This window comes from Chlorocebus sabaeus, chromosome 5 (genome assembly GCF_047675955.1).
Source record: "Chlorocebus sabaeus isolate Y175 chromosome 5, mChlSab1.0.hap1, whole genome shotgun sequence".
NCBI lineage: Eukaryota > Metazoa > Chordata > Mammalia > Primates > Cercopithecidae > Chlorocebus > Chlorocebus sabaeus.
In genome coordinates, this window is record NC_132908.1 from 85,819,559 (window position 1) to 86,078,060 (window position 258,502).

At 52.5% G+C, this 258,502-nt stretch overlaps 4 protein-coding genes and 1 non-coding gene across 13 annotated transcripts in view; 3 read left to right on the plus strand and 2 right to left on the minus strand.

Moving 5' to 3' along the window:
- Positions 1-19,136, plus strand: part of CDH15 (cadherin 15) — a 20,708-nt gene extending 1,572 nt beyond the window's left edge. Inside the window, exons 2-14 of the mRNA XM_007994378.3 lie at positions 6,027-6,185; positions 6,810-6,965; positions 9,818-9,962; positions 11,325-11,485; positions 12,287-12,415; positions 12,893-13,078; positions 14,581-14,834; positions 15,657-15,799; positions 15,987-16,226; positions 16,518-16,757; positions 17,219-17,355; positions 17,504-17,662; positions 18,602-19,136. Of these exons, the coding sequence (XP_007992569.3) occupies positions 6,027-6,185; positions 6,810-6,965; positions 9,818-9,962; positions 11,325-11,485; positions 12,287-12,415; positions 12,893-13,078; positions 14,581-14,834; positions 15,657-15,799; positions 15,987-16,226; positions 16,518-16,757; positions 17,219-17,355; positions 17,504-17,662; positions 18,602-18,802 (2,310 nt within the window). The 3' untranslated portion in view covers positions 18,803-19,136. The remainder of the gene's footprint in view (positions 1-6,026; positions 6,186-6,809; positions 6,966-9,817; positions 9,963-11,324; positions 11,486-12,286; positions 12,416-12,892; positions 13,079-14,580; positions 14,835-15,656; positions 15,800-15,986; positions 16,227-16,517; positions 16,758-17,218; positions 17,356-17,503; positions 17,663-18,601) is intronic.
- Positions 19,137-19,624: 488 nt separating this feature from the next.
- SLC22A31 (solute carrier family 22 member 31) lies at positions 19,625-22,791 on the minus strand. The gene is given in 7 exon segments (XM_073015728.1): positions 19,625-20,024; positions 20,848-20,959; positions 21,672-21,886; positions 21,993-22,101; positions 22,203-22,439; positions 22,442-22,470; positions 22,535-22,791. Coding segments are annotated over 7 exon segments (1,236 nt in total). The 5' UTR covers positions 22,762-22,791; the 3' UTR covers positions 19,625-19,717.
- Positions 22,792-42,694: 19,903 nt separating this feature from the next.
- Positions 42,695-57,620, plus strand: ZNF778 (zinc finger protein 778). 9 transcript variants are annotated; one of them, XM_073015667.1, is made up of 8 exons: positions 42,695-43,169; positions 46,141-46,296; positions 47,176-47,267; positions 48,112-48,238; positions 48,307-48,396; positions 49,516-49,599; positions 50,721-50,797; positions 51,802-51,984. In XM_073015667.1, exons 1-8 carry the CDS (start codon positions 43,127-43,129, stop codon positions 51,820-51,822), a joined length of 690 nt encoding a protein of 229 aa, XP_072871768.1. In that variant the 5' UTR covers positions 42,695-43,126; the 3' UTR covers positions 51,823-51,984. The 9 variants fall into 9 exon arrangements, with proteins under 9 accessions (XP_072871768.1, XP_072871761.1, XP_072871765.1 ...); XM_073015660.1 differs by having other exon boundaries at positions 42,701-43,169; positions 51,862-57,620; XM_073015664.1 differs by having other exon boundaries at positions 42,701-43,169; positions 46,148-46,296; positions 51,862-57,620.
- A 31,231-nt stretch (positions 57,621-88,851) lies between these two features.
- Positions 88,852-242,995, minus strand: ANKRD11 (ankyrin repeat domain containing 11). Its single transcript, XM_038008124.2, is given in 14 exon segments — positions 88,852-89,885; positions 93,001-93,093; positions 96,896-97,039; positions 97,173-97,271; positions 101,172-103,019; positions 103,021-107,729; positions 108,094-108,241; positions 110,589-110,731; positions 112,626-112,829; positions 113,013-113,183; positions 127,137-127,275; positions 136,774-136,919; positions 234,587-234,671; positions 242,894-242,995. Coding segments are annotated over 12 exon segments (7,971 nt in total). The 5' UTR covers positions 136,861-136,919; positions 234,587-234,671; positions 242,894-242,995; the 3' UTR covers positions 88,852-89,699.
- A 14,377-nt stretch (positions 242,996-257,372) lies between these two features.
- Positions 257,373-257,481, plus strand: LOC119627823 (U6 spliceosomal RNA). Its single transcript, XR_005244046.2, has one exon. It is a non-coding gene; the product is annotated as a U6 spliceosomal RNA (small nuclear RNA).
- The last annotated feature ends 1,021 nt before the right edge of the window (positions 257,482-258,502 follow it).

Below are 258,502 nucleotides of genomic sequence, written 5' to 3' on the forward strand. Positions count from 1 at the left end.
GGGGCTCTGTGGCAGGTGGGGAGGCAGGCAGGACCTCTCCCTCCCCAGAAGCCTCCCCTCTCACTATCCCTTCTTTTCTCCCCCAGGGCTGGGGGATGATAGCCCCCTCCGCCGACAGCTGGAGGCTGGAGGAGTTGGTGGAGGTGGGGGCCAGCTGGCAAGGAGTCTATAGCCAAGGCTCAGATTCACTCCATTATGAGGCAAAATATGTCCGTGTCAGGACCCTGCCTGCGCCTCCCCCACCGGCTCAGCTTTCAGGACTGTGTGCTCTCCTGGGCAGCCTAGGGGTCCCAGGCCGCCTCCTGGTGAGCCCCCAGGCAGGCAGCATGGTCCCATCAGGGCCTTCTCCAAGTGAGGGGTTGCTCCCCTGCTCGGGCCACCTCTGATTTTTGAGCTCACTCAGCCCCACCTGGAGGGAGGTAGGGGGCAGACTGTCTTCAGAACTGGCCCGTCAAACCTGCTGCACCCACACCATCCCTAGTTACTGGTTCTACACCTGGGACCCCACCCCAGCTGGGAGGCAGCTGAGGTCTGGGGCAGCACTGCGGACTCACAGAGAACCCCAGCCTGCTGGGAAGGGCCCCACTTCTGCATCTGGGTTTTGGGAGCTCCTTGGTCTCTGGGAGAGAGTCAGCAGCACCCTGCGGGCCCGGCGAAGGCTGTTAGCTCAGGTGACTGTGACCAAGGCCAAGAAGGGGAGTGGCTCCCAGGCCACTGTTCTTCCCACAGTGGCAGGACAGCCCCAGACACTGTGCTTTGGAAGGGACAGCTGCCTCCACGCCTCTTCTTCCACATCCTTCTCTGAAGCCTGCAGCAGCTAGAGAGGGTGGGGCCCAGAGAAGATGCTTCAGCTGCTCTGGGCCAGGCCGACAGCTGGGGCCATTCCTGGCGTGCCTGGCCATCCAGGAACGGGGTGGCCCCAGATTCCAGCCTGGGGGAGGGGTTGAAGCCTGAGAAACTTGAGGGGCCTTCACACTCCCTTCCCAGGGAAACCCACCCACGTGCCCACCAAGGGTGTTCCTAGAATCTCACAGCATCCTTCCTTGGAAAATCGGGTGAGCAGAAGTGTGAGGTCGGCCCCAGAACTTCTCCCCATTCCCACCTCACAGTGGTGTCTGTAAACCCCATTCCCACCTCACAGTGGTGTCTGTAAACCCCATTCCCACCCGGCAGTGGTGTCTGTAAACCCCATTCCCACCTCACAGTGGTGTTTGTAAACCCCATTCCCACCTCACAGTGGTGTTTGTAAACCCCATTCCCACCCGGCGGTGGTGTTTGTACACTGTAGCGAGCACTCAGTGCATGCGGGGGCCTTTCTCACACAGCAGCCCCTTGGGGTTGAGTGTCAGGCGAGGAGCAGACCCCAAGAGAGGTGTGAAGTCCCAGGCGCTCGGCTCCAGTGCGGTGGCCCCAGACGTGTCAAGGGCTTCAAGATGTTTCCCTCCAGGTTCTTGGCTAAGGGCCCAGTCGAGGATGAGCTTGGGGGTGTCACTGGGGAACCACTGTGGGGAAGCAGGTCACTAATGTCCATTGGTCTTGCTTGGCTTGGATGGGAGACAGAGAAGTGGACGGGTGTCCACAAATTCCACCTCCCAGGGTGCTCGCGTCCCCTAGCCCAGGTGCAGGGCTGTGGGCTGGCCGTGTTGATGTGGCTTTGTCCTGGGCACCGGATGTCCCGATCTCCCCAAGACAGCTCCCAGGCCCTCCCTCCCCTGGCCACGTCTTCTGGGACAGGGGTGGGGTGGGAAGACAAAGAGCCAGCTTTGAGAACCGGAGAGCCGGAAGTGGGCCGCGGCCTGCCGGCCCACCCACACCCACACCGGCTGTGATCTGGGCAAGTGGGCCCTGCCAAGGCACTGCGGCCACTGTGACCTGGTGAACTCAGGCTGTGGACAGGCCTGGGCCCACGACTCCCAGACTCTGCTTTGACCGCACCCAGCCCAGTGTGACTGGAGGGTCTCCAGTGGAGGCAGCTGGAGGGTGGGGGAACAGGGCCGGCCCAGGTTTGGTGGCAGCTGGGCAGGGAGCAGATGGAAATTTCTGCCCTGGTGGGGGTGGCCCCTCCCCCTCAGTCATGTGGGGTTCTTATAGCCTGGGGTCTCCCTGCCTCATGCCCAGGCCTAGCCCAAGGCAGGCGTGGCTCTGTGGCTGGGTTTCCTTCAGAGCATGTGGTTCAGAGCCTGGCTTGGGTCTCAGACCCCATGTGGCTCCTGGCTCTGTGTGGCTTCGGGCAAATGCCTCAGGCTCTGCCCAGAGCTGGGAGATGATAGGACCACCACAGGCTCCCAGGGGTTGGGAGGACCAAGGGAGATGGGGAGAGGCAAGGCCCAGCGCAAAGCTGCACAGCCAGGGCCGGAAACAGACCCTGTGCCCACCAAGGCTGATGAAGGCCTCATGCTGGGCAGGCAGGTTTCCACTTGGCAGGACCTGCCCTGCCCTGGAAGTGGCTTGTGCTCTGTGGGCGCTGGCAGGCTCTGAGGCCAGGGCCGCCATCTGTCAGCTGGCAGAGAGCTTCCCCGGCAGGGTCCCCAGCCTGGGAGCCTGAGGAGCCCCCACCCCGTCCTCTCCCTGCTTCCTGCCAAAGTGTTTGCTACTCTCTGGACTCCCAGAAGGCCATGGAGGAGGGGGCCCAGGTCCTGCTGGCCGAGGGCCAAGAACCCTGTGGAAGTTGGCCTTGGTTTGGATGCTGCTGCCACTGCCTGTGGGGACCTCTGTGTACTGGGCCAGCCTTGGGGACAGGACACAGTCAGAGTGAGAGGCCCCAATGCCTCATCTCAGGGTGGGCAGATGGGCAGCCCGGGCCTTGCTCGTCCACACAGGGTCAGTTGCCAGTGGTGGAGGACAGAGGCCAAGCCTAATGGAGGTTCAGCCTAACAGGCTTCCTGGCCATGTCGACATCTCCTTCCCGGCCCCTGCCCACTCAGACGTACCAGCCCCTAGCCACTGCCTCCTCTCGAGACCACCTGCCCCCACGTCCCAGCCCCTGCCTAGACTGAAGTCTCGGCAAAGCCAGCAGGAGCAGGCGGCACTGGAGGGTGAGGCATTGGCGCGGGGCTGAGGAGAGCGGGCAGCCTCAGAGCCAGCAGTGGCGTGGTGGCCAGAGTAGCCGTGGAGGTCTGTGGTTCTGCGGGGGAGGGGTGGCCTGGCTTGCCCAGCTCTGACACCCCCAGTTCTCAGTGCTCCATTTCCAGGGGGGAGCTGGGTGAGGCCTCCCATGCAGGGTCCCACTTACCAGGGCTGACTCAGCGCTCCCTCCACTTGCACAATGTGGGGAGCTGTTCTAGGTGTTGGCGTGGCGTGACCAGCACACCCCTGTGGTAGGCACAGGACCTGGTGCCAGCTGGGGAGTCCCATGAGCCTCCCTAGACCCCAGCCCACCTGCTGTCCAGAGGAAGGAACTCAGGAGCAGGCCGTGAAGACGGTGGTGTTGAGATGGGGAAGGAGCTCAGGAGCAGACCGTGAAGACGGTGGTGTTGAGATGGGTGCCCTGTCTGAAAGGGGAGTTGAGGAGTTTGTGTGTGGTGGGTGGTATTTGGGACCTGCTCTGCCCCCAGACTCCCTATCGCCTGCCCAGGACCCCCTGCACCTCCCAGCCATCCCCCTCCCCCCATGAGGGCTTGTCCTGGATAGGGGTGCCCCAGAGAGCACGGCATGGGGCAGGGGGTCTCTGTCCCCCTCCCCAGCTGGGTGGTGCAGGAGGCTGCCCTGTCTCTGCGTTAGGGCCTGTGCCTTGGGGAGCTGCTGTCACCCCCACCACAACCCTGGCCACAGGGTCCTGGAAGCTTCCCACCCTGCCCACCCCAACTCAGAACCTTCCTCTGTAGCCTCCATCACTGGGATGATGCAGATGCCACGCCCTCGTTACACGCGGTGAGCGGGGGGCTCAGGTCTGTCACCCACACAGCCCTGCAGTGGGGGGCTGGGACGGTCGGGGGACCCTCGCCAAGGCTGACTGAGGCTGTGAGCACTGGGCGTGTGGGGCTGGGTGCTGGCCACACATGGGCCTTAGCCGCAGCGAGACGAAAGGGGACGCAGCTCCTCACTTTTGCACATTTCAAGGGCTCAGCAGCCCCCTGTGGCCTGTGGGTCTTGGATGATGCAGATCTAGAACATTCTGGCAGCTAGGAGAGCACTGTTGGGTGGGAGGGGGCCTCTGGGGAGGAGGGTCACCCAAGAGAAGGGCCAGGAGCCTGGAGACCCCCAGGACTGGGGGGTGCACAGACAGCTCCTAGCCAGGCCCAGGGCACAGGGGATGGGGAGGGGGCAGCCCTGTTTCCTCCTCCCTCACGTCCCTCTCCCCTGCCTGTCCCCCAGCCCCGGCCCCTCCTGCCCTCACCGAGTCCAGGCGGACTCTGTGCCCCCACGAGCTGCACCAGGCATCAGCCTGACCCAGGAGCTTGGGTCAGGTCCATGTCTGTGCCGAGCCAAGTGGGGTCAGCCCAGAGCCACGTCCTGTCAGTTGTGGCAGCTTCTGCCAGGCTGTGCTTTAGGGTCGGGGTCTTTCAGGAAGAAGCCACGCAGCCCATCCAGAAACACTGACTCCCCAGGCTCAGGGGGTCCCAAGCACAGGTGTCCTGGGGGTCCCAGCACAGGCAGGACCCACCGTCTCTAAGCTTCCCTTTGACCAAGGTGGGGCCAGGCACCCTGGGAGGCCAGGGCTCAGGCCCAAGGCCCAGGCTAGGAGCTGGGTATGGTGACCGCATTTTTAAAACAGGAAAATTCAGGATGTGCTTTTGGGGTCACTACGAGTGCCCCTCGCCACCCAGCTCTTTGACTTGGGTCCCTTCTTAGGCCTCAGTTTCCCCATCTGAGGGGTGGGTGTGGGGCCATCTGTGGTCACAAAAGTTGCTGACTGTCAGGACCTCGGGAGAATTTGGGGGCAGCTGCCTCCACTTTGGGGTCTTGACTGGCCCAAGGGTCGTCCCCGCCCTGGAGTAGGGTGGGGTGCACGGCGTCTCCCTCTGCAGCCCCACGCTCTGCCCAGGTCTCATCCCCGAGCACTGGGGCTTCCTGTGTACATTACAAACAGTGCACCCCAGCCCCTGATGTGGGAGAGGAGGAGATGGGCACACCAGGGTCCCAGCAGCTGAAGTATTGGGGTGAAGAGGTGAAGACTGCACCGAGGTACCCCATTCTGGGAGAAAGCAGCAAGGCTGGGGGTGGGGCTGCCCCAGCCATGTCCCTCCTAGCTGTGCAGCCACAATAAGCCCCACCAAGGCAGACCTGGCCCCGGCCCAGCTGGTCTCAGGAACCCGCACCACCAGCGTTGACTGCCCAGCCCTGACCTGGTGGGTCCTGACAGACCAGCGCGGTCCAGATGGGGGCCACTGTACAAACTGGGGATACATTTCTAGCTGCTCTGGATGGACTGGAGCTGAACTCTCACATCCTGGGGTTCCATTCCTACAAAGTGCCTGCAGAGGTGGAGGGGGACGGGCACTTTCCCGCAGGCACCTCCCCTGCCACTCCCCGGGACCCTCCACAGCCAGCCCACCGTGCCCACGGGCACCGCCACTGGTTTCTTAGGGTCATTTGGAGTCAGGACCCCCACGCTCTCCCTAGCCCTGGCTGGCCCAGGGGCTTGCTGTGTGCACGGCTACCCTGACTTCTGGGGTGAGGCTGTGCTCCCTCTGGGTGAATCTCAGGTGTCCCTCTCAGCCAGACGCCCGGGAACCCTAGCGCTACCTCCCAGCGGCCACATGCACTCAACAGGGGCTGCAGACAGCCTGGCTGCTGCGTGGGCCCCGTGGGAAACTCGGGGGCAGCTGGATCAGGGCTTTGAGGGCCAGTACTTGGGGTGTGGCCAAGGCCCCAGCTCAGCCTGATGGGGGTGGGGCCCACGTGCCTTTGCCGTCGTGTGATGCAGCCCTGTGTTTGGAAGCCGCAGTGCGCCAATGTGCACCAACCCACCAGCCAAGGGAAACGCTGCGCCCTGTGGCCTCCTCACCAGCCACAGCTCCCAGCTGCACACTGCCTCCCAGGGCTCCGGCAGACAGTGCTGTGGGACGCATCTGTCTTTGTTGCAGAGCCTCTGCCTGTCTTTGGGGGTTCCTGGACAGAGGAGGCCCACCACCCTGTACCCCTGGCGCCGGGCGCCTGCCCCGAGCCGCGTGCGGAGGGCCTGGGTCATCCCACCGATCAGTGTATCCGAGAACCACAAGCGTCTCCCCTACCCCCTGGTTCAGGTGAGCGGGTGGAGGGGGCGGGAGGGGAGGAAGGGGTGGGCTGGTCCCCAGTGGGCCTCCCTCATTCCCTAAAGGTCTCCTGGGAGCCAGCGGGGCCCCATTTCAGGGCAGAGCTGGGGCAGGATTCACCCACCTTGCCAGGGCTCTGGGCTTCCAACCTGGGTCTACAGCAGGGCTCAAACCCTCCCCTTTGCCCCAGGCCTCAGGGGAGTCCAGAGCTGCTCCCACCCCACATGCACCTCTGGTGGACACATTCCCCGTTAGGCTACACGCTCGGGCGTGATTTTTGTCTGCGTGTTCGCCGACGCTGAGCAGATGGAGGTGAAGGTGAACTGCCTTGCGGGGTGTCAGCTTCACACACCCAAAATCGCCCCAGAGACCAGGGCCCTGAGGACACCAGGGGCTGAGCCTGAAATGAGGCTGCAGGACGGGGCACCCTTGGGGCCACAGGCTGAGCTGTCCCCAGCCCAGCACAGCTCCTTACTGGGTACCAGGCTCTGTCCTCCAGTCCTAGGAGCCTTCGACCTGCCCTGCTGTCAGCCAGGGAGGGGCCTAAAGGGCTGCAGAGAGGGCAGAGGCCCCCGCCTGCAGCAGCTCTCCCCAGTCCCATTTCCTGCCCCACAGATCAAGTCAGACAAGCAGCAGCTGGGCAGCGTCATCTACAGCATCCAGGGACCCGGCGTGGACGAGGAGCCCCGGGGCGTCTTCTCTATCGACAAGTTCACAGGGAAGGTGTTCCTCAATGCCATGCTGGACCGTGAGAAGACCGACCGCTTCAGGGTGCGGAGCTGTGCGGTCCAGCCTGTGCCCGTCAAGCAGGCCTAGTGGGAATCCAGTGCTCCTCCTCCCCATCAGGCTTCTCCTCCAGCTCGGTGGGCTTCAGGCCAGACTGCTGCTCCTGCAAGATCCAGGCACCCTTAAGTGAGGGGCCAGGTACAGGGGTCTGGGACCAAGGCCCCGCAGCCTGAGGAGGCAGCTGTTTAGGGTGATGTTCCCGTTTAACTGGAGGGCAGACAGAGGTCCCGTGGAGGAGCGGCGTGGTTCTGCCCGGGAGGAGCGTGCTGCAGCCGCTGTAGCATCGTGGCTCCACCACAGCCAGCTCCGCACTGGTCCTGGGAGCTCAGGAACGTCGTGAAGAATCTCTAAATAGTGTTTTTTGGGGTTTTTTTGTGAGTTGGAGCTTCACTCTGTTGCCCAGGCTGGAGTGCAGTGGCACAGTCTCGACGGACTGCAATCTCTACCTCCCGGGTTTAAGCGATTGTCCTGCCTCAGCCTCTTGAGTATCTGGGATTACAGGCGCCCACCACCATGCCCAGTTAATTTTTGTATTTTTAGTAGAGACGGGGTTTCACCACGTTGGCCTCCCAGAGTGCTGGGATTACAGGCAGGAGTCACCGTGCCTGGCCTCCCAGAGTGCTGGGATCACAGGCGGGAGCCACCACGCCTGGCCCCAAAATAATGTTGATCCCAGTGGCCGCCACTGTTCTCGGGTGTGGAATTAGTCAGGGAAGAAACCACCGATGCCCCTGGGATTCCGAGGTCTGAGAGAAGGGGCAGTGAGTGCTGGGCGCGAGGGTTCGCACCTGGAATCCCAGCACTTCGGGAGGCCGAGGCAGGAGGATTGCTTGAAACCAATAGTTCGAGATCAGGCTGGGCATCAAAGTGAGGCCTTATCTGTACAAAAATTTTAAAAAACGGTAAAATAGCCAGCAGTGTTGCTGCATGCCTGTGGTCCCAGCTACTTGGAAGGCTGCGGTGCCAGGATCCCCCCGGAGATCGACGCTGTGCAAGTTGTGATTGCGCCGCTGTGCTCAGCCTAGGTGACAGAGGAAGACCCTCTCTCAAAAAAAAAAGAAGAAGAAGAGGCTGGGCGCGGTGGCTCACGCCTGTAATCCCAGCACTTTGGGAGGCTGAGGCGGGCAGATCACGAGAACAGGAGATCAAGACCCTTCTGGCTAACACGGTGAAACCTCATGTCTACTAAAAATACAAAAAATTAGCCAGGTGTGGTGGTGGGCGCCTGTGGTCCCAGCTACTCTGGAGGCTGAGGCAGGAGAGTCACTTGAACCCGGGAGGCAGAGGTTGAAGTGAGCTGAGATCTCACCACTGAACTCCAGCCTGGTGGCAGAGACAGACTCAGTCTCCAAAAAAAAAAAAAAAAAAAAAAAGAAGAAGAAGAAGAAGAAGAAGAAAAGACAGGGCAGTGGGAGCAAGAGGAGGGAGCCATGGAGCCCAGAACCCTGTCTATACTCCCTGCAGGCACCTGCCCAGCCCCAGCCTGCCGTCTCCCAACCTGCCTTCCCCCAACCTGCCCTCCCCCAACCTGCCCTCCCCCAGCCTGTCCACACCCAGCCTGCCCTCCCCCAGCCTGCCGTCCCCCAACCTGCCCACCCCCAGCCTGCCCTCCCCCAGCCTCCCCTCCCCCAGCCTGCCCACCCCCAGCCTGCCCTCCCCCAGCCTCCCCTCCCCCAGCCTGCCCTCCCCCAGCCTGCCCACCCCAGCCTCCCCTCCCCCAGCCTGCCCTCCCCCAGCCTGCCCACCCCCAGCCTGCCCTCCCCCAGCCTGCCCTCCCCCAGCCTCCCCTCCCCCAGCCTGCCCACCCCCAGCCTGCCCTCCCCCAGCCTCCCCTCCCCCAGCCTGCCCTCCCCCAGCCTGCCCTCTCCAAAATGTCATTTTGGGCTGGGCGCAGTGTCTCATGCCTGTAATCCTGGTACTTTGGGAGGCCGAGGCGGGTGGATCACCTGAGGTCAGGAGTTCAAGACCAGCCTGGCCAACATGGCAAAACTCTGTCTTTACTGAAAATACAAAAAATTAGTCAGGTGTGGCACGCACCTGTAATCCCAACTACTTGGGAGGCTGAGGCAGGAGAATCACTTGAACCCAGGAAGTAGAGGTTGCAGTGAGCCGAGATCACACCACTGCACTCCAGCCTGGGCAACAGAGTGAGACGCCATCTCAAAAAGAAAAAAAAAGGCCAGGCATGGTGGTGGCTCATGCCTGTAATCCCAGCACTTTGGGAGACCGAGGTGTATCACCTGAGGTCAGGAGTTCAAGACCAGCCTGGCTAACATGATGAAACCTTGTTTCTACTAAAAATACAAAAAATTAGCTGGGCATGGTGGCGTGCACCTGTAATCCCAGCTACTCGGGAGGCTGAGGCAGGAGAATCGCTTGAACCCGGGGGCGGAGGTTGCAGTGAGCTGAGATCACACCATTGTACTCCAGCCTGGGCAATAAGAGCGAAACTCCATCTAAAAATAAAACAAAAACAAAAACAACAACAACAACAAAAACTTCAGGAGGAACCAAGACCATAGAGAGAAAGGGAGAGAGATTAGGAACCCTCTGAGAGCCTTACTTTAGTCACACATGAAGCAGCTGTGAGCTTCCTGGCAGCCAAGGCAAGCAGGGAAAATGGCACCTGCTCTGTCTGCTAAGGGAAGGTGGCTCCCGTTCAGGGACAGTCTCAGCCACTGTGACAGATACCCCACCCTGTGCTGTTTCTCTCCTGTTTAAGCTGGTGTTTCTAGCTGGAGAAAAAGTCTGAACATGCTGTCTCTTTTGCATGGCCCTAACGGGAGCCACAGAAATTTGGGGGCCACAGAGCCAGCCCTTGCTCTGTGTTTGAACAGCTAAGAGCGTTTGCCCTGGACCTGGGAGGATCCACCCTGGAGGACCCCACGGACCTGGAGATTGTAGTTGTGGATCAGAACGACAACCGGCCAGCTTTCCTGCAGGAGGCGTTCACTGGCCGCGTGCTGGAGGGCGCAGCCCCAGGTGAGACAGGACGGCGGCCCCGGGCCGGGAGGGGCTGCAGGGAAGGGCTCTGCGAAGCCAGAAATCCAGGATGTCCCTCAAGCAAGAATTCCAGAGGCCCCTCGGAGAGCCTAAAAATAAGTAAACAGGTCTCCGAGGAAGGTCCGTTTCCACAGGTCAACTCAAGCCACTTCCCATTTCAATACAAATTTCAGACCCAAAAATCTGCGCCTGGGAGTGGAGGGTTTTCAGGGGTCCTGTTCTCCCCAAAAGCAAATGACTTCTCCCTCCTGCTGAGGGGGCATCTGGAGCCAAGCACACCCCATCCTCACCCTGTACTCACGCAGGGTCCGAAGCACCCACAGGCATCCCTTGGTTGTGACTCACCCCCAAACCCGGGTTGGCCTGCAAGCCCCAGTCACGGGCTCGTTCCCACCTCCCTGGGGGCCCGTGGTAAAGACCTGGCGGAAGGGCACAGGCCCCCTCGTGTCTGGGGCTACCAGGGACCGTGGCCAGGCCTGGCCCAGGCTCAGGCTTGGAGGCTCATATCCTGCCTCACTTTCCTTCCTGTGTCTGTGGCACGGCCTCCGCGCCTCGTTCTGTCCCGGGTGACAGCACGTCCTGGTTCCAGCTGTCCCGGGGGGAAGGTCACAGCCGGCCAGGAGCTGCTCCCCAGGGTGGCCCGAAGCCTGTGCTTCCCACCCTACCTCGGTGGCTCAGTCCCCTTGAGCTGCCGGAGGAGTCAGGTCTAAATCTCAGGAGAGGGAAATGGGGGGGAGGTGAAGCATAGCCCTACCACATGTGGCTTCCTCTAGCAGCACCTTCCCGAGTGCTGCTTCCCACAGCAGGTGGGGCTGGGGCTCTGGCCTACAGAGACGCGGTGTGCGTCCTCTGCTCAACTGCCATGTGTCCTCTGTTTTATCCTGCCCGTGCATCCTCTGTTCAGCCTGCCCATGAGTCCTCTGTCACCCTGGATGCCAGCAGCTCCTGGAGGCCCCCCGCTAGCTAGCCCAGTCTGACCCAGCGCCCTCAGCCCCTGCACCGGGCAGGCACAGGAGCCAGCACCTGACCCAGGAGCATGCTATGTTCCTGTGCTGCGACCCCATAAACAGCACAAGCCGGGCAAAAGGCTTCCACCACATCGGTGGCCTGAACATGGTGTGGTGGGCTTCAGGGGCAGCGGGAAGCATCTGGACTTGGGGGTTGCCGCGTGTAGGCCGCCTTGGTGACGAGAACAGCAGCATAGACTGACTGCCCCATCTGGGGTCAAGCCATGCTGGAACCAGGGAGCCTGTGCACACAAGGTGCCCCCGCGCCCCTCACGATGCCCCCAGCCCATTGGCCCTGTGGACGCTGACCCTCATGCCTCCCTGTGCTTCCCAGGCACTTATGTGACCAGGGCAGAGGCCACAGATGCCGACGACCCCGAGACGGACAACGCGGCACTGCGGTTCTCCATCCTGCAGCAGGGCGGCCCCGAGCTCTTCAGCATCGACGAGCTCACAGGCGAGATCCGCACCGTGCAAGTGGGGCTGGACCGTGAGGTGAGGTGTCACCCCGGCAGCTCCACCCCGCACAGCCAGAGCAGCCCATCTCCTGTGGGTCCCTCTGCCCCCAGCCTGCCCACCCCAGACACTCCTGTCCCTACCGTCGCTGCAGAGCTGGCAGTCGCCCTGGCTCCTGAGGAGATGGCGTGGGGTGAACCCACTGATGCACAGACAGGAACCGCACTGGCCCGGGCGGGAGGGATCTGGTCCAAGGAGAGCGTGAGGGGCCCGGCACAGAGCAGGGCTCCCCAAGCAGCCCCTTCCCTCTCAGCCTCATGGCAACGGCTCCCCGCTAGTAAGTAACTAGCTCCTTCTGTCAGGGCCCCCGCTGCCCCTTGCTTTCGGACTTCTGTGCTCCCCAAAGATCCCCCTTGAGTCAGCCCCGCTGGGAAGCCCTCCTGGTTACACTGTGTTACGTGGTCTTTGTCCATTTCTGTCCCTGCCACTAACCACGGCTCCCCAGGGCAGGGTCCCAAGCTCACTGGTATGCTAGGCAGTGAGCACACAGTAGATGCTCTGTAAACGCTTACCCAGCGCACAGTAGGTGCTCTGTAAATGCTTATCCAGCGCACAGTAGGTGCTCTGTAAATGCTTATCCAGCACATAGGCTGGGGCAGCACCACAGGCGCATGCACTTAGGATCGGGGCAGGATTCTCACGGCCATTTGGGATCTTCAACACCCACTGGGCGCTCCCGTAGGAACTGAGCTGGCCAGGTGGCCTGGCTCCCGCCCCTGACCAGTCCCCATGTGGCCCACCTGGGCCCTCATCTTCTGACCCTGTGCCCCACATCCCCAGGTGGTCGCGGTGTACAATCTGACCCTGCAGGTGGCAGACATGTCTGGAGACGGCCTGACAGCCACTGCCTCAGCCATCATCACCCTTGATGACATCAATGACAATGCCCCCGAGTTCACCAGGGACGAGGTGCTGCTGCTGTCCCTCCCTCAAAAGTAGCCCCTGCTTAGAGCTGCCTTCACTTGGCCTCCTGCAGAAGGCAGGGGGCTTCATGATGGGCCCGGGGGTGGTGCGTGGCAGCATGTGAATGGAGTCAGAGCTGGGAGAGAGGCCCTTGGGGAGAAGCAGCCCGTAGGGCCCTCTGGGACCATCTAGCATCGGGGAGCAAGTCTCCCTCCAGCCCTTGCTGTATGGGAAGGGAGCATGAAGCTGAGCCCACAGAGGAGGACCATGGGGGCCCCTGGGGGGCAGTGACTCACACGACAGACAGACCTGAGGACACCCAGTGGGTGGGGAGCAGCTTCCACAGGAGCAAGGGAGGGCGTTTCTGCTGGGAGGCAGGACGGAGGGTGGGAGGGGTGGGTGAGCTGAGGGCCCTGAGGGCCCCACCCATGCTTTCCCCCCAGCCCTGATGGTAACTGGGGCTGGGATCCCCCCCACCACCAGTTCTTCCTGGAGGCCACAGAGGCCATCAGTGGAGTGGATGTGGGACGCCTGGAGGTGGAGGACAGGGACCTGCCAGGCTCCCCCAACTGGGTGGCCAGGTTTACCATCCTGGAAGGCGACCCTGATGGGCAGTTCACCATCCGCACGGACCCCAAGACCAATGAGGGTGTTCTGTCCATTGTGAAGGTGAGCGGCCCCCAGCTGGCACACACAGATGCTCCCACTGGGGTCCGAGCCCCTTCCCGGCAGGGTCACATTCCCTGGGCAGCTGGGACCTTGTGTTTGTCCTTGGGTGAGAGAGAGTGGGGGAGGGCAGCCGGGCGCAGTGGCTCAGGCCTGTAATCCCAGCACTTTGGGAGGCCGAGGTGGGTGGATCACAAGGTCAGGAGATCAAGACCATCCTGGCTAACACGGTGAAACCCCGTCTGTACTAAAAATACAAAAATTAGCCGGGCGTGGTGGCAGGCACCTGTAGTCCCAGCTACTCAGGAGGCTGAGGCAGGAGAATGGTGTGAACTCAGGAGGTGGAGCTTGCAGAGAGCTGAGATCGTACCACTGCACTCCAGCCTGGGTGACAGAGCGGGACTCTGTCTCAAAAAAAAAAAAAAAAAAAAAAAAAAGAGTGCGGGAGGGCATGGGGCCCCCCAGCCTGAGGACTGGGTCCCACACCATGCTACCCATGGGGCTTGAGGGTCAGAGGCAGGGGACACCCTACACCGGTCTGTTCTGTCCGGCCTTCCTCCCTTTCCTATGAAATCCATGTACAAAAACACAGCTGCACACCTGTGTCAGTCTTGGTTCTACCAGAGAAACAGAGGCCATAGGAGACACATGTACAGATATGTACGCACGTGTAGATGTGGATGTATTTAGATACTGACACAGCAAGAGATGGACTGCAAGAAACGGGCTCATGAGATGCTGAGGTCTGGCTGGGCAGGTCTAAGGTGCAGACCACAGGCTGGAGCTGACGCAGCAGTTTCCAGGCAGAGAAAATGCAGTTTTGCTCTCAAAGCCTTCACCTGAGTGGATAAAGCCAAACCACGTCACCCAGGATGATCTCCTTTATTTATTTATTTTTATTATTATTTTTTTTTTGACTGAGTCTCGCTCTGTTGCCAGGCTGGAGTGCAGTGGCGAGATCTCGGCTCACTGCAAGCTCCGCCTCCCGGGTTCACGCCATTCTCCTGCCTCGGCCTCCCAAGTAGCTGGGACTACAGGCACCCGCCACCTCGCCCGGCTAATTTTTTGTATTTTTAGTAGAGACGGGGTTTCTCCGTGTTAGCCAGGATGGTCTTGATCTCCTGACCTCGTGATCCGCCCGCCTCGGCCTCCCAAAGTGCTGGGATTACAGGCGTGAGCCACCGCGCCCGGCCTAATCTCCTTTACTTAAAATCAAGTGACTGCTGGGGCTGGTGACATCCCCCCCATGACCCTCGCTGAAACCCCTGCAGAGCGTGTGCTTGGACCTTGGGCTTCTCTCCAACCACCACCACACACAACCAGCATTTTAATAATATTATTTGTGCCTTCTCGTCCTGCATAATTTGTTTTTTGAAGGTTAAAAAGGGGCGGAAGGAAAGTACAGGCGCTCTGGACAGACCCAAGGAGTGGCTCCCCCATGGCACCCACCCTCGGGTGCCCACACTTGCATTGGGTGAGTGACGGGCTGTGCTTCCTTCCCTCAGGCCTTGGACTATGAGAGCTGTGAACACTACGAGCTCAAAGTGTCGGTGCAGAATGAGGCCCCGCTGCAGGCAGCTGCCCCCAGGGCTGAGCGGGGCCAGGCGAAGGTCCGTGTGCACGTGCAGGACACCAACGAGCCCCCCGTGTTCCAGGAGAACCCACTTCGGACCAGCCTAGCAGAGGGGGCACCCCCAGGCACTCTGGTGGCCATCTTCTCTGCCTGGGACCCTGACACAGAGCAGCTGCAGAGGCTCAGGTGGGGCTCCCGAGGCACTGGGGGAGGCAGAGGAGGCTAACGGCCCCATTCCTGCTTCGGGTGCCCCTGACCCCTGGGCTCTGAGGGTCAGAGGGCGTAGCGGCCATTTGCTGGTGTGGGTTCCTGAAGGTCTGGAGGGTCTCGAGTCCCAAGCATCCTGTGTGTGCATGTCGGGGTGAACTCACCCCCTAGGGCAGGCCCGGCTCCAGCCTGTCCCTGCCAGCCATGTCCATCCCCAGAGGACCTTGCTCCCAAGAGACTGGCTGTTCACATCTCATTTCACCCCAAGCCTGGCCCGGTGAATCCCTGTCTGTGTCCGTGGTGCCCAGGAAGGGCGAGCACCGACTGGGGCTTAACTAGGTTGCCACACACTTGTCTCAGGGCCCTGGACAGCTTGCCTGCCCTCCCTGAGCCTCAGTTTCCTCACCTCACAGGAGGTGCCAGTGACTGCAGCTCCCATTATACTCACATGGGTTTTGTGTATGTGTGTGTGCATACGTGTGTGCACATGTGTGGTACATACGTGTGGTGTATAGGTGTGGGGGGAGGGTTGTGCAAGGTGTGAGGGAGTGTCTGTGGGTATATATGTGCATGTGTGTGCGCTGTACATATGCATGTATGTGTATGTGGTATATACGTGTGTGCATGCATGTGCATGTAAGGGGGTGTGTGTACACATGTAGCGTGTGCATGTGTGCCTGCATGTGGTAGGTGTGTGTGCGCCTGTGTGTGTGTGCAGTGCATGTCATGCACCCATACCTGACCACACCTGTGGGGCCCTGGGATAAACTCAGATCCCACTCTTCCCCTCCCCTGTATCAGCTACTCCAAGGACTACGACCCGGAAGACTGGTTGCAAGTGGACGCAGCCAGTGGCCGGATCCAGACTCAGCGGGTGCTCAGCCCGGCGTCCCCCTTCCTCAAGGGCGGCTGGTACAGAGCCATTGTCCTGGCCCAGGATGACGGTGAGCGGCGCGGCTGGCTTGGGGCTCCCTGACCCGGCCTTGTCCCGGCTGAGCACCCCTGCCAGTGTCCAAGGGCTCTGCCCATTGCCGCCCCGGGGTTCAGAGCTGCGCACCCCTCTGAGTCGACTGGTGGGGCGGGCTGGGGTGTTGGGGCGGGGTCACCGAGCCACGGCCCTCTCGCCTGCAGCCCCCCAGCCCCGCACCGCCACCGGCACCCTGTCCATTGAGATCCTGGAGGTGAACGACCACGCACCCGTACTGGTCCTGCCGCCGCCGGGCAGCCTGTGCAGCGAACCGCACCAGGGCCCCGGCCTCCTCCTGGGCGCCACGGATGAGGACCTGCCCCCTCACGGGGCCCCCTTCCACTTCCAGCTGAACCCCAGGCTCCCAGAGCTCGGTCGGAACTGGAGCCTCAGCCAGGTCAACGGTGCGCTCCCCCCACCGTCGCGCTCCGCGGATCCCACACTCCGGCCTGGGACCAGGGGCAAGAGGCCGAGGGGCGTGCAACCCCGTGGTCCTGCAACAGGGTCCCCCCCCACCCGCTGCATCCTCGTGCGGGGCAGGGTTACTTATCGCACCCAGAGGACAGATGAGGGTGGGGGGAACCCAGGCCCAGGATCTCAGGATTCCCCACCCTGTCTCGGCGCGAGGAGGACAGGCGAGGTAGGGGCGGCCTCGGGGGGGGGGGGCCCTCGCTCACCACGGGCGCCCTCCGCAGTGAGCCATGCGCGCCTGCGGCCACGAAACCAGGTCCCCGAAGGCCTGCACCGCCTCAGCCTGCTGCTCTGGGACTCGGGGCAGCCGCCCCAGCAGCGCGAGCAGCCGCTGAACGTGACCGTGTGCCGCTGCGGCCAGGACGGCATCTGCCTGCCGGGGGCCGCCGCGCTGCTGGCGGGTGGCACAGGCCTCAGCCTGGGCGCACTGGTCATCGTGCTGGCCAGCGCCCTCCTGCTGCTGGGTGAGTGAGCGCCCACCTCCACCTGGACCCTCAGACCCTCGGACCCTCCTCCCCAGGCCGCCCGCTGCTAACCAGCCACGCCCCTGCCTCCCCAGTTCGGTCTCCTTCTCCCTAACCCCGCCCCGCTCACTACAAGACACGCCCCTCCTCCGCGGCCCCGCCTCCCCGACACCACTCTCATTACCAGCCACGCCCCTTCCACTCAACCCCGCCCAGTCTTTGCCAGCCACGCCCCATCCCCCAAGCCAGCCCCTCCTTACCAGCCACGCCCCCTCCTCCCCAACCCGGCTCCTCCATGCCAGACACGCCCTTTCCCAAGCCCCGCTCCCTCAACCCCTTCCCTGGTTACCAGCCATGCCCCCTTTTGCCCCACCCCGCCCCCTCCTCCCACCTCCCTCGCAGCCCGGCCCCTGAAGTCGCGTCCTGTTCCTGGCCCCAGCCTGCGTCCCCTCATTCCCCAGTGCTAGTCCTGCTCGTGGCACTCCGGGCACGGTTCCGGCAGCAGTCGCGGGGCAAGGGGCTGCTGCACGGCCCCCAGGACGACCTTCGAGACAATGTCCTCAACTACGATGAGCAGGGAGGCGGGGAGGAGGACCAGGTGAGGGGGCAGGCGTGGGTGGGGAGGGGTCCCCAAGGAACCCAGGTCGTGGGCCTTCATACAACAAGCTGGCCAGGAGCCTCTACCTGAGACCTCCACCAGGGCCACCCGAGGGATGCCTGGCTCTGTTCCACGTCCTCGCCCACAGGACGCCTACGACATCAGTCAGCTGCGTCACCCGACAGCGCTGAGCCTGCCTCTGGGGCCGCCACCACTTCGCAGAGATGCCCCACAGAGCCGCCTGCACCCCCAGCCACCCCGAGCGCTGCCCACCAGCCCCCTGGACATCGCTGACTTCATCAGTGATGTAGGTGCTCCTGGGGACACCCCCGTCACACTGGCACGCACAGGTGCACACACACATGCACATTTACACACCTGCACATGCATGCACTTATGTACCACCCAAGGGCACCGAAGAGCAAGATGATGTGCGGGCGGGAGTGTGGAAGCCCCACTGCCACTGTCCGAACTGGGCCCTCAGCTTCCACCCACCATGCAGGTCTTTGCATGGATGGAGTGGTGGTGGCCACAGACCCATCACTACCCTGTGTCCACCGTGGAGCGGGTGGGGGAGCCCCAGGAGCACCCCCTGGGCTTTGGTGGCTCTCAGCGGAATCAAGGCCTCCTAGGAGCCCCTCTGGACACAGTGTTAATGATTCCCTGCCGTCCACAGGGTGAACATGAACATAGGAAATCTGGGGTGGGGGGTGCACAGGGAACCCTCCTCTCTGCCTGTCTGCACCTGTAGCACCTGACTCAGAGAAAGCCCTCAGCAATGGTGTACACCCCCAGTTAGGAGCGTGCGTGTCCCCATGAGCTGAGAGGACAGACGTGCAGACAGAGCCTCCAAAAGGCAGGCGGGCCGTCCTGTGGATGGAGGTGTCCAGAAGGTTCAGGTTCTGCCTTGAGTGGACAGGGGCCGCCGGGATGAGGAGACTAGGGTGATGGGGAGCAACCCCTTCCCACCTTGCTGGGGCAGGGCAGAGCCCTGGGGGACGGGCTGGCCGCTGGCCTAATCCTGAGGAAGGGGCAGTCCACGGCCCCCTCTTCACGATCCTGCTGCTGTGCCCTCAGGACGCTTTGCCCTCAGGTCTGCTGTGCCCCTCAGACCTCACCCCGGACATAGGCAGCTTCCCCTTCCTGAGCCTCTGCCTTGAGCTGATTTTGCCCTGGGCTGTGGCCATGGCGGTGGGGCACCCGCTGGCCCCTCTGTGCATCCTGAGCTCTCCGGGCCTCTTTGCAGGGTTTGGAGGCTGCAGATAGTGACCCCAGTGTGCCGCCTTACGACACAGCCCTCATCTATGACTACGAGGGTGATGGCTCGGTGGCGGGGACCCTGAGCTCCATCTTGTCCAGCCAGGGCGATGAGGACCAAGACTACGACTACCTCAGGGACTGGGGGCCCCGCTTCGCCCGGCTGGCAGACATGTACGGGCACCCATGAGGGTCAGAGCGAGGGGCCGGATGGGACCACCGGGCCAGGGAGGGTCTTTCTCCCAGGGCACCTCTACCCAGACACAGAGGCCGGACAGCCTGACCCTGGGGCGCAACTGGACACGCCACTCCCCGGCCGCGTGGCAGCGATGGCCCCTGCAGAGGCAGCCTGAGGTCACCGGGCCTGACCCCCACGGGCCGGGGGCAGCCTCCTTCCTGCAGGCGAGGGCCCAAGTCTGGGGGCAGAACCTGAGTGTGGATGGGGCTTCCTGCCGGGGTGGGAAGAGTTTCTCTCCTTCGGCCCCATGGGGGTCACCCCCCTAGTCCCACCTTTGCCTCCTACCAGTGGATCTCATCTTTGTACGAAAGACAGAAACCTCCTGGGTAAATCTGAATGAAAACCATGCTAGTCTCTCTCATGTGGGGCGGGCGCCCCGTGCCACACTGACCATGAAGGGGATGGGGCCAGTGAGGCCTGGCCTGGCAGGGACCTGAGAGCCGGGCCCCCATCCCACCCTGCTTGGCTGGGGCAGGGGGCGACCGGGGGCTGCCACTACCTGGACAGGGGCTATGGAGCAGCTGCTGACACCCTGGCTCCTCACTAGTGAGCCCAGAGGTGGGGAGCAGGCACAGGTGAGGCCCCTCCAGGCCCCAGGTGTGGCCTGAGGGAAGAACCAGGGAACCAGTTCCATGGAAGCCTTTATCTTCCACACCTGCTGGGTGTGGCCAGGGAGGAGACCCAGGGCCTCCCAGTGCCTGGGGCCTGGCTGAGGACACCTTCATGCTGTCCCCACAGCTCCACCTGCACTGAGACATGGGCTTCTGAGGCGAATGTGTCTCCCCTGGACCAGATGTCTGGGGTACTCAGTCATGCTCCAGGCCTTGACCTCGGTCCCATTCTGGCTCCCAGGGCCACCAGGCAGGACTAGGGCTGCTCGGGGGTGTGGCCGGCCCAGCAGGAGTCGGAGGGCAACAGCAGGGGCAGGTGGTCCTGGCGGGGGCAGCCCCGCAGGAGTGGGGAGCGACGCAGGCGGTCGGCGTCCTGCAGGGACTGCGGCAGTCCCCGGCTTCGGCTCTCAGGCAGCAGCAGGACACACAGCAGGGCGAGGACAGCAAGGGAGGCGAAGACGACGTGTTGCAGAAAGAAGCCACGTCGGCCGTGCAGGGCATCCAGGGGGTCAGCTGCCTGGCCCAGGAACCCGGCCCCCAGCACCAGGCCCAGCCCGGCCCCCCTGTGGGAGAGAGTGCGTTGGGGGCAGCTGGTGGGGCAACAGATCTGGGGACATGCACGTGACTCCAGAGTGAGCGGCAGGAAGGCCCAGCCTCCACAGAGCCTAAGGTTTGCTGGCTGAGGATAATTTGAAAAATTGTTTTGGGGAAACCTCTTTCCCGTCCTGGAGCACTTTTTCCTCTGTTCATTATAAGACTGGAAAGTGACCGGGCGTGGTGACTCACGCCTGTAATCCCAGCACTTTGGGAGGCTGAGGTGGGTGGATCACGAGATCAGGAGATCGAGACCATCCTGGCTATCATGGTGAAACCCTGTCTCTACTAAAGATACAAAAATTAGCTGCGCATGGTGGCGCGTGCTGTAATCCCAGCTACTCAGGAGGCTGAGGCAGGAGAATCGCTTGGACCAGAGTTGGAGGTTGCAGCGAGCTGAGATCGTACAACTGCACTCCAGCCTGGCGACAGAGCGAGACTCCATCTCAAAAAAAAAAAAAAGATTGGAAAGTGATGGTTTCCCCTGGAATTCTGCCATTGCTGGAGGCTTCCTCATCTTACGCCCAGCCTGCACACCCCGCTTCAGGCCTGCATGGCCTTCCCTCCCCTGCCCAGTTCCTGAGTCATCTGCCCAGAGCCTTCTGCGGGCAGTGGCCCCCGCCATCCAGGAGCAGGGGGCTCCAGCACTTCACCCCAAGTCCTTACTGGATGGAGGAATCACAGGCAGGAACCTGAGTGGGGTGTGGGGACAGGGCCTCCTGTCCACCTGGGCCCTCCTCCCCAGGGGGAGCCCTGGACCCTGCTGTGTGGCCGGGCAGCCCTGAAGCTCACCTGATCACCGTGGGAAAGACCTCAGCTGCAAAGAGGCTGCTGAGTGCAGACACAGCCCTGGAAGCCAGGAGCCCCAGGACAGAGAGGGACAGCATGGTCCAGCCTGGCAGATCTGAGGACAAAGGATAGGGGTTCCCAGCCTCTCCCCCAAGCCTTCCACCCTGGCCACTCAGGGCCCCTCCCCAGAAAACCACACTGCTTGTCTGGCGACCCACTTCCCAGGCCTCCTTCTCCAGCCCCTCTGAGAAACCTGGCAGGGGAACCTGTCCTCTGCAGCCTGATTCCAGCCTGGCTTGGATTCTAAGGATATTAGAATCCTGACCCCGAGTCACAGCCACACCGACCACCTCCACCCCAGCCTGCGCTCAGCTACTGCTGTGCCGTCCACTGTCTTCGCAATTTCGAGAACCGTCCTAAAATCTTGAATACTTTGGAAACAAGGCTGGCATTTCATTTTGCACCTAGCTCCACACACCATGTGGCCGGCCCTGAGTATATGGGCCCTCCCACGCCAGCCCATGGCCAGTTTCAGCCACCTGGAACTCTGGGAAGAGCTTTTACCCAGCCTGGTCTCCCGACCTCTTTTGCCTGTGCTGCATTCTGTGGCTGGGGCAGGTGTTTTAGGCTCAGACAGGCTCCTTACTTTAGGCCAGTCACAAAAGATCCTTTTGGACCTTCCAAAAGGATCAGAGGAAAACAAACAGCAGCTGGCCTTGGGCCGCCGCCCCAGCCTGCTCCCCCGTCAGCACTATGGCCCCCTGGTGGGGCAGACCCTCAGCCCAAACACAATGGCCCCTGTATGGCCTGCGAGGCCCCAAGCTCACACTGGGCCCCGGAGAGGAGCAGCAGGGATGCCAGGCCTGTGGCCATGGTGCCCAGCAGCAGGACGGGGCGGCGTCCACAGCGATCTGCGGTCAGGAGCAGGAAGACCAAGGCTGCTGCCTCCAGGCCGGCCTCCAGGAAGTAGGGCAGGTAGAAGGTCGGTACCTGAGGTGCCAGGCTGCGGCGGAAGCTGGCTCTGATACCTTCACCAACCAGCCTGGGAGAGAGGGCAAAGCTATGGGCCCAGCCAGAGCTGGGGACTCTGGGGACCACACACCCACCCCCGGGCGAATGTGCAGGACCCCAGCCCTTCCTCAACTCACGAGCTGAAGCCCAAGATAAGTCCATTTCTCCAGGTGACTTGGGTGCGCAGGAGCCCCAGCGGGGATTGGTACTGGGGCTGGGGGCTCCCTGCAGACAGCATAGCCAGCTCTGTAGTCACAGAGACGTGAGGGGAGGCGGGTGAGGAGCAGTGCCTCTCCAAAGCCCTCCTCCAGTACCCGAATCTCCCTCCTCCCTGTCAGGCGCCTGACCTGTAACCAGGGAGTTCTCCTCCAAGGAACTGTCCTCGGGGTCCACGCCGCTGGCTTCTGCAAAGTGCCATAGGATCTTCCTGGCTCGAGCTACCTGACCTGTGGCCAGCAGCCAGTAGGGAGACTCGGGGAACAGGGCCGGGAACCTGCAGGGTTGGTGAGGATGCCCACGGCTCCCTCCACCTCCTCCTGGAAGGAGAGGCAGAGGCCAGGGCCCCCACCCTACCCCTAGGCTTGGGGCAGGACATCACTGTGGTTCTCTGTGACCCTGTGACCCAGCCACTTACCTGGTGTGGGAGGGAAACTACACACTCAGCTCCCACCACACTTACCCCCAAAAGAGCAGCAAGAGTCCACTCATCAGGGCGCCCAGCCCCTGCAGAAGACGCCAGTCCTGCACAAGCGCAGCCAGGCCGGGCAGCAGCAGGGTGCCTGCCACCGAGAAAAGGCCAGCCCCCATGGAGAAGGCCAGGCGGTGCGGAGGGTCACACAACTCCAGGCCTGGGCAGACACAGACAGGCCGAGGTGGAGGCCTCGGGGAGGAATGGAACAGTTCCATCGGGAACTGTGGTGACCTATCGGTGACCTGCCCAGGAGCGGGATGCCCAAAGGGGACTCACTGCTCACGGTCCCTGCAGCTCGGGGCGCTCTGCAAGGGAGCCTTAGAGGCCTGCAGGCCACCCGCTGCCCCTCCCCCAGTAACAGCAGCCCCCATGGTACTCACGAGCCAGGTACAGGGCGAGGAGGGCCCCTGCCAATGTCCCCCCGTGGAGTAGGCGCAGGACCAGCAGGGTAGTGAAGCTGGCAGCCAGGGCCTCACTGGCCCCCAGGCCTGTGGCCAGCACCAGGGAGGCCACAAAAACTGTCCGGCGGCCAAACCTGGTGGGCAGTGGGGGACATGCTTGGACAGTGTCAGGATAACCCAGGGTCCAACCTTCATCATGGCAGCACCAGGTCTAGCTGAACCCTGAGAGCGGGTGGAGGGGAGGGCTGCTGGGCAGCAGGAAAAGAGAAGGGGCCTCACCGGTCACAGCCTGCTCCCAGGACGACACAGCCCAGCAGCCAGCCCAGGAGGTGGCTCACCTGCTCCAGCGGGACCTTCCAGCCGTCTCCACACACAAGGTTCCACTGTGGGGAACAGCAGCCACATGGAGGCCAGCTCAGGACCCTCCCCTGTCTCCTCACCGGGAACAGGTGCAAGGAGTCCCAGAATGGCTACAGGAAGGGGCCCTCCATGTCCTGCTCAATCCGTCCGTGGAGAGAAGGGGAAACTGAGGCATGAGAGGACAAGGGGCTTGGTCCAGGTCACACAGCAGCCTCTCTGGACTCTGGCACTCACTGCAAAGGGGTCGGGGGAGATCTGCCCACCCTGTTTTCTGCTTGTCCCTAGATAGGGCCTCCCCACTTCTGCACACCATTGCTCTCCCCCCACGTGGGGCCGAATCTTGTCCGACCTGTTTCCACCTCCTATTCCGAGGGACCCAAGGGACGACCACGGTGGCATCATAGACACAGCCCTCATCCCACCCGGCCAAGGGTCATAGCCATGACACAGGCCTAAGAAATGAGACCCAGCACCTGCGCTCTGCCCACGCCCGCCCTGCCCATTTCAAGAGGGACTCAGGCAGCCGCTGGAGAGCTGTGCTCAGCCGCATTTCCCGGTGAGGCCCTTGACCCTTGACCTCAGCTCTGCGCCTCCCCCCACCCCTTCCAGTTTCTGGGTCTTCTTGCCAAGCTTAATCTACTGCTGGGGGCCGTGCTATGCCCGAGATTTTACTTTCAAACCTGACGTTTTGTGAAAGCTGATGGGTCCAGGAGCCAAACAGGAGGGCAGGTGGGAGGTGGGAGCGAGCGGGGTGGAGAGAGAAGCCCGGCGGGTTCCAGGGCCCCAGGCAGCCCTTGCGGAGATGTGGCAACCCCGTCCCAGTTTCCACAATGGGGCCAATCCTCCCAGGGTGGGGGGTGGGGGCCGCGGGGTAAAGGCTGCCGCAGCGGTGGGCAGGTCTCAGCCCCAGCGTGGAAAGGGATGAAAGGGGCCTGGAGGTCCCTGCCCCCCGCCTCCCCATCTCTTCTCACGCAGACCGTCAAGGTTTCCCTTCAGGCAATGCTGCCTCCAGCCCAGCCTCCGCGCTTCTCGCCGACGGGAAGCCCACCTTTCCTAGTCTGTGCTGACCACCTCAGTCCCTCCGAGCAGAGACTCTGCCTTGGCAAGCCAGCCCAAAGCCACGGTCTGCTCCAGACGCTGGTGGTCGTGAGGCAGATTCCAGGCCCTGCTCCCCCACCGGCGCGGGCCGCCCTCGCCTTCAGCTCCAGTCCTCCTGAGCCCCAGGCCGCCCCGCGCCTGGCAGCCCCCAGGCCCAGATTCAGCCCCCTCCCGGCCCCTGGGAGCAGCCTCTCCGCGGGCCTGGCCCGTGCGCGCGCGTCTGCGGCACCGTCGGGCCGGGGCCGCCCCGGAGCGGGGAGCCCAGGAGGACGGCCGGGGGACCGGGATCAGAGGCGCCAGGGAGGATGGAGAAAGGACACCCAGGGCCTCGGCGGTCTGGGGGCTGGGAGGGCTGCGGGGCAGCAGGGACGGGGGCGCACCTGGGTGACCGGGCTCTGTAGGAGGCCGGCGGCGGGCAGCGCGTAGAGCCAGCCGCGTGTGCAGGGCCGGGTGCCGTTGGGCGCGGGCGCCGGGCGCGGGCCAGGGCAGGTGCGGGGCGCGGGATCGGGGTAGCGCAGGAGCAGGCAGGGGCTCGGGGTGCGCGTGGGCCCCAGGCGCGGGATGGCGGCGTCCAGCAGCGCGGGTCCGCGCAGGGCGCGCAGCGCGGGGGGGCAACAGCGCAGGGTCCGGCCGGCAGTGGTGCCCGGGCTGAGCGGTGAGCAGCGCCTCGGAGCTCAGCGCCAGCCCCAGCACTATGCAGGGTACCCACGAGGCGGCGGCCAGCAGGCGCCGGGCCCGGCCGAAGCCGCCCGCAGCTCTCAACACCCGCGCCTCCTGCTCCATCGGCCGCGGGCTGCGCTCGGGGCGGGACGGGGCCTGGACCCGGGCGGGCTGCTGGGGCGGGGCTTTGAGGCGAGGCCTTAAGAGGCGGGTCCCGAGTCCTGCGGAGGCGGGGCGTGGGCGGGGTCTCTGAGGGCGGGGCCTAAGGCGTAAGTGGGCGGGGGCTGATAGGGGCGGGGCCCGATCTGGGGCGTAGGCGGGGAGGTTGAGGGGGCGGGGAGGTTGAGGGGCGGGGTTTGCGGCCGAACAGTGAGGGGGCGGGGCCCAGTGAAGGAGGCACGTGGGAGCCGGGGGGCGTGGCCGGGGCGTGGCCGGGAGCGCTCAGGTGCGTGCGGGGCGCAGGTGCACACAGGTTGCTCGCGGGCGCGCGGGGTCCGGCGGGCGTCCCGGGGTGGTCCCCGCGTGGGGCCGGGGGCGTCCGCGCGGGCGGGGCGAGGTCGGGGACGGAAGCCGCCCGCCCTCCTCCGCGCCGGGAGCTTTTGGCTGGTTCTGCGGGAGGAGCTCCCAGGTGACCCGCGGGGTCTGAAGCCGCCGCTCGGGAGCTCGGGGCCTGCGCGGCGTCTACGGGGCGAGCGAGGGAGAACTGACGCCTTTCGCCCGGATCCTTCGCCCCTTCCGAGAACCAGGTGGGTCGCGTTTCTTTTCAAGTCCGATGGTTTTCGCGGTAATTTGCGAGAAGCATCACGGTGGATCCTGTGGGTCGCTCCTGAGCTTTCTGACTCCCGGTTTTGCTGCCAGTGGGCTCTGCGCGCGCGTGAACAGTTCGAACTGGCACGTTCCTGCGGTTCAGAGCGCCGTTCGCGTCCTCACACTGATCCAGGTGGAACTCACGCCACAGACACCGCGTCGCAGGGCTCAGCTCGGCGCCGCCCCCGCAGCGCTGCGGGACCTGCACCTTCCCGGGCTCCGGAACAGCCTCTGCCCGAGCGGAGCCGGCCCGTGGGCAGCCGCTCTCCGCGCCCTCCCGGCCCCGCAGCCCCCGCTCCGCGGCCCCGCCCGTGCGGACCCCCGCTCGGTGCAGCCCTGCGTGCTGTGGCTGTTGTGTTCCGGCGTCTTTCGCTTAGAATCGCGTCTTCAAGGTTCGTCGGCGGCGGAGCGGGGGTCAGGCCCGCGGTGCTTTTCAGGAGGGAATAATATTCCGTGGACGGGGCCCGCACGTTGTTTCTGTCTTCCTCTGTTGATGTACGGTGGGTTGTGTCTACTTTTTGCCTTTTGTGTCCAGTGACACGATGAACATTTTCGTGCATGTATTTGGGTGCCCGTTTCCATTTATCTTTGGTGTATGTCCAGGCGTGGAATAGCCGGGCCGTGGGTGGTGAACTGTTTGTGAAACCGCAGAACGGTTTTCCGCAGCGGTGGTTCGAGTTCACCACCAGCAATACAGGAGGGTCCCCGTTCCCCGCCATCCTTGCCAATAACCATCTTCCCTTTTGTTGCAGCTATTTTATTGTGGTAAAACGCAACAAAACGTATCATCTTAACCATTTTATGTGTGCAGTTCAGTGGTATCAAATACATTCACAGTTTGCTGCAGCCATCACCCCCATCCAGCTCCTTAACTCTGTTCACCTGTAAAACAGAAACTCGATGTCCCTTAAATAATAACTCCCCGTAGCCCCTCCCCCTGGCCCCGGGGAACCAGCATTCTATGTTGTCTGGGATTTTGACTAGGCTAAGTCTGTCTTATAATACGGTATTTTTCTTTTGTGAATGGTTTATTTCACTAGGCATAATGTCCTCAAGATTCATTCATATCCTTCCATATGTCAGAATTTCCTTCCTTTTAAAGGCAGAATAATACTCCGTTGTATGGATATGTCACATTCGGCTTACCCATTCATCGTTTCTGTAAACCAAGTTGCTTCCACCTTTGGCAGTTGTGAATAATGCTGTTACGAACATGAAATATAAATATCTCCTTGAGACCCTGCTTTGAATTATTTTCAATGTATATACCTAGAAATGGAATTGCTGAATCATAGGGTAGTTCTGTTTTTAACTGTTTCGGGAATCACCATACTGCTTTTTTTTTTTTTTCTTTTTCTTTTTTTTTTTTTTTGAGACGGAGTCTGGCTCTGTCGCCCAGGCTGGAGTGCAGTGGCCGGATTTCAGCTCACTGCAAGCTCCGCCTCCCGGGTTCACGCCATTCTCCACAGGCGCCCGCCGCCTCGCCCGGCTAGTTTTTTGTATTTTTTAGTAGAGACGGGGTTTCACTGTGTTAGCCAGGATGGTCTTGATCTCCTGACCTTGTGATCCGCCCGTCTCAGCCTCCCAAAGTGCTGGGATTACAGGCTTGAGCCACCGCGCCCGGCCTACCGTACTGCTTCTACAGTGGCTGCACTATTGTGCATTTCTAGCAGCAGGATACCAATTTCTCCCCATCCTCACCCACACTGTTATTTTCTGGTTTTTTGATAGTAGTCATCCCAATAATAGATGTGGGATGGCATTTCATTGTAGTTTTCGTTTGCTTTTTTCCTAACGATAAGTGATGGTGAACAACTTTTCATGTTCTTATCGGTCATTTGCATATCTTCTTTGGGGAAATATCTGTCCAAGTCCTTTGCCCATTTTTGAATTGGGCTGCTCCTTTTTGTTGTTGTCATTATTGAGCATTAGCAGTTCTCTCTTTGTTCTAGATATTAATCCGTTATTATATATATATGATTTCCAAACATTTTCTCCCATTCTGTGAGTAGCCCTTTTACTGTGTTGCTATTGTCTTTTGATGCACAATTTGTTTTCATTTTCATGAAGGTCAATCTGTTTTTCCTTTTCTTTTTTTTTTTTTGAGACAGAGTCTCGCTCTGCTGCCCAGGCTGGAGTACAGTGGCCGGATCTCAGCTCACTGCAAGCTCCGCCTCCCGGGTTTATGCCATTCTCCTGCCTCAGCCTCCCGAGTAGCTGGGACTACAGGCGCCCGCCACCTCGCCCGGCTATGTTTTTCCTTTTCTTACATGTTCCTTGGGTGTTATATCCAGGAAATCATTGCCAGGTCTCATGTCATGAAGCTTTTGCCCTATGCTTGCTTCTAAGAGTGTAATAAGTTAAGGTCTTACATTAAGGTATTTGATCCATTTTTAGGTAATTTTTGTATCTGGTGTTAGGTAAAAGTACAGCTGCATTCTTTTGCATGAAGATATTTAGTTTCCCCAGCACCATTTGTTGAAAAACCACTTTCCTTTCTTCATTGACTGGTCTTGGCACCCTTGTCAAAAATCGTCCAACCATATTTAGGAGTGTTCATTTCTGGGCTCTCCATTCTATTCCATTGGTCTAGATGGCTGTCTTCATGCCAGTACTACACTGTTTTGATTACTGAAGATTTTTGTTTTGGTTTCTCCGCATTGTCATTTGCTTGTTTGTTTTTGAGCCGGAGTTTCGCTCTTGTTGCCCAGGCTAGAGTGTAATGGCGCGATCTCGGCTCGCTGCAACATCTGCCTCCCAGGTTCAAGCAATTCTCCTGCCTCAGCCTCCCAAGTAGCTGGGATTACAGGCATGCACCACCACGCCCGGCTAAATTTTGTATTTTTAATAGAGACCGGGTTTCTCCATGTTGGTCAGGCTGGTCTCGAACTCCCCACCTCAGGTAATCCACCTGCCTCGGCCTTCCAAAGTGCTGGGATTACAGGTGTTAGCCACCGCACCCAAACCAATTACTGAAGATTTTAAGTGAGATTTTTCTTTTCTTTTTTCTTTTTTTTTCCTTGGAGACAGAGTCTTACTCTGTCCTTCGGACTGGAGTGTAGTGGAGCAATCCTGGCTCACTGCAACCTCCGCCTCCCGGGTTCAAGCGATTCTCCTGCCTCAGCCTCCCGAGTATCTGGGACTACAAGCACGTGCCACCAAGCCCAGCTAATTTTTTGTATTTTAGTAGAGACGAGGTTTCACTGTGTTGCCCAAGCTGGTCTCAAACTCCTGAGCTCAGACAATCCACCCGCCTCAGCCTCCCAAAGTGCTAGGATTACAGGTGTGAAACACTTTGCCCGGCCTGAAGTAAGTTTTGAAATCAGAAATTATGAGTCCTCCAGCTTTGTTCTTTTTAAAAAATATTTTGACTATTTGGGGTTCCTCGAGGTTCTATATGAATTTTTAAACGAGTTTTTCTGTAAAAACAATGTCACTGGGACTTTGATACGAATTCCCTATCAAAATCTTTTGATAGAAGAATTAATACTGTTTTGAATTAATCAAAACTGATTGCATCAAATCTGTAGATTTATATGGGCAGTGTTGACATTTTTAACAATATTAATTCTTCTAATCCATGAACATGGGATGTGTTTTCATTTGTTTATGCTTTCTTTAATTTTTTTTCACCAGCATTTTGTAGGGTTTTATTGCACAATTCTTTTACCTCCTTGGTTAAGTTAGTTACTAAGTATTTTATTCTCTTTTTTTTTTTCTTTTTTTTTTTTTTCTGAGACGGAGTCTCGCTCTGTCACCCAGGCTGGAGTGCAGTGGCGTGATCTTGGCTCGCGGCAACCTCTGCCTTTGCCTTCCGGGTTCAAGCAATTCTCCTGCCTTAGCCTCCTGAGTAGCTGGGAGTATAGGTGCGTGCCACCACACCCAGCTAATTTTTTGTATTTTTAGTAGAGATAAGATTTCACTGTGTTAGGCAGGATGGTCTCGATCTCCTGACCTCATGATCCATCCGCCTCGGCAGTATTTTATTCTTTTATTTTTTGAGATGGAGTCTTGCTCTGTCACCCAAGCTGGAGTGCAGTGGCATGATCTTGGCTCACTGCCTCCGCTCCCCGGGTTCAAGCAATTCTCCTGCCTCAGCCTCCCAAGTAGCTGAGATTACAGGTGCCTGCCACCATGCCTGGCTACTTTTTCTGTGTTCTTAGTAGACTTGGGGTTTCACTATGTTGGCCAGGTTTTGAAATCCTGACCTCAGGTGACCCGCCCACCTTGGCCTTCCAAAGTGCTGGGATTACAGGCATGGGCCACCACACATGGCCCAATTTGGGTTACTTTTATTGTATTGTCTTCCCTAATTGCTCTGGCCAGAACTTCCAGTACTATATTGAATACAAGTGGTGAAAGCCAGCAACCTTGCCTCCTTCTCGATCTTAAAGGAGAAGTTCATTCTTTCACCATTCTGTAAGACAGTTGCTTTGGGTTTTTCATATATGACTTTTGTTATATTGTGGTAGTTTCCTTCAAATTCCAAGTTCGTTGGGTGTATTTATTTTAAAAAAGATGTTGAATTTTGCCAGACTCTTTTTGTGCATCGATTGAGATGATCATTTTTCCCTTCATTTATTGATGCAGTCTGTTACATTCATCAGTTTTTATGTGCAGAACCACCCTTGCATTCAAGGAATAAATCCCATTTGGATTCTTGGTATATAATCAGTTCGGTATAATGCTAAATTCAATTAGTGAGTATTTTGTTGGTTTTTGGGGGGGCTGGGGGGGTTGAGACAGAGTCTCGCTCATTCCCCCAGGCTGGAGTGCAGTGGCACGATCTTGGCTCACTGCAATCTCAGCCTGCTGGGTTTAAGCGATTCTCCTGCCTCAGCCTCCCAAGTAGCTGGGACTACAGGCGCACGCCACCACGCCTGGCTAATCTTTTGTATTTTTGGTAGAGACAGGGTTTCACCATGTTAGCCAGGATGGTCCCTATCTCCTGACCTCATGATCCCCCCACCTCAGCCTCCCAAAGTGCTGGGATTACAGGCGTGAGCCACCACGCCCGGCCTATTTTGTTGGTTTTTATGTTAATGTTCATTAGGGATATTAGTGTCTAGTTTTCTTATCATATCTCTGACACGCTTTGGTGTCAGAGTAATGCGAGCTTCATAGAAAGAGTTAAGAAGTATTTCCTCCTCTTAAGTGTTTTGGAAGTGTTTGAGTTTTTTTTTTTTTTTTTTTTTTTTTTTTTTTTTTTTTTTGAGACGGAGTCTTGCTGTCACCCAGGCTGGAGTGCAGTGGCGCGATCTCCGCTCACTGCAAGCTCTACCTCCCGGGTTCTCGCCATTCTCCTGCCTCAGCCTCCTGAGTAGCTGGGAGTACCGGTGCCCACCACCACGCCCGGCTAATTTTTTGTATTTTTAGTAGAGATGGGGTTTTACCGTGTTAGCCAGGATGGTCTCGATCTCCTGACCTCATGATCCACCTGCCTCGGCCTCCCAAAGTGCTGGGATTACAGGCGTGAGCCACCGTGCCCAGCTGAGAATTTTTTTTTTTTTTTTTTTTTTTGAGACGGAGTCTTGCTCTGTATCCCGGGCTGGACTGCAGTGGCCGGATCTCAGCTCACTGCAAGCTCCGCCTCCCGGGTTTACGCCATTCTCCTGCCTCAGCCTCCCGAGTACCTGGGACTACAGGCGCCCACCACCTCGCCCGGCTAGTTTTTTGTATTTTTAGTAGAGACGGGGTTTCACCGTGTTAGCCAGGATGGTCTCGATCTCCTGACCTCGTGATCCGCCCATCTCGGCCTCCCAAAGTGCTGGGATTACAGGCTTGAGCCACCGCGCCCGGCCGAGAATTTTTTTTAACATTAAATCATCTTGGCTGGGTGCGGTGGCTCAAGCCTGTAATTCCAGCACTTTGGGAGGCCGAGACGGGCGGATCATGAGGTCAGGAGATCGAGACCATCCTGGCTAACACGGTGAAACCCCGTCTCTACTAAAAAATACAAAAAACTAGCTGGGTGAGGTGGCGGGCACCTGTAGTCCCAGCTACTCGGGAGGCTGAGGCAGGAGAATGGCGTGAACCCGGGAGGCGGAGCTTGCAGTGAGCCGAGATCGCGCCACTGCACTCCAGCCTGGGCGACAGAGCGAGACTCCGTCTCAAAAAAAAAAAAAACAAACCTTAAATCATCTTTAATCATATGGTAGAATTCACTAGTGAAGACATCAGGTCTAGAGCTTTTCTTTTCTTTTTTCTTTTTTTTTTTTTTTTGAGATGGAGTCTCACTCTGTCACCCAGGCTGGAGTGCAGTGGCGCGATCTTGGCTCACTGTAACTTCTGCCTCCCAGGTTCAATCAGTTCTCCTGCCTCAGCCTCCCGAGTAGCTGGGACTATAAATGTGTGCCACCTCGCCCAGCTGATTTTTTTTGTATTTTTAGTACAGAAGGGATCACAGGTGTGAGCCACCGTGCCGGCCAGGGCTTTTCTTTATCAGAATTTTGACTAATGATTCTATTTCCATACTAGTTATAGGTCCACTCAGATTTCTAACTTCTTCATGGTTTAGTCTTGGTATGTTTAGTGTGCCTGGGAATGTGTTCATTTCATCTGAGTTATACAATTGGTGGCCGATGTTTTCATAATATTCTCTTACAGTCTTTCTATTTCTGTAGAATCAGTAGTAATGTCCCCACTTTGATTTCCACTATTAGTAACCTGAGTGTTCTCTTTTTTTCGTAGTTCATCTGGCAAAAAGTGTGTCAATTTTGTTGATCTTTTCAAAAAATCAACTTTTGGTTTCGTCCTCTACTTTTCATTTCTGTTATTTTTGTTCTAATCTTTTTTTTTTTTTTTTTTTTTTTTTTGAGACGGAGTCTGGCTCTGTCACCCAGGCTGGAGTGCAGTGGCCGGATCTCTGCTCACCGCAAGCTCCTCCTCCCAGGTTTACGCCATTCTCCTGCCTCAGCCTCCGGAGTAGCTGGGACTACAGGCGCCCGCCACCTCGCCCGGCTAGTTTTTTGTACTTTTTAGTAGAGACGGGGTTTCACCGTGTTAGCCAGGATGGTCTCGATCTCCTGACCTCGTGATCCGCCCGTCTCGGCCTCCCAAAGTGCTGGGATTACAGGCTTGAGCCACCGCGCCCGGCTATTTTTGTTCTAATCTTTATTATTTTCTTTTCTTTTTTTTTTTTTTTGAGACGGAGTCTCGCTCTGTCGCCCAGGCTGGAGTGCAGTGGCGCAATCTTGGCTCACTGCAAGCTCCGCCTCCCGGGTTCACGCCATTCTCCTACCTCAGCCTACCGAGTAGCTGGGACTACAGGCGCCCGCCACTGCGCCCGGCTAACTTTTTTCTATTTTTTAGTAGAGACGAGGTTTCACCATGGTCTCGATCTCCTGACCTTGTGGTCCGCCCGCCTCGGCCTCCCAAAGTGCTGGGATTACAGGCGTGAGCCACCGCGCCCGGCCTATTATTTTCTTATTTCTACCAGCTTTGGGTTTAGGTTGTTACTTTCTGGTTCTTTAAGTTGATTTGAGATATTTCTGTTTTTGTTTTTTTGTTTTGTTTTGTTTTTAGATGGAGTCTCACTCTGTCACCCAGGCTGGAGTGCAGTGCTGCAATCTCAGCTCACTGTAACTTCCACCTCCCAGGTTCAGGTGATTCTCTTGCCTCAGCCTCCTGAGTAGCTGGGATTACAGGCATGCTCCATCATGCCCAGGTAATTTTTGTATTTTTAGTAGAGACAGGGTTTCACCATCTTGGCCAGGCTGGTCTCGAACTCCTGACCTCGTGATCTCCCCGCCTTGGCCTCCCAAAGTGCTGGGATTACAGGTGTGAACCACTGCACCCGGGCAGGCAAATCCCTTGAACCTGGGAGGCGGAGGCTGCAGTGAGCCAAGATCCCACCAGTGCACTCCAGCCTGAGCAACAGAGCAAGACTTGGTCTCAAAAAATAAAAAATAAATAACCTCTTTAATTTGAGTGTGATTAAAAGTGGGTAAATACAGCTGCCAGCAGCCTCCATGTGGCCACTCTGGGTGCACTGCCTGTTGCTTGGACTTGGCTCTGCAGGGAGCTCACCTGTCCTGTAACATCCATCAGAGCAAACAAAGGTTAGCCAGAGGGAGAGGTCCCAATTTTGTAAATAACTTGGACCCAGCGCTCTTGTTTAGGTTGCTTTGCTTATGTGATGTGTGTTCTGCCTAGCATGCTATCAAATTGGCGGATAAATAAAAGGGCACCCATAAACTAAACAAATGAACGAAATAAGCCCAGGCCGGGCGCAGCAGCTCACGCCTGGAATCCCAGCACTTCAGGAAGCCGAGGTGGGCAGATCACGAGGTCAGGAGATCGAGACCATCCTGGCTAACACGGTGAAACCCTGTCTCTACTAAAAGTACAAAAAATTAGCCGGGCAAGGTGGCGGGCGCCTGCAGTCCCAGCTACTCAGGAGGCTGAGGCAGGAAAATGGCATGAACCCAGGAGGCGGAGCTTGCAGTGAGCCCAGATCATGCCACTGCACTCCAGCCTGGGTGACAGAGTGAGACTCCATCTCAGAAAGAAAAAAAAAATTAAGTGTGGTGGCCCATGCCTTTCATCCCAGCTACTCAGGAGGCTGAGGCAGGAGAATCACTTGAACATGGGAGGTGGAGGTTTCAGTGAGCCGAGATGGCACCACTGCACTCCAGCCTGGGCGACAGAGCGAGGCTCCATCTCAAAAAAAAAAAAAGAAATAAGACCAAACACCCAAAGAAAACCAATTACCACGGCCACATGCCCATGGACATGACCGAAAGTTATCTTACGTAGTTCTGGAAACTCCAGAAACTCTAGAAAGTTCTAAAAAGTCCCTTAGTTTGCATTTAAAAGTGGGTATAAATACAGCTGCCAGCCGGGCGTGGTGGCTCACACCTATAATCCAGGCATTTTGGGAGGCTGAGGCCTGTGGGTCACTTGAGGTCAGGAGTTTGAGACCAGCTCGACCAACACAGCAAAACCTCATCTCTACTATAAATGCAAAAATTAGCCAGGCGTGGTGGCAGGCACCTGTAATCCCAGCTACTCAGGAGGCTGACGTAGGAGAATCATTTGAACCAGGAGGTGGAGGTTGCAGTGAGCCAAGATCATACCACTGCACTCCAGCCTGGGCGACAAAGCGAGACTGTCTCAAAAAAATAAATAAATACAGCTGCCAATAGCCCATCTACAGCTACTCTGCATGCACTGCCTGTGGGGTAGCCCTGCTTTGCAAGGAGCAGCCACTCTCCATACATGGCTGCCTTCGTAACCCTGCCTTCTCCTGCCCCAGGCTCACCCTTACGTTCTTTCCTGGGTGAAGCCAAGAACCCTCCTGGGCCAAGCCCAAATTTGGGGCACATCTGCCCGCATCATCTTGGCAGAACTTCAAAATCTGGTATTTTCCCAGTTCTCCTTGCTGCTGCTTACTTCTCAGTCTTCACTGTCCTTTTCCATGCGTTCTGTCCAGGTTCGGTGGTGTATTCAGCAGCAGAGATGAGCAGAGTACACTCGCTTGCTGTCACCTGGAACACATACTGAGGCCCTTCACTGTGGTCGTGACTCACACACAAGCTGCAGTTTGGGGCCAGGCTGCCACCTGTCACTCTGTTGTACTGAGTGTCAGCAGAGCCTCTGAGGACTCCCTCCACCCTGTCTTGAGAGCCCTTGGCTAAACTAGGTTCCAGTGCCAGGCAGCTGGCAGCCCGGCGCTCATGGGAAACAAAGGGGCTGGACATGGCGTTTGCACCTTTGACGGGATGCAGCTTTACATGGTGGAAGGCCCGAGGCCTCATTGTCCAACCTGCGATCTGGGGTCCATCCCATGGGGAATTTGCTCACGCTGACAGACGCCCCGTGGTTCTTGTCTGACCTGTGTCCAGCTTGTGCCTGCCTGACCATGGCTCTGGCGCTGGTAGCCTGCCCTTGTATCCCCACTGCCGCCCTGGGTCTCCAGAAAAATGCAGCTTGGGCACCCCCTGGTCCTTCTCTGTGGAAGGCACAAATTCAACTGCTGCAATAGGAAACACGTTCAAAGATGTATCACCTACAGACCCTGGGCAGGGTGGGGTCCAGGAGTGGAAAGGTTAGTCCTCTGTCCCTAGGTCCCAGGAGGGAAGACTGGGGCAGAGAGAGCGGGACGGGGAGGGGAGCAGGATGAGGGAGTGGGAGCCAGAGCATGGTAACGACCAAAACACAGTCGAGTCCCCACTTAATGCCGTCCAGGGGGTCTTGGAATTTGGACTTTAAGCAAAACGATATCCAACAGGTCCTTGAATAATATCATTTTGTTCAGTGTTGCTTTCTTATAATGCTGATAAGAATGAAAATTGGTTTATTTATGTCATCTCCCTTAAAGTCGCAGTTTCTGAGAACCTGTTTACACGGACATTGAGGACTTACTGTATATATACCTAGAAATTCACAGGCAAATGCCTGAATGGCCCCTTTAAAGGAAGTGGGAGACCAGTGTGGCGGCTCACACGTATCATCCCAGGCTAAGTCGTGAGGACTGCTGAAGCCAGGAGTTCAAGACCAACCGAGGCAACATCGCAAGTCCCCTATCCACAATTCATAAAAATTCTGTAAGGAAGTGGTGGGAGAGTGGGGAGGAAGCCACTTCCTAGACAGGACAGAGGCCTCTACACTCTCATCTCTGCCCACAGGCGTGGGCCACTGGGTGTGCTGTCCTCCTAATGCTCAAGCTCAGTTTTTTTTTTTTTTTTTTTTTTGGAGGGGGAGTCTTGCTCTGTCGCCCAGGCTGGAGTGCAGTGGCGTGATCTCCGCTCACTGCAAGCTCCGCCTCCTGGGTTCACGCGATTCTCCTGGCTCAGCCTCCCGAGTAGCTGGGACTACAGGCGCCCGCCACCACATCTGGCTGATTTTTTATATTTTTGGTAGAGACGGGGTTTCACCATGTTAGCCAGGATGGTCTCAATCTCCTGACCTCGTGATCCGCCTGCCTCGGCCCACCGCGCCCAGCCAAGCTGTCTTTGCTGTGTTTCTTGTTACACGGTGGTGTTACTCATTCTATACCAAGTTCAGGTTGATTATTTCTGTGCATATTACATTTTGTGTTGTCCCTCTATCCACGTTGGGTTTTGTTGCTTTTTTTTTTTTTTTTTTTTGAGACAGGGTCTCACTCTGTCACCTAGGCTGGAGCGCAGTGGTGCAATCTCAGTTCACTGCAACCTCTGCCTCCCACGTTCAGGGAATTCTCCTATCTCAGCCTCCCGAGTAGCTGGGATCACAGGTGCCCACCACCATGCCCAGCTAATTTTTTTCGTATTGTTAGTAGAGATGGGGTTACGCCATGTTGGCCAGGCTGGTCTTGAATTCCTGACCCCAAGTGATCCTCATGCCTTGGCCTCCCAAAGTGCTGGGATTACAGGCATGAGCCCCTGTGCTTGGCCCTATGTTGATTTGTTAAAATTAAGAATATAATGAAATAACTTGGTTTGGACATCAGAACTGAACAGAATGTTATCTTCAGGGGACATCTTCCCTGTCCCCATCCTTTCCACCTTGTTCTCATCCTACTATCCTTTTCAATCTTTGGGTTATTATTTTCTGAATAATCTTATCTATATTTCCTTGTATTCAACATGAAGAGATAAATATACCTGTATATTTTGTCTATTTTCCTTTTATTGTTTTTTTTGAGATGTAGTCTCGTTCTGTCACCCAGTCTGGAGTGCAGTGGCGCGATCTTGGCTCACTGCAACCCCCACCTCCCGGGTTCACACCATTCTCCTGCCTCAGCCTCCCGAGTAGCTGGGACTGCAGGCGCGCACCACCATGCCCAGCTAATTTTTGCATTTTTTGGTAGAGACAGGGTTTTGCCATGTTGGCCAGGCTGGTCTCGAACTCCTGACCTCAAGTGATCTACCTACCTCAACCTCCCAAAGTGCTGAGATTACAAGTGTGAGCCAGCATGCCCAGTCTATTTTTCTAAAGAAAAGGTTTCCTACTCTAGCTACTGTTCTGCAGTTTACGTTTTCACTTAATGGTGTATCTTGGAAATCACTCCATAGGAGCTCATGGAGGTCTTCATCTCCGTAGCTGCATAGCACTGCACTGCTGGAGGCACCGTACAACATTCAGCTACCCGGCTACTTGACTGCAATTGGTAATCTAAGGCATTTTGGAATTGTTAAGAGATTTGCTTTCAGGGAAAATGTTGACAAGTAGGATTGCTGGATTGCACCTGTAGTTTTGTTGGATGTTGCCAAATTATTCTCTGTTCCAGGTGGATGATGTACCCCAATAATTCCTGCTTCCTGAGATTTATACCTTTGTGTGGTCCTCTCACATCAGAGTAGGGTTGGTCTCTATGACCAGCAGAGTATGACAGAAGTGATGGTGAAGTACTTCCAAAATTAGCTTTAAAATACCATGCACAGGCAGGGCACAGCGGCTCATGCCTATAACCCCAGCTCTTTGGGAGGCCAAGGCAGGAGGATCACTTGAGGTCAGGAGTACAGCCTGGCCAACATGGTGGATCACTTGAGGTCAGGAGATCAGCCTGGCCAACATGGCGAAACCCTGTCTCTACTAATAATACAAAAATTAGCCTGGCATGGTGTCATATGCCTGTAATCTGAGTTACTTGTGTGGATGAGGCAGGAGAATCGCTTGAACCCAGGAGGCGGAGGTTGTAGTGAGCCAAGGTAGCGCCACTGCACTCCAGCCTGGGCAACAGAGTGAAACTCCATCTCAAAAACCATAAATAGGCTGGGCGTGGTGGCTCAAGCCTGTAATCCCAGCACTTTGGGAGGCCGAGATGGGCGGATCACAAGGTCAGGAGATCGAGACCATCCTGGCTAACACGGTGAAACCCCATCTCTACTAAAAAATACAAAAAACTAGCCGGGCGAGGTGGCAGGTGCCTGTAGTCCCAGCTACTCGGGAGGCTGAGGCAGAAGAATGGCGTAAACCCGGGAGGCGGAGCTTGCAGTGAGCTGAGATCCGGCCACTGCACTCCAGCCTGGGCAACAGAGCGAGACTCCGTCTCAAAAAAAAAACAAAACCATAAATAAAAAAATAAAATAAAATGCACATATGGAATCTCAGTGGAGTTCAATTAGCGAAACCAATCTTGAAAAAGAAGGCCAGGTGTGGAGGTGCATGCCTGTAGTCCCAGTTACTCAGGATCCTGAGGCAGGAGGATGATTGAGCCCAGGAGTTCAAGGCTGCAGTGAGCCATGACTGTGCCTCTGCACTCTCTCCAGCCTAAGCAACAGAGTGAGACCTTATCTCTAAACAAAACAAAACTATCACACACACACACACACACACATTATTTGGCTTTTTTTTTTTTTTTTTAAAGAAAGGAAATCCTATGTAACCTTACATGGAATCCAAACAAGCTGAACTCCTAGAAGCAGACAGTACAATGTTAGATGCCAGAGGATGGGGTTGGTGGAAGGAACAGGGAGATGTTAGTCAAATGGTACAAACTTTAAGTTAAAGGATGAGTAAGATCTGGGATGTAATGTACAGCATGGAGATTTTAGTTAATAATACTATATTGTATAATGATTGGAATTTGGTAAGATAGTAGATCTTAACTATTTTCACCACACACTCAAAAGAAGGTGCCTAGGTGAGGGGATGGATGTGTAAATCTGTTTGATCATGGTAATTTCACAACACGCGCATATATCAAATCATCACGTTGCACAGCTTAAGTATATATGATTTTTAAAAATCTGTCAGTTATACCTCAATAGAGCCTGGGGGAGAAATGGTGCCAGAGAAAACTACATATCTATATGCAGAACAATGGAGCTGTACCCTTACTTTATACCATATATAAAATTAATTCAAAATGAATCAAAAACCTAAATGTAAGTGCTAATGTATAAAACTCTTAGAAGAAAACAGAGGAAAAACTTCATGACATTGGAATTGGAAATGATTTCTTGGTTATGAAATCACCCACAGGCAACTGAAGAAAACTAGATGAACTGGACTACATCAATATTACAAATTTTGGCCGGGTGCGGTGGCTCAAGCCTGTAATCCCAGCACTTTGGGAGGCCGAGACGGGCAGATCACGAGGTCAGGAGATCGAGACCATCCTGGCTATCACGGTGAAACCCCGTCTCTACTAAAATACAAAAAAAATTAGCCGGGCATGGTGGCGGGCGCCTGTAGTCCCAGCTACTCGGGAGGCTGAGGCAGGAGAATGGCGTGAACCCGGGAGGCGGAGTTGCAGTGAGCTGAGATCCGGCCACTGCACTCCAGCCTGGATGACAGAGCAAGACTCTGTCTCAAAAAAAAAAAAATTTTTACAAATTTTGTGCATCAAAGGACAATCATGAGAGTGAAAAGAAAATCCACAGAATGGGAGGAAATATTTGCAAATCGTGTTGGATTAAGGATTAATATTCAGTTTACTAAGAACTCCTATAACTCAAGAATAACAATACCAATTTAATTCATAAAAGGACTTGTAATAAAGACGATAACAGATGGCCAATAAGAACATGAAAAGATGGTCAACATAACTCAATATTAGGAAAATGAAAACAAAAGCCACAGTGAGATCACGTTACCCCGGCGGTGATGGCTCTTGGCCATGAAATAGGAGGTAAGTGTTGGTTGGATGTGGTAAAGCTGGAACCTTGTGCACCTGCTCATGGGAATGCAAAATGGTGCAGCAGCTCTGGAAAACAGAACGGTGGTTGCTCAAAACATCAGACAGAATTATCATGTGACCCGGCCGTTCCACTTTTGCATATATATCCAAAAGTGCTGAGAACAAGGATCCAGGATATTTTTGCACACGATGGTCATAGCAACATTATTCACAATAGCCTGCTGGTGCCAAACTTAATACATTCAGTTACTTAAAACATACCCGCGCGGTGGCTCACGTCTGTAATCCCAGCAGTTTGGGAGGTCGAGGCAGGAGGATCACAAGGTCAAGAGATCGAGACCATCCTGGCTAACATGGAGAAACTCCATCTCTACTAAAAATACAAAATTAGCTGGGCTTGGTGGCATGTGCCTGTAATCCCAGTTACTTTGGGGGCTGAGGCAGGAGAATCGCTTGAACCCAGGAGGCAGAGGTTGCAGTGAGCCAAGACTATGCCCCTGCACTACAGCCTGGACAACAAAGCAAGACTCACATCTCAAAAAAAACAAAACCAAAACCAAAACCAAACAAAAACATATCCCAAGGTCAGGCGCGATTGCCACGGTGGCTCACGTCTGTAATCCCAGCACTCAGGGAGACCGAGGCGGGTGGATCACCTGAGGTCAGAAGTTCGAGACCAGCCTGGCCAACATGGTGAAACCCCATCTCTACTAAAAATTACAAGATGGGCACCTGTAATCCCAGCTACTTGGGAGGCTGAGGCAGGAGAATAGTTGGAACCTGGGAGGCGGAGGTTGCAGTGAGCCAAGATCGCACCACTGCACTCCAGCCTGGATGACAGAGTGAGACTCCATCTCAACATTAATAAATCAATAATACATAAAACACATCCCAAACACGCATACTGTTGAACAATGTTGCATGTGCTTGCTTTGTATACTTCGTGAAATCTAGCCATAGATAAGATAAATCCTGGGGTTACAAAGACTGCAAGCCCTTGCTGCCCTTCAGAGCTCTGTGACTCACACACCTGTCAGGCTGCTGAGAAACGTGATCTAGTCATGCGAGCCCTCCCCCTCTCTGATCCCCTTCTTCTCTGGGAGTTCTCTGCGCCCTCCCACCCTGCCCATTTTCTTCTCTTTTCTGAATAGTGAACCCCAATTCGAAGCCTGTGGATAATCTCACAGTGCGTGACTCCCCACCCCCAACCTGTCAAAGCTTGTGCGCCACTGCCACCTCCTGGGCACATCTTGTTTCTTAATCAGCCAGGAAATCACATGAACTCCTCACATGTGGTTTTGTTTTTCACATTTAGATTCCTGATCCGTTTGGAGTTTATCCCTGTGAGGTCCAGAATGAATTTCATCATTTCTCAGACGGCTAACCATTTGTCTTAGCACCTTTCATTATAAACCGCATATTTGTTCCACTGCTCTGAAATTATGTTTCTGCACCGAATTTCCATGTTACTGGGTTGATGTCTGGATATTCCATTTGTGTTTCCTGTTCATGTGTCAGTAGCACACAGTTTTAATGACAGAGGCTGTTTTCATATCTGTCGGGCATTGTGCTTTGTCCGCGTCATCTTCGTTATGACACATTTGTTCCTTCATGTCAACTCCAGGATCAATGTGCCTGGCTCCAAAAAAAAAAAACCTTTTCGTATTGTTACTGGAATCATGTGACATTTCTGAATGAACCTTGGGAGAACTCCTGGTATCAGTCTATTTTGCAACGTAGTATAGGTGCTCCTGGCCCCCACGGTACATGAGAAAAACAACAGAAACGCATATTTGAAGGGAAAAATATGAGGAACATTTACGGAAAAAAAAAAAATACTACATTGAAAATGCAGTGGAATCAACTGTTAAGAGTTGGGCGTGATGTTCAGACAGATAAAAAGGAACGGGGCTGGTGACTCCCCGCAGAGATCGAGAGGAGACCGAGGACTCTCCGCACCCGAGGGCTTCTCGCTGTGGCCGAATCCCGGCCGCGCTCGCGACGAGCACTTCCTGGCTGTGCCCGCCCAACCTCGCCCTCCTGGTCTGTTCCGGTCCCGCAGTCGCGTCCAGAGACCTGATCCTTACGTCCGCCTGGTCCTCCGGGACTATCTCTGCCTCCAGCCGGGTTCGCGAGAGCGCCACGGGGCCCTCCCACACGCTCGCGGAAGAAACGACAACCTCTCCGCGCCGTAGGCCAACGGTTCGACCCGGACGCTGGAGGCGGACGTGACGCCAGAGACGCGCCGACACCTCTTCCGGCGCCGGCTCCGCCGCTTCCTGTGCGACGGCTGCGCCCGCTCTTGGGGCAGACCGTCCCGGCGCCGCAGAGTTCCGCACGTGTCCCGGGGCCGTCCGCGGGGGACCTGGCCCGGGAGTGGTCGCTCGCCCGCCCCGCGCCCCCGGCACCGCTTCTAGAAGGGAAAGTCGCCGCCGCTCGCTGTGGACCCGAGCCGCGCCTCCAGTCCGCGGAGCTGGTGAGAGAGGGGCCTTCTGCTTCCTTCACTTTGATCAGGGCGTGTTTCTGTGAGAATCTGGCTTCGGCTTTGACGTTTTTTGTGTTTCTGGCCCATTGTGTTGGGACCGAAGCGTAAGGTAGACCCCTGAGCGCCCGGGGCGTGCCGCTCCCGGTGAAGGTTACCCTGTGGGGACCAGCGGGACTTCCAGGCCCGGCCCCCGGGGAGGACGGATGCGGCCGTCATCCCGCCCGGCCTGGAGTCATCGAATCCGCGGTGAGCAGCGTGTTTCGACTATTTTCTCACGTTTTGCTTTAAAAAAATCTGAATCTATTAAAAATATGAACGTCTACTACAAGGAATATTCACTGTAGTCGTTTTCCTCCTTTTTAGTACTAGGCCATGTTTTATCTCTCCGCCAATAAATAAACTATTATTTGAGTATAACTAAGTTGAAAATAAACTGCACACGTGATACTTAACTTTTAAATACTTGGTAAAGCGTCTTAAGGACATTGTCCTACTGAAACCACAATACTAGTATTTCACCTAAGAAAGTTAAAAATAGGCCGGGCGCGGTGGCTCACGCCTGTAATCCCAGCACTTTGGGAGGCCGAGGGGGGCAGATCACGAGGTCAGGAGATCGAGACCATCCTGGCTAACACGGTGAAACCCCGTCTCTACTAAAAATACAAAAAACTAGCCGGGCGAGGTGGGGGGCGCCTGTAGTCGCAGCTACTCGGGAGGCCGAGGTAGGAGAATGGCGTAAACCCGGGAGGCGGAGCTTGCAGTGAGCTGAGATCCGGCCACTGCACTCCAGCCTGGGCGACAGAGTGAGTCTCCGTCTCAAAAAAAAAAATAATAATAATTTAAAAAAATAAGGTCGGCTGGGCGCAATGGCTCAGGCTTGTAATCCCAGCACTCTGGGAGGCCGAGGCGGGTGGATCATCTGTGGTCGGGAGTTCAAGACCAGGCTGACTAACATGGAGAAACCCCGTCTCTACTAAAAGTACAAAATTAGCCCGGTGTGGTGGTGCATGCCTGTAATCCCAGCTAGTCCGGAGGCTGAGACAGGAGAATCGCTTGAAGCGGGGTGGCAGAGGTTGCGATGAGCCGAGATCGTGCCATTGCACTCCAGCCTGGGCAACAAGAGCGAAACTCCGTCTCAAGAAATAAAATAATAATAGTAACAATGAGGCCATCCATTGTCTACTTTGTGTGACATCTAGAATTGTCAGCATTTTGGGGACTAAGAGCCATTCAAGGTGTTTTTTTTTTTTTTTTTTTTTTTTTTTTTTTTTTTTGAGACGGAATCTCGCTCTGTCGCCCAGGCTGGAGTACAGCCACCGGATCTTGGCTCACTACAAGCTCCACCTCCCGGGTTTACGCCATTCTCCTGCCTCAACCTCACTGGTAGCTGGGGCTACAGGCGTCCGCCACCTCGCCCAGCTAGTTTTTTGTATTTTTTAGTAGAGACGGGGTTTCACCGGGTTAGCCAGGATGGCCTCAATCTCCTGACCTCGGGATCCGCCCGTCTCGGCCTCTCAAAGTGCTGAGATTACAGGCTTGAGCCACCGCGCCCGGCCGCCATTCAAGGTTTATACGTTCCCATCGTTTATGTCTTTTCACCTAGAACAACCCCTATCATTTCTCTAGCACCTTATGCCTTTGGGTCCACGAGGTCTCAGATGGCTGAGTTCAGCCTTAGTCACCTCATGTCCCATGTTAGCTGTTCCTTCTCTGTGCTGATTCCAAGCCCCAGCCTATTTCTCAAAAGGTCAAGGGTCAGCTGCATAGATGACTGTTGAGAGGGTGTAGATTTACTCTAAAATCCCAGAGGGCTCTGAGTCTTATCAGTGCTTGCCAGAGGCATCCAACGGCATCCTGTTTACCATGGACACCGTGTCATTGGGTCTGCTGGGTCATTTCTACCAAGTGCTTCAGAAGCTTGTCCTGCACCCTGAATGTGCAAGGATCCACACTTGGCACTGGCAGCCTTATAGGCAACTGTGTAGAGCATTAAAGCTGTTATATATGTTGTTCCTAAAATTAAAAGATCTGCAGAGTGTTGGGCCTCTTTTTTGGTTATAGGTGTTATGAGGTGCAGTAACTTGGAGGTGCATATTGGAGGGGATGTCTTTATGTAATCCAGGCTACTGAACTGACAGAAACTATGGCCCCTGAATCACAAGCTCTCTATAGTGTATATTTCATATGAAGGTATCTAAAATGTGTTTATTTCCTGTTCACTGTGTCCAACCAGCCTAATGTCAGCGTGGTGTATGAGTGCAGTCTGAGGGTCAGGTCCTCTGGGGATGATGTTAAGGCAGAGAACTGAATGTTACATCCCTTTTTGAAGCAGGGAAAAGAACCTGTGCAGGTGACACCGAACTCAACACATTTGTGGGTCTTTTAGCCCAAAGACCCTGCACATCCCCTCTACCCCCCAGTTTCAGACACCTAGTAGTAAGTACAGTTTATACAAGGAGAATGGACATGTTTTTCTGACATGTGAAACTTTACTGTTTTAGTCACCTCATCAGTAGAGTAAGAAAGTACAGCTCTAGATCTACCTTTGTCCTGCTGGGGAGTGACCACAGACTCAGGAGTACAAACTGACGAGCCCAGGGTGGGGTGCGGTGGCTAATACCTGTAATCCCAGCACTTTGGGAGGCTGAGGTGGGCGGATCACGAGGTCAGGAGATCAAGACCATCCTGGCTGACATGGTGAAACCCCACCTCTACTAAAAATACAAAAACTTAGCCAGTCATGGTGGCACGTGCCTGTAGTCCTAGCTATTTGGGAGGCCAAGGCAGGAGAACTGCTTGAACCTGGGAGGTGGAGGTTGCAGTGAGCCGAGATCGCACCATTGCACTCCAGCTTGAGTGACAGCGAGACTCTGTCTCAAAAAAAAAAACCAAAAAGACTGACGAGGTGGTTGAACCTGTACCAGCTGTCGTGGTTCACCACTTCCCGAGTGGATGGTGTGGGACCAGTTCGTTATCTGAATCCAGGCTGTTTTAGGTATAAACACGGGTGAAATCTGTGAATGGCTGTTCTGATAATTAAATAAGGCTTCTGCTGTCTTCTGACCCATATACTGCTCTTCAGTAGGTGACGTGGATATTACTAATCCTCGACAGAGTGTACTGGGTATAGTAGCTTTCACATGTGTCATCTGCAGAAACAAGGTAATGCATGAGGTTTGATAACTGGGAAGTAATGCTTCTTCGTTATGGTTGCTAGGAAATAGGGATCCAGCCATCCCTGGGTCAGGAGGGATAGAGACTGCACCATCCACACAGATTCACAGGCCACCCTGCAGTGGCCTTGGCTTCAGGAAAGGAGCATTCAGATGCTTCCGTCAGCCTCCCAGGATGGCAGCCCCTGACCTAGCCCATGGTAAGTCCTGGTGGGGCTCCTCACAGCCTCTGGTATAGGTCCTGATACACAGTGTGAGTCCCATGGACGGGGCCTGAGTAGTCCCGCTCCAGGTTCCTATTGGAGCTGCTGGAGTGAGCCAGAGACCGCTGGCCTGTAAGTCAGCCCGGGTGTGTGTGCTTTGGGGAGGGATGATTCGTAAACCCCATGAGTTTTCTCACCAAGGGCAAATGAAAAGTCACATTTCTCAGGGCTTACAGTTCCGTATCTGCAATAGGAGCCTGTTACCATTTCTTGGAGGGCAGCATAGCTCACAAACCTTTTGTGTCGCCAGGTGAGACAGACTACCCTGGCACTGTATGGCTGTGTGTGTGTGTGTGTGTGTGTGTGTGAGTTTTCCTGAGGCATTGTATGGCTGTGTGTGTTTGTGTATGTGTTTTCCTGAGGCATTGTATGGCTGTGTGTGTGTGTGTGTTTGTGTGTGTGTCTTTTTTTTTTTTTTTTTTTTTTTTTTTTTTGAGACGGAGTCTTGCTGTGTCACCCAGGCTGGAGTGCAGTGGCCGGATCTCAGCTCACTGCAAGCTCCTCCTCTCGGGTTCACGCCATTCTCCTGCCTCAGCCTCCCGAGTAGCTGGGACTACAGGCACCTGCCACTTCGCCCGGCTAGTTTTTTTTTTGTATGTTTAGTAGAGACGGGGTTTCACCGTGTTAGCCAGGATGGTCTCGATCTCCTGACCTCATGATCCGCCCGTCTCAGCCTCCCAAGTGTGTGTGTCTTTTCCCGAGTGTGCAGCAGTAGACGGGAATTTCCCGCTAGGATGGAATGACTTCCAGGTCCGTGAGCGTGGCATTAGGGTCAGCTCTGGGTTCTCATGCCTTCTTACCTTCTTTGTTTTTTAGGAGGTCATGTTTCTAGGGACTCAATCTGCCTTCATGAAGAACAGACACAGGCAGCAGGGATGGTGGCTGGCTGGCTGATAAATTGTTATCAGGTATGCAAAAACTGTATTTTTCTAAAAATAACATACTGGTATTCAGCAGACAGACAGGTTTCTGTCTGAGCAGATTTATCTCCACTGCCTCACTCAAGGACCGAATCCCTAGTTGAGCCCCCAGGGAGAAGAGCCTGGCTGGTCAGGTGTGACTGAAAATCCTCCCCGTATTTCAGCGTTACTTTTTTTTTTTTTTTTTTTTTTGAGATGGAGTCTCGTTTTGTTGCCCAGGCTGGAGAACACTGACGTAATCTCGGCTCACTGCCATCTCCACCTCCCAGGTTCAAGCAATTCTCCTACCTCAGCCTCCCAAGTAGCTGGGATTACAAGTGCCTGTCACCACGCCTGTCTAATTTTTGTATTTTTAGTAGAGACGGAGTTTTGCCACGTTGGCCAGGCTGGTCTTGAACTCCTGACCTCAGGTGATCCACCCGCCTTGGCCTCCCAAAGTGCTGGGATTACAGGTGTGTGTCGCTGCGCCCGGCCTCAGCGTGCCCTGACGCATAGTAAGGAAGGGGAAAGTGTCCTCTCTGGGAACTTATTTCCACATCACGAGTTATCATGTGTTTGTAATGCGCTCAGGAGAGGGATATAAGGCGAGAGGAGCGTCCAGTGAGTGGGTGAGAGAAGTTCACATATTGGAGTTGCCGTTGTGGCCGTATGACTAGAGGAGATCGACTGTGTGTGTGTGGGGGCAGAGAAGGGTTCCCAGGACTGCTGGGCCATGGGGTAGACAGTAGGAGACCTCACAGTCCCATGTAGGTGTAGGGCCCCGTTTCCTCCTCCTCCAGTGAACACTGATGGACACGTTGAGTGGCTTCAACCATCATGTGTGATGATTTAGGACTCAGTGACCTTTGATGACGTGGCTGTGGACTTCACCCAGGAGGAATGGACTTTACTGGACCCATCTCAGAGAGACCTCTACAGAGATGTGATGCTGGAAAACTACGAGAACCTGGCCTCAGTAGGTGAGGCTGCCACCGTTCTTTGCAACTTCTGTGGAGCTGATACATGATATGTCCTTACTGTGTTCCAGGATTGTTGACGGCAAAGCCGAGTACCGTGGGAAGTAACAGATATAATGGGCTTGATGCTAGCGTGATCGTTTCCAGAATGTGGTCCTGGGGTCAGTAGCATCACCATCACTCATCTAGAAACGTGCATTCTCAGGCCGCACCTGTGACACGTTGGATCAGAATGTCTGCTGTGGGGGTCCTGTCATCTCTGCTTTAACAAGCCCTCCCTGTGAAGCCGACTCACTCTAACACTGAGAACCACTGGGTAGTAGTTTCCCAAGCGAATGAAGATCTCTTTTTGCACTTCTGTTATTTCCTGTTTGAATAGAAGTCTTAGTGGTTTTTACATGTATATTTAAGCCTGAATGTGGGCTTCAGGGATCAGAGATAAACCAGTTTCTTTGGGGCACAGAAAGATGGAGTACTTGCACTTTGAGCTCCTTCGAAACAATTTCACTGCATTCTTTAGAAATGTAGTTCCTGGCACGCCACTGCACTCCAGCCTGGGTGACAGAGCGAGACTCCATCTCAAAAACATAAAATAAAATAATGTAGTTCCTGGCCAGGTGCAATGGCTCATGCCTGTAATCCCAGCACTTTGGGGGCCAGGTGTGGTGGCTCACGCCTGTAATCCCAGTACTTTGGGAGGCTGGACACGGTGACTCAAACGCCTGTAATCCCAGCACTTTGGGAAGCCAGACATGGTGGCTCAGTGCTGTGATCCTAGCACTCTGGGAGGCCGGGCGCAGTGGCTCAGGGCTGTGATCCCAGCACTCTGGGAGGCCAGGTGCAGTGGCTCATGCCTGTAATCCCAGCACTCTGGGAGGCTGGGCGTGGTGGCTCAGGGCTGTGATCCCAGCACTCTGGCAGGCCGGGGCGGAAGGATCGTGAGGTCAGGAGATTGAGACCATCCTGACTAACATGGTGAATCCCCATCTTCTCTACTAAAAATACAAAAAATTAGCCGGGTGTGGTGGCGGACGCCTGTAGTCCCAGCTATTCGGGAGGCTGAGGCAGGAGAATCGCTTGAACCCAGGAGGCGGAGCTTTCTGTGAGCTGAGATTGTGCCACTGCACTCCAGCCTGGGGGACAGAGCGAGACTCCATTTCAAAACAAAACAAAAAAAAAACGAAAACAAAAAAACAAGGAAATGTAGTTCCTGTTTCATGGGTAGGTTTGTCATCCCCTGCCTGAGCCTCTTCCATTGATGTCTCTTTCCCTGTGTACAGGACATGACCTGTTCAAACCCAGTGTGATCTGTTGGCTGGAAGAGGAAGAGGAGTTGAGGGCAGAGCAGAGAGGAGTTCTCCAAGGTGAGTGAGTGTGAAGAGCACCCCTGGTCGATGTCAAGTTTAGCAGCTGCGGGAGGATCCTGAGTGTCGAGTTTGGTGGCTGTGGGAGGATCGTGAGTGTACGTTTTAAGATGCATTCTGGCACACAACATGAGGCCATTGGACTCAAAAGTTCTGGGAAGAGAGAGCAAGACTCTGTCTCGCAAAAAAAAAAACAAAAAAGAAGAAGAAACAAAACCCTGCTCTTTTGTTCTTTGAGATTGTGGTTTTTTTGTTTTGTTTTGTTTTGTTTGAGATGGAGTCTTGTTCTGTTGCCCAGGCTGGAGTGTAGTGGCACAATTTCGGCTCACTGCAAACTCTGCCTCCTGGGTTCACGCGATTCTTCTGCCTCACCTCCCGAGTAGCTGGGATTACAGGCGTGTGCCACCACACCCGGCTAATTTTTTTGCTTGTTTGTTTTGTATTTTGTTGTTGTTTTTTTTTTTTTTGAGACAGAGTCCAGGCTGGAGTGCAGTGGCCAGATCTCAGCTCACTGCAAGCTCCGCCTCCCAGGTTCATGCCATTCTCCTGCCTCAGCCTCCCGAGTAGCTGGGACTACAGGCGCCCGCCACGTGGCCCGGCTAGTTTTTTGTATTTTTTAGTAGAGACGGGCTTTCACCGTGTTAGCCAGGATGGTCTCAATCTCCTGACCTCATGATCCGCCTGTCTCGGCCTCCCAAAGTGCTGGGATTACAGGCTTGAGCCACTGCGCCCAGCCTGATTTTTGTATTTTTGGTAGTGACAAGGTTTCACCATGTTGGTCAGGCTGGTCTCGAACTCCTGACCTCGTGATCCACCCACCTTGGCCTCGAAAAGTGTTGGGATTACAGGCGTGAGCCACCACGCCCAGACGAGTTTGTGTTTTTAATGTATGCTCTTCGTCCAGATCTTTCCTGCTTTCTGTTCACCATCACATTTGTTTTTTGTGGACCAAATTTACTTTTAAATCTTCTAAATTATGACTCCCAGTTCTTGTGATTCCAAATTTTACACATAGCCAAACTTCTCCAATCTATCTTTGCTTTATTTTTTTTGCCATGTCTTATATGAAAACAAATAACAATGAGTTTGATCGTTTTTAGGTCTTTTTTTTTTCTTTTCAGAATGGCGACTTAAAACCAAAGGGCCAGCACTTCGGCAGGATAGATCTTGGTGCAGAACATCAAAGGAGACACAAACGGTAAAATTAACAAGAGAGATTTTTTTTATTTATCACACTCATAAAACATTGGGAATTCCACTATAGAAAATGAGCAAAATTGAGAGAATGTAGAGAAGCAGGATTCACTCAGGTGGGGACTGTCTGTAGAGAACACTCTGAATGTGTGGAATTTGGGAGGGCCTCATCCTGTCTTGAAACTTGGTGCTTCAGACACACGTCAGCACACGTGACAAGGCATTGAGATTGCAGAGCTGTTTCGTGAGCGCAGACTTTTCAAAGTTAGAGCAGATGGCACAGGATTCCTTTTTTTTTTTTGAGATGAAGTCTCACTCTGTCGCCAGGCTGGAGTGCAATGGCATGATCTCGGCTCACTGCAAGCTCCACCTCCCCAGTTCAAGCGATTCTTCTGACTCAGCCTCCCGAGTAGCTGGACCAGAACTAGAGGCGTGTGCCACCACGCCCAGCTAATTTTTGTATTTTTAGTAGAGATGGGGTTTGACCATTTTGGCCAGGATGGTCTCGATCTCTTGACCTCGTGATCCTCCCACCTTAACCTCCCAAAGTACTGGGATTACAGACGTGAGCCACTGCTCCCGGCCGATTCTTTCTTTTTTGAGATGGAGTTTTGCTCTTGTTGCCCAGGCTGGAGTGCAGTGGCGCGATCTCAGCTCACTGCAACTTCTGCCTCCCTGGTTCAAGCCATTCTCCTGCCTAAGCCTCCTGAGTAGCTGGAATTACAGGCATGTGCCACCACACCCGGTTAATTTTGTATTTTTAATAGAGACAGGGTTTCTCCACGTTGGTCAGGCTGGTCTTGAACTCCTGACCTCAGGTGATCCACCCGCCTCAGCCTCCCAAAGTGCTGGGATTACAGGCATGAGCCACCGCGCCCATCCTGATGTCACAGGATTCTTGCAGGTGCGCTCCTCATTTGACTTGAAAGACATCTACAGGGCAGGAGCTGCATGCATGTTATGAAAATGGCAGAAATCGTAATTGTCATCGTCATACTCTGTCTTCAGCTGGGTGAGATCTATGAATAAGCCTCAGCAATCCCCTGACCGCCACTCATTCTCCACCAGCAGGCAAGAAGCCACAATGGAGGGCAGCTCTGTGACCGCACACAGTGTGGAGAAGCTTTCAGTGAACACTCAGGCCTCGGCACACACGTGAGAACTCAAAATACAGGAGACAGTTGTGTGTCTAATCATTATGAGAAAGACTTTTTTATTCCATGCCAGAAAACTTTGTTCAAAATTGGAGAGCAGTTTTCTGTGTTGGATCAGTGTGGAAAAGCCTTTAGCCCTACTCCAAATGTTGTTTACCGGCAAAGATGCACTCGGGACAAACCTCTTGACTGCAGTGACTGTGGGGAAGCAGTCCTTAATCAGTCATACCTTCAGGCACGTGTGGGAACTCACAGTGGAGAAGGAACATGGAAATGGAAGCAGTGTGGGAAGGCTCTCACTCACTCCACAGGCTGTGCCACGCCTGTTGAAATGCTTGCTGTCAGGAACCCCCACGTATGCAGGGAATGTGGGAAGGCCTTTAGAGACACTGCCTACCTTACTAGTCACATGCGAGTCCACACTGGGGAGAAGCCCTGTGAATTGGAGGAATGTGGAAAAGCCTCCCCTGTTGCTTCCGGCCTAACTGCACTTGTAAGAATTGATGCTGCAGAGAAGCCCTGTGAATGTAACGAATATGGAAAAACCTTCACTGGATGCTCAGGTCTTTCTAAACACGTCCAAACACGCCCTGGAAAGAAGCTCTCTGAATGGAAGGACTGTGGGAAAGCCTGCAGTGGGTTTTATCTACTGAACGAACATGTGAAAACTCGCATGAGGGAGAAGCCCTTTGCATGTGTGGTTTGCGGAAAATATTTTAGAAATTCCTCCTGCCTTAATAATCATGTTCGAATTCACACTGGAATAAAACCCTATACATGTAGCTACTGTGGGAAGGCCTTCACCGTGCGCTGTGGCCTTACTAGACACGTACGAACACACACGGGCGAGAAGCCATACACGTGTAAGGACTGTGGGAAAGCCTTCTGTACGTCCTCAGGCCTTACCGAGCACGTAAGGACTCACACTGGAGAGAAACCCTATGAATGTAAAGATTGTGGGAAATCCTTCACTGTTTCTTCAAGCCTGACTGAACATGCGAGAATCCATACTGGAGAGAAACCCTACGAATGTAAGCAATGTGGCAAAGCCTTCACGGGGCGCTCAGGCCTCACTAAACACACGCGGACACACACCGGGGAGAAGCCCTATGAATGTAAGGACTGTGGGAAAGCCTACAATAGGGTTTATCTACTAAATGAACATGTGAAAACTCACACAGAGGAGAAGCCTTTTATATGTATGATATGCGGGAAATCCTTCAGAAATTCCTCATGCCTGAATAAGCACATTCAGATTCACACTGGAATAAAACCTTATGAATGTAAGGACTGTGGGAAAACGTTCACTGTTTCTTCGAGCCTAACTGAGCACATACGAACTCACACTGGAGAGAAGCCTTATGAATGTAGAGTATGCGGAAAGGCCTTTACCACGTCCTCACACCTTGTTGTGCACATAAGAACCCACACTGGAGAGAAACCCTACATATGTAAGGAGTGTGGGAAAGCCTTTGCTTCCTCCTCACACCTTATCGAACACAGACGGACTCACACAGGAGAGAAACCTTATGTATGTAACGAGTGTGGAAAAGCCTTCCGTGCCTCCTCTCACCTGCGTAAACATGGAAGAATCCACACTGGGCAGAAACCCTATAAATGCAAGGAATGCGGGAAAGCCTACAGTAGGTTTTATCTACTAAAAGAACATTTAAAAACTTACACTGAAGAGCAGCTTTTTGTATGTAAGGACTGTGGAAAATCTTTTAAAAATTCCTCATGCCTTAACCATCATGCTCAAATTCACACTGCTGAGAAGCCTTACTAATGTAAGGAATGCGGGGAAGCTGTCAGCTGCACTCATTCACGTGGAAAACATGAAAGACCTCTCGCTCTCCAGATGCCCATCACTTGAGTGTGGCCATCAGCATCGTGTCACAACCCGGCAGGCAGGAACTCAGCCTGGAGCCCTACGGCAGCAGACGCAGAGAAAGCCCTCAATGTGCTCTCGGGTTTTGCTAAATATGGAAGGTATCCAGTGGAGAGAACCTTATTGACATGTGATACGTAGCAGCGTTGTTGCTGTTCTGCTCAGTACTTTGATGATCCCTCGTGATCTCACAGTGGAGAAAAACCTTAGGAGGGTGAGAATTGTTGGGAAGTCATTCTTTACATGATATCGTTCCTCAATCTTTAGTAAACGAGGGATTGACACTTGAAGTGTTATGAATGTACAGAAGATAGGAATCACTTCCCCGTGTCCTGAAACCTTGTGGGCTAACAGAGACACGTCTTTCTGGGGGTTCTGTAGACATGTTTTGAACCTGTATGATGCTGCACTGATCATTCTTGGAGTGAGGACTGTTCCCTGTAGAAATCCTCCAGTCTGATTGCTATACTGTCCGAGTCGCAGCCTGGCTAAGAGTGGGCCTGGAGGATCAGATGTGATCCTGTGTGAGCAGCATAGGCTCTGGTTGGTTAGTCTTGAGGACTCAGATGTGATGCTGTGTGAGCAGCGCAGGCTGTGGTTGGTTAGTCTTAAGGATCCAGATGTGATCCTGTGTGAGCAGCGTAGGCTGTGGTTGGTTAGTCTTGAGGACTCAGACGTGATTCTGTGTGAGCAGCGTAGGCTGTGGTTGGTTAGTCTTAAGGATCCAGATGTGATCCTGTGTGAGCAGCGTAGGCTGTGGTTGGTTAGTCTTGAGGACTCAGATGTGATCCTCTGTGAGCAGTGTAGGCTGTGGTTGGTTAGTCTTGCTCTTAGGCATGACCCACCTGTAGGATCCCACACTGGCCAAGGTGGGGGCATAACACAGGTCTGCATTTTATGAAAATGCCCTTGTTCCTCTCCCATACCTGATCCCTTCAGATAAAACAAAAGGGGGCCAGGAGGGGCAGAGTGGAGAGGGGCGAGGTCAGTGCTGTGAGATGCCCCCGTTTCATGGCCGTGGAGGGAGAGCCACACCAGCCCACGTGGGGAGGAGGGAATTCCTGTACCTCAGACAGTGCCGGATGGGTGAGAGCCCTGAGTGTCCCTGTTGACCTCCAGATCCTCTTCATAGCACACAGAGCAGTCCTGGCAGCTGCTGAATCCAGCAGTTCTGGGGCAGGAGCCGCTTGTGTGTGCTGCCCCTTTGTGTACCATTAAAACAGACCAGGGACGTGGCTGGTCCTGATGTTCCACGGCGCTTGGCACTGTCACTGGCGCTTCCTGGATGAGGCCCTTAAACACACCCAGCAGCAGAGCAAGGCCCCCATGTCTGTGACACGAATGTGTGTCCTCTGGCTGCAGCAATCTTGGGTTAGGTTTTTTGTGGCCATCGGGGCAGCAGCTGCTTGGCGACTGTTTCTGTGGTGTTGAACCCCCACGGTATAAAGGTAATCTACAGCGAGGTGAACAATAAGTCCTGGATGGACAAACCTGTGCACCTTCATGTTATGTGTGTGAAATCCTGGATGGACAGACCCGTGTACCTTCGCGTTATGTGTTTGAAATCCTGGATGGACAGACCCGTGCACTTTCATGTTACGTGTTTGAAATCCTGGATGGACAGACCCGTGTACCTTCATGTTACGTGTTTGAAATCCTGGATGGACAGACCCGTGCACCTTCACGTTACGTGTTTGAAATCCTGGATGGACAGACCCGTGCACCTTCACGTTACGTGTTTGAAATCCTGGATGGACAGACCCGTGCACCTTCATGTTATTACGTGTTTGAAATCTTGGATGTACAGACCCGTGCACCTCCACGTTACGTGTTTGAAATCCTGGATGGACAGACCCGTGCACCTTCACGTTACGTGTTTGAAATCCTGGATGGACAGACCCGTGCATCTTCATGTTATTGTGTGTTTGAAATCCTGGATGGACAGACCCGTGCACCTTCATGTTGCGTGTTTGAAATCCTGGATGGACAGACCCGTGCACCTTCACAGTACGTGTTTGAAATCCTGGATGGACAGACCCGTGCATCTTCATGTTATTATGTGTTTGAAATCCTGGATGGACAGACTCGTGCACCTTCATGTTGCATGTTTGAAATCCTGGGTGGACAGACCCGTGCACCTTCATGTTACGTGTTTGAAATCTTGGATGGACAGACTTGTGCACCTTCATGTTATTACGTGTTTGAAATCCTGGATGGACAGACCCGTGCACCTTCATGTTACGTGTTTGTTGTGGAGAGGAGTGGGTCATGCAATGTTTCTCTTGTGGGATTGAGTGTGACTATTTAGCTCATCTCTTGCCACCTTTACTTGTTGGCAGTGACACTAAAGGTCATCAGATTAGTGTGAACCACCCTGTGGGGTTGTAGCGGCTCCTGGACTGGTCTCAGATGCCATCCCAGTTGGCGGAAATAAGTCCTGCAGGTGTCCGCTGGAACTGACTCCCAGTGTCTGAGTCCAGAACGTGCGGGTCACAGGTGATGCCACATCTGCATCATCCTGGTGCTCGGACTCCGAGTGACAGCATCCTGAGCAGGCGGTAGCTCAGACACCACCCTGCCTGATAGGCCCACTGGTAGGTGGAGACATCACCCCAGCCTAGACCTCGTTAAGATGACTCCCCTCCCTTCAGTGGAGGTGACTTTACACACTTCTCCAGAACCTCCTCAGCAGCGATGTCCATGGACTGGTGTTCCTAAGGTGCAAATTCGATATTTGAGATTCTGTGATGAGCTGAGCTTGCTGTCCGCTAACCCGCGATCCTGGTGTAATCTCAGTCAGAACCTACAGCCCTGCACCTCTTGCCTGTAAGAAAATCTGTTAGGAGTTAGTAGTGTCTGTGAAGTCTTGATAATTGATGACAAATTTTTTTGTTTCACCAGGAGGCACCTGCCTCCTATCAGCCTCTGGGGAGGCTGCTGTCTGCCCAGTGCCTTCTCCTCCCCTGTAGCTTTCTGTCTCATCTCCTTACTCCGTTGACTTGGCTTCACACAGAGCCTCTTCTTTACACATTCTAACTGTTCACTTCGTACCTTCCTGCAGCAGAACTACAGACCTGCCACCCTGACCATTGTCAAACTCATCCCTTCCTCAGCTTTCTAACTCCTCAAGGATTTTATCACTGGACCCCCAACATTTCGAAGTGATTTTCTTGAGTAATACCATATGCTGTGATGTGGATGGGATTGGCTTGTCCTCACCAAGTCTCATGTTGAGCTTTGACTCTCAGTGTGGCAGTGCTGGGAGGGGGCCTGGTGGGGGTTTGGGTCATGGAGGCACCCTCCTGCATGGTTGGATACCATTCATTCTTGCTCTCTCAAGCCTGGATTGGTTCGTAGGGGAATGCATTAGTTACCAGGAGCATGGTGATGATAAAGCCACGCTGTCCCTTGGGTTTGGCTCACTGCCCCTGACCTTCTCTGCCCTGTTTGACACAGCAGATAGTCCTCACCAGAAGCAGGTTGGATGCCAGTGCCATGCTTATACAGCCTGCAGAACCTTGAGCCAAATAAGCCTCTTTCTAAGTTACCCAGTGTCAGATACATAGCAACGCAGACAGACTAAGACACCACGCATGATGGAAAACTGGGTTATGGGCAGGACTGCAAGTACTGCTTGTGCAGATACCTGTATTGCTCCTCCTGACTCCCAGAACGTGTTCTGTGCCACTTAGGGCAACTTATGCTCTCCTGTGTGACAATCTCCACTCCTGATGTCTGAGGGTTCCTCAGTGTAAGGTAAAACGTTAAAGGACCAATTGTATTAATTGTGTTCTATTTTTTTTTTGTTAGGATACATTTTCATCCTGGGGTCTTGCTGTGGGGGCTAGACCAACCCTCCCAGGGCTAGATCATTTCTAAAGATGGTAAACAACTTGCTGGGAACACCAGTGCATATGCAACTCAACTCACTGCATATGCAAATCGACACTGCATATGCAAATCGACACTGCATATGCAACTCAACTCACTGTGTATGCAAATCGACACTGCATATGCAACTCAACTCACTGCGTATGCAAATCGACACTGCATATACAACTCAAGTCGCACTGCATATGCAACATAACTGGCACTGCGTATGCAAATCAGCTCGCACTGCATATGCAAATCAACCGTTGCAACTACTTATTTCCAGCCACTTCCTTTTTCTAACTACCACACCAAGCCAATATTTCTCCTCCCTGAAGTCAGCCCAGGATGAGGCACTAGACAGCGGGATATGCTCTGTGCCCTTGGGCCTGCTGGAAGTATGCAGACTACCCAGCCCCAGACTTCATCCTGCCCCGTCCTGCCTTTCCTGTGAAAACCTGTAGCCTCTGCCTCCCCTGGACCTGACTTCTGCCCCTGCCCAGCTCTGCAGCTTCCCTGGGCCCTGTCTGCAGTGTTTTGTCCCTTCTCCTGACACTGTGAGTGATAAACTTCTTTCCATGTCCGTAACTAGATGTGTTCACTCTCTCACCTTGACGCGTCCACATCCAGGTGCGGTTTTCCTTATAGTCTTTCTACCTAAGCACATGTCCATGACAAGGTCTTACCCAGCCCAGGCATTCTTGAACTGTCTGTAAGAGCTGCGGTGTTGACTCCTGGGCAGTTTTATTCTTTCTCTCTACTGGTTCAACCTCATTAGGGAGTGACATTTTTTCCAAAGTGGTTGTGAAACAGCATCTCTTTGGGGTGCTGGCTTGCACTTCTCTTGATTATTGATAGTATGAACATGGTTTTACTTACGCTGGCTATTTTCCTTTTTGGATGAAATACCTGGACTTGTGTTTTTCTGATTTGTTTGGTATTTGTTCTTTTTTAGAAATGGGGAGGCTGTTGTGAGGTGAGATGGGGAGGCTGTTGTGAGGTGAGTCACCGCTTGTGACTTAGAAGATTGTAGTGGTTTCCACTTGACCTGTTTTCACTTTTGTGATGGTGCCTTAAGGAAAAAGTAAGGAAAAAGATTTCGCTGGGCGCGGTGGCTCATGCCTGTAATCCCATCATTTGGGGAGGCCGAGGCGGGTGAACCACAAGGTCAGGAGGTGAAGACCACCCTGGCCAACATGGTGAAACCCCATCTCTACTTAAAATAGAAAAATTAGCTAGATGTGGTGGTGTGTGCCTGTAATCCCAGCTCTTTAGGAGGCTGAGGCAGGAAAATCACTTGAACCCAGGAGGCACAGATTGCAGTGAGCCGAGATCGCACACTGCATTCCAGCCTGGCAACAGAGTGAGACTGTCTCAAAAAAAAAAAAAAGGAAAAAGATTTCTTAATTTTGGCATACTCAAATGTATACAACCTTTGCTTTATCTTCATCAGAAATTTCTTTTCCTCTAAGGCCTTGAATGCACTGTACTGTTTTGGTTTCCACAGTTTCTGTGTTTTATGCTAGGTTGCTTAATCCATTTGGAGCTGATTTTTGTTGATGGTATCTGTACAGTTTTAATTTCATTTTTCCCGCTATGGACATAAAATTTTTACAAGGCCTCTGTTTTTTTATTTTATTTTATTTTATTTTTAAGATGGAGTCTTGCTGTGTTGCCCAGGCTGGAGTACAGTGGCACGATCTCGGCTCACTGCAAGCTCCGCCTCCTGGGTTCACGCCATTCTCCTGCCTCAGCCTCCCAAGTAGCTGAGACTACAGGCGCCCACCAACACACCTGGCTAATTTTTTTGTATTGTTAGTAGAGATGGGGTTTCACCATGTTAGCCAGGATGGTCTCGATCTCCTGACCTCGTGATCCACCCGCCTCGGCCTCCCAAAGTGCTGGGATTACAGGCGTGAGCCACTGCGCCCAGCCACCTCTGTTTTTTTAATGAAGAAAAGAGGTTTATTTGGTTCACAATTCTGGAGGCCGGAAGGTCCCAAAAGCATGGCACCAGCATCCACTAGGCTCCAGATGGAGGCCTCATGCCGACTTCTGTTTGCACGCAACCAGTGGGAAACAGGTGTCCTAACACTAGTGAGAGAGAAAAATCCCAAAGTTTAGTTTTTCCCGTTCACTTGCCCTGGCCTCCAGGCAGTCCTGCAGCAGCAAACACATCATCGGCCTTAGGAGCTGGCCTGTGAGGTTGACCACTCTGTGCGTGGACAAGCCCCGCCCCTAGAAGAGACATGAGCACCTCTGCATAGGCTTTGAGAATGGAATTGACATTGAAAGCGCAACCCACACAATGTTCAATAAAACTTGCCTCCTGAACCTAACTAGGTCACTCACCTCATTAACCAATATCTCCATCACCCATGGGATTTACAGACCCAGAGTGTCATAACGTAAAATTCAAAAGTGTCTAGACTATAATCTGAAATTATTCAGCATAGGTGCAACAGCCTTGGGGAGCAGTGTTATGATACAAAATGGCTAACATTCATGGCCTCAGAATCCTGGAAGGAAAGGAGAAAGTGTGATGTAGTAAAACCACTTGAAAAAATCATGATGAAAAACTTCTCATATTTGGTGTAAGATAAAAACTTAAGTCTGAAGAGGTTCCATGAGCCCCAGACAGGATAAACCTACAGAAAACCAAGCCCAGACCTACCACCATGAAACTGCTAAAAGCTACAGAGTGAAAGTCTTGGAAGGAGGCTGAGAAAATGGACACAGTGCTTCCCAAAGAACAATTCAATTGACCGGGTTTCTCATCAGAAGCCATAGAGACCAACAGGAAATGTAGGACCATTTTTCAAGTTCTGAAATAAAAAAAAATGCCCACCCAGATTGCTGTATCCAGCAAAATATCCTTTAGGAATGAAACAGAAATAACGATGATGCAATACAAAGAGTTATTGCCTGAAGAGCTGGTTTAAATAAATGGTTACAGAAAACTCTTCAGGAAACCTGGGGCAAAGGAAAAGCAGTAGAAATGGTAAATATCTGAGTAAATAGATCAGATTATTCTACTCTTGAGTTCTTTAAAATATATATGATTGTGAAAAACAAAAGCTATCACATGGGGTTTCAACTGATGTATATTGAATACATAAGACAACTGCAACATTAAGGTGAGGGGCAATGTGGCTGGACGGCGTTGAGGTTCCGTGTTCCATTTCAGTGGCAAAATACTGTTCCAGAAAGACTGGAAAAGCTAAGTATGTATATTTTAATTACTAAAGAAGTATATAGCTGGGCATGGTGGCTCACACCTGTAATCCCACCACTTTGGGAGGGTGAGGTGGGTGGATCACTTGAGGTCAGGAGTTCGAGACCTGCTTGGTCAACATGGCGAAACCCCATCTCTACTAAGAAATACAAAAATTAGCTGGGTGTGGTTGGGGGCACCTGTAATCCCAGCTACTCAGGAGGCTGAGGCAGGAGAATCACTTGAACCTGGGAGGTGGAAGTTGCAATCAGTCGAGATCGCGCCACTGCACTCCAGCCTGGGGGACAGAGCAACACTCTGTCTTTATTAAAAAAAAAAAAAAAAAAAGGTACAATGAGATATCCTAAAATAGTCCAACATGTTAATTGAAACATACTACGAAAAGTGTTAAATAGCCTGAAAGAATTGTGATGAAGGGGAAACTGAATACTGGGAACAAAAGAGGAGAAGAAGGTAATGAAGTGGTGGCCGGGTGCAGTGGCTCAGGCCTGTAATCCCAGCACTGTGGGAGGCCCAGCACTGTGGGAGGCCAATCACTTGAGGTCAGGAGTCTGAGACCAGCCTGGCCAACACACTGAAACCCCATCTCTATAAAAATACAAAATTAGCCGGGGGTGATGGTGGGAGCCTGTAATTCGAGCTACGTGGGAGGCTGAGGTAGGAGAATCACTTGAACCGGGGAGATGGAGGTGGCAGTGAGCTGACATCTCACCACTACGCTCCAGTCTGGGTGATAGCAAGACTCTCTAAAAAAAATAAAAAATAACTGGTAGAGTCGAATCCTATGTAATCAAACACGTTAAATGCACGTGATCAGCCGGGCATGGTGGCTCACACCTGTAATCCCAGCACTTTGGAAGGCTGAGGCGGGTGGATCACTTGAGGTCAGGAGTTCCATACCAGCCTGGTCAACACGGTGAAACCCTGTCTCTACTAAAAATACAAAAATTAGCCGGGTTTGGTGGTGCACACCTGTCGTCCTAGCTACTCAGGAACCTGAGGCAGGAGAATCACTTGAACCCAGGAGGCAGAGGTTGCAGTGAGCCGAGATCACATCACTGTACTCCAGCCTGGGCAACACAGCGAGACTCGTCTCAAAAAAAAAAAAAAAAAAAAAGACATGATCTACACATGCTATTTAAAGACAGGAAAGATAAAAAGTGTGGCCCATCAATATGACATCTACAAGACACTTCAAATACAACGACGTAAATAGGGTTAATAGAAAAATGGAAAACTGTATACCATGGAAACATAATAAAGTGGAGAGGCTATATTTAACATCAGACAAAATGACTTCAGCACAAAGAAAATTACCACAGGGTGTCGAGTACAGTGACTGATGCCTGTAATCCCAACACTTTGGGAGGTTGAGGTGGCTGGCTCGCATAAGGCCAGGAGTTCAAGACCAGCCTGGGCAACATGGTGAAACCCTGTCTGTACTAAAAATACAGAATTAACCGGGCATGGTGGCAGGTGCCCGTAATCCCAGCTACTTGGGAGGCTGACACAGGAGAATCACTTGAAACCAGGAGGCGGAGGTTGCAGTGAGCTGAGATAGTGCCACTGCACTCCAGCCTGGGTGACAGAGTGAGACTCCATCTCAAACAAACAAACAAAAAGTTTCCTCATTTAGGTTTTATACATGTCTTGATAAGTTTATTTCTAAGCATTGTTTTATTGCTATTATAAATATGTTTTCTCTACTAGTTTATCACCTCACTGGTGGTTGGTTATGCAGATGAAGACCACCTATTTTTTGACAGCAATTTCACCTCTTCTAACTTACTAAATGTTTTTACTGATTGATTCTATGGGACTTTCCATGTATATCATATAATGCATGCAAGATGTAGTTCACTTTTTTCAATTCTGTTTTGCCCAATTGCATTAGGTTACACTTCCAGTACACACACACACACACACACAGATAGCTATGGACATAGGCATCCTAAGAAAGTATTTGCCAATTCCCATTTTGAGTGCTTCTATCAATAATAGGTACTAAATTTTTCCAGAGGCTTCATCCACACCTATGGATAAAATCACACGCCTTATCTTCTTAGGTGGATTCACACGGTGTAGTACTTCACAGGCTTTCTAATAACTGCACCAGGTGCAGTCTGATCAGGCTGGTCTCAAACTCCTGACCTCATGATCTGTCTGCCTCAGCCACCCAAAATGCTGGGGTTACAGGCGTGAGCCACTGTGCCCGGCCATGAGGAAACTTTAAAACACTTTTTTTTTTTTTTTTTTGAGGCAGGGACTTGCTCTGTCCCACAGGCTGCAGTGCAGTGGTGTGATCACAGCTCACTGCAGCCTCCATCTCCAGGGCTCAAGCGATCCTTCCTCCTCAGCCTCTCAAGTAGCTGAGACTACAGGTGCACACCACCACACCAGGCTAATTAAAAATAAAAAATTCTAGAGACAGGGTCTCATTTTGTTGTCCAGGCTGGTCTGGAACTGCTGGGCTCAAGCCATCCTCCCGCTTCGGCCTCCCGAAGTGCTGGGATTACAGGCTTGATTGAGCCACTGTACCCAGCCTAAGAATACTCTTCAAAGACACACACGGCTGGGCGCAGTGGCTCACGCCTGTAATCCCAGCACTTTGGGAGCCCGAGGCGGGGGCGGATCACGAGGTCAGGAGATCGAGACCATCCTGGCTAATGAGGTGAAACCCTGTCTCTACTAAAAATACAAAAACTTAGCTGGGCATGGTGGTGGGCACCTGTAGTCCCAGCTGCTCAGCAGGCTGAGGCAGGAGAATGGTGTGAACTCAGGAGGCGGAGCTTGCAGTGAGCTAAGATCGTGCCACTGCACTCCAGCCTGGGCGACAGAGCGAGACTCCATCTCAAAAAAAAAAGACACACATAGACTTGAACACATGGGCAAATTCCTTGTTCTTTGATGAGATGACTTAACATCATAAAGATCCCATTCTTAATTCAGAAATGAAACATAATCCCAGTTACAACAGCACCAAAAGCTGTTTGTGGAGTTAATGCAGATTGACCCTGAAGTTCATATGGAAGCACAGACGTCTGATGGTGCCCAAGAAAACCCAGGAGACAAAACTGGTGCTTCCCTGTGGACACTGCAGCACCCTCTGAAGCCACTGTAATTAAAGCGTGTGACACATGGCCAGGAAGCAGACAGATGGACAAAAATGGAATATCTGGAAATAGACCTAGCAACATGGAAATTTAGTTCATAAAGGGGGTATTTCATATCAGTGGGGCAAAAAATGCACTTCGTAATGAAAGATGCTAAGACAATTGGTGAGCTGTCTGAGTAGGATGGTTTCACATGTGTAAGTTACACCATTCAGGCCGGGTGGGGTGGCTCACGCCGGTAATCCCGGCACTTTGGGGGGCCAAGGGGTGCAAATCAGTTGAGATCAGGAGTTCGAGACCAACCTGGCCAACATGGTGAAACCACATCTCAGCCAGGCACGGTGGCTCACGCCTGTAATCCCAGCACTTTGGGAGGCGGAGGTGGGCAGATCACGAGGGTCAGGAGATCGAGACCATCCTGGTTAACACAGTGAAACCCTGTCTCTACTAAAAATACAAAAGAATTAGCCGGGTGTGGTGGGAGGCACCTGTAGTCCCAGCTACTCGGGAGGCTGAGGCAGGAGAATGGCTGTGAACCTGGGGGGCGGAGCTTGCAGTGAGCCAAGATCGCGCCACTCACTCCAGCCTGGGCGACAGAGCGAGACTACGGCTTAAAAAAAAGAAAAGAAAAAAGAAACCCCGTCTCTACTAAAAATACAAAATTAGCCAGGCGTGGTGGTGCACACTTGTAATCCCAGCTACTCAGGGGGCTGAAGCAGGAGAATTGGTTGAGCCTGGGAGGCGGAGGTTGCAGTGAGCCGAGATCGCGCCCCTGCACTCCAGCCTGGGCGACAGAGCAAGACTCCGCCCCCGCCCAAAAAATTACTCTGTTCACAAGAATAAGCTCCAAATGGATCAGGGATCTCATGTGAACAAATGAAACGTGGGTTATGCGAATGGTTTCGGGGCGATTGGGAAGAGGGCTGGCCAGCAGGGGCGGTGGCACAGGCAGGCCGGGCTTCAGGGTGGGGGTCGCCACTCAGGAACTCAGGGCTGGGGAGGGGCTTGTGAGCCGGTGACACACTCAGCAGCCGGGCGGGAGCCACGGTCTGTACCCTCTGAAGGGCAGCCGGGGCTGGGTCCTGACAGCCCTCAGGTTTCGCTTTTCTGTGGCTAGCAGGTGTTTGGCACCATTTCACAGGGTACGCAGAGCAGACGGGACCTAGATGACCACACATCTGGCGTGTCTGGGCTCTGTTTAAAACAGACCTCGGCCAGAGTCCTGAAGAGCAGAATCCCGAAGTTGAAGTCACAAAAGATCAAAATCCCTACAGTGTGAAATCCTGAAAATGGCAAATCCCAAAGGCTAAAAGCCCAAAAATCCTGAAAATGGCAAATCCCAGAAGACTAAAGGCCCGAAAGTCCTGAAAATGGCAATCCCAAAAGACTAAAAGTCCGAAAATAATGTAATCCTTTAAGTAGTTTTCTTGTTTTTATTTTATTTATTTATTTTTGAGACAGAGTCTCCCTCTGTCACCCAGGCTGAAGTGCAGTGCCGCTATCATAGCTCACTGCAGCCTCAACCTTCTGGGCTCAAATGGTCCTCCCACCAGAACCTCCCACACCGCTGGGATTAAGGCACAAACCACCTTGCCCAGCTACAGAGTAATTTTTAAACGTCTTTAGAAGACATTTAGACTGATCCCAGCACTTTGGGAGGCCGAGGCGGGTGGATCACAAGGTCAGGAGATCGAGACCATCCTGGCTAACACGGTGAAACCCCGTCTCTACTAAAAATACAAAAAATTAGCCGGGCGCGGTGGCGGCGCCTGTAGTCCCAGCTACTCAGGAGGCTGAGGGAGGAGAATGGTGCGAACCCGGGAGGCGGAGCTTTCAGTGAGCCAAGATTGCACCACTGCACTCCAGCCTGGAGGACAGAGCGAGACTCCGTCTCAAAAAAAAAAAAAAAAAAAGACATTTAGACTGGACATGGTGGCTCACGACAGGAATCCCAGTAATGTGGGAGCTCAAGGTGGGAGGATCGCTAGAGCCCAGGAGTTGGAGGCCAGCCTGGGAAACTGAGACCCTGTCTCTACGAAAAAAAGTTTAAAAAATTAGCCAGGTGTGGTGGCTCATGCCTGTGCTTCCAGGTACTCTGGAGGCTTAGCCAGGAGGATCACTTGAACTCAGGAGTTTGAGGCTGCAGTGAGCCGAGATCACGCCACTGCATTCCAGCCTGGGCGACAGAGTGAGATTCTGTCTCAAAAAAAAAAAAAAAAAAAAAATTAGACATTTGAATCTAACAATGTAACTCTGGACGTCAGACTCTCCCCACTCCCCAGGATTTGCTGGGTTTTGGTTTTTGTTGTGGGCTGTCTGTGCTGAGGTGTAAACTGAAGACATTCTCACGTCTTTCCTGATCATCTATCTATAGATCTACATTTATATATATATAACATATATAAACATATAGTATAGTAAATGTGTATATTATACATATATATTAACCATGCCCGGCTAATTTTGTATTTTTAGTAGAGACGGGGTTTCACCGTGTTCGCCAGGATGGTCTTGATCTCCTGACCTCATGATCTGTGCGCCGCAGCCTCTCACAGTGCTGGGATTACAAGCGTGAACCACCGCGCCCGGCCTCAGACGTCTAATCTTTAGCAAAAGTTCCAAGCAGGCCAAGGGCACAGATGGTGCCTGCACCTGCACAGCCACCCACAGTCGAGAGGAGAGCAGAGGCACCGGGCCTGGTCACACCACAGAGAGGAACGGGCTTCCCAGCCTGGCTCTGGGCTGGTCAGCAACCCCCACTTCCCACCCTGCCTGCTCAAAAGAAAGGGTCCTTCTCCTTCCAGCCCCCTCCACCCTCCCTCCAGGACCTCCCTCCAGGACCTCCCTGATGTGCATGGGGTCTGTGCAGGTGTTAAGCCACACTCACGCCCTCCCAGGGGGGGGGATCTCGAAGGGGAGAGCAGGCGCCACAGTCAACAGGAGGGAGGGCTTCTGGCCGAGGTGGCAAGGAGGCTCCAGGAGGGGGCGGCGTTGACCTTGGGCGTTAAAGGATGAGAAGGAGTTCCGTAGGAAGGAAGGTCTCCAGGCAGGGGCCTCGGGGCACAAGGGGATGCCAGAGTGTCACTGGTGATGAAGCTGTCCGGGTCTGCAGCAACCTCAGTTCTTGCTGCCTCAGAAAAAATAATTCAACCGCAGGGCATAAGGCAGAGGGAGAGACTGAGGCACACGTCAGAGCAGAAGTGAAGTTTATTAAAAAGCTTTAAAGCAGGAAGGAAAGTACGCCTGGAAGAAGGCCAAGAGTGCGACTTGAAAGGCAAGTGTGTGGTCTGACCTTCTGACTTGGGGTTTGATACAGTGACACAATGCAGGGTCTTGCGTTACTTCTCCCCACTCACCCAGCTTCCGAGATCTTCTTGGGAAGCTGCTGATTACCAGCTTCAGCTGTTTTCTGTCTCATAGGAGGGTGTCTTGCCCTGGCGCTGGCTGTGACCAATTACTACTTTACAGAGACAGTTAACAACCACCTGGCCATCACCTGATGGGGGTCAGCATCCTGTTGTGTGTGTGTGTGGTGGTGCGGAGCCCTGTTCTGCCCTGTTTATGCCCCCTAGCTACCCACACTAACATTTCCTCCCACAGGAGTCCAAGACCCCAATTCTTGAGGGAAAACGGACAAAGGTCAGTCTTGTGTAACTGCTGCCTGCCGACAGAGGGGCGGTGGTGGTGGTTCTGTGAGTCTCGGCCTCTTGTCAGGGCAGGGTTGGCTCCATGGGTTACTGGGGTTACTGAAAGCGGTGCCCAGCCAGGGAGCGGTATCCAGGGAGATGGGCAGGATTTTGCCTCTGTCCTGTCCCCCTGATGGGCAGTCCAGGGGTCCCCTGTAGAAGGGTGGCTCTTGAATATTGAGACAACCTATCCCTCACTGAGGACCACCTGGAGTTTGATGACCTGAAGGCGAGAGGAGACAAATCGAGTTATTAGATTTAGAAGAATGTTGTCTGGGCATGGTGGCTCACACCTGTAATTTCAGTCCTTTGAGAGGTCGAGGTGAGCAGATCACCTGGGGACAGGAGTTCAAGACCAGCCTGGGTAACATAGTGAAACTCCATCTCTACTGAAAATACAGAAAAACAAACAAACAAACAAACAAACAAAAAACTAGCCAGGCGTGATGGCACGTGCCTATAATCCTAGCTACTCCGGAGGCTGAGGCATGAGAATCACTTGAACCTGGGAGGAGGTTGCCGTGAGCCGAGATCAGGCCATTGCACTTCAGCCCGGGCGACAGAGCAAGATTCCTTTAAACAAACAAACAAGGCCGGGCACGGCAGCTCACTCCTGTAATCCCAGCACTTTGGGAGGCCGAGGCAGGCGGATCACGAGGTCAGGAGTTCAAGACCAGCCTGGCCAACATGGTGAAATCCTGTCTCTAATAAAAATACAAAAATTGACTGGGCGTGGTGGTGCACGCCTGTAATCCAGCTACGTGGGAGGCTGAGGCGGGAGGATTACTTGAACCTGGGAGACAGAGGTTGCAGTGAGCCCCACCATTGCACTCCAGCCTGGGTGAGATTCAGTCTCAAAAAAAAAAAAAAAGATGGCTTCACCCGGCTGGCAGACATGTACGGGCACCTGTGAGGGTCGCAGCAAAGAGTCAGATGGGACCACCGCTTGCTTCAGCAAAGTGCCACAGGATCCACCTATTCTGAGGGGCCCCAGGGACACCCACGGCCTCGGTGGCATCATAGACACAGACCACCCAGCTAATGGCCATAGCCATGACGCAGGCCTAAGAAATGAACCGCAGCACCAGCGGCCGTGCCCTCTGTGTCCTGCCCATTTCAAGAGGGCCTTGGGCAGCGGCTGGAGAACTGTGCTCAGCGGCATTTCCTGGCGAGGTGTTTGACACTTGACCTCAGCTCTGTGCCTTCCCATCCCCTTTCCAGTTCCTGGGTCTTTTCACCCACTTAATCTGCTGGGGGCCGTGCTGTCCCTGAGTTTTTACTTTAAAGTCCAACGTTTTGAACATATGTGTGCATGTATCTTTATAATAAAATGATTTACATTCCTTTGGGTATATACCCAGTAATGGGATTGCTAGTCAAATGGAATTTCTGATTCTAAATCTTTAAGGAATCGCCACACTGTTTGCCACAATGGTTGAACTAATTTACACACCCACCAACAGTGTAAAAGTGTTCCTTTTTCTCCACAACCTTGCCAGCATATGTTGTTACTTTTCTTTCTTTATTTTTTCTTTTGATACAGAGTCTCGGAGTCTCATTCTGTCACCCAGGCTGGAGTGCAGTGGCGTGATCTGGGCGCACTGCAACCTCCCCCTCCGGGGTTCAAGCAATTCTCCTATCTCAGCCTCCCTAAGGAGCTGGGATTACTGGCATGCGCCACCATGCCCGGCTAAATTTTTTTTTTTTTTTTGGAGATGGAGTCTCGCTCTGTCACCCAGGCTGGAGTGCAGTAGCGCGATCTCAGCTCACTGCAACCTCCACCTCCCGGGTTCACGCCATTCTCCTGCCTCAGCCTTCTGAGTAGCTGGGACTACAGGCGCCCACCACTGCGCCTGGCTAGTTTTTTCTATTTTTAGTAGAGATGGGGTTTCACCGTGTTATTAGCAGGATGGTCTGAATCTCCTGACCTCGTGATCCACCCGCCTCGGCCTCCCAAAGTGCTGGGATTATAGGCATGAGCCACCATGCCCGGCCATTTTTTGGTATTTTTAATAGAGACGGGGTTTCACCATGTTGGCCAGGCTGGTCTTGAGCCCCTGACTCAAGTGATCTGCTCTCCTCAGCCTCCCAAAGTGCTGGGATTACAGGTGTGAGCCACCGCACCCGGCCCATCTGTTGTTTCTTGACTTTTTTTTTTTTTGAGACAGAGTCTTGCTCTGTCGCCCAGGCTGGAGTGCATGATGCCATCTTGGATCACTGCAGCCTCCGCCTCCTGGGTTCAAGCGATTCTCCTGCTTCAGTGGGGTCCTGAGTAGCTGGGATTACAGGTGTGCACCACCACCCGGCTAATTTTTGTGTTTTCAGTAGAGACGGGGTTTCACCATGTTGGCCAGGCTGGTCTCAAACTCCTGACCTCAGGTGATGCACCCGACTCGGCCTCTCAAAGTGCTGGGGTGACAGGCATGAGCCACTGCACCCGGCCGACAGTGCTGGGGTGACAGGCGTGAGCCACTATGCCTGGCGTGTTTCTTGGCTTTTTAATAATCGCCATTCTGACTGGCATGAGATGGTATCCCATGGTGGTTTTGATTTGCATTTCTCTAATGATCAGTGATGTTGAACCTTTTTTTGTGTTTGTTGGCTGCATGTATGTCTTCTTTTGAGAAGCGTCTGTTCATGTCCTTTGCCCACTTTTTAATTTTGTTTTTTGTAAATTCGCTTAAGTTCCTTGTAGATTCTGGATATTAGACCTTTGTCAGATGTATAGACTGCAAAAATTTTCTCCCATTCTGTAGGTCTCTGTTAGCTCTGATGATTATTTTGCTTTGCAAAAGTTTAATTAGATCTTTAATTAGATCCCATTGGTCATTTTTTGCTTTTGTTGCAATTGCTTTTTGTGATTTGATCATTGCAGCACTATTCACATTAGCAAAGACACGGAATCGACCCCAGTGTCCATCAGTGATAGACTGGATAAAGAAAATGTGGTGCATACACACCATGGAATACTATGCAGCCATAAAAAAGAAGCGAGATCACGTCCTTTGCAGGGACATGGGTGGAGTTGGAAGCCGTTATCCTCAGCAAACTAACGCGGGGAAACTAAACACGGCATGTTGTCTCTTTTAAGTGGGAGCTGAACCATGTGAACACATGGTCACAGGGAGGGGAACAAGGCACACTGGGGCGGTTGGGGGAGGGCGGGGGGCGGGAGGGCATTAGGAAAAATAGCTAATGCATGTCCTGTTTATCCCCACGTGATGGGTTGATAGGTGCAGCAAACCACCATGGCACACGTAACAAGCCTGAGCGTCCTGCACGTGTACCCCAGATATTAAAAAAAAAAAAAAAAATCCGACATTTCCTGAAAGTTGATGGGGCATTAGTGGATCCTAGCACCAAACAGGACAGCAGGTGGGGACGGGGGACAGAGGCGGTGGAGAGAGAAGCCAGCGGGTTCCAGGGCCCCAGGGCAGTCCCTGGAAGAGATGTGGCAGCACCTCTGCAGTTTCCACGTTGCTGGTCGTGAAGCAAATTCCAGGCCCTGCTCCCCAACCGGCGCGTGCCACCCTCGCCTTCAGCTCCAATTCTGCTGCGCCCCAGGCCGCCCGCGCCCGGCAGCCGCCGGGCTCTGACTAAGCCCCCGCCGGGCCCCTGGGACCAGCCTCTCCGCGGGCCTGGTCCCTGCGCGCGCGTCAGCGACACCGTCGGACCAGGGGCCGCCCCGGAGCGGGGAGCCCAGGAGGACGGCCGGGTGGCCCGGGGCAGAGGCGCCAGGGAGGATGGAGAAGGGACACCCAGGGCCTCGGCGGGCTGGGGGCGGGGAGGGCTGCGGGGCAGCAAGGAAGGGGGCGCACCTGGGTGACCCGGCTGAGCAGGAGCGGGCAGGGGCTCGGGAGGCGCCGGCTCCAGACGCTGGACTGCGGCGCGGAGCTGCGCTGGGGGCACCGCGCCGGGTTCAGCGAGGATTGCTGGGCGGGGCGTGCGCGGAGCGAAGCTGATCGGGGGCGGGGCTTAGGCCGGGGATGGCCTGGTGGGCGGGGCCTGAGCCGTGAAGGGGCGGGTCTGGCAGGGACGGGGCCTGATCTGCGCCGTAGGGCGGAGCCTTGAGGGGCGGAGCTGGCGGTTGATCCGCGAGGGGGCGGGGCTTAGAGCCACTAAGAGGCGGGGCCTAGTGGGGGAGCCACGTGGGAGCCGGGGGGCGTGGCCGGGAGCGCTCAGGTGCGTGCGGGGCGCAGGTGCACACAGGTTGCTCGCGGGCGCGGGGGGTCCGGCGGGCGTCCCGGGGTGGTCCCCGCGTGGGGCCGGGGGCGTCCGCGCGGGCGGGGCGAGGTCGGGGACGGAAGCCGCCCGCCCTCCTCCGCGCCGGGAGCTTTTGGCTGGTTCTGCGGGAGGAGCTCCCAGGTGACCCGCGGGGTCTGAAGCCGCCGCTCGGGAGCTCGGGGCCTGCGCGGCGTCTACGGGGCGAGCGAGGGAGAACTGACGCCTTTCGCCCGGATCCTTCGCCCCTTCCGAGAACCAGGTGGGTCGCGTTTCTTTTCAAGTCCGATGGTTTTCGCGGTAATTTGCGAGAAGCATCACGGTGGATCCTGTGGGTCGCTCCTGAGCTTTCTGACTCCCGGTTTTGCTGCCAGTGGGCTCTGCGCGCGCGTGAACAGTTCGAACTGGCACGTTCCTGCGGTTCAGAGCGCCGTTCGCGTCCTCACACTGATCCAGGTGGAACTCACGCCACAGACACCGCGTCGCAGGGCTCAGCTCGGCGCCGCCCCCGCAGCGCTGCGGGACCTGCACCTTCCCGGGCTCCGGAACAGCCTCTGCCCGAGCGGAGCCGGCCCGTGGGCAGCCGCTCTCCGCGCCCTCCCGGCCCCGCAGCCCCCGCTCCGCGGCCCCGCCCGTGCGGACCCCCGCTCGGTGCAGCCCTGCGTGCTGTGGCTGTTGTGTTCCGGCGTCTTTCGCTTAGAATCGCGTCTTCAAGGTTCGTCGGCGGCGGCGCGGGGGTCAGGCCCGCGGTGCTTTTCAGGAGGGAATAATATTCCGTGGACGGGGCCCGCGCTGGGATAGGGCCTGGGCCGCCCCATCTGATGATTCCCCGCTCACTGGCGCCGGCCCCGCGGAGACCTCGCAGGTGCCGTGAGGAACGAGATGGGCAGAGTCTGGACACGTGCGCGGGGCCGGGAGGAGCCTGCGCCGCCTCCCAACGCGGAAATCTGCCCCCAAGGCGGAGCCTGCCGGTGTCTCCGCGCGCGCCGCGCACCTGTCGGCGTCATTTCTGCTCCGCCTGCGCAGCGACCACCCGCCGCACCTGCGCTGACGCGAGACCCTCCTGGAAACGAGCAGCAGCCGCCTGCGGGAGCCCGGGAGCCTCGTTCCCCGGCGCCCGTCTTAAGAAACGGTGTGTGTGTGAGATGGAGCCTCGCTCTTTCGCCCGGGCTGGAGCGCAGAGGCGCGACCCCGGCTCACTGCAACCTCCGCCTCTCGGATTCAGGCCTCAGCCTCCCTAGTGGCCGGGACTACAGGTGCCCGCCACCACACCCGGCGGATTATTTTTTATTTTTTACTTTTTATTTTTGGTAGAGACAGGGTTTTGCCATGTTGCCCAGGCTGGTCTCCAACTCCTGACCTCAGGTGATCCGCCCGCCTCGGCCTCCCAAAGTGCAGGGATCACAGGCGTGAGCACCGCACCGGCCTTAATAGACCTTATCTGGGAGAAGTGTGTCTGGCCTCGTGTCAGTTTCTGTTGCGTGGCAAGGTGAGAACCAGCATGGAGACTGATTTCACTTGTCCGTTCCTCTCTGGATGGACGCGTGGGTGTGTCCACTCTGCCCTCCGTAACGGTGCCATGAGGACGTTGGGCTCATGTTTTCAGTTGTTTAGGGTATAAATCTAGGAGTCGAAGGGGGCGGTCCTATGGTAATTCTGTGTTTAAACCTTTGTACCCTTTACTTTTTCTTTTAAAGTAATTTTAAATTTTAATATTTTAAATGATGGCAAAATATGCATAACATAAAACCTACCCTTTAACCCATTTTTACTGAACAATTCAGTGGCATGAGACTTATGTAACCATCATGATGGTCTATTTTCAAATTTTTCTTCCCAAAAAGCAAGCATGAGGCCAGGCGTAGTGGCTTATGCCTGTAATCCCAGCACTTTGGGAGGCCGAGATGGGCGGATCACGAGGTCAGGAGATCGAGACCATCCTGGCTAACACGGTGAAACCCCGTCTCTACTAAAATACAAAAAATTAGCCGGGAGTGGTGGCGGCGCCTGTAACCCCGGCTATTCGGGAGGCTGAGACAGGAGAATGGCGTGAACCCGGGAGGCGAAGCTTGCAGTGAGCTGAGATGGCGCCAGCACACTCCGGCCTGGGCCATGGAGCCAGACTCCATCTGAAAAAAAAAAAAACAAAAACTCATTAAGCAGTAACTCCCCGTTCCCTCCACGCACCCACTGCTGGTTAACCTCTCTTCTCTCTGTCTCTGAACTTGCCTCCTGTAAGGACCTTGTGTAAGTGGAATATTGCAATATTTGTCCTTTGCCTAGCCTCGTGTTCTCAGGGTTCACTCATCTGTGTTGCAGCATCTTTCCATAATTCGTTCCACTTTAGGAATATTGAAACTGGCCCAATTGTCCCATAGAACAGATGTTTATGGTTTCTTTTAAATAAACATAGAAATTGGCCCTCCCAGTCTTAAAACTTGAGAAAGTTACATTTGTCTTATCTGAGTTCTTTTCTCAGGAAACCAGCCATTGGGCCTCCAGATGGCACCAAGAAGCTGAAACCCACCAGATCACAGCATCTGGACAATGAGAGGCCAGACCCCTCACCCCTTTATGATGGCCTAGCTGGCCACCTGCTCCCATTGACCAGCTCTTCCTTACCCTCCCTAATTTTCTCACACACAGATGCATGTCTTCCCTGCTATAAACCCCTAATTTTGGGCAGTGGAGGAGACAGATTTGAGGCTGAGTTCCCATCTCCCTGCAGTAGCACTGGAGTTGAGCCTTCTTTCCTGGCAGGACTCGGTCTGTTTGTGTAACAAGCAGCAGGACCCAGCCTGAACCCCGGCGTTTCAGTCACAGATCTGTGTACAAGTGTCTGTTCAAGCTCTTGTTTTAATTTCTCTTTGGTGTATACCTGGAAGTGGAATCGCTGGGTCATGGGTGACTCTAACTGTCAGAGGAACCCCAAATGGGTTTCCGAGGTGGCTGCTCTTCACATTCTGGTGAGCAGTATGGGGGCGCAGATTCCCCGTAGCCTTGCTGTCACTTACCTCCCATTTTCAGTGATTATGTGAGAAATACACATTCACCCGTCCAAACCTGAAGAATGGACTCGGAGACTCGAGGAACAGGCGGAGGTTGCAGTGAGCCGAGATCGCGCCTCTGCACTCCAGCCTGGGTGACAGAGCGAGACTCTGTCTCAAAAAAAAAAAAAAAAAGAGAAAGGACCATTTAAAATGTTTTCTCACATTTTATTGTAGTAAAATACATGTAACATAAAACTTACTGTCTAAGCAATTTTAAGTGTGCAGTTCAGTGGTACTAAATACTTACGTCATCCTGTGCAACTATCAACCCCATCTCCTTTCTTCCTTTTTTGTTTTTTGAGATGGAGTCTCGCTCTGTCACCCAGGCTGGAGTGCAGCGGTGCGATCTCGGCTCACTGCAACCTCCGCCTCCTGGGTTCAAATGAGTCTCCTGTCTCAGCCTCCCGAGTAACTGGGACTACAGGTGCACCACCACGCCCAGCTAATGTTTGTATTTTTAGTAGAGATGGGGTTTCACCATGTTGGCCAGGCTGGTCTCGAACTCTTGACCTCAAGTGATCCTATTATGAACATGAGTATAGAAATAGCTTTGAGACCCTGCTTTGAGTTCTTTTAAGTTTGTATATGAAATTGCTGGATCATGTGGTAGTTCCATTTTTAATTCAGAATCACCATGGGGTTTTGGACAGTGGCTGCAACATTTTACATCCCATCCGTGGTGTCCGTCCATCCTCACAAAGGCTGGTGCCCTCTGTGCTCTCCATGCTATTCCGTGGGTCCATGTGTCTCCATATGTCTGTCTCTTTTTTTTGAGATGGAGTCTCGCTCTGTCTCCCACGTTGGAGTGCGGTGGCACAATCTCAGCTTACTGCAACCTCCCCCTCCTGGGTTCAAGTGATTCTCCTGCCTCAGCCTCCTGAGTAGCTGGGCTTACAGGTGTGCACCACCACACCCAGCTAATTTTTGTATTTTTAGTAGAGACGGAGTTTCACCATGTTGGCCAAGATGGTCTCGATCTCTTGACCTTGTGATCTGCCCGCCTCGGCCTCCCAAAGTGCTGGGATTACAGGCGTGAGCCACCGCGCCCGGCCACTGCCCGATTTTTTTTCTATTGATTTCCTGTTTTCAATTTCATTGATTTCTCTTCTGATTTTTATTTAGTGATTTATCTTTTCTTCTTCCTGCTTTCATTGGGTTAATTTGCTCTTCTTCTTGCTTCCTAAGGTGAAACTTTGGATGACTGATTTTAGATCTCGCCTCTAATATATACATTCAGTGCTGTCACTTGGCCACGATACACTGCTTTTGCTGCGTCCCACAAGTTTTGATAAGTTGTGTTTTATTTTCATTTAATACACACACACACACACACACACACTTTTTTTTTTTTGAGATGGAGTTTTGCTCTTGTTGCCAGGCTGGAGTGCAGTGGCGCGATCTTGGCTCGCCACAACCTCCACTTCCCAGGTTCAAGTGATTCTCCTGCTTCAGCCTCCCAAGTAGCTGGGATTACAGGCATGCGCCACCATGACCCTGTCTCTACAAAAACATAACAAAATTAGCCAGGCGTGGTGGTGTGCACCTCTAGTCCCAGCTACTCAGGAGGCTGAGGCAGGAGGACTGCTTACGCCCAGGAGTTGGAGGTACAGTGAGCCATGAGTGCAGCACTGTACTCCAGCCTGGGCAACAGAGCGAGTCCCTGTCTCACATAATGATCAAGTGATGAGGTCCGGGCAGGAGGAGCTGTTCTGTAGCCCTGTGATCAGGCCTCAGTCTTTGATAAGCCTTTGCCCTGAGATGTGACCATCACACGCTCTCAGCTGTCCCCTGCCACCACCCTTAGAGGCACAGGATGGCTAGAATGGACTTGGCTGTATTTCCCTCCCCGAGGTTAGTTAGGCCCTTAAGACCTCAATAGCTTAGACTCTGGTTAAACTGTTTCTCCTGAGGGCAGATGTCTGTTTTCTTTTTTCTTTTTAAGTTCTGGGATACGTGTGCAGAACGTGCAGGTTTGTTACACAGGTATACACGTGCCATGGTGGTTTGCTGCACCCATCAGTCTGTCGTCTAGGTTTTAAGCCGCACATGCATTAGGTATTTGTTCTCATGCTCGCCCTCCCCTTTCCGCACCCGCTGACAGGCCCTGGTGTGTGATGTTCCCCTCCCTGTGTCCACGTGTTCTCATCGTTCGACTCCCACTGATGAGTGAGAAAATGCGGTGCTTAGTTTTCTGCTCCTGTGTTAGTTTGCTGAGAATGACGGTTTCCAGCTTCATCCATGTCCCTACAAAGGACATGAACCCATTCTTTTTCTAAAGAGAGCACAGTGCTCTGGCGTATTTATTCAGTGGCCACGAACTGACAGGCAGGAGCTTGGCCCACAATTCAGTTCTCAACAGGTGAGCGGTCCGGGGTTAAATGTTTCTGTACTGAAGGGGTGGACGTGAACAGCAAGGGGAAGAATGTTCGTGTCTTCTGGAAATGGGCAGTGAAATTCCCGCCGTCTTCCTTTCCTTGGCTGCTTTTGTCAGTTGTCGTGGTGCTGGCCGGAGTGTCACTGAGCGTGGAATTGAGATGATCGTGAAGCCGAAGGTCTTTGGTGATCTTTTGGCCAGCTGTCCTGGCTCTAACCAGTCTCAACTGTTCTGGGTAAAAGAGGAACTTGTTATCTCAGGCGTCCTGTTTCTTAAACTGAGTTGGCACAGGGTTGAAGTTCGGCAACGCAGGCATCACACCAGGTCACACACCAGCCCCCAGCACTTCCTCATCTGGTTCAGGTTTTCCAGCCCTGGGTCCTGTGGAGGCGCCACCCCCACACTGTGTCTGTCTCCTGATCGGGGGCAGCAGTTTGCTCTGTGGCCTCTCCTCTCTCACAGACCTGAGGACGGTTGATAGTTTCCAGCCTGTTTAGCCTTTTACTTGTTGGGATAGAATGGCAAGTTCCAAACTTCCTACGTGCCGGAGACGTGGGGTGCACACATTTCCTTAACACCATTGTCTTTCTCCTTTCCTGAAATTCCAAAGACAGGAATGTCAGGCCTTTTGTTGCCTTTTGTTGTTCCCCAGCTACCTGAGGAGCTTGTCTTGTCTTTTTTTTTCAAGACACATCATAACACTTTATTTGGAAATATAAAACTGGCAGGACAAGAGAAATAAAATTTAAAAAACAAAACAAGGCCAGGCGCGGTGGCTCACGCCTGTAATCCCAGCACTTTGGGAGGCTGAGGCAGGCGGATCACCTGAGGTCAAGAGTTCAAGACCAGCCTGGCAACATGGTGAAACCCCGTCTCTACCAAAAATACAAAAATTAGCCGGGCGTAGTGGCGGGCGCCTGTAATTCCAGACACTCAGGAGGCTGAGGCAGGAGAATCACGTGAACCCAGGAGGCAGAGGTTGCAGTGAGCTGAGACTGCACCACTGCACTCCAGCCTGGGCGACAGAGCAAGACTCCATCTCAAAAAACTAACTAAATAGAACAACAAAACAAAACCTGGCATCAGTCCTGGTCACTGCACTCACACCAGCCTCTCCATCCTGGATCCTCTTCCAACTCTGCTTCCTGCTTCAGTGACTAAGATGTTGCCCTTCGCCCCATGCCCAGGAAACTGCAGGTGGCAGTGGGGGAAGGGAGGGAGGCTTGGAGAAGATACCCTGTCACCATCGCCATCCCCCTCTCCAGGACCACGCAGGTCACCTGGGCCCTGACCAAATGGTTCGTTGTCCACCAAGCGAAGCAGAAGGGACAGGTGCGCTCTGTGCAAAACCTGGTCGTGTACGGGCCCAGGGTGGTGCTTAGGGCCCTTCTTCCGTACGTCACCTCATCCGTGTTGTCACCACTGTCACCTCCAAAAGCCCATTGCATCGTCAGAATACACTACGAGGTCTCGGGTCCCCCCTCGCGTCCCCCTCACACCCCTCCCCTTCCTCGCCTTCTTTTTGTTGTTGTTGAGATGGGGTCTCGTCACCCAGGCTGGAGTGAAGTGGTGCAGTCATGACTCACTGCAGCCTCAAACTTCCTCCTCGCTCAGGCTCACGAGTTGCTGGGACAACAGGCATGCAGTACTGAGATGGGAAAATTCCCTTGTCCCCCTCGCAGGGGGTGTGATGGGGTGTGCCCGCCACGCAGCCTCCGGGGGGATACGGACGGGCAGGCTGGGGGGCTCCGACCCCACAGCGGTGTCTCGGGGCAAACGCTCACAGCTCCCGAAGCCCCAGTGGGTGTGTGTTCCAGGCTGCGTTTTTAGTTTGCCGTCTGTAGGTGGTTTGTGCTCAGTTAGACCCCTGCCTCATCGCAAAGACCCACGCTTTCTGTATCCCGGGTTCTTGCCTTGGTGTACTGGAAGAATCTGATCACATGTGGGCCTGGAGAATGAGCGCAAGGTTTTATTCAGTGGAAGGAGCTCTCAGCAGATGGGGGAGCCAGAAGGGAGGTGGTTGGAGTTGGGCTGCTTGGCAGCCCAGCTCTCCTCCAACTGTCCTGGCCAAACCCCACCAGGTCCCGCGACTGGTGGCTGCTGCTCCCTCGCCGTCCTGCCAACCAGCCGCTGGTGTCTTCTTCCACTGATGTGCTCCTCTCCACCTCTGGCTGCCTGTGTCGGCCTGCTAGGGTTCTGGGTTTTTATAGGCCCAGGATGGGGCATGGCGGGCCAGGGTGGTCTTGGAAAATGCAACATTTGGGCAGAAGAGCAGGAGTGCCTGTCCTCGCCTCCGCCAGGGACCCTCCTTTCTCTACCCAGCACTTCCCTGCCGCACTCTCGTGTCACCACCACGCCCTGGCTACTTATTGTATTTTCTGTAGAGACAGGGTCTTGCTGTGCTGCCCAGGCTAGTCCTGAACTCCTGGACTAGAGTGATATTCCTGCCTCGGCCCCGCAGACTGCTGGGATCACAGGGTGAGCCACCGCGCCCGGCCTCGTGATCTTTTTCTTGAGTGATTGGTTATTTAGGAGTGTGGTACTTAATTTTCATGTTTTTGAATTTTCCAAATTCTCTCCTGTTATTGATTTCCAATTTCATTCCACTGTGGTTGGAGAACACGCTTTATATTATTGCCGTCCGTTTTAAGTCCCCAAGGTGTGATCTGTGGCCTAACGAAGGGTCTTTCTGGAGAAGAATCCTGTGCACGTGGGAGGAAAGTCTGTTTTTCCGTCACCGGGTGGAGTGGTCTGGAGGCGTCTCTCAGGCGCAGTTAGTGCTATTCAGGTTTTCTGTTTCCCGGTGCGTTTTCTTCCTGTTGTTCGATCCACTATGGGAAGTAAAGGTCCTGAGTCTGAAGCCTCCAGCCATTATTGTTGAACTGTTCAGTTATCCCCTTTTATTTATAAAAAGATAAATAGTTATCCTTTTATAATCCATTCTGCCAATCTCTGCCTTTTAATTGGAAGGTGTAATCCATTTGTGGTTAATTGCTGTTAAGGACTGCTGCCATTTTGCTGTTTTTTTTTTTTTTTTGTTGTTGTTGTTGTTGTTTTTATGTTGTATGAGTTTTCTTTCTCACCTCTTACTGCCTTCTTGTGTTAAATATTTTCCAGTATTCCATTTAAATTCCCTTGTTTCTTTTACTACATTTCTGAGTTTAAAAAAAAAAAAAAAGGATTGCTGTTGGGATTATAATGAACTAAAATCTAGTTTCAATTGACAGTAGGTGAATTTCTTTCCTTTTTTTTTTTTGAAATGGAGTCTTGCTGTGTTGCCCAGGCTGGAGTACAGTGGTGCAATCTCGGCTCCCTGCAACCTCTGTCTCCCAGGTTCAAGCAATTCTCCTGCTTCAGCCTCCCAAGTCGCTGGGACTACAGGTGCGGCCACCACAACCAGCTAATTTTTGTATTTTCAGTAGAGACGGGGTTTTACCATGTTGGCCAGGCTGGTCTTGAACTCCTGACCTTGTGATCTGCCCACCTCAGCCTCCCAAAGTGCTGGAATTACAGGTGTGAGCCACCGCGCCGGCCCGATAGTAGGTGAATTTCAACAGGATACAAACCATAAACTCCAACACTGTCTTCTCCTCCTCTGTGCTGCAAAGTACATGTAAATTACAGCCTCATACATTAAAAACCCATCAATGGTTTTTTTAATTGAGACAGGGTGGTCTTACTCTGTTGCCCACACTGGAGTGCAGTGGTGCAGTCACAGCTCACTGCAGCCTCGAACTCCTGGTCTCAAATGAACCTCCCGCCTTCCAAATGGCTGGGACTGTAGGTGTTCGCCACCACACCTGGCCGATTGTTTTTGTAGAGATGGGGTTTGGCCCTGTTGCCCAGGCTGGTCTCAAACCCCTGGGCTCAAGCCATCTGCCCGCCTCAGCCTCGCACAGTTTTGGGATTACAGGCATGAGCCAAGGCGTCTGGTCAAATTTCATTATCTCAATTTACCTATCTTCAAGTTTGCTGATTCTTGCTTCTACCAACTCAGAGTCAATTACTTTACTTTTCAACTAAATTTCCATTTAATTCTTTTTGAATAATTTAGCCCTGTATTGTATTCTCTATTTGGTGACACGATGACAGTTTTCATACGACCATTTTAGTTCTTTTTTTTTTTTGAGACGGAGTCTGGCTCTGTCGCCCAGGCTGGAGTGCAGTGGCTGGATCTCGGCTCACTGCAAGCCCCGCCTCCCGGGTTCACGCCATTCTCCTGCCTCAGCCTCCGGAGTAGCTGGGACTACAGGCGCCGCCACCGCGCCCGGCTAATTTTTGTATTTTTAGTAGAGACGGGGTTTCACCGGGTTAGCCAGGATGGTCTCGATCTCCTGACCTCGTGATCCGCCCGTCTTGGCCTCCCAAAGTGCTGGGATTACAGGCTGGAGCCACCGCGCCCGGCCCATTTTAGTTCTTTAAACATAATTTCCTTTAGTGTTTTGAACATAAATTAGTAAAAGCTGACTTTAAGTCTTCATTTAAGCTGAGTGTGGTGGATCATTCCTATAATCCCAGACTTTGGGAGGCCAAGGCGGGCGGATCACGAGGTCAGGAGTTTGAGACCATCCTGGCCGATATGGTGAAACCCCACCTTGACTAAAAATGCGAAAAATAGCCGGGTGTGGTGGCGGGCACCTGAAGTCCCAGCTACTCGGGAGGCTGAGGCAGGAGAATCGTTTGAACCCGGGGGGCAGAGGTTGCAGTGAGCCGAGACTGTGCCATTGCACTCCAGCCTGGGTGACAGAACGAGACTCCAACTCAAAAAAATAAAAGAAAAAAAGTCTTTAGTAAGTTCAGCCTCTGGGCTTCCCCAATGATGGTATCTGTTGACTGCTTTGCCCCCCATGTATGGGTGATACTCTGTTTCTCTGCATATTTTGTTGAAAAGTAGACGTTTAAAGCAACATAATGAGACAACTTGTTCTTATCCTCCAGGTTTTATCACATTGTGGTTTGGTTGCTGCTTTGTGTGTTTAGTGACTTTTCTTAACTAATTCTCTATTCCCTTTGCTGTGTGACCAATGAAGGCTCTGCACTGTACAGTTTTCCTTTTTTTTTCTTTTTTTTTTTTTTTTTTTTGAGACAGTCTCGCTCTGTCGCCCGGGCTGGAGTGCAGTGGCCGGATCTCAGCTCACTGCAAGCTCCGCCTCCCGGGTTTACGCCATTCTCCTGCCTCAGCCTCTTGAGTAGCTGGGACTACAGGCGCCCGCCACCTCGTCCGGCTAGATTTTTGTATTTTTTATTAGAAACGGGGTTTCACCGCGTTAGCCAGGATGGTCTCGATCTTCTGACCTCGTGATCCGCCCGTCTCGGCCTCCCAAAGTGCTGGGATTACAGGCTTGAGCCACCGCGCCCGGCCCAGTTTTCTTAAATGCCTTGATTCAGTACGTCTTTCATCCCTGGCCGGGAGGCTTTTCCGTAGGTCAGCAGGTTACAGTTCTGCTGTAACTTTCACTTTGTTTTCACAAGGCCTCCATCAGCCAAGAGAGAGCAGAGAATGTTCTGTCCCTTCCTGGGCATGTGCACAGACCCACACGCGCACAGGGCTTTCCGTGTTCCCAGGAAAACGTCAGTGCTGCCCGGGTCCTCATAGGGTTCTCGTTCCTCACATCTTCCTTTTTGGGCAGGTGCCGGTTGCTCCGGTGGGTAGTGCCTCGGACAGCTGTGTGGTTAAACGGTGCCACTGATTGTTCCTGACAAATGCCGTGGGAAGGGGGCTTTTCTCACTGAGTGAACTGCAGGGCACGTCAGGTTTCACAGGCCTGTAAATGCAGCTTTTCCAGGGAGCTGCCAGAGGTCAGATTGAAGCAGGCTGTTTCACCAGACTCGTGACAGGGGTGCCTGGTTTACTCAGCCTGCTGCTCTCCACCCCTAGCAGAGGGAGAGTGTGCTCCACCCCTCACAGGAGGGAGTGCACAGGTGAGTCGGTGCAGGAACGGAAGCACGTGCTTTTGGGCGCTGGCAGGAGTGAACTCTGTGCAGGACCCTGCTCCGGGGTGCCTGTCACCCCCAAAGCCGCAGAGGGCATGTTACGGGGCTCCTTTAGCTCTGCTGTTCACAGCTGAAGCGTTAACAGCTCAGTGGGCCCTCTGCCTTTTGCGCGAGGCTGCCAGTAAGAGGCAAAGGGCTAGGGTGACCGCCTTTTGTATCCACCCGTGGCTCCCGAGCTCTTGTTTGGCATCCAGGAAAAATGAGGTTGTGCAAACGAACTGAAGGATGGCCAATGTGGGGATTTTACGGCTGATGAAAGTGGCTGTCGACAGTAAGGGGAGCTGAAAAGGGGACGGGGCGGGAAGGTGATCTCCCCCTGGAGTCTGGCCACATCTGTGTCTGCGGCTGGATTCTTCTCTGAAGTTACACCGTCAAGTTGTCCCTCAACGTCCAGCTGCTTCTCCTCTCTGCCAGTGGACGCTGGGGTCTTTATAGACACAGGATGGCGGGGGACAGGGTTGGATCACAGCTGGTTTGGGAACAGGCGACATTAGGGCAGGAGAGCAGGGATGGAAGTTCTCACGGTGGGCTGTGGTCTCAGGCTTTTCAGCTTGAGGGTGGGGCTTCGACAGGGGCCTGCCCCTGTCTGCCTAGAATTTCTCTGCCTCCTGTCCCCATCAAGATGGCAGCGGCTGTCTCTGGGGTTGGACTTTTGTGGGGCTCACACCGAGCCTGCCTCTCCACTAGCTGCTGGGCTGCTAGTTTTCAAAGCACCAGGGAGTCGGAGTAAGGAGAATGAAACATGGCAAGTTAAAATGACACAAAGCTCTCTGTACCAAGATTCAATAAAAAGTGTTTTTCTTTTTAGTTTTTCTTTCTGGAGACAGAGTCTTGCTCTGTTGCCCAGGCTGGAGTGCAGTGGTGCAATCTCGGCTCACTGCAACCTCCACTTTCCGGGTTCAAGCAATTCTCCTGCCTCAGCCTCCCAAGTAGTTGGGATTACAGGCGCCCACCACCACGCCCGGCTAATTTTTGTATTTGTAGTAGAGACGAGGTTTTACCATGTTGGCCAGGCTGGTCTTGAACTCCTGACCTCGTGATCCACCCACCTCAGCCTCCCAAAGTGCTGGGATTACAGGCATGAGTCACCATGCCAAGCCTCAGCTGTTTTTCTTTAATAAACATTCATTAAATTATTGCAAGCCTTAGTTAATAATTTCCAGAGTTCTGAAAAAGTTAATGTTGACAATTTTTTTCTCTAGTGTTTTCATTGCTTTTCTGGAGGAGGGATTTTCAGAGGGACCTGCTCTGCTACCCTGGAAGTCCTGTGTCCTTTCTGTCACATCAGCTCACTCTCTGCACCCTCTGCTCAGAGGTTCTGACCTGGGACATAGTCTCTACATAGCTGCTTGTCATGTATCATTTATTTCCCCTTTTCTTACTTTTGGGGGTCTTGACTGCAGGGTAAATGGCTCTGTCTGCTGCTATTTTAACTTGGTATCTTTTCTTTTTTTTTGAGATGGAGTTTTGCTCTTCTGGCCCAGCCTGGAGTCCAGTGGCATGATCTTGGTTTACCACAACCTCCCTCCACCTCCCAGGTTCAAGCCATTCTCCCGCCTCTGCCTCCTGAGTAGCTGGGATCACAGGCATGTGCCACCACGCCTGGCTAGTTTTGTATTTTTAGTAGAGATGGGGTTTCTCCATGTTGGCCAGGCTGGTCTCGAGCTCCTGACCTCAGGTGATCCACATGCCTCAGCCTCCCAAAGTGCTGGGATTACAGGCCTGAGCCACCACCCCCGGCCGGTATCTTTTTTTTTTTTTTTTAAGACAGAGTCTTGCTCTGTCCCCCAGGCTGGAGTGCAGGGCACCATCACAGCTCACTGCAGCCTCAACCTCCCGGGCTCAGGCGATCGTCCTGCCTCAGCCTCCTGAGTAGCTGGGACCACAGACGCACTCCACCTGTTTTTTGTTGTTGAGACGGGGTCTTATGTTGTCCAGGCTGGACGTGAACTCCTGGGCTCAAGCATCCTCCGGCCTTGGCTTCCCGTTGTGATTGTAGGTGTGAAATACCACACCCAGCCTGATTTTTGGTTTTAAAGACAGGGTCTTGCTAAGCTGCCCAGGCAGGAGGGCAGTGGCTGTCGACAGGCTCACTTATGGCGTGCTATGGCCTTGAGCTCCTGGACTCAGGTGACGCTCCTCGGGCAGCCTCCCGAGCAGCTGGGAGTTTCCAGTTATCTATCACAGGTAATTTCAGATGTGAGTGACGTTCTGTGCCTAGTAATGGGCTGTCGGGTTTATACCACCTCACTCCCCCAGCTCTGGTGTGCAGCTCGCACCCCGTTCCTGAGCTCTCGCGGATACCACGGCTGCCTTCTCACTGCCTGTGGGTCCTTCTCTCTCGCTTCAGTATTTCATTCTGCTTTCCAGCAGAGGCAAGCTGGGCCCAGTTCTTTCTCCTCTCCTGTGGGACTGCCTTTGCTGTCCCCCAACAGGAAGGAGCAAAGCAGCTCCCTGGTGTGGGGGGAGGTGGAGGCTGCGTGCGGCTCGTCTCCACGTGCTGGGATCCTTCCCCTCCTGCCAGGCTCAGGCCCAGCTGCCACTTGGAAATGGAGACCCCCGGATGGAGACGCTGTACGGTCGCCTGGGCAGAGCAGGCACACTCTATGCAGGGGGCTGACGGCTCATGGACTTTCCATGAAAACCTCTCTCCTCCTTCCAGGTTTTTTTTTCTTTTTTTTTTTTTTTGAGACGGAGTCTCGCTGTGTCTCCCAGGCTGGAGTGCAGTGGCGCGATCTCGGCTCACTGCAAACTCCGCCTCCCGGGTTCACGCCATTCTCCCGCCTCAGCCTCCCAAGTAGCTGGGACTACAGGCACCTGCCACCACGCCCGGCTAGTTTTTTGTATTTTTAGTAGAGACGGGGTTTCATCATGTTAGCCAGGATGGTCCCGATCTCCTGACCTCGTGATCCACCCGCCTCGGCCTCCCAAAGTGCTGGGATTACAGGCTTGAGCCACCGCGCCCGGCCATCCTTCCAGGTTTTACAAAAGCCACCAGCTTCTCTTTTGCAGCAGAAAAAAAAAAAACCCCATATTTCTTGCCTTTTTCTGTTGAAGCCTGAGGTCCTACCCCTTGGCAAGGTGTCAGCTTCCCAAGAGGGGGACCCTGTGCCGGGGAGGGGCGTCGGCTTCCCTGGAGTGCCCGGGGTCCGACACTCACTTGCTTTGTGCTTTGGTTTTGGTGCTAACGGCGGTCCCCGAGGCCTCTGGAAGAGAAGGGATCGGGAAGGCTTGAGTTTCAGGGCGTGGACCCTCTCACCAGCAAGGCAGTCAGAGCCAGCCTGCTCCAGAGCCGGGTTCCAGGCAGTAGCTGGGTAGTGCTGGGGTCCACGGATGTAGGTGAGTGGGTGGGGTTATGCCAGCTTCCTCCAGCTCCAGCCAGAGCCTCCTGAGGGTGGTCTGGTGCCCACATGGGTGGCCCCGGGCAGCAGGGTCTCCAGGCTGGCATGCAGGCTCTGGGTACTCTGACGTTTCTCAGTGTTTATTCACCAATCTTCTCTCTGAGGGACAGCAGGCTGTCTCTGGTCCCCTGTGGCAGGAGGCTGTATGGGCATCGCGTGTGTGGCATCTCCGGCAGGTACGAGTCGATACTCCAGCAGACCAGGGTGGGAGCCGGAAGGGAGCTGCACGTGCCTGACGCCCCTCGTGGGCACCCGAGACAGGGAGGCACAGCATGGTGGCCAGGACGTCGTCACCACGGTGGGCTGGAACTGCAGCGTGCTCTGTGTGGCACAGACTGACTCAGGTTTTTCTTTTAAAGCTTAAAGAAAGTTTGTGACCAAAATTCTATGATGGGGGTGGGTCGGGGGTGGGGGTGGGTGAAGAAAACAAAAAACCTGGCCACGGTGGTGAAACCGTCTCTACTAAAAATACAAAAACTAGCCGGGCGAGGTGGCGGGCGCCTGTAATCCCAGCTACGCGGGAGACTGAGGCAGGAGAACTGCATGAGCCCAGGAGGTGGAGGCTGTAGTGAGCCGAGATTGCGCTATGGTGCCCCATCCAGCCTGGGGGACAGAGCAAGACTCCATCTCAAAAACAAACAAAAACTCCCAAAACCCCCACAACAAACCACACCTAATCCGAGCCCAGAAAAATATACTGGAACCTTCTGGCTTCACACCCTCACCCCAAGCCCACACACGAGGTGGACCACCTGCCTTTACCCAGGCTGAGCCCTGAAGGGAACCGGAGGGAACCCACAAGAGCTTTGTGCAGATGGAAGACAGGAGAGAGGCACGACCCACGCCCACCCCCAACCCCATGCAGGGGCCCAGCCGGCGAGCAAGCTCACAGGGACCTTGGGGGGAATGAAGGCACAGCCCCCGCCAGCGGCTCAGCCTGGCAGGGTTCAGGGACCCTCCCAGGTCAGGTTCTTCTGCAGGGGACCCAGCGACCAGGACCCCTATTGATTCTGATGCACGGGTGGTCTCTGCTCTTCTGTGGGGGTTGCCTCTGCAGCTGCCACTCCTTTCCCAGCCCCCAGGTACAGGGGAGACAGAGCTCAGAAGGAAAAGGGTGAGGCGTCTCCCTCAACTCACCCTCCCGTCACACCGGGGACCAACAGTCTCCTGGAGCCACACTAGCTGGAGGGCCCTGGCAGGCATCCTCTGTGCCAAGACCCAGCAGAGAGCAGCACCCTCTGAGGGGAGGCCTCGCATCTCCATGCTTGCCCGGGCTGCCTTCCAGCCAGGACGGGGCTCTCGAAGCGGGGACCCTCACCAGCTGCAGCTGCCAGAGAACTGTGGGCAGTGGCACAAGCCAGCCCGCCACAGGCTGAAGCTCAGGGGCGTCTGCAGCTGGCACAGGGTCTGTCCACAGCTGCAGTGCTCAGATCCGTGAGGAGTGACGCTCCTGTTTCTCTCCAACTTCTCACAGGCCCTGTGGGACAGATGGCCCAGGGCTGGCCCCTCTACTTTCCTGCACCGCCCTGCAGCAAGATGAAGGCTCCCCTGAGCCTGTCCACTCGAGTGCAGGAGAAGCACCTGCACTCAGCGGTGAGGAACGGGGTCCTGTCCCCGAGGAGCTGCCTTCACCTAATTTCCCAGCATTCCCAGTCTGTGTAATGGCAGAGGAGGAGGGGAACATGTAATTTGTTTCAAAATTAAAAGCTAACAATTTGGTAGGAATTTTTTTTTTTCCCCAGACAGAGCCTGCCTATGGAGTACAGTGGCACGATCTCAGCTCACTGCAGCCTCCACCTCCTGGGTTCAAATGATTCTCCTGCCTCAGCCTCTGGAGTAGCTGGGACTATAGGCACCTGACACCACACCCAGCTAATTTTTGTATTTTTTAGTAGAGATGGGATTTTGCCATGTTGGCCAGGCTGGTCTCAGACCCCCGCCTCGGCCTCCCACAATGCTGGGATTACAGGCATGACCCACATCTGTCCTGGGAGTAAGAAGGTCATTGAGAGGGACGACACTGTCTCAGTCCCACACAGCCCCTCTCCTGAGAGGGAGGCACTATACCAACAGCATTTTAATTAATTTATTTATTTCTTTACACATAACTGAAAGTGATGTTACAGTACATAAGTTATTTACAACTGTGCAGTAATGTGTTGCAAAATAAATTATCTAGAAGGCAGCAAAAGTACATTGTGAATGTATATAAAACTGTACAGCGTTTACGGATACACTTTTTATATGATTATTGGCTCTGTAGTGTTTCAAGTTATGTTCTCAGAAAGAGAAACAAAATGCCCAAGATTAAAGGAAAGAAGATACAAACCACGTGGATTTGACTCCATTAAAAATACGCCTGGGAGTCCTGGCTCTGTGTCCCTCCGCCTGGCTCCGCACCAGGTCTTATGCCCAGTCTGAGGCCGTCGCAGCTCTGTGGCAACAGGACCATGGCTGGGATGGGGCTCCTGCCCCTCTGACCTGGAGGTCACTGTTTGTGAGAGGTGGACACCTTAATTTTCTTTAGTTGATCAGAATGGAACAAAAAATTTTAAAAATGCACTCCGCTCTCCAACTCCTGAAATGCCTCTGCAGTTGCTGGAGAAAAGGGCCCGAAGGTCACCGTTTTCAGACAGAAGCTGCCGTGTGCGCGCCCGGCACGATCTCCTCGTCCCGCCGGGGCCAGTGAGGCTCTGGGGGCTTTGCCCCCGCCGCGGCAGCTGGTAGAGAAGAGCCGTTTCACCTCCCCGACGTCTGGACCAGTCTGGAAGGGATGGAGACGCTGTGGCCAAGTGCAGTCTCTCTCGGGGTCTCTCCCTGCCCGGGTGGACATGGCGCTCCCTCCTCTGCCCCTGGGGCTTAGCAGCAGCCCTGGGCAACCGTGCGGCCCTCGCCTGCGTCCTGCGGCCGTCCCGCGGTGTCACGCCGGCAACAACACAAAGTCGTCGTTGACGTCGACCATGGGCACGTAGAAGGAGGGCACCTCGTTCACGCACAGGGACTTGTGCCCGGCGGGGTCCAGCTCCTGCACCTTCAGCTGCCACTCCATCCTCTGCACAGCGTTCAGGGCCGCGGCCTCGTGCTGCTGCCGCATGAGGAGACACGTCTGTGGGACACACAGCGGGGGGGGGGGGGGGAGGAGGAGGAGGAGGAGTGAAGGGAGAGCCCCAGACTCTGCCGACCTCAGCTGCCAGCAGGGCCGAGGGCGTGACAGGGCTGTGAACCTATCCTGGTATGGGCCAGGCCCCCTGGAACCCTCTGCTTGCTGTGGTGCTGCTGGCAGGGGGCACATACCCAGGACCAGCTGTACCCGCCCCTGGTGTCTAGTTATCGCACGGGGCGGCAGCGCCAGCTGTGCTGGATGTCTGTTCCCAAGACTGCTGTCTGTGGCACTCCCATCTCAGCCCGAGGGCCCTGCCCTGCTCTGGGTCGGCCTGGGGCTCACCTTCAGCAGCCACTGCAGCTTATTAGAATCTAACAGCTTTGCTTTCATCATTTTACAATTATTTATGGCCAGTGATGGTCTTACTTGTATTCTAGTAGAAACTATGCCATTTAAAAGTGCAGATAATGGGACTGGACTGGGATAGGACATATTTTGGGAACTAGTGGAGAAATTTAAACATGGCCCAGGGAGTACTGGTATGTCACAGCAACTGTGTAGAAAATCTTTTTTTAGATAGGGTCTCAAGGCTGGGGAGCAGTGGTGCTCCCCATCATGACTCACAGCAGCCTTGACCTCCGGATCCTCCCTCCTCAGCCTCCCGAGTAGCTGGGACTACAAGTGCTACTGTGCCCGGCTAATTTTTGTAGAGATGGGGTTTTGCAATATTGGCCAGCCACAGTGTGGTAATGTCTGTCTCTAAATTTTTCTCAACATATTTATATATATGCTAAATTGTTTCTGAAGCTCAGGATGGATTCACAATCCTCAGTGGGCCGTATAGCTTTTATTCGGCAGCTCAGACATCATTGCCAGTGTAAATCATTACATGGAATCATGTGACCCTTTGGATATTCCAAACTCCAGTGAGTCACTGAATTATTGGTGGGCCTCTGAGTTTCCAGTGTATTGGACTGTTCCAGTGAATATTTTTTTTTTTTTTTTTTTTTTTTTTGAGACGGAGTCTCGCTCTGTCGCCCAGGCTGGAGTGCAGTGGCTGGATCTTGGCTCACTGCAAGCTCCGCCTCCCGGGTTTATGCCATTCTCCTGCCTCAGCCTCCCGAGTAGCTGGGACTACAGGTGCCCGCCACCTCACCCGGCTAGTTTTTTGTATTTTTTAGTAGAGACGGGGTTTCACCGGGTTAGCCAGGATGGTCTTGATCTCCTGACCTCGTGATCTGCCCGTCTGGGCCTCCCAAACTGCCGGGATTACAGGCTTGAGCCACCGCGCCCGGCCATCCCTAAGGTTTTTAAATAATTTTGTCACCCAGGCTGGAGTGTGGTGGTACAATCTTGGCTCACTGCAACCTCCATCTCCAGGGTTCAAATGATTCTCATGCCTCAGTCTCCCAGAATTACAGGCACGCACCACCACGCCTGGCTAACTTTTGTGTTTTTAGTATTTAGTAGAGACAAAGTTTCATCATGTTGGCCAGGCCGGTCTCGAACTCCTCACCTCAGGTAATCTGCCCGCCTCGGCCTCCCACAGTGCTGGGATTACAGGTGTGAGCCACTGTGTGCCTGGCCGTATCCCTAAGTTTTAAATGACTAAAGTGAAATAGCTAGGTGAGGGGATAAACGCATTTTGAAATTTGATAGATGTGGTCAGTTTACTTAAGAAAAATCTACTAATTGACGCTTCTCCCAATACTGCAGTGATACCGCCTCCCAACCCTGCAGATGACCTTCAAATGAGCTCTTGCTTCATCTGTGGTCCTGATGTTAATGATTATAGTGAGTATCTTTTCATGAAGGTTGGTCATTTTATCTCCCTTGTGGAATGTCTCTTTATATAAATTATTTTTCTGTGTACCATTTTTCGTATTAGTTTGTAAGGGTTCTATCTGCACGGATGGTGCTAACTCTATGTGGCATTTTTAATGTATGTACAAAGTCCCAATTTTTTTTTTTTTTTAAAGACAGAGTTTCACTCTTGTTGCCCAGGCTGGAGTGCAATGACGTGATCTTGGCTCACAGCAACCTCCACCTCCCTGGTTCAAGCGATTCTCCTGCCTCAGCCTCCCAAGTAGCTGGGATTACAGGCATGTGCCACCACGCCCGGCTAATTTTGTTTTAGTGGAGACGGGGTTTCACCACGCTGGCCAGGCTGACCTCAGGTGATCCGCCCGCCTTGGCCTCCCAAAGTGCTGGGATTACAGGTGTGAGCCACCTGTACCCGGCCCAAAGTCCCATTTTAATGCAGTCAAACATTTATCTTCTTACAGGAAAGTCTTCCCTGTGTCTTTATAAAGCCTTCAGTTTTCTTCTCACGGCTTTGGTTAGGAAGGGCCTAGTGGCCTGGGGAGGGTGTGGCGTGAGTGACTTCCTGCACCATCACCTTGGGGCTGGCCAGAAATGCACACTCAGTTACAGCTCAGACCTGAGTTTCGGCCTCAGCACAAGCCCCCAGGGGCCACGCCCCACAAATACCCGTGGCTCCCACCAGGCAGGGCTGGTGGTTCTCATCTGCGCCCACAAGCTATAGCATGACACACGGTTGCTTGGTTCAGGGACCTGGGTGGTGCTGAGCCTAACACTGCAGGTAGTCAGAGCCGCCTGCCCCCAGGCATGGCTGGCGACTGCACAGGGTGGCGCTGACTAAAGCTCTGTCACTTGCCAAGTTTCCACTTCCCGTTGCTTCCTGGTGGATCCTCCAGGGTGTCTGGGTGAACAGCCCCTAGCGACTGGGACTGAGGGTGTGCTGCCCTTCCTGGCACCTACCCTGCCTCTGCCCACTGCCCTGGCCAGCACTTCCAGAGCAGTGGAGGGTGAATGCTGGGACCTTAGAGGGGGCTCACGGGGCGGTCCCAGGAGTTCTGACCATCAAGCATAGGGTCCTGTTCAGCTGGCGACAGGAGCTGCTGCCTGCACACCGGGACAGAAGGGAGGACTGAGGAGGCCACACACAGCGACAGGACCTCACCTCCCTGAAAGCATCAGCCAGGTTAAGAGAATCTGAAATTGTCACCGCCCATCACAGAACTAGGCAGCAGCCTCCCTTGGCCCCAGAGGCAGCTGGAGTGCCCAGGCAGAGCTGGGCGGGAAGTGCAACACCAACCTTCATGCGGTCGTACTTGTCGTCCACGTCCTGGAGCCAGGAGATGAACTGGCGGGCGTTGAAACGGTCACGCACTGACTTGTTCTCGTCACCCTGTGGAAACCAAACACGGGGTTTCATCAGGAAACCCAGAGACCACTATGGGAAGGCATGCCAGCCTGAGCGATGCTACAGTGACCTTTCTCAAGGGAAAAACCAAAGGGGCAGCCTCATTCTACTGCCCACACACTGACTCACGTTCAAGGCATGGCAGGTGCCACCCTGCCCATCTCTCTAAACAGCTTCTCTAAAATACACGTGGAGGTGGCTGGGCCTTTGTCTCCTGGGCACTGGGTGGCCGCAGGCCCCGCCCAAGCTGGTCCCCAGCCCTGCCCCCATGGGACAGTCAGCTCAGCCCAGTGCCAACTCCTGGGAGATACTTTAAGAGATGGAGTCTCGCTCGTTGCCCAGGCTGGAGTGCAGTGGCACGATCTCGGCTCACCGCAACCTCCACCTCCCGGGTTCAAGCGATTCTCCTGCTTCAGCCTCCTCAGTAGCTGGGATTACAGGTGCCCACCACCACGCCTGGCTACTTTTATATTTTTAGTAGAGATGGGGTTTATCCTGGGAGGGACTTTCTAGGCATGTCATCGTCCCTGTATCCTGGAGGATGGGACACGGATAAAATGTCCAGGCTCCTCCCCTTTTTCATGGGCTCAGGGTGAAGCTGACAATGCCCACAGAAACCCACACACCTGCAGGGAACTCACTTGCCACAAAAGTGCCAAGAACAATAACAATCACAGGGAAAGGACAGTCTCTTCCGTAACCGGTGCTGGGAAGACTGGCTACGCGTCGCAGGGCAGTGAAACGGGACCCCTAGCTCTCGCCTCTCTTCCGTAACCGGTGCTGGGAAAACTGGCTACGCGTCGCAGGGCAGTGAAACGGGACCCTTAGCTCTCGCCACATGCAAACATCAAACCCAAATGGATTAAAGTCTGGAATCCAAGACCTCAAACTATGAAACTACTACAAGAAAACACCGGGGAAAATCTCCAGGACATTGGCCTGGGCAAACATTTCTCAAGTAATACCCCCACGCACAGGCAACCAAAGTAAAAATGGACAAATGGGATCACATCAAGTTAAAAATCTTCTGCACAGCAAAGGACACAGTCACCAAGGTGAAAAGACACCCAACAGAATGGGAGGAAATGCTTGCAAACCGCTCACCCTGATATGGATTCAGAACCGGAACATATAAGGCAATTAACTCGATACGAAAAAAATCTAATAATCCCATCAAAAAATGGGTAAAAGATCTGAATAGACATTTCTCAAAAGAAGACACACAAATGGTAAACAGGCATCTGAAAAGGCGCTCAACATCAATGCTCATAAGAGAAATGCAAATAAAAACTACAATGAGGTATCACCCCAGTTAAAATGGCTTTTATCCAAAAGACAGGCAATCACAGATGCTGGCGAGGACGTGGGGAAAAGGGAGCCCTCGTACCCCGTTGGTGGGAATGTAAATTAATACAGCCACTCTGGAGAACTGTTGGCAGTTCCTCAAAAAACTAAAAATAGAGCTACCATAGGATCCAGCAATCCCACTGCTGGGTACAGACCCAAAAGAAAGGAATCGGGGGCCAGGCCTGGTGGCTAACGCCTGTAATCCCAGCTACTCAGGAAGCCGAGGCAGGAGAATCAAACCCGGGAGGCGGTGGCTGCAGTGAGCTGAGACTGTGCCACTGCACTCTAGCCTGGGTGACAGAGGAAGACTCAGAATCAAAAAAAGGAATCAGTATATTGAAACGGTATCTGCACTTCCATATTTAATGCAACTCCGTTTACTATAGCTAAGGCTTGTGTCCATCAACAGATGAATGGGTCAAGAAAACGTGGTACACACACAATGGAGTACTATTCAGCCACAAAGAAGAATGAGATCCTGTCATTTGCAACAACATGGATGGAACTGGAGATCATTATGTTAAGTGAAATAAGCATAAAAAGACAAACATCACATGTTCTCACTTACTTGTGGGATCTAAAAATCAGAACAATTGAACTCATGGATACAGAGAATAGAAAGACGGTCACCAGAGGCTGGGAAGGGTTGTGGGGGGCTGGCAGGGAGGTAGAAATGGTTAATGGGTACCAAAAAAAAAATAAGACCTACTATTTGACAGCACAACAGGGTGACTATGGTCAGCAGTAATTGCATTGTATATTTTAAAATAACTTCAAGAGTGTTAACTGGATTGTTTGTAACTCAAGGGCTAAATGCTTGAGGGGATGGACACCCCATTCGAGAAACAAAGGGGGAAGTAATGCTTCCTCAGAAGTGTGAGAGGCACGAGCTGGTCCTCCTCGTGTTTGCTGCGTACGGAGCTGTCCTAACTGCCTGTCCTTCACAGACTCTCAAGTGGGGTGCGAGAACGCAAACTTATCAGCATCCAGCCCCCGAAGCATCATTTGGTCCAACTCATGTTTTCTTTAAAGAAAATTCGTCAGCCGAGCGAGGTGCCTCACAACTGTAACTCCCGCACTTTGGGAGGCTGAGGCAGGCGGATCATGAGGTCAAGAGATCGAGACCATCCTGGACATGGTAACACCGTCTCTACTAAAAACACAAAAACCAGTCGGGTGTGGTAGCGCATGCCTGTAATCCCAGCCACTCGGGAGGCTGAGGCAGGAAAATCGCTCAAGCCCGAGAGCCAGAGGTTGCTGTGACTGAGATCGTGCCACTGCACTCCAGCCTGGCGACAGAGTGAGACTGCATCTCACACACACAAAAAGAAAATAAAATTTGTCACTGTGTGCATGAGGGACATTGATAAAATACATCCCCAAAGAAAGGAAGATCTTGAATGCACTAAGAGATGTTTTCAACTAAACACCTTGGAGCCTCTGGCCGTCACTACACAGCAAAGCCTAGTGCACAGCTCAGAGTGCCAGGGCTGGGGTGGCATCACGGGGGGCCACATATGAGGGGTCTTGGTGCACGGCCTGGACATCGAGGCGGGAATGTGTTCCAGGCACGTCCCACTGCGCAGGATATGGGGCCTGGGGCCCAGGGAGCCCATGACCTGAGCACAGTGGGCTCTGAGGAAGAGGGAGGGGCCGATGCAGGGCAGGCAGTGGGAGAACCAGGGGTCCACGTGGCCCACATGGACAGGTCAGTGGTGGCTGGAGGATGATTTCTGAGACAGGAGTCCCCGGCATGTGGGCCGCTTGAAGGCAGACAGGAAGAGCTACCCTGGGGAGAGCTACAAGGCCCTGGCTGCCCACATCCTATGTCCCAGTGGACAGAACAAGTCAAAGGCAGGGGAGCTGCAGGGGCGGGCAGGAGCCCCACAGCAGATTGGCAGGATAGTGACTGCAGTTCTGGGACCCTGAGTCCAGCCCACCCTGGCCCAGATGAGCGGCACACCTGGGTGCGTGTGTCCCCTTAGCCACCCAGTGTCCCTGCTGTCCCCGTACAAGAGCCCCTGGGGCCTGTGCTGTGAAAGTCCTCGATGTGGCAGCCCCGGGGTGCCTGAGAGCTGCAGGTCGAGCCCAGCAGTTTAAACAGAAAATAATGCCAGCCCTGACACCCATGAGAGGTAGGTAGGGGCAGCTGAGGAACTGCACGGACAAGTGTTGCGGAGGGACTGAGCTGCTTAGGCCCAGCCCAGTGGCCCGAGGGCCTTGCCCACGAGGGGAGCTGTCTGCTCCAGCCTTCTCAGCTCCTTTCTCAGGCTCGCCCAAGGCTAGAAGCATACAAAGGACTCTGCAGCCCCTGCAAGGCGCTGAGCACCAGGGAAGTTCCTGGTCAAAGTGCAGAAGAATCTATAAAGGGGAGGGGAAAGGGGTGGGAGTGGGGTGGGGGCGCTTGAACTCGTGGGCCTGGTATGCCGAGGGGGCCTACCTGGCTCTCCAGGGGCATGTTGTAGACCTCAGAGTCCAGCAGCATTGTGCAGGCGCTGAATGGCACTGCCTGGTTGGCGATGGTCCTGGCCGCCCGGCAGTGAACCCGCAGAATCTCCTGCTCACAGGACACGATCAGCTTCTCCTGGAGGAGGAGAGGAGTGGAGTGAGCTGGGACACAGTCACGCCCCAGGCCCCACTGTCTCAACACAACAGCCCCTGGGCCTGCATCATGAACACCCTGGCCATGGCGCCCCTGCCTGTGCCAGCCCACTTACCCGCTCGATGCTGTGCTGCAGACGCAGCTTTCCCCGGACTGCCTCCTGCTGCCTGAACAGCTCCTTCAGGGGCTCCGCCAGGGAGGGAGGGGGTGCAATCTGCAGGCAAAAGGTGAGTGGGGGGTCGGCTGGGGCCGTGGAACTGCACGAAGAACAGTCTGGAGTTCATCGGGGTCCGGACTCAGCCTCCCCACTCCTAGGAGCTTGCCCTGGAGACCTCCTCCAGTCCCAGCAACACAGATATACCAGGAAGCTTTCTAGAAACCACCTATGTGCTGGACACGGGGGAGCGGACACCTCCACAGCGCCCAGCACAGCACCATGTGGTGAGGAAATAAGAGCGCAGGGAGAGGCGCAGGACAGTATCTGTGGGCCGTCGTGTGCCAAGGAAGGCCTAAAACACGGGCATGAGCACCCAACTGTGCAAAGGAGATAGAGACAGCAGGAGTGGGCTGGGGGTAGGCTGAGCTTCCTGTGTTCACAGGGAGGGCCCATGCATCCCAGATCAGCTTTTCAACCAGGGTGTAACGTGCACAGTGGAATATGAAGGCTGACAACTGAGCCTGTGGTCTTGCGATGGCTCGGGGGAGGAAGCGCACTGGCCCAGGTCGCCATGGGGGCTGCAGGGCTGTGGGCCGGAAGCGCAGGCACTGCACTCCCACCAGTGGAAGGGTTCTCACAGGGGTGGGCCAGCCGTTCCGAAACGACACGCACACCAGAAGTGAACACGGAAGTAAAGACAGCAGAGACCACATCAGGACGAGGCCTCACACTCTTGGAGATACAAGGGCCACACACAAGTGGGGAGCCAGGCTGAGCCCCACGGTGCAGGGGAGACCTCGGGCCGACAGGGAGTCAGGTTTCCAAAGCAGACCCAGAAAGCACGGCCGTGTGCTCAGGTGGCCACAGCAGTTGCGCCAGGGCCACCGCTCCCCACAGGTGGACCCACAGGGGAATGGTGGGGCAGAGAGGGGTGGCCAAGACCAGCTGGAACACTGAGGGGCCAGTCAGAAACAGGAGCGCATGGGGCAGATGGGCACGTAGACGCACAAGAGGGAGACCAGGAGGAGCTTCTGACAGCCAAGGCTGGGGCAACACATGGCACGAGACCAAAGCTGGCGACGCTGGGCACCTGCAGGCGGAAGGGGCGGCTCCTTCTGACAGCAGAACTCCAGTTAGCAAACACAGGAAAGGGAGACAGGCCCAGTGCCACAGGAGTGACTGCTGCAGACAAGAGCTGTGGACAGCAATGCGCACAATGTGCTGAGAGAAACAGGTTTACACGGTCTCTACGTCTCTTCCAAGACACACACACACACACCACAGAGAGAGAGAGACCTCGACTCACGGCGGACGGGCCTGACCAGACCTCCAGGTCACGTCACCTAGGACACCAGGAGCAAAAGGCCTCGCCTCACGCCTGTGGGCTCCTGCCTAAGAACCATCATCACAGGCCAGGCCTGGGGCCGCTGACCACACTGCTGACCGACACTGCCCAGAAGCTCTCAGCCAGGAGACAGGGCACAGGAGGGTCACCACAGCTCGGACGCACGGCAGCGTCTCGTCACCGCCACGGCTGCTAAGACACATTCGGAGGCGGCTGCACGTGCGGCAGGTGCGTCAACCTGTCTCTGCTGCTTTTGAGCTTTTCTGCCCAACATCTACAATCAGTTCAATCAGTTCAAAATCAATGATGGAGGCCGGGCGCAGGGCTCACACCTGTACTCCTAGCTACTCAGGAGGCTGAGGCGGGCGGATCACAAGGTCAGGACTTCGAGATCAGCCTGACCAACGTGGTGAAACGCCATCTCTACACAAAAGATAAAAATTAGCCGGAAATGGTGACGGGCGCCTGTAGTCCCAGCTACTTAGGAGGCTAAGGCAGGAGAATTGCTTGAACCCAGGAGGCGGAGCTTGCAGTGAGCCGAGATCCTGCCACTGCACTCCAGCCTGGGCAACAGAGCAGACTTGTCTTTAAAAAAAAAAATTTTGATTAAAACATTGAGCTAAGTCTCTTTAGTCCAGAGACCTCACTCTGTTCAGCAGCACACCCACCCTGCCTCAACAAGCCCAGCTCCCAGTGAGGGCTCTGCATGTGGGGTTTCTGCTGAGATGGGGCCTGTCGGTGGCAGGGATTCTGTGGGCCACCTGCAAGGTGGGACTGATGCGAGCTCAAACTAACGCACAGTCGGGACCGGGCACCGCCCCTTCCTTCGGCTCAGCCCCAGGGCCGGCAGCTATGGCAGGAGCTGTGCCTTGGGCCTCAGGCTGTACCTGGAGCACCTGGCACCTCTGCCTGCCTGGGTCTAAGTCTAGGGGGTACTCAAAAGACCAGGCGGGAAGTGCAGAGAACATTCCCAGGATTACTCTGATTGTCAGGATTCTAGTGGCTTTTTTCCCTGTATTTTCCAAATTTTCTACAGCAGTCAGACGACTGTTATCATCAATTAAAATAAGAGAAAACAACAGCCAAAACAACAAAAAGTACAGAAAGTCAGAAGGTCTTACTGAGGAGAGATCCCGGGGCAGGTTTTTCTGAATGTCATGACCCAGCTGCCGTCTGTCTCCTGTGGACGGGCCTCCCCGGGGATGGCTGGGGCCAGGCTCCAGGAGAAGAGAAAGACCACCGGGGTGACCCAGGGTGTAGAGCCCCTTGTGCTACCTGGGAACAGAGCTCAGAGCTCGGCAGGGTGGGGCCCGCAGGCGCTCGCTCCTGGGTTCTGCACAGTGCCCCCTGACATGTCGGGCAGTAGCACAGACCCAGCCTCACCCTCAGGGCCAGCTCAGCAGACCCCGTCATCCTCATCAGAGAGGTGCCGGGTAGCTGAGCCAGGTCAGGGCCAGCATGGCAAGGGGCTCTCAGGTGGCCTGGGCCCACAGAGCCAACACGTGCTGAGGACCCCTGGCTGAACCTCGCGCCACCTGTGAGTTTCAGTGCCCAGGAAGCCCCAGAAGGAAATGGCTGTTCGTGACGGAGAGCCCGTTCTGGACATAACACACTCAAGTGACACGGCTGCAACAACCACACAGTCCACCAGGCAGTGTGAGCGGAGTCGCGGGGTCTGGGGGGAGACTCCAGGGAAGAGCCAGAATGCCACACGCGGGTGCTGGATGGACCCCAGGGGGCCTGAGAACAGGAGGGCAGGGGAGGCCGTGCACAGCTTAGGCCATCACCGAGGGCAGATGGGTGGACTCTGGCTCTACCACGAGGAACCCCTGTGCCTGCTGGGAAAGACCTCGGTGGTAGGAGGAGGTGGGAAGCCAGTCAGGCCCTGCGACCAGGGCAGAGGGTACACAGCGGGGGAAGCCCTCATGGGAATGTGCTCAGAGCGGGGCCCCATTTGGAGGGATCTATTTTGGGCCCAGACGCAGCGCAAGGGATGGGGGGAGTGGGAGTGACTCCGAGATGTTGCAGCTGAGCCTGCAGAGGTCAGGATGATGCTTGGGGAACTGGGGTGACAGGGTCAGGTTGAACAAGGTGAGGCTGGGGGCCGAGGACCAACGTGCCCCAAGGGAGCTGCAGCTCTGCTGTCCTAGAAGCCCAAGGGAGGAGGTGGGGGAAGGGATCCATCATGTGGGTATGGGGGCTCAGGGAACCCACGTGGGTCCAAGGGAGAAGGGGGCAGGGGCTGGAGACCGAGAGGGTGGCTCTGCTGAGGCCGTCCTGGTGGATGGGGAGTGGAGAAGGGAGAGTGAGCGGCGTGAAGGGGGACCCCACACCAGTGGGACCGGGGTGCACCCAGGGAGAGGGGGAGGTCAGGGGACCAAGGCCTGGCACGGACCAGCTGGAGGAAGGACCTTGGGTCTGCAGAACAGCTGGGCAGCTTCTGGCTTTTGCCTTCACAGCAGAAACGGGGCTGTGTCTACTCAGGTGGGAGAAGGTCGAGAGAGGTCAAGGGCCGGGAGCGGGACAAGATGGGCTGCAGGAAGCCGTGACTAGGGGGCCCCGGCCGCATCCCAGAGAGAGAACGCGGTGGCTCTCCCGGGCCCCACACTCACCACGGGGATGTGGAGCTTGCTGAGCGGCTTTCCGTCCAGGAGGTAGGAGCCCGTGTAGGTGACGTACTCTGCATAGCACTGGGGCGCCTGCGGCGTGATGCAACACAGGATCTTGCGTTTCTCCTCGATCTTCTTCCTGATCTGCAGGTATTCGAAGTAGGGGTTGGCCCTGTCGCTGTGGTAAGGCTCGATGGCATCCAGCTTGATGGCATCCACAATGGCGGCCAGCGTCTGCTGGATCACCTCCCGCGTCTGCTGCGTGGACGTGTTCAGCTGCTGCTGCAGCTGCTGGGTGGAGCGCTGAAAGCGGCGTTTGCGCGGATGCTGGGCCTGGGCGTCGTCCTCCTCGGAGCCACGGGCCTTGGCCCTGGTGGCCGGGGCAGGGGTGGAGGTGCACTCCTTCTCGGAGGGGGGCGTGCCCTGCTTGCTCTGGTTGGCGAGCATCTGCGCCCGGTTCCTGGTCATGCGCTGAGGGATCTCCTCCACTCGGGGGGCCTTCGGGGCTTCGGCTGTGGGTTTCGGTTCTGGTTCTGTGGCTTCTGGCTGGATGCCGCCGGGAGGGCCTTCGGCTGGGGTGGCAGCACGGGAGGCCTCAGTGTTGTCCTGGGGGCCAGCGCTGTCCACAGCCTGGGCTTGTGCCACAGTGTCCATGGGGGGGCCGTCAGGGGCACAGAGGGACGCGGCGGGGGAGCCTTCGGCCTCAGCCCCCTGGTCTCCGCTCCCCAGTGGGCGCTGTTCCGGGGGAACGGGCGTGGGTTCCACGCCAGAGTCCAGATCCCCAGGGGCCCTCTCTTCTGGCACCGCCTCTGCCTCCACTGTAGCTTCCAGAGCCACGTCCAGCTTTGGCTCCTCTGAGGGCTCAGGCTCGAGCTCTGCAGGGAGCTGAGTGGAGGCCTGGTCGGGAGGCAGCGCCGGCGGCTCCTCAGCCACTAAGGCGGAAACATCCCCACCGTTTACGACCACGGGGGCCCCTGGCGGGATCTTTCCTGAAGGAGCAAGACTTTCTTCTACGGGTTCTGTTTCAACGTCTGGGACATCTTTAGTCTGCAAGGGAAGCTCCGGCAGGGAGAAGGGCCCCAGGTCCAGGTCGTCCTCGGGGCCGGCGAAGGCGTCTGCCCAGGGCACTGGCTCCACCTGGCCGAGGTTAGACAGGCTGTGGCTGCTGTCCAGGAAGCTATTTTCCAGGGGCCCCAGAGCCTCCACCTGAGCCACAGTGGCTACACAGGCGGGCTCAGGGGCCACGTCCAGCGGAGCTTCCGGAAGTGACTTGCAGTTGCTGAAGAAGGACTCCAGCCCAGAGGGAGGGGCGTAAGGAGCCGCCTCGGAGGTGGCGATGGTGGCGGGGACGGCTTCCACCCCGTCTTTGATGTCCTCCAGTCCTGGCTCAGCGACGGGCAGAGTATATGGGGCAGGAGAGGCGGGAGGGGCGGGGTACGGCGCCTCTGAGGCGCTGAAGGGCCCTGGGGCGGCAGAGTGGAGGGCGTCCGCGGGGCAGAAATGTTTTGGGGACTCAGGGAACCTCTGTGGAGACTTCAGCAGCAGGTCTGAGCCCACAGGCCAGCTGACAGGGTTTTCGGAGGCGCTCCCGATCAGGCTAGAGGCAAGGGCCTGCTCAGTGGGGTGAGCCCACTCGACAGGCTCCTCGGTGATGACGGCGCTGAACGGACCCTCGTCCAGCGGCTCCAGGTAGCTGGGCTCCGGAGGGATGATGGCGGCTGTGGCCTGCTGGTCCTCGGTGGCGTCCAGGTCTGGGGGAAGGGCCCCTTCCAGGGAAGGAACCAGCAGCTCAGCTCTGGGGGAAGGGGAAGGCTTTGCTTGTAAACTTGAGAAGACGCCCTCTGGAGAGGGGGGTGACGGTGACAACGGCGGCCGGCGGGCAGTGCAGAGCATCGACTTTGGGCGAGGGGAGGCCATAGTCTGGGGAGTAGTACCCTGGGGACAAGCAGGCAAACTTCTCCGCGGGAACTGGGGGCAGGGGCGCCCTGTCTTCCATCGAGTGTGGCACGGGAGAGTCGTAGCTGGAGGCAGCAGGAACGCTCTGCTGCCTGAAAAGCTTGTCTCCGACGCTGAATTCCTCCTCAGGGGTCCTCCTAATGTCGACAGAGACCGAGCGGTAAAGGTTTGTGGAGAGAGGCCTTGCAGGAGCCTGGCTGGCGTTTTCCGAAAGCCCAGTGGAAGCCACGGAGAACCTGTCGAAAAAGGACGGGGAGCAGGCGCTGGTGGGAGCGGTGGGCACAGGTGTGGAGTGCTGGGAGTCGGTGCAGTCGAACACGAGGTCCGAGTAGTCATCGGCACTGCAGGACGGGGTCCTGGGCGTGTGCATCACCTCCTCGTAGCTGGGGCAGGACAGCACTGACGTAGGGGTGGGCACGCCAGTCGGCCGGCTCTGGTCAGGCCTGGGAGACGCAGGCAGGACCTCCTTCATGTGAGGGCCTGCGAGCCAGTCTTTGGAGTCTGCACCTGATCCTAGGTGTAGCTTATTTTCGGCAGCAGGTGGAATAGGAGTCGACTCTTTGAGCTTTTTGTCTTTAAACGGAGGGTCCAGGCCCAGCGGTTTCTTAGCAGGAATGTCTAGACCCTTCTTCCGCCCGTCGTCTGCCACCTTCGCCTTCTCCTTGAGCTTGGGGTCTCCGGACCGGTGCCTAAGCTTCTCCATCTGCTTCATCCTCTCCTTGTGCCGCTTGTGGCGCTCCTCGATCTCCAGGTCCTTCTGGGAGAGCATCCTCTCAAAGCTGGTCATCATCAGGTCGCCGTCCCCCAGGAGCTTCTCCCTGGGCCTGGCGTCTTTCTTGCCTGGGTCTCTGGATGGCGTTACCTTATCGTTCCCGTTGCTCATCTTCACTGGCTCGCCCTTTTCCTTCTCTGCATTGTCCCTGAATTTCTCCTTAAGTTTGGCGTCGCCGAGCCTCGGGCCCTCGTCCCTGGACTTCTCTTTGAGTGTGCGGGGCGGGCTGTCCTTGTCCCTGGTGGCGGGCTTCTGCTCATCCCTGTGGTGCCGCAGGAGGCCGTCCGCATGCCTGTCTCGGTGCCGCTCCTTCTCGTCTCTCCATTTCTCCCTGTGTTTCTCTCTCTTCTTCTTCTCTTTTAGGATGTTGATGGCACTAGATCCATAAGGCTTTAGTTCCTTTTCTATTTTCTTGGAAGGTTCTCTCTCGGAATCATTTTTATCTTTTTTTTCGGTAGAAAACAGTTCAATGGTTTTATCTAGCTCATCTTCTATGTCAGCTTTCATGTTGTAGGAAACTCCGTAAGCCTCCGCCTCCAAGTCCTTTTCGTACTGGCCGGAGTCCTTCCTGCTACCGCTCTCCTTGTAATCTTCACCCTTCTCTTTCTTCTCGGCCTTCTCTTTCTTGGCTCTCTCTCGGTCGTGGCTCTTCTTGGAAGAGGATGAGGAGTGTCTGTGCCTCTCCTTCTCTTTCAGCTTCTCAGGAAGGCAGGCGCTCTCCCTCGGCTTGTCCTCTCCGGGTGGCTCTGTGAAAGAGACCTCCAGGAAGGCAGTCAGCCCCGGCTCCTGCCCTCGGTCCGTGAAGCTGTCAGAGGAGACCTCACTGATTTTATCATTGGAGTCTTCTCTGTACTCATGGAGAGCCTCTTCTTCCAACTTTTCAAGCAGGCTTTTTTCCGTGTCGGCACTTCTGGAGGACTTCCTCTCCTTGGAATGTTCTTTATCTGACTTCTCTTTGTGTTTGCTTTTGGCCTTGTCTTCAGCAGCGTGCTTCTTTTCAGCCTTCTCAGGGAGCTTCTGTTTACTTTTCTTGTCTTGTGTGGAGTCCACTGAGGCTCTGTCCTTCCTGTCCTTATACTTTTCTGTGGACTCTTTATCCTTCTTCTCCTTGTGCTTGTCGAAGACTTTCTCTTTTTTGTCTCTCCCCCCGTCGGCAGCCCCTCTGTCCTTTCTCTTGTCTTTGGGTTCCTTGTCCTTCTGCCTCTCGGTGTGCTGCTTGTCAGAAGCCTTCCTGTGTCTGTCGGAGGCACAGGCCTCCCGCCCCTCCTCCTTCTCCTGGAGGCCGTCCATCCTCAGTGAGTCGCTGGCCTCTCCCGTCTTGCACCCGCTCCCTATGTAGCTGTCCCTGTCGTCTTCACTCTCGTCTGTGAAGATGTCTGCGATGTACCAGCTTTTCTCTTTGCCTTTCTTGTCATCTTTTTTTTCAGAGAAGTCTTCCGAGATGATCCCAGGGAAAGCCTTCTCCTTCTTCTCTTTCCCTTGGTCGAGAGACGCTTTCCTTTCTTTGTCTTTGCCATGTGTGTCTTTATGTTTTTCCTTGGTATCTTTTTTCTCTTTAAAACATTTATCAAATTCTTTGTCCTTCTGACACTTATCAAGGATCGATTTCTCACTTTTGTCCTTGTCACTGGACTTCTCTTTGTATTTTTCTGGTTTTGTTTTCTCCTTCCTTTCCTTATCGGGGCCATCCTTCTTCTCCTTCTCTCGTGCTGGGTGGTGCCGTTCCCATGGCTCCAGGCCCTTCCCAAAGTCACAGTCGGGCTTGTCCTTGAAGCCACTCTCACAGCCACACTCCTTCAGCTCCTCCCGGTATGCCTCCTCCGGCTTGGCCCTGCCATCCCTGCGCTCCTTGCAGCTCTCCAGCGCGTCCTTTCTGTCCCGCCCCGCCTCCGCGGACTCTCTCCTCTTCTTGTCCTTTTCCGAAAGGTAGCTGGGGACACTTTTATGCTTTTCAGTCTGGTCTTTCCTCTTCTCAGAGTTTTTATCCAAATAGTCCCTGTCCTTCTTTCGGAAGAAGGGCTCTCTGTAGTCTCGCTTCTCCCGGGCCCGGGTGTCCCGCTTCCTTTCCTTGCTGTCCTCCTTCACTGTCTCCAAGATGAGCTTGGCCACAGAGTCGCTCTTCATGTCCCTGTAGTCTGTCACTGGCGAGTCCCAGCTGTCCTCCCCTTTGAAATCAAAGGATGAATCAGACAAGTCAGAAAACCACCGATCTCGCTGATCGTCAGAAAGGCTAAATTTGGTGTCTTCGTTCTCCAGAAACTGATTTTTGTTACAATATTCGTCAAAAGCAGAATCTTCCCTATAAACCTTTTCTTTTTTGAGTTTTTCTTTATCTTCCTTGAAAGTCTTCTCCTTCTCTTTGGAAATTTTGTCCTCTTTTAAATCATTCTTCTTCTCTAATTTTGAGGGCCGGTCTTTTGACTTCTTCTTTCTCTCCTCTTTGTACAGTCTCAGTTTTTCTTCTTTCGGAGACTTTTCCTTTAGCGATTTCTCCTTTTCTGCTTTACTCGAACGGTCTTTCTCTTCTCGGAAAGACCTGCTGATGTCTTTGTTCATGTCTTTGATTCTCTTCAGTGATTTTTCATCTTTAAAGAGCCATTCTTTTTCCTCTAATTTCATTTTGCTGAGTTTCTCTTCTTTTTTAAAGTGGTCACGATCATGCTTTAACACTTTTAGCTTGTTTTCAGTGGAAAGATCATTCTCTAGAAGTATAGCCTTATCCGACTTCTGCTTGGAGTCCTCGTATTCGTAAGTGAAACTTTTCAGCTTCAGCTCCTGGCTGATGGGGCACTGTCCCTTCTCCTTGTTTTTGTGTTTGTGTTTTGTTTTATGTTTTTTGACAACCTTCCCCTCCTTGTCCAGTTTGGGGACGGCGCCCTCCGCGCTGGAGAGGAAGGGGCTCTTCTTCTCTGACAGCGAGGCTCGCTTCCTGTGCTCCTGCCTCTTCCTCACTGGCTTCAGCGATTCCACACTGGAGCCCTCAGAGGAGCAGTCAGACTCGCTTGTCAGTCTCGTCCTTGTGGAGTCTGATAAAGAACTGACCTCTGACCAAGCCGGGGAAGAAATGGTTTTCCAGTTGTCTGTCCGCCAGTGCTTGGTGTGCTGGTCTGTGTGGTTGGGGTTCTGCTTCTGGGCGGCAGAGCTCCCGTGGGACGAGGTGGAGGAGGCGGACAGGGAGCTGAACAGGGAGGGGTCCTTCAGCACCAGCGGGGACCCCTTGAGGCAGCTGGAGCTCCCCAGGGAGTCCCTGTCGTCCTCCCCACTCTCTGAGGACTCACTCTCCGACTCCGAGGAACAGAACTTGTCACTCCGCTTTCCAAAGCGAACCTCTCTGCCTTTTGTTTCTTTCTTTCGCTTCTTTTTAACTTTATTTTTTCCCTTCTGCTGCTTGGCATTGGAAGGCTCTCGTGTCTTACTGCCAGGCAATGTCGTATGTGCCGAGAGTCTCAGCTTCTCTCCTGTCCCCACGGTGACACTCGCGTCCTCCTCATCCGACGTGTCTGACAGGATACGATGGGACGCTTTCTTTGGTGCAATCGTGTTATTTTTAGTGTAACTTTTAACCTCCATTTTGGGTATAGAGATAAAACTATTGGATTTCGTTTCTTTTCTGTAGTCCTTTTTCAACAGGTGCTTGTCATCCACCGGAGGAACCCTGTCCTGCTCATCGTCCTCATCAAACTCATACTCATCCTTGACGGGGGCTGTGGCCTTCTGTGGCTCTGGGTTCTTGGCCTTGTGCTTGAGGCCTTTTTCGAACTCGGAGTCCGTGTTGTTGCCGTCGACTGAACTGGAAGGTGCGAAGGACGGGGCGTCTTCCTCTTCTGAGCTCTCTGTTGGAGGCAGGAAGGAGAGGTCACAGGCAGGCTCAAAACAGCTCTCCCCAGAATGGCAGAGCGGGCAGGCTCTGCAGATGTGCCCTGTGGCAAGCTCCCACCCTGCCTCTGCAGAGACTTTGCTTGATTCATGGAAACCAGCCGCAGGCAGGAGGAAACCAGACAGGGTTGGCGTCTTAGAAGCAAGACTGCAGGCTTCTCGGCAGTGGCACACCTGGGCAGGGTCTCCCGCAGTCCAGAAGCTCCTGTAAAGCCCCCAGCATCCGAGGAGGAGCTCATCAGAGGGGCAACACTGCGCAAACACCACAAGGCCTCACCATCCCTGCATAGAGAACAAGCAGCTCAGGTGGCCGTGACTTACCCGTCGAGCTCTCCTCACTGGAAGTGTAAGTGCCTTTGCCTAACAGGAGGTTCACCATCGTGGGGGAGTTGGCCACTTTCAGCGGCGTCTCGCCTTTCCTGTTGCTCTGCTGCGGGTTCCCTCCGTACCGCAGCAGCAGTTTCACCACCTACAAGACAGGAACACCCGCGTCAAGGACTGCTGGAGAAGCACAGCTCCTCTACCGTTCCGCGTAACACGGCAGCCCCTTCCAAGAACCCTGGGATTCGACCCGAGAGCGGCCCCTCACAGTCTGAGCGTGTGGGAGCCGAGCGCACAGGGACTGCCTGGCGAGGCTCCGGGTGCGATGGGCGAGGCCGTGGCTCCTCTGTGGGAAGGGCTGCAGCCGCAGGGGCTCCCGCACCCCTCCTGTGCTTTCCTTCAGAAGGGCTCTGCCTCCTTTGGATTTTTTTCCGCCACTTCTCTGTTGCTGCGAGGAGATGACTTCCCGGGGATGTCCTCACGGAGGCGCTCCCCTCCCGCCAACAGCGAGCTCCTCAGCAGAGTGGTGCGGAGTAGCCGTGGAGGGCTCAGGCAGGAGGTCAGGGAGAAGAGTGTTATGGAGGGGCAGGGGGGACAGAATAGAGGAAACAAAGACCAAGTTTCTGCAAGCTGCTTTATTTTTTATTTTCATTTACATTAGAAAATAATCTCTCCCTTGCTTGATTTTACAAGGGTAAGGGCGGTCACACGGATGACAGAAACAGCCATGGTGACACTTCCACAGCTCCGTCCACAGCTCTGTCCAGCTGCTCATCACCCGCAACCTGAATTCCCTATGCCCAGGACAGCAACGCACTGAACTCACGTACAAATTAAATATAATCCCAACTTTAGTCCAGTCTGAGAGTAGAGCATTCAAAGAATCTGTAATAACGTTTACTATAGACTCTTGTCGCCCACAGAATCAATTTCCAGTTCGTGTATGACATGTTCTATTGTTTAATCAGCACAGAGTTCTTATGTGAGTTTTCTATGGTGACCACACAAAACCTCAGGCTTACAATTCTGGAGGTCAGAGGTCAAGCTGCTGGCAGGGCGGGGTCCTTCCTTTCCTCCATCATGGGGGCTGCCGGCAGAATTCAGTTTCTTGCAGGGCTGGGACGGAGGTCCCCAGTCCCAGCTGCTAGGGGCCGCCACACTCCTCGGCCCTCCTCTAAGGCCAGCAGCACAGGTGCGGCCCTCCTCGGGTTCTAACCTCTCCTGCTTCTGGGATCTCTCAGACTCAGCAGGAAAGGCTCTCAGGCTTTAGGGCCCATGGGACTGCCCAGGACCTGCAAGATGGCCTAGGACGATTTCCCCATGTGAGGCACTCACAAGGTCTGGGGTCACAACACGGGCATCTTGGGGGCCATTATCCTGCCTACCTCACCGTAAATCCTTGACATTTTTCATAATAAAAAAATTTAAAAGTGGTAATTACAGAAGTATGAAGCTGCATCGGATGCTCCAGCCCCAACACCGCCCCCAGCGCCATTCCCCTCACACCGGTCCTCCCCCGCAGTACTGAGCGAATCCCAGACACTGCAGAGCCTTTTCCAGTTCATGTCTCTGGAAGGGCCCATAAAAAAGAAACAGGGTAAACCATAACGCCATTCATCATCTTACCCAAGAGTTTAACGGTCACGTTTTAACATCAAATATGGACTCAGTGTTCTAAGTTCCCTGCTCGTCTCAGAGTCTTCAATCTAGCCCCCACCCCACCTGAATGAGCTGTTTCTCAAGTCTGCTCTTTAAGGCCAAGGTGCTGTGGGCTCCGGGACCTCCCGCAATGGCCAGGCGGGGCCTGCTGCAGAGGAGCACGACGGGCACAGGCAGATGTGGCCCGGTGTGACCCCCCCAGCCTTGCTGTCCTGCCTGCAACCAGGGGCTCTCCACAGAGCTCTGGTGATGACGTCGGTGAGACCCGCCCCATCTCCAGGCAGCACCCCTGCTTTCCTGCAGGACGCGGCTGTCAGGCACAATGACCTCTCTCGGCTCCCACAGAGGCTGAGACCTCTCAGTGCCCACTGCTCCTGGGCCGGCCACAGTGGCCACTTTCTAAATCTTGAGTCTATGGTTCTGTGCACTGGCCACACCTCTTGGTGTTACCTCATTCCAGACGAGGGTGGGTCTGCCTTGCAGGTCTAAGAGCCCCACAGTGGTGACGGGGACCGGCAGCAACTCCTGCAGGCCTCCTTCCACTTGGTGTAATCCTTCACCTGCTCCAATCCAACCAGACCTACACGGCTGGCGGATACGAGCCTTTTCATAGATGGCAGGTGCTGCGAAACCTGTGAGAGGCCGTCCAGGTGCTGACCCAGGAGGGGAAAGCTGGGGGCAGACAGAGGGCACAGCTCGGCCTTCAGGGTGGGCAAGGCAAAAACTCGCTTTCCGGTGCCCCACACCATGAAACCGGCTAGCTACGGGGACAAAGAGCTACAGAACCACCCAGATGCCAGGACAGGCCGGATGTGTGAAGGACGGGGGATGCCAACCTTGTAGTGCCCGTTGTTGGCAGCGTCGTGCAAAGGCGTGTCGTCATCCAGGCCCTTGGTGTTCACCTCCGCACCTGCGGCCAGCAGCTGCTTCGCAACGTCATAGTAGCCCCGGTTACAGGCCTCGTGCAGCGCCGTCCAGCCTGGAAACAGACACTCAGGACATACGTGATTTAATCCTGGGAACTCCCCTCCTGTCTCTGGAGGCAGCACCCTGAGGATGGGCTAAGGGGCAGGGACAAGCCAGGTGGGGAGCTGCCCTGTCGTGAGGGCTGCAGTTTAGGAAGCAGGTGCCAGCCCAGAGAACCCCTCGCTTCTCTTTACTGTGGCACCCCTAGCACAATCCGTATCTAGCTTGTTAACCCTACAGACTAACAACCTGCAGGGCTGACCTGCAGCAATCGCCCTAAAGGGGTAGGAGATCAGTGAACACAAGTGTCGTAAACAGCAGCCTCGTCCTCACTGATCTGGAGGCGTATGTGCCTTTGCAAAACACGGAAGGGAAACCTCCAGTGCTGGAAACAGGGAAACTGAGGCTGGGAGAGCCTCCTGAAGGCTGAAGAGCTGCTACAGCAGGAGCTCCAGAGGCGCCCAGGCTCGGGCTGCATGATGAAGGCCGCCCCGGGCCGGCAGCTTCTGCCTGGGGCGCTTGGAGCCCACCATCGGATGGTGTGGCCGCATGCAACGGTGGAAACGGAGCTCAGCCCCATGGGAAGCACATGGCAGTGCTCTGGAGAAGTTTCTTTTAGAAAAATGCTTTAAAAAAAAAAAAGGGGTGCTAAATTAGGTTTGGGTCAGACAGCTATAAACCAGGGCAGTGGGAGAAATCTAGAAGACTTCTACCCAGATGATTTCGTTCATCTGTTCTCCTTACACTGTGAACAGACAGTTCTGGGACATGTGGACCACCCATGGTTTGATGGGGCATTTATGGAAAGAAGGGACATTAAACTCTAATCATGGGCCTTTAAGCCCCCGGGCTGTGTCAGGTCTAGGGAGACTCAGTTCTGTCCGGGTCCAAGGCAAGCCCCAGGCCCCAGCCCCGTGAAGGGAGGGAGTCTAGTCCAGGGTGTGGACCCAGCCGCGCTCCTGGCTCGGGGGCACCCTCTGCTGCAGAATGCAACCACTTGCTAGACACACCAGGGACCGGCCCCTCCAGGGGCCTGGACGTGAGGTTTATGGAACACAGCAGAGCACGATTTAAAATTCCTCAGTTCTCTTAAAAATAGGCCAGGCATGGGGGCTCACAGCTATAATCCCAGCACTTTGGGAAGCCAAGGCGTGAGGATTTCTTTTTTTTTTTGAGACGGAGTCTGGCTCTGTCACCCAGGCTGGAGTGCAGTGGCCGGATCTCTGCTCACCGCAAGCTCCTCCTCCCGGGTTTACGCCATTCTCCTGCCTCAGCCTCCGGAGTAGCTGGGACTACAGGCGCCCGCCACCTCGCCCGGCTAGTTTTTTGTACTTTTTAGTAGAGACGGGGTTTCACCGTGTTAGCCAGGATGGTCTCGATCTCCTGACCTCGTGATCCGCCCGTCTCGGCCTCCCAAAGTGCTGGGATTACAGGCTTGAGCCACCACGCCCGGCCGGCGTGAGGATTTCTTGAGGCCATGAGTTCAAAACAGCCTGGGCAACTTAGCAAGACCCTGTCTCTACAAAAAATAAAAAAGTTAGCCAGGCGTGGTGGCGTGCGCCTGCACTCGGAAGGTTGAGTTGGGAACATCGCTTGAGCCCAGGAGTTCAACGTTTCAGTGAGCCGTGATCACGCCACTGCACTCCAGCCTGAGCAACAGAGCGAGACCCTGTCTAAAAATAAAAATAACAATAAAGCCCAGCAAACAAGTTTACTTTGAAATACTTTCCAAGAAACACTGATTTCTTCTCAGCAACAGCGAACCCCACTGGAGTGAGTGTGGCTGTGAACACCCCGGGCCCTGCAGAGCAGATGCACAGCCCACGAGGGCACAGCCCATCCGACCCAATGGGAGGCTCAGGGCTCCAGTGGGGCCCTCTGGCCCCTGCCAGGCACAGGGCGCCCACCTGCGAAGTCCTTGACGTTGACGTCCGCCCCCTCGCTGATGAGCTCTTTGATGCGCCGGGCGTCCCCGCGGATGGCCGCTCGGTGCAGGCGGGTCTCTCCACGCTCGTTTCTCTTGTTCACTTTATCTTTGGTTTTTGAGGCAGAGTTGGGCGTTCCCTTCTGACACACTGTAGACTGGGAGGGGTGCTTTGGTGTTGTGTCCACTGCAGGCCAAGGAGGGGACAGCTGGGCGTTACTGTGGGTGGCCTCGCTTTCTCAAATCCTCAAGAGCCCAGGCCACCGTCACGAGGTCCCTTTGCACAGGGCTTATCCTCAGCACAGCCACGAGGCTGTGACCAGGCAGAGCCTCTTCCCTGCGCCAGGGACCACCCCCAGGCTGGGCTCACCTGGGCTGTTGGCAGACTCCTCAGCTGTCATCTGCATGAGAAGAGCCACCTGCTGGCGCTCGGAGAGGGGGTAGCCAGCTCGGATTCCAGACAGCCCCATGCCAAAGAGCAGCCCGGCCTTCCGGGTGACAGGCTCCTTCTTAATCCTCTTCCGCTCAGGGCCCTGCTTCTCTGTGAGGTGGGCGAGGGAGAGAGGGAGGAAAGATTTCATGCCACGGCGTCCTCCAAACCCAGGTCCTTACCTAATGTTTTGGAGCCCCCTGCGTCCACCTGACAGCTGACAGAGCAGAAAGGAAGGTCTGTGAGTGGGGAAAGCACAGCGGTGCTGGGAGCGTTGGTGCCACCCACCTCACCTCTCAGCAGTGACTGTGAGACCATTTAAACACCTCGTTACCAGCCCCTCAAGTCCGCTAAGCCTGGACCTCCACCGAGCATTCACTCACTCCAGGCACCTCTCCTGGGCCTCCCCAGACCTCGTACCACACATGAATGCGGTGGGACAGCTTAGCACCGGTGACCTGGCTCACACAGGACAGGTCTCTGTTAAAACACGTGCCTGTAATTAAACTCCACCTTCCCCGTCCCTCCTCCAAACAGTGCAGATATAAAATGGCAGACACAGTTTAAAACACATCAGTAAATCAAGGCCAACTGGTCAGTACTGTACCTTTCTTCTTGCTTCTAGGAACCTCCATCTCATGCCATGGTGCTTCGAGGAGCGTACCAGCCTTGCAGCACCACAACAGGGACTGGGCTGGAGGCATCTAAAGGCATCAACACAGAGCACTAACAAGACACGGTGTGAGAGCTGGGCTGTTCCACCTCAGCCTCCTCGTAACAAGCACACCCTGCACTCGTCTGACCCGTTAGAGAACTCGGCCAGCGTCTAACACAACTCACGCGCTGTGTCTTCTAAAAGAGGCAGGAGGCAGGGGCGGGGAAGAGAAGACCCCAAGCACTAAGAGTCAGGGGCACAGAAGCTGCCTCCTCCTCTGCCTGACCAGTGCCCTCCTGTGGATGGAAATCAGGGGCCAGACACCTCTGAATCCTCCTCCAGCTGCCCTGTGGGTTCTGGGGTTTTCTAGGTCATGGGGTGCAAACTGCAGAGGTGCAGCACAGAGACAAGGCTCTGCCAAGGCCTGACTTGGGGAAGAAGTGCCACCAGGGAGACATGGGCCTCTGAAGCTCTCCTCTGAGGCACCTGCTTCCCTTCCGTTCAGCATATCCAAGAAGCCTCTCTCTTCAGGACTTAACTTCTCCCTCAGCTGGTGTCTGACCCTAGAGAGGTGGGTGACATCTGTGACAACGGGCTAACTGGACCCCACACCTGCCCGGTCACTGGAACACAGAAGGGTCTTAACTGGTCTCTTGGCTCAGCTCCCAGGGCACAACTCCCTTGCTGTTCACCACCACAGTCCCCATGAATGTGCCCGTCGCTTTCCTAAGAAGACACTGCCCACCCACCCTAGCTCTTTCCAAGGTATCTGAGGCTGACTTCCTAGGAACTAGGTCTGGGGCATGCTGAGAATGCGGATTCGTATGTCCTATGGGACAAGCCTGCAGGAGGGCACACACCTGGCCACATCGACCTGCGTCACATTCACGGGCAAAACCCCAAGTACTGCAGGCTGCCATTGCCACCACCAGCGAGTCTGTAAACAGTCCTCAGTGCATAGATCTGAGACAGCCCTTGAGCTCTGGCACCAGCCCCTCATATAACGCGGCAAACACAGTGGTGGGGGAGGTGGCCTCGCCACCAGCCAGTGAGCCCCAGCCCACAGCCATCACTGGCATAGCCACACCTCAGCAGCGAGCTTGGCCGTAGGTCTCTATGCGCGCATCCCATGCTTTCCCTGCACCCTCCATGCTGCCCAGGGGCCAGCCCTCCCCAGGCCTGCTTCTCATAGCCACCTCTACACAACAGAAGCAGACCCACGGCTGCCTCCCTCTAGGAAAGAGGTGGCGAAGCTGCCAGAGAAACCCCAGCTCCCCAACAGATAGCCCTCAAGTCCTCCTCTCTCCGGGAGGGGGCCCATGCTCAGTGAGCAGCTGCTATGCCCACAGTTGCCTGGAAAAGCAGCTGAGAACCTCTGCAGGGCCCTGAACCCCACGACCTAGCCATGCACATTCAGAGGCCTGTTCTCTCCGCCACCCAGAGCAGGGGTGTTAATGTTTTGGAGACATGAAGCCCCTGAGAACATGAGGAAAGCAGAACCCCTGAGATACAGACTTTGCAAAGCAGTACACAGCACAGGAGACTCCTGGGAGCATAAGGCATCTCCTTATTCCACTGACCATCAGAAGTCAAAAGCGAGTGGGCCCCACTCTGCTGCATGTGGCCGCTAGGGGTGGACACAGGGAGGTGGGGCGGTGTTAGGGCTGCAGAGGGAGGAGCCGGGGCAGAGTTGGGGCTGCGGAGGGAGGAGCCGGGGCGGTGTTGGGGCTGCGGAGGGAGGAGCTGGGGAGGAGTTGGGGCTGCGGAGGGAGGAGCTGGGGCGGAGTTGGGGCTGCGGAGGGAGGAGCTGGGGCGGTGTTGGGGCTGCGGAGGGAGGAGGTGGGGCGGAGTTGGGGCTGCGGAGGGAGGAGCTGGGGCAGTGTTGGGGCTGCGGAGGGAGGAGCTGGGGCGGTGTTCGGGCTGTGGTATGTTCAGATCCCAAAATGCAGATGTTACCATGCTCTTAAGTTATCAAAGGATCCTAGGAGGCGTGTGTCAGGGAACAGGCAAAGGCAAAGGTGTTCCTTAGAAGTCAGGCTTTAGAGTGGCAGGCCAGGAGACCACGCTGCACCCCCACTCTGAGGGGCAGTGAAGAGCTGCTTTCTATGGTAAACAGAACGTGTCCCGTTCCTGCAGGGCAGCCATCTCAGGTGCAGCCCACACCCTGTGTGTGCAGACTGGGCAGGACTCAGTGCCCCAGTGACTTCCTGGGTGGGCTCCAGGGCCCGAGCCTAAGGGTCAGGGCCACATCCCTCCCGCTCCTCACCAGGCCCTCCTTCTGCTTCTGCTCTGAGCTTTGGTGAAGAAAGACTGAGTTGGCTTCCCTCACGTGGCCAGGTCAGCTTTACAGGGCTCCCAAAAATTCGCATGGAAGGTGCTGCCAACCTCCTGGTGAATTCTGGTGCCTGGAGCCACCACAGGGACCCCGCTGTGCCCTAACTCAGGAAGAGCTCGCTCCCAGGAAGCAGCAACTTTTCACCCAGCTCTCCCAGTCCCGAAACAAGACACTGTACTTGTCCTGACACAACAAAAGTCCAATATGAAACCAGATCTCCCAGGATGCCAATTTCTCCACCGTGAAACAAGCACCTGCAGCTACGAGCATCCCCAAGGCCCACAACACGTACCAGACACCACCCGAGCTCCGGAGCCCAGCAAACCTGCATGTCTGTCAGGTCCGAGACACTGCCCACTCTAGGGGCTTCTGGGATAGAGGGGAAAGCCCCACCCACGGAGAGAGACCCCCGTGTGCCACAGCCTGCGGCTCAACAATGCCTGTTCTCCATTCCAGTCCAGAGACACCGCGGTCTGAGAGCAGTTGAGCGGGTCCCTGATGTGCACACACGCCGCAGGCACCTGCCCTGTCAGGTGCCACAGAAGTGGGTCCTGCAGGGGGGTCACGCACTGCCTGCCTGCCCCTCCTACCCCAGGCCTGGGCTGACCTGGAGCTGTGCGCCCGAGAAAGGCCCCTCTGAGAGGAGAGGCTGCAAAACCTGCTCCCGGCCCCTCCACACAGTGCAGAGTACAGCGGGTGTGGGGTGTTGTCTGCGGGTAACAAAAAGCTGAGAGCATCTGGAGCTACCCCTAGGAACAACCAGCAAGTTCCTGGAGCATTCTGCAAATTTCCTGTCTCTGCTGTCCGAACAGAAGTCAAATACAATTTCTATGAATTCCAAATGGTATTCACCAAGTTGCAAAGTGGAAAACATGCAGGTCTAGGGACTGAGTCCCAGCTACAGGCAGATGTGGCCCCGGGTGGGGGGTGGGAGCAACTCCACAGGACTCAGAAGCCCCCTTCCACTCCTGCTCCGCAGTCGGAAAATGGCCTGCAGGCTCTGAGGGCTTTATGGGTTCAGGCAGCCTGGGGCTGAGGGTAGAGGTCCAGGGAGAGCGGTGGAGGGCGCCAGGAAAGGCTGAGTCTTCCCAAGTCAAGTGTGTCGGCGGTGGCACCTCTGTCCACTGACCTGAGCCTGGGTGGCCACCCACCTCATCTTTAAGAAACAAGGCCTGTAGGACCTTTCTTCAAACCACATCCACCTTGCCAGCCCTCTGGGGTTGGCAGCACCTCAGTACCCAGATGGCCAATGGGAGATTCCACAGAACCCTCCCCTCCTCAGCACAGAGCTGAGACCTCCCCCACCATGAGCCCTTTCCTGCTGCTGGAGCATGGCCTTGGCCTGGGGCAGCAGGGGCTACAGTGGATGACACTTTTGGGAGCTGGAGCCCACTTCCTGCCCCTGCATCCAGCCAAGGCCTTTCTGAGGCAGCAAAGAGACTGGAGGTGAGCTTCCTGGGCAAATGGCAGCAGCAGCTGGCTCTGTGCAGGTGCGATGCGGGGGCTGTGACCTTCCTGGGGGTGCTCTGTGCAGGTGCGATGGGGGGGCTGTGACCTTCCCGGGGGTGCTCTGTGCAGGTGCGATGGGGGGGCTGTGACCTTCCCGGGGGTGCTCTGTGCAGGTGCGATGGGGGGGCTGTGACCTTTCCGGGGGTGCTCTGTGCAGGTGCGATGCGGGGGCTGTGACCTTCCCGGGGGTGCTCTGTGCAGGTGCGATGCGGGGGCTGTGACCTTCCCGGGGGTGCTCTGTGCAGGTGCGATGCGGGGGCTGTGACCTTCCCGGGGGTGCTCTGTGCAGGTGCGATGGGGGGGCTGTGACCTTCCTGGGGGTGCTCTGCAGGTGCGATGGGGGGGTTGTGACCTTCCTGGGGGTGCTCTGTGCAGGTGCGATGGGGGGGCTGTGACCTTCCTGGGGGTGCTCTGTGCAGGTGCGATGGGGGGGTTGTGACCTTCCTGGGGGTGCTCTGTGCAGGTGCGATGGGGGGGTTGTGACCTTCCTGGGGGTGCTCTGCAGGTGTGATGGGGGGGCTGTGACCTTCCTGGGGGTGCTCTGTGCAGGTGCGATGGGGGGGTTGTGACCTTCCTGGGGGTGCTCTGCAGGTGCGATGGGGGGGCTGTGACCTTCCTGGGGGTGCTCTGCAGGTGCGATGGGGGGGCTGTGACCTTCCTGGGGGTGCTCTGTGCAGGTGGGATGGGGGGGGCTGTGACCTTTCTGGGGGTGCTCTGCAGGTGCAATGGGGGGGCTGTGACCTTCCTGGGGGTGCTCTGTGCAGGTGCGATGGGGGGGGCTGTGACTCGCCTGGGGGTGCTCTGTGCAGGTGCAATGGGGGGGCTGTGACCTTTCTGGGGGTGCTCTGTGCAGGTGGGATGCGGGAGCTGTGACTCGCCTGGGGGTGCTCTGCAGGGAGTGTCTTCTCTATCTGGCTGCCTTTTTTTTTTTTTTTAAACAAGGTCTCACTCTGTAGCCAAGGAAGGAGGCAGTGGCGAAATCTCAGCTCACCACAGCCTCCACCTCCCAGGCTCAAAAGGCCCTCCTACTTCAGCCTCCAGAGTAGCTGGGACCATGGGTGGCTGTGCCACCACATCTGGCTGCTTTTAACATCCTCCCTTTGCTGTTGTGAAAACTTCATGTCAGAGTCATATTTAAATGTCATATTTAAATGTGTAATTACTGTTCTTTCTCCTGCTTATAATTCATTACACTTCTTGAATTTGAGGCTTGTGTTTTTATGAACCTTGAAAAGCCCTCTGCTGTCAGCCTCTGGAGCCGCCGTCTCCCTGCCCTGCTCTCTCCTCTGCCGAGGTGCCTGTTGAGCTGCATTCTCTCCTCCACAGCTTCCCGCTTCCTGTCTCATTTTCATTCTGTGCTCCAGTTTAGGCAATTTCTTTTGTTAGAACTTCCAATTCACCAATACTTTCTTAGGTTGTGTCTAACAAGCTACATCATCTGCCCACTGGGTTTTTTTATTTCAGTGATTCTAGTTTTCATTTCCAGATATTCCATATTCTTTAGAAACATCTGCACGATACTCGATGGTTTTAAATCCTCCAATGGATACTGTGCACTTAACCATCCCAGCATGTGAGGTCCCTGGGGCTGACCCCTGCTGACTCTCTCAGGACAGCTTTCTTCCTCAACGTCTGTAATTCCAACCGGGCTCTTCGTCTGTCTGCACTTGGAGCCGCGAGGCCTGGATGAGGATGGTGTGTCTCTCCAGGGAGGGTTTGTTGTTGTGGTGGTGGGGGCCTCAGGGAGTGTGGGGCATTTCCAGCAACGGCACAAATACAGATGCCAGCCCCACCAGAGGGCAGGACTGGGTCAGAAGTCTTTGTGGTGACCTCTGAAAGCCCCTCATCCCTCCTCAGTACCTGTCCCTCTTAGCTGGGGGAACAGTGTCTGCTCAGATAGCTCAAAGTGTCCAGGAAGTGTGGCCTTCTTGAGAGGACAAGCTTTTCGTGGGGTCTGGGCTCAGAGCCCCTTCCTCTACCTCCCTGGGAGGTCTGAGGTTGGGCTCCAATGCAGAGACCCTGAGGTAGGGCCGCAGGGATGTGGAGCTGTGTGGCCTCTGCTACTCATGTGAACAAATGCCTTTTGTATCAATCATTTAGCACCTCTAATTTCTAGGCTTTTCTAGCAAGACTTTTAGGGGACACAGGCCACGATACTGTCAACATAGGAAAATGTGCGACTCCCGCATCCCACCATAAAACTCAAAGATGTCAAAATACATTCTTGATTCTGCTACACAAAGGGATGTTTCCATGGTGATATTTTCAAACAAGAGAAAGTTCATGGCCAATGGCGGTTACAGCTCATGGAACGGATGGGCAGGGCCGGGTACAGCTTTGTGGCGTGGCTGCTGCTCACAGATTCTGTCCACTTCACTAAAACCAAACATCTGGCCTCATCTGGACGTTCACAGCCATGAAATACAGCACTTCTGGCCAAGAAGTCTAATCACAGCCCATCTCCACCAGGCGGATGGTCCAGATCACCAAGTTCCCACCCAAGCACTGAGCTCAACTCACACAAACGAGGGCGCAGCAGTCCTCCCACCGACACCCACTCGGGGCAGCAAGACAGGAGCTCCAAACGAGGGCGCGGCAGTCCTCCCATCAACACACCCTCGGGGCAGCAGGACAGGAGCTCCACACAGCCTGTCCTGGGCCAACAAGAGAAGCTGGCAGGGCCCGCGCTGAGTCCTGTGAGCCACCGTGTGTGGTGAGAAGGGCTTCTCCTTCCAATCTCCAGGTTTCTCTCTGTTTCTGCCTTCTTTCTGTCAGTTACCATTATTGATCACTTAAAGAAAGACAGGGCCTACCCCGTCTGCTGCGTGACCTCAGCCCTCCTGCCTGCCGATAGGAGCTGGGGTCATCTCTTAGGCCTTTCAGCTTCAGCTTCTTCTGTAGTATATGTGAAGGGGTCATACAGAGATGAGGCTGTGCGTCCAGCCCTTGCCTGCACGACCTCCATGCCTTCCCCATCTCCAGGCGGGGGTGAGGTGGAAGGACCAGTTCCACAGGAAGCTTGTGGAGGCAAACAGGGTAACGTGGCAAGGGTGGGAAGGAGCAGGGTCTAAGCCCCATGGTGGTTTCACCAGCATTCAGCTGTCACCATGGTGAACAGGAAGCCAAGAAGGAAGGAAGCAACGTCAGCAAAAGGGCTCAGATGACAACCGAACAGCTTCCCACCCTGGGCCTCCTTTGCACACACACAGCGTCGTGGGTATTTTAAAATAAACAAGATCAACGTCCAAACCTGCACTGAGGCCTGAGTTGTGTCCGTCACTCCTGCAGGGCACAGGCCTGCCTGGTCGATTGAGAGGCGGTGAGAGCACAGGGCTAGGGGGGGCTCCTCTGTCAAGGGGCCACAGCTCCTCACACAGCAGAGCTTTACAGATGAAAGGGCTGAGAGGCACAGAAAGGTTGAGAAATGGGCCCAAAGTCCCACCGCAGGGAGCCACGAGGCAGCAGATGCCCCCGCGCGCCCCCCCCCCCTCGGCTGATGGCTCCCACGGCAGCCACCACCTTTATCCTGAGTCCTGGGGTCCTGTCAAATCGCTGAGCCCACGGTGGTCTGGTGGACCCCAGCTTGTCTGTGTTGTGTTGACAACATGGGCCTGGCTATCGGCCCAAGTGCACTTCTGAGGGGAGTCAGGGAGGCCTCTGCTGCAGCTTGGGGAGTATGGACTTTTAAACAGGAAGAACCTTCCCTTTGTGTGAGAAACCGCTTACGTCCAGAGAGGAAAGGCGGCTGGGAAGTAGTAGGGCCAGAGACCAATCACGCGGAGTTCTTCATCGTGTGGAAGTCTTTTATTTTCATGAGCTTTTTCATGAGTGCCTGAGTGTGGTGGCTCTTAGGGTAGCCCCAGAATCCTCACCATGGCAACAAGAGCTGGCCACCACCCTCACCACGACCACCACGGCCTTTGCTGCAGCCCCACTCTGCCTCCCCGCAGGCTGCTTGCATGCCAGCACCATGGCCACGCACCCTCTGGCAGGACCGAAGTCCTCTGTATTCAGAGGCCGACCTTGCTTTCCTGAGGCTCAGGAGGTAGCAGAGGGTCAGGCTGCGGCAGGGGCCCCCGTGTAGCCAGGAAAGGAGGAAGAGTCTGCTGAGGTTTCTCGGGAAGGAGATGGTGTGGAAGTGACTGTGGCTCTGGTCCTGCCTGGTAGGAGTTCTACAGGGGAGGGGCCTGGCCTTGGGCTGGCCCTGCCCTGCGTGGGATCCGTGCCTTGCATGGTGTTCTTGGGGTCTGTGCTCTGTGTGGGGTCTGTGCCCTGCGTGGGGTCTTTGCCCTGCGAGGAGTGTGTGGGATCCATGCCCTGCGTGGGGTCTGTGCCCTGTGTGGGGTGCGTGGGGTCTGTGCCCTGTGTGGGTGCCTGCCCTGTGTGGGGTCTGTGCCCTGCGTGGGTGCCTGCCCTGTGTAGGGTGCGTGGGGTCTGTGCCCTGTGTGGGGTGCATGGGGTCTGCTACGTGCTCGGTGAGAAACTGCATCAGGGCTGCCCGCCGTGTGTTGCTAACATCCCCACACACGTGAGTGCCTTGGGACCCTCGTCAGGACACTGAGCTGAGGCCACCGGTCCACAGCACACTGCAGTGCACACGCCCTTCGTGGCAAGAGGCTCCTGGGGTGCCATGCTCTCCAGGCACCTGCCCTGCCTGCGAGCACAGCCTGGCCCCTGCTGCACTCTGCTCTCTCTGCCCGCTCGGGTCCACTGCGGCTGAGTGGATGGGAGAAGCCTCTTCCACTTCACACACGCGTCGCCTCTAGCACTGGGCAAGGTCTGGCATTCAGAGTTCCAAGATCCCACAGACCCCCGTGGCTAAGTCTGTCTTCCCTCCAGGAACGGGGAAGCAAGAGCCGTCAGGGCAGCCGTCTCCTATCTGAGGCACCAGGAACAAACATGACGTCAGGAAAAGACTGAAGGTGCCAAGCACCTAACGCTGAAGGAGCCAGCATGTGCCCACCAGCACTGCAGAGCACACACCCCAGGCACCAGAGACCAGGGTGTTATTCACAGGTCAAAGCAAAATAAGAAAATCATAATTTTTCCCCTTGTTCCAAAGAAACATCCACGTGCAGAGGGCAGGCAGCTTCAGCCCATGGCGCTCCTGATGAGGGCTCCCTCGCGGCTGCCCCAGGACAAGCAGGACCCCGGCGGTCCTAGGCAGGGAGAAGCGAGACTCAGGGTCACAGACGAAGGTGCAGGAGAAACAGCGGGGCAGGAGGCTCCCCAGAACCCCAGGGAGGCCAGGCAATGAGGCACAACAACCTCAAAAACATGCGCTGATTGACTGATTATTTATTTATCTATTTTATTTTTTACGGACAGGGTCTCACTCTGTCGCCCAGGCTGGAGTGCAGTGGCGCAATCACGGCTCACCGTAGCCTTGACCTCTTGGCCTCGAGGGACCCTCCCACCAAAGTGCTGGAAGGGTGTGAGCCACTGTGCCTGGCTACTTTTAGATTTTTTAAGTGTTGGGAAAACTTACACATATGAAAAAGTAGACAAAGTAGTATAATTTGAAGCAAATCCCAGATATCATATAATTCAATATGAATGCTTTCAGTGACCAGGGTTTTTAAACTGAGATGAGACCACCATTGAGGTGGTAGAGGACAGACTTCAAAAGCAGATACAAGAGGCCCCAGGCAACCAGGGCAGGCAGAGCAGGGCAGGCAAGATGGGATCAAAGTCCCAGGGCAAGCTGGTCTGAGAGGGCTCGGTGGGCAGAGCTGTCTTGGGGCCAGGACATGGCAGGTGCCTTCCCACTCCTTGCTGCACCCACAGCCCTTACAGAGGTCTGGTCCTGGGACAGGCTCTCGCCTGGCACTCTGGAACGCGCAAAGGTGATGGTGCCACATGCTCACGTCTGCCCGGACAGCCTCCAGGCTGCTGTGTAGGGACCACGCAGATGCACAGCCTTGGGGAGTGCTTTAAACTGCGCTGATTCACGACAGACAGAACCACGTTGTTCTTGGCAGGCCGCCCCTAGCCCTGACTAAGCACTGCAGAGGCTGCATCTCCATGGGACTGGACCACGGGCAGGGCTGACTCCACCCCACGTGTGGGAGGCGGGAAGCCATCCCCAAGGCAACACGGAAGTCTCTGAGGGAGGTGTGCCAGCCTCTCCCACTTGGACACAGCCAGGGTACCTGGGACAGTGGTGACCCTGCATCCCTCCCACCATGGCAAGGGGCACTGGCTGCGCCTGCTCAGCAGAGGGCGCTGCAGGGGCACTGCAGGAGGAGGGCCTGGCAGAGATGCCTGGGTGCACCCACACCTCTCCAGAGGGGCCTGACTCCTGGGGACCAGAGAAGAGTCTCTCGTCTGTCCCATGTCGGTTACCCCTGCGCCAACGTTTCTCTTCTCATCCCTGCTGCGGCCACCAGATGGGACGGCCGAGGTGTGCGCCTCTCCCTCCACCCTACTCGTTTCTGAGCAAGAGCTGCTCCTCTGGGGGAAGGCGGGGGGCGCAGCGTGTGTGAGAGTCACAGCACCCAGCAGCCTGCCTCCTGGCCCAGGGTGGGGCTGAACGCACTGGAGTTGGACTTGCTACTATTTATTTATTTAGAGAGGGAGTCTTGCTCTGTCGCCAGGCTGGAGTGCAATGGTGCAATCGTGGCTCACTGCAACCTCCGCCTACTGGGTTCAAGCAATTCTCCTGCCTCATCCTCCTGCGTAGCTGGGGTTACAGGCGCATGCCATCACGCCTGGCTAATTTTTGTGTTTTTAGTAGAGACGGGGGTACAGTTTCTTCATGTTGGCCAGGCTGGTCTCGAACTCCTGACCTTGTGATCCACCCACCTCGGCCTCCCAAAGTACTGGGATTACAGGCGTGAGCCACTGCACCCGGCCGTGGACTCGCTACTTTAAGAGGGTCCTGGTTAAAATGCAAGCTTCTAGGATAAGCAATGCTCCACATTCATACATCAGAACAATCTTCCTAGGAAATCTAGTTTTGCGACATTAAACAAGAAGTTACTAAAATTGGCCCCAAAAGGGTGATAAACACAGGAGGACAAATACTATATTTCTTAGGTCTTTCTGTCACAGTCCTTGCCTGGAAAATTCTATTTTCAAAATGTTCTTTACTGTTTTCCCACCTCACAGGGATTCTCACCTACCCTTGTCCTCACCTGGGCCTGCCCCTCACAGAGAAAGGACGTGGTGTCCAACACACAGTTCCAGAAGCGCTCAGAGCTGTGGCAGAAAATATCCCAGAGACCCACAGACAGTGAGAACGGCCTCAGTGGGCAAGCAGGGCTGGCACCAGGCAGGCACTAACCATCAACAGACAGACCCCGGAAGATTCTGACAACACAGCAGGGCCCTGGGGGAGAGCTTCTCTCCACGATGACGAAACGGCCACCACAAAGAGACCTGACCAGCCAGACGGGGTGGGCACCGGGTAGCCCTGGGAATGCCATCTTACCAAGCGGGATCATTCCCCTAGGAAGCAGAAGCAGATGCTTGTCTCATTAACCCTTTCAGCAACACTTCCAGAGACATCACAGAAACACCTCAAAGGTCTGAGGCCAACTCCACATGGCCACTGTACAAAGAGCTAACAACTACGCATCAATGTGACGGCCTTCTACAACCAAAACCAGCATGGGACCAAAAAGAGCAAGCACAGGGTTTTCAGGACTGGACTGATTTTCTCTAGGCCTAAAGCCCGAGAGGACACAGCACCGCTGGGAGCTCCCAGGAGTCGCCCAGGCCCTCCCTTCTGGGGGCTGAGGTCCCTCGCAGGACCTGTCCACACATTCTGTCGACTCACTTCCCTGTGCCTCCCAATGTTCTTCCTTGGAGCTGTCCGCTGCTGGGAAGAGGAGTCCTCCCGGGCCTGTGCTGGTGTCCCTGCAGCCTTCCTGTCCCCAGATGTGCTGGCCCAGAGACAGGAGCCATGTGCCTGGCACTGCACCTGCCCCTCACTTCCCACCTGGGAAAACCAGCCCTCTCCGCTGGCCTTTCACTCGGCAGAGTCTCCACCTGGCTACTGTGAGCACATCCCTGGAGCACCCCACATAGGACAGGAGGGGCCACGGGCCTGTGGCAGCCACACTATCATCAAGGCTGAAGCTTCCTGAGCTGTGCTGACAAAAGCCGGGGCCTGGATCCTCTTTACCGGCTGTGCCTGCTGCTGTTCCTCTTCAACAATCTCCTTAGTATCACGAGCCCCTATCACCTGGACCACTTCCCCGTCTGCTCTCAAACCCACATCCTGGCACAGCCTCTACGCCTTGTGCTATGGCTGCATTCAAGGAGTCTTAGGAGGCCAGGGACAGAGCCCAGGGCCTGACATAGCACGTCAGGCCGGTTCACTCCAGGCTTTGTGGCTAGCTTAGTGCTCTACTGCCTCCAACTTTCCCCAGCAGGGCTGTAGAGAAGCTGGATGACCAGGAGGACAAGGAGGCCTCTGGACACAAGAATCACCAAAGAACAAGCATGGCCAGCGCAGAGGCCTGGGCTCCCCGCTGAGCAGCTCAAGACAGAATCCACTGGAAGGGGCACTGCAGGAGGCGCTGAACCCGCCAGGAGTGTGTGCACATGAACACACACAGGCTTGCACATGGGCACACATGGGCACACAGGCATGAACACGCACACATGGGCACATACATGCACACGGACATATGCACATGGGCGCACATATACCCAGGCACACACAAGCACACATACATGGGCACACACAGGAATACACACATGGGTGCACATATACACAGGCACACACATGGGCACACACAAGCACACATACATAGGCACACACATGGGCATACACAGGCGCACATACAGGCACATACGGGTACACACACACATGCACACACACGGGTACACATACAAGCACATGGGCACACACAGGCACATGTACACAGATACACGGGCATGTGCCCATGGGCGCACACACAGGCACACACACGGGTACACACACAAGCACATACACGGGTACACACACAAGCACATGGGCACATACACAGGCGCACACACACACAGGCACACACAGGCACACAGGCACACAGGTACACACTCTGGCATAGGCACATGCACACAGCACACGCATTCCTGCTCTGCAGCCTCAGACCCCACCTGCGCTTGGGAAGACTTCCCTGCCTCCTGCTCACTTTTAGGGCTTCCTTTGGTTTTTACTACAAGCAATGGAGCTTCTTCCTGTGCCTTTGTGGCCCTGAGGGGAACCACTGTCTCTCTCCTGTGTCCAGCTGTCAGAAGACCCACAGGTCAGAAGCCCTATACCTCGCCCAGGGTTGGACACGCACCAGGTGCATCTCCACGCGTGTGGGACCCGAGAGTGAAGCTCTCCAATCACGCGTGTGGGACCCGAGAGTGAAGCTCTCCAATCAGCCCTGGGGGCCTGAGCCTCGGGTGAAGAGGAGGTGGCACGTGGGGGCCTGTGCCCTGCCCCTGCTGCCCCTTGCCTGGACGGCGTGCAGGGTGCTACCGTGGGTCCCAGTGCAAAGCCGGAGGTGCGGGGACTGGGGACACCCTGCCTGGGCTGCTCCGGGCAGCCTGTGGAGGGCTGAGTGCAGGAGGGGCCGCGGGCTGGTACCTGTGTCCGAGTCCTTCTGCTCCCCATTGGCGCCCGCAGTGAAGGGCAGCTTCCGCTTACTGGCTCGCTCCCTCACCTCCTTCCCGCCATCGCCACGCTCCAGTTTTGGGGTCTTGGTTAGAGAAACTTTATCTTTATCCTAGAAAAGAAAGGGATACATTCAATCGTGATTCCCAAATTACATTCTTAAGCTCTCAAGATTTTGTTTCATGTGCCAGGAGAAGCAAATCTCTTATTTGGGCAACGAACACCCTCCCTGCGCCCCAGGGTGTGGCTGTGTGAGGCGGGTCACTGACCGCAGAACCTTTTCACCCAGAAGCCTGGGGCCAGGCTGTGGTTCAGCCCTGATTCTGGCCCATTTCTCATCCTGCGCACCGGAGGGACGCTCAGGAAATCACTGGTGTGTGTGTGGAGAAAGCAGAGGAGACAGACACGTGCTACCTCCCACTCCACTCCTGCCTTCCTGGGAGGTACTGAACAATGAGGAAAAACAAGGGCTTTGCCTTCCCAAAAGAGAGGCGTTGCCACACACAGCCAAGTTCCCATCAGGAGCCTCCTGTGGAGTGAAGGCCAGCAGGGTCTCCAGCGGGGGCATGTCTTCAGGTGAGTGGCCGGGTGTGGCTCCCTGTAGCCTGAGTTCTGAGTTCTGTCAGAGCACTTCTTACTCTGCCTGTTTCACACTGGCTGTGCTGTAGTTTTGCCTTTTCCATTCCCGAACATGGACTTTTCCACTGTTCTAGAGGACACTGAGCAGCCCCTAGCCCCATCTCTGCCCTCCCTGGAGCTCCAGGAAGGAGTTCCTGTGGGGTAGCAAGAGCCCCTCGCAGGCCTAAATGCAGGGCCCACCCACCAGGCAAGAAGCAGGGCAGAGACTGTGAAACCCCAACTCCATCCAGCCCCGGCCCCAAGGTTGGCCTTGAGCAAGCACTGCCTCAGTGGCATAATCCACTGGCTGGAAGACGTGCCCTGGGGATGGGGAAGGGAGCCTGTGTGACGCACACAGCGCTCGGGACGTGGGGAGGCAGACGGTGCGACACACACAGCCCCTTTCCCCATCAGTAAGCCTTCTTTCTGGAACTTTCCCTAGGTAAGCTGCCGGCAAATACCGTGTGCAGTGGTCAGCGTTGCCTTCAGAGCACTGGAGGCCTCAGCTGCTCCAGGGCTGAGATGCCCAACTGTTCCTGGGAGAAGCCCAAGCATCCCCAGCCACGGTCCTGCCTCCTGGGACCCAGATGCATCTTCTAGCTTGACTGATCAACACTGCATCCACCAAACCTGGCAGTTAACCAGACATCCCTGAGTGACCATGAAAGCGCTTTCGAGAACATGCTGCAAGCTCAGAGGGCAACTGGACTTAAAGAGAAGCTGCCAAGCAGACCAGAGCCATGACAATGTGCCCACCTCTCCAGTGAGACACGGGGACAGGAGGAGGGTCCCAGACAGGTCTCTGGTGAGATGGGGCCTCTCCAGTGAGACACGGGGACAGGAGGAGGGTCCCAGATGGATCTCTGGGGAGATGGGGCCTCAGGAATGCAACACCCACTCCAGCAGTGCAGGTCCTTCCGGCCCTCGACCTGGGTGCCCAGATGCAGCTCATCTGCTGCCTGGCTGCAGCTCCACCGAGCTTTTCTATGGCCCCCTCGGAGTGCAGTCCCCACCTGGAATGCGAGAGGCATCCTCCTCGGGGCCGGGGAATGACAGGAAAGAATGGCACACACCAGGAAGAAGCTCCAATCTTAAACTCCTTCCTCCAAGAACACTCCTGGCCAGTGTGTGGGTTCCATCAGACATCTGAAGAGAGGCTACCATAACGCTAATTTCAGAACCTGATGAGGGGTGGGTTCTACTACACAAGTGAAGAGGCCACCATAACCCGAATCTCAGAACCTGATGAGGGCATTCTACAATAAGAAGATTATAAACCAACATACCTTATGAACACAGACAGGATATGTATAAAAAGGTAACACAAATGATAGGAACAAGAATAGACTTGAGAATGCAAGAAATTTAAAAAGCAATGCATTTCACCACACTAAGAAAAGAAAGGGAGGAAAACCATGTGCTCATTCCAACAGCTCCAGAAAAGGCCTGTGATGAAATTCCAGTTTGTGGTGTGGCAGGAAAGCCCCAAGCTGATCAAGGCCTCCGGGAGTCTGGACAGAAGGAACACGGTCCTCAGGGCCACGGTCAAGGCAAGACTGCCTACAGGCCCCTCCGCCAGGCACTTCACTAAAGAAAACACCCAGATAGACAGTGGACACCCGAAACGGTGTTTCTCATCAGGAAAATGCAAATGACAGCCACGAGGAGATGCACACCAGCACCTCCACCAGGACAGCTGGGAGAAGGCAGGCTCGGCAAACGCCGGCGAGGCTTCGAGGGAGAGCTGCGGGTGCGTTTCCCGTGACGTGTTCACAAACAAGCACAAGGCTGTTCAAAGGCTGTTTTCTTCGTAATACAAAAAATGACACAACTAAACTGCCCGTCGAAAGGCAAATGAACAATTCTAGAATACAAATGGAATACCGCCGGGGATGTGAGCCGCGAACACGGGGGGTGTGTAACATAAACACGGGGTGTGCACCATGAACACGGGGTGTGCACCATGGAAAGGGGGGTGCATAGCATAACCACCGAGGGTGAGAGCCATGAAAACGTGGTGTGCACGGGAAACACCAGGGGTGCGCGCAGTAAACACAGGTGTGTGCAGCCTCGTGGAGCGGCCCTATGCATACAGTGGCAGATGCATCTGGCAACCAAGCTGGGAACATCTGTACCCCAAAGAGAAGCCCTCCTCTGGAATCAGACTGGGCTCAATCCCTTTCTTCACACATGGAAGCTTCTAGAAGACAGCACAGGAGGCCATGTTCACCACCAGAAGAAAACACACACCACACCACCATGTGACGTCACCACATGCCCATCCACGTGCCCGTCCACCCACCTGTCAGTGTTGCTGACGTCAGGCCCACACTGAGTGCTGGCAGGGGTGCGGGTTCCCTGGTGGTTCTTGGGGCACACTGGCTCATCGACAGAAGGGCCCACAAATGCTGGGCATGACCACAGTCACGAAGGGAGAGAATGCCAAATGCCAACAGTAGCAAAATCCTGCAAGTCAGACACTGTGGAGCAACCAGTGTCTCCCACGGAAATCTCAACAGCCAAAACCTACCAGTGGAGACAGAAGTCAGGGCAGAGGTGACTTTTGGAACGGGGAACGTTACTGAAGGCCCCGAGGACTCTGAATATTGTGTATTCTCACCTGGGTGGTGATTATCCCTGGTTTTACAGATGAAATTACCAGTTATAATAACGCATATCTATAGTTCACTTTAAAAGCTCACAAGTTTCTTTTTCGCCTCCCAGCTCCTTACACCTCAGCGAGCTGTGCAGGGAAAAGCACGCACGGGCAAGGCACCTGGGTGACACAAGGCTCGCCTCCAGCTGCCCACAACGGGGAGTGTGGCACAGCCACCAGGAAGGCGGCTGCCATCAACCTGGGCTCAGAGCCTGCCGGGCAGCTGGGGTGGGACAGGCCCTGTTTCGGCCCCTCTGAGCTTTCCTCACCAGCACAAGAGGACTGTCAGCAGGAACCACCTGCACGTGCTACAGAATGTTCTCATTTTCTAAATGCAAATACCTCAAACATTAAATCCGATCCTTATCAGGTACCTCTTCTAAAGCCCCACTATGCCCCAAGGACCACCAGATAGTGACAGCCATGGCACAAGACCCTGCCGGGCCCACCAGCCCGCTGGTCACCTGGCTCCTCCTCATGACCCGAGGTGGGCTCTGCACACGTCACATGCAGATTCTCCATCACACCATGACTTCCACTCATGGGAAGCACACACACAGCAAAGAGAACGTTGTAGTGACTGAAAAATGGCCACGTCCAGTTGATACCCTTCCCCGGAGCTCAATCTTTCTTACAAGAACGAGAATCGTGTTGTCCACTGACTGCAGCACAGAGATGCCATCCAGCCCCTCCGGTTCCATTCCCAGCTCAGCTGCCTTGGTATCTGAACTGCCTGTGTGCGGGGTCTGCCTGTGTGGGGAGTGTGGGGTGCGGGGTCGGCCTGTGTGCAGGATGCAGGGTCAGCCTGTGAGGGGGGTCGGCCTGTGTGGGGGGTCTGCCTTTGTGTGGGGTGTGGGGTGCGGGGTCTGTCTGTGTGGGGGGTCGGCCTGTGTGCGGGGTCGGCCTGTGTGCGGGGTCGGCCTGTGTGGGGGGTCGGCCTGAGTGCGGGGTCGGCCTGTGTGCGGGATCTGCCTGTGTGCGGGGATCTGCCTGCGTGGGGGGATCTGCCTGCGTGGGGGGATCTGCCTGTGTGCGGGGTCGGCCTGTGTGCGGGGTCGGCCTGTGTGCGGGGTCGGCCTGTGTGCGGGATCTGCCTGTGTGCGGGGTCGGCCTGTGTGTGCGGGGTCGGCCTGTGTGTGCGGGGTCGGCCTGTGTGCGGGGTCTGCCTGTGTGCGGGGTCTGCCTGTGTGCGGGGTCGGCCTGTGTGCGGGATCTGCCTGTGTGCGGGATCTGCCTGTGTGCGGGGTCTGCCTGTGTGGGGAGTCGGCCTGTGTGCGGGGGTCGGCCTGTGTGGGGGGGTCGGCCTGTGCGGGGGATCGGCCTGTGTGGGGGGGTCGGCCTGTGTGCGGGGGTCGGCCTGTGTGCGGGATCTGCCTGTGTGGGGGGGTCGGCCTGTGTGCGGGATCTGCCTGTGTGGGGGGGTCGGCCTGTGCGGGGGTCGGCCTGTGTGGGGTGTCTGCCTGTGTGCGGGGTGTCTGCCTGTGTGGGGGGGGTCTGCCTGTGCGGGGGTCGGCCTGTGTGGGGTGTCTGCCTGTGTGCGGGGTGTCTGCCTGTGTGGGGGGGTCTGCCTGTGTGGGGGGGTCTGCCTGTGTGCGGTGTGTGTCTATGTGGGGGGGTCTGCCTGTGTGGGCGGGTCTGCCTGTGTGTGGGGTCTGCCTGTGTGGGACCGCCTGTGGGGGGGGTCGGCCTGTGTGTGGGGGGTCGGCCTGTGTGTGGGGGGTCGGCCCGTGTGCGGGGTCTGCCTGTGTGCGGGGTCTGCCTGTGTGTGGGGGTCTGCCTGTGTGGGGGTCTGCCTGTGTGCGGGGTCTGCCTGTGTGCGGGGTCTGCCTGTTTGTGGGTCTGCCTGTGTGTGGGTCTGCCTGTGTGTGGGGGTCGGCCTGTGTGCGGGGTTGGCCTGTGTGTGGGGTCTGCCTGTGTGCGGGGTCTGCCTGTGTGCGGGGTCTGCCTGTGTGTGGGTCTGCCTGTGTGTGGGGTCGGCCTGTGTGTGGGGTCTGCCTATGGGCTCTCTTCTGTTCCACTCACCCATGGGCCTGTCCCGCTGCCAAGAGGAAGCAATGACACCACACTGCGTCCTCCAATTCTGTTCTTTCTCAAGGCGGCTTTGGTTATTCCACGTCTTTTTAATTTCCCTATTAACTCTGGAATCGTCTTATGAATTTCTACCCAAAAAAGCCCATGGGGATTTTGGCTGGCATCACACTGACACTATATATCAATGTGGAGAGAGATCCGAGGGTCTCCTGATAATGAATATTGTATCACTCTCCATTCAGGTATTGCTTAATTTCTCTCAGGAATACTTTGCAGCTTTCGGGGTACAGGTTTTGCAGCACATCTTTGGTCAAATTTACTCCAAAACTATCTGTATTTTTGACACTGCTGCAAACATATTTTTATAACTTCAGCCCTCTATTATTTATGAGTATTTAGAAATACACTTCTGCACACTGGAACACCATGCTACGCTCAATGATTCTTGCAGCTTTTGGACAGACGTCTTGGGCTTTCCTCACTAGATGTCTCTGACTAAAGACAGTGTTCCTCTTTCCTCTTCAGTCTGACTTTCGTGTAGTGGACCGTGCTGCCTGGAGCCTGCAGGACGATGCTGATTGCGGTGGAGAAGGCCGGTGTTTGTCTGTTCTCAATTTTAGGTGGAAAGAATTCAGTCTTTGACGTTAAATATGAAGTCAGTTGCAGGTTTTCACAGAAGCTCTTTATCAGGTTGAGGAAATTCCCCTCTATTCCTAGTTTGCGGAATTATTTTTTAAAATAATGAGTGTGTTGACTTTTGTCAAATGTTTTTGCTGCATTAGTTGGTATGATCACAGGGTTTTCTTTTTTCCGTCTAATAATAGAACAACTCGAACTGATTGATACTGGAGGTTCAACCTTGAATTCCTGGAATCAACCGTACTTGGTTGGTCATGGTACATGATTCATTTTATTTTATAAACTGATGAATTCAATTTGCTAAAATTCTTTCTAAAATGTTTATGTCTGTGTTCGTGAGGCCACTGGTCTGTGGTCTTCTTATCCTGCCGTGTCTTTTTCTGGCCTTGGCATCAGGGTAGTACTGACACAGCAACTACCCAACTAGATACAAAACAGGAACCTCCATGCTCACCTCACACCACACACACAATATAACTAGAAATGGGCCATAGACCTACATCTAAGAACGAAAACTCTAAAACGTACAGAACACAGGAAAAACTTCTGTGACGTTCATTTGCCAAAGATAGGATTTTAAGAGAGAGCATGAGTTCTAGAAGAAAAAATTAAATAGAGTGGACTTCTATCTTGGGAGCTGGGCAAGAGTGAAGACATGGGGGCTGCTCAGAGCAGGAGGAAAATGCCTGACTTTACTGTGAGTAGCTGGAAACAAACCAACAAACAAAACAGGACAGGCTGGTAGTTCATGCCTGTGATGCTGAAGCTGAAGGATCACTTGAGCTCAGAAGTTTGAGACCAGCCTGGGCAACATGGTGAGACCCCGTCTCTACAAAAAATACAAAAATTAGCAGGGTGTGCTGGTATGCTCCTGCGGTCCCAGCTACAAGGGAGGCTGAAGTAGGACTGCTTGAGCCTGGGGCAGAGTGGAGGGGTGTGGAGGGATGCAGAAGTTGCAGTGAGCTGAGACTGTACCACTGCACTCCAGCCTGGGTGACAGAGCCAGACCCTGTCAACCACCCCTCCCAACACACACACACACACACCCCCGAACCCAGAACACAGCTACCTTACTGGAAAAGCCCAGAGTGAAATCCACGCATCCCTCACAGCACATGTGTGAACAGAACTCCCGTCGACAACATGAGGACCAGTTTATCAAGTCTCTCTTCTCCTTAAGCAAGAGAACAACTCGAAGCAGCTGAGAGCAGGCGTCAGAGCTGAGGCTGCCTTCGAATCACGATACCCTGCCTCGTGCGCCAACACAACCTGCTCTCTGTGGCTCTCCGGGTCTTTCTTGTCTCACGCTACCCTGCCTGGACTGCCTTCCCTGCAAGTCCACTGACGAAGGGCTCCACCCGCCCAGCCTGCTGGTGTGTCAAGCGGCTCAGAGAACCACCTCCTCAATCAGCATTTCTGAGACCTGAGCCAGGAGAGCTCCCTCCTCCCTCCGCTGCTTGTTCATCTTCATCAGCCCAGGTACAGAGAAGAACAGGAGTGACAGTCGCCACCTCACCATCAACGCCAGTGCCAGGCTCTCCTTTCCTCATACGCCTTCTGCATCCTACCCAGGCCACCACTACCGCCCTGACCCTAAAGCCTGCGGGCACGGAGCTGGGATCCTCTAGGAAGCGCGGGCCCGGTTCACTCAGCAGTCTGTTCACACAGCCACTCCAAACTCCAGCATCAGACCCTCGAGGGCACAACCCAAACATCTCTGTTCGCAGAGCACAACCCAGGTGCAGAAGCCAAGAAATCCTTTCACAGACATTCTGAGGTCCCGGGAACCCAACCCGCGTCACCCATGTGCCCACATCACCATGTGCCTGCATCACCCATGTGAACATGACGGGTTCTGATCCAAATACACAGTTCACGCCTCCACACTCTCGGGGTGAAACCACACCATCCACCACCTCTTTGGGAGACAGTGCTCATTGGAGGCATGGAGCATGCTGAAACCGAAGCTTGGTGGTAGTGGCAGGAGCTCAAGAGGACGGCAGCGAGGCCTGGGCTGTGTGCACAGTATTCTGCACCCTTGCAGAGCTGGGCTGCTCCCCGTGAATGCTGAGTCCCAGGACTCAACCCCACAAGATGAGGAAGATGAGGCCAGGGCAGCAACATAAAGCTATCCCAACGCTCTAAGCACTTAGCCACAGAAGAGCAGGAACCACCAGGAAGCGTGACCTGCCCTTGCGCCTTTCTGTCTCACCGTGAAGGTGCACATCGGCACCCTGACACCCACCTCCTCAGGAGCTCGCACATCGGCACCCTGACACCCACCTCCTCAGGAGCTCGCACATCGGCACCCTGATACCCACCTCCTCAGGAGCTCAGCAGGACATGCCCACCCCAACTGCCAAAGCCACTCTCCACGGGCTTCACAGACAGGTGCGTCCCCGCGTGTGAGCTCGGCAGTGTGGTGCTGACCAAGCACTGGCTTCAGCTCATCCTTCACTGGTGGCCACAAGCCATGGTACCCACCCGGCCCTGCACACGGCACCAGAGCTCGGGACTGAGCAAGTGGGAGCAGACACCTGGACACTGCCCAGACATCAAGGGTCTCAGAGCTGCTGTCGTTCAGCACCTGCACATGTCGGGGTTCACAACATGCTTCACAATTCACCAAAAAGAAGTGAACTGAATCGCCACCATGTTGTTGCTGAGAGGAAGGCGGTCTTGCTGGTTATGTTCCCATGTGGAATCCCTGCTGAGCTCACACCAAACCCACAATGTGAGCAGAGAAGCCGCAGCACAGCAGCACAGGAAGCAGCGAGGGGCCTCACAGGTAGTGACCTGGGGACCAGAAGGTGGCCCAGAGCAACCGGCAACCAGGAACACGGTGAGGAGACCCTGCCCACCAGGGACCACTGAGGGTCAGTCAGGTTACAGATGAACAGCCTGCCGCACAGGCCAAGCAGTCAGGAGGAGCAAGGAGGCACGAGGATCAAAGGACGACAGCGGCAGGATGGCAGGAGTTGACACGCATCCCGCACAGCACGGCCCTGCCTCACCATTCACTCCACCAGACACTCCTGTGCAGAGACAGGAAGCTGACTCAGGAGACACCTGACTTGTTGACGGTCACAAAGATAACACATGGCAAAGCCTGAACTTGAACCCGGATCTGTCCAAGTTCACATTCGCTAGGCACACCCCAGAACTCGGCGTCTTCCCCCACACTGCAGGACAGGAAGTCTGCACTTCCCAACACCTCAGAACCCAGCAGCACCTGCCAACACTGCAGGACAGGAAGCTTGTACCCCAGGAAACTGCATCACCCCCCCACTGGAAGGCAGGAAGTCTGCACCCCAGGAATCAGCATTAACCGCACACGAATAAAATGCAGGGGTTTAGATTTACATCCCACTTTCCTGTTCACGTTTGGAATAAACCACAGTTGGAAGTAACATGCCCCAGCAGTGCTTGCAGTCAGGACACCTGAATACCTGACAGGCCTAACGGAAGCCAGGACAGAAATCCTGGATTTCTGGGGGTAGAACGTGCAGCCACATTGAGGCGCTGCCTGCAGACAGAGGCGCAAAGAAAGGGCCGGAGGGCGGAGAACAGGACCCCGTTCCCGCCTCATCCCCATGTGGGTGGGTGAGCGCACAGGGGTGGGGGGCACAGGGGTGGGGGGGGGACAGGGGTGGCGGGCAGCATTACCTTTTTCCCAGTCTGCTTCTCCACCATGTCGCTGCTGAGGGGAAGCTCTTCCTGCTGTGGTGCTTTAGGGCACCCGCCCTTGGGCATCGTCCTGCTCCTCACCCGATCTTCATTTACACGGCTGGCCCTTCATCATCAACCGTCTGCTTCAAAAGAGAAAACACACAAGTCACTGAATGCAGAGGCAGCACCAACTCATCCACTCTCACAGACTCAGTGACTGGTCAAGGTAGGCAGCTGTTCTGATCAGGGCTGGGGCCAGGCCCAGGCCCAGGAAGGGACTCCTCAGGATGTGCATCCCATGAAGGGGTCACCAGCAACAGGAATGGCAGCTTTGAGCAGGAAAGAGAACAGAGAAGGGTCAAGCACTTCGTGGTGGCAGAAAGGGACACATGGTCTAGGGTGTGGCTGTGTTCTGGGTGGCAGTCAGCAGCACCTGGATCCTGGGTCCTGCCTGGTACAGAATGCACCCAAAATGGTCAGGCGCCACAAGGCAGTCGCTTCCCCGCAGCACAGGCAAGGTCACGACACGCAGAGCAGTACCCCAGCCCTCAGGTCTGGCAGGTCACGTCCACAGCCTCAGCCTCACAGTTCACTCACCACCTGGGAAGGAGCTCCTGTCCCCACCAGGCCTATGCTTTTTGCACACCCAGTTCCTAACTTGGTGGACCAGGGGTGTCTCTGAGGGAGTCCCGGCAGCTCCGAGGTCCCAACTCCTCGCCCATGGAAGCAGACGCCCCCCTGGGCCTCAGGCTCTAGCTCCTGGGTTTCCCAGGAAATCTGAGGACACATACTGTATAAATCATGTTTTATTTGTATTTATTAATCATGTTTTATTTTAGGAAATTCTGGCATCTTAAGGAAGTTTCTGGCCAGGGAGAGACTGCCCCTCTCAGGGCTGGCAAATTCGTAGACAGTCAAGGGCTCCCACGCAACCCAATCACATTCTCACCCAACTCCACGCCCAGGCCAAGCCCTGCCTGAAACCCTGAAACCAGCACGGAGCCAGGTAAAGCGAACTAGAAAGCCCAGCGCGGAGCCAGGTAAAGGAAACTAGAAAGCCCAGCGCGGAGCCAGGTAAAGGAAACTAGAAAGCCCAGCGCGGAGCCAGGTAAAGGAAACTAGAAAGCCCAGCGCGGAGCCAGGTAAAGGAAACTGGAAAGCACGCCTACAGCACAAAGCCTGCAAGAACTTTCCGAAGTAGCCACTCCCAAACTACTTGCTCTGCCCCGTCACACTCTTCCTGCAGAAAACCCAACAGGCAGTTGGGGGAAGCCTTCCCCGAGTCCCTGCTTCCGACTCCCAGCCCCCGTGGTTGAGGCAGCCCCTCTAGGACACGCAGTGCCAGCGCACTTCCTCCTTCCCAGCCTCATCTTGGTCTCTTCTGTGGCGGCACCAACTTCACCACGCCACACCTGGCACGGACCCTCTTAGAGCACGGGCCTCCTTCCTGCCTGCAGGCCTTCCAGGTTTGTTCACCATCACAGTCAGGCCTCCCAGGTGCACTCACAAGAGGAATGGGGGACACACCTACGCCCCCATGCCCAAAGCCACTGTCCTCCCGTCATGTCCTCGCCACATCGTCAGTTAGAAAACATCTCATACAAACTGAACTGGGTACGCGTCTCCGCTCTCTTCGCCACATCAGCACCTCTGTGCGTGACCATGCTGGGAGAAGCGGCTTCTGCAACTCGCTCCCCCTATATTTACCCATCTCACTCATGCACAAAGTGTGGCTTTTGAAACACGATGTGCAGACCCATCTGTGAGCCGCAGCTCCACTCCGAGCCTCTCCCACCTCCACCCTGTCAGCTAAAGGTTAGGCCGTGTGCCACCTGCCCCTGGATGCAGGCTTGGGCGAGACCACAAGATGCTTCTCCTCCAACACCATCTCACGACCTGCTTTGTCTTTCCAAAATAAATGATAAAATCCCACAAAGTGCTGTCTTGGTATTTAACTGGCACAAGAACACATCTAAAGTTATTCTGGAGAGAGGGACAGGTAGGGTCAACATATTCACTGCCTGTCGCCTCCACCCGCAGTGCAGGTGAGCAGGTGTTTCCATCCATCATCCCTGATGGCTGAGGCCAGAGATTTTTTCTCCCTCTACCTGAACCTATGAATTTTACATTCTCTTCCAGTTTCCCACCACAAAACTGGAATGTCTCAGCCTGGAGAACTGGCATCTCAGCACCTGACTCAGGGAAGGCTGTTCAAACGTACGGCTGTCTAGAAGCTCCGTGGTAATGTTTAGAAGTTTAAGAGTTATCAGGAAGTAACGTTTTAAAAAATCCAGACTGCCTGTGCTCAGGATGGAAAAATGGGGCCTTCACCATGGTACAGTCCACTGTCCCGATCCCAAATGTGAGTCTGTGGCCCATGGACACACTCAACAGCTCCGGTGTGGTCAGGAACGGACGGCATCTGGGCCCCACACTGCGGGGGCTTATCACTTCACTCCTGAAACACCCAATTCTCTCTATGTCCCTAGCTTGGTGCTATGCCCAGGCACCTTCCCCGATGGACTAGGGATCTGCGAGTCCACTCAGGAGGTAGAGGAAGCGGGTAGCACCCACCAGGCAGAATACTTTTCATGGCCTGCAACACCGTGAACACTCCAGGGGCTCAGGAGTGTTGTCCCAGGTGGACGCTGTGTTTTCTGGCGGTTTCTCCAGCCACCTGCATGACGACAGCTAAGACCATCCAGGTTGCTGCCCTTCCAGGACCCTCATGCCCGCCTGGCCTTGGCTACATGTTACCGATGGCAACGATGTGCTTGAGGCCCTGAAACCCCAGCCCCCGCCCTCCATGAACCACCACCCTCATCACAGTCATCGACATGGTGACAGCTGAGATGTGCTGCTGAAGCATCTGGGTGGATGTAGATGAAGCTGGTTTGGATGTAGCTGCCATCTAGCCCATCCTACACCTCCCAGGACCCGTCTGCAGGCACCAGGCGTGCAGCCCGCGGCCCACTCTAGAGTCTTTTTCAATGAGAGACCAGATGAAGACAGAGGCTCCAGGTGCTTTTGTTCTCTTCCAAAACTGGCCATCCCAGTCCTCCCAGAAGTTGCCCTGGTGATGCCTCTGGCACCTCTGGCCCCCACACTGCCCTGTGTTCCCTCCACCAGGCTCAGGGCTGGTCAGCCTTGCCCCTTGCCAAGAAATGGCAGAGCCAGTCGAGGGCCGAGGCACCGTACTCAGCCGTGCCAGTGACTTCTCCCAGGGGCTGCACGGCACTCAGGAGTCAGGACAACAGGCTCTGCTAACTCCTGGGCGTTGTCCGAGGGTGGGGGCTGTGGCGACGCCCCCGGGCCTCCCTGACAGAGCTGTCACATAAAGCAGTCCAAGAAGCTGAGAGTCCCCTCTTTAGACAGTTCCACTGCTGCCCGGGCCTGGCCCCTGTGCCTTTTCATCACGATGCCGCACAGCTGACCACACAGCAGGAGCCACCAGGTCTCACTCCCGGGAGAGATTCTTCCCTAGAAGGTGACTTGGCTGTCCCTGCCTAGACTCATTTTAAGTGCAGCCTAAATCTCCCTCATTTCCAAGTTATCAGGCAAAGTCTATTTTAAACTCATGACCCTTGAGTCAGCAGGAGACTGAAACACGCCTTGGGGCACTGGGGCTGACTCACGCCCTGTGGCGAGCAGCATGGGGGGCCGGCCTGCTGGCCCGCTCCCTCGCAGGAAGGGAAATGCAGAGCTGCTGCTGAAGGGGCCGGCCAGCACCCGGCCCTGACCAGCCCCAGGCCACGCATTCCTTGTTACTTCACCTCTTGACAGCAACAGTCCCGGCTTCGTGGACTGCCAGGGTCACCGAGAGTCCAGGGTGGCAGGAGTCCCCCACACGAGCCACCGGCACGCTCCCTGAGGCAGAAGCCGCAGCACCAACGCTGTGGGCTCAGGGAACTTGCCGATTACCCGGCAGCCCCGCGTCTGTGCCAAAATAAAGACACAACTCAGCCCAGCGGAGTGGACAGTGTCTGCGGCCAGCTCTGGGACCCAGGGCCAGCGATGCTGGGCACAGCCGTCCTTGCCCTGTCCTCTCCTAGCTGCGGGAGGCCCTGCGGCCCAGAGGGGCTCCGCCTCCCCTGCAGTGGGGCTCAAAAGACAATCCTTCCACAGACATGACAGGAACAACGATGCCCTGCTCCTCCCTGAAGGTGGCTTCGAGAGCACTCAAGGGTAAGAGATGCTGTCAAGACCGGCCCAGGGGAAGCACAGGGCAGGTTTCCCAGCACCCACCACGCGCCAGCAAGCACAGAGTCTTCGCCTAAACCATCCAGGCACCGTGCCCTCCCCGTCCGCACCCACAGGAGCCCGACTGCCATTCCCTCCACTCCACAGGAGACGCAGCGAGCACCAAAGAGCCTTCCTCCGGGACCAAGCCTGACAGAGAAGGGGCTGCACCAGGACCAAGCCTGACACAGAAGGGGTTACACTGACTACTGCAAGGTCAGTTTAGCAAAACCCCAGGAATTTCAGCCTATCTGGTCTCTTCAGCTGACAAGTGAAGAGCAGGCACTGGTGGGGAATCCGGAGCTGCCTCTCCCAGGCTTCTAAGATTGGAGCTGGGACAGGACAACCCTGAGACACCTGTGCAGCGGGCAGGACTCCTGCAGGGCCGGGTGTGGCGCAGGAGCTGCGGGGAGGAGGCTGTGGGGCGGGGTGGGGAGCGGGGAGCTGTGGAGCTGCTGCCCAGAAGCACTCCTTGCCAGAGGCCTTGGCATCACCAGGGAGTCCGTGGACCATGGAGATTCACAGGTCCTCTCGGGCCTTCTGAACCCAAACCTGCACTTTAATCATGTTCTGTTCTGCACACTAACATCTGAGAAGGACTGCACCAGAAAAAACTTGTAATGACACAATTCATTCTGAAAACTCACAGAAAAAAAAAGACTTCTTTGGGTCTGCACTTCCCCTTCAATAAAGGGATGGAATGTGAGTAGAGCTGCCCTTGTACAATTGGGCTCTGTGTCTGCGCTGCGTGGGTTCACTTACACCAGATTTTCTTCCACCCCTGCCTCTCCTGAGACCGCAAGACCCATCTCTACTCTTCCTCTTCAGCCTCCTCAATGTGAAAACGATGACGAAAGCCATTCGTGGAGACCTGCTGCTGCTGCGCGAGGCTTAAGTCTATTTTCTCCTCGTGATCTTAGTCTTTCCGCGTCTCTAGCTTGCTTTACCCTAACTGTAAGTAGAACACACGTAACATACAAAATGTGCGTGACCGGCTTTATGTGGTCAGGAAGGCTCTGGCCAACAGAAGGCTGTGAGTTGAGTTTGGGGAAAGTTAAAAGTTATACACAAGTTTTCAACTGCACGGGAGGCTGGCGCCCTCAACCCCTGTGTTGTTCAAGGGTTCGCTGTAATTTGCATTAAAACACCGAGCCCCCTTCCACCTGGGTAAGTCTCTCTCCCTGAACAGATGTGACATTACCCTCCAAAGACTCCCAGAGAGAAAGAGAACACTTCAGATTCAGATTTGTCTTCCACAGTATATTGATAGAACAGGGCTTACGTACGTCCTGGGCAAATGCTCCTCTCCTTATGTAAGTGAACAACTCCACCAACCACTAGCTTGTGTAATGACCAAACGTTTACATATCAAATAGTGCCCAAAGCCCCTGAGAAGGGATGTGATTCAGCCCCTCCCCTCACGCAGGCACGTGGCCTCGGAGGCCCAGGAGGAGGAAGACAGGGAAGTCAGCAGCCAGGTGAAAAAGGGGAGGGAAGCCCTTCAAAGGAAGCTCTCCAAGAACCTTCAATCCCAGCTCCAATTCCAAAGACAGGAACACACTCCTGATTGAGAGGATCAAACACCAAAGGCCTGTTTGCCTTGAGGGGGATACTGGGGAGGGTGGGAAAAGGGGAGTGAGGAATAGCTGGAAGCAGCAGTCCTATGTGGCACCAGGGGCTGGCTCCCACCTTGGCCCTGGGCACAACCCCGCATGGTGATCAGGCCTGGCCTGCCTGCAGCACAGGGCCATGCTCCAGATACCTTATCTTTATCTGAAGAGTTCTTTTGTTTGTTTGTTTGAGACAAGGTCTGGCTGTGTTGCCCAGGCTGGTGTACAACAGTGTGATCACAGCGCACTGCAGCCTCCTCCTCCTGGGCACAAGCTATCCTCCCACTTGAGCCTCCCAAGTAGCTGGGAGTACAGGCCCGTGGCACCATGCCTGGTTAATTTTTGTATTTTCTGTGCAGCTGGCTTTCGCCATGATTCCCAGGCTAGTGTCTGAAGGATGCTTTACAGCAACCCCTGCCTTTTCCAGCTGAGCCCTGCGGGCTGTCAGGCACTCTATGGAAAGGGAGGAGCGCGTTCTCCAGGGGCTGCATCAGGAGCGGTGCCCTGTGCACACCTCAGAGGGAGAGAAGACGCCAACCGACTGAGCAGAGAAAAGAACAAAATGAGAAAAGGAAAAAGAGCTGCATACCTTGCAGGCCTACTGTGTGCAAAGCCCTTGAGTGACATACCCCATGACCCACAGCACTGTGGCCACCCCGGGTGTGGAAGAGAAGCACCACTGGCCTCTCACCTCTCACCATCTCAGTGGGCAAGGGGAGAGCAGCTGAGGGCAGGGGCTGAGCCGAGGGCAGGGGGGCAGAGCTGAGGGCAGGGGGGCAGAGCCGAGGGCAGGGGTCAGAGCCGAGGGCAGGGGTCAGAGCCGAGGGCGGGGGGGCAGAGCCGAGGACGGTGGGGGGGGGAGGGGGCAGAGCCCAGGGCAGGGGCAGAACTGTGGGCAGGGGCCGAGCCAAGGGACAGAGGCCCTCCCAGGCACCGCCTGACAGAGTCTACATCAGCGTCTCTGTCTCTGTCCAGCCTCCACACACCCCTGCACGTTCTGAAGAGCCCTCCCCGAGAGTCCAACCCTCTCCTTCCTCCTCAGGGCCACACCAACTCTCTCTCCTCCTCCTCCTGCTTCTCCTCCTCAGGGCCACACCAACTCTCTCTCCTCCTCCTCCTGCTTCTCCTCCTCAGGGCCACATCAACTGTGGGGTTCCAGCTATCACTTTGGGGAAAGGGCTCCTAACATGGGTGTCCTCCCTCTCACCCCATAAGCCACACTGGCCAAGGCCAGGCGGGTACCACAAACCAAGGGGAAGAATCTCTTTGCTATGGTCTGAATGTTTGTGTCAGCTCCCCCCAAACCCCAAAATTCACAGGTTCAAATCAAATCCCCAGGGTGCCCGGCTAATTTTTATATTTTTGGTAGAGATGGGTTTCACCATGTTGGCCAGGATGGTCTCCGTCTCTTGACCTCATGATCTGCCCACCTCGGCCTCCCAAAGTGCTCCCCACCCTCTGTGCTCCAAGGCACACAGGCTCTCTACTGCAGCCCCGTTTTCCACTTACATTTTCTGTTATCACAGGGTGGGCAGAAGCACCGAGAGGGCGTTCAGCATCTCTGGCCTCTGCTTTGGCCCCTCACACACATGCTTGGTCACTAGGCTGTGGAACATAACAGAGGCCCCTTGCTCCAGAAACACGGACCGCCCGACAGGAGCGCGGACACAGGAGGTGGGGCGACATGGTGCCTCACAGAAGAGAGAAAAGGCCAGGAGGGCGGCAAGTGGGCGCAAAGTTCTCAGCTTTGTTAAGTCATCAAGAAAACGCAAACTAAAACCAACATAAGTGTGAGGGTTACTACCGAGTGTCAACTTGACTGGACTAAAGGATGTGAAGTACTGTTCCTGGGAGCGTCTTGAGGCAGCTGCCAAAGGAGATTCACATTTGAGTCAGTGGACGGGGAGAGGCAGACCCCCCCAATCTGGGTGGGCACCATCTCATCAGCTGCCAGCACGGCTAGAGTAAAGCAGGCAGAGGAACATGGAGGGACCGGATTGGCTGAGTCTTCCAGCCTCCATCTTTCTCCCATGCTGGATACTTCCTGCCCTCAAACATCAGACTCCAGGTGCTTCAGCTTTTGGGCTCTGGGGCCTACACCAGTGGTTTCCCAGGGGCTCTCGGGCCTTCAGCCACAGACTGAAGGCTGTGGCTGTTGCTTCCCTACTTTTGAGGTTTTGGGACTTGGACCAGCTTCCAGGCTCCTCAGCTTGCAGACGGCCTATTGTGGGACTTCACCTCGTGATCGGTGAGTCAATACTCCCAATAAACTCCCCTCCATGTCTACATCTATCCTATTAGTGCTGTCCCTCTAGAGAACCCTGACTCATACACTCAAGTACTGGTGAAGAGGTGGAGCAAAGCAAACTAGTCCATTCTCATCAGGGCCAACTCACGCATCTGGAAATCTCTACTCACAATGAACACAAGTGTGCCCTATAGCCCAGCAATGCCATTCTGGACACGTCCAAAAGAAAGGCAGGCGCACACACACGAGAGACACGTGCAAAATGCTTCACAGCAGTGGGGTTTGCAGCGTGTCACTACGATGCGAGGATGGAACACTACACAGCAGAGGAAGCGAAAACATCACAACGTAAGTCAATCTCACAAATAATGTTGAAGAACCCTGTCTCCATGAAAAATTTAAAAATTAGCTGGGTGCTGTGGTGCTCGCTGGCAGTCTCAGCTACCAGGAAGGCTGAGGCAGGAGGATCACTTGAGCCCAGGAGGTCGAGGCTGCAGTGAGCCAAGATCACGCCACTATACTCTAGCCTGGGCATCGCAGCCAGATCCTCTCCCCTCTCCCCTATCCATCTCCCCTCTCCCCATCCCTCTCCTCTCTCTCTCTCTCTCTCTCTCTCTCTCTCTCTCACACACACACACACACACACACACAAATAATGTTGGGGACAAAATACATGATACATTTACATAAATTTCTGCACAGCAACTACAGTACTTAGGGATGCATACTTAGTAGACAAGACATCATCGAAGCATGGAAAATGGCTGCTTGGTGGATGGAACTGGAAGTGAGGGTGAAACAGGGGTTCTAAGTGAAGGCTGCAGAGGCATTTGCTTTGTCGTCTGCTGAGTTGTACATTTTTCCTGTGCGGACGTTTGGGTGTTGTGCTGCATTTCAGCTGAAGCAGTGTTTCAGAAGGTGACAGACATAAAGGCCACACTATGTCCTTGCAAGGCCTCAGAGGTGTCACTGACCTTTTGCTGCAGGACCTGTTCTCAGGGGTCCTGGCCTCCTAGAGGAAGGAGGGCCCCGTCGCCCTGCTAGGCCCTACTGGGACCCTCAGGGGCACGAGCATGATGAGGGGGCAGCTTGAGGCTTCCTGCCACGTCGGGCAGGCCTAGTCATGCCTGACACACGCTGCAGGGCACCCACTGCAGAGTGCAACAGGGAGCCTGGAGCCTACCAAGGAGACACACACAGCTCTGTGAAGACGGAAAGGAAGAGGAGCAAGGAAAATGCTCCTTTTACACAGAAGGCACCAAGATACAAACTAAACGTGATGAAGACAAAGAAATGTAGGTGTGTGTGTTAAAGGTACAATTGCACAGCTAAAAAGAATCATGGCCATAAGGCAGGGACGGCAGATGGAAGGTGACTCAGCAGATATCCTCCCAGGCTTGCGAGTGTGGAAATAAACACACGGAAGTGACCAGCAGAGAGAAACACGCAGGGAAGAGGAAGGTTAGAAAGGTCAGGGGTGTCACGCACCACTGCTGGGAACGCAGAGGAGGACGGCCAGCAGAAGGGGACGCAGCCACCCCCCTGCCAGCCCTGCAGCACGAGGTGCACCCCACCCAGCAACCAGCTCCCAAATTACACCAAAAGGGCCAGGCACGGTGGCTCATCCCTGCGGTCCCAGCTACTCAGGAGGCCAAGGCAGGGGGGTCATTTGGGCCCACGAGTTTGAGACTCGGGCAATGTAGGGAAACCTCATCTTTACAAAAATATTAAAAAATTAGCCAGTCGAGGTGGCACACACCTGTAATCCCAGCTCCTTGGGAGCCTGAGGTGGGAAGACCCTTTGTGCCCAGGAGGTCGAGGCTGCAGTGAGCTGAGATCGCACCACTGCACTCCAACCTGGGTGACAGAGCGAGACCCTGTGTGAAAAAAACCCAAACCCCAAACCAAAAAAAACACAACCAGGGCATGAAAAGGTGCTTGGCCCAGAGCAGTGCCCTGCAGCATCTCCTAAGAAAGGGGCTGAACACAATGCCACTCGCCAGGGGCTGCTGGTGGCATCCGGGCACATCTGCCCGTGGGGTTCACAGGACGAACGAGGTTCCGCAGACACATGGCCAGGCGGAGACGCAGAGAAAGGCGGGTGCAGCAAGAAGTCTACTTGGAAACGCAGAGGAATACCTACGCTTCTGTTAACAGTAAAATACGTAAGGCTAGCTCGACCAGCAATCAATGTCACCCACCATGCCAGCAAGCTAAAGAAGAAACATCACATCATCACAACTGGTGCAGAAAATCACTTGATAAAATTAAAAACTCAAGATAAAAATTCCTAGCAAACAGGAGTGTGGAGAAACATCCAACACGATAAAGGCCATCTACCAAGAGCTCAAGGCGGACATGATCAAGAGCGACGTGCTGAGGGCTGCAGACGGAATAACATACAGGGTGGAAAGGAATCAATGGAATAAAACTGTTCCTCTCTCTGAAGACGGCGTAAGTGTCCATGTCGAAAATCACAAGGAATCTATCAAAAATTCCAAGAAACTTTATTTAATAGAGTTCAGCAAGGACATAGAATCAAGATCAACACACAAACACCCATCCTATTTCTGCAATAATCATGAAAACAAGAAATAAAGACATGCAGTACCATCCTATTTCTGCATGCTAGCAACGATCATATGAAAACAAGAAATAAAGACAGTACCATTCTATTTCTGCATGCTAGCAATAATCATATGAAAACAAGAAATAAAGACACAGCACCATTTACGGGTGCTCCAAATAAAAACAAAATGCTTAGGTTCAAATGGAACAAAACTAGAAAAACCTATACAGATTTTAGGGAAAAACAGGAGAAAATCTTTAGGACCCAGGGCCAAGGGTTGTTAGACATGGCACCAAAAGCACAATCCATAAAAGAAAAAAACTGATAAACTACCTCGACAAAATTAAACACTTTTGCTCTTCGAAAGATCGAGTTTAAAAAGTGAAAAGACCAACTGCAGACAGGGGAAAATATCTGCAAATCACAAGTCAGATACTAGGCTTGTATGCGGAAGAAATAAATACCAAACAACAAACATGAATTAGAAAATAAGAGAAAAGACACAGACATTCAGAGGAAGACAAGCCTCGAAGACACTTGACATCCTAAGCTGTTAGGAAATGCACCTTAGAACCGCAGTGAGATATTACTGCACACCTGTCCGAACGGCTAAAATACAAACTACTCGAGGATGCCGGAGAGGATGCAGAAACGCTGGAACGCTCTCGCTTGCTGTGGGAAGGGGAAGTGGTGCTGCTGCTCTGGAGAACAGCAAGGCAGCCTTACGAACCTAAGTGTGCGCTTGCTACCCCCTCAACAACTGCACCCCAGGACATTTATCTGAGAAAACGGAACCTCATGTGCACACGAAGACCTGCTGACAATGTTCACAGAACTTTTATTGACAACAGCCAATAGGGAAAACCCTTCAACGGTGTCCTCCAAACTGGGTTTCGTTCACATCACGGCATCCCCTCAGCAGTAAAAGCGAGGGCTATGGATACACCCAGGAGCACAGGCCCCTGCTGACTGAGTACACAAAGCCCATCGCGCAGGTCACTGCCTGTGGACTCCACTCCCACGGCTTCCTCCAGGAACCAGGGAAAACCGGTGAGGACTCCATGAGGAGGGCTCATGTCTGCCGTGGCTGTCAAGGAGGCTCTAGGACCCGGCATCCAGGACAAGACAGGAGGATCTGAATCAAGTGTGCAGGGCAGCCACCCTGTCTTCCAGGGTCATGTTCCCAGCCACTGGGGGAAGGTGGGGAAGGGCACAAGGCCATGCTGCTATTTTCGCAACTTCCTGTGAGTCTATAACGATTTCACAGAAAAAAGGAAAAAAGGCGGGGAAAAACACAAAGAAGGGGTATAAGGAAACTCCCATGGGTGATGGAAATACTCTATACTTTTATGTGGTGGTGTTTCCCCACCAGTACACATTTCCCAAAACCCGCTGAACTGTACATTTAAAATGGGTGAAGTTTATAATATGTCAATTGTAATTCAATAAAGCTGTTAAAAAATTAACTAGTAACAGAAAAGAAATTTAATTCCCATAGAAAGACAGAAGGAATAAAGTAAAAACAGCATGAAGCAGGAGGTGAAAGCTCCCTTCAGAAAGAATAAAGTAGAAAACAGCATGAGGCAGGAGGTAAAATCTCCCTTTCATTTCCTTCATGAACCTTGTTTTGTGTATTTGGCTTTGGAATCATGCATTTTACATCATTTTAAACCCTAAATATAAAATGAGGCTGGGTGCAGTGAATCCCAGCAGTCTGGGAGGCTGAGGCAGGCAGATCACTTGAGGTCAGGAGTTCGAAACCAGCCTGGCCAACATGGTGAAATCCCATCTCTACTAAAAATACAAAAAATTAGCCGGGCTTGGTGCTGCGTGCCTGTAATCCCAGCTACTCAGGAAGCTGAGGCACTGGGAGGCAGAGGCTGCAGTAAGCCGAGATCACACCACTGCACTCCAGTCTGGGTGACAGACAAGAGTGAGACCTTGTCTCAAAAATAAAATAATAAAATAAAATAAAATGTAAAAACATAAAAGCTTAAGTATTCACATTAAATATAAACATTTTAATAATGTTTAAAATGATTTAAATATATTTCACTGACATTAAACATTTTAAGGATTTAAAGCATTCAATACAAAAATACAAAAAGCAATCTCTAAAACTTCAAAAAGGAAGCGGAAGCAATACACTGAGCCGCGTTTCCGGTCAGGGGCAGGACACAGAAAGCATTCGTCAACAATGACATGTAGCCAACACCACAGCAGACGCATTCCTGACACCACAGCTTCGGGGTGGGCGGAAGGCTGGGGGACCCGGCTCCGGATGGGAGTCAGGTGCTAGTGGAGACAGAGGGGCTGCTTCCCAGGCCGCTGCGCGCACACCACACACCGGGAGGGCTGCTGCTGGCTCTGGCAGAAGGTCCAAAGGCCTTGGTGCACAGACACGGCTGCAGATGTGTGGACATGTCCATGGGGCTGCGTGAGGGTCCTCGTGACACGGCAGCGGGCTTCCGCAGTACAGTGACTGATGGGGTGGCACAGAGGAAGCCGCGGCACCTCTCGTATCAGAAGTTCCACGGCTTCACTTCCACCTCATCCTGTTCCTCCTGGGTGAGTTACAATGTCCAGCCCACACTCAAGAGCAGGGAATGGCGCTCCACTTCTGAAGGGAGGAAGACCAAAGATTCTGTGGACATTCTTTAAACTGTTCCACCAGTGGCTTCTGATTAAAACCTGGTAATTTGACTGTACAGTTCTAGTTAGTGCCATATGCCCTAAGGACAAAAATTAAAATTTTGAAAAATATTATAAGCAAAAAAACCTTCCTTTTTTTTTTTTGAGACGGAGTCTCACTCTGTCGCCCAGGCTGGAGTGCAATGGTGCCACTCACTGCAATGTCTGCCTCCCGGGTTCAAGCGATTCTCCTGTCTCAGCCTCCAGAGCAGCTGGGATTATAGGCGCGTGTCACCACGCCTGGTTAATTTTTGTATTTTTAGTAGAGACGGGGTTTCGCCATGTTGGCCAGGCTGGTCTCGAACTCCTGACCTTGTGATCCGCCCGCCTTGGCCTCCCAAAGTGCTGGGATTACAGGTGTGAGCCACTGTGCCCAGCCTGATGAAATACATTCTTAATATTGACTTCATTTGTTTCTTTTTACTCTATAATGAGGCTAATAGAAAATTTAAAATTAGATGCACAATTCACATCACATACTTCATGGACAGAACAACTCTATGGGACAAAGACCCCGATATCTGACAAACAGCGAAAAATCCCAGAAAAAAGGACAAAGGGAGAATTTACAGATTAAAGACTTAAAAGACATCAAAGAATCTTAGTGTGTAGACCCTGTTTGGAAACCAGTTCAAACAAAGAACTGCTGCAAATGGCACATTTAGGACACAGCCTTTTGATACTGCTGGGTGTGTGGTGCCGCTGAGGAGGTTCAAGGCACCCACCGATTCAGCGAGACAGAGATTTTTATAGGTATATATTCAGATACAGGGTCGCCTCCATCTCCCAGGCTGGAGCGTAATAAAACAATCAAACTCTGGGTTCAAGGGATCCTGCTGCCTCAGCCTCCCAAAATATTGGGGCTATAGGCGTAAGCCACCACGTCTAGCCTTAGTGTAAGATATGGCGATGGTTTTGAATGTTTTCGGCGGACGCGATGGTGTGGTCTCGGGTTTGGTTCCGGTAACGGGCTGGGATGGCTCCTGCACGTGGGCCCCACATGCTGGGAACCGTCATCACCACTGTGTTCACCACACTCTCTCTTAAGATGGGCATACAACACATCCCATAAAAATTTAAAAACTCAGTAGGGTGCGGTGACTCATGCCTGTAATCCCAGAACTTTGGGAGGCTGAGGTGGAAGGGATCATTTGAGCCCAGGAGTTTGAGACCAGACTGGGTAACACGGCAAGATCCCATCTCTAGATACATATAAAAAAAGATAATAATCTTAAAAGACAAAATGCCAGAAGCTGCAGAATGTGTCAAAGAAATGACTTCCTAATGTCTTAAAGAATCCTCATAATAAAGGACCATTTTACAAGCAGACTATAAACACTGCAACAGACAAAAAACTCAAAACCCAACTCATGAGAAACACCTGGTAAGTGCTCTTCAGTTCCGTGAAGTCCTGGGATGGCCCAAACATCTCCGGCGGGCTGCACCTATTCAGAAGGAAACACTGAGCCCCCCACGTCCTGGAGGGCAGAGATGCCTTCCAGCTCCACACGTCCTTCCACATTGGCACCACCTGCACCTGCAGTTGGGGAGGGACGAGCAGCTTGGGGGAGAAATGACACCTGCAGGCCAAGACAAATGCAAGAAAACTGAGCCTCATTCGCTGACTGATTCTCACCAACTTCCTCTACCAAATGAGAAGAACACATTCTCTTAAAGGATTTTGTGGGGATTAAATGAAAAAGTACTTGGTAAACAGTAAAGCACTATCTAAATCCAGGTTATCATCACTGTAATGGCTTCAGAAAAAAAGCAAAGGACAAACACAAGGAGAGAGGCGCTGAGAGACCAGGCGGGGGTCTCCCTGGAGCCTGGTCCGCACTGCCCTCTTTGAGCAAAGTGCCTTGCTGCCCTGATCTCCCTAGTTTCACCCTCCACACCTCTAAGGAGGTTATCCCAGTACAACTGAGAGAGAAAGTAGTTCACTTAGAAACACCCACTTCTTTCCTTTATGCTCATGTTTGTTTATTACTCCTCAGGGCTGCTTTGCTTTTTAATGCAAGGGTCCACAGTTGACAGCCTAATCACAAACTCAAGAAACAAGAGCTGCAACAGAACAGAGGGGCTGCCCCAGGCTTCTCAGCCACTTTCCCATCCCGCGCACCCAGGGGATTTGATATGTGGTCCCCCAGAGCGACAGGGAACCCCCAGGGAACAAGGGTCCCCTGTGGGGCATGCAGAAGCACCTGCCCCTGGTCTGAGGTCACTGGATTCAGTGCCCAAGCTCAACAATGCTCTGGGAACCCTAGCACAAAGATGCAGTACTGCATCCCAACTTTTGGGTCATGCCTAAGGTCAATTCCAGAATCATTTTAGCATGTTATACAGCCATTGAAAATAAAAAATATTTTATTTTTTAAAGCAGCTTTAGGTTCACAGCAAAATTGAGCATAAAGTACAGAGGGTTCCCCTGCACCCCGGGGCTCAGCATCCCCACGAGAGTGGCCGTTTGTTACAACCGTGACCCCCGGGACACAGCGTCATCACCCACAGGCCACACGACCTCAGGGTCCACCTGGTGCTGTGCAGTCTATGGTTGGACGAACGTATCCTGACGTGGACCCACCGTTGTGGTATCATACAGAGCAGTTTCACTGCCCCAGGTCCCTCGTGCTGCTGCTCCACATCCCTCCGTCCCTCCCTCTCCCCAGTCCCTGGCATTGCTGATCTTTGTGCTGTCTGCACAGTTCTGCCTTTTCCTGGATGTCAGAGTCGGACCCCTACAGCGTGTAGTCCTTAGAGACAGGCTGCTTTCACTCAGGCCTGTCTTGTCAGGCCTGGCAACTCATTTGTTTCTACGGCCTTGTAATATTCCGTTGTCTGGATGGACCTTGGCTGACGGATCCATTCACCCGCTACAGGACATCTTGGCTGCTTCCAAGTTTTGGCAATTACGAATAAAGCCATTTTGTGGAAGGGAAACAACACAGAACAGAAGATATTAGGGGCACTGCACACACCATCATGGAAAGAGACAGTATTATTCTGTGAGCATGTTCCCAGTGTGTGAGCGTGTGTTGTGAACAGAGAGGTAAACCACTTTTCTCACCACTAGAAGCAGTCAGGACATTCAAGTGCTGGCCTAACTCATTAAGAGCCCTCAACTGGTGGTCAGATAAGTTTCTCGATCTATAAAATACAGAAATAAGGCCAGGTGCAGTGGCTCACGCCTGTAAAACAAGCACTTTGGGAGGGTGAGGTGGGCGGATCACTTGAGCCCAGGAGTTCAAGACCAGCCTGGATGAAACCCTGTCTCTTTAAAAAAAAAAAAAAAAAAAAGGGCCAGGCTTGCAGCCTGGGCAACAGAGTGAGACATTGTCTTTAAAAAACAAACAAACAAACAAAAAAAACAAAAACAAAAAAAGAAAGAAAAGAAAAGAAGAAAAAGAAAAGAGAAAAGAGAAAAGAAGAAACACTGTTTCCAAGCTGTGGGCGCTGGACAATGTCTGACGCCCGGCCCAGCCTCATCAGCCTCATCAACGGCCTGCACGATCCCTGCTGGCGGGGAGTGTACTCAGCACGCTGCCAACACAGCCAAGTTTCTGAAGCTGGTGACACGTGAGGGAACCCGAGACTGAATGGAAACAACCTCCTCTCAGATTCTGAGAGGGGCCGCCTCTTTTTTTTTTTTTTTTTTTTTTTTTTTTGAGACGGAGTCTGGCTCTGTCGCCCAGGCTGGAGTGAGCGGCGCCATCTCCGCTCACTGCAAGCTCCGCCTCCCGGGTTCATGCCATTCTCCTGCCTCAGCCTCCCAAGTAGCTGGGAGTACAGGCACCGCCACCACACCCGGCTAATTTTTTTTGTATTTTTAGTAGAGACAGGGTTTCACCGTGTTAGCCAGGATGGTCTCGATCTCCTGACCTTGTGATCTGCCCGCCTCAGCCTCCCAAAGTGCTGGGATGACAGGCGTGAGCCACCGCGCCCGGCCCAGGTCCACCTCTTCTTGCCCCTCTGAGCCTGCCATTCTCTGAGGAGTCCTCTCTTCCTCCACTGCTTTGCTTCCTCTCACAAAGGGGGAATGTCCCACCACTTCCAACCCCAGGCTGGCAAAGTGACGAGAAAACACCCCACCCATGTGGGCAGTCGGCATGCGGCATGCTGTGGGGCCGGGCGAAGCAGCCAGGCGGGTAGGCCAGACCCTGACCCAGAAAAAGCAGAGCCCAACACAGGCTCAGCCACGCTCCATGAGGGGCCACAGCCCAGGAGCAACATCCCAGGCACACCCCAGGGACGAGCAGCACAGGCCGCCAACCACGTCATCCCACACTCACTTGTGCAAAACACCCTGGAACTGCACAAAGCCCAAATGTCCAGAGCAGAAGAGCAAATGAGTCCAGGCGGACCCGACATATAGGCCCCGGTATCCAGACGGCACACTGGATTCAAAGAGCAGACACGAGCGTGTTTGCTGTGGGCTTCTGCATGCATGAGGGCCCCATGGTGCTAGGGGCCAGGCAGACACTCAAGAAGTGGGGTGGAGGGAAGTCCAGGAGTCCTGTACTTTCACTGGGAGATCCCACAGGCACATGTGACATGAGCTCTATCATACGTGCACCCTAAGATGTGTGCCATTTCCTGCACAGACGCTGTACCTCAAAGAACAATAAAAAATGACTAAAATTGATTGCTGACCACTTCCTCAAATAACTAACCAGGACACAACCTGATGCCCCGTGTCCGGCCTGTGGGGGCACTGTGGAAAGCACAGGAAGTGAGCTCAGTGCGTGCCTTCCCCGTCGTCCTGGCTCAGAGATGCGGGGCCGGACCTGGGTGACAGCCTTACACCACCCTCGTTCCCAGAAGAGGCCAGTGCACCCCGAAGCAGGGAATGCAACAGGGCCACACAGAGGGCTCCAGTTCCTTCCAGCACAGGAACAAATCCACACCAGGGCATCCGTGCGTCCCACAGTCCCAGAAGCATGGGAGCAGCTCGAGGCCTCTGCATTCAGGGGTCTCTGCCGTCCTGGGCTCCAGGTGAGTGGGCTCCCCCCAGCACGCAGTGCGCAGTGCGCAGTGGGTGAGGACAGGTGCTCTCACTATGAACGCTACACCACTCCGATAAAAGCCTGTGTGTGCTGCCTCAGGACCCTGTAGCAGAACAGCGAGTGATGTTGTGTTGGCAGGGAACCTTTGGTTTGCAAAGCCCCGTCACACACACAAGCTGACGTAAGATGACAAGTCTGTCTCTGCACCTCAGCTGAGCCCCCAGGACATAGCACACGGGCGCCCAGGGCCTGCAAACTGCAAGGACCAACAAGGACCAAGGCATCACTGACCGCGAGAGGCCCCAGTGTGTGACCATGAGAGGCCCCAGTGTGGGTTCTCACAAGCTTGTTTTATGGTTTGACCCAGAGAGTACCTGTGAGTTTCCCCTACAGCCGGTGCTTCTAAAGGGCTAGGAGAAACGCAGGGCAGGATCTCCGTAGGCCGGCAGCCGGCTGGCCAGACCCCTGCCTGTGCTAAGGCATCCGCCGCAAACATGACCATGCAACATGCTTCAAGATGCCCTGTGACTCTCTGAGATAGGTCTTTTATTAGAGTTTCTAAATTAAGAAGTGATGGCCAACATCACAGGAAACCTTAGATACTACTCCTGCCAGTTGGTTTGGAAAAGCTTTAACTGTTAATTTGCTGATCCAGTTTTCAGCCACAGTTTTCTGCCATGTAATCCACAGAACCCAGGCCTCCGGCCACTTGTCTGGGATACCTCTGGGGCTCAGAGCCACTGTCCTTGTGGGCTACTCAAGACTTGAGGGGTTGATGCAAGAGTCACATCAACAGAGCCGGACCGAGTGCCTGGCTAGGAGCAGGTACTGGGGAGCAGGCACAAAATGCACACACAAACGCGACTGCCCACACCTCCAAGATCATCATCAGACCTAGAGGGGGGTGTGCGTCCACAGACAGCACACTGGATTCCAAGACCCAGAAGGAAGGAGTGTGTTTGCTGTGTGCTTCTGTGGTGCTAGGGGCCAGGTAAACTCTGAAGGAGGGGCCAGAGGGGGTCCAGGAGGAGTCCTGTAGCAGGACATGGCCCAGATTTCCCACAATTTCCTCTCAAGCTAAGATCACAACCACCGTTTCTTCTGCACTGGTGGGAACCCAGCACTTTAATGAGACACGAGGTTACAGCGACACTTGGTTAGGAAGGAAAGCCACCTGCGGGTGCCACTCCTCCCGGCTGGGTTACAACAGGGAGCACAGGCACTAGGAGATCCGGCCCGTCCTAAAAGCATGGCCTACAAGGAGTCCCCACTCTCTACCTATCTGCTTCTAATGTTCTGACTACATGAAAGATGATAAAAGGATTTCAACACAAGTGTAACATTTTCAATATAAAGGAATGTCTTTCCATTAGAAAACAACTACAGGCCTGCCGCGGTGGCCCACGCCTGTAATCCCAGCACTCTGGGAGGCTCAGACAGTTGAGGCTCAGACAGCTTGAGCTCAGGAGTTGGAGGCTAGCCTGGGCAAGATGGTGAAATCCTGTCTCCACAAACAAACAAACAACAACAACAACAAAATTATCCAGGTGTGGTGGTGCACACCTGTAGTCCCAGCTATTTGGGAGGCTGAGGTGGGAGGATCGCTTCAATCTGGCAGGCAGAGGCTGCAGAAAGTTGAGATCGCACCATTCTACTCCAGCCTGGGCACAGAGTGAGACCCTGTCTCAAAAACAAACAAACATAAAAACAAAATAATAAAAACCAAGTGCAAATTAAATGCTAAACACACAGATTAATGGATGAAGCCCCATGCCCAAATGCTCCCAAGGAAATGTCAGAAAGGAGAGGACTTCAGGAGGCTCGGAGTCCTCAGTGCCACGTGACCAAGCACAGCTGAGCACTGGGTCTTATTGGATTTGTCATCAGACACTCACAGTTTTCATCACTGTTAACCCTACTGCACAATATACAAACATGGTCTAAGCAATTTTATTTTACTTTATTTTATTTTTTGAGACGGAGTCTTGCCCTGTCGCCCCAGGCTGGAGTGCACTGGTGCGATCTCGGCTCACTGCAAGCTCCGCCTCCCGGGTTCACGCCATTCTCCTGTCTCAGCCTCCCGAGTAGCTGGGACTACAGGCGCCCACCACCACGCCCGGCTAATTTTTTATCTTTTTAGTAGAGACGGAGCTTCATCGTGTTAGCCAGGATGGTCTCCATCTCCTGACCTCATGATCCGCCTGCCTTGCCTCCCAAAGTGCTGGGATTACAGGTGTGAGCCACCGTGCCCGGCCTGGTCTAGGCAATTCTAACCATGCAGACCATGTGCACATCTTTCCTTGGTGGAAAGCAAGCTTGCCCAAGTCACAGGAGCGGGGCTAGTGTCAGCAATGCCTGTTCCTCTCCCTCTGTTCTCTAATGGTGTGGCCTTCACTCTACTATGTGTGGAATCCCCCTCTATTGGGACCACAGCTCCTGGGCTGCAAGCACCTGCTGAGCATGAGGGTCCAGCTTCCAAGCTCACTATCCCATGGGTGACAAGCAACACTGTGACCCGCCTCCCACGTCGGCGGGTGCCAGTATCACGGTGGCTCCCTGCACCCCAGGACCACTGTGTCGCTCTGCCACTCAGGAGCCCCAGGAGCCCCCACTGTGGCCATCCAAGGACGCTGCCCGTCAGGCTCCCAGGACGCTGCCCCAAGTACCCAGCTTCGGTGGGTGTGCCGCCCCCAGACCCACCTTCACTGTGCCAGGGGTGGGACCTCTGCAGCCCGTCTGCTGAGTGTCCATGTGCTTCTGTGAGCCACACTGTGTCCTCCAGGATGTGGGTCTCTGCTAGTCCCTCCCCTACCAAGCCAGGACAGCCACCTATTTACAGGGGTGTTGACAAATACTGACTACCTGCAAAATTAAAACATGGGTTTGAAAAGGGCCTGAGTGGAAATCCTATACTTAACACATATTCTGTTTAAAAAAAAAAAAAAAAAAAAAAAAAAAAAAAGGCTGGGCACGGCGGCTCACGTCTGTAATCCCAGCACATTGGGAGGCCGAGGCGGGAGATCACCTGAGGTCAGGAGTTCAAGACCAGCCTGGCCAACATGGTGAAACTCTGTCTCTACTAAAAATACAAAAATTAGCCAGGCGTGGTGGCGTGCGCCTGTAATCCCAGCTACTTGGGAGGCTGAGACAGGAGAATCGCTTGAACCTGGGAGGCGGAGGTTGCAGTGAACCGAGATTGTGCCACTGCACTCCAGCCTGGGCAGCAAAGAGTGAAACTCCGTCTCAAAAAAAAAAAAAAAAAAAAAAAAAAAAAAAAAAAAAAGCGAGCTTTTGCAGAAACAGGTTTAAAAGAAAAAATCATCTCTGCTCTTTTCAGCATTTAGAAAATCAGCCAGGCAAAACAATAATTTCCCTTTCTTAACTGAAAGGTTTGCCAAGTGAATACTTGGAGCAAAATAAGCCTAATTAGTAACAACTAAATCACCCAGATATAAACCCATAATGAAAGCACATAATGAAAGCACATGGGGACCTCCTTTCCCTCAAAGTCACCACCCAGGGCCTCAGTGGACTGAGAACCCCGGAAGGAACAATGTGTCCATCGCTCCTGACCTGAGTCTCTGAACCAGGCGCACAGACATCCTGGGTAACCGCTCATGGGTGAGCGCTGCACCCCCAGGATCCCTGTAATTGCAGGTTCTCAAGAATACCAAGACCAGGACCATATCCCATCTAGAAACTTCTTCCTGTGATGCCTGTCAAAAGGTCCACTTTTCAGGCCATTATCACAATGAAGGTGAATTTTTGCTATTTAGGTCAAAATCACGCATTAGGCAATAAAAGGACCTAGAGATTTGTGAATTCCTCGAGTACAACCGAAGGAGTAAGAGAGGAGTAAGAGGGGCCCAGGTTTGCTTGAAGGCCTACACTAGCAAAAAAAACAAAACAAAAACAAAAACAAAACAAAACCGAGAACTGGGAGACCCGGTCTGCAGCGCCACAGCGGTCAGATCTGAAAGCCCCATGGTCCGAGGAGCCCATCCTGCCCTGAGTGCACGCAGCGTCTGTGAAGAGTCAGAGTGGCTCTTTTTCAAACCATTTCAGAAATTTAAATGACCCCTGAATTTATTTAGAATGGTTATTATATTTTATGAATTGTACACAAAAAATATTTTCTAACCATATCATTTTATAACAAATTAGCAATAGCTAATGTTTCCTTTAAAATTTTTCAAGCACACAGAAAAGCACGAAGGAGAATACACACACACATCCACCATCTGTTCATTTTGCCATATTTGCTTTAGAATTTTAACATTTAAAAATTACATAATGGTTGAAGCCCCTTATATAAGCCCCACCCTGCTCTGGTTCCTCCTCAGCTTCGATCTGATTTTGGGGCTCTTCATTCCTCTTGGTGCTTTGACGCTCACATTACACATAAGCCTACACCGAGGCCGGCTGCTGCTTTTGCAGGGAACGCACTGGATGGTTCCTGCCGCACCTTTTCCCTCCAAGTTGTGCTCTGGGGTTTATCTGTGTGGATACAGGCAGTTCTACTGTTCTTATGATAACTGCAGTGTGCTCCTCCTTGTCTGAAAAATCCATCCTCCTGTTGACATTTGTTTTTTCCAACTTTTTGCTAATACAAACAACACTAAAATGAGTATTTGTCTGTTTCTTTACATATCTAAGGTTTATAACTAGAAATGGAATTTCTAGCAAGAAACTGTAAGATGCTTTGTAAAATGTCTGATGAAGTGTCACATTGTATAGTCATTCACAAACATGTCGTCTTTCACTTCTGATTAGGGCAGATGTCTTCTGTTGTAACTTTTTTTGTTGTTGTTTTTGAGACGGAGCCTCGCTCTGTCACCCAGGCTGGAGTGCGGTGGCGCCATCTCAGCTCACTGCAAGCTCCGCCTCCCAGGTTCACACCATTCTCCTGACTCAGCCTCCCGAGTTGCTGAGATTACAGGCGTGCGGCACCTCGCCCGGCTAGTTTTTGTATTTTTAGTAGAGATGGGGTTTCACAATGTTGTCCAGGCTGGTCCTGAATTCCTGACCTCAGGCCATCCACCCGCCTCCGCCTCACTTTGGGAGGTGACGGGATTACAGGCGTGAGCCACAGCGCCCGGCTCTGTTGTAAATTTTTTATCAAGCGATCTTGGTAGGAAAAGGGGAAAGTACTTTGCATGTCATCTTTTTTTCTAACAAGATTACATTCTACAAAAAGAGACAACATAATTAACAAATTTCATTTGAATAAAAATATAAACTCAAGTGCTAACAGGAGGCTGTTCATTGGCAAAAAAAGAGCTCGGAAGAGGTGCAAGGACCCAGAGAGCTCTGAAACCCCAGAAATCACACAGAAAATGCACAGGTATGTGGACAGTCCTGGGGAGAGGAGCCACAGCTTTTGTCCAACTCTCAGAGAGTCCAGACCCAAAAAAACCCTTAGGAAGGCACCTTTTCAACGTCCAAACGTGGGCAGTGATGTGGGAGTGAACATCAGTCAACAGAATCCTGGACTCTACCTTCCAAAGCAGACCAAAGACTCACCAATACACCCAGAAAGAACATTTTTAAAATATAAATGCCTTCAGAATCCTTTAACATATGCCCAGAAAAAAATTAGTAAGTCATAACCCAAGTCAAGTGGACTATTTATATGCAATATTAGAAAAGAAATGTCCTAAAGTCCACTGCGAAAAGCCTGAAGCCCACAGCTCTGTTTCTGAGGTGAATGAGAAGTGAGACCGGTGGAGAAGACTGGAGTTCTGCTGCCATCATGGTAAGGAGAGCCGGTTTGGAAACAATGCTGTGGGTCCATTTCTCTCTGTATTAAATACACCACAGGGTTTTTCGTTTTAAATTATTAGTTAATCAGGCAATCAAACCAAAAGGAAGCAGACAATTTAAGTTGGAACACCGCAATCTGCAGATTCCCACAGGTTGGAGGGATGAGGCCCCAACGTGAACAGACTCCACCAGGCAGCTTCCCTGCCTTCCAGAAGGCCTGTGTGGGCTGCTGGGCTCGTCACCTTAGCAACAGCTCTAAACATATGTGCAGTGACACCAGCTGATTTCTGAAAGCTGTAAATAGAGGATAATGGCATAAAAAAAATTCCAGATTAAAGTAAGGGCCACCCACTGCCTCCTCTCCCACCGCATCCAGCCCTTATATCCCACTGTTAACACTGGGAGCAAGGCCACGTATGCAAACGTGGCTTTAGTCCCCTCACACACCTATTCATCTGCATAATCACATACCTACAAAAGCCAAGTAAGGTCCCTGGGTTAATAACTCTCTGCACAAAAATGTGCACAAACAAAAAGTGGCCAAGAGATGGCAGAGTCTGGCACAGACGGACCAGCCCACAGCAGCCACGGCCCACTGCGGGAGCGCTGCATCTCCACCGCCCACAGCTCTGCTTCCCACCCTCCGCCTCACACCACCACGAGCACTTGGTCCCTTCTCTCAGGGCCCTTCCAGATCTTGGCATCTGGGCCTCAAAGCGCAATACAGGTAATGACAGGTAGGTCTCCAACAGGAGAGAGAAAAAGATGAGGTCAACTGCCTGGGCAAGGGTTCCAGGTGGAACATCGAGAGTTGCTGGTGAAGGAGAGCGATGACCCAAGTTCAGACCTCAGAATCAGTTTCTATCTTTGAAGAACGCAGTCCATTTCACCTGAGAGTCGGAAAACATGGAATTCCCCAGAGATGTTGAGGCCTTGGGAAAACGGCATTTAGTCCAGGATAAACCAGCAATACTCTGGACCAGGTTTGCATAGAGCTGGCCCGACAGGAACAACGCAAAGGGTGAAGAGGAACAGGCAGGGAGAGGCCAGTGTGAACTCCCTGCAGCCTGCGTGGCTCTCCCAGCATGCCACGTGCCTGCGCAGGATATGCCTTTTCCTTAATTCCCCTCTATCATCTTTCTGAAGCATTATATGGAAAACTGGGCGAATAAATCCCCAAGTATGAGCTGACATTCTTAACAGAAAAAACAAACTTGATATTTCATGGTGTAAAAATCTATTTATGGGCCCTACAGAATTACTTCTCATTATAGTCCTCATTAAAATTAAATACTAAATACTCTAAGGAAACACACAATTGCATGTTAAAACATGAAAAATGTTATTACAGAATAACCAAACTTTTGTTCCCTCAGAATGCCTTTCTGTGATAATTTATGCCCAACTGGTAAAAGAGTGGGTAAGGGACGGAGGTGAATGAAAAGAAGGCTCAGATCCCAGAGCTCAAAACAGGCGTCATTTACACGCTTCCTAATTCCGAATTCGGGATGTACAAACCAATAAAAACTAGGCACTCATGTCTGTTTGCAAATATAAGCGCTTTTTAAATTTTTATTTGAGACAGTCTTGGTCTTGTCACCCAGGCTAGAGTGCAGTGCTGCGATCTCAGCTCACTGCAGTCTCAGTCTCCTGAGTAGCTGGGATTACAGGTGTGTGCCACCACGCCTGGCTCATTTTTTTTTTTTTGTATTTTTAGTAGAGATGGGGTTTCACCATGTTGGCCAGGCTGGTCTTGAACTCCTGACCTCAAGAGTGATCCGCCCACCTCGGTCTCCCAAAGTGCTGGGATTACACGTGTAAGCCACCGAGCTGGGTCTGAGCGCATTTTTTAAAAAGCAATACCTGTTTCCAAAAAGAGAAAAATTAACATTTAGTTATAAGCTCCAACACTTTAAATGCTTAAACTGAATTTGTGGCTAATTATTCCAAAGTAAAAATCAGCTCAGATTTGTGTTTTTTGTGTAATCTCTTAAAAGCCAGGGTACACAGGTGTTCCTAACACATAACGTACGTGTGAGCGAGTGAGCAAATCAGACAGAGCCTGAGGCGGGCGGGAGGGGTGGTGAGGGTGCGCGCAAAACACAGCCCTCCTCTTGGATTTGCCGGAGAATTAACCTCGTTCAGAACCTCACCCCAGTCGGAAAACACAAGGCAGCAACGGGCCGGAACTTGGTCAGTCACATCCACAAACCACCAATTACCTTCACAGATCACGACTAACAGGTTTATTACAGATGAGTCACAGCTCATGTTTTCAAGGAAGGGCCTCCAACTGAGCAGTCGCCAGTGCAGCCTGCGTCAGGGCGCGCCTCCCTCCACCTGTGCCCCCGTCGTCCATGTCTGACAGTTTACGCTTCGCAGGCTGTGAGGTTCCACCCCTCACTCCCATAGGCCAACAGAGTAGGGAAAACGAAGGCACCTTGGATACTACGGATCACGGGCTGCTTTGGGTGCAGGACATCCATCCCCACACACTCACGGCCAGCTCTGACCATCTGACCCCAGGTGCACACGACAGACACAAACGCCACTCCTCGAGCCCGGCGCCGCACCTCCTGCTCCCAACGGAGGCTTTCGGTGCAGGACTTCCTGGGCCTCAGTCTCCTCAGCTACAGGCTGGGCACAATCCCTGGAGTCTGTGCTCTGGGAGGAGCACATGCGGGCAACCCTGGCTCAGGACAGCTTCCCAGCCCGCAAGTCATGACTAGGGCTTAACGATCCATTTCAAATTACATCTGCACGGTGCTTTACTTTCATATGTTATTTTATTTGGAGCCTCTAACGAGTCTAAGCTAACAGATGGTATTATTTCCACATTGCAAACAAAGAGGCGGGAGCTGCAACCATCCAAAGACACCCTCTTGCTGTGAATGCCTGGCCAGGCCTCCTTGCTGTGAATGCCTGGCCAGGCCTCCAGGCAGGACCACCAACTCCAGACCCCGTCAGGGCCAATCCAGGCCACTGCTGTCCGCACACTCCTGGAAAATATCTGTCTGTCTGAACTGAGTGACACAGATTTTACCCTCTTGAGGATACAATAATCCCATCTGCCAAGATGACCCACAAATAAAGGCTCCTCCTTGTCTGAACGCTGCCTCAGCGTCTGGGGGATAAGCCCACAATGCAAGCGTCCGGGAGGACACTCCAGGCCGAGGGGCCCAGGAATAAAGAGGGACAGAAATGAGGGCGCCCTCACGCATGCTGGGAGCTGCCCACACCTTCAGACTGGGAAGAACAAAGAGCTCCCAAGCACAAGGGCCCGAGAGCACAGTGGAGGGCCAGACGTGAGGCCAGAGGCGGCTAGAGCAGTAGCTCCCACCAACGGCAGACGAGGTGTGAGGCTCTCAACCACCTTCAAAGTTTTCTCTTCATCTTCAAGAAAATCTCAAACTAAATTTTCCTTAGTTTTATTACCAGGCTCCTTGTAGAAAACACCAGTGAAAAAGAATGTTTGCCAGAACTGAAAATCACAGGAAAAAGCACAAACACACCACACAACAGAAGCACATGAGGCAGGAGGAAAGGCAAGGCCAAGACGTGCTCCAGGGAAGCCCAGCCCAGATGATTTCTCAACCACTTCATGCTTAAAAACTGCTTCACGGCCTAAAAGGGGACGAAAATCTGGGAGCATCCACCGGGAAATGGAAAAGGCAAACTCCCAACATAACCACAAAAGACACTGTACAATCTCCAAACTGTAAAGATGAAAAAAAAAATGGAGCAGAAAAAAACATATATATCAGCTCCCTCCACCCCACCCCTCAGCAAAAGGAGAGAGAGAGAGAAGACAGGACAAATGGAAAGCACTCGACACCAAAAAACTCAGTGCCGTCCCTCCACCCACCCCACCTACCCGCCCCGGCACCGGGTGCCCCGTTCGGGAAGGCTCTGCCCTCGTGGGCGGACGAACGCTGGCTGCTATGAAGGGCTGGGACTGGCAGGCAGTCCTGTCCACTCCTCTGTCCCTGAAGCCACAGAAGGACAGCACCAAGCACGGAGGCAGAGACCAGGCCCTCCAGTGGCCCCAGGCTCTCCGACTTCCAGCTTCCAGAACTGTGAGAAATAAATTTCTGTTCTTTATAAATGAACCAGTCTCAGGCATTCTGTTACAGCAGCATAAACAGGCTAAGGGAAAAAAGTAAATGGACTAAGAAATCCAGTTAAAAGACCAAGTTTGTCAGAATGGAATGGAAAAAGTAAACCAGCTGGCTCAGCACGACCTGAGTGACATCTAATCCATGAACAAACATTTCAGAAAAGACACACCAGGTACCTACTGCGCACGCCAGGTACATAACCACGCACACCAGGTACATACTGCGCACACCAGGTACATACTGCGCACACTAGGTACATACTGCGCACACCAGGTACATACTGCACGCGCACCAGGTACATACTGCACGCGCACCAGGTACATACTGCGCGCGCCAGGTACATACTGCGCTCGCCAGGTACATAACCGCGCACGCCTGGTACATAACCGCGCACGCCTGGTACATAACCGCGCACGCCAGGTACATACTGCGCACGCCAGGTACATAACCGCGCACGCCTGGTACATAACCGCGCACGCCAGGTACCTACTGCGCACGCCAGGTACATACTGCGCACGCCAGGTACATACTGCGCACGCCAGGTACCTACTGCGCACGCCAGGTACATAACCACGCACACCAGGTACATACTGCACACACCAGGTACATACTGTGCACGCCAGGTACATACTGCACACGCCAGGTACATACTGCGCACACCAGGTACATACTGCGCACACCAGGTACATAACCACGCGCCAGGTACATACTGCGCACGCCAGGTACATACTGCGCACGCCAGGTACATACTGCGCACGCCAGGTACATAACCGCGCACGCCAGGTACATACTGCGCACGCCAGGTACATAACTGCGCACGCCAGGTACATAACTGCGCACACCAGGTACATACTGCGCACACCAGGCTGGGCTTCCTCTATCAATGCTGGGTACAGACTTGAGGCCAGAATGCATGCCAGGAGATAAGGTGAGCCACTATAATATGGCAAAATGTTTCTTTCACAAGAGAGCTAAGATGGTCCAACATTTATACAAATAAAAGTCTCCAAGTAAAGAACAAGAATCAATACAACAGGCCAGACACAGGCTCACTCCTATAATCCCAGCACTTTGGGAGGCCAAGGCACGCAGATCACTTGAGGTCAGGAGTTCGAGACCAGCCTGGCCAACATGGTGTGACCCCATCTCTACCAACAATACAAAAAAAAAAAAAAAAAATCAGCCAGGCGTGGTGGCGGGTGCTTGTAATCCCAGCTACTCAGGAGACTGAGGCAGGGAAAGTCCCTTGAACCCAGGAGGCGAGGTTGTAGTGAGCCAAGATCACACCGCGGCCTCCAGCCTGGGCGACAGAGGGAGACCCCGTTTCAGAACACAGAAAATGAGCCTCGACCATGGAGCAGACATTAAAGTGCCTTTCAGTAGAGAACAGACGAGGAGGTAACCCCAACCCAAACTACAAGACAGAAGATTGAAAGCAAGACCAAGCTTGAGCTAACAAGCACATATAAAATAATCCAATAATTACATATAAAACAATCCAATAATCACGCAATCCCCATGTTTCAAGCTCCCAGAGAACAACAGTCATCCAAGCTTAATCACATATACAACTACACTGTAAGCCTAAAAACTGCAACAATGCAATTCAGATGGGAGGACGGAGACTAGAAAACAAGACCTTGAATCCGGGAGTTAAGAAATGCATTTCTAAGTACCAGGGAGGAGGAGTACCAGAGTAGGAATTTAAAATACTCAAAATTGGAAATGACAGAGATGCTATATAGCAAATTGGGAGATCCAGGAAAAGTGGACGTTAGAAGGAACTGTATTTATATTTATGGCTAGAAGGCATCCCAATAAAGAGGTTCTAAAAGTTAGAATACAACTAAAAGAATAGAAGAAAACCATGAGAAATGTAGGAACATAAATGAAACAAAAGCAAACATGTAACAGAGCTTAAAGTCAAAGGTGAGTTTTATTTTAAATGAACAATAAAATAGAGAACAAGCTAAATGACACAACAGGAAGGCAACAAGACAAAATAGGAAGGCAAGAACTTTCTGCAAAGCAAATGGCCCAATCTCCACAGTTGGTCAGTAGCAGGAAGGGAAGGCTCTGCTGGGCAAAAGGCCAGCTACAAGGGGTGACTGAGCACATGGGCTGGGCTCAGGCTGGAGTGAGGCACCAGGCCCGTGGGGGTGCCTCTCCTTAGTCTGGGCTTTGGAGGAAACAGCAAGAGGCTTGCTGAAATGGAAATGTGAATGAAAAACACTGCCACAGCAGCACCTGGGCGAAGGCTTCTTTAAATCTCTGGCAGTGTAGCCTCGACAAGCTGACACATAAGCCTGACTGTCGCACATGTGTGTACATGTGTGTGTATGTGAACATGTACACATAAAAAAAGTTCTGTTCTCCAGGTCATGAAAATGTGATTATTTTACATTCTATTTCTTCATCAGTTTTTCCTAATTTTCTAAAATGTTGAATATTGCTTCAGTAATAAAGGTTACTTTTTTAAAAAGAGAACTCAAAGAGGTGACCGCAAACATCTCCAACATTAGGAAAAACGAATTCAGTTTTTCATCAGTGAGAACAGTGTCAGTCCGCTGTAGGTGTTTCTCAGAATGTCCTCATCAGGCTGACGAAACTCCCTTCTGTTCTTACTTTGCAGAGCACTTTCCTTATGAATGGGTATGGAATTTTGTCAGTTTTCTTTCTTTCTTTTCTTTCCTTTTCTTTTTTTTTTTTTTTTTTTTTTTTTTGAGACAGCATCTCACTCGGCCACCCAGGCTGCAGTGAAATGGCGTGATCTCGACTCACTGCAGCCTCTACCTCCTGGGCTCGATGGATCCTCCCACCTCAGCCTCCTGAGTAGCTGGGACCACCAGCACACCACCACGCCCAGCTCATTTTTGTGTTTTTTTGTAGAGACAGGGTTTCACCATGTTGCCCAAGCTGCCCTGCAACCCCTGGACTCGAGCTGTCCTCCCATCTCAGCCTCCTAAAATGTTGGGGTTACAGGCATGAGCTACCATATCTGGCCTCAAATACCATTTAAAAAAAAAATCTTCTCAGATGATCTTATGGCATTTCGTTTTTCTTATGTCAATATGGTACACGACACTGATTTTTAAATGCTAAACGAAATATGAACTTCTGAGAGAAATCCCACTTGCTCTTGAGGTATCATCATTCTTTCTTCTCCTATAACTTAATTTACGTCTGTATTAATGTGGGTGTTTCTCTAATTTTGGCATCAAGGTGTCCCTGACTCATAGAAAGACTGGGAGGTGCACCCTCCTCTGTTGTGGAAGGCCTTCTATGTAACTGACTTTAGTTAGTCTTTTAGCGTATGGTACAAACGACCAAGTCAGTCATCCGGGACTAAAGGTTTCTTTGTGGGAAGGGTGTTAACTAAAATTTCAATTTCTTTAATAGACATAGGGCTATTTAAGCTATCTATTTCTTCTTTAGTAAGCTGAAGTAGTTTGAGTATTTTAAAGAATTTCTCTATTTCATCTAAGTTGTATAATTTATTGGCATAAAGTTAACAAAATTCCCTTATTGTCCTTTGAATGGCTATAGAATCACAGCAATGTCCCTTTTTTCATGTCCACACTAAAAATTTGTTGCTTCTTTTTCTCCTGATCCATTTGGCTAGGGGCTACCAGTTTTACTGTCTTAAAACAAAACAAAACAAAAAACCCAGCCAGGTGTATCACCTGAAATCAGGAGTTCAAGACTAGCCTGGTCAACATGGTGAAACCCCGTCTCTACTAAAAATACAAAACTAGCCAGGCGTGGTGGCAAGCACCTGTAATCCCAGCTACTCAGGGGGCTGAGGCAGAAGAATCACTTGAACCTGGGAAGCGGAGTTTTCAGTGAGTCTAGATGCACTCCAGCCTGGGGGACAGAGTAAAACACCATCTCAAAAAGTAAAAAAACAAACAAAAAAAAAGAATAATAATTATAGTAATCAAGACACTGTGGTATTATTAGCCAAAGAATCGATAAACAGAATGATGGAACAGAAAAGACCAAAAATAGACCCACACAAATAGAGCCAACTAATTTCTTAACAAATGTAAAGCAACTGAATGGGAAAATAATCTTTTCAACAAATGATGCTGGAAATAATTGAAGATCCTCATGCAAAAAACAAACAAAACCCTCTAATCTTACCTTATGCCATACACAAAAATGAAGTAAATGAGTGAAAACTATGTATCTTCTAGAAGAACACATGCTCTACGATGCTGGGTTAGAGAGATTTCTTAAAGACACAAGCACAAAGTACCCAAGACAAAACTATGAAGTTGGACTTCATCTAACGAAAAACTTCAGCTGCTCAAAAGACACTATTAAGAAAATAAAAATACATGCCAAATACTGGTTAAAAAAAAAAAAAAAAATTTCAAACAACAAATAGCTGGTAAAGGACCTGTGTCTAGAATAAAGAACTCTCAAAAGTTAGCAGACAACCCGAGTTTTAGAAATGAGCAACTGGCAGATATGAAGATGAAGACAGATGCTTCACCAAAGCAAATACGTGGATAGTCCCTCCCCCCACCAAACAGCCATATGACAAGACAAGCAACATCATTTGCCATTGGGGCACTGGAAAATAAAACCACAATCCACTAAAACGGCTAAAATGGAAAAGACGGACTATACCACATAAAGGCAAGGACAGCAAACAGAATTCCCATTCACTGCTGGTGGGAACACAAAACTGCATGGTCCCTTTGGAAAAAAGTCTGTCAGGTTCTTAAAAAGTTAAAACAATCACAGAACTTATGACCTGGAAACTTATGACCTGGATGTGAAGAAGTACCACATCCAGCCATCTGATGCTTTGCATGCAACTACTCATATTAGCTGGACTCCCAAGAGCTAAAACTAGGAAACAATGGACATGTCGGTAACTGCTTATTGGATGAACATGTGACATACTTAACCCCCAAAAAAGCGACTTAGCAATCTACTGACATACACCACAGAACCCAGATCAATCTCAAAAGGAGGATGAAACATACCAGACACAAGACTCCACACTCAAGGTTTCCATTCATATTAAATTCTAGAAAAGCAAAACCTACAGTGACAGAAAGCACATCAGCACCCTGGGTCCAGGAAACAGGAGGATGTGCTGCCGCAAAGGGGAAAAGGGGACCTTTTCTGGGGTCATGGAAATACTCTGTATCATGACTGCCATGGTGGGAACAAGACGGTTCCAACGGATTTGTTAAAACTCTCACATCTGTAGTCATGAAGGACATGATGCTTCCGTCAACAGGCCACACTCACAATGGTGGTATGAGGTACCATAAGATGCTATCGGAGCAGAACGGGTCCCATGGCATAAACACCTACCACTGTGTTAACGGGTCCCATGGCATAAACACCTACCACTGTGTTACGATTTCTTTACACGATTCAGCACGGTGACTCAGCAACAGGCTCCACCATGCAGCTCAGGGGTGTGGGAGGCTCTGCCTTCTAGATCTGGGTACACACACTCCGCGACGCTCACAGGACAAGATCACCTAACGATGCATTTCTCTGGATGCATCCCCCAACCCCTATTAAAATCAGTGCATTCCATAGTATTTAAACTGTACCTCAAAGAAGCTCTAAGAGAGAATGCAGGGGAGTAGACGATGGCAGGCACCGGAGCTCGTCAAGAGCAGTGCTGCGAAGGAGAGCAGAGAGGTGGCGGCAGCTGGTGGTGGGCGTGGGTGAGGGGTTCCCCGGCAAAGAATGAAATCAGATACTGATCACCCCACACCCACAGGCCACCAAACACATCTGGAAAAGCAGAACACATTCCTGGAGGGGATGGCATCCATGGCCCTAGGGAAGGAAGACCAGATCCCGACAGGAGCAGGAAGAGGCTGTCCTTGATCCTGAGCAGGCAGCACTTCCAGGACGGTCTCCAGGGCCTGGGGGATGGAGGTGCGCAGGTGGCTGACTTTACCACACACCCTCCGCTACCTCTTCAAATCACTCCAGGCATTCATTACCCACTACACAAAATAACTGATTCTCATTTCATAAATATATGTATTCAAAGAGGATCCTAGCAAACTTTTTCAAGAAAACACTGGATACAGACTCTCCGGCATGTCTGTAAGTTAAGGCATGGAGATGAAGCTTCTCTCTGTGTTTGGCATTGAGGCAATGCTGCTGTGTGCACTGCAGACGTAGGTCCTGTGACCTGGGCACAGGTTTCTGTCATGCCACACAGCATGCAATTCCATGGACACAAAATGACCAGAACGGCAGACCCGGAGAGAAAGCGGAGGCTGGAAAGGGGGGGACAGAGAGTGACAATTAAAGGTCCAAGTTCTTCTGAGGTGACAGGAATGTTCTAGAACTGACAGTCCTGGTGGTTGAACAGACCTGTGAATACACTAACAACCTTTGAACTGTATGCTTTAACTGGGTAGGCCTATGGTCTATCAATCCTCTCACTCAAGCTAGTATTATCTCTTTTTTGGAGACAGAGTCTCACTCTGTCACCAGGATGGAGTGCAGTGGTGCCATCGCGGCTCACTGCAATCTCTGCCTCCTGGATTCAAGCGATTCTCATGCCTCAGCCTCCTGAGTAGCCGAAATGACAGGCACAAGCCACCACGTCCAGCTAATTGTTGCAGAGGCAGGGGTTTCAACATGTTGGTCAGACTGGTCTCGAACTCCTGACCTCAAGTGATCCGCCTGCCTCAGACACCCAAATGCTGGGATCACAGGTGTGAGCCACTGCACCTGGCCAATTGTCTTCTTTGAAAAGCACGACACACATTTCCCTAGGGATGGAATGCTGGACACGAGACAAGACTTGTCCTAAGGACTGGATCTCACGGTGGCCAGGTATGCATCATGCCACGCGGGAGGTGCGGAGCCCTGGGGAAGGTAAGTCAAGAAGCCACGGGTCTAGGCCCCGCAATGTCGCAGGGCAGCGCCCCCAAGAAAGCCAAGCAGAAAGCCACAGTGACGCCCTCCTGCTCTCAGGTCAGCGGCAGGAGGGCACTCGATGCTGGGCACAGAGGAATGTCCGGGCAGATCTTCAGGGCTCACACCCATGACTTCGCACCAGAACTTCTGGCAAATTCAGCACAGTAAGAGAGCCCTGCCCCCAAGAGTAAGGCCCTGGTCAGGGCCACCTCCTCTCGCCCCGGCCCATCCAGACCTCACACACACTGTGGCTGATCTTTGAAAGGTAAAAGCTCTGTCCGCGCCACTCATCAGCACCAGAGTGTTCTGTGCCTGGCCTTTGTCCAACCAATTCACCAGTTTATTGAAGCCTCGGCGGGGTGGGTCCCACTTGCTTCTGAAAACGTGTGTGCTCGGCCAGGCAGATTCCTGAGTGGGTCTCCTATATGCTGCTGTCCTCCTTCAAGGTGACCACATGGGCCCCCAAGCCGGGCCCACACCTGCTTTGTCAGCAACCTGTCCTTTCCCTCTTTTCTCTCACTGCTGCTTCTACTACTTCACGGCATGTTTAAGCAAAGGCAGTCACTACAACAAAATTATTTTAAAACAAACATATTTCAGAAAACTTTATGGAAAACATTAAACATTGAATATTTATATATTAACTTTATAGGATCCATTTACTTCACCCTAACACTGAGTTAAAATTATAAGAAGAGAAAGTAGGCTGGGCATGGTGACTCACGCCTGTAATCTCAACACTTTGGGAGGCTGAGGTGGGCGGATCATGAGGTCAGGAGATCGAGACCATCCTGGTCAATATGGTGAAACTCCGTCTCTACTAAAAATACAAAAATTAGCCGTGCGTGGTGGCAGACACCTGTAATCCCAGCTACTCAGGAGGCTGAAGCAGGAGAATTGCTTGAACCCAGGAGGCGGAGGTTGCAGTGAGCCAAGATGGCGCCACAGGACTCCAGCCTGGGTGACAGAGCAAGACTCCGACTCCAAACAGAGAGAGAGAGAGAGAGAGAGAGAGAGAGAGAGAGAGAGAGAGAGAGAGAGAGAAAGTAAACAAAGTTTCTATTTATTTCTCCAGAAGATCTCAAAGGTAGAGCTGGAAATGCCAGCAGTAAGATGAACACCAGTCCAAGGCAACTAGAAGGAACTGGTCACTTTTTTATTTTTGTGAGACAGAGTGTTGCTGTGTCACCCAGGCTGGGGTGCAACGGTGTGATCTCGGCTCACTGCAACCTCCGCCTCCCGGGTTCAAGCAATTCTCCTGCCTCGGCCTCCCTAGTTGTTGGGATTACAGGCATGTGCCACCACGCCTGCCTACATTTTTTGTATTTTTAGTAGAGACGGGGTTTCACCATGTTGGCCGGGCAGGTTTTTCAAACTCCTGACCTCAGGTGATCTGCCTACCTAGGCCTCCCAAAGTGCTGGGATTACAGGCGTGAACCACTACGCCCAACCTGGTCACATATTTTATGTGACATAATGTTTTTCATGATCAACGGCCACCACGGGAACACAACACACATCAGCCCTGAGACACCTGAAACAAGACACAGCAGTCTCTGCAGCCAGCCTCTCATGCAGGGAGAGTGGGCTCTGTCTGCCACAGGGTGACAGGCGGACAGGCGGCGGGCACAGCTGGAGACATAAAGGTGGAGCTGCCTTCCAGGCCTGTGAACCAGCCCAGCCGAGTGCCCCAAGTCTGTAAATAATTGATGGAAGCCAGAGTTGCACCCAGCCCTGCAGGGTTCTCGGGAGCTGCCTGCCCAACAGCCCCATGCCTGGCACTCCCTCAGGTGCCGCCCGCAAGGTCACTCCACTGCTTCTGAATAATGCATTGCACAGATGGCGGAAAGTATGCCTTTACCCATTCAAATCTTCCAAGGCATTTTCACAAATCTCACATAGAACAAACTAAATTTTGGATTCAGCAAAACAAAAAAAAATCATGTTGAAACACAGTATCTCACCCTAGAATCAGAAAAGCCTCCTTTTCCTTCTCACTGTAAATCTTTTTTGAAGTCTCAAAAATGATTTTACCAATATTACACAAATCTCCAAATATAAAAAGTGCTTGACACAGTCAACACCGCAGCAGTGAGGTACACACTACGGCAGCGCAGTGCAGAGCAGAGCCAGCCCACCTCCCTGCACCAGCGGAAATGCCACACAGGGCAGAGGGCAGTGTGCCCAGCACCTGCTCTTGATAGGGAGGGCACTTCTAGGCTGGAATACTCAAGAGATCTGTTTGTGTGTCATCAAAGTATGCTTTAAATACAAAAGCTGGCCAGGCACTGTGGCTCAGTCTTGTAATCCCAGCACTTTGGGAGGCTGAGGCAGGTGGATCACCTGAGGTCAGGAGTTCGAGACCAGCCTGGCCAACATGGTGAAACCCCGTATCTACTAAAAATACAGAAATTAGCTGGGCATGGTGGCAGGCACCTGTAATCCCAGCTCCTCAGGAGGGAGGCTGAGGCCTCTGCACTCCAGCCTGGGAGACAGAGTGAGACACCGTCTCAAACAAACAAACAAACAAACAAAGGCTGTGAGTGAGTCTGTAAGCTCGTTCTTCTAGTTCCTTCGGCAAAGAAAATGCCCCCAAAGGAGCGGGGGCAACAGATTTCCAAACTCCCAGGAAATGCAGATCGACACGCTGAAGACTTACCAGATGTAAGAAGGAAACACCAAAGCAACACGTTTGCTTTTACCTAAAAACATGAGAAAAAGTCTAAATGTTGCTGACATTTCCTGGGCAGCTGCTCTGCGGTCTTCAGTTGCTCCCAACATATTCCCAGTCCAGGCGAACCTATGCTGGTGAGGCTCAGAAGAGGGGCGGAGGGCTCACGCCGTGAGGTGAGGCTCGGGAGGTGGGCGGAGGGCTCACACAGACCCACAAGGACCAAAGAGGAACGTGCGCGACTACAACACAAGCGGAAGACGATAGCAAAATACAAGAGCTGACGAAGTTTTTGCTGCTTGTGCCATAAACTTTTCACAGGCCAGACTGTTTGCCTGAAAGACCTAATCAAGGCTGACAAGAACTCAAAAGTCACTGCAATGTCCTCCTCAGGGGTGAACGTGGCGTTGTGTGGGCCACATGCTCCGCTCTGAACGCTCTCTCTTCCAGCAGGGACTGCCCCCGACACCGAGTGTCACAACCAACTCAAAAGCAGACTGAAATGTCACAGTATCGCCAGTATCAAAAGAAGGTCTCTTACAAATAAAGGGTTGCTTCCATTAATAAGTAAAACAAGAAAGACCCAAAGACGTCACTTGAACTTCATCTTGTCATGAGCATCCGTCTGGCGAGGGCAGGTCTCTTGTTACTGAGCGCAGCCTGACAATCGCATCTGCACAAAGGCCCGGCCGTGGCAGTTCACAGCAAGCGTCTGTCTGTGCGCTCTCTTGGGCGCAGAGTGACTGACAAGATAAACACCACAGGAGCACGGTGCTCCTCCCTGCACAGGTGGGGAGACCACGGCTCAGCAACACTAAGCGACTCACCCAAGACCACAAGAAATGTATTGGGAGGCCAAGGCGGGAGGATCACTTGAGCCTAGGAGTTCAAGACCAGCCTGGACAACAAAGTGAGACCCTGTCTCCAAAAAATAAAAAAACTAGCCAGGTGTGGTTGTGCACACCTGGAGTTCCAGCTTCTTGGGAGGCTGAGGCAGGAGGCTCACATGAGCCCCGCCCTGGAGGCTAAGGCTGCAGTGAGTCGAGATAGCGCCACTGCACTCCAGCCTGGGCACTGGAGTGAGACCTGTCTCCAAACAAAAACAAGAATGAATCCGGAAAACCTTAGTTACTATGAACCAGTGCTTTTCACTAACAAAACACAAGTATTTTTAATTCTCACATTTCTGATCCCTATCTTTAAGTATAACATTTATAGATTACAAACAATGAACTCTTGTGGGTTTTTAAAAATTGATTACAGAGTCTCAACAAGTCCGAAGGAGACATCCTTGTCAAGGGAGTAAAGTGGAGAGTTCCAGAGACAAGCGCGGTTCTCTGGGGCAAGCCATCCACTGAGGTGAGAAGGACGTGATCCTCAGCCAGCCCTGCTTAGACGACACAGGCCCTGGGAGCCAGACGGAGCAACCCGACACATTCACAACAGTGCTTTCAACCAGACACAGCTGGTTCCAGCGTGAGCTCTAGAAAGAATGTAATGGGGCCGGGCGTGGTGGCTCACACCTGTAATCCCAGCTCTTCGGGAGGCCGAGGAAGGTGGATCACGAGGTCAGGAGATCGAGATCATCCTGGCTAACACAGTGAAACCCCGTCTCTACTAAAAATACAAAAAAAAAAAAAAAAAGAAAAAAGAAATTAGCCGGGTGTGGTGCAGGCGCCTGTAGTCCCAGCTACTTGTGAGGCTGAGGCAGGAGAATGGCGTGAACCTGGGAGACCGAGCTTGCAGTGAGCTGAGATCGCGCCATTGCACTCCAGCTTGGGCGACAGAGCCAGATTCCATCTCAAAAAAAAAAAAAAAGAATGTAATGTACAATTTTGGGGACCCCAAAAAGATAATGCACATAATAAACACCAAAAGCCTGAGGCTTCTCCCAGTCCCTGTGGCTGTCGTCTCCTGGAGCCCCAGGCGTCCTGCTGCTGGCAAGGGCCAGCTCCCAGGTGACCTGTGACCATCTTGGAGGGGTTGATGGCTGCCTTGTCAGCAGGGCAGGTCCCTTTGCTAAGCGTTCAACAGCCAGGCTTGATATCTTTTATTCTAAAAATCTACCACAGAAGAACGAAAGGGCAGTGCTTGGGATGAGGATGAGTCTCCAGGAGGGATGGTGGAAGGAAGGTGGAGCCATCTAGGGGCACTGCTCCGAGGTGGGCGCGGCCAGAGTTACAGCAACACCTCCAAAGACCAGTGGGGCCGGGGCGGGGTGAGTCCGCTTCCTTTCAACACACCCAGGGTTTCACCTCTCATCTCTCAAATCTGCAGGTCACACCATGAAGGAAGGGCAGTCAGGGACTGTGCTCACCACGTGTCCCGGGGACAGGACACTTGCCGCCAGTCTCCAGCACCTCACAGGGAACCAGGGGGCAGGTGAGGTTGTGGGGAAACAGGAATCCTTGTGCACTGCTCGTGGGAACATCTAATGGTGTAACTGCCAAAGAAACAGTGTGACGATTCCTCAACGAATTACAAATAGACTAAGCACAGGATCCAGCAGTTCCACTTCTGGGTAGATACGCAAAAGAACTAAAAGCAGGGCCCCCGAAAGACAGCTGTACTTGGACATTCACAGTTCACACAGCAAGGTTCCCAACAGCGAACCCGTGTCCACTGGCGGATGACAGAGCAAGCAGAATGCGTCGACACGCAGCATGATGCGACTCAGCCGTAAGGAGCAAGGCCACGTGCTGCAACCTGGCGCAGCCAGCGCTGTGGACTCCACTCACGTGGTCCAGGGACAAACAGCAGCTGCCCAAGAGGAAGGGCCCTGAGGGAGGAACCACCGCTCCTCGGCAAGCCCAACCCAGGGCCACAGGACAATGCTGCTGAAGGTACCGGAAGCCAGGGTGCTGGCTGCCCCTTTCTGGGGACATCTTTCCTTTCTTTTCCTATTTTTATCGAACACTGGGATGAAAGTAATTAAAAGTATAAATCCTTTCAAAACAATCAGATTTCATTATGATGCTCAATTTCTGAAATCAGTCTTTTCAAATGGCCGGTAAATGTTTCCTTTCCAAAGACTGAACCCTCTCACTGCTTTGAACAAGGCACCAGATGCAACTTTTGACCCAAGGACACAGGTCAAGCTGTGGTAGTTAATAATGACCAGGGCTGCTGGAGATGCTGCACCCACCCACGTGGCTTTGCTAGAACGCCACCACGTGCGGGCAGACACAGGCCACAGCCCCCACACCTCACTCTGGCATCAGCACTGGTCCCGCAGGGAGCTGTGCCAGCTTGCAGGAGACTCAGAGCACACAGGCATGCTCCTTCCCTACTGTCAGCCACATCATAACCACATGTTCACAGGAGTGAACATCTACACAACAGGTTCCACGTCTGTAAACATGCACAGCTTAGCGACCACGTTTCAAAGAGCCACGTGGATAAGTGCCTCTATCACTGGTACCCAATTTTCAGTTGGGTTAGTAACTGGATTGTTTCTGACACAAAGGGTAACTAGTTGAGAAGACGGACACCCATTTTCCATGGTGTCATCACTGTGCATTGCACGCCTGTATCAAAACGTCTCACGGACCCATGAACACATTCACCCACGTACTCACACTCTAAAATAACAAAACACATAACATGACTCGGATTTCACCTGTTGACCCAGGGTGCTGCCTGCAGCTAATGTCAGTGTCAACCCAAAAGCTGCCCTGGCTGGCCCTGCGTGCGGAGGACGGCACCGCTGCACCCAGCCCTAGACAACCTTGCATGCAAACCGCTTCCCCTGTGCTGCTGAAACCCACGTCTCACTTACATTTTAGTTATAGTTTGGTTTTTGCCTCATTAAAAAAATTTTTTTTTTTTTTTTTTTTTTGAGAACAGGGTCTGCCCCTGCTGTTCAGGCTGGAGTCCAGTGGTGCGATCATGGCTCACTGCAGCCTCGACCTCCTGGGCTCAAGTGATCCTCCCACTGCAGCCTCCAGAGTAGCTGGGACCACAGGCATGTACCACCACACCTGGCTAATTTTCTATTTTTTGTAAAGACAAGGCTATAAATGTCTTACGTGTGTCTAAATCGTCAGTATTAAACATTGACAGAGCAAAGTATTTCTCTACTTCAAATTTTAATATTCCAAAATACGTAAAACATCATTTTCACTGTCCTCATCTAAAAGACTGATTCTGAAAAAAACAAAAAACAAAAAACAATCTGAAACAAGATCACGGAAGTGCTATCTGTCCCACACACACTATCTTCACCATGAATGGTGCCTCTACAGAACAAATGCTAGATGCAAACTGCTTGAGTATGCTTCTTTATTTTTAGTAAAGACTCCAGAAAATCCCAGAGCAGCCATTTCCCATACAACTCAACTGCACGTACAGCCCTTTAAAAGTAGACTCGCGGGGAATTGCGGGCCAGCTCCCCGGAGCCAGCCTGAGCGGAGGAGCAGGAAGACCTTCCAGCCCACGCCAAGGAGCAGCACAGGTGTCTGCTGCGCTCCCTCGGCCCCCACTGCTCCGGGACACAGGTGGCAGCACTGTGACCTCACCGTGCCCACCTCCTGGTTCTGGCCCTGCAGTCTTGATTGTTCAGGCTAATCCCACTCTGAGCCTTGGCTGCTGGCCAAAACTGTTATTAATGGCACAGAGATTCTCATTTCAGCCTCTTTTACTATGAAGCTAGCCGGCTGTCCAGCTCTCTGCCTCTCCACACCAAAGCAGGAACTGGGTAATTGTACCAAAGGCACTTTTAAAGGACTTCATATCCCAGTCTCAACAGCCAGCAGTAGAATATGTTTGCATTTTAGTCTACACTACATTCTATGCGATGCAGAAAGATAATTTTTATTCAATTCTTGTGTAAAAGCTACAAAACCCTAAGAACAAAGAGTGCCATGGATAGCAAATGAGCATCACGTATTTCACATATTTGTTAACTTTTAGGTTTGGGGGCACACGTAAGGGTTTGCTACATATGCAAATACATGTCACGGGAGCGGAGGGGGGTTGTACGTGTTATTTTATCACCCAGGTACTAAGCCCAGTACCCAATAGTCATCTTTTCTGCTCCTCTCCCTCCTCCCGCCCTCTCCCCTCAAGTAGACCCCCATGTCTGCTGTTTCCTTCCCTGTGTTTTCAAGTTCTTATCATTTAGATCCCTCTTGTAAGCCGAACACACAGTATCTGGTTTTCTGTTCCTGAGTGAGTTTGCTGAGGCTAATGGCCTCCAGGTCCATCCGTGTTCCCGCAGAAGACATGATCTCATTCATTTTTACGGCTACGTTCTCTTACCTTTTTTTTTTTTTTAAGACATGGGGTTTCACTATGTTGCCCAGGCTGGCCTCAAACTCCCAAGTCCAGGCCATCCTCTCGAATTGGTCTCCCAAGCAGCTGGGACTACAGGTGAACATCACCATGCCCAAGTTACCCATCTTAATCACTCGATAAACATTTATGACGAATGACATTAAATTACACACAGCAAAATTCTGAGAAACTATATACCATAAATCCTACAAAATTTAAAAGACTGAAAAACCATAGATCTATTATTGTTCTGTGCATTAGCCAATGTCAGTGGTTTCAATATTCAATTTGCCCACTAAAAGGGCACCAAAGCATGAAGTCAGGAATAACAGCATTCTAGAAGCAGGCGCACCTAAGATGAAATTAATGGTATGGAACCTAGAACATCTATGGCCAACAGTAAGCAGCTTCACCTGTCATAAGGGGACTCCCTATCAGAACTCCAGGTGTGTGTGTGTCTGTCAAGGGGCTACGGAGAGGAGGAGGAGGAGGAGAAGAAAAGATTTCAATTCACTAAAAACTCCTGTTAAGCCTCCAAGAAAGATCCGGGCAGTAAAATACCTGGTCAGTCACAGCCTCTCTGCCTGGGGTTAAGACCTGCAAACCTCAACAGAATCCATGGTTTCCAGCCCTGCACCGGGCCTGTGTCGGGACTTGGCTGCTGCTCACATCGGGTGAGAGGCTCCTCGTGTCTCACATCCAGATGGATCCAATTAACTCCCACAGTGGATGACTCCAAACCTGGGCAGCCTGGGCTCCAGGATCAGCCCACCCCAGCCCCTGCTGCGATGGCACCTCCTGCTCTCATTGTGGAAACCTGTTAACCCAATCACAGATGAGGCTCCGGCACCCTGGCTAGGCCCCCACTTCTTCCTGTAAGTCTGAAACCCTGCTCAGTTACCCTAAACCACCACCTCTGCGCTCCCCCTAGGAAACCCCAGCAACACCTCCCCTTCTTCCTCCTGCAGAGGGCCTGCCCCAAGCGCAGGAAACAGGGTGACGCAGGCCTTGGCCTCGGCACACACAGAACCACCCCAGTGCCAGGCGGGAGTGCTGCAGCAAGACACCCCAGCTGCACTTCTCTGGGGGCCAGCACAGACCACTGAGGGTGAGCTGCCTCATTGAGGCCAGGTGACTGTCTTCATCATCATTCCACTTGGAGACTTAGGGTTTGCACCAGCTCACCTGTTTATGTTCCATACTTACATATCCCAAGCCATTAACAAGTGCTTTCTCCTTCTGTTGTGATGCTACAGAATCAGCTGAGGAACATCCGCATCACCAGAAGGCTCTGCCCAGGCAGCACTGAGGCCCACCCTGCTGGGAGAATGCTGCTCTGAGGGCAGCGGGACTGCCAGCAAAGGACACAGGCCCAGGCAGACCTTCCGCTCCTACTGAAGTACCAATCAGTAGAAGATCCCCACCCAGAAATATCACTTTCTTTTTTTTTTTGAGACGGAGTCTCGCTCTGTTGCCCGGGCTGGAGTGCAGTGGCCGGATCTCAGCTCACTGCAAGCTCCGCCTCCCGGGTTCACGCCATTCTCCTGCCTCAGCCTCCCGAGTAGCTGGGACTACAGGCGCCCGCCACCGCGCCCGGCTAGTTTTTTGTATTTTTTAGTAGAGACGGGGTTTCACCGTGTTAGCCAGGATGGTCTCGATCTCCTGACCTCGTGATCCGCCCGTCTCGGCCTCCCAAAGGGCTGGGATTACAGGCTTGAGCCGCTGAAGTTACGAAGATAAGTGTCTCTAAGGACTCAGGGAGACGTACAAAGTCAAAAGATTTAAGCTTGGGAAAATTAACCCTGAACATTAAAAACAAAAAACAACAACAAAAAACCTCACTCTAGATAAGACCTTCAAAACTGCATGCCTCTCAGAGGGACAGTAAAGGTCAGACGGGGCAGCAGTGGGGTGTGAGCTGGCACAGCTTCGCAACACCCTGGATGGGCGGCCAGGGGCTTGTGAGAGTGGCTCCAGGCAGGAGGACCCTGAATTTATGGGAAGGGGCAAGCCAGACTAACCCTCAAGTGCTCCTCAGGTATGTTCCATTAAACGCACTAAAAGTTTTGTAAAAGATGCGAGTTTCAACACGAGATACGATTATTTGTCCAATCTGACATGTGGGTTAACAAATGTGAGCGGATTAGGGAATTTCTGTTTTACTCTTTGGAAATACCAACTCCCTTATTCTTCCCCTTCTGAAACAACCACTGGACAAACGGAACGGCACATACGCTTTTCAGGAGCCCAGTGTAAGCAGCTCCCACTGCTAGGGATGAAGAGTCTCTTCTGTCTGCCTGAGTGAAACCTCACGACACCCTGCACAGCCAACAGTCCTTGCTGACTCGAAGTAGAACCAAAATCTGAGCTGGAGAGAGTGTCTGAAAGCTCCATTTCAACTCAAACCTACACTGCACAGCTACAGAATGAAGAGAACAGCACTGAAGCCGGAAGGGACGGTACTCAATCCCACGTGACTGGACCCATGTGTCCAGCACCAGAGACACTGGACGGAGCACACATCTCAGCTGTGTAAAAACTAGAGGTTCCTCTTCAAAGACTTTCCTCCGCATCTAACTAAAAATAAATAGTAACTTCTCTTAAAAGCAAAATTTATTCAAAGACCTATACTAACATTCTTAAATATCTGCTAAAAATAATAAAGAAATCACTGTACTTTATATTCTTAACTCCCACAATTTAGCCTAAATATTTGCCCTGGCATGCTTATACTGGTCCAAGGAAACATTAGGTCATAGCCTGTTACTCTTCCTTATTTGAAGGTGTTTTTACCCTTCTCAGCATTCCACAAGTTACTTCCTCCTTCCTTTGTTCTCTGCCTTTGCCTCTTTTAAAAGGTTCTAAGTTGCAGCCAATCCGGACAAATACAGAACGTGAGGGCCCGTTCCAGCCAATGGAAACCGGACACAACAGTGGGGTGGACGCCTCAGGTTGTAAATGACCCTCCTTTGTTTGGTGTACTCTCATGGCAAAGCTGCTGACGAGCGTACCCTTTCTGCAGAAAGTATAAAACTGGCTTTGCTGAGGAAATTAAATTTATGTTCAAGTGCTGTTTCTTTATGGCACTGGGGAACAAGCATTTCACACAGCTGGGAACATGCCTCTCCCTGTTTATAAAAAATACATGATGTTTCCAGATAAAAGAATTCTGGGCCGGGCGCGGTGGCTCAAGCCTGTAATCCCAGCACTTTGGGAGGCCGAGACGGGCGGATCACAAGGTCAGGAGATCAAGACCATCCTGGCTAACACGGTGAAACCCCGTCTCTACTAAAAAATACAAAAAAACTAGCCGGGCGAGGTGGCGGGCGCCTGTAGTCCCAGCTACTCGGGAGACTGAGGCAGGAGAACGGCCTAAACCCGGGAGGCGGAGCTTGCAGTGAGCCGAGATCCGACCACTGCACTCCAGCCTGGGTGACAGAGTGAGACTCCGTCTCAAAAAAAAAAAAAAAAAAAAAAAAAAAAAAGAATTCTGATCAGAAACAGGTTTTCATTTAAAGTTTTTTCTTTCACTCTACCTTCCGAAGTAGTCTCTGAACTCACCTTGTATTTGACAATGCATGCGAATGTGTTATTTATGCTTAAATGCCAGCCAAAGATTAAGATTCAGTCTTGCAAAGTTTTGAAATCTCTGCAGGAAAAAAAAAAATTAGTTCACAATTCTGAGTCCAGAATCTAGGAAAAACCACCAAAACTTTCTTCGCATTCTGTCAAATTCAAAGGCACTCTGTGTGCCAAGCCTCACTCACTCTATGTCCACCAAGCACCACACGCTGCTTTCTGTGGACGTGGCCCAGGCCCCTGTGAAACACACACCCTCTGTGCGGACTGGAACACCGGCTTGCGGGTCCCAGCCAGGAAGTGGAGTGCCAGCCCTACGCGGGGGCTCGTGCCTGTGAGCCCAGCACTAGGAGGCTGCGGCAAGGAGGATTGACTGAGGCAAAAAGTTCAAGACCAGCCTGGCCATCATGGCAAAATCCTCTCTCCAAAAAAAATCAAAACATGACCCAGGTATGATGGCATACATGCCTGTAGTCCCAGCAACTCAGGAGCCTGAGGCAGGAGGACAGCTTGAGCCCAAGAGTTGGAGGGTGTGGTGAGCTATCATTGTGCCACTGCATTCCCGCCCAGCTGACCAAGTGACACAATGATTTAAAACACACACACACACTCACTCACTCATTCACTGGAAGGCCATGCAAAAGAAAAGGAAGAAAAAAAAGGACCCTGCCACTTCCACCTGTGCCCTCAGGCAACACGTGAGGACCCACACGGACTGAAGTATGACCTGGATTCAGCCCCGTGAGCCTCCTGCAGCCTCATGAGTGATCCAGGCATGACCAGCAGAAAACCACCAAGCAACACAAGAATTATGAGGACGCGCCAATCATGATTTTCTTAAGACACCACGTATCGGGACGGTTGTGTCGCGCCGCAGTAGGTAACTGAAACACATCCTACTCACAGAAAGAACAACCTGAAATACGGTAAGTGGTATGAGATGCTACTTAAACACACATTTAACTCCAAACAGAGTGGAGCCTTTCGATGTATTTTTCTTAACCTAATCACCCTCAAAACAGCACTGCGCAGTCAGACCCGAACGCAGGGTGTCCAACCTTTTCACCTCCCTGGACCACACTGGAAGAAGAACTGGCTTGGGCCACACACAAAATACACCAATGCTAACAACAGCTGATAAGCTTAGAAAAAATCTCGTAACGTTTACAAATTCGTGTTGGGCCACATTCAAAGCCACCATGGGCCGCGGGCTGGACAAGCTTGCCCTATCGCACACTGTTCCCTGTCAGACCGTAAACACTACTCAGAATCACACAACCTCATCTCGGCTCCAAGTGGAAGCTCGGTCAGCACCACGGCCAACCTGATCCCAATGCAGCCGTTCTGACAGCCTGGCAAGTAGAAGGCCCAGGGAAAAGCCTCATCGAATGCTGAATACCTGTGAGATCATTTCTTATGAAGCCAAATGAACAACACTATGTTAATTTTCAAATTTTGGCATGGATATCACATTCTAAGATGCTTCCCAAGCTTTCTGGAGGATGCTATGAAATCTGTTTTATAGGTAACAAGTCTGGAAGCCAAAATAATCAAGATTTAATAAAATGGCCTCAAAAGTGACAAGACTCTCCTTCCCTTATGGCAGACCCTGTTTGCTCTCCTTTTTACTACATGGTTAACTCAGTTCTTTCAACAACCCTGTCCAGCGATGACTATTTTGTTGGCTGGTCAGAGAACTGAATTCTTAAAGTGGCTGAAAAGCCTGGAGAAAGGGGAAGTTCCAGAGCTGGTTTTTGTAGAAAAGATACATATGGAATTTCAGAAACCTCAGACTCTGTTTGACAAGGCACATGCTTTCAATCCCAGGCCATCTTATCATGCAGTCTAAACCCTTGTGTAATCACCTCCTAACGTTTCCATCAGCAGAGGCAGAGCTCTCACGTTAAACAGCACGAGGCCGAATCACTGGCTGCAGAGCACAGAACACAGAGACATCCTTGCACACAAGAGTGAGAGCTACTGAGCCCAACCAGGGTGCAGGGGAGCTGCCCAGATGAGAGGCCTGCACGTGGTCCCACAGGGCACAGCCTTATCACACTACTAAGACACTCTGCACGAGAAATGGCTCCAGATTTTCTGAAACTCGCTTTCAAAATATTTCCAAGCTCGTATGTCTTGAGTACGCCCTAATAATTGAAAAGCAGGTATGTTCACTCAAGAGAGGGAAGAGCAGTAAGCCAAGTAGGGGGCTTTCACCACAATTCTTCCTGGGCAGTGTCCATGGAAATAAGAAACAGGTGTAGGCGGTCTCTCCACAGAAACCCACCTTTGTTTTTTTAACTTTGTTTCAGGTTCGGAGTGCAGGTTTATTATATGGTAAACTATGTCATGGGCATTCGTTTAACAGATTATTTCATCATCCAGGGTTAAGCCCAGTACCCGACAGTTAATTTTTCTGCTCCTCTCCCTCCTCCTACCCCCCGCCCTCAAGCAGACCCCAGTGTCTGCTGTTCCCTTTCTGTGTCTGCGTGTCTCATCATTTAGCTCCCACTCATAAGAGCGACAACCTGCAGCATTTGGTTTTCTGTCCCTGTGTTAGTTTGTTAAGGATGATGGCCTCCAGGATCTATCCATGTTTCACAAAATACATGATCTCACCCCTTTTTATGGCTGCATAGTATTCCATGGTGTATATGTGCCACATTTTCTTTATCCAATCTGTCACTGATGGAGACTCAGGTGGATTCCATGTCTTTCTCTGTGAATGGCGCTGCAGTGGACATTCGCCCGCATGTGTCTTTGTGGTAGAATGATTTCTATTCCTCTGGGTATATAACCAGCAACGGGATTGCTGGGGTCAAATGGTAGTTCTGGTTTTAGCTTTTTGAGGAATCACCATACTGCTTTCCACAGGGTTGAACTAATTTACACTCCAGCCCACAGTGTATAAGTGCTCCCTTTAATCCACAGGCTCGCCAGCATCTGTTATTTTTGACTTTCTAATAACAGCCATGCTGACTGGTGTAAGGTGGTATCTCGCTGCGAGAAACCCAGTTTTCATGATCGGCTGGTTTCCACTTGCTGCCATCAGCATACTCTTGTTGAAAAGGCTGCCATCTTGCCTTGGCTAACCCGGGCCGTTTCCTGGACCTGTCATGAGGGTGCTGAGACACGTCTAGACAGCGCTGCGGCGCAGTCAGCTGGACCGGTCCTAACATCCATGACTCGGCCCTAACAAAGCAGCTCTCTTGAATGTGGGCTATGGGTACACCAAGTCCCATTTGCAGGGGCACCCAGGGCGGAGGTCAGCGAAGGCTTTCTGGAAGGGTCCAGATGACAGACTTTGGGCTTTGTAAGCCACTTACAGCCTCTGTCACATCATCCTGTTGCTGCTGTGAACAACCCTTTAAGAAAGTGAAGACCCTCCTTCGCAATCTGGTTGTACAAATATAGACCACAGGCTGGATTAGGTCCACTGACTGTGGTTTGCCAGCCCCTGGCCTGCAGCTTTGTCAGTGTGCAGGCTGGATGCCCAGCCATGGCTTCTTCTGCTAGGACGCCCTCTCCTCTATGACAGACTCCAAGATGCTGCCCCAAGACCCACCAGATACTCATTGCCTCAACTCTGCACCCCACACCCATTGGTGAGGAAGAGCAGGCACCTCAGTGAAGGGGGACAGTCTACATCCCCCTTGGTGTCTCACATCGAAACCCAAGTGTCCGTTCCACGTGGGAGTTCAGCATTCTCTCAGGGGTGGGTTGAGCGCTGCTCCAGATTCCTGCCACAGGAGCCAGCGCTGGCCCAGCAGTACCGGGAGCCCCTCCTCCTGGACACAGGGGTGGTGCCCAGAGCAGCAGAACCTCACACCACTGCTTCCACTGGTGCGCAACACAACCTTAGCCAGCAACTCAGGGGAGCGACGCTTTCACACTGGAGTGTGCAGCTGCCATGGTCACCCACAATCCCTCTCAGGCCACAGCACACAGCAGTCCCTGCTGCCTGCTCCCCTCTATCCTGTTCCTGACTCATCCCTCCTCACCTGACAAGTCCATATTGCCTGGGGGCCTCTACAAATCCTCCATGGCACAAAACCTCCCTCAGCCGACCAACCTGGAAAGCTTCCAAAAGCTCCAAGGAGCAACAGCTGCAGGTTCTTTGCAAACTGGTGAGTACAGCTCCACGCATCCCATCCTGACTACACCAGTGGATGCACGTCCACCTGCTGCTGCCTCTTGCAAACTACAACTTGTTCAAAGGCAAGTGGGGAGCTTGGGCGACACGGCGAAACCCTCTCTCTACAAAAAACAAAAATCAGTCTGGCACAGTGGTGTGCCTGTGGTACCGGCTACTCCAGAGGCTGAGGTGGGAGGATCACTTGAGCCCAGGAGGTCAGGTCCGCAGTGAGCCATGATCGCACCACTGCACTCTAGTGTGGGCCACAGAACAAGACTCTCTCTCTCTCAAAACAAACAAAAAAAAGAAATTGTCCTTACAACCAATTGCTGTGCTCTCCTTATCTGAAAACGCTGTGTTTATCTGGTTTCCAGTTTTGGTCACAGTGCTCACTACACTACTCATTGGTTTAAAAAAATAAGTCCTACATCAGACCAGATTCCAACAATTCCAACATACTCTGTCCACACTTAACATGTTTTCGAGCTTTTTTTTATTTTTCTGGATACGGATTATCGCTCTGTCACCCAGGCTAGAGTGCAGTGGCACGATCTCAGCTCACTGCAACCTCCGTCTCTCAGGTTACAAGCGATTCTCCTGCCTCAGCCTCCTGAGTAGCTAGGATTACAGGTGCCTGCTGCGGTGCCTGGCTAATTTTTGTATTTTTTTTTTTTTTTTTTTTTAGTAGAGATGGGGTTTCACCATCTTGGCCAAGCTGGTCTTGAACTCCTGACCTCGTGATCCACCTGCCTCGGTCTCCAAAGTGCTGGGATTATAGGTGTGAGCCACCATGCCCGGCCCAGAGCTTCTTTTGTGCAGCATTTTCTCTTGTTCTCAATTTAATTTTTTGCTGTAAGGGAAAAGACGGCAATAAAAACACAGCTGAAAACAACAACAACAAAAGCTGGGTGCCATGGCTCACATCTGTAATCCCAACATTTTGGAAGGCTGACGGGGTACAATTGCTTCGGCCCAGGAGCTCAAGACCAGCCTAGGTAACACAGTGAGACCCATTTCTATAAAAAATACAAAAATTAGTCAGGTGTGGTAGTACACGCCTGTGGTTTCAGCTACTCTGGAGACAGGTGGGATCGCCTGAGCCCAGGAGGTTGAGGCCGCAGTGAGTCCTGACCAAGCCACTGCACTCGAGCCTGAGGCACAGCAAGACCTTGTTCCCAAAAATCAAAAAAAAGGGCGCACAGAACAAAGAGGTGGTGGGACTGTAAGAGCAGGTCTTCACGCTCACCTGGAGGGAACAAGGGCTGCACAGGGGCTTGGCAGTCAATCAAGATGTGAGCAGCAGATTGGGAGAACCTCCACTGGCAGCCCTTCCTCCCCAGCAAGCCCACGGCCGCTCCCAGAATTACCACATCGCTACCTAGCTCTGGCCTGACAATCTACCCTAGAAAGGACAAACCACGCCGTAAGCGCCCAACCCCAAGAAGTTTTCCCAAAGGAGAATATGAAACAAGAATCTTCAAAGGACTTGTCTCCAAACAAAAGGCAGCACGGCGATCTCCACCTAGGTACGCCCGAGAAATGCCCACAAGTCTCCACAACACTCACATGCCCATGTTCACAGCAGCACTACCAAGTGCCAAACAGAGGAGACCATTCAGGTGTCCATCAGATGATGGGTGCACGATCCGCATGACCCTGCCACAGGGAGGGCTGTGCTCTGACACCTGCCGCAGCTTGGGTATGCCTCGACAGCACCAAGCTCAGCCATATCAGACACAAAGGCTCATGGACTGTCCTTCACATGAACGTCTGGAATAGGCAGATAAATCCACAGACAGAAAACAAGACTAGTGGTTGCCAGGGAGGAAAGAGGATCCTGGGAGGGGAAGGGGTGTGGTCACAGAAGGACAACCAGGGGATCCTTGTGGTGATGCAGGGTTTTAAGGTCCTGACAGTCGGACACAGGAATCTACATCTGTGATCAACTGCACGGAACTCAATACCCCTTCCAAGTAAGGATGAAACAGGTGTCTGAATAAGACCAGAGGGTTTCATCAATGCCGACATACAACCTAAGGGTGATACCGTTCAGTGTGCAAAATGCCACCATTGGGGAAGCTCGGCAAAGTGTACAAGGGACTGCTCCCTGTTATTTCTTTCATCTCATGTGATCTACGATTATCTCAGAGGAAAACAAACAAAAACCGAACACAGGGAGCCCAGCCCACCTGAAACCCCAGCTGCAGGATGGAAGTTCAGAGAGGCTGGGGCCTGGCCTCTTCAGGAAGGGCCAGTAAGGAGGATGCAAACCGTCCAGCTTCGGAGCTCTCACTGTGGAAGAATACCAGGGATGGCAGGAAGAAGATACTGCTGTTCAACTGGAAAAAGACTGGACTCAGTAAAACGCTCTTTTCATTCTTCCCCACACCCCTCCATCCCCTGGAGCTGGGGTGGAGCTTTTTCTTCTCAGGACTCAGGCAGGGGAAGCCCGTGTCCAGGGGTGGCCAGTGTGTACTTTAGTGTGGGCCTGTGTCCAACTATATGGCGACTCTGAGGATGAGGAGATGTTTCTGGAAGGAGGTGTGAGCCATAGTGCAGCCCAGAAGGGGAGAGAGGTACGCCCGGCACCTGCCCCAGCGTCATGAAGCCCCAGCCACACCCTGGGCCCAGTTAGGATCCTACAGGATCCTGAGCCCTCCTGCCATTATCCAGGACAAAGATAGCAAAAGGCTCCTACAAGATGACACCCGGGGCCTTGAGGCAAATTCCCCAACCCAGCAAAGAGAAGACCAGAGGCCTGGCGCACACTCCACACTCCTGCTGATGGCAACAGCCCAGCAGCGACCACAGGGCCTTCCAGGCAGCTCAGAGTCTCCGCACACATTTGACAAATGACGGACTGAAGCCGAGGACCCCCAGGTGAGCGCAGCATCCTCCCCTGACCTGCACCCACCTGGCCTTGCTCCTCCACGGCAGGACCTGAGAGCAGAAGGGAGCTTTCATCACGGTGACTGCTGTGCTGGGAAAGGTTTCCATGATGTTGGTCAGAGGCAGCCAAAGGTGGCAGCAACCTCCCTGCCAACGTCAGCCCCAGACGACCCCCAGGCCAGTACCTGAGTGCTCAGTACAGAAGCCTCTCAAAAGGCCAAGCCTCCCCTCCATTCACTCCACAGCACTCAACACACACAAGAAAAGAACCCTGCAGGCGCCATGAGACACCCAAGGACCGAGCCCTGCAGACACCACGAGACAACTGCAGGGCTCCGTCCCTTGTTTGAGATCTCCTGGTGGAGAAAAATGTGTTTAGCAATGATGTTATCAGCTGCTCCGTCTCATGACCAATGAGACTCATTCAGGTGAGAAAAGTTCGACTAGGTGCTCACTTACTGAAAACCGCTGAGGGGGAAGACAGGACGAGAGTCTTGACTTTCAGGGTGCACATAAGTGGCTGGTCCCACCAAGGAAATGCCACAAAAATATGCAATGACTCTCACTACCTCCCAACACTCTTTCACAAATACTCACTGAAGAAAAGCCACCTGTTACACAGAGGGGCAGGTTCAGCATGACACCACTGGGCACTTCTCATGGAACAGAGACAAAGAATAAGAAACAGATGACAGACGAGCACTGCCAGTGTCCATTCTACCATTTGCTGTAGTTTTATGTTGTTTAAATCAAGTCGTTCCCTGCAGAGACAGGTGTCCAGGTGCTTGGCGCATGGAGGCCGGAGCCACAGAAGGGGCCACTGACACCAGCAACTTCTCCCGGGTGTCCAGGCTCTGTGGCCCATAGTCTGTATACCACCCACGGACGAGTTCTCTCAAGGACCAGGCCAGCTCAGATTCCACCACACTGCAGGAAGGTCCAGGCCGGCGCTGCCCCCCACATTCGAGGATGCTGTGTACTCCCTGCTCATGTGATGGCACCCGATGCGGACCCCTGCACCCCTCAGGATGACTAGACGGAGAGGAGAGGTAGTCTCGGGTGTGGAGGGCGATGGAGAGGTGGTCTCGGGTGTGGAGGGCGATGGAGAGGTGGTCTCGGGTGTGGAGGGCGATAGGAGAGGTGGTCTAGGGTCTGGAGACTGCCCTGTTACAGAACAGGAGGATGCTCCACAGAAATCAGCTGGAAGAAAGAACCCACAGAGGTGCTGAAGATGGGACCAGTTTGTCGCAGGCCAAGAACATGGTGAAGCCAGGATTGAGCACTCACACTGAAACCAGGGGTCCCCAGGTGGACCAAGGAACCACAAGGATCACCATGGTGGACACCCAGCCCTCACATGCACACACGGGCAACTTTACAACCTGGCCTGGGAAGAAGGACCAGAGCCCACCCCCAGGAGGAAAAGCAGCGGCAGCGCATGGTGAGACTGACCCTGATACTCAGAGCTGGGGAAAGAGCCACGCGTCCTACTGCAGCCTGAGCCTCTCACTGAGATTAAGAGGGGCTTTGGGGCAGGCATGGGCAGCAGCAGCATCCAGTGATGGATGCGGCCACCACTGCAGGGCCTGCCACCGGTATGGAGAGCCCGAGCCACAGAGCTGCCCCTCACGGCACAGACGGGGTCAGAAAGGCTGTGGCAGGCAGAGTCAGAGACAGCGTGGGGCACCAGCTGCCCACTGAGTCACTGTGAAAAGAGCGAAGGCCACGGCTTGCGACGGTTTCCAGCTGACGGAGACGCCACTGAAACGTGCTGGTAAAACAAGACGGTGTCTGAGATTTACTAAAATACTAACATTAAAATATTAATACTAAAAATTAAAACACTAAAATTAAAAAATGTTTAAAGAAAGAAAAAATATTTTCGAAAACATGAACAAGTGCAAGGAGGAGATGGATCAGCCCAAGCTGGCCAAATGCCAGTCAACGCTGAGCCTGGGGCCTGGGACTCTGTTCTCTCCGACTCTGTGACTGAAAACATTCCCCCACGGAAAGTTAAACACATGGTTAGAGTGAGAAAGTCACCCTGCGCAGGACTCACTGAAAGCCACTCCTACAGCTCCTGCACCCCCTTCATCAGCGGTCCCCGTTCACGGACCCCGAAAGCTCCCAGGTAACCCAGTCCACCTCAGACAGTCACGCACAGAATGCAGGCTGACTGGCGTGCGCTGTGCCTTCCTCGGGGTGTGTACGTAGGTGTGTGTGCCTTCTTCGGGGGGTGTGTACGTAGGCAGGCACACACACCTAGGTACACACACCCCGAGGAAGGCACGGCACGCACACCTACGTACACACACCCCGAGGAAAGCACGGCACACACAGTACATGTGAGAGTGTCACGCCCAGAACACAAGCTGACTGGTGTGTGCCTGCCTAGGTACACACAGCCCGAGGAAGGCACGGCACACACAGTACATGTGTTCACTGCAAGGAAAGAATCTTCAAGCCATCATTCCTCTGTCCCCATTATCACTGTCACAAAGAACTCTCCTACCACTGCAGATCACCGGGGCTCAAATAAAGCCCTTCTGAGGGGAGGCTCTGTGGGAAAGACAGAAGCAATAGAAAAGGCCTTCACAGACTGTCCAATGCAACTGGAAAGTGAAGACATTTATCCAAGACTGTGAAGCAATTTAATCGTTGAACTAAACAAAAACAGCTATTTCCACAATTATCCCCAAATAAGTGGTAAGGCTGTGGTAAGAGGCAGCGTCCATCACAGCAACACTGGACCCTGGGCAGTGTCACGGATGCGCAGGAAGCTCAGTTCCAAACACACACCTTCAACCGGGGAGCGACCCCAACAGGGAGCCAGGCCACCCTCTCCAGCCACACCAGCACCGCAGTCCACTCCCAGCTGCTCCTTCCAGCCGTGCACTGCCTGAGTCACAGGAAAAGCCCAGTTCTGCAGAGTGGACGCCTGCAAGGGGAGACTAAATATGGCTCATAGCAGTACCAGACACCAACAATTTGAGAGAAAACACGAGCATGTGACTGAGGCCGACGTCGGAAGTTCACGTTCCCACGAGCTGCTTTACTTTACAAAATCAAAACATTATGTAACTCTCGCTGATGCAGAAGGACGGCCTGCAGGAACGCTGTGCAAACACAACCCCACGACAACCCTCCCATACCGACCCGGGGCCCCCCAGGAACCCAGCCCCTAGGGACACCTGAGAAACGCCCGTGTATGGTTATGAAACTGGTAGAACCTTATCCTCACTTTTGATTAAAGCTGCTATTAATTACACTTGACACAGAAGTGGGGCCTGGGTCTTGGCGGGTGGTCCACACGGGACAGGGTCATCAAGAGTGAGGGCCAAGCGGGCTGGGGCCCTGGCCCACTCGACGTCTCCAGAAGGGCCTGACGACCGCAGCACCTGCAGGACAGGAGCCCACACTCCTGCAAAGCCAGAGTGGAGAAAACACCCAAGTGTGAGGGCCCGCAGAGAGCAGGTGTTACCAGAGACAAAAATGGCAAATAATTTTACTGGTGATTTTCTTCACCTTCTCCTCTACCCATGATGTCCCTTAAAGAGATCCTTCATTCATGGCAATTCTTTTTAAGAACACTAATATCAGACTTTAAAGATTTATAGTATTTAAAATAAATCAATGAGACTTTATGTTTATTGATCCTAGTAATTCTCTTCACTTAAAAAACAGTTCCTAGAGAGCCAAGGTCAGCGAGTTATGGCCCACCATGTGTTTTTGTTAAAAAAAAAAAAAAAAAAAAAAAGGAAACATAAGTACACTCACTTGTTCACATATATGTAATTATATATAGTTATAGGTATATACTATGTACATATATAAAACATATATATACACATATATAAAACATAGTTTACATCTATGACTACTCTCGTTCTACATGGACAGAGCTGAATAATACAACAGGAACCGTACATCCAGGAAAGCCTAAAATATGACTAATCGGCCCGGTACAGAAGGAGCCTGTCAAGCCCTGCCCTGTGAGAGAACGCAGAGCCGATGGCCTCTGCAGGCCGCTGCGTGTGAGCTACACTCTGTCACTCTGTCCTGTGCTTCCGGGCTGCGGAGAACTCAGAGCCGATGGCCTCTGCAGGCCGCTGTGTGTGAGCTACACTCTGTCCTGTGCTTCCGGGCTGCACCACCGACAAAGCAACCTCCAGACGGCTGCGGGAACAGCTGCTTGGGCCGTCTCCCCTGTGCTACGATCAGAGGAGAAAAGCTCCTCCAGAGAGCATTAGGAAAAGCACTTCAACTCTGTTCAGGTAAGGACCAGAAAAAAACAAGAACTAAAACATGCCAGCTGAAGAACTCCATGATGAACATGGACACACCTGTGTGCACAGAGCTGACCCCTAACACCACGGGCTTGGCTGCACACAGCCAATCACCCATCCATTTGTTTTCAACAAATACACTGAAAAATATTAGAGATGTGTGACAATTTGCAAAAAAATTACAGGCAAACCATCCAGCCTAGGAATACCGAAAAAAGTCAGAAAAAGTTAAGTATGTCATGAATGTACAAAATATATGTAGACAACAGTCTATCATTTACTACCATATATTATACACAAATTATAAAAAATTAAAAATTTATAAAAACTTACACACAGAGACTGTACATGGCATCGTTCAGTAGAGGGAAATGTAAACAAACATAAAGACGCAAGCTCGAACGGAACTGTATGAAACGAAGTGCGGTACATACCACACTGCACGCTGTAATGATCTCATAGCCACGGCCTGTGCTGCCGCGGTGAGCTCAAGTGTTCCGGGATCCGCTTAAAACACCGTGTGACACTAATCATCTCCGCGTGAGCAGCTGGTCTCTCCAGAACTTGTGTATCGCAGGAAACAAATTATCTCAAGTCTTAAGCTAGTTGCAGTAGCATCGGCCTGGAGTCCCAGCTACTCAGAAGGTTGAAAAAAATGGATCATCTGAGCTCGGGAGTCCCAGACTGCAGTGCACTATGGTCACGCCTGTGAAGAGCCGCTGCACTCCCGTCCCAGGCAACACAGCAAGACTCCATCTCCTTTTTTTTTGGACACGGAGTTTCGCTCTTGTCACCCGGGTTGGAGTACAGTGGCACGATCCTGGCTCACTGCAACCTCTGCCTCCCAGGCCCAAGCAATTCTCTTGTCTCAGGCTCCTGCCAGAACAGCTGGGATTACAGATGCCCGCCACCCGCCACCACGCCCAGTTAATTTTTGAATTTTTAGTAGAGACAGGTTTCACCATGTTGGCTAGGCTGGTCTCAAACTCCTGACCTCAGGTGATCCACCCAGCCTCAGCTTCCCAAAGTGCTGGGATTAGAGGCGTGAGCCGCCGCACCCAGCCGACTCCGTCTCTATTAAAAAAACAAAAACAACAAAAAACAAAACAACAACAAAAAAACCTCTTGCAGTTCTCAAAAATGTTTCATTGTGTTTACTCGATACCATAAACCCTAAATGACACCACAGACCCACATGAAGTGCCACTAGTGATGCTGGCAGTGCTCCCAAGAAGCAGAGCTCCCAAGAGCTGTGACTAGGATAAAGCTACACTTGGGCGACATGCGCTGGCAGCCTGTGCTCTGCAGCTGTGGATGCTGTCTTCTCAAAATGGATGAATCCAGCAGAAGGGCCATCACAAAAAAAGAACAGGACATCTGTGAAGCCATCACCACAGCCACAGCAACAGGCATGAAAGTTTTTTGTGAAATACCTTTTTATTTCACTGAAAATGCGGCTTTAAAATTAATTCACAAACAGCACAGATATATGAAAATGCAACTTTTATGTGGGTGCAGGATTGCTAGAAGAAAGGCACATACCAATAGACTCTAGTCTGATTCCAGAAAAGTGAAGCCGTTATACAACAACTGAAAGTAAAAGGAAGAGGAAGGAACTGGAGAAGTGGATGCCAGCAAAGGATGGTTTGATAGTTTTAGAAAAGGTTTGCCTTTAACAATGTCAAGATTAACAGGAGAATTGGCTTCTGCCAACCAAGAGGTAGCAGATGAGGTCCCAGACACCATGAGGAACGTCATCAAGGAAAAAGACATGAACAGGGTTTTGTTTTTGTTTTTTTGAGTCAGACTCTCACTCTGTCACCCAGGCTGGAGTGCAATGGCATGATCTCAGCTCACTGCAACTTTCACCTCCCAGGTTTAAACAATTCTCCTGCCTCAGCCTCCCAAGTAGCTGGGACCACAGGTGCCCACCACCATGCCCGGCTAATTTTTGTATTTTTAGCAGACGGGGGTTTCACCATGTTGGCTAGGCTGGTCTCAAACTTCTGGCCTCAAGTGATCCGCCCACCTTGGCCTCCCTAAGTGCTGGGATTACAGGCGTGTGCCACCATGCCTGGCCCTGAACAGGTTTTGAATGCAGGTGAAATTGCCCTACTCTGGTGAAAAAAATGCTATAAGAACATTTGTTAGTAGGAAAGAGAAGCAAGCACTGGGATACAAGGCAAGAAGGGTTGCCTTATTTTTCGTGCAAATGCAGTAGGGTTTATGATCAGGACTGCCCTTATCTATAAAGCTATAAAGCTGCCTACCCCAGAGCCTTGAAGGGAAAAGATAAACCCCAGCCGCCAGGTATTTGGTTACGCAACAAGAAGGCTGGAAAGAACCCTTTTCCCTGACTGCTTCCACTGATGCTTTGTCCGCGCAGTCAGGAACTGCCTTGCCTTGCCAGTAAGGAATGGCCTTTAACGCTCTTTTGACAATGAACAATGCCCTTGGTCCCCAGAACCCCATCAGTTCAACAGCAGAGGCGTCAACGTGGTCTTCCTGTCCCCAAACACAACGTCCCTAATTTAGCCTCTAGATCTGGGGTCATAAGGACCTGTAAGGCTCATTACACAACAGCACACTATGAAAGGATGGTCAACATGGGACAGACAGCATCAGGAGTGTCTGGAAGATGACACCATGGAAGACGCCATCATTGTTATAGAAAAAGCCATGAACACTCTCAAACCCAAAACAATGAACTCCTGCTGGAGAAAACCGTGTCAGGAGGCTGTGTCTGACTCCACAGGGTTTACAGCAGCCAATCAAGGAGACAGATCATGAAGAGACTGCAGACGTTGGCGGCGGGGGGGTGGGAGAGGGAGGTAGGGATGAAGGGTTTCATTTCAAAACTCAAGAGCTAAGAGATACCACACCAGAGAAATCAGAAGACAACCTGGTGGTGATGAGTGCTTCTGACCCACACCAGGTGACGAGGAGGTAGCAGCAGTGCCAGAAAACAAAGTGACATCAGACACTCCTGCAGAGGGGAGGGGTTCCCATCACTCCCACCTGCTTTTGGCTTCTTGTACAACACGGACCTGTCTGTGACACGGGCACTGAAACTAAAGCCAACAGTGAGGGAGGACTGTCACCAGACAGGAACATTTCTAGAGAAACGACGAAGCACTTCTGTAAGGGACACCAAATGCGCCTGCCTCTCCTGCCTCCCCTTCTACCTCCTCTACCCCCTCCTCTACCCCCGCCCCCCGAGAGAGCACGACCACCCCCTCCTCCTTCTACTCAATGAAATGAGGAGGATGAAGACCTTCATGACGACCCACTTCCACTTATGAATAGTAAACATATTTTCTCTTCCTTATGATTTTCTGAATAACATCTTTTCTCTAGCTTACTTTACTGTAAGAATACAGTACACAATACATATGACATATAAAATATGACAGGCATGGTGGCTCACACTTATAATCCCAGTGCACTGGGAGGACGAGGCGGAAGGATCACTTGAGCCCAGGAGTTTGAGACCAGCCTGGGCAACATGACAAGTGAGACTCTCTCTCTTTAAGGGGGGCGGGGGAAGTGCTTTATATATGTCAGTGTTGTGTTAAAATGTGTGTTGACTGTTTATGTGACCAGGAAGGCTCTGGCCAACAGAATCAAATACTCGGGGTATCAAAGGTTGTATGTGGACGTGACTGTACCAGGGGTCAGTGCCACTGATCCCCAAGTTGTTCAAGGGTCAAACGTATATAATGATTTCATCAACATGTATGTCTATCATACTGATTAGGTCAACATTGATTTGCAATTCTTGATACTAATTTCAAATCATGGCATTGAAGCCCAACCACAAAAACCTCCCTGGAAAATAGCAAAAATGTACAGCTTTAAAGATATTAAGCTAAATGTATGTGCTGTGAGGCTGCAGACACAGCAGGTGGAAACAGTCTGGCTGAGAACACACAACTGGCCAGCACGACCCGCAAGTGCTCAGGTAGTTTCTCTTGTTTGAAGACGCTGGTGTACAAAAAGATCTCCGCCTCCTGGGTGCAAGCAATTCTCTGTCTCAGCCTCCTGAGCGGCTGGGATTACAGGTGTGTGCCACCATGTCTGGCTAGTTTTGTGTGTGTGTATTTTTGGTAGAGACGGGTTTTCATCATGTTGGCCAGGCTGGTCTCAAACTTCAGGCACTGTTGTTTAAAACTCTCGCATGCATGTTTTAAGGGGTTGGTGGGTGGGGGTGAGGTGGGGAAGGGCTTTCCAAGCCTGAAGACCTTTTAGGGTCAAGGTTCTAATGGCACACTGGGGAGCATCAAGATGCCTCCTGCAGTCGCAGACAAGCCCAGCTGAGGCATTCACTGTCACTTAGAACCGAAAACTTAGGGTCATCCATGCCCAAAACGTCACCAGTGTGGACGAGCCCCAGGAAGGCCTTTCTCACTGGCTTCTAGAAGTTGGGGCTGGCCCCCATGTCTGCCCCAGCACACGGCCATTCTGGGAGCTGCTGGCAGCCGGTGGGCTGTAGAAGGGGTGCACACCATCTGTATGTGTGCGCCAGGAAACAACACAGGCTCATGCTTTTTCTTCGTGTCTTGAAAACCTAGAGCTTTCTGACAAAGACCTTGTGCCGTTCCTAAGTGGAATAAAAATTTTATAAAATAATTTTAAATGGCTCAAATCAAGTGTTACCAGTGATCGGGGCTTTCACTATACATGGAAAGCTGACCATGGGGAACAGGGGCCTCCTGCTCCACACCCTGTCAGGGCATCCAAAACCAGCTCATGTAACTCTGGTTTCCAGGAGTCCAACTTGAGCATTTTTTTTTAAGAGACAGAGTCTTGTTCTGTCACCCAGATAGAGCTCAATCACGGCTCCCTGCAGCCTCAACCTCCTGGGCTCAGGTTAAACTCCTGCCTCAGCCTCCTGGCTCCAACTGGAGCGTACAGTTTTCTGCTCCACCACTGCTCTCTCCCTCCCGCCTCCAGGTGACCGGGATGCGAGCGCCCCAAGCAGCATGGAAGAGCTCAGTGCAGTGCATGGATTTGCGAAGAACATGTCGGTTCTTGTGATTCACAAAGAACCTGGATTGAGTACAATGGGCAAAGATGTCAGCTGTATTTTTAACATTCTGTCCAGCAAGAATAATGTATATAGTAATTTCCCAAAAAATATAATATAAAATTTTTGAAAATGCAGAAAAATAAAAAATTTAGAAAGAAATATACTGCTGCAGACACTGACCTTTTCCGTTTCCCAACCATCATTTCTCAAAACACACACTTTCATCTCTATTTACCCAAACACTATTTTCTGCATCTCCAAATCCCTCAAGCTTCAATCCAGGTCCAAGTGTCAATGGGTATACATAAAGCTCCTCTGCCACCAGAAATTCACTATGGAAAAATGTTATTTCTGGTACCCCAGTTGCAAAACAATAATGCCTTTTTCTTTTCTTTTTTTGAGACGGAGTCTCGCTCTGTTGCCCAGGCTGGAGTGCAGTGGCGTGATCTTGGCTCACTGCAAGCTCCGCCTCCTGGGTTCAAGCAATTCTCCTGTCTCTGCCTCCTGAATAGTTGGGATTACAGGCATGTGCCACGACGCCTGGCTAATTTTGTACTTTTAGTAGAGACGCGGTTTCTCCATGTTGGCCAGGCTGGTCTCAAACTCCTGACCTCAGCTGATCCACCCACCTCAGCCTCCCAAAGTGCTAGGATTACAGGCATGAGCCACTGCACCCAGCCCAATGATGCCATTTTAACTACTTTTCTCCTAAGTGGAGTAGAGCTCCCTGAGCCTTCAGACACCTTCCTTGGGGCTACTCCAGAGAACGACCAGCAGTCTCTACCTGCATAAGAAACGGGACACAGGGCAGGAAGAGCAGCCCCAGGAGCCTGACCACTGCCTTGAGACTTGTGAAAGTACTTTTTGTCTAATGCCAAACAGGTCTTTGTTGAAAGACAATAACCAATAGGAGACAGGTTTCTAGATTTGCAGAAACTCTAGAAATAAATGAAGGAAAGCCTGACGCGTGCCTGCCTGCTTTCAAGAGAAGAGAAGTGGGCAAAGGCAGAGGAGAAGGTGGAGGCCTCGCGGAGTGTCTCCTGCACAAGCAGCAGACCTGCATAACCACCACTAGCACTGGGGCTTACAGGAGGAAGGAGTGCATGCAGTTCTGGCCCCAAAGGTGACCAGGCCTACACAAGGCACTGCATCTCAGAGGCCGTGGGCACAGGGCAGCCGAGGCAGGTAGATGGAGCATGCTTCCCAGTGTGGGCCTGCTCTGCTGGGCAAGGTTTCTAAGGGGCTCTGAGTGAAGCCCCTGAGCACATGGTAAACAATAGATCCAAATGGGGGTGAGAAGGGCAGCTGGACGCGATGGCTCAGGCCTGTAATCCCAGCACTTTGGGAGGCAGAGGCGGGTGGATCACGAGGTCAGGAGATCGAGACCATCCTGGCTAACATGGTGAAACCCCATCTCTACTAACAATACAAAAAAATTAGCCGGGCGTGTTGGCAGGCGCCTGTAGTCTCAGCTACTTGGGAGGCTGAGGCAGGAGCATGGTGTGAACCCAGGAGGCGGAGCTTGCAGTGAGCCGAGATCATGCCACTGCACTCCAGCCTGGGCGACACAGCGAGACACTGCCACCAAAAAAAAAAAAAAAAAAAAAAAAAAAAAAAAAAAAAAAAGGGTGAGCAAGAGTTCAGACTGTGAGAAGCAAGACACCAAGAAACTCCCCGACATCAGCACGTACCAGTCTAGAGTGACTGTATAAGGAGCAAGAACCCTTCACATTGAAACAGTCCCCACATTAAATCATCAATAAAAAGCCAAATTAGCGTTAAGCATTCCAGTTTACAAAACACACGGTCTGATTTTCTAATTATCCAAACAAGTAACTTACATGGGATGATATACTTTCCCACACGAGGAGAGCGATGAAAGGTGTCAACATCCCCCAACACGCCCGTCAGTCAGACAGCACGTGTCACAGAAAACCAGCTTCAGAACTCTCCTCAGGAAACAGATGCCCTCTGCTACTCACATTCAGACGGGAGAACACCTGTCGGCATGCACACCCTCCTGACTGAATTTACACACTTTGTGAGCACGTGTTCACTGAGCACATTCAGCCCATACGAATGGGGGGTAGAGGCAGTGGTCAGAAGAGACCCATGAGGGCCTGACTTACAGCCTCTGCCACAGGCCAGTCACTCGGTGACCACAGTCAGCAGACTGCACTCTCAGGCTGCGACCTCTTCACGGGGCTCAGACCCTACCTAGTTCTATCTTCAATGCAGTGTGTCTGAGCTTGTTTAAGTAAAAGTGCTTTACAAACCGTGTAACCAGCCAGCACGACTGTCCAGGCCCAGGGAAGGTGACGGGAAGGAGCCGGTGAGCGGGGCCCAGGCAGCTGCCACCAGGATAGGTGAGAAGGACGCGGCCTGCCAGCAGCAGGGCGCACCCAGGTGATGGGCGGTCTGCTCCCACCCATCTCCTCTTTCCCCTGGAGCCCGTGAACCCATAAAATGTATTTAAGGATACTGACCAGGGCAGGGGGTGGCCCGAGCAAAGTTAAAAGATATCTAGAAATTCCTTGAGCCTCTAACTGCATCTTAAACTAGACAGCCGGGCACCCAAAGTCTAGAAATAATTTTTTTTTTTTTTTTTTTTTAAATTTGAGACAGAGTCTCGTTTTATTGCCCAGGCTGGAGGGCAATGGTGCAATCTCGGCTCACTGCAACCTCCGCCTCCCAGGTTCAAGCAATTCTCCTGCCTCAGCCTTCTGAATAGCTGGGTTCACAGGTGCATGTCACCAGGCCTGGCTAATTTTTTGTATTTTGCCACGTTGGCCAGGCTGGTCTCGAACTCCTGACCTCAAGTGATCCACCCTGATCCATCCACTTTGGCCTCCCAAAGTGCTAAGATTACAGGCCTGAGCCACCACACTCGGCCAAGAAATAAATGTTTTTTTTCCCCCCTCAATAGATGGGGTCTGACTAGGTTGCCCAGGTTGGTCTCAAACTCTTGGGCTCAAGTGATCCTCCTGTCTTGGCCTCCCAAAGTGCTGAGATTATAGGTGTGAGTCACTGTGTTCAGCTGAAATAAACATTTAACCACCACTTTGACATCATATCCAAGAAACAAAAGTGCAGTTTTTTTTGTTTTGTTTTTTTTTTTGAGACGGAGTTTCGCTCTTGTTGCCCAGGCTGGAGTGCAGTGGCATGATCTCGGCTCACTGCAACCTCCGCCTCCCGGGTTCAAGCAATTCTTCTGCCTCAGCCTCCCCAGTAGCTGCGATTACAGGCATGTGCCACTACGCCTGGCTAATTTTTGTATTTTTAGTAGAGACAGGGTTTTGCCATGTTGGTCAGGCTGGTCTCGAACTCCTGACCTCGTGATCTGCCCACCTCGGCCTCCCAAAGTGCTGGGATTACAGGTGTGAGCCACTGTGCCCACCCTGAAAAGTATAATTTTTAATAAAGGTAGCTATTCAATTATGCCATGTCATACACCTCTTTCTTGTCTGGATTCAACTTTCACACCACTGTAATATATGTTTTAAAACAGTGACCTTCAGCTGGGCGTGGCGGCTCACGCGGACCCACAGCCTAAGGCCAAACAACGCCTGTGCTGCTGAGTAAAGGGTGAGGTGTGGACAAGGGTCATCCCAGGGAGGAAGAGGGAGGAGCCACAAGAGGAAAGTGTTCGGCTGGGTGAAAGCTCAAGGTAACAGAGCTCCCCCAGAAGCACTGCTAGTTAGGATTTCCAGGGAACCCCCTCCTAGCCGTGCCTGCCTGGCTGCTCTGGAGGGACAGCAGCAGCCCCACACCAACACTGACCTCCGCGGAGAACAAGACGAGGAGATCTCTGCCATGGCTGTCCCCACACTCTGGGAGAATGTGAGTTCAGAAAGGCGCTATGTCTACCCTCACTGATGGGCTGATTTCTGTTTGATTCAAAACCTCGGGGCCATGTCCAGTGGACACTGCCGCTTCCTGTGCCAGCAAGAAGAGCCATGAAGTCCCCATGGAACAAAGCATGGCCAGGAATGGCCAAAGCCCAAGAGCCTCCCATGGCATCACGTCGAGCCCCTCCCCTCAGACCAGCAATGCAGCAGGTCGAAAGCCAGGAAGGCCCAACGCCAAGAGCCCAATCATGATGGCACCCAGAGGGCAAAGGTGCAGACTCCTCCCTCACCCCCACTTTCCCGAACACCACCTCCAAGCTCAGGTCAGACCTCTGTCTCACGAACACCAGCTAGGGCCCTGTCAAACTCAGCTCCCACTGACGTAGGCACTTCACAAAAGCATCTAGCAAGATAAAGAATCTGAAACTGGGAGGCCGAGGCAGGCAGATCACCTGAGCTCAGGAGTTTGAGACCAGCCTGGCCAACATGGCAAAACCCCATCTCTATTAAAAATACAAAAATTAGCCGGACGTGGTGGCAGGCGCCAATAATCCCAGCTACTCGGGAGGCTGAGGCAGGGAGAATTGCTTGAACCCAGGAGGTGGAGGTTGCAGTGAGCTGAGATGTGCTCCTGCACGCCAGCCTGGGCGACAGAGCAAGACCCCATCTCAAAAACAAACAAACAAACATTTCTCAAGGCCAAGCGCGGTGGCTCACGCCTGTAATCCCAGCACTTTGGGAGGGCAAGGTGGGTGGATCACCCGAGGTCAGGAGTTCGAGACCAGCCTGGCCAACATGGCGAAACCCCATCTCTATTAAAAATATAAAAATTAGCTGGGCGTGGTGGTGCATGCCTGTAATCCCAGCTACCTGGGGCTGAGGTGGGGCAGAACGGGATGGGACGAGATGGGAATGGGATGGGATGGGAATGGGATGGGATGGGATGGGATGGGGACGGGGCAGGATGGGCAGGGCAGCTTCTGCAGGAAGGAGCCTCTGCACTGGCAGTGGCACTGACAGCTTCAAAGGAGCTGCGAAGACACAAAGTACAGAAAGAATATAACTCAATTCTTCTCTCCTTTTACCTCAATCAGGTGGCCTTCTGGTCTTACTGCATTTTTGGCAACCTATATTTAACACCTACAGAAAAAGCAGGTCCACTACACAGCCCAACGATAGAACCGCTGGAGACGAGAACATACATGTGTAAGAACGTGTGTGTGTGTGCACACCATGAGAGAGAGTTTTTTTTTCTTTTTTCCATCCAGGCTGGAGTGTAGCGGAACAATCTCAGCTCACTGCAACCTCTGACTCCTGGGTTCAAGTGATTCTCCTGCCTCAGCCTCCAGAGTAGCTGCAACTACAGGCACACACCACCACGCCAGGCTAATTTTTGTATTTTTAGTAGAGATGATGTTTCACCATGTTGGCCAGGCTGGTCTCGAACTCCTGACCTCACAGGTGATCCGTCCGCCTCGGACTCCCAAAGTGCTGGGATTACAGGCGTGCGCCACCAATCCCGGCGGAGAGAAATGGTTTTCTATGGCAGAGTATGTAAGAGAAAAGAGAGAACTCAAAGGGAGCCTGAAGTGCCACCAGAACCTCCTGCCAGGGCCACCTGCTAATGGAGCACACCCCACCCTGCAGAGCAGACTGAGCCCATCCACAAGCCAGCACCCGCCAGAGAGAAGGGCACCAGAGACACTGAGACCCTGTGGGTGTCCCTGCGTCAGAGCCTCAAGCTGCTCCCTGCCAATTCCCCAACTCTACTGAGTGAGCAAGAAGACAGTCACCATATTCCCAACACGACACACTCACAATGCTGCATGTTCACATTTCACTCAAATGCTTTCAAAGACTTCAAAACCACGAATTCACTTTTGGTATAATCCATCACGTACAGTCTGTAAAGAAAACCCCATTCAGCACCGCTTTCATGTTTGACGACAGAACGCCAACGTGAGCAGTCGTGAGACCGTGCGAGAGCAGGCCTGCCTCACTCCTGCCATCGCGCAGCCAGAGGTGGGGAGGCCGGGCATCAGGCCAGACACAAGCAGCTCGCCAACAGCTCCATTTCTGACCATTCCCTCCTTAGGCAACCCGGTGGTCCCCACTCCCAGGAGGTCACATGGATGCCAAACTTAGTGCACAGGGGACAGCAGCCCAGAACTCCCTGGCTCAAGCCAGCCTCCCACTCAGCCTCCCAGGTAGCTGGGACCATGGTGTGTGCTGCCACGCCCGCAAACTGGGTCAAATTTGTCTGTGAGAGAAGCAAAGGGGATGCCAAGGCTTCTCCTATTCCTCAGATTTTTGTTTTTAAGTAAAGTCATTACAGATTAAGAAAATATAATACTGGCTTCCAATAAACAATTTATCTTTTAATGTAGGTTTACAACAAAATGGAAATCCACACTGCAAGTTTTCCATTAACATAATGACTGAATAAAAAATGACTCCATGTTAAAAATCAGTCACTTTTTTTTTTAAAGAAAGCTTATAAAGACAGACAATGCACTAATCCTTCCTTCTGAGGGCAGCACGACCAATTCCCAACGTTATTCGTATCCAGGGACCGTCCACACTGCCCCGCTGCCCCACCCTTTACCCAAGGAGACGCTGGAAACCCAGCCACTCGCTCCCCAGCAAGGGGCCCTCTTTTCTCACCAGGGGCAGAGGAGGAGAGCAAGCCCAGCACACAGCATGAGGGTGTGGCGGGGGACAAGGGGCTTTTCCTTGGAAGGATGGCAGCGGCCCGCAGTGACCTTGCATTCTGAAAGATACCTTCGGGGAGAAGTGTTTCCAAAAGCAGCCTATAGGGCACGAGTCAAGACAGAATCACAAATCTGGTCTCATCCAGGAAACTGACTCCCTTACCTTCTGCTAAGTGGAAAAGCAGACAGGTTATAAGCTACTGAAGCTTTTTATTAAAGAAACCCATTGACTGTTAGATTCCATCAATCCAAAAGAGCACTGTAGAATCCTTGGAGACGACACAATGACCGGTAAACAGCATCTCCATAAAGCAGAAGCCTGAAGACTCAGTCCTATCAGCCAGAACTGCGTGCGAATGGACAGTCCCTGTGAAGTGTGCCAGCAACACACCCTGCCCCAGCTCCCCAACACCTTGTCCACTGGGTCAAGGGCATGAAGGGCCTGGCAGTGAGGGCAGGAGGGTGGCCCCACCCTGGGCGCCCTGTGTCCACTGGGTGCTCTGGAGGCCGCCCATGGTGACAGGCCAGGGCTGCTTTCAGACATCCTGGAAGGTGCAGGAGCCACAGAAGGCCCCAATAACATGGAGGAGGTGTCTGCCCTGCCAAGGGCAGGGAGGATGGGAAAGGTAGGTCATACAGCCACCACCAAACAATGGTGAAGACGGCCCACTAAGGACACTGCTTAGCAAGGAAACACACAGGAAGATCCGGAGTGCCAAGTTTAAAAAATGAATAAATAAATAAAAATAAAAATAAAAATAAAAAGCATCTCTCAAGTGTGAGGCTCGGATGGTGGGAGTGCCCCTCGAACAGAAAGAAGGGGCTGCGTCTGCGGCGACGGGAGAGCAGAGGGACAGTCAGGCCTCCCAGTCTGCACCACGGGTCTATGAAGTTTCTAGTAAGGCTGTGCTTGGCCGGGCGCAGTGGCTCGCGCCTGTAATCCCAGCACTTTGGGAGGCTGAGGCAGGTGAATCATTTGAGGTCAGGGGTTCAAGATCAGCCTGGCCAACACGGTGAAACTCCATCTCTACTAAAAATTCAAAAAAATTAGCCGGACGAGGTGGCGGGCGCCTGTGGTCCCAGGTACTCGGGAGGCTGAGGCAGGAGAATGGCGTGAACCCGGGAGGCGGAGTTTGCGGTGAGCTGAGATCGCACCACTGCACTCCAGCCTGGGCAACTGAGGAAGACTCCGTCTCAAAAAAAAAAAAAAAAAAAAGACTGTGCTCATCTGTTAGGTTCCTTTTTTAAACTTCAGACTTACAAAAAAGTTGCAAAAATAGTTTAGAGTCCCTGCATGGCCTTACCCAGCTTCCCTAATGCTAACATCATATATAACCATGGTAAATTTATCTAATTCCAAAATCAGCACTAACACCAGACTATTCACCACCACAAAGACCTGCCTCCAACGCAGTCACCTGCTCCAGGCCTGCGCGGGCGGTGCGGGCTGCTATCTTCTCTCGTTCTCTCCATGAGGTTGATTTTTTTTTTTTTTTTTTTTTTGAGATGGAGTCTTGCTCTGTTGGTCAGGCTGGTCTTGAACTTCTGACCTCGTGATCCGCCCGCCTTGGCCTCCCAAAGTGCTGGGATTACAGGCGTGAGACATGGCGCCCCGCCTCCATAAGGTTGATTTTCAATGTCTTGAAAATCAACGTGGAACAGAATGGAAGCAGATCTGTGTTTCCCTGTGGTGCTGTTGGACACACACAGGTCACAGAATAGCCCCCGAGATGATGAAAAAGCCTGAATGCTGCATGTGTGTCTCTGACTAGAAAATATCTGCCCCTGAGAAGATCGGGCTGAAGGAGGCTGCACAGAGCAGGAACGCTGCAGTGAGCAGGGGACCCCCTCGGAGGTTTAGCGGACAGGACGTTATCCACACGAAGAAGAGCCGGCAGGTCCCGGGCTCGCACAGGACTGGAATGGTGCCACTCCCCAGCCAGATCCCTGTCCACAGCCCTGGGAATGATGGTTCTGGAAGGCCCTGCCACAGCCAGGGGAATGATGAAGACAAAACTGAGCCAAGCTTCAGCCTGTCTCATAAATCCTAAAAGCAACAGCTGAAAGGGGCAAAAAGGTTCCAAGGAACTATCTGGATCCCAGAGCAAAGCCCAAGAAGATTTATAGGAATACATAATTATCCAGCACATAATGAGGTAAAATTCAATGTCCAGCATCCAATCAAATATCCTCAGGCTTGGAAGGTAGGACAATTTGAGCAAAAAATAAATAGGACAGCAGCGGATTACAGTGCTGGAGTGCAGTGGTACGACGGCCTCCAGGGCTCCGGTGATCCTCCCACCTCAGCCTTCTGAGTGCCTGGGATGACAGACATGCGTCACTACATCTGGCTAATTTTTTTTTACTTTTAGTAGAGATGAGGTCTCATTACGTTGCCCAGTCTGGTCTCAAACTCCTGGCTCAAGCAGTCTTCCCACCTTGCCTTCCCACACTGCTGGGATTACAGGCGTGAGCCACCACACCCGACCTACGACTTTGCTGTAAACCTAAAATTTTTCAAAAATAAAAAGTATATTGAAAAAATTCCTGGGCAAGTATATAAGAAAATACAATTACATAGGAGAAAAAAAAAATCAATCAAAAGCAACCCAGAACTGACATAGAAGGCAAAATTAATAGATGCAGACATGAAATCGTGTAACTCAGTTCCTCCCCACAGTCAAAAATTAAAAACATGGAAGCTAGGAAAACACACTGGAATGAACCTCTAGAGATGAAGACGATGCTGTGTGAGATGAAACCCACACTGGGTGGGATTCACAGAAGAACAGGCACTCAGAAGATGTGTGAACTCAGAGATACGGCATATCAACAACTCAAATATGAGCAACCACCACCGAGTGTGGCGTGGGAGAGGTGCAGGAGCCTAACCTACAGTAAGGGGAGCTCCCAAAGGAGGTGGAGGGCAGAAAATAATATGTGAAGGAATAAAGCCTGAACGTTTCCAAATTTTGATGAAAACTGTAAACTCTAGTGATCCAAGAAGCTCAACAAATCCCAATCACAAAGCATGGAGAACCAGACCAAGGTACATCACAGAGGTGAAAAGAAGATCTTAAAGGCAGTCAAAGGTGAGAAACCAGGTAAAGAATAATAGACAATGGGGACCACAGGTTCTCGGGGAAACAGTGAGCACACGGCCAGGGGCCAGCACCCGTGAGTCCTGCAGAAAAACACCTGTGAAAATCTTTCAAAAACAATACTGCTGGTAATGGTTGTCTAACTCCGGGGAGGAGGTTCCTGGAGTTCTGCCCTCCGCATCTGACTGTGCATGTCCTTTGCAAAATCCTTTCCATGACATCAGTGAACGTGTAAGTGTCACCGACTTGTGTGAGCCACTCTCAGAAAATTACTGAACCCAAGGAGGGGTCATGGAAACCCAGATCCATGGCAGGTCGGCGGGAAGCACAGCCACCGTAACCCAGGGCTTGCGGAGGGCACTGGAAGTGCTGGCACTCTTGTGGGACTCAGTCCTCGCCCTGGGGGATCCTGTGCTGTCTTCAGGTGGACAGTGTCTGGGCTGCACCGGACTGGGGGACACCCAGCTGGTGTCCGCTACAGAACTGGCTGCTTCCCTGCTGTTGGGGAGAAGCCCACACAACTGGTCACGGACGTCTTCTGCGTGTTCTGTGTGGACTGTTGCTGTGGCATGAGAGCAGAGGAAAAATTTCAGTTTTCCCCCTCAGAACCCCCACTAACTGAGCTTAGAAATACATGAAGTAAAGCTGCACAGACAGGTACACAAAACCACAAACTTGGTAACGATGTTAACACCCTGTTCTCAATCACTGAGAGGACAAGTTGACAGAAAATCAGTGAGGACACTTGTAAAAATTAAAGCAGAGGTTCCTCTTCTAAGACTTTTCTCCTCATCTAATGAGGAATAAATAGTAATTTCTTTTAAAAGCAAAATGTATTCAAAGACCTGTGCTAACATTCTTAAATAACTGCCATAATAAAGAAATCAATGTACTTTATGTTCTTAGCTCCCACAATTTAGCCTGAATATTTGCCCTGGCATGCTTATACTGGTCCGTGCAAACGTCAGGTCACAGCCTGTTCCTCTTCCTTACGTGAAGGTGTTTTTACCTTTCTCAGCATTCCACAAGTGACTTCCCCTTCCTTTGTTCTCCTCTGTCTTTGCCTCTTTTAAGGTCTAAGTTGCAGCCAATTGGGACCAATACAGAACATGAGGGCCCGTTCCAGCCGCTGGAAACCGGACACAACAGTAGGGTGGACGCCTCAGGTTATAAAAGACCCTGTCTCCTTTGTTTGTTGTGCTCTTGTGGCAAAACTGCTGGCGAGTGTGCCCTTTCTGCAGAAAGTATAAAAATGGCCTTGCTGAGAAAATTAAATTTATGTTCAAGTGCTATTTCTTTACGGGAACAGCACCAGGGAACAAGCATTTCAAACACACTGATGGCCCGTTCCTGAAGGATCAAAAGAAGCTAAAATTCATTACCTGGATAAGGGAGTTTGAGGTAGATTTTCACCCTTTTCATGTTTTCTTACATTGTCTACAATGGGTAAACAATGGAAAAAGAAAAACAAGGTTTATGTTTTAAAAATGTCTCCATGGGTCTGCCAGTCCATGTTCTCCATGAGCAGCACCGTGATGCCACGCTGAGATGCGGCCACGCTGAGATGCGGCCACGCTGAGACGCACTAGGGTCCAGCCAGTTCGAGAACACAGTCCTGATGTGCTGAAGCAGACTTTGTCCCTCAGCCCAGCTACAGAAGTTAATGCTCAGCTCAGCATCTGTAATGCACTTCAGATGTCAGCCTACAAGAGCACACCCAATCAACGTGGTTGAGCTCACAGACAACCATGTCTAGGGCATCTGGCACAGCCAGAACCTGCACTTCATCAAATTCCTGGACAGGAAGTCCCCCAAGGCTGCTTTTCTCTAAACACTAGGCTAGGAAAAAAGAAAACTGGGAATACATTTAACCAACTCCATCAACTACATAGGAAAACACCTTTGAGAGTGAACTTGTATCTAATCACCACCTTGGGACCTGCCTGCATTTGAAATAAGTGAGTGATCACGGTCACCAAAGCCCTTTCTGTTTGTTTCCCCAAAAACTCCTTTTCTAAACTCCAGGCCATTTCTTCCCATTCTACTTATTATTCAAAGTCTACGCAAATGATAACCCTTAGTGGAGCCTCTGGCAAGCCCAGCTCCCAGGGAAACACGGTCTCTCTCCCTCCCTCTTCTTCACCCGCACACCTTCTCTCACAGGAACCTCTGGAAGTCTCTCCCTCAGGACCTGGCACCTTCTTGCTACATCATAAATACCTTGAGGGCACGATGCCAGCCTCATTCACCTGTTCTCACAGGTGACATGGCTCACACCCTGGGACCAAAAGAGTCCACCATACACATTAGTTTACTTCTTTTTTTTTTTTTTTTAAGACCGAGTCTCACTCTGTCACTAAGGCTAGTGGAGTAGAGTGGCGCGATCCTGGCTCACTGCAACCTCCGCCTCCTGGGTTCAAGCAATTCTCCCACCTCAGTCTCCTGAGTAGCTGGGATTACCGGCACGCGCCACCATACCCAGCTGATTTTTTTTTTTTTTTTAAATAGAGACGGGGTTTCGCCATGTTGCCCAGGCTGGTCTCGAACTCCCGACCTCAGAGTGATCTGCCCACCTCAGTCTCTCAAAGTGCTGGGATTACAGGAGGGAGCCACCGTGCCCGGCCTAGTTTTCTCTTAGGTGGAGTAATAACGTCCACCTCAGAAGACCTTTAAGGATTAAAAGGGGAAACAGCCGGCCTGATGCAAACACGCAGGAACTATTCCAGCTGGGCCTACTGCCCTTCACTCTGGAACCTGGCAGAGCTCTGCACGGCATCTCGCATGAGACAGGCTCTCAGTATTTAATGGACAGAAGGAGACACGTCAGACAATGGGGATAATCACGCTGATCTGCGTGAGGAAAACGTATCAAAAACGAAAGCCAAACAGTCACAAAGAAAGTGCTTGTAATAGAAACTAACTTAATTGTGAGGGCTACGAATAAGTGAAGCTCAAACAACTATGTGTCAAAAATGAAGTGGGTTCCTAGACCTCAGTGTTTGCTGACTGGAACACAGCAGTGTCTGCAGCTCACAGGTGCTCCTCCCCACTTCCCTAACCCTCCTGGAGACTCCACCCATCACAGTCCCAGGTTCCAGGCAGGCTTCCCAGGCCACTCGGCTGCTGCGAGCACAATGTCCTCCTGAGGTCAACGGACAGGTAGCAGGAGCCTCTGACCTGTTTCTCTCCACGACACCGTCACGTTCTGGGACTGCAGTTCCACAGTGGTCTCCACGTCCCTGGAAAGCAGACGTCCTCCTCTCCTCCACGCCTGCCACACTGTTCTCAGTCATCAGGAAACTTTCCATTAGAAAAACAGCTTGTGGCCAGGCACAGTGGCTCCCACCCGTAATCCCAGCACTTTAGGAGGCCAATATGGGCAGATCACCTGAGGTCGGGAGTTCAAGACCAGCCTGGCCAACACGGTGAAACCTCGTCTCTATTAAAATACAAAAATTAGCTGTGCATGGTGGCGGATACCTGTAATCCCAGCTACTAGGGGGGCTGAGGCAGGAGAATCACTTGAACCCGGGAGGCGGAGGTTGCAGTGAGCCAGTATCCCACCACTGCACTCCAGCCTGGGTGACAAGAGCAAAACTCTGTCTCAAAAAAAAAAAAAAAAAAAAAAAAAAAAAAAAAAAAAAAAACTCTTGTGGAAAAATGAGTGTATTTTCTACTCCTCATCTCAATAAAACCTGAAAAGACTACTTTCATATACAAGAGTCATGTTTTGCGATAAAGAGCTTCATTAAGGATGCTGTAAAATTATACATAGTCATTTCCATAATAAATGGCCTGAAGAGTTAAACACAAGAGGTTACTGAGTTATTTTTCAAACGTCCAGAGTCCTCATTTCCAATTACGGCAGGCTGGCTGTAGCACCGTTGGAAAGCCTCAAGGTTTGTTTGCAGCCAATTCAGAGGTGACAATTTATCCAAGGCTACTTACAGCTGAAGAGAGAACTCCGCAGCTGTTAAGAAGATCTCCAAACCAGCAAATACATAACGTTATGTTTTTCAGTCACTGCAATCCAGATCATCTTAAAAGTTCTGCACGACTTGGAAAAACAAAGACAAATTATTAAACCAAGTGACCAGGCTGAACCACAGGACAAGATTAAAGAGGGCCAAGAACAGGCAACATCACCACTCAAATGATCCAAGAGACTCCTGGTCTAAAAAGTGAGATGCTTGGTCAATTTTAAGGCAGCGTCTTAACAGGAAGAATTATGCAAGCAAAATAAACTGGCTGAGTCCCAGGGAAGGGCTGCATACTGCCAGAGGAATGGGCTGGACTCTTTCCAGCTCCGTAATCCTGGGAGCAGCGTTGGTGTGGAAAGAACCCTGACGGCAAGCTGTTACATAAGAACCCGGTCCTGCACTGCGGGGATGCGGTCCGCCTGCTACCGGCATGCAAAGATCAAAGGAAGGAGACAGCGCTGTGATGCCAGCCCACAGCTGGGACACGTGCTGCATCTGTGAGCATGCACCCAGGAACAGACACACAGACCCACCAGAATGGGGAACCAAATCTTCCACGTCCATGAGAATCCCAGGAGGGGCCCCATTCCCCAGGGTCACCATACTGGAACCCTCTAAAACTGCACACACATTTGCAAGCACAGGTATCAGGGGAGGTAACCGATACAGACTCTCCTAAGGGTGTGAAATGTTTGAAAAGTTGTCAATAAGCACACAGGCTGACCTCATTGATTCAACGACATTTTCCTACCCAGCACACAGACTGAACAGCTTGGTACAGCTGCCTCCCAGGTATAAAACCACCTGCTTAATAACAACGCCTTCTCGGCTGGGTGACACTGCACCGACGAGCCAGTTCACTGGAGAACTGCTGGGGTGGCAAGGCAAGTCTGTCTCAACGCACTACGTCCCGAGCCCGCAGCGTTCGTCTTGTGCATATCCTTCATGACAAAACACTGCTGCTGCACACCAGACACAGTGGCCTCTGGACAGGAAGCAGCATCTTCAGTCAAACAATGACCAACCAACATGCAAACTCTGGTTGTTCGGACATGAGTACTGGCAGATCATTTCTGAAAAATGCACGAAAGACGGCTGCAAGTTCAGCTAGAACACCTCAACAACTTGTTGTCATTGTGAAAATTCAAGCTTCCAAAGATAATTTTGGAAAACTCCAAGAGCAGACAGCTTCTGAAGAACTAAAAGTCTCCCTTGATGAGACAGGTGGTACTTCTGATGTAGTAAAATCAAGTGGATCCACACTGGGAGATGCACACAAGTCCAGGGCCCCCAATCGGCCCTCGGGTGCACACTGTGTGCTGACTTGGGTCACCTCCAGGTGTGGACACACAGAGGCACACTCCCACACAGAGGCGAAGGAGCCGCACCTGCCGCAAGAGGGGCCGAAGGGAAGCCCTGAGACTACCCCGCTGTTGCGAACGCTCACAACACAAACACCTGCTGGGTTTTGGTGTCATATCAATGAAAATCTCCAAAATTACATCAAAAAGCTATTTATTAAAAATACGCTTCCATTTTCCCACTAGATTCTTTTTCTTGTTTTTGTATACTTCAACCAGAATAACCTATTTACAACAGACTGATGCAGAATCAGCTAGGAGAACCCTGCTGTCTTCTATTAAGCCACTCACTAATGGGGTTTGTAAAATTTTAAGAAAATGCTCCTCTAATCGCTATTTGTTGTTGCTGTTTTTGAGATGGAGTCTCGCTCTGTCGCCCAGGCTGGAGTGCGGTGGCGCAATCTCAGCTCACTGCAAGCTCCACGCCATTCTCCTGCCTCAGCCTCCCGAGTAGCTGGGACTACAGGCGCCCGCCACCACGCCTGGCTAATTTTTGTATTTTTAGTAAAGACGGGGTTTCACCACGTTGGTCAGGCTGGTCTCGAACTCCTGACCTCAGGTGATCCAGCTGCCTCGGTCTCCCAGAGTACTGGTGGGATTATAGGCATGAGCCAGTGGACTTAACCAGATCACTAATTTTTTATCCTGGAAAATACAGGACTTTTTTTTTTTTTAAAGAATGTACTACTTATATGCAACGGGTTTATTATTCCTATTTTTCACTGGAATTGGTATACAGACATTTTACAACCCTTCAGGTTTAACTTGGCAGATGTCAGACAGCTACACCCACAGAGCCAGAGCTCTTCAGGCCCCTCCACATCCAAGGGCATTTCACAGTCCTGAGGATGAGGACCTGAGCGAGGGGAGCACCGGAGAGACAGCCAGCAAGGCAGCCACCTCCAGGACAGACACCAAGCCAAGAACCCCCTCACGGCAACGCCTCTCACGCGTCAACTCCGCAGATTCCACCGTAAGTGCCGTCAACTGCATGTCCGCTTACAAAATCTGAGTTTTCTCAAAGAAGCTGAAGCTTTCTGTGTCCTCAGTGATTCTGGACTCCCAGCGCAGATCCCCAGCGATTCTGGTACTGCTCCCTGCCAGCCACACAGGGGATCCACAAGAAGCGGGCCTTCCCCGTGGCAGGCCTTGCTGCTCCTTTCTGTGCGGTCGCCCCCCCATGGGGAAGGATGGAGCCCAGCAGAGTGGATCCCTGGCTGCAGGACAAAGGTGTGGACGGCAAGCAGCCCACCTGTCTCAGGCTGAGGCATAAACTTTCCCTTTTCACTCAGGAAGAATAAGACACAATTCCCAGTTTTACAGAGTGCTTTTGTGGATGCTGACCCAGTACTGCCCTTGCAATGTCAAAATGATGATCCAGAAGCCTCTCCTATAAGCATCTTCTGATCAACAGGCAAGGGACTGGAGTGGAGCCCTCAGCAGCAGGCAGTGGCCAGGGACAAGCGGCCCATGCCACATCTCCCAGCTAGCTCAGCACCAGCACACGAGCCTTCGTCCTGGGCATAGGACTCCGCGTCCCTGGTCAAAGCAGCTGCCTCGGTAGCAACATAGGACCCTGAGGCACTGATTGCCTGTTGCTGAATCGGTGCGACTTTCACCCACCAAAAACAACCACAAAGCGTCACCAAGCACTATGTTAATAAAATTAAATTGTTTGGTAAATTGTGTTCGGAGAATCTGGCAACACCGTGAAACAGCTGAAGATCACCTGTAATCTCAGCACTCTGGGAGCTGACATGAGGACTGCTTGAGCCCAGGAGTGTGACAGCAGCCTGGGCAATATAGGGAGACCCCACCTCTAAAACAAAAACAAACAAACAAAAATTTTAACAAAACAAACAATAAAAAAACAAAATTAGCCAGGTATGTTGGCATGTGCCTGTAGTTTCAGATACTCAAGGGGCTGAGGCAGGAGGATGGCTTGAGTCCGGGAGGTTGAGGCTACAGTGAGCTATATGACTGTGCCACTGCACTCTGGCCTGAGTGACAGAGACTGTGTGTCCAAAAAAAAAAAAAATCCCAATACACTGTTAGTGTCTCAAGCCCAGGTTAGAAATTACTAGTCTAGTCTCTGACAGAAAATCAGGTGGGCTAAGCAAAGGTACTTTCTAGCCCAAGAGTGCCAATGCAGTGGCAAACACATGGCTCAGCTGGCTGTGCACCGCCACCCAGGATCCTAGGGCAGTCTCTGGACAAGGCCCCAAAGACCCCAAAGAGACTCCCAACATCCCTCTCTCCCCTCAGCATCATCAGTGCTTAAAAATTGTTAGCAAACTCCATGCTTTGTGAGATGCAGTTTCCAAGGCATTTTCAGTGTTGCCTCAACAGAAGCTGCATCATCCTTAACACTGTCCTCCTGTCACAGCCCCGGTGGCTCTGAACACGGAGCAGGAGCACGATGACACTGCAAGAGTCCAGGCAGGGACACCTCCTCATCAAGTCAGGTCAGAGGCAGAACTGAGCTCAGGGGCCAGTGGCTGGCTTTGTTTACTGTTCATTTCTCTGTAAGAGAAGCCCAGAGAGACAACCACAAGTGACCCAAGACACCCTCATAGGTGAATGGATCAACCACCCAGTGTCCAACCAGACAACAGAATATTACCAGGCCCTGAAAAGACACGAAAGGACCATAAATGCACACTGCTGAGAGAAAGCAGCCCGTCTCCAAGAAGTACAGGTTGTAGGGTTCTGACCCTGTGACCTCCAGCAAGGGGCAGAACTGTGCCGACAGCACAAAGATCAGCGATGCCAGGGGCTCGGGGGAGGGACGTGTAGCAGGAACATGGGGGACCTGGGGCAGTGAAACTGCTCTGTATGATACCACAACGGTGGGCCCACATCAGAATACATCCGTCCAACCATAGACTGCACGGCATCGGGTGGACCCCGAGGTCGTGTGGCCTGTGGGTGATGACGCTGTGTCCCGGGGGGTCGTGGCTGTAACAAACGGCCACTCTTGTGGGGATGCTGAGCCAGGGGTGCAGGGGAACCCTCTGTAATTTATGCTCTATGTTGCTGTGAACCTAAAGCTAATACAAAAAATAAAGTCTACTTTTTAAAAGTGACCATCCTGTCAGAAAGACAAAATGTCCCAGAGCACAGGGAAGTCCAGTACACCAGGACCAAGAAGCAAAGTAAGCCGAGTGACACAAGAGGGGGCAGCCTCTGCTTCCTAGGCTTCCCTGTGCTGGAGGCTGGTCATCTGACAGGAACCTCTGCCAAGCCACCTGGACCAGCTGCACATACCTTTGACGCCTGACGCCCTCCAACCTCTACAGACGCCCTCTCACAGGCTCCGCCCTCCTCAGGTTCACAAACACATCCCCCGTCCACCCCAGTGCTGCCTGGCATGGCACCTAAGACCAAGATGGAAAGGGAGGCACCGTATGCGGGTGGACAAATCCACAACACGCTGGCCCTCAAGGTTTCTCAGTAACATTATTAGTATTATTTTTTGAGACAGAGTCTGGCTCTGTCGCCCAGGCTGGACTGCAGTGGCGCGATCTCAGCTCACTGCAACCTCTGCCTCCCGGATTCAGGTCATTCTCCTGCCTCAGCCTCCCCAGTAGCTGGGACTACAGGCGCCCGTCACGACGCCCATCTAATTTTTTGTATTTTTTAGTAGAGACGGGGTTTCACCGTGTTAGCCAGGATGGTCTCGATCTCCTGACCTCATGATCCGCCCGCCTCGGCCTCCCAAAGTGCTGGGATTACAGGCGTGAGCCACCGCGCCCGGCCTCTCAGTAACATTATACATTTCTCTCTTTCCCCCACGCCCTCCCCCTCCCCAGACCGAGTCTTGCTCTGTCGCTCAGGCTGAAGTGCAATGGCTCCATCTTGACACACTGCAACCTCCGCCTCCCGAGTTCAATCAATTCTCCTGCCTCAGTCTCCCAAGACGGCCGCCACCACACCTGGCTAACATTTGTATTTTTAGTAGAGACGGGGTTTCACCATGTTAGCCAGGCTGGTCTCGAACTCCTGACCTCGTGATCCGCCCTCCTTGGCCTCCCAAAGTGCTGGGATTACAGCACGAGCCACTGCGTCTGACATTAAACTTCTCTCTTGATTATGCAGCCACTAAATATGATGTTGGGATAATGGGAAATTAATGCCAAGCTTTAAAATGCAGAATATGAAATTTTATATACAGAGTAATCCTTTTTTGTAAAAAGTATGTAATATATTCAACATTGTAGATTTAGATGTTTTATCTTGGGTGGTAGGATTACACGCGATTTTTACTTTCTTCTCTATATTTTATTTATTGGTGTTATGAGTTGAAATGTGTCCCTCAAAAATGATATGTTGAAGTTCTAGCCCCCCAACAACACAGACGATGGCCTTCCTGGGAAACAGGGTCTTTGCCGATGATCAAGGTGAGATCACCAGGTGGGCCCTCACCCCACAGGACTAGTTTCCTTCTAGAAAGGGCGGGTGTGGACACTGAGATGTGCACGCAGGGAGAACGCTGTGTGAAGATGGAGGCAGAGATCGTGGTGATGCGCCCACAAGCCCGGGCACACCAGAGACTGCCCCCATTCCCCAGAACCTGGAGAGGGGTCTGGAGCAGACGCCCCCCACTCCCACCAACAGCACCCCAGAAAGAACTGGCCCTGCAGACAGCTTGGTCTCAGAGCCGTGGGAGAACAAATCCTTGCTGTTGAAGCTCCTGGTCTGTGGTGATTTCTCACGGCAGCCCTGAGAAACTCCACCAAGTTTTGCCCTCTGTCCACGGACCTCTTTAATGGCAACCTGATTTTTCCATAAGGCAATGAATCTGTGTAACTTTCAGAGTAAAGATGAGGACCTAAAGTTCACTGCATCAAAGGACAGCCCTTCCAACAAAGGCAGGCGAAATGTGGAGCCAATTATATCTGGGTGCCTACACTTTACTTACACCAGTTCTTTCTAGAAAGAATGAGACTTGTCTCAGTGATATTAATGTACAGTTAACAGGAACTCCTAACCTTAGCAAGCCACAATAAGGTATCTGGGATTGAGCACTTATTTAAATTAGCAGGTACATCAATTTAAATTTAGGCAGTGGCTCAGCCTGTACTGAACACATGAGGAAACCGGGGCGGCAAGATCACTTGACTCCAAGAGTTCAAGAGCATCCTGGGAATGATAGGGAGACCCGGTCTCCATAAAAACATTTAAAAATTGGCTGGGTATGGTGGTGCATGCCAGTGGAGTCCCAGCTACTCGGGAGGCTGAGGTGGGAGGATTGGTTAAGTCTGGGAGTTCAAGCCTTGAGTGAACTGTGAGGGGGAGCACTGCGGGGTCAGGTAAAGGGGGTGGCTGCACGGGAGGAGGTGAGGAGGTGGCTCTGTGAGGTTAGGAGAGGGGACGGGGGCTCTGCCGGGTGAGACAGGGGGTCTCTGTGGGGTGAGGTGAGGTGGGGGCTCTGCGGAATGAGGTGGGGGGGGGGCAGCACCGCGGGATGAGATGGGCGGGGTGGGGCCTGCAGACCCTCCAGGCTCTCTCCGGGGAAGGAGCCCAATTAGGGCCAGCACTGCGCTGCTCCCGACAAAGCAGGGCACCCTAGCCCTTCAGTGGAGACCTCCTTTCCACCTGGACTCCAGCTCTAGAGGACGGCCAGTCCCCTCAGCCCCACCATCAAACACCAGGCTCCATGTAGGCACTGCCCCAGGAGGTGCCCAACACCACCAACGTCGCTCAGCTGCGTGGTGGCGGGTGACCTGGAATGCTGCTGTCATCACTGCGCACGGACACGTCATCAACCACTCAGCGTGGCGTGCCCTCGCGCTTTCAGGTAAAACACCACGGAGAGACTTCCTGTCGGCAGGTGGACCCCGCACTCTCTAGGGCCTCATCCCCTGCCTCTCTTCTGCTTGACGGGCACAGACAGGAAGCATCTGATGAGCACTCACTGACACCAGCCACGCCGATGCTGTGAGCAATCCTGTGCGGCCTGCTCCCCTCCTGACCGGCCCCAGCACCGCGTGGAAGATCATGGAGAAGCTCATCCGTCCGGACCTCGTCTGAGGACAGGGAGCAGCAGAGCACACGCAGGTGAGGGCAGAGCAGGGGACCCAAGTCCCGAGGAAGTTGATGGTAAGCGAGGCCCCATGCTCTGGGAGGGCACCCCTGGGAAGCCCACAGATAAAGCAACTGGACACATGCTCAACTATGACCGGGCAACAGCAGCGGCTTAAAAAAAAAAAAGGACACCCCCAAACAGACAGAAACTGGAGCCCTGCTGGCTCCCGGAGAAGGGGTTTCAAAACACTTCTTGAGGTGAGCACGAGAGCACATGCCTTTAATCACAGCTACTCAAGAGGCTGAGGCAGGAAGACGACTTGAGCCCAAAAGTTGGAGGCCAATCTGGGCAACAGAGCAAGCTCACCTCTAAAAAAATAAAAATAAAAAAATTAGGCAGGTGTGGGGACATGCGTCTGGAGTCCCAGCTACGTGGAAGGCTGAGGAACGGCCGTCGTTTCAGCGCAAGAGTTGAGGCTGCAGTGAGCCATGACTGCACTCCAGCCTGGTCAACAGAGCAAGACTTGTCTCAAAAAAGCAAAACAAAAACACATCTTTATGTTATAGGGTACAAAAAGTAGCAAGATTATAAAACTAAAATAGGGTGAGAATGCAAGAGACTCAGAACATGGCAAACTTCCGTGTTCTACAATTCCAAACAACAAGAAGCTCTCCGAGCCAACGCCGCACCACGTGAGCTGCCAGCCAGGCACATGCTGGTGAAGAACCAGGAGTCCTCTCAGCACCAACAGATAGTCATGGGCACAGCCCACAGGTGGCTCGACCCACCAGCCTCAGGCAGCATGGGGCTGAGAGGGGAAGCCCAGTTTGGGCTACTGTGGAGCCCCATTCTAGTCTCTTACCCACCCTCACCAAGGCACCACATCACCAGCAAAGACTCTGAGAACATCAACATCTGTGTAACTAAGGAAAATGGAAGTGCAGGAAGGAACACATTTTTGGAATCAGAAGGCATGAAAAAAATGGCCTTCACTGAAAACACTGAAAAGGCACAACCCTATTATGCCTCCTGCTAGGAAAAAATGTCCTCTGTTTTAAAAGGATTAATAGCCACAAAACACTATCTTGTTATTCTAGTGTCCTCCAGAAAATGAGCCATCAGTTGGAAGGGTATGGGGTAAAGGGAAGAGAAGGAAAAGTTGCCTCTGAAAACACTGTTGACTGGCAAAGTTACCAGCACTCTATCAGGCTAACGCCTGGGTCAGGAGAAGACAGACGCGGTCACAACTATGGATCCTGAGGGCGAGAAACTCTGGACGCCACAAAGCGGTGTGTTCGACCTTCCTACGAGTGCACAGAGGTGAAGCCTGAAGAACAGGGAGGGACAGGCACAGGTGACCATGTGCTCAGCCACGCCTACCTCGAGAAGACATTCTGAGGATGAAAGGCATCATGGATCCAAATGCCACTTGGACGCTGAATGTACCACACAGTAAAAGAATCATCGTAAATCACACTGTTGACTTGTGGTTGACGATCCTTCCTTTACAGTACAGTGAACTCGTAGACAAACATCATGTCCACAGACCACCATAAATGTAGTGTGTAGTTTTAAATAAAACTGAAATCAGACTTCCAAAAAGAAACATCTAACAACTTCTCCTCTCCCATTCCACCAGGGCCATGGCCCACACCACAGCCCGACACCCTGTCACTCTCTCACAGGACAATGGCCCGCACCAGTTAAGCTGGTGTCACGGTGGGGTCAAGGCTGCAGTGAGTGGAGATCACGCCACTGCACTCCAGCCTGGGTGACAGAGCAAGACTCTGTCTCAAAATAAATAAATAAATAAAAAATCTTATGGAAGAAGGTACCACGTATGCGGTCTGTTGTGCAACAAAACGCCGTTACGTGGGGCATGACTGTATTCTGTAGGGCATATTTGCAAAACAGCTCCTCCAGTCACACAGGCTTGTTTTTGAGACAAGTTCTGGCTCTGTCACACAGGCAGGAGTGCAGTGGTATGATCTTTGCTCACTGTAGCCTCGACCTCCTGGGCTCAGGCGATCCTCCCACCTCAGCTTCCCCAATTAGCTGTGACTACAGGCACGTGCCACCACACCTGGTTCATTTATTTTTTTTGGTAGAGACAGGGTTCTCACTATGTTGTCCAGGCTGGTCTCGAACTCCTGGGTTGCGGCAATCCTCTCGCCTCAGCCTCACAAAATGCTGGGATTATAGGCCTGAGCCACCGTGCTACCTTCACAGGTAACTTTCCTATCGGCCTTCCTGACTGCTGCAGGTAAGGCATGTTCTCACAGGGACAATTCAGAAAATGCACCAAAGTGTCCTCAAGGCCTGTCCACGAAGCTCCTCCTTCCAGCCAGACCCTGGTGCTCAGGGCTCAAATCCCTCACATCTTCCCCCAGCACTCCTCACAAAGGATGCACTGCAGTCAATCCCAACTCACCTCCAGCAAAGCTCCAGCAAGAACAATCCCAGCACTTTGGGAGGCCAACGCGGGCGGATCACCTGAGGTCAGGAGTTCGAGAACAGTCTGGCCAACATGGTATTTCCAGCAAAGCTCCAGCAAGAACAATCCCAGCACTTTGGGAGGTCAAAGCGGGCAATCACCTGACGTCAGGAGTTCAAGAACAGTCTGGCCAACACAGTAAAGCCCCGTCCCTACTAAAAATACAAAAACTTACTGGGCATGGTGGCACGTGCCTGCAATCTTGGCTACTCGGGAGGCTGAGGCAGGAGAATTGCTTGAACCCCGAAGGCAGAGGTTGCGCTGAGCCAAGATCACATAACTGCACTCCAGCCTGGGCGACAGAGTGAGACTCCGTCTCAAAAAAAAAAAAAAAAAAAAAAAACTTCAGCCAGAAAAATCACCAAAGTCCTAAGTCTGGTTATGCCCTTTGTTTTCTACTTCTTAATAATAAAAATACAGCAAGGGGGTTGGTACTGTGAGCAAAGGACTCTCTGAGAGCTGGCGCCCACACATGCTGGTCTCCAGGACAGACATGTCTCAGGCCAACAACACTGACAGAAACACAGACCCTCACCGCCAGGTCACAAAGGGCATGGGAAACCCACAGCACGGCCTCGGCCATGCTCCTGAGGGCGATAAAACACCAGCCAGCGCGCTCTGAGAACTGCAGTCAGTCCTAGAGGAGAAGCAGCAGCTGCTGAGGAGGACACATGGGCAAAGGAGCCACCACGCACCGTGACAAGACATGTTCGCTGGCCATGCCTGGTGTCAGCACGCAGACAGGCTGCAGCGAGGAAGACAGATGTGCTCTCCCAGTGCTTATGGTCTGGGTGGGGACAGAAAAGAGACAAGGAAAGCACAGGGCAGCAGATCAGACACAGGGTTTTAGTTAACGAGGACTCCGATGCCGGTGTCTGCCTGGAGGAAGGAAGGAGGACAGACTTCTGAAGAAGAAGACGGACCTCAGTGCCTCCCTCGCGCTGGTAAGTGATCCCACCAAGCATGACCCACAGCACAGGACAAAGCCTTGTGTCCAGGACAGGGTCCCCTCCCGGAGGCAGCAGAAAGGACAGCTGTGGAATACGGAAGAGGAAAAGGAAAAGGGAACAGGAGACAAATGAGCAACATTAAGAACATCAGGCCGGGCCCGGTGGCTCACGCCCATAACCCCAGCACTCTGGGAGGCCAAGGGAGGGGGGTGCAGATCACCTGAGGTCAGGAGTTCGAGACCAGCCTGGCCAACATGGTGAAACCCTGTCTCTACTAAAAACACAAAAAATTAGCTGGGCATGGTGGCGGGCGCCTATAATCCCATGGACTCGGAAGGCTGAGGCTGGAGAATCCCTTGAACCCAGGAGGTGGAGGATACAGTGAACTGAAATGTACCACTGCACTCCAGCCTGGGCAACAAGAGTGAAACTCCATCTCAAAAAGAAAAAGAAAAGAACACGCAGACAGAAAACAAAGACCTAAGAAGGCACACAAGGAACATCAGCATCTTAAGGAAACAACTGAAGAGGACTGACAGAAAAAGACTCATATTTTCATATAAGGAACATGGGGGAAAAAAAAAATTAAAAGGCAAAGACTAATAGATGATATGGCCAGAGCTTTAAAGAAAGAGACAATGAGATAAAACCTGGAAGGCTCAGTGACACTGAGCTGCCTTCCCGGGCCCTTCCCAGCACTTCCTGCCAGCAGGGTCCCTGCCCCAAGCCAAAAAGGAACCACATCCACCTCGTCAGGACTGTTGCACGACAGCCGCACACACCTAAGAAACTAACTCCTTCTGGGCCGGGCAAAGTGGCTCACACCTGCAATCCAAGCACTTTGGGAAGCCAAAGCAGGCGGATTGCTTGAGTCCAAGAGTTCAAGACCAGCCTGAGTCTTGTCTTGAACTCAAGACCGGCGAGACGCTGTCTCTATCAAACACACACACACACACACACACACACACACACACAGAATTAACCAGGCGTGGTGGTGTGCTCCTGTAATCCCAGCTACTTGAAAGGCTGAGAGGCTGAAGCAGGAGGATGGCTTGAGCCCAGGAGGCAGAGGCCGCAATGAGCTGTGATCGTGCCACTGCACTCCCACCTGGGTGAAAGAGTCAGATCCTGTCTCCCAAAAAAAAAAGAAGAAGAAGAAGAAAAATTAACTCCTTTGTCCACATAGTAAAATTCAGTCTTCCATTAACTTTAAAAAGCCAAACTGATTAATTTTTAAGTAAAGAACAAACACACCTATAGCGAAGTGTGGAAAATCACTACGGTCACTCCCCAGCCACAGCTGCCATGCAGTGGCACTGCCCCTGCCCTCAAGCTGGTCCCAGACTCAAACGGGAAGCCACTGCACATGTGTGACCCCAGGCCAGGGAGAGAGAGGCCAAGACAGCCCGAAGGACTTGCGCATGGCCCCGGAAGGCTGCACTGTTTGGCAAGCACTGGATGTACACAGATACTCGGCCAACAAACTCCAAGAGCGCTCACACCAGTGCTGTTCCCTCCGACGCCCAGTTCTCCACTCTAGAGAAGTGGTAGCCTTGAGCTACCACAGACATGGTGACCAGGACAAAGAGGCATGAAGCTGGCAAAACCACCAGGTTTGATGCACAGAAAGGCCAGCAGCAGCACCCAGCTGCCTGGGCAGAGGAGGAAGAGGATGACAGGTACACAGGCCGTTAGAAATGGCCTCACCTTGACCCCGAGCACAGTGGCAAGTGGGGCCCAGATTCCCTCGCCCTGCTCGGGCACGCCGCAGGCCCGCTACATCTGGAAGGAGCGTAACAGCCGGTGCCCAGGCTGATGAGCCCCAGGCTGATGAGCGTGAGCACTGCCCCACGCACTGTCAGACCCTCGGTATGAGCATTAAAGACGCCCCAGCCGTGCCCACGGCTACAGTAGCCCCTCCTCGCACCCCCCGCCACCCTCCCTAGAGTCCAGCACCAAGACATTCGCCTCTGGCCTCAGCATGGTAGAGCAGGACCCCCGCACTCACTCACTCACTTCACTGATGAGCCGTGGAATCCTGAATTCAAACCCTACTGCCTAAACAGCTTTTGAGACCTAGATGCCGCTTGTAATAAAAATAAGGAAAAAGCAATTTTCTGGGATTCTGTAGGAAAAGAAGAGGACATAAGTGAAGGTATCTAGCACAGCACATGCCTCCCACAGACCTTAGGAGTTACTGGGAAATACAAGTGAACAGGCCGCTGTGGAGTGCAGTTTCTAAAAGCAGGAGGAATACAGGAAAGGCGGCCCCAACCCTGCCTCTGGGAGCAAAACGGAAAGAGCACAGCCACAGCAGGGCATTCAGAACAGCCACCTGCACAAAGGCCAGAGCAGCCAAGGGAAGCTGGGGCCCAGGCCAGCAAGCCCCTTCAAGAGCAGAAAACAGATTTTTTAGGTGAAGCCGACCACTTGAGGAAATGAGACGAGCTCACACCCTGAAGACAGCTTCCCGCAGCAATTCCGCCCGTCTCCACAGGACTCAGTCCAGGTCCTGGTGTTAGAATACATCACTGGGCTACAACAAAGCTCCAACACCCCCAGCCACCAACACAACTTGATTCAAGATCCGCCTATCAACAGGGGTGGGGTGAGAAGGCGTTCCCCATCCTTAGTCCACTCTTTCTCCGTGGGTTGCAGCCAGGGTTTCCCGTGGGTCGTCTTTTGCATGTCACGGCCCTGCCCACAGCATACAAACATACAGGGGTGAGGGAGATAAGCAAGACAGCCAGCTTCTCAAAAGAGCAGGAAAGGCTGGGTGCCATGGCTCATGCCTGCAATCACACAGCTTTGGGAGCACTGGAGGGAGGACTGCTTAAGGCCAGGAGTTCCAGGCCAGTGTAAGCAACATAGCAAGATCCTGTCTGTACCAGAACACACACACACACACACACACACACACACACACACACACACACACGAAAACTGGTTGTTGTGTTACTAAAAGTTTCCATTATAACACTGAAGTTTAGAATACAGTACTACTAGGCCAAAATATCCTGGCATTTTATAGGATTTCTTTAACAAAATCTGATCACATCTAAACTGGCATCTTTCAGTTCACTTCTTAATTTCAATCTAAATTTAAAACACGGTTTGCTGTAGCTACAGGGCAGAATTTAACACGGAACAGATACCTCACAGATGCCAACCCAGTGGGTACAGCCCTTTGAGCGTCACCTAAAGCCTCATAAAATCATCGCCAAGCCCATCCCCAAAAGCTGTAGTTAGTAAGCCACCAGGATTCGGTATTTAGAAACTTGGTTCCCACTAACACAAAACAAGCAACAATAAATTTTAAACAAAGGCTGACTGTACCCAGGAAATGGAGAGAATAAACAGAAAAAGACTCCGACACCGGTGGTGGGAGTGACGGTCTCGGCCCTCAGACCAGACTAAGACACCCTGCAGAGCTGAAGCCGTCAGGAATCCCGCAGAGCCACGGAGGGAAACACCTGCCCCGGGCTACAAAGGCCACCCTCTGCCCTCTGCTTACTGCTCTGGTTCTGCCCTCCAGACACATGCAGGTCCCTAAAGCAGCTGCTATCCTGCTGATGTGCTGACACCATCAGATATGAACGAGAATCCCAGTTTTATTTTTCCTAATAAACAAATCATCCATTTAGCAGCAAAATGTCAACAAACACCAAAAGCTATAAAAGCATCCTTGGATTTACAAAGAACCCTCGCTTCTCATTTCCCTCTTTCCCATGCCCAGGCAGAGAGCCCTCTGAGAACACAGGAAGCTTCACGGAAGGGGGTGGGGAGTGGCCAACCATGGCCAGGACGAGACAGAAACCACATGTGCGTGAGCACGTGCTCTACACAGAGCCTTATGTACTGGGCCACAGAGTAAGCAGAATCGGGCAGCTCCTGCTGCCAAAGTCAACACGTTCAGGCTGCCTGGCCTCCACCCGCACTTTAATGAAAGCTGCCTGTAGACAGAGGGGCGGCCAGGGCAGGAGGCAGGACCCTGAAGAGAGAGGGGCGGCCAGGGCAGGAGGCAGGACCTTCCGCAGCAGCACAGGGGCTTGGGTCCCACTCTGGCTGTCCACACCCAGGGCCACGCCTCCACAACAGTGCCCTCCACCACGTCCCTTCTCGTGCCTGCTGGTGCCACCACGGAGGCCCAGGGACCTTTTTGCTCTACTTCTTTTTCCAACTTGCAGCTCTGTGCCAGCAGCCAGCACTGCCTTCAAAATCCCTGCACACAAGCGGCGGGAAATCTCAACTGCACCTGAAGAGGAGCAGGCTCCCCTGGCTGGGCCAGGCACTACACATCTTACTATTCAGAGGGTCTACATTTCTTCCTTTTTTCTTTTTCTTCTAATCCTCCTGTTACCTAGAGCTGGAGTGCAGTGGTGTGATCATAGCTCACTATAACCTCTGCCTCCCAAGCTCAAGCGATCCTCCCACCTCAGCCTCCTGAGTAGCTAGGACGACAGGTATGCACACCATGCCTGGCTAATTTTTGTATTTTTTGGAGAGACAGGGTCTTGCCACGTTGCCCAGGCTGGTCTTGAACTCCCGATCTCAGGTGCTCCTCCCACCTCAGCCTCCCAGAGTGCTGGGATTACAGACACAGTCTCATGGTGCCCAGCCAGTTTACACTTGGAACCCACCACTATCCCCTTGTTGACACTAAGCATATCCCAAATCATTTTTCCCAATGGACAACACAAATAAATAATTAAGATCCTTATTCTGGAGTGGGGAAAAAGAGACTAGAATTCTCAGCAGAACTTGAGGAATCCAATGGCCAGTAACGAAGATGTCTCCCAGAGTCTCCTTGTCAGGTCCCATGCCTCCCCCTCAGCCAGGCACTGGGGTGCTCAGGCCACACTGGACCCTCCATCTCCTTCCTCCTACCTTCATCTTCTTCCCACCAAAATCTAAGCAGTTGTAAATGGGCCTTCTGGTGACAATGACATGTGTGAAGACACGCAGAGTCCGTACTCCATTTGCTACAGGAACCCAGTTACATTCGGGAAGAAACAAGTGGGACAGGAAAAAGGTACGTTGGTGGTTTTGCATCCATAAAGTTCACTTCAATTTAAACAGAACTTACTGAGTACTCTTATGCTAGATACAAGCAAAATGTTTTTCACCCTCAGATATAAAAACATAGAGGAAAAAACTCCCTTAAGGCAGCTGTAAAAATTGATGGTATTCAAAAATAAAACACTGGCCTCATGAGAATCACCGTAGTTAACAAAAGAAATAAAATAACCGCAATATTATAACCAACAAACGAAAAGCCATTCTCAATTCCCCAGCAGGACCTCTCCACGCCTCCCAGGTCAGCAGAGGTCAGAGGACAGCAGAGGTCACAGGTCAGCAGAGGTCCCAGCACCCAGAGACACATTCCAGCTAAAAGCACACACGCTGTGCAGGAAAACAGCGTGCTGACAGCCAGAGCTCCCAACACCCTCTGCATGATGACAGGGGTGGGGGAAGCTCCAACGTTCCAAACCCTCCCCCGGGCCCTGGGACTCTCCGCCCATTAACCAGAGCCTGGCGGGGAGGGAGTGGGGGGGGGAATGGGGAGGGAGTGGGGGGGGAATGGGGAGGGAGTGCGGGGGCACTCAGCCACAAGTGCCCATTTTCACGTGAACAAGTCTAACTTAAATGACACTGCATCTTCTGTAAGTTATTGCAGTTTAAAGAAGCCTAGCCACAGATAATTCCTCAGAACTCTAAAATAAAGACTCATTCTACTAAACAATGCAGTTATTTATCTTGGCATAATCATCACGCATATGTCTTTGATAATAATGGAAGTATGGTGTTATCTGTTTCTAAATCCTAGCAAAACCTGAGTTGAAAATGGAAATGAACTCACATCCGCACCTACACATCTCTCACAGGTCTGCAAGTCAAGTCCTGTGGCCGTCCGCAGCCCCAAGAACGCCTGGAGCATTCCGCGGCAGGAACAACCCCGAGAGCGCACCAGGAATGGCATCTCACAGCCAACGAGCACCCCAGGGGGTGAGGGTGCCAGGGAGACTGCACCCCCACCATGCCCTAGGGTGCAGAGGGGCCTGCCCAGGAAGAGCCTCTCTCTGCTTTCGAGGCCAGATCGGGGAAGGCAGGAGGGCGGCACCAAAGACAGCGGCCCTGCCCCTCCCCACCTCCAACCTGGCCACCCAGACAGGGACCCCAGCACACCAACAGTAAGCAGAGGGGGCTCGGCTCTGGCTGAGCAGACTTCCAGCCCAGCCACCACCACGGACCTGCACACCCTCAAGGACACGGGCCGTAGGCACAGCTGCTCAGACTGCGCACTCGGGGACACTGAGGCGCACGATCGTACCTGCCTTACAAGTTCAACATTTCAGCAAGACAGAACTTGATTACTTTTCGATCTTAAATAGACATGTCAATTAAAAATGTAAAACATTAAGTTCAAGCCTCCTTTCATATACACAACACTGCCTCTGCCATCACTAACAAACCACTTCCAAACCCCCAATGTTTTGGAAACGTAATTCAAAAGTCCCATTTCACAGCAACCATAAATGGAGCATCCACATGTTGTTAGGGTCAGCAGCCTGCTGTCGCTCGAGGCCACACTCACTGGCACCGCATGCTGGGGTCATCGGGGGCCACGCAGCCTCACCGCCTGGGAGGACTAACCATTCTGTTTTGCCAAGAAAGATGTCAGCTTCAATGACTTTTATACTGGAGAAACAATTTACAAACTCAAATTGTTTTAAAGCCCCTATTTTCATGCAGTTTTATTTCTGTAAAGTGTTATTTAATCTCTAAGGAAGTCTTTACAGTAGGTATGACCGTGACCACTGTCCGGGGTAGGAGACTGAGGCTTGGAGAGTGGAAGGGAGGGACCGGGGCCACAGGGCCAGCACCAGTCAGACCAGCACACACAGGCTGTCCGGGACCCTGTGTCACTGCGGCCACATCTGGCCCCATCTCAGGGCAGGACCAGCCCAGAATCCATCCAAGCTGGGCCCCTAAGTCATGCCCAGACGGGAGACAAGAGCACAGCACCGCGTACTGAAGAAGCAACTGTGGATCTCATCTAAACTGCTCACATTCCACCTCAAGTAATCAACGTGAAATACAAGAATGACACAAATACCAATGAAAAATGTTAGAGAACCTGGAAAATTCTTCTCCTTTATTTGAGACACAGTCTCTCCCTGTGGCCCAGGCTGGAGTGCAGTGGTGCAATCATAGCTCACTGCAGCCTCAACCTCCTGGGCTCTAGTGATCCTTCCTCCCCGCTCAGCCTCTCCAAGTAGCTGGGACCACAGGCACATGCCACCATGCCTGCCTAATTTTTGTATTTTTTGTAGAGACGGGGAGTCTCGTCATGTTACTCAGGCTGGTCTTGCACTCCTGAGCTCAAGTGATCTACCCACCCCATCCTCCCAAAGTGCTGGGATTACAGGCGGGAGCCACTGCACCTGGCCAGCTACTCTCTTTTTTAAACCCTGCATTTTAATGCCAGATAAAACAATGGCAAACAGGCATTCAAGACCAGTCTGGCCAACAGTGAAACCCTATCTCTACTAAAAATACAGAAATTAGCTGGTCATGGTGGCAAGCACCTGTAATCCCAGCTACTTAGGAGGCTGAGGCAAGAGAATCTCTTGAATCTGGAAGGTGGAGTTGCAGGAGCCGAGATGGCACCACTACACTCCAGGCCCTGGGCAACAGACCTAGACTCCGTCTCAAAATAAAAAAAAAAAAAAAAAACAAGGGAGAACAAGTCTCAGCGTGGTCCTCAGGAGGTCCTCCCATGCCCATGTGGGTCACGGCGCCAACGGTCACACTGCGCCCAACCTCTGCTCAGGAGGGCCTCTCTGTAGCAACACTGCAGTCTCCCTGGTGGCCAAAACAGACCTCATGCTAAGGGCCTTCATCTTATTCAATCTAATTATCAGAGACAAAAAAAGACAAAATTCAATACTGAGTATTTATAGTTTACAAAAGTGACAAATGGCATGAAACACCTTAGATTATTACTGTGGCATGGTCAAAAATGCCAACATTTCCTACGTCACCAAACCTAAGCAGCAGTACATCTATTCTTCTCAATCCACTACAGTGCCACACATTTAGGCCAATTCCAGGTCCTGTCAGCAGAGTTGCTGACAGCTTGTTCCCCTTTAATCAGAGAAGCATGTATTCTGAATCCATCGATAATTTTTTCCCCCCCTAGAGACAGAGTCTTGCTCTGTCGCCCAGGCTGGAGTGTAGTGCTGTGATCTTGGCTCAATGAAACCTCCATCTCCCAGTTCAAGCAATGCTCCTGCCTCAGCTACCCAACTAGCTGGGATTACAGGCATTCACCACCACATCCGGCTAATATCTACATTTTTAATAGAAATGGGGTTTCACCATATTGGCCAGGCTGGTCTTGAACTCTTGGCCTCAAGTGATTCACCCACCTTCACATCTCAAAGAGCTGGGATTACAGGCGTGAGCCACTGTGCCTGGCCACTAATTGTTTATTAACCATTTTATTTTTCACACTAGTAAGCAGCATTTTGGCCAGGTGTGGTGGCTCATACCTGTAATCCCAGCACTTTGGGAGGCTACGGCAGGAGGACTGCTTGAGGGCAGGGGTTCAAGACAGGCCTGGACAACATAACGAGACTCTGTCTCTACAAAAAAAAAAAATTTAAAAAAAGAAAGAAAATGCAGCATTTTGCTTTTCCTTGTCACCCATTAAGGTCAGCAGTATCCTTTTCACGAGGAAGCACAGCTCAGACCCTGGGGTGTGGGGTGCTCCCTCATCGCTGCCCCCCTTTCCCGTGTACTTGGCCCCTCCAGGGCACCCCTTTGATCACAGCCGGGCTCAGTCCACCTCCAGATCTTCAAAAACATCTCACGGGACCCACAAACACGCCAACTACCCAGGCTGGCTTCCTTCTAACTGCAAACCATCCCGCAGATTAAGAGAAGACAATTCTAGACCTATTTTCAGGGATATCTCAGATGATTCCCTTTCCTTCAAACCCCACCTCCATTTCCAAGGAAAGAATTCAGTCATATGAAAGAAAGCAGTCAGGTGTATCTTAAAGTGGCCTGACTCTAGGTGACGGAGATAAAGGACGGATACACCGAACTGCGAAGCTCTCGAAACAAGCTGCAGGAAAGGTTCTTTTATGTCTGCTAGGAGTAACAACACAAAACAGATCAGGTATTTTTGGACTGTTCACTTTAAAACCCTGACTCACACCTGGCCAAAATATGAAAATTTAAATTAGCCAAGTTTTCTCTTCAACTGCTGTCAATCCACATATCAGAGAAAATAACCTGCCAGTCACCACGCGTCTCCTGAAGAAGGGAGGACTCTGCCCTACAGCACCACGTGCTTGGTCAGAGCCAAGGTCAAAGTCTTTATGGAGACTGCTGCCCCTCCTCTCAAAAAACATGCCTGTCACACCCAGGAGGAGGCAAGGAGTCAGGGCTGGCGAGCCAGGCTCCCACTCTGTACCTGCCCACCACACACACTGGTCTCCAGCCCCGAGGAAAAGTCAGAATAGCATCTAGAGGGCTCCGCAGCAACACCGTGCCCAGAAGCACAGGACAACCTGGTGAGACCACCAGGATCCAACAAGAGCAGAACACTTCCCAGGACACAGAGTCCTCATCCAAATACAACCTGGGAGACCACCAGGATCCCAGCAAGAGGAGAACAGCTCCCAGGACACAGAATCCTCATCCAAGGACAACCCGGGAGACCACCAGGATCCCAGCAAGAACAGAACAGCTCCCAGGATACACAATCCTCATCCAAAGACAACCCGGGAGACCACCAGGATCCCAGCAAGAGGAGAACAGCTCCCAGGACACAGAATCCTCATCCAAAGACAACCCAGGAGACCACCAGGATCCCAGCAAGAGCAGAACAGCTCCCAGGACACAGAACTCTCATGCAAACTGTTAGTTAACACGACATGCGCAGAGCACACAACACACAGCATGGGGGGCGGGGGGTCTCGGTCATCTCCAGCCCATCTGAGGATGAAGAAAATTAAAGGAAGACGAGAGGAAATAAACTCTTACAGGCTATTAACAACCTATTTAATTTTTCAGCAGATTTCTTCTCACTGTGACACCAAGGATCCCATTCATTAATCCAGAAAAGCTCACCTGTTACCACTCTGAAAACACTCTAAGTGAAATCCAGAACAAAATTCAAAACATTTCGACAAAACTCTGTCAAGTCCAAGAAAACCAGCCTGGACACTCATGCATTATTTTGATACTTATTTTTCCAAACCAATGACAATAACATAAACTGATAGAGAATGCAGTGAATATTTACCGATTCCATAGCTGAAAGTCAGTGCTGATGGGGACTGTCTTTTAAATCCAATGGAGGTGTGCCCCAGAGCAGGGTTGAGTATATTCTGAAACAAGAGAGTGAAATTAGCTCATGTCAATAATAATTTCAGCCTCAGTTCTTTCATAGCTCTCGTCTCCCTCCATTTGGTTCACACGGTTTATTCCATCTCCCTTCCTCTCCCATAACCCACTGCTCAGCTCCTAGTCACTGTGCCAAGGCCAAAACTTACCGTCATTCATCAAATACTTTCACATCAAAATGCAGCAATTGCAACAACTTAAAGGTAAATCCAAAGTCCAATACAAAAAAAGAGCAAATGACACTGATACAATCTTGTGAAATCACCATAAAACCAGATTTTAGAGGCTCTGGAGCTTTTTATACATAAGAAACCAAATAAACCAAGTGGGTAGTCTTGCCATATAAACAAAACATTACCAATAAGGTAAGTTTTTTAAAAGGCTTTTTCTTTTTTGAGACAGTTTCGCTCTTGTCCTCCAGGCTGAAGTGCAGTGGTGCAATCTCAGCTCACTGCAGCCTCCATCTCCCCTCCAGGGTTCAAGTGATTCTCTTGCTTCAGCCTCCCGAGTAGCTGGGATTATAGGCACCCACCACCACGCCCGGCTGGTCTTGAACTCCTGACCTCAGGTGATCTGCCCACCTCGGCCTCCCAAAGTGTTGGGATTACAGGCATGAGCCACCGTGCCCTATCTTAAAAGGCTAATTTTAAGTTTAAGAAGCATGTTAAGTTGTAAACTACACAAAAGGTGCAAAAAAAGATAAGGTGGTTTTCATTTCCACTGAGTATTTTAAGAGGAAAGATTATACTGCAGCACCATTTTTTAAAAAGCTGAATAAGGCTGTGGACGGTGGCTCATGCCTGTAATCCCAGCACTTTGGGAGGCTGAGGTGGGTGGATCACTTGAGGTCATGAGTTCAAGACCAGCCTGGCCAACAGGGCAAAACCCCTCTCTACTGAAAATACAAAAATTAGCCAGGTGTGGTGGCGGGTGCCTGTAACCCCAACTACTTGGGAGGCTGGGGCAGGAGAATCACTTGACACCGGGAGGCGAAGGTTGCAGTGAGCCAAGATCGCGCCACTGCACTCCAGCCTGTGTGACAGAGCAAGACTAGTCTTTTTTTAAAAAAAAAAAAAAAAAAAAAAAAAAAAAAAAAAAAGGCTGGGCGCAGTGGCTCAAGCCTGTAATCCCAGCACTTTGGGAGGCCGAGATGGGCAGATCACGAGGTCAGGAGATCGAGACCATCCTGGCTAACACAGTGAAACCCCGTCTCTACCAAAAAATACAAAAAACTAGCCGAGCGCGGTGGCGGGCGCCTGTAGTCCCAGCTACTCGGGAGGCTGAGGCAGGAGAATGGCGCAAACCCGGGAGGCGGAGCTTGCAGTGAGCTGAGATCCGGCCACTGCACTCCAGCCTGGGCAACAGAGCGAGACTCTGTCTCAAAGCAAAAAAAAAAAGGAGCTGAATAAAACTATATAATCTCCCTGAAGAGCTCTGGGGGCTCCAAGAATAAAACAAACCAGTCTAAATGGGGGAAGAAAAAAAAAAATCCACACCCATGTTACTTCAGTAACATTCAAGCATCAGGCTCTCCTCCAACTCCACACACTTTCGTGTGCAGAACCAGGGAGGGAAGCACAGACAGGATTGAAGGCAGCTCCCAGGACAGGGCTTGCTGGTGCAGGTTCCCCAGCTCTGCACTTAGCATCCAAGAGAATCGCGTGTTTCCTGAGCAACACTCATGACATGTGTGTTTTGCAAAGATGGAGTGAGGTTTTTCCCTCCTTACTCTCCTGGACAGGATTGTTCAAAGCTACCATTAACCTCAAGGACCATTAAAAATAAATGTGTGCTGGGTGTGCGGACTCACGCCTGTAATCCCAGCACTTCAGGAGGCTGAGGCAGGTGGACTGCTTGAGCCCAGAAGTTGGAGACCAGTCTAGGCAATACAGTGAGTCCCCATCTCTACAAAAAATACAAAATATTAGCCGGGCATGGTGGCGTGTTCCTGTGACCAGAGCTACTCACACCACTGCACTCCAGCCTCAATCAATCCACCAATAAAAATGAATGTGAATAAGCAGCCTGGTTTCAGTGAAAGCAGCAAGTGTGCCACGAAGATGTCCGTAAAACAGCTCAGAGAGGGGGAGAGTACTGGCAGCAGGAAGCCAGCAAGGAACCCCAGCATCGACCCCCCGAGTCCTGAGGGTACTCAAAGCGCCGTGAGTCAAACAATTCGCACGCTCAGTGCCACTGGCATCTGGGTTCAGCGCGCAACGGGGTTGAGCGGCGTCCGTCTCCTAGGTGCCAGAAGGGCCACCCAGCAAATCCTGGCAACCAAAAATGTCTCCAGATGATATCGGCAAAAGGGGAAAACACGCCAGTGAGAACTGCTGCTTTAATCCAACTGCTGTTTCACATATATGAAAACACTGGGCCCAAATCAGGCAAAGGAAAACAAAACTAAGTTTTTTGTTGTCTTAGGGTCCTGCAGGGTATTAAAAGCAAGTTGGGAAGAGAAAATTCTGGTCTAAAGGTCTTTTCTTTCTGACTAACAGAAAATCTCAGTAACTGATCCCATTATTTCTGGAAGACAATACCAATCCAGAGCCTCTAAAATATTTGGAATAAACATCACAGTTTTTTTTTTTTTTTTAAGAGACAGGGTCTCCCTGTGTTGCCCAGGCTGGGATGGAGTGGTACAAACACAGCTCACTGCAGCCTCGACCTCCTGGGCCCAAGGGGTCCTCCCACCTCAGCCTCCCGAGTAAAGAAATGTTCTAAGGTATGAAAAAAAACTTCATTTAGAATACATGTTCACATCAAAACCACCACCACAACTATAAACAAGCTATGTTGTCAAACAGAAAAGCACCAGGCGACACTTCTTACTGTCAGCTCATGTCTACAGCAACTCAGAAATCAACAGGTCTGTGGAGGCCGAGTGCAGACAGAGACCATGGAGATAGGAAGAGTCAGTGTGTGGTGATGGGACCAGGGAGTCAGGGATGGGACCATCACCCGTCCATGTCTGGAGGTGGGGGTGAGGGTCGGCACACAGGCACAACGAAAACCATAACCCAGGTAAAACAACGGGAGATGCTTCTACCTATAGAAATGGCAACAGGACAAGATGATAATCCCAGGTGTTGAGGACGTCTGCTATATGCATTCTGTGTTAGAAAAACCAGGAGATATTTTTAATACTAATGGCAGTTCTCTCCAAATGGTGGTGCAATGCAAGCTTTTAAATTTCTCTTACTACTCTAGACTCCTTACTCTCACCAACTCTTTTAATGGGCTAGCTGCCACATTAGGGATAGGGAAAGAAAATTATTTAATACAATCAATGGGTAAAAAGTTACACTTACATAAGAAGAAAGAGTTCCAGGGCAAACCTATAATCCTAGAACTTTAAGAGGCCGAGGTGGGGCCGGGCGCGGTGGCTCAAGCCTGTAATCCCAGCACTTTGGGAGGCCGAGACGGGCGGATCATGAGGTCAGGAGATTGAGACCATCCTGGCTAACACGGTGAAACCCCGTCTCTACTAAAAAAATACAAAAAACTAGCCGGGCGAGGTGGCAGGCGCCTGTAGTCCCAGCTACTCGGGAGGCTGAGGCAGGAGAATGGCGCAAACCTGGGAGGCGGAGCTTGCAGTGAGCTGAGATCCGGCCACTGTACTCCAGCCTGGGCGACAGCGAGAGACTCCGTCTCAAAAAAAAAAAAAGAGGCCGAGGTGGGAGGATCACATCCGTGCAGAAGCCCAAGGCTGCAGTGAGTAAGGGTGGCACCACTGCACTCCACCTGGGCAAGGCACTGAGACCCTGTCTAAGAATAAATATCCAAACCACTGTCAAGTAACACCACGACATTCGCGCAGACCCAGTCGCACCACACTTCTTCCAACGTCATCGGCTCTCCCCTCGCTTTGCTGCATAACAGCTGCTTTATGCAGGCTCTCAACAAACAGTCACGGCCACAAGTACTGTCCGAAACAGAATGACAGCCTCCCTGGGAAGGAAGCTGGGCAGACCTGACGCTTATTTTTGGAAAGGAACGGAAGTTCAAGATTGCTAACTTTTTTTTTTTACAGAGTCTCCCTTTTCTCTCCTAAGAGAACCACAAGTTTTAGGAGACTGTGACCTACACAACTCTATGAATGTTTAATTCACTCCCACTTTAATCACTTTTTCTTTTTTTCTTTCTTTATATCAAGGCACATCAATTATCACTTTTTTCAATCAGGAGATCTACAATTGCTAACCATAGTCTTCAGTCCACTAAGATGAGCAATTCTTTTTATCCACACTGACTAATTCCAACTGACAGCAAAGAAAAACCATGAGGCCTGTGGCTGCCCCACACCGCCTGCTCCTTCAGACAACCAAGGGCCACTCTGGTTTCACAGCTGTGAGCTCAGGCCCCTCAGCTCCCTCCTGTGAGCCACTTTCCCAACACCCGCAGAGCCCAGGAGTCCATGTTAGCAAACACTGGTCCCTACACTGGCCTTGGTCTCAAAACGCTGTTAGCCAGAACACTTTTTCAATCATGACCGTATGCAAACGATGATTTTCACTCGCGTTAGGCTGAGAGGGTCCACAGGGGAGCCACTGACGATGGGCGTCTGCCCCCGACACTGGCTGACTAACCAGCACCATTAGCCTGGGCTCCAAACGGCAGTCACACCAGCCTGTCTCAGGGTCAGGTCTGTCTTTTCCCTACTTCCCACACAACGGCGGCTGTACATTCCTTTCACGAAACCCAGTGAGTACAGGAGCACACGGATGGGTTTTAAGAGACTAGTGCAGAGCTGCGGCTTTCCTGATATACACCTTTTCAGTAACTTCAAATACATGCACAGAGAAGGTATGAGATGTGTGGTCAGAGTGAACCTGAAAGGACAAGATGGTGCCTGCTGCTTTCAGGCAGAAACACCTAACGTGCAGCAGCAGGCACTCAGCACCTGACCTGACTCGACTCAGCCATGTGAGCCCACCATTACTACAGGTCAAAAATGGTCCCATAACCCCCACTCAGTTGTTCATAGCTGTTTTATTCATAAGCACCAGAAACTAGAATCAGCCCAGATGTGCTTTGATGGTGTAAGAAAACATTTTAAATGGTCCATTTTCCAAGCATGATCAATCTGCGCACTGGCGGCCAGCCTGCGGAGGGAACAAACCACACGGCTCACGCACCGGGAAGGCCACAATAATGAACAAAATGCAGAGGAGGGTCAACCCACAAATGGGAAGAAAGTTTCGGTACTGGGAAATAAAAACTTACGCAGGTAAGGGGACGGGGTACAACCTTATAAGGGGGATAATGAAACTCAGGCGACCTCCGGGAAGATTGCAACCCCATAGTACTCAACCAAAGAGGAACTGGGGGAGTGACTTGCTTGCTGGGAGATAAGCTACCTGCTGTGTGACTGCTGCGGGTGTGCCTGCATACCAGGCACCCGATCTTGCAAGACTGCCATTAAAAATCTTGTTTCCTGGCCGGGCACAGTGGCTCATGCCTGTAATCCCAGCACTCTGGGAGGCTGAGGCAGGCGGATCACCTAAGGTTGGGAGTTCGAGACCAGCCTGACCAACATGGAGAAATCCCGTCTCTACTAAAAATACAAAATTAGCCAGGCATGGTGGTGCATGCCTGTAATCCCAGCTACTAGGGAGGCTGAGGCAGGAGAATCGTTTGAACCCAGGAGGTGGAGGTTGCGGTGAGCCGAGATTACGCCATTGCACTCCAGTCTAGGTGACAAGAGCAAAACTCTGTCTTAAAAAAAAAAAAAGAAAGAAAAAGAAGAAAGTCTTGCTTCCGCTATTCTGTGTGTCTCCAAGTCCATTCTTTGGGTTTGGACGGGTGAATGTGTGTTTCTCACAATGGGTAGACAGATACTAAGCTGCCGTCCACCCACACCACACAGACCACTCAGCAGCAAACAGAGCAAACATTACACTGAGCAAAAGGCCAGTCGAAAAGGTCACAATTCTACGATTCCATGTATATGACATTCTTATGACAAATTCTTTAAATGGAGGACAAATCAGAGGTTCCCAGGGGTTAGGGACCAGGGTGGGGAGATGGGCTGGAAGGGGCAAATGTGGCTAGACAAGGGCAAAGGGCAGATCCTTGCGGTTGTGGAACTATCCAGTACAGCAACACAGCAGGGACGGGAGCCCTCAGTGGCAAACCTGCACAGAACTCAAATCAATCAATCAGTCTCTCTCTCTCACACACACGTACAAGTAAACCTCAGGCAACCTGAGTTAAGACTGGTCAGTGATACCGTGTCCACATCCTGGCTGTGACGTTCTATTAAGGGCACAGTTCTCCAATGTGTTACCACTGGAAGAGAGGAGGAGACTGGCTGAAGTGTACAAGGGGCTCTCAAGGATTTCTTACAACTGTAAGTGAAGACACAAATTATTTTTTAAAAAGCTCAAATTATTAAAAAAAAAAAAAAGTCCAAAAAAGAAAGAGTCCAATATTGATAATTTCATATGGCTTTATCTACTATCAACTCACTTTATCCTCACAATAATCCCACAGAGTAGGTATCATTATTATCTCCCCTTTGCAGATGAGAAAATTTAGGCCCCAGGGGTGTGAGAAATTTAGTCAAGGTCACATTGACTAAATGTGGGGCCAAGACTTGAAACCAGGCTGGCTCCAGAGCCCACACTCTTCACCACGATCAGTCTTGAAACTGGAAATGTAAAAACCATGAATATGCACCTCCTATTATTATGGCTAAAAAATCTCCGTACAATGTAACTCTAGAGGACTTAAAATGGAACACTAAAGACCTACGATCCAGCCTCATCTCATTTTATTTATCAGTCAAAAAAAAGACACAACCAATTGGATTCCACTCCCACAATGGTGCCAGGAGCCCCCAACGCCAAGGCCGGCTGGTGCGGACAAGCCCCCTACCACTCTCATCAGGCGAGTCTCCTAACCTTGGCCTCCTTCCAGTGAACACACCCGCCCCCCCTTCGTGTTTTTGGGCTGAGGGCGGAGAAGGTGCAGTTATTTGTTTCCTGTTTTTGGTGTTTCTTAAGGGTGGGGTGCTACTTGTTTGTTTTCTCTGATTTAAAGTGAAAGAGAAGGCTCGAGGGAATAAAGGCAACTAAGCAAACTTCAGAACTGAGGTGAGCATGGGGAGGAGCTGGAAGGAAAACCAGGCTTCCTTCTTCAATGCAAATGTTTCTTTTTACTACAGGAAAAAATGAAACAGGAAACAAAATCAATGTTCCTAAACAATTCTCTTTATACCATTTAACAGAAGAAGGTGCAAAGTGGATGAATGCAGAATGAGAACGAGAAGAAATGATTTCACACAACCGTTCTTCCCTTTCCACAACGCCTGCCCTGATAGGAATCAAACTCCTTTGCTGAAGAACAAAGGCCAACTATGGAAGGCAGGAGAACCTTCAGTCCTCAGAGAAGGCATCCAACTCCTGCCACAACCTTCCCTTCCTCCCCAGATCCAGCGGAACGGCAAAAACAATCTGCGTTTGAAAGTAAACAGACACACAGCTGTAATGAAAAAAAAAAAGGAAGCTGTAGATCAGAAACTGGGAAATACCTGAAAATCAGGAGGACAAACACATGAAATCAAACAAGAGAAAGTGACGCAAAAGCCAACAGGGAGAAGAGTCCCAATAACACAGCAGGAGAAGCTGCAGGAAGAACAGACAATGCAGGAGTGTGCAATACCTGCCTCCCTCCCACAGGAGGCTCCACAGGACCCCAAGCAGCACCTGCCTCCCCACCGTAGGAGGCCCAGCTCCACAGGACCCCAGCCAGCGCCAGCGAGTTCACAAGCTCCCTGAGCAACAAACGCCAACTCCCTGCTTGGCTTCACTAAAACAAGCCTTGAAAGGGAACAAGAAGCTCTGATGGTCACTTAAACATCACACACACACACAAATCTGAAATCCTGACCAACAAAGACATAAGACCAACCTTTCAGAAAGCGGAAATCAGGCACACAGATGACCAATTTACTTCTAGCTCTTAGTAAACCCACAGAATTCCAATCAGCACCACACTCTCATGGCAAAACTCAAAAGAAACCATGAATATATTGTGATCTACTTGTCTCTGGAGCTCACTGCTGGCCTCACCATTTTATGATCAGCGTCATGGACACTGGGAAACAGAGAAGATGGAGAAATCTGGGAAGCGGCCATTTCATTCAGTGTGAAGCTCCTACTCAACAATCACTTAGTTATGTGTGACCTCTCCCAACACTCACTGTCTGTTTCACAAAATGAATAATCCAAGTGGCAGCGGATGTCAGGACACCTGTCACCAGCCTGTCTTTTGCTGAGCAGGAACCTCAGAATCAGATACAACTCCATGAAGAACCATCTCTTGGTACGCACCCAGGTCTTCAATCAGTCAATCAACTCAGCAGAGGTGCATGATACAAGATCAATATACAAAAGTCAGCTGTATCATCATTATACACAAGCAATGAACAATCTGAAAAAGAGGAAGGAAACATTTCCATTTAAAGCAGCATCAAAAAGAATATTTAGCAACAAATTTAACCAAAGAAGTGTAAAACTTGCACCCTGTAACCACAAAACACTGTTGAAAGAAACTGAAGACCTACATAAGTGGGGGGAAAATCCCACATTCATGGATCAAAAGACATAGTATCTTTACAACAGCAACACTCCCAAGGTGGCCTAAGGATTCGGTGCAGGAACTATCAGATTTCCAACTTCGTTTTCAAAATTGATCCAAAAATCTATATGGAACTGTAAACCTCTTACATACTACAACTCACAGAACCATACAAGTTTTTCTTAAAACTTTTTTGAGAGTAGAAAAGACGTAATTGAAATGTCTAGGGGCCGGGGTGGTGGCTCACGCCTGTAGGCACAGCACTTTAGGAGGCCAAGGCGGGAGGATCACTTGAGGTCAGGAGTTTGAGACCAGCCTGGCCAACGTATCGAAACCCCATCTCTACAATAAATACAAAAAAATTAGCTCGTTGTGGTGGCGCACACCTGTAATCCCAGCTACTCAGGAGGCTGAGGCAGAAGAACTGCTTGAACCCAGGTGGCAGAGGTTACCGTGAGCTGAGATCATGCCACTGCATTCCAGCCTAGGGGAGAGAGTGTGCCTCCGAAAAAAAAAAAAAAGTCTAGTAATCATATGATACCAGGTTTTTCTAAAATGATTATTTTTACTTTGAAGTATTAAGGGGGGGAAATAAAACAAGGGCACTGATTTGACTTTTTTTTAAAACCTCTTTAGTTTGAAAGGTCTAAAATTCTTCAATATCGGCCACATGCAGTGGCTCATGCCTCTAATCCCAGTACTTTGGGAGGCCAAAGCAGATGTATCACCTGAGGTCAGGAGTCTGAGACCAGCCTGGCCAACATGGTGAAACCCCATTTCTAATAAAAATACAAAAATTAGCCGAGTGTGGTGGTGGGCGCCTGTAATCCCAGCTACTCGGGAGGCTGAGATGGGAGAATCACTTGAACCCAGGAGGCAGAGGTTGCAGTGAGCCAAGATCGTGCCACTGCACTACAGCCTGGGTGGCAGAGCAAGACTCCATCTCAAAAAAATAGATTAATTAATTAAAATAAAATTCTTTGGCCGGGCACAGTGGCTCACGACTGTAATCCCAGCACTTCGGGAAGCCGAAGCGGGCGGATCACAAGGTCAGGAGAGCAAGACCATCCTGGCTAACACAGTGAAACCCCGTCTCTATTAAAAATACAAAAAATTTAGCCGGGCGTGGCGGTGTGTGCCTGTAATCCCAGTTGCTGGGGAGGCTGAGGCAGGAGAATGGTGTGAACCCGGGAGGCGGAGCTTGCAGTGAGCAGAGACTGTACCACTGCACTCCAGCCTGGGTGACAGAGCAAGACTCCATCTCTAAATAAATAAATAAATAAATAAACAAACAAACAAACTTCTTCAATAACAAACACAACATTCTTTCCTTTAAAAACACACCACTGTCATAGGCCGGGCATGGTGGCTCACGCCTGTAATCCCAGCACTTTGGGAGGCCAAGGTGGGTGGATCACAAAGTCAGGAGTTCGAGACCAGCCTGGCCAACATAGTGAAACCCCGTCTCTACTAAAAATACAAAAATTAGCCAGGTGTGGTGGCGTGCACCTGTAATCCCAGCTACTCGGGAGGCTGAGGCAGGAGAATCACCTGAACCCAGGAGGCAGAGGTTGCAGTGAGCCAAGATCATGCCACTGCATTACAGCCTGGGCGAAAGAGCAAGACTCCACCTCAAAAAAATAAAATAAATAAATAAAAATACACCACTGTCCCTGAATGTGTAGTGTTCTTTTGATTTAGAATATGAGCCCACAATGATTTGTACAGCTCAACATCTGAGATGCAATGAACAGAATGTAAATGGGGGTTGGGGGAGGGAAGGGACTACACAGCTTCCGAGAGAACAGCAACATCCCTGAAGCGTGGGATTCTCACTCTCATGCTCAGACGTTCTAGTACACAGCAGGTGCGCTGTCCTTTAATAAGGACAAAAGTCAACAAACGCCCCTTGGATGAATGGCTGACTGGCAAGCATTCCACACTGCAGGCTCTGTCCCTGCCCAGCTAGACTTGTCCACCATCTTGAAACACTACTTTTCCATTTTATTAACGCAACCTGATGGCCGGCCACTGTAACAAAAGAAACATCACCAAAATGAATTCTATTTCTTCCTTAAGATAGAACGGAGTCTGCTCCTTACATATGACCTTACACAGTTTCTTTCTGAGAGTCATCACGTTCGTCAGCCCTGCCTGTGCTCTCCTCTTGCCACTGTGCTTCCTCCTACATCACAAAGGAAGCCCCTGTAAGCCTTGGAAGTGGGTGTGCAGGCGGAGAAACAGAAATGGCCACTCCGGGCTCAACCTATCCATCCCAGCCTCCTCCTAAGACCAAGGCGCCGCTGACTCAACCCTGCTTCCGGACGCCTAGGGTTTACATCTGCTCCTTCCTCCTGTTTGCATTCAGTGAAATCCTCTCCTCTCCCAGAAGTTTCCACATAAAACCTGCCTCTTTGTTTATTAAGAATTGTTTACAGAACTCTCAAGCAGCAAAGGCAAAGTACAGAAGATAAACACGAGCCAGCTGGCCGGTGCGTGCGACTGGACGAACATCTTTACCCATGTCTGCACCAGCTCCGCGTTGTTCAGCGACACGGCCCGTGTCTGGAAGAGTCCTGGCAGGCTGCACGGGCCGAAGAGAGCACCAGCAGCTGAGGGGCTGCCCCTCCCATCACCACCACTGGCCACACCATGGTGATCACACACCCACGCACACCCACTCTGTGCTCTCCACACATCGCCTCATTCAACCCCCACGACAGCCCTGAAGAGATGCCACCTCCATGTTTCCTGTGAGAAACACAGAACATAACTGGCACTCATCTAAGACGGTCTGGCAGTGGCGCTGAACCTACAAACCACTCTCTTCCCAGGCTTCCGCTCCACCATTCCCAGTTTCTCTTGTAAACTTTGTTTCCATTTTGTTTCACTTGCTAGATCTCCTTCCTCCACCTCCTCCCTCAATGTCTTCAGCCACTGCCTGGGCACTCTCACCTGCCTCTGGCTTTAACAACCTGCTGCTGAATCCCAGCTCTGCCAATCAGAGCTGAACCCACTGAATCCACTGCACCAATGTCCAACCAGAGACGCTGTCAATCAGAGACAATGTTCCCACAGAGCTCAGCTCTCCTCACACAGGCTGTGCACATACAGAGCCCTCACCCCACTCCTTCCTGTATCCCCCGCCCTGCTGCCGGGCACCGCTCTCTAACTAGCCTCCAAGCCAGAAACCAGCTGCCTCCTCCTCCCCATGAAAAGCCCACTTACAAATCCTGTCCATTCCAGCTCCTGCCCATCCTGTCACCCCTCCCTACGGCCACCGCCCTGATTTCTAGTTCAAGAGTGTCTCAGTATTTCTTTACCTACATCATCATAACAACTTACTTATCTCCACCTCCAGCCACACACACCATCAACTTATTCCCCACAGTGCTAAGGCGAGAACCTGCCACATCTGATTCACTTCTTACTGACACCTCAGTCTGGTGTGCAGAAGTCACTGGGCTAACAAGCAATATATTCATGTTGTACATCGTGACGCAGCACACACACGCACGCGCACACACACGCACGCACGCACCCCTGGAAAATAAAAGCTTCACAGGACAAAAGCTCCCAGCCCTACATGGGACACACTCCAGTGTTTCTCCAGGCTGGCAGCCGCCGCCTCCCAGAGTCCGTGGCATGAACTGTGTTGAGTGCCACCATCTGGCTGCCTCCCCAGCCTCTGAGCAACAGCAACGCCTTCCAGTTTAGGAGGGTCCCTCTCCATCTTCCTAGAAAGCCCTTTTCCACTGTGTCCACCTGGCAAACGCCTATTCATTCTTCAAAGCCAAGCTCAGGTCTTGACTTTCTTCCTGATACTTCTCAATATTCTTCAAATTCTCTAGAGTGACAGGTATGGTTTTTATATTTTTATACTATTTCACCACCATACCCGAAACCTTACCAATCACACACTCACCCCCATTCACACTCTATCACAGTATGGTCTGAGCACAGGAGTTCAAGACCAGCCTGGGCAACACAATGGGACCCCATCCCCACAAAAAACAAAAAAATGAGGCATGGTGGTACATGGCCGTGTGTTCAGCTACTCAGGAGGATCACTTGAGCCTGTGGGGTCCAGGCAAGGAGCTTGATCACGGCCCCACACTCCAGCCGTGGGTGACGGAGTGAGACCCTATGTCACACACACACAAAATATATGGACACACATTATAACGTGACACAAAATATAATGACACACACAGCACATTATGAGAAGCATTGCCATAAGAAAACCAGCTGTCCCCTGGCCTCTGAGCATTCTACCCTTTTGATCCATTCAGCTTAACTCTTCGGAACAGATGGACGTTCACCATAAGATCGAGCTTATGGACAAGAGTAATTTAGAAATGAAAAGGAAGACAGTAAGGAGACCTCCCCTTCAAGAGGGTTTCATGACAAGGCCCAGCTGAGCGGCCATGACTGGCTGGATCCTTCGGCCCTAACATATGGAATGCTCCAGGCTCTTTCAGTCTGCTAACCTACAAGTTAATTAGTCCATTTCTAGAAGAAAGTGTCCATTTTCTCCTCTGCAGACTTTCCACTTCCTGACAGCACAGGAACCCAACAGTATGTCAAGTTCAGACTCCTTTTTCTTTCCACTTCACTACCACCGACAGGTTTTCAAACATACCATTCAGAAGAGAAACACGGCGTTGGCCACCAGTCCCAGCTCCAGCAACACTAAAAGGCCTCTCCTGAAAGGAGCCGCATGAGCGCAAGAAAGAAGGAACGGGCTTGGACACGGGGGCTGGGCACGCCACCTTCACAAGAGTAAGAGAGAAGGAACGGGCTTGGACACGGGGGCTGGGCACGCCACCTTCACAAGAGTAAGAGAGAAGGAACGGGCTTGGACACGGGGGCTGGGCACGCCACCTTCTCCAGCCCCAGAGTTCCAGTGTGGAGAGAAGAGGGCTGCTTTCTGCTTCAGAATCCAAGAACTCCTGAGAAAACAGCTACGTCAACATCTGATATTAGTAACATTTGATGGTTTGACCACAGTATGAAGGGGAGGGGGACACGGACAGGACACTGGCCTCTAAATACAGAAGTTTCCAGCTCCCAGCTGGTTACTCTGAGAAGATGCGCCCAGTGTGTCACTACGGAGAAGCGAGGATGCCCACCTACCCTGCCTGGCCCGCACCACCCACCAGAAATAAACAGGCCCCAAATGCAAACAGGACCAAGAGAAGGGCCACACGGCAGCTGCACCCCAGTGCCTCCAAGACGCCACTCACCCACGGTGTGCCTTACACATACTCACCTCAAGACACTATGGATTCTATGTGTCTGGGGGTGAAGGCTGCAATTTTTTAAAAGTTTTCCAGGTAAGTCTAATCTTAAAAATCACTGATCTAGCCCTTCCTCACCCAAACTCCCAATCATACAGTTGTAGAAATAATGACCATAAAGCAATTCTTCTCTAACTTGAGAATTCTTACACCCTTCTTCTCCACCTAAGTCGGAAAGACCCAGTCTGATAAAGAACGCCATAAAAATAGTCCAGAAAAGTTGCTGCAGCCAGGAGGAGCAACACCACGCAGTCCCGTGTCTCACCGCTGCCCAGGCCACCGGAGCCCCACCTGTCACGGTGAGGCTGCAGAACTGGCTTCTCATCAGCAGAAGGAAAGCTGGCCTGACAGTCCGGGCCTATAAATTCCACAACAGATGTCTTCTGGGATCCAAAATCTGCTCTTATTGAAGAGTGGCATGTGGAGTGGGCACAGACTCACACAGGCACACCACACACAGGAGGTCTCAGGACTCTGGCCAAGGTCTTCTAGATTCTAGTGGCCTCATGTTTGACGAGCATCTAATAACTAAGACAGGAAAGCGCTGGATGGAGACGCGGGGAGCATCCCGGGAGCCCAAGACCAACTGACGCCCCCACAGCCACCAGCTCTTCATGAGAGGTGAAGGCAGCTGGGCTTCTGGGTCGGGGGGTACTTGGAGACCTTTTCTGTCTAGCTCAAGGTTTGTAAACACACCAACCAGCACTCTCTACCTAGCTAAAAGTTTATAAACATACCAATCAGCGCTCTGTAAAATGGACCAATCAGCAGGACATGGGCGGGGCCAAATAAGGGAATAAAAGCTGGCCACGTGAGCCATGGGTGGCAACCAGCTCGGGTCCCCTTCCACGCTGTGGAAGCTTTTGTTCCTTCGCTCTTCACAGTAAATCTTGCTGCTGCTCACTCTTCGGGTCCACACTACCTTTATGAGCTGTAACACTCACTGTGAAGGTCTGCGGCTTCACTCCTGAAGTTAGCGAGACCACGAACCCACAAGAAGGAAGAAACTCCAGATACATCTGAACATCTGAAGGAACAAACTCCAGACACACCATCTTTAAGAACTTTTAACACTCACTCACCGCGAGGGTCCGCGGCTTCATTCTTGAAGTCAACGAGACCAAGAACCCAGCGGAAGGAACCAATTCCGGACACATTCACACACAGATGTGCTTTCATTCTGTCCTGCAGGGAGCCCAAGACCAACTGACTGTCCACTCAAGGAACAGACCAACTGACACACCCACAGTCACCAGCTCTTCACACACATGTGCTTTCGGTCTGTCCACTCAAGGACTAGGAAGCCTTTTTCACTTCAACTTCTGCATTCAGTTCAACGTGCTGGTGCCGCCCATCACCTCTGAATCACTGCACGTTTCCAGGACAGCCAGTTGTGTCCCAGAGCTGTGCTGAGCACGCCCACCAGCCCAGCAGGTGCTGCTGAGAGCAGAGGGTTCTGAGCTGTGCGGGACATGCATGATGCTGCTGAGAACAGCGGGTTCTGCAGGGTCACACATTCTTCCAACAATCTGACTGCAGGCCCCCCAGCAAAAGGAAAGATTCCCCATTTGGGAAAGTGGACTAAAATTTTCTTCTATTAAAACATGATAATTCAGCCGGGCACAGTGGCTCATGCCTGTAATTCCAGCACTTTAGGAGGCCGAGGCAGGTGGATCACCTGAGGTCAGGAGTTCGAGACTGGCCTGGCCAACTCGGTGAAACCTGTCTGTACTAACAATACAAACATGAGCTGGGGATGGTGGTTCACTCCTGTAGTCCCAGCTACTCGGGACGCTGAGGCAGAGAATTGCTTGAACCCAGGAGGTGGAGGTTACAGTGAGCCGAGATCGTGTCACTGCACTCCAGCCTGAGCAACAGAGTGAGACTCAGTCTCAAAAAAAAAAAAAAAAAAAAAAGATAATCCAAGTTTCTCCTGACAGATGACACTCATCAACAAGAAATTCAAGCAGAAAAGACCACTGTCTCTAACAGCAAGAATTATACAAAAGCCTCAAGTCACGTCTGCCTTGGGTGTCGGGACAGAGCAAACAGGACGGCTGTTCGCAGGAGCAGGACTGAAGCAGGCAGAAAGGGAAGATGCAGGGGCATCGGCCATCAGAGCTCTTCTTCCCGGAATAACTATTCCTCTGAGCTGCTCCTTCAGATACAAAATAAAAAGTAACTCTTAACACTGACAAGTCAATGGAGGATACTTGCAAAAACCAAAAAAGTTTTACTCTATTTCTGTTTTAATAAAATTATTATAATCACCTGAGGTAAATGTGAGGGAATTAATAACTAGACAATTGTCAGAAGTCATTTAAGGTTAAATGTTTTGTGTTTTGCTCTTAAATAAACTTACCTACTTTCTGAAGCTAATTGAATAAAATTTAATATACATTTATCAACCACATCTTTTAAAAACAGAGAACACTAGGAAACTCGAAGCAGTTTCCTTTAAACAAAAGATGGTCACGGTTGATGAATTTAGAGCACTTGTCCCCAATCTCCTAAAAAGCGACATACGAGGAAGGAGACGTCACAGAAGAAAACGACGACACACACCCGAACGGCCTCAGCTTGTGTGCAACCATTTTCACACCAGGGAAAGGAATGGAGCCAGACTCCTTGAGAACAGTCCCATCACTGAAAATGCAGCACACACCTTCTAACCTAGAAACAGAGAAGAAAGGAATGTCCACTTATAAAGAGGGGCAACAGTGGACTCTCAATCCAGGAACCAAGCATGATGCTATGTATCCCGTGACAGAGAATTTTTTTAAAGCCACCAAAAAATACCAAGAAGTGAAAGACTGTATTGTTTGCCTCAACATTGACTTTCTTCACTCTCATGTTCCCAAACCAGTGCGGCAAACAGGCTCGTTCCTCCCGCCTCCCACTGACTCCTCCACTCCCCTATTTCCTCTCCTCTCTCCTCATTCACCTCTTCTCCTGTCTGCTCTTCGGTGCCTCCCACTCTCTCACTGAGCAACCCCTCACTCCCCAGCACGCCACCATCTCCCCTGAGCAAACAGTCCTCCAGAGACAGTCCTCCAGAGCTCTCTCCAACCTGACACCTCTCCCCACATGTCCAGGGGGTTCATGAAAGCTGTGGACTCAAGACTAGAGACGCTGTCCCTCAGACCAGCTCTCCCTGGCTCTTCCTGTACGGTAGGGAGGCTGTGCTGCCCTGGCCACTCTCATTTCTCTCTGGCCTCTGAGCCTCCCATGCGTCCACTCCGCTGTGCCTCTCCACTGCTCCTAAAGCCACTCCCATGCGTCCACTCCACCGCGCCTCTCCACTGCTCCTAATGCCACTCCCAGCTCCAGCAACCTACCCTCCAGTGCACCTCGGCGCCATGCCCAGTTCAGTCTCCTATGGGTCAGTGCAGGGGAGTGCATGATGTGAACTAGGCCCAGGGGCTGTGCAGTCGGGCAGCCATGGTTAAAATCATTCCTAGTTTCCTCATCTGTAGAAAAACTGCGGGATACAAAATACGAGATGAATATACACAAATCCATTATATTTCTAGAAACCAACACCAGGCAGAGTCCACCATGAAGGCAGGTGGCAGTGTCCCAAGGAAAGCCCACTGGCCAGCAAGGCAACACAAGCTCGGACACAGCATGGGCACTGGAGATGGGTCCACGAACCGCGTGCGCAGCCCAGGAGGCTGGGACAACTGGTGTCTACATGAAGACTAGGAACAGCTGGCTTCTTATCTCACACCATATACAAAAATCAATTTAGGATACATTAAAGGTGTAAATGCAAAGGGCAAAAGTACAAAATGTGCAGAAGGTATAGGAAGCTATCTTTATGGCCTTGGGATAGGAAATATTTTTTTTTTCTTTTTTTTCTTTTTTTTGGAGACAGAGTCTCACTCTGTCACCCAGCTGGAGTGCAGTGGTGTGATCTCAGCTCACTGCAGCCTCCGCCTCCTGGGTTCAAGCAGTTCTCCTGTCTCACCCTCCCGAGTAGCTGGGACTACTGGCATGTGCTACCATGTCCAGCTAATTTGTGTGTGTGTGTGTGTATGTGTATGTGTGTGTATTTTTAGTAGATACAGCGTTTCACTATGTTGGCCAGGCTGGTCTTGAACCCCTGACTTCAGGTGATCCACCCACCTGGGCCTCCCAAAGTGCTGGGATTACAGGCATGAGCCACCATGTCCATCCAAGAAAATTTTCTAAAATAAGACATAATGAGTCATGATCCACAGTTTGGAAGGCATTGTCCCCAAGAACCAAGCACAGTCCCTTTGAAGCTAAAGTATTCAAATCTCAGGTCATCAAATGTTACTGCATTTAGGAGGCCGAGGTGGAAAGACTGCTTGATCCCAGGAGTTCAAGGCCAATCTGGGCAACATAGTGAGATCTCATCTCTATAAAAATTTTTAAAATAAACCAGCCAGGTGCGGGGGTGCATCCCTGTGATCCCAGCTACTAGAGAGGCTGAGATGGGAGACGGCTTGAGTCAAGGAGTTCATGATCACACCACTGCATTCCAGCCTGAACGACAGAGCAAGACCCTGCCTCAAACAAACAAACAAAAAAATGTAACCTTTCTCTTAAGAAAAACAAAATCAAACAAAAAAGAACTGTATTCTTCCATTTATATTGAAGGTAGAGATCACAATGGGAAACTCCCTCTGCGCAGCACACTGTTCAAACTCACGTGCATACACAGTCCCAGTGAGCGTCTTCTTTCCTACCTGCAGCACAGGTTCAAGTAAGTCCCACTGTTTTCAGTAAACAGAAAACTTTTTTGGAAAATGCTGTTTTCCAGTATAGACAACTAAATCCTAAGCACAAATATATAGGACCTCTGAATATAAAAAAAAATTTAAAAGCAGACAACACTAAATTAATGATTTTACTTCTAAGGAGATAAAATCAAATGTTCCTTGACTTGCAATGGGGTTACCTCCCAATAAACCCAGGGTAAAGTGAAAAATCCTAAGTCGAACCATCGTTATGTCAGGGACTATCTGTATACACATTTAGTCAAAGTTCTCCATGTCAAACAGTGATCCAGGGACAAGGGTGAGAAATCCACCTAAAATGCAATGTGATGTTTAGGATGAAGCTGAAACACCACAGCGCCTCAGCAATCAAGGTTGCGAACACCCACACAATCAGCAAAGAAAAGCTTGTTCTATTCTTCATCTACACCACTCACACACAACGCCAAAGGGGTTCTCAACACAGCTCTGCACACCTCAGAACTCTGTAGAATGTCTTCATTCCCAATGATCACCAACAGAGCCAGTTGTAAGCTCAACTCTAACACTACCCACAGTGTAGCTGACCTAGACTGACAGGCAGCCTCCAGAGAAGTAAAGGACTCCAGCTCTATTGCACACACCCACAGCAGGAGGCCTGTGTCTCTCCCAGGTGTGGGGGCCGAGCCGCAGCCCACTACCTTAACTCCATGAACTGTGACCTGGCTCTCATGAGGAATCTGACAAAGAATCAGAGACTCAGAGGAAATCACAGCCTTTCAGGACTGAGGTCTAAAACACAGAACCTCCAACCCAGTGCTCACCGCAACCATCTCCCTGCCTCCTCCTACTTCTCTAGTCTTCAAGAGGACAATGGCAGTTCACATCAGGAGGCTTCCTCTTAACGAATTCAGTGTGCTGTGATTAAAAATGAACACTTTATCAATATAGTCATGTAAAATGTACATAATCCCTGGGGAGGAGGGATAAATAACAGTGGAACTAGGAAAAGCAGACCAGCAGAAAATGTCTAGGGCCAGTGTGGTGGCTCACACCTGTAATCCCTGTAATCCCAGAACTCTGGAAGGCTGAGGTGGGAGGATCACTTGAGGCCAGAAGTTCCAGACCAGCCTGAGCAACACAGTGAAACCTCATCTTTGTAACAATAAAAACAGAATAAAAACATAGCTGGGCATGGTGGTATGCACTTATAGTCCCAGCTACTCAGGAGGCTGAGGTGGGAGAACTGCTTGAGGCCAGGAGGTCAACACTGCAGTGAGCTGTGAGCACCAGGCTGTGAGTACCACTGCACTCCAGCCTGGATGACATGGCAAAACCCTGTCTCAAAAGCAGGGGGAGGAGATGGGAAGAAGGAAAGGAAGAAAGCAAAAGAAAACATCAAGCACAAACTAAGGGCCCCAAAAAATCCAGCTCACAGCAACGTGGGCAGAGCCCTGGAGAAGCCAGAGGACACCAGGCACCACCCAGCAAGGGGATACAGAAAGGGGGCCGCCTGCCTCCAAGCCTGCCAGGACACAAAATAAATCCATGTGGCATCAACAGGCACATCTGTGGCTCTGTGGCAATGCTTGAGTGTGCACGAATCCTGGTGTGGCTGTGTCTGTCACAGTCAAAACAGAAAGACAGTGGGCATTGTGGTTTACAAAAAATAAGCTTCCTTGCGGCCAGGCACAATGGCTCACACTTATAATCCCAGCACTTTGGGAGGCCGACGCGGGTGGATCACGAGGTCAGGAATCAAGACCATCCTGGCTAACACAGTGAAACTCTGTCTCTACTAAAAATACAAAAATTAGCCAGGCGTGGTGGCGGGCGCCTGTTGTCCCGGCTACTCGGGAGGCTGAGGCAGGAGAACGGCATGAACCCAGGAGGCGGAGCTTGCAGTGAGCCGAGATCGTGTCACTGCACTCCAGCCCGGGGAACAGAGTGAGACTCCGTCTCAAAAAAAAAAAAAAAAAAAAAAAAAAAAAAAAAAAAAAGGTTTCCTCACTATGCATGTGCTAAAAGCCTCTGGAATAAAGTTCTAAAATATTTACATGAATTTTCATTCTGAAGAGGCTACAGAACTTCTCAACACAGGCTCTCTTACACAGACTCTATTACATAGATGTTTTTAAGATCTTGCACATCCAATGTCAGAATATATTCCATCACCCAGCAACAAATGCAGTCAGGAAAAAAAACTTCAGAAAAAGAATTATTAAAAAATATGCAAATCTGGCCAGGCGCAGTGGCTCACGCCTGTAATCCCAGCACTTTGGGAGGTCGAGGCAGGCGGATCATGAGGTTAGGAGATCGAGACCATCCTGACTAAGACGGTGAAATCCTGCCTCTACTAAAAATACAAAAAATTACCCGGTCATGGTGGCGGCACCTGTAGTCCCAGCTACTCGGGAAGCTAAGGCAGGAGAATGGCGTGAACCTGGAAGGCGGAGCTTGCAGTGAGCCGAGATCGCACCATTGCACTCCAGTCTGGGCAACAGAGCGAGACTCCGCCTAAAAAAAAAAAAAAATCCGCAAACCTGATTCTTAAAAAATTAAACATACCCTGCATAACTGAACCATGGCCACAAGCAGGTATCTCTCTGTGATGGCAAGGTGACAGTCAACTACGGCACTCACCAAAAAGGCGACTTCCCCCATCATCCATGCAAAGACCTTTCCCAAAGTCACCAGACCTCAGCTCAAACACTCAAATCTGATCTAGAAATTAAAACTCCTTGTACTAAAAAGCAAAATCAAGGTTAGCTGTGACTAAGATCCAAGAAATAAACTTTTTAAAAAGTAATGCACATGAATCCATCAGCACGAAGGAGGTCTGTGCACAGTGAGCATATGGTACACAGATGCAGTGCACTGAGGGCCAAGGCAAAGGCCGCAGGGCTCAGAAGGAGGCTCAGCAGAGGGAGGACACCCCGGCTGCCGACGCACCGTGCACCGGTGCCAGTGCTTTGGCGAACATGCCGGATCATGTCAACGCTTTCCTCACTAAGGATTTCATTTCCATATTCTACACTCTAACTCTACACTCTCAAAACATAATCAGAAACAATGTTTTGAATATGATGGAGGGACGCAGTAGAGCTTCCCTAGAAAATGCTTTGGAATCTATCTCAGAAATCACCTGTTTGTAGAGATCAAGACTCTTCCTCCATTTTGGCTTGAACTGGACCCTGAGTAAAGGCAATCCCACAAACACTCCTTTATGCACAGCTTCCCCCACACGCTGTTTGCCTCTGTTTCTCTCTCAATACCTCCAGATTTTAGGTCAAAACAAATCTACGTTTCCACCAGCTGGACGGTATCATTCAGGAATGGTTTTACGCATCGAAGACTCATTTCCAGATGAAGCTGAAACTCCAGGGAGGAGGCCTGCGTCCCACAAAGGCCAGGTGCTGACGCGGTTAGTCCTTTCCTCCCCAGCACCCACCAGGAATGTTGCTGGACCCCAGACACTCACAGCAAGGTTCTGCTGTTTCCCCTGCTCCCCAGTGGCAGGAAGGTCTGTGCCCCATTCTCACTCCAACCCCATCACAGCCTGGCTAGCTTCCAGTGCTCCTGCCCCTTACAGCTCAAGCCAGCCACCACTTCCCACAGGCCCTGACACTATCACTGAACACCTCACCACAGCACCCAGGCTCTGCCTCTTTCATTACAGACATAAGCAAGGATTTTTCCTCTAGCCAGGAAATTTTTCAAATGAAGTATTTCATTTTTTTTCTTCTTATTTTTTTGAGATAGAATCTCGCTCTGTCATCCAGACTGGGCTGCAGTGGAGCGATCTTGGCTCAGTGCGACCTCTGCCTCCCAAGCCCAAGCAATTCTCCGGCCTCAGCCCCCGAGTAGCTTGGATTACAGGCGTGAGTCACCACGCCCGGCTGATTTTTATACTTTCAGTAGAGACGGGGTTTCACCCTTACCAGGTTTCTCACTGACCTCAAGTGATCTGCACGTCTTAGCCTCCAAAGTGCTGGGATTACAGGTGCAAGCCACCGCGCCCGGCCTCGAACCTGAAGCATTTCAAATCGAACTTGTTCACAGTCAAGGCAAGCACGGCATGCTCGCTTTGGCCAGCACACATACTAAACATTCCAACAGCACAGAGAAGATGAGCATAGCCCCTGTGCAATGATGACATGCAAATCTGTGAAGCATTCCGTACTTTAAAAACACACACACAAATTGGGACCTGCAGTGCAAGGCTTCAGACGCCTTCCAGTCAGTAAGAGACAAGAGATACAAAGGGTGCTCCCATTCCCACAGCAAGCACCACCCTGCACCCCAAGTGTCAGCACCACCCACGGGGAAGGATGCCAGACACACACCCACCAGCTGCCTGCCACGCATGGAAAATTCTTTAGACAATACCCTCCGCACCCAGAAGGCCACCAGACCTGTTAAGCCTTTTCAACCAGTTTTGGCAAGCAAGACAAACGCAATTCTTAGGAGCGGGAACACCCCTTTTTCACATGTAAAGATACACAAGCTGGATGAATCGAATAGGGGTGAAAAGTGATGACCTATGACCAGGACGCATTAAGAAACAGATCCGTGGCCGGGTGTGGTGGCTCACGCCTGTAATCCCAGCACTTTGGGAGGCCAACGCGGGTGGATCATGAGGTCAGGAGATCGAGACCATCCTGGCTAACCCGGTGAAACCCCGTCTCTACTAAAAATACAAAAAATTAGTCGGGCGAGGTGGTGGGCGCCTATAGTCCCAGCCACTCGGGAGGCTGAGGCAGGAGAATGGCGTGAACCTGGGAAGTGGAGTTTGTAGTGAGCCGAGGTCACTCCACTGCACTCCAGCCTGGGCGACAGAGCGAGACTCCATCTCAGAAAAAAAAGAAAGGAAGGAAAAAAAGAAACAGATCTGCACAGGAAGGTGGAGCGCAGCCCGCGAGTGCAGAGCAGGCCTGCTGGGAGGGCAGAGGCTTGTCTTGGAGGACAGTGCCAACAAAGCCTGTGCCAACCACAGCTGCCGGGCTGGGCCGGCGTCAACACCGAAGGAGAGGTGTGCAGAGACAAAGCGGCCTGTCAGGCTGGACAGGGAGGCAAAGACTCTGCAGACCAAGAACACAGTTTCCGTAGTATGTTGAAACTCACCAAGGCTGGGACAAAGGTTAATGAAAAGTTCAAATCTGAAATAAGTAACAACTCACTTCGGTATTTTACAAAAAAGGTAGTTAA

Excerpts from the sequence above, each read along its gene's own strand:
- ZNF778 (XM_073015660.1), top strand. The coding sequence starts at position 43,127 with ATGCGGCCGTCATCCCGCCCGGCCTGGAGTCATCGAATCCGCG. Across the intron at positions 43,170-46,140 it reads CTGGAGTCATCGAATCCGCG|GAAATAGGGATCCAGCCATC; the intron begins GTGAGCAGCGTG and ends TATGGTTGCTAG. Across the intron at positions 47,268-48,111 it reads GGCTGATAAATTGTTATCAG|GACTCAGTGACCTTTGATGA; the intron begins GTATGCAAAAAC and ends GTGATGATTTAG.